The sequence below is a fragment of the Moschus berezovskii genome, chromosome 18, assembly GCF_049115385.1.
Source record: "Moschus berezovskii isolate FMDL1 chromosome 18, NW_MosBer_1.0, whole genome shotgun sequence".
Lineage (NCBI taxonomy): Eukaryota > Metazoa > Chordata > Mammalia > Artiodactyla > Moschidae > Moschus > Moschus berezovskii.
The window spans coordinates 10,646,806-10,898,466 of NC_142477.1; the positions used below are offsets into that span (position 1 = coordinate 10,646,806).

Consider the following 251,661-nt stretch of genomic DNA (forward strand, 5'->3'; position numbering starts at 1 on the left):
CTACTGCTGTTTAGGAAGTTCCTTGGCTTCTCTGGGGTCTCAGATGGTAAAGAATCTGCCTGCCATGCAGGAGACCCAAATTCAATTCCCAGGTCGGGAAGAACCCCCTGAAGAAGGGAATGGCCACTCCAGTATTCCCACCTTGAGAATCCCATAGACAGAGGAGCCTGCTGGGTTACAGTCCCTGGGGTCACAAAGAGTCAGACGTGACTGACTCACACTTCAGTAAATTCTGTGATCAGGAAGGTTCCACACATACACACAGAGTCTCTGGAAGACTAATAATTTCTAAAATTCATCATTCAGAAAAAATCAGGGCTTAGACCTCAATTTTCAGCCCCCAACTTCATTCCATTTATCACAATTCAACCTTATTTCATGAGAGGAAACTTGGGCCTCATGAAAAAGACCTGGTGTAGAAAAACAAACAGTGTCTGTGTGACTGGCGTGTCACGTCCTTTGTTTGAGCCTCAGTTCCCTGGGCTGTAGCTTCCCTCATAGCTCCGTCATAAGGTTGGGAAGATCTGCTGGAGAAGGGGTAGGCTACCCACTCCAGTATTCTCGGGCTTCCCTTGTGGCTCAGATGGTAAAGAATCCGCCCGCAATGCAGGATACCTGGGTTTAATCCTGGGTTGAGAAGATCCCCTGGAGATGGAAAAGGCTACCCATTCCAGTATTCTGGCCTGGAGAATTCCACGGACAGAGGAGCCTGGTGGGCTACAGTCCATGGGGTCACAAAGAGGCGGAAATGACTGAGTGACTTAACACAACCTTATTCCATGAGAGGGAACTTTGGCCTCATGAAAAAGACCTGATATACAAAGACAAACACCCTCAGTGTCGGTGTGACTTTCGAGTCACACCACCTGTTTGAGCCAAGGTTTTCTGGGCTGTAACCTCCTGCCAGGTTGGCATGAGACTGGACTTCAACAATGAGGGAAAATGCTTGGGAAGCAAAAACCTGTCATGTGAACTGGAAGTGTCATTTTTAGAGTACGAGGAAATGTATATTACAACGCACTTGGACGAAGGCTCAGGTTGAGCAGTTACAATGGCTCGAATGCAGTCAGCTTGAAATCCTACACTGGCTTTCTGTCCTCGGCCCCTTCCTTTAAGTCAGTCAAGCACACTCAGTGAGCATCTCTCCACCCACTCAGATACAGGGAATGTAGAAGGTAAAGACGCAGCTCCTTCCTGGAGGACTTCAGCAGACAGGAATAGCACACAGACAGCTAAACACTAAATTGCATCACAGTCGTTGTGGCTCAGAGGGTTCCTGGCCGAGCACCAGGGAAGATTTTGGAGTGAGTCAGCTTTGAGCTCTGGCTGGGCAAGAGGGAAGGCTGGGGTGGGGCAGGGTCTCCATCCACACTGGCCGAGGAGGAGGCACTGGGCAGCCACTTGCCCCTTCTCCCTGCAGGGACCCTGTCTGCGGATCTGATTTCTGGAGGCAGGACAGCCTACTGACCTCTGGGGCTGCTCCCTTCCCTAACAACTGGATTCCCATGTTTCATCTGAACCCTCCCAAACGCATGCAGAATGTTCACAGAATTTGCTTGCTAGAGAAGCAGAGCTGATCCCAACGGTAGTGAGGGCAGATCCACTGAATCCAGGAGGAACTGAAGTCTAACTTGATATACCCTACGTGGAGGCAACAAGGCCAGCATGACTTTTCCAAAGTAAACTGCAGAGGTGACACCAAGGCCACCTGGTGGTGCTTTCTGATCCTTCTCGGTGCTTCCCACAGACCATCCGGCAATTCACACGACCCACATCCCAGTGCATGCCTTTTTAGTTCACTGTTGGGTCCAAAGAGCCACAGACCTTCCAAAGTTGGGTGGGAATCACCCAAAGTCATCCACTCTGCATTGAAAGCAAGTTGCTGAGAAAGAGTTTGTACTCCCTCCTGTTTGAGGAAGCCATGGTGAGGGGCTTGGAGCTCAGTCCATGCGGTCACAGTACTTTTCTTCCCCTCCCAAGACATTAAAATAATAGACAGCTTCACTCCTTAACTTTCAGCTGTGATGCTATGGTCTGACTCATGTGTTTGATTTTTGCCACCTCCAGTTTACATAGTATTGAGTATCCCTGGATCCCAGGGCCCATCTGACCCATAAGATATGACCAACCAATGAACTGGGACAGCCAAGCACACATTGTTGTCATCAGGGCCGGCAGTAAGCACTGTCAGCTCAGTTCCAAAAGCAACATAGGCGCCCGGTGTGCTGGCCAAAGACACATGATCAAGGCAGAATGTGTAAAGAGAATGCAGATCCGAAAGTACCAGTGTTTATCACCAGGTCGTGATAGGGCTAAGTAAATAGACTGGAACGGGGGTGGGGGAGGCAGCTCCAAGGTCCTCCTCTTGGGCCAGGAGGAGATAAACACTGTACCCCTTCTCACTGCAGACTCACCACTATTTCCTGCTGAGTTCCAACAAGGAGGCGCTTTCCCGTTTCTTCTGCCGGAGGTAAATTAAGACACACAATCACTTCATATGTCTAGGTCTTGGGAATTTCTGGTGATGATACTCCTTGAGCTAAACTAGAACTGCTGTGGCCTGAAGTGCTGGGTTTCGTGTCCACTCGTCCCTTTTACTGACGACAGTTTATCTCATGAACACTGTCACCATGGTGACCACAGTAGGATCCCATCTACAGCTGTGGGCTATCGGACGCTTTCAGACTAATACCATGATGCATGCTGAGGCTTCGCTGCAGACTCCTTCCAAAGTTGTCCTAGTCCGTGATCCAAAAATGAGAGAGGGGAAGTAGCGTGTGCCATAAAATAAATAGGAAACAAGTGTTGACTGTTAGAAGAGGTTGAATGCCTGAGTCACATAATCTAGAAAATCATGATTCTGAAAAGAAAGACTTTAAAGTCTGTCAATGTCTCTCCGTGGAATGCTTGCTGCATCCTTGCACGCTGGTGTGTCTGTGTTTGTGGCAACTGCCCTGGATTTCCATACACGTTATCCCCTGTGGTCCGCTGTGGGCAGCTTTCTGTCACGTGGTGCCCTCTGGTTCTTTTGTGCTTTAATTTATTTGTGGTTTGCCAAATGAAAATTCCGGAGCATGTCACAGGTATTCTCTATAAAATCAATGAAATGTGAACCAAATCTAAGCATTTGTGTGATTTAGATTTCTCCTTCAGTTGTCCATGATAAACAGGTTTGCCAAAGATCCCTAGTAAAGTGTCTCAGCATACTTGACATTGTGTGCTTAGCACAATAGCATCGCCTAAACTAACACTGAAGCACAGAGATACTTCTCTAGAGAACTCTTATGGAGTGGTAATTCTGGAAAGTGACAGTTTTCTTTTAACACAAGCTCACTTTGGGGGCTTCCCTGGTGGCTCAGTTTTGTGAAGAATCTGCCTGCCACTGCAGGAGACACAGGAGACGATCCATGGATCGGGAAGATCCCCTGGAGGAGGAGATGGCAACCCACGCCAGTATTCTTGCCTGGGAAATCCCATGGACAGAAGAGTCTGGTGGGCTACAGGCTGTGGGGTCGCAAAGAGTCGAACGACTGAACCACTGAGCCCTCGAGCTCACTTTACTGAAAAGATACTTCAGCCAACTTTTCACACCAGTATGTAAGTTGGCTTTTAGTTTTAAATTTTTTATCAGAGAAGTTTCTCAGCCCTGGTGTCAGTATTTGAGACTGTTTTCCAACCAAGAGCACATTTTTCTTCTAAAAAATCTCTAAATGTGATTTGGTATTAACAGGCGAAGGCTTTGGAATCCAACAGCCTTGAATCCCCTCTGCCTCTCAATCACATGTGAATAAGGAATTTAGCCTCCCAGACGCGGTTTCCACTTTCTGAACGAAAATCAGCAAGTGACCATTTACAGTGGAGGTTGCTGTGACAAGACCAGCACTCAACAGGAAACAGGGCGCCCCCTCCCTGGCAAGTAACTGGTCCTCAGAGCATGTGGGGGAAATGACAGTGAGACTGACCTGGAATGGTCAAGCTGGCAGCTTGAGTTGGCTGTTAGAATCTACTTTAAGCTGTTCATTTCCTCCCAGGTGAACTCACACCCTTTCCTGTGAGCAAAGGCAGGGAAGGTCCTCCGTCAGCTGGGCTTTGGCTCTGCCTTTCTCTCGGGCGATGGAGAGGGACGAGTATCCAGTCCTACACTCCTCCCTGAAGTACATCCAAGTCCAGCTGGTGGGGGAGTTGATGCAGTGGCCTGGGAAGCCTGTGTCCAGGGACATTTCTTCCTTAAGGCAAAAGTTAAAGGCCCAGCAGGACTGCAGCTGACCCCTGACCTAAGGCGTGTGGTCTACGTCTGTACCTGGACGGATCAAGACTACGTAAGATTCGTGCCCTTGGCCTCTGCTGTGTTTGTCACTTAGGTGTTTATCTTGAGTTCTATTTCCATGCTAGAATAACTGTTTCCTGTTAATCAAAACAAGTTACTTTTACTTAAACACAAGGATAAGGTAGAGATATGGGGGTAGATGTGTACACCATCTGTTTGCCAAAATGAAAGTTTAAATAAACTGTGTTTAGTCTTCTCAGCCTCCAAGTGTAGGGACTGTGTATAATCCAGCAGGGATTGGTGCTTGTAGAAGCAACAGGGTCAGAACATGGTGAATTTTGAAAGCAAAGCATTTTTTGTTGTTTAAATTTATCCCAAAGAAGTTTGGTAAAGATTTTTGTTTCGAGTCATGAAAGGTTTTTTAATAAGTATTTTGAAGATTGTTGTTGTTCGGTCGCTGAGTCGTGTCGGGCTCTTTGCGACCCTGTGGACTGCAGCACACCAGGCTCCTCTGTCCTCTGCTATCTCCCAGAGTTTGCTCAGATTCCTGCCCATTAAGTTGGTGATGCTGTCCAACCATCTCATCCTCTGTCAAATCCAATCACGTTACTGTAAGCAACATGAATGAACCCTCCCATAGGGAACTATTCCTTTATTTTTTCTCTTCCTGTTTGTCCACATTGCCAATGTTTTTAATTTCTTGAAGACCTTTTAGAACTACCTTCTCATGTCATCTCCATGAGCAGCGTTTTGAGGTGGACTCATGGGCAGTACCATGCTGAGGTTGAAGATAGAAAGCAGGAGTTAAAAGCTTCACTGATTTTTCTAATCTGATTTTACTTAAACGTGGTCAGTTACTGCCCAGTGTCACTTAAGCTTTACATTATGTTGATCCTAAATGTCTTTTAAATATCTGACTTCAAAGGATACTTCTAGCTACAACTGTCCAAAGTTTACCGATTTTAAATATACAGATAATTTTGCAGATAATCTCTTACAGATAATCTCTTCTAGGAACTGGAGGCTCCCAGGGTCCCCCTTCTTACTTGCTGGGGGGCTTGTGTCCTCTGTCCATCATCCTCAGAGCCCTGGACTTCAACAGCATCCAGGGTCCACCTTTCCCACATTCAAATGGCAGGAAACGAAACAATTCTTAGTAAGTGATCGCGTGGAACTTGCTCAAATTTACTCCAGAAAGTTAATGTTGGAAATAAAAGCGAAGGCTCTGACTTCAAATCTTCATGTCAAGTGTTTATTTAATAAACGAACTGGAAAGGGCCTCAACGGTCACTGGAAATGAATGACCCGGTCATTTAATTTGGTTCAGTCTGCCCCAGGAGGAGTCCTCCACCTAGAGCCTGTTCCCATCACATGGGGGTTTTGAAACTAGTCTGTCCTGGTGACTTCTCATAATGAAAGGACTCTGCAACATAAGAAGTGTGACCTAAAGACCTCACTGTTCAGAAGGGTGTTTTTCAGTCATAGAAAAAAAGTGAAGTCTCCCAGTCATGTCCAACTCTTTGTGACCCCATGGACTGTAACCTACCGGGCTCCTCCGTCCATGGGATTCTCTAGGCAAGAATACTGGAGTGGGTTGCCATTTCCTTCTCCAGGGGACCTTCCCAATCCAGGGATCAAACCTGGGTCTCTGGGTTCAATCTCCCGCATTGCAGGCAGACACTTTACCTGAGCCACCAGGGAAGCTCATTTTAAATTAAATTCAGAGTCCAGGGTTCTCATCCAATATATTAAGAAGCTGGGACCAGAGGTGGGAGCCTGGTTATTCTGGTCATGTTTTCCTAGATGTAAAGATATATCTGGAGCTTCCCTGGTGTCTCAGACAGTAAAAAGCATGCCTGCAATGTGGGAGACCCAGGTTCAATCCCAGGGTGGGGAAGATCCCCTGGAGAAGGAAATGGCAACCCACTCCAGTATTCTTGCCTGGAGAATCCCATGGACAGAGGAGCCTGGCTGGCTGCAGCCCATGGGGTTGCAAAGAGTTGGACACAACTGAGCGACTAACACTTCCATCTACACGAGCACTTGTGTTTGATGCATCCATTGTATTGGAACATAAAGAATATGTATATATATATATATATGCCAATAGGCACATAAGATATAAATAATAGTTTCCCGGGGCTGCCATAACAGGACATCACAAGCTGGGTGGATCAAAACAGCAGCAAAATTTATGCTCTAACAGCTCTAGAAGCCAGAAGCCCACGATCACAGAGCTGGCAGGACCACGCTTCCCGTCATGGGTCTGGGAAGGTTCCCCTTGCCTCTTCCAGCCTCTGGCGGCTCCTGGGGTCCCCTGGCCGTGTCTACATCTTGCCAATCTCTGCCTCGATCTGTGCCAAAAAGCCTGCTCTGCCTCTTCTTATCAGGGCACACGTCATTTTGGGGGGCACACCTAGATAATCCAGGATGACCTCATCTCAAGATCTTTAATCACACCTACGAAGACTTTTTCCAGTAAGGTTGGGACATGGACGTAGCTTGCGGTGAGTGGCAGGTGTCAACTCGCCCCAGGTGTCACTGCCAGCGATGCTGAAATGGGCATGTTTCTTTGAAACCCAGGGATTGAGCCCGGAGACCCAGGAGACCCAGGTTCAATCCCTGGATTGGGAATATCCCCTGGAGAAGGAAATGGCAACCCACTCCAGTATTCTTGCCTGGAGAATCCCATGGACGGAGGAGCCTGAGGGTCTACAGTCCATGGGGTCATAAAGAGTTGGACAGGACTGAGCGACTATCTTTCTCCTGCATTGCAGGTGGACTCTTTACCCTCTGAGACACCAGGGAAGCCCTGCACAGAATTGCCCTGTGTTAGCTATCCGCCCCCCACCCACTGCCACAGCACAGCCCCCGCTCGGCTCCTTCTGCCAGGCGCAAAGCAGATGCTCTAACGTCTGCTGATGGGTTAATAGAAAAAGAGAGCCTTTTAACTGGAGGGAGACGGGGGCAGGGGCCAGACACACAGAGGCTCTGCAGCACCCCCTTTCTCGGCTACTGGCCTCGGAACGCCGTGTTCAAACGTGCTGGTGGTTCCGGGACATGCTCATCACTTTTTTCTTTCCAAAGCTCATCCATGCTGGGACTCAATGAGACAGCAAATGGTACACATAGTAATCAATCTGCCCTCAGATCAGATTCTCCGCAGGGGTAAGTTGGACCTGGTTCTGACCGTTTCCACCAGACCCGATGACCCTGGAGACCAGGCCTGCTCAGAGCCCTGGGGAGGCTGTGTTGCTACAAAGCATTCGGCAGGTCGGCCAGTGAGATGAGACTGCAGGAGAAATTGGCCCCTCCGATTCCAAACCGAAAATAGAAGACTGCATTTCTCAACCACAAATGGCACATCAACCAGCCAAAGAGGCAGGACCTGTACAGAAATATCCGTCTACAGGTCACCCTGTAATTGACCTTCTTTGTCGTAGGAAGAGCTATATATTTTTTTTTCGAAGCTTCCTTCCCCTCCCCATATTTCTGAATGTTGAATGGAACCAGGAGACGTACCAACAAAAGATTCCTGTCCTGCCCAGAGGCCTGCTCAGGGTCCCCGTTTCAGCAGGCCCAGCGGGACCATCAGAACAAAAAGGCCTCGGCAGGGGGGCTTCGTGGGCCCAGAAGGCATAGAGTTCTCGTAGATGGGCCCAAACTGCCCACTTTAGCTTCCTAACATGCTGTTGGTGTGGGTTCTTTTTCTTATTATTTTTTTTCCATTTTTGTAGAGAGCAAAAACCATATATTCCCTATAGTTTTTTACTTTAAAATATATATCTATGAGAAGGCAAGAATGAAAAGGGAAATTCGTGGTCAGAGAGAGTCCCTGTGAGCAAGAAGCGTGGGACAGAAATGAAAATATTTAAAGTGTGACAGCTAAGGCATAGCATTGGCCTTCCTTGGTGGCTCAGTGGTAAAGAATCCACCTGCAGTGCAGGAGATGCGAGTCTGATCCCAGGGTTGGGAAGATCCCCTGGAGAAGGAAATGGCAACCCACTCCAGTGTTCCTGCCTAGGGAATCCCGTGGACAGAGCAACCTGGCAGGCTACAGTCCATGGGGTCACAAAAGAGCCGGACGTGACTGAGCGACTAAAGGATAACAGAGCAGCAGTGAAGCTGGGATTCTTCCTGCTCAGAGACGACTTGATTTCCCCACAGCCCCAGGGCCTGGTCACCCACCCACCCTGGCCTGCAGACCCCCGGGCCTCCCAGCAGGACCCTCACACCACCCGACCACCCTGGGAGTGAGGGTCTCCAAAGAGCTTCCCTGCCTGCTCAGGTACACCCCAGAATCAGGAGCAGGCCGTCCCGGGAAGGGAGCAGTGAGTGCACCCAGCCGCCAGGCTCCCCCGGAACGTTCCAGAAACAGCAGGCAGCAATTGCAGAGCACAGGGCTGAAGCCAGGCCGGCCACCACCTCTCCTGATCACCACGGTCTCCTCTCCCCGGTGGACAAGTGTCCAGGGGCACAGCAGAGGCCAGCGCAGGGCCTCTGGTTCTGGGGTAACTTTCCCAAGTGCTACCCGAGACTCTCACCCCAGGTCACTTTCCTTCTCACAGTGTCCGTGGGCAGGATTACAGAACCTGGAGTGGGCAGCTGCCTTCCCCAGTGGATTTAAACAGTTACCAAAAGCGGTGTCCGGCTGCTCGCGGCTCAAAAGCCGATAAACAGGCCAGGCTGATGGAAAGGAAAACTTGCTTTATTTCAGATGCCGGCAACTGGCAGGTGGGGGCGGCAGTAGGGAGGGCAAACTTCTGTCCAAAGGCTGAGCTCCCACCCCAAACAATCAGAGACGACAGACAGAAACAGCACATGCATGCAGAAACAGCAGAGTCGGCTCTGACGGTCACCTTAAAATTGGCCATCAGTGTTCTGATCAGCGTCATCTTGATGGTTTTATGTACAGTTAATCTTCAGTTCCAGGGTCAGTTTGTTTCCGTTTCTTCGAGGCCAGTTCTCGGAATTATGGCAGCTTACGTCGTGGCTAAGTCTGGTCCTGTGTAGTTAACTCCTTCCACCTGGTGGAGTTTTTGGCATAAGGCAGCTCACAGGATATGGCTCAGAATATTATCTACAGCCCTGGAGAAAGAGCTAAGGGTCCTTGACTGTGCTTAACGACTGCATTTTTATCATTAGGTCTCCTTTGACTGTTTTATTTTGTTTCTGCATGTTCTCAAGTCTCTGATTAAACTTAGTCTTTGGCTGAAGTTTTTTCACAGATAAAAGTCAGGCTGAGGGCCTGGAGGGCGGGGGAAAGGATTTGCTCTGTTTCAAAACACCCTGTCCCCCAAGAGTGTTTCTCACTGGTGAGCTGTCCACCTGATGGGAGATGCCCATCAGTGGCATGTCCACGTTACTGAGTCTTTCTCCATCCCAATGCCAGGACACAACCAGGACGCCTTGAAGCTTGGCAGAACCACAGCCTTAGAATCACCTCCGCAAATGTCTCCCCCAGTTGACATCTTGGCTGGTGGCTGGGTGAACTATGGCTGGAATGCTTATGAGGTTTGCAGATGGCCGGAGCCTGGGAGGAGCACTAATTCCACATATAATGGGAGGAAGGCCCACAGGCAAAGCCAGGAAGATGGAGTGCTGGCCCAAGCAAGCGAGGTGAAATTAAACCCACAGCTGTGTAAAAGCCTGGATCTGGGTTCCACGGATGGAGGCTGAGAGGCCATCCTGGTAATCCACGGACAAAGAGGACCGGGGTGGACCAGGGTGACATGCTTGCTCCACCAGCGCTGACGCAGGCAGCCTCACTTAGATCTGGTCCACGGCCATCTGGAGACAGCTGTGTGGGCGATGCTGGGACCACAAGAAGCAAAATGATTCTGATTCCAGACTTGGCATTTCTCTGCTTGACGAAGACTGGGAGAAGTGAAAACTGGGAAAATCCTCCCATTCCAATGGACCTTTGAAGCCTGGGTTTCATAAACAGTGCTTAAATTGTGTTAATGTCTAAATGCATAATGTGGGACTTCCTTGGTGGCACAGTGGTTAAGAATTTGCCTTGCAATGCAAGGGACACGGGTTCCATCCCTGGTCTAGAAAGATCCCACATGCCTCGTAGCAGGTAAGCCCACGTGCCACAACTGCTGAACCTAAGCTCTGGAGCCCTTGTTCTGCAACAAGAGAAGCTGCTGCAATGAGAAGCCTATGCAGAGCTGCTAAAGGGTAGCCTCTGCTGATGGCACCTAGAGAGAGTCCCCACGCACCAGTCAAGAGCCAGCATCGCCACAAGTAAATAGATAAATGCATCAGTTCAGTTCAGTTCATTTCAGTCGCTCAGTCGTGTCCGACTCTTTGCGACCCCATGAATCACAGCATGCCAGGCCTCCCTGTCCATCACCAACTCCTGGAGTTCACTCAAACTCATGTCCATTGAATCGGTGATGCCATCCAGCCATCTATTTCTCTGTCGTCCCCGTCTCCTCCTGCCCCCAATCCTTCCTAGCATCAGACTCTTTTCCAGTGAGTCAACTCAACGCATGAGGTGGCCAAAGTATTGGAGTTTCAATTTAGCATCAGTCCTTCCAATGAATACCCTGGATTGATCTCCTTTAGAATGGACTGGTTGGATCTCCTTGCAGTCCAAGGGACTCTCAAGAGTCTTCTCCAGCACCACAGTTCAAAAGCATCAATTCTTCGGCGATCAGCTTTCTTCACAGTCCAACTCTCACATCCATACATGACCACGGGAAAAACCATAGCCTTGACTAGACGGACCTTGGTTGGCAAAGTAATGTCTCTGCTTTTTAATATGCTATCTAGGTTGGTCATAACTTTCCTTCAAAGGAGTAAGCATCTTTTATTTCCTGGCTGCAATCAGCATCTGCAGTGATTTTGGAGTCCCCAAAAATAAAGTCTGACAATGTTTCCACTGTTTCCCCATATATTTCCCATGAAGTGATGGGACCAGATGCCATGATCTTCGTTTTCTGATGTTGAGCTTCAAGCCAAACTTTTCACTCTCCTCTTTCACTTTCATCAAGAGGCTTTTGAGTTCCTCTTCACTTTCTGCCATAAGGGTGGTGTCATCTGCATATCTGAGGTTATTGATATTTCTCCCAGCAATCTTGATTCCAGCTTGTGCTTCTTCCAGCCCAGCGTTCCTCATAATGTACTCTGCATATAAGTTAAATAAGCAAGGTGACAATATACAACCTTGACGTATTCTTTTGCCTATTTGGAACCAGTCTGTTGTTCCATGCCCAGTTCTAACTGTTGTTTCCTGACCTGCATACAGGTTTCTCAACAGGCAGGTCAGGTGGTCTGGGATTCCCATCTCTTTCAGAATGTTCCACAGTTTATTGTGATCCACACAGTCAAAGGCTTTGGCATAGTCAATGAAGCAGAAATAGATGTTTTTCTGGAACTCTCTTGCTTTCTCCATGATCCAGCGGATGTTGGCAATTTGATCTCTGGTCCTCTGCCTTTTCTAAATCCTGCTTGAACATCTGGAAGTTCACGGTTCACATACTGCTGAAGCCTGGCTTGGAGAATTTGGAGCATGACTTTACTAGTGTGTGAGATGAGTGAAATTGTGCGGTAGTTTGAGCATTCTTTGGCATTGCCTTTCTTTGGGATTGGAATGAAGACTGACCTTTTCCAGTCCTGTGGCCACTGCTGAGTTTTTCAAATTTGCTGGCATATTGAGGGCAGCACTTTCACAGAATCATTTTTCAGGATTTGAAATAGCTCAACTGGAATTCCATCACCTCCACTAGCTTTGTTCGTATTGATGCTTTCTAAGGCCCACTTGACTTCACTTTCCAAGATGTCTGGCTCCAGGTGAGTGATCATGCCATCGTGATTATCTCGGTCATGAAGATCTTTTTTGTACAGTTCTTCTGTGTATTCTTGCCACCTCTTCTTAATATCTTCTGCTTCTGTTAGGTCCATACCATTTCTGTCCTTTATCGAGCCCATCTTTGCATGAAATGTTCCCTTGATATCTCTAATTTTCTTGAAAAGATCTCTTGTTTTTCCTATTCTGTTGTTTTCCTCTATTTTTTGCATTGATCGCTGAGGAAGGCTTTCTTATCTCTCCTTGCTATTCTTTGGAACTCTGCATTCAGATGCTTATATCTTTCCTTTTCTCCTTTGCTTTTCACCTCTCTTCTTTTCACAGCTATTTGTAAGGCCTCCTCAGACAGCCATTTCACTCTTTTGCATTTCTTTTCCATGGGGATGGTCTTGGTCCCTGTCTCCTGTACAATGTCACGAACCTCCGTCCAGAGTTCATCAGGCACTCTATCAGATCTAGACCCTTTAATCTATTTCTTACTTCCACTGTATAATCATAAGGGATTTGATTTAGGTCATATCTGAATGGTCTAGTGGTTTTCCCTACTTTCTTCAATTGAAGTCTGAATTTGGCAATAAGGAGTTCATGATCTGAGCCACAGTCAGCTCCTGATCTTGTTTTTGCTAACTGTATAGAGCTTCTCCATCTTTGGCTGCAAAAAATATAATCAATCTGATTTTGGTGTTGACCATTTGGTGATGTCCATGTATAGAGTCTTCTCTTGTGTTGTTGGAAGAGGGTGTTTGCTATGACCAGTGCATTCTCTTGACAAAACTCTATTAGCCTTTGCCCTGCTTCATTCCGTGCTCCAAGGCCAAATTTGCCAGTTACTCCAGGTGTTTCTTGACTTCCTACTTTTGCATTCCAGTCCCCTATAATGAAAAGGACATCTTGTTTGGGTGTTAGTTCTAAAAGGTCTTGTAGGTCTTCATAGAACTGTTCAACTTCGGCTTCTTCAGCGTTACTGGTTGGGGCATAGGCTTGGATTACTGTAATATTGAATGGTTTGCCTTGGAAACGAACAGAAATCATTCTGTCATTTTTAAGATTGCATCCAAGTACTGCATTTCGGACTCTTTTGTTGACCATGATGGCTACTCCATTTCTTCTAAAGGATTCCTGCCCACAGTAGTAGATATAATGGTCATCTGAGTTAAATTCACCCATTCCAGTCCATTTTAGTTCACTGATTCCTAGAATGTCTACGTTCACCCTTTCCATCTCCTGTTTGACCACTTCCAATTTGCCTTGATTCATGAGAGACGCCATCTCCGGTGGCACAGACATAAGAGACGCCGGCTCCGGCGCAACTGACCACGCGTTGAAGCATGGCCGAGAGGAGCTACCCCATGTCCAAGGTAAGGTACAGCGTCTGCGCTTTGCTGGAACAGCTGTGAAGAGATATTCCATGACCAAGGTAAGAAAAGCCCAAATAAGACGGTAGGTATTGCGAGGGGGCATTTGAGGGCAGACACACTGAAATCATAATCCCATAAAACTAGTTGATCTGATCATATGGACCACAGCCCTGTCTAACTCAATGAAACTAAGCCATGCCGTTTGGGGCCACCCAAGACGGACGGGTCATGGTGGAGAGGTCTGACAGAATGTGGTCCACTGGAGAAGGGAATGGCAAACCACTTCAGTATGCTTGCCTTGAGAACCCCATGAACAGTAACAAAGGGCAAAATGATAAGATACTGAATGAGGAACTCCCCAGGTCGGTAGGTGCCCAGTATGCTACTGGAGATCAGTGGAGAAATAACTCCAGAAAGAATGATGGGATGGAGCCAAAGAGAAACAAATACATGACTGGTGATAGAAGCAAGGTCTGATGCTGTAAAGAGCAAGATTGCATAGATAAACGTGTAGTGAACATATAAGAAAGGAAGGACAGTTCTCAGAAGAAACAAATAAGGCAGAACCCCAAGTCCAGCCAGAGACGTGAACAGAGTGAGCCTTGAGGCCAGAGGCAGAGCCTAGACCCTCAGTGGTTCCTGTTCCCAGGTGTGTCCATTTGTCGGGATACGTGAGGACAAGACTGGAGCTCTTAGTGAGATGCCCCCATACTTCCAAGACACTCCAGGACTCAGCTCCAGTTACGGGTGAAGGAGGAAAGCTTGTTTAATTTTGTAAACATTATTATTGCTCGGTATGGATGTGAGAGTTGGACTATAAAGAAACCTGAGCGCCAAGGAATTGATGCTTTTGAACTGTGATGTTGGAGAAGACTCCTGAGAGTTCCTTGGACTGCAAGGAGATCCAACCAGTCCATCCTAAAGGAGATCAGTCCTGAATATTCATTGGAAGGACTGATGTTGAAGCTGAAACTCCAACACTTTGGCCACCTCATGAGAAGAGCTGACTTTTTTGAAAAGACCCTGATGCTGGGAAAGATTGAAGGCAGAAGGAGAAGGGGCTGACAGAGGGTGAGATGGTTGGATGGCATCACCGACTCAATGGACATGAGTTTGAGTGAACTCCGGGAGTTGGTGATGGACAGGGAGGCCTGGCGTGCTGCAGGCCATGGTGTCGCGAAAAGTCGTGCACGACTGAGCGACTGAACGGAAGTGAACTGAACTATTTCTGGTTTAGTGACATATAGTAACAGCCTACAACAGAAAGAGAATGAAAGATGATTTTATGGTACTAGAAACAAACAAAGAAACATATCTGGAGCCTTAGGGAGATTCCATTCCCCCGAGGCCCCTTCTGCAGCCGTCATCCATTCCTGGGGTTTTGAAAGGTCTCAAGTCCTGGCCATGTTAGGACCAGAAAGCGCAAAGATCAGGAAATGCCAGCTTTTGGACCCTCTGCTCCCAGGGCTTGCATTCTACACCCTTCTCTTAAATTTGGAGAGAAAGTCAGTATAGATAGGATGGGTGGCAAACAGGCCGGCGTGGGTCCTAGGCAACACCGTGGAGGGCAGGTTGTTTGTTACGGGACCTGTGGGATTCTCCAGTCAGGTGAGCGTTGAGGATCTCCCGGCGAGGCAGGCATTATGGAGTCAATACTGGGACAGCATTTGCCAAATTGCCAACAACCAGGAGCACCAGGCCAGGCGGCAGGGACTCGCCCTGGTCCCAAGACGCGAGCTTGGCTCCTGCAGTGGAGAGATGGAAGAGTCCATAGGTCCCGGACACGCAGCATCCTGGTACCTCCATCACAAACTCATCAGTGTTTTAAGAACCACACCTGCCCTCTTCTTGAAACATAAATTGGACCGGACCATCCAAGCAGTTTTGCAATTAGGTCAGCCCCTCTTCTGTGGGTCCCAAGGTCACTAGGACCTCCTTGGGCCTTAGGTGAGTCCAAGTTGGAAGGAAGGGACCCTCCACCAAGCAAAGAGCAGCAATTAGGCCAAAGGCACAAAGTCTGAAACAAAAAGAGACAGATGAGTGCCTGCCAGGTGAGCGCGTGATGGTGGGGCTGGAGTGGGCGCCAGGGGCAGAGGTCAAGAGGGAGCTCTCCCAGAGATGGTCTCCTCGGTGCTGAGGACCCAGGACCATCTCCTGGGTCCCTGGGTCCTGCCTTAGCCCACTGAGCGCCGAACACCTGGACGAAGCTTGGTATAGGTTGCACCATCCAACATGGCAGCCACTTTGGCCAATCCAAACTGAGACGCTGCAGATTTCAGAGCCTGAGTGTGCCAAGAGGAATGTGAGATATCCTAACGACAATCTTGATCCCGATTATGTGTTGAAATCGTATTTTAACATTGTTTACTCGTTTATTTACTGGCCTGCACCGGGGCTTGGTTGCAGCTCCCCAGATCTCTGCTGCATCAGGCAGGACCTTCTGTCTCAGTGCACAGGCTCTCTAGCTGTGGCTCAAGGGCTTAGATCCCCAAAGTATGTAGGATCTTAGTTCCCCAATGAGGGATCGAACCCGTGTTCCTTGCCTTGCAAGGCAGATTCTTTATCACTGGGCCACTGGGGAAGTCCCTGAAATCATATTTTTATATACATTTGATTAAATAGTTCAAATTAATTTTACCAGTTTACTCTTACTGTTTTAACTATTTCTGATGGACAGCACTGCTCTAAGGCTCATGGCCATAGCCTGGAGGATGGTCCGAGGATGCCCACCCCCTAGTACCCATGGTCTTGTGTAATCAACCCCCGCGCCCCACCCCACTCACATGACTGCTTCAAGCCTGAGAACACAGCAACATTGAGGGACAGTCTCTTCCAGGACTGGGTTACAAAAGCTGGTGATTCCATCTGGCTGGCCACCTCTCCCTCGGGTTCTTCAGGGGCCCACGTGGCAAGGACTTGAAGGCAGTCCTGTTGAGAAACTGACCCTGGCCACCACCAATGAGGTCCTTCTCCGTTGCAAGAGGTGGCTAAGGGCTCATGAACATCTTGATGGCATAAAAGGACCCAGCAAAGCCAGGCCCAATCCCCAGCCGAAAGAGACGGTCCTGAAATGCGTGCACGGCTCTTTAAGCCACTAAGTGTGATAGTCACTCGGTCACATCCGCTTACTGCAATTCTGAGGACAGCAGCCCTCTCCAGGCAAGAACACTGGAGTGCGTTACCATTTCCTTCTCCAGGGGTTCTTCTCGACCCAGAGATCAAACCCAGGCCTCCTGCATTGCAGGCAGACTCTTTACCGTCTGAGCCACCACAGAAGCCCTAAGCCACTAAATTCAAGGCTCACTTGTTACACAGTGACAGCTGACTAATAACAGTCCCCCACCAGACTTCACACGAGAACACAGGTTCCTCTTATCTCAGGCCTTTGGGCTTGCCTGTTCAGGGTTAAATCCTCCAGCAAACAGTGCAGACCAGCTTGAGCAGGAATAAGTTGGTTCTCAGAGTAGAAGGCAGGCCCAGATGGCACTTCCCTTAGGTGAAGTGTGACCCACAGCTGCAGGTTTGGGCCGCCCCTAGGCTTTAGGAAAGCTGCCTCGCTGCGAGCCACGGCCCCCAAGTGCCTCTGAGGCCTCAGGCATCATAGTTATAATAAGATGATTAAACTAAATGAGGTACTCCACCCTGTCTGTAGTTTTCAAGCTCTCAATTACGACTCCCACCCTGGATGGGCTTGTCTGGATTCCAAGGGACGTTGTCCCCACTCTGGTTTTCTCACAGTGATCGTGGTGTCCTGGGGCAGTGAGGTATTGGGCAGGGGGGAGATCCCACACAGTCCAGGGGCCTGCAGGCTGGCTCTGGTCCAGGGCCCCCAGGGAGCTCCACACAGGCCCAGTGAACTGCCCCAGCCAGCAGGCCCTCCAGATGTCTGCCTCAAGTCACTGGGCCACCACACTCGAGGACCTAATCCAGTACACCTGCAAGGTCCCCAGAAAGGACCATGTGCACACACACACACCCGACACACACACACACACACACACACACACTCCCAACATACACACACAGACACACAACCCCGATATACACACACACACTGCCAACATACACACACACATCCCCAACATATACACGCACCCCCGACACACACACACACACTCCCAACATACACACACACACAACCCCGACATACACACACACACACACACTGCCAAAATACACACACACATCCCCAACATATACACGCACCCCCGACATGAACACACACACACACTCCCAACATACACACACACACACCCCCGACATATACACACACACACCCCCAACATATACACACACCCCCAAAATATACACACACCCCCGACATGAACATACACACACACTCCCAACATACACACACACACTCCCAACATACACACACACACACACCCGACTTATACACACACCCCCGACATATACACACACGCCCCCCCAACATACACACATCCCCAACATATACACACACCCCCAAAATATACACACACCCCCGACATGAACATACACACACACTCCCAACATACACACACACACTCCCAACATACACACACACACACCCCCAAAATATACACACACCCCCGACATATACACACACACACCCCCAACATACACACACATCCCCAACATATACACACACCTCCAAAATATACACCCACCCCCGACATGAACACACACACACACTCCCAACATACACATACATCCCTGACACACACACATCCCCAACATACACACACACCCTGACATACACCCCCAACACACACACTCCCAGCATACACACACATATCCCTGAGATACACAGGCACGCACCCTCAACATCCATACCCAACAAGCACACACATACAGTTCAGGATCTTCCCCACCCCCAGGCCATCGTGGACATCTCAGGAGTCATTAATAACACTCAAACCCAAGGGCACCCCCAGGCCTCCCCTGGCATCAGGAATCTGGCCCACACACTGCTGGGGGAAGGTGAAATTGTGCAGCCTCCTGGGAAAACATTCTGGCAGATCCTCAGAAAGTGATACACGGAGTCACCACGAAACTCAGCCAGTCCACGCTTGGGTGTCCACACACAATGGCTATGAAACCATACGCTCACACAAGCAGTTTAGCACCACCCCATCAGCCAAAAGTGAGAACAGCCCCGATGTCCACCAAGCGATGAATGAATTTAACCCCGATGTCCACCAGGCGACGAATGAATTTAAAAGGCAGTGGGTCCATATGACGGAATATTACTCAGCAAAACGCTGCAGAGAAGTATTGACAATGCTGTAAAATGGGTGAACCATGAAGACATTACGGAAACAAACAGAGTCTCTGTTTCCTCCAGTCCCGTGGGGAAGTTCTGGGATCAAATCTCACTGCCCTTCAAGATCCGACTCCCTGGGGATTCCCAGTCCCTTTGTCTGACCCTCAGGCTGGGAAGCCTCTCGTGGGGCTCAGAACTTCCCCAGCAGTGTGAGAACTTCTTTGGTATCATTGTTCTCCAATATGTGGGTCGCCCACCTTGAGGGTACGGGATTTGATTTTAACTCGATTGCACCCCTCCAGCCATCTCGTTGTGGCTTCTCCTTTGTCTTTGGACGTGGGGTATCTTTTCTTTGCTGTGTTCCAGCATCCTCCTGTCGAAGGTATTGTACAAGTCTACTTGAGCTCCCCCTGTGCCTGAGGGTCAAGAAGACATTACACCAGCCACAAAAGACCATGTGTCGTATGACTGCATTTGCAGGAAATGTCCAGAATAAGCAGATCTGTAGGGACTGAAAATAGGATAAGTTGTCAAGGGCTGGGGGAGGATTAGGGAGCTTGAAGGGGTGATGTTTAAAGCTGAAAGATCTCTCTGGGGTGATGAAATTTCTAAATTCGATTGCAGTGGTGATGACCGCACAGATCTGTGAATGTGCCTAAAACCACTCACCTTAGTCAAGGTTCTCAGAGAACAGAGCCAATAGGGTGTGACTGCAGAGAGGATTATTTTAAGGAATCTGCTTCACTCCACTGATTTAAACATTAATCTCAGCCAAGCAGCAACCTCACAGACAAACCCACGATAATCTTTGACCACACACCTAGACACCGTGGTCCAGCTGAGTCAAAGAGAAAACTGTCCAACACACCATCAGATCGCTGTACACTTTAAATGACAGTCTTGTATGATAAGTGGGTTAGAACTCAGTGAAGATGCTTCTTAAAAAGGACTCTGGCCACATCTCCCACTGACGTCAGCCCCAGAGTGCTGAGCAAACACCAAGCCAGCCCTCTAAACAGCACCCCCACACCCCCAAAATCCTGCTGGCAGTCAGGGGGCCGGATGCCAGCCCTCCCACCCAGAGCTCACAGCATCAGTGGCTCTGGCGTGGCGCCTGCCGAGACCAGGGTCACAGATCCAGCTGTGAAAGCCCACTGGACAGCAGGACTGGCCTGGGGAGGGCCGCTCAGTGGCCAGAGGACAGGACTCGAGGCAGGAGGCCTGCGGAGGACATCAGGCAGCTGGGACGGTGCGCAAGTGAGGAGGACCCACGTCCTGGGGAAGAGGGGCCAAGGGGCAGCCCCGTGTGAGGCTCAGGAGGGAATAAGGACCCATGGCTTTATTGATCACCGTCTCCTCCGCAGCCTCTCGGGGTCAGTCCGCTCCCGCTTTGGTCACAGCCCGTGAAATCCGCATCTTGCAAGCTGCGACTCCCGAAGCTGGAGGACTTGGTGTGTGTGTGAGCCCCTCACATTGTTCAGGATGATGGTGGGACTCGATGGGGGTGAGAGAGGGGTAGGAAGGCTCTAAGCTCAACCACATTGTAACCAGAGCCGCACTTCTCCTCTCTTTTATGGTGTAAGGATGTTTCTGTAAAATCAGGTTGGAAAATGGTTTTTAGTTGAATAAAGCGCTTTGTAGGGCCGGTGGGCAGGAGACAAAGGACCCCGCGCTTCACCGCTGCAGCTGGGAGCTCCAAGGAGGAGCACGTTGTGGCTGTTGTTTAGTCACCAAGTCCTGGCTCTCATGACCTGCGGACTGCAGCCCGCCTGGCCTCTCTGTCCGCAGGACCCCCGGCAAGAATCCTGGTTGTTGTTGCTCAGTCACTCGGTCGTGTCCAACTCTTTGCGACGCCGTGGACTGCAGCCCGCCAGGCTTCCCTGCTCTTCACTGTCTCCTGGAGCTTGCTCAAACTTGTGTCCGTGGAGTCGGCGATGCCATCCAACCATCTCATCTTCTGTCGTCCCCTCATCAGGGTCTTTTCCAGTGAGTCGGCTCTTCCCATTTCCTTCTCCAGGGGATATGAACCCGAGTCTCCCGCATTGGCAGGCAGATTCTTTACCTCTGAGCCACCAAGGAAGTTCATTGATCGTGGTTCCACCTATTATTTTGGGGTAGTCTCTACCCCAGGCCTATCCCTTAATATCTAAGCCCCCATCTCCAATAGCCTGGGCATCCTTTGCCCAAAATCAAATCCACAGTCTTTCCTAATGTGCTCTTCCCACTGTCCACCCAGCTCTCAAGCATACAACCATGTCATCTAAGCCTCCATCTCTTTTCCTCACACCTCGAAAACCGGTTATTCATCCGGAACTGTGTCTTGTGTTACCAGATGCATCGTGTTAGTCTTACTCTTCCTTCTCCCAGTGTGTTTGGTTTTCGTTCAGCTTCATACAACAAACAACCTCCAAACAACAGAAATCAAACACTTTCATTCTCTTATACAAAATTAATTCAGAAGTATAGTCTCTGGCAGAAGTCCAGACTTAGTTTCTGGCATTAAACGTCTGGAGCCTTCACAGTTCAGTCACTCAGTCGTGTCTGACTCTTTGCAACCCTGTGGACCACAGCACTCCAGGCCTCCCGGCCCATCACTAACTCCCAGAACTTGCTCAAACTCATGTCCATTGAGTCGGTGATGCCATCCAACCATCTCATCCTCTGTCGTCCCCTTCTCCTCTTGCCTTCAATCTTTCCCAGCATCAGGGTCTTTTCCAATGAGTCAGTTTTTCACATGAGGTGGCCAAAGTATTGGAGTTTCAGCTTCAGCATCAGTCCTGCCAATGAATATTCAGGGCTGATCTCCTTTAGGATGGACTGGTTGGATCTCCTTGCAGTCCAAGGGACTCTCAAGAGTCTTCTCCAGCACCACAGTTTGAAAGCATCAGTTCATCTCTCCTCCCCACCTCCCCAAACTGCCTAAGCTCCCATTGGGTCCAGCCCACCTCTGCTTGTGGGACATGTGGTCCCTCTGGGGTGTTGTCCCTGGGTCTCTGCCCGGTGGAAGGGTCAAGCAGGAGGCCATGATGGACAAATGGGCTGAGACAGGGCAGGGCTGTCCCTGCTGACCTTCTTCTGGGGTCCCAAGCTGGAAGAGCTGATGGACTGGCTCCCTCCAGGACTGCTTTTGGCTCTGATGGTCAAGAGGAACCGGTTCCTTCCCGAGACTCCTGAGCAGATGGTCTGGCTCTGGGCAAGTGTGTGCATGTCCACCCACTGGCGGCTGGAAGCTGGAGCACGTGGTCTCACCCCCCACGGGTCTCCCAACCCGGGGCTGCGGCAGACATCACAGCCTCCACTTGGAGCTGCTGTCACTGCACCAAGTGGGCCTTTGGAGACTATTCAGAGCCAAACACCAGCCCAGGGGCTTCCTTGTCCTGGACATTTTCCCCCAGAATACTGTGTCACCTGGGTTGTCCAGCTCCACTCCTGCCAGAGGGTTCTCAAGTTTCCCAGGGCCTCTGAGCAAGCGCTGTCATTCAGTGTTTGGGGGCAGGAGACAGTGGGCCCCCCAAGCACAGCAGAGGCTCCGCGGGTGCCCCCAGGTGGCAATCCTACAGCCTGAGCTCTCTGTTTTCCTTCGCCGCCCTCCCTGAGAAATACGTGTGGGCCACAGGCAAGATCCAGGCCCCACTCTGACTTCCTTATCTAGGACTGGTTTAATGAAGATGGACAATCACTGGGGGGCACCAGAGGGCAATTTTGTCCCCATTATCTAATAGAAAAGAGAAAATGCCAACAGATCTGATTTCTGTGCAGAGCAGAGTCTCATCAGAAATTTGCAAATTTGATCTGTTCCCTTCCCCATGCGTGTGGTATCATTTATCTTCTGGAAGTGGTACATAGGTCTTTGCAGCAGTTTGCTTATGAACAATAGAGAATAACCCCAGACTCTCCCTCCATACAGAAAAAGAAAACTGGGCTTCTCCCCACCCCAGGCTCTCCCAGCATCACCCCCCAGGACGGAGGGGACGCTGCGTCCCACTTCTGGGATGTCTCTTAGTTTCTACCCTGCAGTTCAGCTCCTGAACTTCCCCCATCGTAAAGAGTGCCTCTCAAACCCCATGACACCTGAGGGACGGGTGTGTAGCTCTTTGGAATGTAAGGTGGTTAATCTTAAGTGTCAAGTTGCCTTGGCCACGGGGTGCTCAGATGTTTGATCAAAAGTTACTCTGTGCATGTCTGTGAGGGGGTCATGGATGAGACGTACGTTTAGACTGTTAGAATGCATTAAGTAGATTACCCTCCCTAGTGTAGGAGGGCCTCACCTTATCAGCCCTAATTTAAACAAAAGGGCTGACCATCCCTGGAGCGAAAGAGAATTCTTCCTGCTTGAGGACAACAGAACTGGGTCATCAATCTTTTCCTGTCTTCAGATTCAAGCCAGAACACTAGCTCTTCCCAATTCTCCAGCCTGTCGACTTACCCGGCAGATCTTGGGGAGTGTCTGCTTTTACAATCACGTGGCCAGTTTCCTACAATAAGTCTGTTTCTATCCACCCACATGCCACTGGTTCTGTTTCTCTGGGGAACTCTGACAAATAGAGAACACGAGCAAGTCCTTTGTGTCCTGGCTTCAGAAAAGAGCAGGCTCAGTTAGAACCTGCAGGGTGCTGGTGGGTCCACACTGGCCTCTGAGAGCCCCAGGCCCGGCCTGAGGACAGCTCCACCCTCCTGCTTCCTGATGGTCGCCTTTCTGGGCCTCAGTGCGTGCATGAGAGTAACAGTCCTGTACATCTCTTCATGGCTAATGCTTTCTCTAAGGGTCACAAAGGCTGGACTCTGATCTGTTGTGTCCACTGCTTATTGTCAAGCGTCTGGCAATATCTGGGGTATAGAGTTGGTGCCCAGTGAGTAGTTGTTGGATGTTGCGTGGGTGGGTGGGTGGGATGGATGAATGGGTGGGTGGGTGAACAAAGGGACAAACGAGTGGGTGGGTGGGTGAATAAAGGGATAGACAGACGCAGCATGCACAGATGGGAGGGTGGTTAGAGGGGTGAATGGGGGCCGAGCTGATGGATGAATGGATGAACAGTATGGTAGTCATGTCTGCGCCAACCTGACTGCATTACAGGATGAACAGGTATCTGGTCAACATTGTCTCTTGGTGTGTCTGAGAGACACTTTCCGGAAGACACTAACATTTGAATCTGTCCAGCTTGTGTCACTAATCTCTCCTCTGCCTCCCCATTCTGGGTGTTTCATGTAGAGGGACTTACTCCTTACATAACCCTGTGTGTCTGACTTCCTGCTCTGAGCACAGTGCTTTCAAGTATCATCCACGTTGTATCCATTCCCGTCCTTTCTGTAGCTGAACAATGCATCGCGTGAACCGGCCGTGTTTTATCTGTCCACGTGTCCACTGACGGTCGGTCGGTGGGCGTGCGGGCTGCTCCCACCTGTGGGTTGTTGTGAGCAGTCGTGCTGCGAACACTGTGCACTGCTACTCACTTTGCTGCTTTCTAGAGGAAAGTGAAATGTGAAACAGTCTTCCCCATCGCTTCACACCCACACTCCCAGGCGTGGGTGATTCAGGGCAGCCCAGTATCAGCGCGAACCCTCAGCCTCAGGAGGGCATTGGCGAGACAAGGGGCAGAGTTTAAGGACAGTGTCCTTGTAGTAGGGTCAGGGCAGCCCGTCTTCCCTGGAAGCCCCCTGGGCATTCCTAGGCTCCACCCCCAGCCTCCTGGATCAAAAGGTGGTCGAGGTCTCCCCAGGGGTCTCAGGGTTAGTCAGGTGTGGGGCCCTGGAAGAGAGGTTCAGGATTTGGGTGGAAAAGCATCCTGTGCCTCTCGGGCATTTATAGGTGAAACAGGACTTACGGACCCCTAAGTTCTGAGTCAAGAATCTGCCTGCAGAGCGAGAGACCCAGGTTTGATCCCTGGGTTGGGAAGATCCCCTGGAGAAGGGAATGGCGACCCACTTCAGTATTCTTGCCTGGGATATCCCATGGACAGAGGGGCTGGTGGGCTACAGTCCATGGGGTCACAAGGATTTGGACGTGGCTGAGCAACTAACGCTTTCTGAGTATTCAGTGCACACATCTCAAACCCCCTCGTTCCCCTCGCATTAGTCTGAGGTGTTTTCCAGATCCAGCAGGAGAGCACTTTGAAAGCAGCAGGGGATCAAAAGCCCGGGAGGGACAGAGCCGCAGAGCCACCGTCACCACTGGCTCTGAGACATGGACTGCGCCAGCCACGCCCTACCCTAGCCTCCTGCACAGACCCGGACCTTCAGAAATGTGTCCACACTAAGAGTGCAATACGCAAGGCATCAAAAAGCATACGTATCTGTTCAGACTTTGAGAAATGCTAATAAAGTGGCCACATCCAGGTTACGCCAGGCCAGCTCCAATTTCCAGAGCAGCAGCAGAGGAAAGGAGAGAAAACTTTTATTACAAACTGGAAATTGGAACAGGTAGGACATTATTCCTCAAAATCTTCCAAAATGCATATTTTTCCTTTTCTACTGGAGCTGTGAACACAGTTTAGTGAGCTAAGGGGGGAAATATTCTTCCTGGGAAAACAGCTTTCTTCCGATGCTGTCTAATCATTTCTGTTTCTGTTTAGTTGCTCAGTCGTGTCCAACCCTTTGCGACCCATGAACTGCAACAGGCCGGGTATCCCAGTCCTTCACTGTCTCCCAGAGTTTGCTCAAACTCAAGTCCATTGAGTCAGAGATGTCATCCAACCATCTCATCCTCTGTCGTCCCCTTCTCCTCCTGCCCTCAATCTTTCCCAGCATCAGGGTCTATTCCAATGAGTCGGCTCTTGGCATCAGGTGGCCAAAGTATTGGAGCTTCAGCTTCAACATCAGTCCTTCCAATGAATATTCAGGACCAATTTCCTTTAGGATGAACTGGTTTGATCTGCTTGCAGTCCAAGGGACTCTCAAGAGTCTTCTCCAACACCAGAGTTGAAAAGCATCAATTATTCGGCCCTCAGCCTTCTTTATGGTCCAACTCTCACATCCATACACGACTGTTAGAAAAACCATAGCTTTGTTGGCAAAGTGAAGTCTCTGTTTTTTAATATGCTATTGAGGTTTGTCAAAGGCTAAATGAGGTCATAAAGAAGTGAAGTGAAAGTCACTCAGTCATGTCCAACTCTTTGCGACCCGATGGACTATGCAGTCCATGGAATTCTCCAGGCCAGAATACTGGAGCGGGTAGCCTTTGCCTTCTGCAGGGGATCTTCCCAACCCAGGGATCAAAACCAGTTTATTGCAGGAGGCTTCTTTACCAGCTGAGCCCCAAGGGAAGCCCTGAGGTCATGAAGGCGGGGCCCTAACCTAGGACAGAACCACTGTAAGAAGAGATTTGATCTCAGACATGCACAGGAGGAAGGCCACGGGAGGACACAGCAGGCAGGTGACCGTCTACACACGAAGGAGACAGGCCTCAGGAGGAACCAGCCCTGCCCACACCTCTGTCTCAGACTTCCCACCTCCAGAGCTGTGAGAGATGAAGCTCTGATCTGTCAACTCCTGCACCTGCGGTTCTTGATTCCCACTGAGCCAAGATGCGAGGCCTGGAGCAGGGCTGGGAGGGTCCACTTGTGAGGCCCTGGCATTGGGAGCGCAGAGCTGGGGCCACAGGGTGAGGGGTCCAGGGAGGGGTGCTTTCCCATGGCAGGGTGGGAGGATGCCGCATGTTGGGGTGGCGGGGGGGAGCGGGCATCACCAACAGGGGAGCGGAAGCAGGAAGGTGGCGACTTCAGCCTCAGGGGGATTTCCATCCAGGGAGAGGTACAGGGAAGAGCCAGGCCCCTTGCTGGAGCAAGACCACCCCTGCCTCCCGGGCCCCCCAGGGTTGAGCCCCTCTGCCTGTTCTGAGAGAGCAGAACAAAGGGTAGGACACGACTGAGCAGCTTTCACTTTCTTTCATTGTCTGAACCACCGGGGAAGCCCCAGGACCGGGGGCTCCTAGAAATGCCAGTTCTGGCTGAACCCAAAACGAGTCTCAGCATCCAGGAGTTTCTGGTTAACTCCTGGAGCCTGACCTCTCTCCCGCCCAAGCCAGTGTCCAGCAGAGATGGATGGAGGGCACTGTCTCCCTGGAGAGGAGGCAGCCCTCCCAGAATGCCACTCCTGGCCGGGAGGGTTTGGAGTAAATCAACTCTGAGAGCAGCTTCATGATCCAGACCCGCCTGCCCTCTCTTTCCTCCTGTTTGAAGCAGGCCCTGGGTCTTGGCAAGCCAGGCTGTCCAGTCACTGGGGCTCTGGCCAAGATGAGCCGTTTTTCTAAAGGAGCTCGTGGCGGTCTTGGCAGAGATGAAAGAGAACGGCCTTCCTGCAGCCCGGCCCGGCCGGTAACGCTCTGAAGAGCCATTGACGCTGAAAACCGCTTGCAAGGTTTCCACCCGCTAAGCCTTCGGGTGCCCCAGTTTCCCCCGGAAATCCCATCCAGGCTCTTGGTCCATGATGCCAAGAATACAAGGAGGTGAAACCTGACCCAAACATGAAATCCGTCCCTACCAGACTCCCACGGGGACCCGTCCCCCACCCCCTCCGTCACTGGGGCACACGTGATGGACTCAGTCGTCTACAGAGGAGTTGCTGCATTGGCCCCTGGGCTGACGCCTCTGCACACCAAGCACTCAGGCCGGCAAGCAGGTGACACTTAGTGGAGGAACCCGGGGGGTCTTGCTGCTTCTCCCCGGGGCTGTGCAGGGGCTGGTCACCTGCTTCCCACCTTAGCTGAAAGGGGCCCTGGAAACACTGATTTTGTTCAGTGGCTTTCAGGTTTCCCTGAGTGGGGAAAGCAGAGGTGAACACTGGACAGGCAAACAATAGCTCTGCCCCAAGAGCAGAAGGCCCTTTAGCAGGAAACGGGTGCCCAGTGACTCTGCTGCAGGGTGGGGAGGGATGGGGGTGGGGGCAGGCTTCCCCATCCCAGGAAGGGCAGCAGCGGGTGCAGGTAACATCCTGGGGTGCAAACAGGGAACAGGAGAGAGAGTGCAGTTCCTGGAAGCCCAGGGCCGGCTGTGTGCCTTCCCGAGATGGTAATAAGGGTGAGGGTCACAGCGTGGTGACAGGGGGGCTGCGGAGCTCACTGGGGGGCAGGAGGCGGGGAGGTGGGGATTCGATGACTAATAGCCTAAGGATGGGCTTCCCAGGTGGCTCAGGGGTAAAGAATCCGCCTGCCAATTCAGGAGATGGGGGTTCGATCCCTGGGTTGGGAAGATCCCCTGGAGGAGGAAACGGCAACCCACTCCAGTGTTCTTGCCTGGGAAATTCTATGGACGAGGAGCCCGGTGGTAACAGTCCACGGAGTAGCAGAGAGTCAGGAGCACTAAGCACACAGGCTTGCAGCCTAAGGACGGGGCGGCTGTGGAACCCCCCCAGCTAGTGCAGGAGGCAGGCCGGGGGAGCTGAGCCTCTCTTTGCGGGGGGCGTCAGGGTCTTGCCAGCCAGCCCCAACCCAGGGCCCTCTCCTTCTACAACCTCACTTTGTAGGGCTTGCTCTGGTCTCCAAAGTGTCTATTTTCAGGCCAAAGTCTGCCAAGTAATCTGCCAGGCCCAGGGGCGGGGATAGGGTGAGAGCTGTACCCACGCTCTCCCCACCAAGTCTCGAGGTACACTGTGGCTTCCTGGAAGGAACTGCAGTCAAGGCCTAAAGCCCCCTGAGCCAGAGGCACTCTGGTCTCCGCTGTGACTCATCCCTGCTCCATCCCTGGCCCCTCCCCCTCCCTCGGGAACCCCCAAGCCTTCCAGCTGGGGGGCTCCTGGCAGAGAGACAGCGTTCCCAGGCAGTGCTGACCCCCAGAACCCAGCTGGCACTGTCCGTCTGAGGAACATGGGACCTGATGCCCTCCCTGCCTTCCACCCCTGTCTCCTGGGTCCATAAGGAGGCCTTGGTGTCACTTTCAGGTTGACTTGATGAATCTAACCAATCGCCTGGATCCCGGATTGCTCAACAAACTCTAGTTTCTAACATCGACCTGGGGCCTCCAGTCTCCCATACGGAGGTGGAGATTCCAGGAGACCAGCTGATGGGGAACCAACCTCAGGAGGGCGAGGGGGAAGCTTCCCGGGGTTGGGGGCGGGGGGCGGGGCTCAGTGGTTAACAGCCTTCTGCCAATGCAGGAGACATGGGGTCCATCCCTGATCCAGGAAGATCCCACGTGCCTCGGGCAGCTAAGCCCATGTACCACAACTGCTGAGTCTGTGCTCTAGAATCCAGGAGCCCTAAGTACACATCCCAGCACCAATCCACAGCAAGAGAACCCCGTGCACCATAACTCAAGCGTACTCCCCTGCTCGCCCCAACTGGAAAAAAGCTTGCCAGGCTACAAAGACCCAACACAGCCAAAACTAAAGAAAATTATTTTTTAAATATAGAAGGGGAGCACCGTGGTCCCAGCCGTCCTGCCTTGCAGCCTAAGGCCGGGTCACGATCCCCCTGGAAAGGTTGGGCTCGCCAGGTCCAGGGACGCCCCCTGGGGACTTCTCGCAGCAGGGGTGCGATGCAGTCCTTACTCACTGGCACCAAGGGCCATAGGCCCAGCTCCCTGCTCCGTCACCGCTGCCCTTAGCACCCCTTCAGCGCAGGGCCTGGTGAACATGTTCACCAAATGCCCCCGCGGTAGGGAGGGAGTGAGGGAAGGCGTGGATGAATAATAATGAACGAATCAAGCCAGAACCACTTCCCGCCTCGCTCCCATTCCCCTCCCTAAGCGCCAGGCCAGCGTGCAGAAGCAGGATCCGCTTGCCCTGCCCGTGGAGGCCTCAGGCACTTGGCCCCAGTGGAAGCACCTCCTTCAGGGACCATACCTGCTTCCTCCCCTCTGAGTTCACATCCTACCAGTGGGGCAGGTGTGACCTTAGTTTTCCAAGGCCAGACCTCCAGACAGAGGGAGCTTCTAGATCTGTAACGCGGGGCTTGGTGTCAACTGGCTGTCAAGCTAGAGGATTCCCAGGGCGCACGGCAAGGCCACAGGGACGCGTGTCCTGGCCGACAGCCCTGCTGAGGTCCGAGCTGACAACCGGTAACAACCACCAGACTTGAGTGAGGTCGCCTCTGAGATGACACCCCCTGATGCAATCTTGCAAGAGACCCCAGTCAGCTTCCCAAGGAAGGAGCAGAAGGGAGAAAATATGAACTTAAAAATAACAAAATTACTGTCTTCGCTTTAAGCCACTACGTTTAAGGCTGATTGAACGTTCAACAATAAAAGCTGGAGGAAATTGTCAACTAGTAAGTGTTGCTGAAACTTACATAAGAGCCCCTCCCCTGCCCACCCTAGAATCCACCCAGTGAACTGTTTTTGTTGGTGGTGTTTTTTTTAATCGCTAAACAAAGCTAAACACAGAAGAATTGATGCTTTTGAACTGTGGTGTTGGAGAAGACTCTTGAGAGTCCCTTGAACTGCAAGGAGATCCAACCAGTCCATCCTAAAGGAGATCAGTCCTGAATATTCATTGGAAGGACTGATGCTGAAGCTGAAGCTCCAATAATTTAGCTACCTGATACAAAGAGCTGACTCGTTGAAAAGGACCCTGATGCTGGGAAAGATTGAGGGTAGGAGAAGGGGGTGACAGAGAATGAGATGGTTGGATGACATCACTGACTCATTGAACATGAGTTTGAGCAAAGTCCGGAAACTGGTGATGGACAGGGGAGGGTCTGGTGTGCTACAATCCATGGGGTCGCAAAGAGAGGCGACTGAACTGAACTGAAGTCATATCCAACTCTTTGTGACTCCATGGACTGTAGCCCACCAAGCTCCTCTGTCCCTGGGATTTCCCAGACAAGAATACTGGAGTCAGTTGCCGTTCCCTTCCCCAAGGGATCTTCCAGACCCAGGGATGGAACCTGCGTCTCCTGCTCAGCAGTTTCTTTACCATTGAGCCACCAGGGAAGACCGCTGAGCTGTTTACTTCAATACAAATGAGTCGTAGCTCTTCTTAGCAAAACGGCAGGACGCTCCTTTCACCACTTTGAATCTCTTTTGAGAAATAGCACCTACACTGTGGGCCAGAGAAGCCAGATCATTTAAGGCATCTTTAAATTTTAAAGTGTCCGTTTGCAATGCTGGGCCTGCAGGCTCCTCATAACAAATGCCTCAGAGAGGTGACTCCCTTTGCTCATTAACACAGTATGCTCTGCCGGGCTCTCTCTTGGAGCAACATGAAACTATCTGCCCAAGGACCCAATATTTGAGCAGGAACAAGTCTCTTTAATAATTGATAATTAGATAACTTTTATACAGAATGGAAGTCAGTGAGACAGAAGGTAAACACATGAGTAGAAATGAACGGGGTTAACAGCATCGCTGCAGAACAGGCTTCTGACTGCCCCATTGGACAAGAAAAGGCAGTCACCGCAGACTCCTTCAAGAGGGTCAGAGCACAGTCAGTCAAGAGCAGGGAAGACAGGGGCAGTTCAACGCCCAGGAAGGAAGTTCACTGCATGTCAGCAGGGATTTCCTCTAATATATACAGAGCACAGACTGTGGTCTCATCTATAGGGAGCCTTAGGGCTTCCCCAGTGGCTTAGTGGTAAAGAATCCACCAGCTATGCAGGAGACACAAGTTTAATCCCTGGGATGGGAAGATCCCCTGGAGGAGGAAATGGCAACCCACTCCAGTGTTCTTGCCTGGGAAATCCCACGGACAGAGGAGCCTGGTGGGCTACAATCCGTGGGGTCGCGAGGAGCGGGACACGACTGAAGTGCCTGAGCATGCATGCGTAGGAAGCCTTGGGGACACAATGCTACTTCTAGTCCAGAAGGGCCAACGAAGATGTTTCCGGGAAATTCTGACAGCGGCGTGACAGCGCCGCCCAGAGCAGCACAGGATAAAAGGGGCGTTTGCTCGGGGTAGGGGTGGTCAGGACCTTCTGGAAGATGTTTCCAGCCTCACAACACCTTTCAGTCTTTCTTGATACACACCCTAGTCGAGAATGTCAATCTTGGAAGATGGATTTGGAAACTGAGGTGAAACCACAAGATTTATAAACCGTGTGTTTGTTCCTGGGCTTCTTGTCATTTGGTAGCACAGCTAAAGTAAGGTGTCTCTCATTTTCTCTCTTTTCTTGAAAGTTGGACCTCAGATGCACAGAACTGGAGTCCGTGCATAAGCCCAGATTCAGGTTATAATGTCATCACTGGTCCATGTATGGCTGTCTTTGTTAGGCCTGTTTGTCTGTCTGTCTGTATTACACATTGAACACCCTGAACTCACCAGCCACCTGCATGAGGCCATTGCAGATGACTAACACCTCCAGACTTGTTTTTTTCCACACGTGCTTATTGACACCTCGCCTCTTTCCTCAGAGGCGACCACTGTCTTGCATTTGGGTTCATCCTTGGTTGGGGTGGTGGCAGTGGTGGTGGTTGTCGATTCTTTTGACCCCATGGACGGTAGCCTGTATGGTTCCTCTGTCCATATCATTATTTTGCTTTAAAATAAAAACGACTTTGTGGAGTAGGAAATGGCAAGCCACCCCAATATTCTTGCCTGGAAAGTTCCATGGACAGAGGAGCCAGGCAAGCTATGGTCCATAGTGTTGAAAAGAGTGGACATGACTGAGCACACACATGCACGCAACCCACCCCCACCTTATTACTAAAAATTAAAAAGAAATCAAACGGGATAGGAGTAGCTTTCATCATTAAGTAAAATGCATTCTTGGTGCAGCCTCCTCGTTATGAAACTCAGCTAGAAAGCACCCCAAAGAGGTTAATATGTGACATTACAGCACTTTTATTTGACTTTACAGAAAGACCCCAAATCCAAAGGCCTTCAGAATCTCTGTTAATGAGCTCATTCGTTCGGCATAGTTATAGCTTCAATATTTGAAACTTTTCGTGGTAAGGAAGTTCCCTCTGTGTTACTTGGTATGAGGTAAGAGGCCAACATAAATATGGAATCATCAAGTTGAAAGTTGAATTTCCTCTAGTAGACCATGCTTTCTACTGTCTAGTACAGTTATAAGGGAGAACTGGCCATAGAAACTTCTGGGTTAGTGGGCTTCTGGCATTATTATGAGTAGAGATTTTTTAAAAACACTTTATTGCGATATAAATTCATTTATTGTACAGTTCACCCTTTAAAGTGTCCAGCTGAATGAGACTTATTGTACTCCCAGATAAGCACAACCATCATCATTGTCAACTTCAGAACTTTTTCATCGCCTGAAGAAGAAATCTGGGGGAATTCCCTGGGGGTCCAGTGATTAGGACTTGGTGCTCTCACTCCGGGGGTCCAGGTTCAGTGTTTTATCAGGATTTAAGATCCCGCAAGCCACTCAGCACTGCCAAAATTAAAAAAAAAAGGAAATCCTTTCAGCTGTTACCTTCCTATTCCCCTGCACCTGCCCCCTCCAGTCCTAAGTGAGTGAAGTGAAGTCGCTCAGTCGTGTCCGACTCTTTGCGACCCCGTGGACTGGAGCCCACCAGGCTCTTCCGTCCAAGGGATTCTCTAGGCAAGAATACTGGAGTGGGTTGCCATTTCCTTCTCCAGGGGATGTTCCCAACCCAGGGACCGAACCCAGCTCTCCTGCATCTCAGGCAGACGCTTTAACCTCTGAGCCACCAGGGAAGCCCAAGTGACCGCTAATTCCTCTTAGTGTATGGGTTTGCCTATTCTGAACCTTCATATGGAGGAAGCCATGGGGAAGGTAGTCTTCTCTGACTGCTCCGTTTCACTCAGCATGGCGCTCTCAGTATTCATGTATCACTACCTCACCCTTCTGTATGAGTGAGTCACATTCTATCGTGTGGGTGTCCTACCTTTTACCTGTTCATCTGTTGATGGACATTTGAATGTTTCCACCTTTTGACTATTAGAAATAATACTGCTATGAACATTCATGTGCAAAAAATAAAAAATTCTTTGACTTCCGCATGGAGTCCTAAATATTGTGTAGCTGTGCATTTTAAAAATCATATAAAAAGGCTCTCATACTATATGAAGTCTCTGGCTGTGGGGGGTTGGGGGGAGGGTTTTTCATTTGCTTGCTTGATAGCTGTTAATCTTTGGCTGCACCACATAGCATGAAGGGAATCTTAGCTCCCTGACCAGGAATTGAACCCATGTTCCCTGCAGTGGTCCATTTCACTGGACTACTGGTCATCAAGCTTTCACGGTGGCTGCTGTCCATCCCTTTGTGCCCCCATGCAGTGGTTTAGTGTGAGTGGACCCCAGTTTATATGGGCTGTTGGGATACTTCCAGTTTGTTGCTGCTGGGAACAGTATTGTGCGTTCTTGTTCATGACTTGTTAAACGTTTTTGGGCATCTCTCTCTCTTTTTATTTTTTTCTTTCTTATTATATTCTTTTTCTTTTCTTTCTTTCCTTTTCTTTTTGTTTTTGCTTGTTTTGTGCAAGTGAAACTCTTGATGCTTCCTAGGATTGGAATTGCCAGATTGTCGGGGAGACTAATGTCCAAATTTACACGATTGATTTCCCAAATGATGGCAACAATTTACACTCCCAACAACAACATGCATATTCTCAGTCTGCTTCCTCTCTAATACTCGGCACTATTAGACTTCATAATTTTGCCAAACATGGGTGTGCAATGGTGTCTCTCTACATGACAGCCAGTTCCCTGATTTCTTAAGAAGTCCGTCATCTCCTTACAGCTTTTATTGGCTCCCTATATTTCCTCTTCTCTGAAAGGCCTGTTCATATCTTTCACTCACTTTTTAAATCAGTCGTCTTTTTCTTATTCATTTCTTTAAAAAAAAAATTCTCCTTTTATTTTTTCTTTTGGCCAAGCCCCAAGGCATTTGAGACCTTAGTTCCCCAGCCAGGGATGGAAGCTGTGGCCCCTGCAGTGGAAGCGGGGAGTCTTAACCGCTGGACCATCAGGGAAGTTCCTCTTATTAACTTCTGGAAGTTTGTTTTATAGTCTTTGTCAGTTACATGTGCTACCAGCACCATCTTTAATCCAGCTTGCAAATTCACCAGTATTTCATATTGGTTGGCTGGCTTTTAGTACATTGTTAAAGAAAACTTTTTCTACCCCAGGTTAAGAAAAAATAATCACCTACACGTTCTCATCGAGAATTGTGAAGTGTTGTTGTTCCTGTGATGTGATGTGTGCATGCTCAATCGTGTCTGACTCTTTGTGACCCCAGGGACTGTGGCCCGACAGGCTCCTCTGTCCTTGGGGTTCTCCAGGCAAGAACACTGGAGTAGGTTGCCATGCCCTCCTCCAGGGGATCTTCAAGAGCCAGGGATCGAACCTACATCTCCTGTGTCTCCCGCATGACAGGAGGATTCTTTACCCCTGTGCCACCTGGGAAGCCCTTTGATGCTGCTACTTTTGATCATGGTAATGTTGACTTTTGTGTATGACGTGAGGCAGGGATCTTCCATGTGGACAAGGAGACCAGCTTTCCTGCTCCGTTCACTGAACAGCCTCCCGTCAACCGGCAGCGCCCCCTCGCGTCTCAGCCGCGTACCGCGCCGCCCTGGTCGCCGTGGTGCTCCGTTGGCTGCTTCCTTGTCCTCAGCTCAGACCTCCCTCTCTTTAATGCCGCCAGCCAGTCAGTCCAGTTCCGTCGCTCGGTCGTGTCCGACTCTTTGTGACCCCATGGACCGCAGCACGCCAGGCCTCCCTGTCCATCACCAACTCCCGGAGTTTACCCAAACTCACGTCCATTGGGTCGGTGATGCCATCCAGCCATCTCATCCTCTGTCATCCCCTTCTCCTCCTGCCTCCAATCTTTCCCAGCATCAGGCTCTTTTCCAAGAGTCAGCTTAATGTCGTAGTTTCATGATTACATATGCCTGCTAGGCAAACTCTCCCCCCTCCTTACTTCTATTTAGAGTATACATGGCTCTTTCTTAGTCCTTTGATCATCACTGCACATATTAAAAACCCGGTATTGAGTTCATGAAAACCCTGTTGTGATTCTGAATGTAGTTGCCTTAAATCTAGAGATCTATTTGGAGAGAATTCATTTTTTTGAGCTGTTATGTTTTCCTGTTCATGAACAGAAAGTATTCAGTCATGCCTTTGGTCCTTCTTTAAGGATCTTTTGTACAGATTTTCTGCAAATGGATTTTAAAAATGATTTTTCAGATTTGCTCTAAAGAAACATCAGATTTTTATTTTACTACAAATTTTTTGCTATTCATTTTTGAAAATCAATTTTATATCTAGCCACCTTGCTGAACACCTCATTTTTCTAGTAATTTATAGATTTTTGTTATTACTGTAGATAATCATATTTATAAGCAATGACAGAAATATAAATATTTGCATATTGGTAAATAATGACAAATTTCTCTCTTTTTCTATCCTATGCTATTGATTCCTTTTTATACGTAATGTCAAAAAGAAGCATAAAGATATGTGTCAACCTTGCCTTGCTGCTTTTAAAGTGGATGCTTCCATGTTTCATCATTAGAATGATTCATTATGTATATTTAGGTTCCCTTCAAGTGAAGAACACCACACTAACCCTGATTTCTACTTCAATGAGAAATCTTTATTTTTCATCATGAATAATTTTATAAGATTTTTTTAACTTCTAATGAGATGACTTTCTCTCTCAAAACAATGACATTTTCAGATTTTCTGAAATTAACTCTTCCTTATATTTGTAGGCAATTCCTAGGTACTGGTTATTATCCTTTCTATACATTTAGGGATTCAATTTGCTAATAATCTTTTAGGGATCCATCTTCGTAAGTACGATGGCCCAGCAATTTGGCTTTCGTGTACTATTCTAGGTTTCAAGGTCGCACCTGGCTTATAAAATGAACAATGGCCAGTTCTCTCAAATAAATAAATTTTCTGTCTCCCCTGGTTGACATTCTCAAGCTAACATGGCCAGCTCAACAAGCAAGATGGGAAGGAGTACAAAGAGAGGTGAGAGGAGCATTTTAACAAGTTATTAAGATATAAACAAGCACATGTTTTATAAAGACAGACTGTTTCAGAGTTTCTCAACCTTGGCTGCAAATTAGGATCACCTGGAGAGCTTTAAAACTATGTCTGTGACAGGCACATCCCCGCCAATTAGACTAGAATCTCTGGGGTTGAGCCCATTGTAGTCACTAAAAGCCCTTTCAAGTTAAGTCTAACCGTGGCCAGGATTGGAAATACTGACACTTCAAGAATCTGAATTCTCCTTTCCTTGAGGCAGCCTCACAGATCTTCATCTTATTAAGAGACGAGTGCATTAATTTATCAACCAGTGAGTGTTTGCTGGCATTGCCCGAGTGGTCACACTGGTGCTGATCACAGCATGAACAACACAGACACTCACCAACTCGTGATGAATAAACTATGGATCTTTTATTCAGCGCGGTGACCCAAAGAAAGTTCTACAGAGATGTTAGTGATCTAGAGTCCATGCTGATTATAAAACAGGAGGTACCAACCGTGACATTGCATAACATATTTAGAGATAAGAAAAAGTTTTGTGGATAAGCAACAGATAACCTCATTAATTGCTAATGCGTTGAGAGTAGGAATTGTTTCAGCTTGCTTTTATGCGTTTTTCTTTCACCCGAGCCAGTCTGAAACGCATCAGATGTTCTTAGGCAAAAGGAAAGAAAAAAACAATAAATGCAAAAATAAGATGAGACAGTTACATAGTTGCTTATTTTACTGAAGACACTTTCTTTGCAGGGACAAATCCACTCCTGTAATTACTAGCTCCAGCTTCTGTGCGCGGTGCACACACACTCAGGAAGTGAATGATGTCAAGCTGGGCTCCTGTCTCCCTCTCTGAGGACCTGCTCCTGCTTCAGAATCCCCGGATGTCCTGTTGGCCCAAGTCCTTGCCAAGTAGCCGTGGGGGGATTCAGACTTCATCATGGCCACACCATCTTTGAATCCAGGGCCAGTCCCTTGGGCAAATTGCTAAACCTTCTCAAGGCTTAGTTTGTCATTTGCACACAGACACACAATGGGACAAACTCAAATGTTTTTAGCAAAGTCCCTGTTGGATCCAAAACATTCAGCCAATTTGAAAAGACCCTGATGCTGGGAAAGATTGAAGGTGGGAGGAGAAGGGGACGACAGAGGATGAGATGGTTGGATGGCATCACCGACTCAATGGACATGAGTTTGAGTAAACTTCGGGAGTTGGAGATGGACAGGGAGGCCTGGCATGCTGCAGTCCATGGGGTCGCAAAGAGTCGGACATGACTGAGCAACTGAACTGAACTAAACGGAATGTTCTACAAAATGTCAAGTGTTATTACAATGGGGCTTCCCAGGTGGCGCTGCTGCTGCTGCTGCTAAGTCACTTCAGTCGTGTCCGACTCTGTGTGACCCCATAGATGGAAGCCCACCAGGCTCCCCCGTCCCTGGGATTCTCCAGGCAAGAACACTGGAGTGGGTTGCCATTTCCTTCTCCAATGTGTGAAAGTGAGAAGTGAAAGTGAAGTCACTCAGTCGTGTCCGACCCTTAGCGATCCCCACGGACTGCAGCCCACCAGGCTCCTCCATCCATGGGATTTTCTAGGCTAGAGTACTGGAGTGGCTTGCTGTTGCCTTCTCTGCAGGTGGCGCTAGGGGTAAAGAATCTGCCTGCCACTGCAGGAGACACAAGAGACACAAGAGGGGTTTAATCCCTGGGTTGGAAGATCCCCTGGAGTAGGAAATGGCACCCACTCCAGTATTCTTGCCTGGAGAATCCCAAGGACAGAGGAGCCTGGCGGGATACAGTCCGTGGGGTCACAATGAGTTGGACATGACTGAGTGACTAAGCACCTTACTACAATATTTGTTGATGATGCAAGATTAAACCTCAGCATTTCCCAGGAGGCAGAGAACAACAAGGACATTCTGGAGGACAATAGCATGGACCAGCCTCAGTATCCAGGAGGGCTGGGGAGGGAGACTGCTGTGCAGAGGGGAGGGGGTGGCTGGAAGGATGGGATCCCGGAAGGCAGATCAGTGGGCTGATGTGGAAGGACCAGGGCCACCTCTGCTCACACCATCAGGTCCTTGCCACGTGCCCCCTCCATTGGCCCATCAGACCTCCAACCTCTCACTCCAGGAAGGGCTCAGTCCCTTGGAGCACTCACCTGATTAGGCCAGGCCCACCGGGCTCCCCTGCCTTTTGATTAACTCAAAGTCAAGTGCTCAGTAACGTTTTCACAGGCACAATACTCCATCACAGTCACAGTTTTTGCCCGCAGTCCGGGGGTGGATTATAAATGGCAAGACCACCAGGGGATGGAGATTTTGGGTAATTTTAGAGTTCTGCTCTGGCACGTGCCCATGTGTATTAGAAGGCCCACTAAAATCAGATTTAGCCTATGATACCCAGGCGGTGCCCTTGAGGCTGTGGAGCCTCGTGGGGAATAAGGTTTTACTGTGAGATGTAGAAGGAATGAAGAAGTGGGTCCTTACCCTTCCGCAGGGCCCGGCCGGCTTTGAAGACCTCAAGGGCATCATCTGCAAGACACAGGCAGCTGGAACGTGGGGGCTGCCCCATCTCTCTGCAAAAGGGAGCCCCTTGTGGTTTTCAATTAGATGTGCTTGCTGGCTTCACAGTCTGCTGCCTAGACTTGAAGGCATAAAACTGGGTCACAGGAAATGATTTCGGGCCCGTGGAACAGTTATCTCTGCGGGCCAGTCTGTCTGTGCTCCGGATGCTGGCAGAACTAGGAGAGGGGTGGACAGTGGTCTTCACCCAGGCTGTCCGTGAGAGTCACGGCAAACGGCTAAGAAACTGGGGCCTGGGACCCCTCCACCCGGATGGACCACAGCACATTCTCCTGTGTGATCTCAGCGCTGCTCGGGGGTGCTAATGGGCGGCCTGCGGGGAGAACCACTAGACCGGGGAATCACGGGGAGCAAGTCCTAATAAGACAACAATTAGCATTCAAACTGCTTTCGTTGGAAGGGGATTTGGCCTGTTAGAGCGAGAGCAGGCACCACGCAGCGCGTAGGGAAGCAGCTTGGAGAGAACCTGGCTTTGTGCCGTGGGGGAGCGGTGGCTTGTTTCCGGACGTCCAGGGTCAGAGGAGGGTTCACGGGCCAGAGGCCAGCAGTAGAGCCGTCGAGAGCCGCGGGCTCCTGGGCACGTCCAGCAGCCACAGGACGGGTCCAGAAAGGGCTCGGATCCTGGCTGGGTTTCCCTTGTTTTTTAAAAAAAACTAGAACACAACAGGATTCAACACTGTGGTCTTGTGCTGTTCAGGTGAGAAAATTGTATCAAGTTGCGTTAGAGAAGACACATCTCTTTCTCCTGGAATTAATGAATAAAATCATAGTCTGTCTCGGGGTTGCTTTAAAATCATCTGGGGCAGCTGTAGGGGTGTTTCTGTGTGTGTGTGTGTGTGTGTATCCAGGGCAGGTGTAGAGGGGTGTGTGTGGGGGTGTGTGTCTGGGGTAGGTGCAGGGGTATATGTGTGTGTATGTGTATATCTGGGGCAGGTGTAGAGGGGTGTGTGTGTGTGTGTGTGTGTGTGTGTGTGTGTGTCTGGGGCAGGTGTAGAGGGGTATGTGTGTGTGTCTCTGGGGCAGGTGTAGGGGTTTGTGGGTGTGTGTGTGTCTAGGGTAGGTGTAGGGGTGTGTGTGTGTATCTGGGGCAGGTGTATGTGTGTGTGTGTATGTCTGGGGTAGGTGCAGGGGTGTGTGTGTGTGTCTGGTGCAGGTGTAGGGGTGTGTGGGTGTGTGTGTGTCTGGGGCAGGTGCAGGGGTGTGTGTGTGTGTGTGTGGCTGGGGTAGGTTCAGGAGTGTATGTGTGTGCGTGTCTGGGGCAGGTGCAGGGGTATGTGCGTATGTGTGTGTGTGTGTCTAGGGCAGGTGTAGAGGGGTGTGTGTGTGTATCTGGGGCAGGTGTAGGGGTGTGTGTGTGTATCTGGGGCAGGTGTATGTGTGTGTGTGTATGTCTGGGGTAGGTGCAGGGGTGTGTGTGTGTGTGTGTGTGGCTGGGGTAGGTTCAGGGGTGTATGTGTGTGTGTATCTGGGGCATGTGTAGGGGTGCGTGGGTGTGTGCGTGTCTGGGGCAGGTGCAGGGGTATGTGCGTATGTGTGTGTGATCCATAGACAAAACAAGATAAGGCCCAAAGTGACCTCAGAGTTGAGTGATGGTTGCATGCAGAAGGTTCATCGTACCATTTGCCCCACTTCTGTACATTTGAAATTTTCCAGAATAAAAAGTTAACAAAATTAAGCTTAACTGATGACCCAAAGGACAGAAGAACAACATACCAATTAAATCTTCTAAAGTATGTTAGGAAGAAGCAGCAGGGCACTGCGGCTGAGTAAGAAGGCCCCAGAGCCCTGACCTTGGAGACCCGTGCCTGGTGACCTGTCACCACGTAGGAGCCCGCGCAGGGCTGGGCACTGCCCCCTTGGCTCCCAACGGGAGACTGCGTCTGGGGAGGGCAGCCCACCCAGAGCTCCCACGGCAGGGCCAGGCCTGTGGCACTTCTGCCCCCACGGGGAGACTGTGCTCTGGCGAGGCCCCATCCGCCCAGAGCTCCAATGGCAGGGCTGGGCCTGAGGTGCGTCCACCCCGGCGCCTGAATGGTGAACAGCACAGAGACGTGCCTGGAGAAGCGCTGGGCCTTCACAGAACCGAAAACCAGCCAGCCAATTGCTTCTACTGCTTCCAGGCCTGGGCAGGCCCTCGCAGAAGACATGCCCCCCTAGGGATCCCCGCTTCTTGAGGATGGAAACGCTGAGCAGGGTGGAGACAGCAGGTCCTTGGCAGGGGAGCTGAGGCCACCAGCATACCTGCCCAGGTCTGCGAGGTCTGGGCCAGGGCGGCCTGCTATCTCTCCATGGTGGCGCCTCTGTGGACCAGGCGTAAGTCATGTTAGGGGCGCTGAAGGGGTCTCTGGGCGGTCATCCCCCGGGGTAGGGGTCACGGCTGTTCCCTCACCAGCCATTCTGAGCACACCGCATGGCGCCGGGCACGTAAGGGTACGTGGTGAAAGGAAAGAAGGAAGGGAAGAAGGATGGATGGAAGGAGGGGGAGAGAGAGAGGAGGGGGACGGGAAGGGAGGAGGGGGATGGGAAGGGAGGAAGGATGGATGGGAGGAGGGAGAGAGAGAGGAGGGGGACGGGAAGGGAGGAGGGGGACGGGAAGGGAGGAAGGATGGATGGGAGGAGGGAGAGAGAGAGGAGGGGGACGGGAAGGGAGGAGGGGGACGGGAAGGGAGGAGGGAAGGAAAGGGAGGAGGGGAGCAGGGCTCTTTAGAGCAAGGCACGGCATAGTCCACACTGCAGACCTTTCATAGTAGACAGACACCATTCAGGATTTGGACAGCTGAATTGCAGAATTGAAAATGCAGGACTCGAGCCCATCCAGGAGAAGTGAACCTTGAAGGGGATGGAAGAATCACTCAGAATTTACAATAAAAATAGAACTCTGGCCCACAGTCCGCAGCCACCAGCCCCGGAACCAAGCCCTCATCTGCAGTGAGCTGCTCCGAAGCCGCCTGCAGGACCCACACCGACCATCCGGGGAGCAAACGTAATCCCTGTGACCCTCAACCCCACGTGGACAGCAGCTGACGAGTGACTGGCAGCTGCCCTATTTTTTTTCGCCCTTTCCTACTTAAGCCCCCAGAGAAAGTCAGCCGAGCTCCCCTGGCCAGTCACACCGGGCCCCTGCCTCCGGCTCTGAGCAGCAGCCTGTGCTTCATTCACCTGCAGCCCGCACCCAGACCCCTCCTCCCGGCCCTGCCCCTGGCCCCATGCCCCCGCCCGCCCGCCCTCCTCTGCTGCTGCTCTGCAGGTCACACTGTCTGCCCCTCGCTCCAACCCCTGGGGCGTCCCCTCAAAGCCCCTCCATCTCCCAAGTCCAGTTCCTCCTCTTCCTGCCCTTGCTGGTCCCTGGACCGAAGGTACCGGATAAAATACAGATGGGAGTCGACTTGGATTTCAGAGAAACAACAAATCATTTTTTACTGTAAAGTGTATCCCAAATATTGCCTGGGCCAAACTTATGCTTAAGAATAGGCAGTCATGCCTCATTTTATTGCATTCCTCAGATGTAGCATTCTTAACAGATTGAAGGCCTGCAGCCCTGAATTGAGCGAGTCTGTTGGCACCGGTTTTCCCACTGCATTATTTTTAAATTAAGGGATGTGCATTTTTAGGCATAACTGCAACTCCACATTTAGACCACAGTATAAGGTAAATATAAGCGTGCACGCACTGGGAAACGAAAAACTGTGTATGACTCACGTTACTGCCACGCTTGCCTTATTGCGGTGGTCTGGAACTGAACCCCGCTGTCTCTGAGGTCTGCCTGTATGCGCGTGGTTTGTGTGACGGTCAGATTTGACCAGGTGTCTGTCCTGTATTCTTGTTTTCCGAGCCTGATGAGCGCACCTTGTGCTCCCCCGCTGGCCATTTACGCATCCCTCCCCCAACCCGGTGATGACTTGGGTCAAGAATGAAAAGGCCTCCAGCAGCAGGGCCTCTGCCCCCCCAGTGTTTCAAACAAGGAAGTAGAGACTTTGGGCTCTGACTACACAGAGGGAGGCGGGGCAGGTGAGCCCTGTGCCAGAAGCCTCAGGAATCGCACCATCTCTGCACCCACCCACCCAACCCTGCAAGCCGGGGAGAGGGCCCTGCCTGCTGCTGGAGCCACACACTCACACACGTGTCATGAATGAGCCTCCAGTCGACACCGTGTGGTCCTATTTCCACACGTTTCAGATGGGGACGCCGACCTCACAGCAGGGCTGGACCCTTGCTCTGGTGGCCTCCTCATGTGACCGGGTGCCCACCTCGTCCAGGTGATGACGGGCAGCACACACAGCTCCCTGCTGGCCCCTGACATCGTGGCTGTGAGCTGGGAAAAGGGAAGGAGGGAAGACCCCGACGAGAAGAGAGTCTCTGAGAAGAGATGCTCCGAAACGCAGGTGCATCCTTCAGCTCACCTGCCAACAGTTACCTCTGCGCCCGGAACGCGCATGCTTTGATTAGAACCACACTCGGAGATGCAGGCGAGTAACTCAGGACCCCCAAGTAACACCTGTCGGGTAGAAGGGATATCCCAGAGCTTATGCCAGGGCTGTTGCCCAGGGTTGCATCTCATTTCAGGCGTCCTCCGGCACCTGCTTCCCAGCTGACTGTCTGTCTCTGATCCTCAAATGCCCATTAAGCCAGCTTCACCTCCCATCGCTCTCCTCGCTGCCGAGGTCTAAGAATCATCAGTGAATGATGTGATCAGCAGTGGTTACCCATGGTCACTCCACGCTTGTCTCAGAATCACGCTTTGAAGTTTTTGAAATTACACTTGGATGGACCCCATGATGGCGTGCTTGTGCCTACCAGGTTTTTTGTATGCAGCAAATCAAGCCATGTTTAAAAAAAAAAAAAACACATACAGTAAAGGTCTGAAGCTAAATTAGTCTATCAGTTCAGTTCAGTCACTCAGTCATGTCCGACTCTTTGCGACCCCGTGGACTGCAGCACGCCAGGCCACCCCGTCCATCACCAACTCCAGAAGCTTTCTCAAACTCGTGTCCATCGAGTTGGTGACGCCATCCGACCATCTCATTCTCTGTCATCCCCTTAGCCAGGGCCCTAATCCCATGCTGGGAGCTCTACTCTCATGACCTAATCACCTCGCAAAGGCTCCACCTCCAAATACCATCATTTTAGGGATGAGGGTTTCAACACGTAAGTTCCGGGAGTACACAAACATTCAGCCCAAAGAAATTGTATTATTTTTGTGTTCTATCCATTTTTAGCAAGTAACACACACACACAGAACAAAGTTTCAAATAATTCAATGCATTCCCCTCTGCTTCCCACCCCCCCTAACTCGTCATCCTGGACACAGGCACAGTGGCGAGCTCCATGGTCATCCTCCAGAGACATCCACGCAAAATGGCCAAGAGCTGCAGGACCTGTGGGCCACTGTGTGCCTTCCCTTCTGCACTTCCTGAGGTGTGCTAGAGGTGCGTGTGTGTGTTCAGTTGCTCAGTCGTGTCCGACTCTTTGCGGCCCCAAGAGCTGCGGCCCACCAGGCTCCCCTGCCCATGGGATTCTCCAGGCAAGAAGACTGGAGTGGGTCGCCATGCCCTCCTCCAGGGGATCTCAACCCAGGGCTCGAACCCTCATCTCTTGTGTCTCCCACATTGGCAGGCGGGTTCTTTATTGCTAGTGCCACCTGGGAAGCCCGAGTCTCCCGCCTTGGAGGCAGATTCTTTACTGCCTGAGCCCTCAGGGGAGCTTCATGTTAGAGATACACAACAGTACATACAGAGCTGCCTTATTCCTTGAGCGAGTCTTATTCCAAGATGGACACACAACAATCTATTTAACTGATCCCCTATTTAGCAGCTGGTTTCCAATCCTTTGCTCTGACCATGGTAATGAATGGTATGGTAATTAATGGTAATTAATGCCATGGTAATTAATCTGAATACACACCTTTTTCCCCACTTATCAAAATATTTTATTGGATAAGTTCCTGGGATGATAATTCCCAAGTCAAAGGGTATAGGGATTTTTGACCTTCCCTGGTGGTCTAGCGGTTAAGAATCTGCCTGCTCGTACAGGGGACACAGGTTCGATCCCTGTCCGGGGAAGATCCCACATGCCACAGAGCAACTAAGCTCCTGCACCACAACCGCTGAACCAGGGCTCTAGAGTCCAGGCTTCACAGCAAGAGGAGAAGCCAGCACCATAAGAAGCCTCACGCTACAACCAAGAGTAGCCAGCCCCCTGCTCGCGGCAACTGGAGGAGGCCTGGGCAGCAGAGACCCAGCAGAGCCGAAAGTAAATAAGTCTTTTTAAAAGGGCACAGGAATTTTAAATTTGACAGGGGCGATCCAGCGGCCACCCAGAAGACTTAATGTGCACCCCTTCAACAGGATGTCAGGGCGCCTTGCCAATGGTGTTGGGGGAAAGACAAGCTACCCCGTTGCTTCAGTCTGCATTCCAAGACTGGGAGTATTCCACATGCTTGCTGGCTGTTAGGATCTATAGATTTCTGCTTATTTCTCTGCTTGGTCATCTTTTCCTTTTGATTTGGAGGCAATGTATTAACAAAACTAGCCCTTTGATTGGGTATGCCAATTTATCTTTTGTCTTGACTGTTCTGCAGGTTTTTTCTGTTTTTTTTTTTTTCCCATACAGGGGATCTTTATGTAGCTGGATTTCTGAATCATTGCTTTCATATTTCTGAATATGGGGTTGTATTCTTTAAAACCCCCAAGTCTGTAGAAATCAACTGAGCTTTAAATGCCCCCTGCACGCACACACACATACTCACACACTCACACACACACTCACACACACACACTCACACACACAAAGACACTCACACACAGACACTCACACACACACACTGACACACGCACATACACACTCACAGACACACACACTCACACAGACTCACACACACACACGACACACACACTCACACACACACAGAAGAACTCACACACATACACTCACACACACACACTCACACACACACACAGACACACACAAACAGACACCTACACACACACACACTCACACAGACTCACACACACACACACGACACACACACTCACACACACTCACACACACAGAACTCACACACATACACTCACACACACACACGACACTCTCACACACGACACTCACACACACACACACACACGACACACACACACAGACACACACACATGCACACACACGCACACACACATGCACACACACAATCACACACACACACAGACACACACATACAGACACACACACAGACACCTACATACACACACTCACACACACACAACACTCACACACTCACATACACACACTCACACTCACACACACACACACACGCACACACACACACTCACACTATATTAAATGTAAGTCCACTGCAGTCACGTTGCTTAACATTCACCAGAGGAATGACCGACTGTCAGACTGAAGGGAGGGCAAAGGTCAGCAGGCCCCGCCCCCTGTTTCCGTGGGGTGGGGACTAAGACCCGGGGGGACGGGCACCATCTGCAGTCCCATGGGCAGCTGGCCTCGGGGCTGTGTGAGCAGAGGCCACAGGGAGCCCACCCTCAGTCTCCTCAGGCTCCTGCCCAGACCGCCAGGACCGTCTCTCTGGGGAACCAGGATAAGACCTGGGGCGTGGCTTCCGTTGACACACTTCACATTCGGTTTCTGGGTGAAATTCAGTTGATACTTAAATCATGCAGTGCCTGGATTGGGGACTTTGGCAGGAGTTTCAAGATAAAGATAAAATCCCAGGAAACAAAAAGGAGAAATGCTTTTCCTGCCAACCCTTCTGGAGGATAGAAACACGTGTTCTTGAAACGCCCATCCTGCTGTGTTTTTCCCTGGAAGAAAGACACATAGGCCAGGACAGGATGAGGCGCTCAGAAGAGAACCAGGCTGCTCATCAGCAGGCAGAGCTAGGAAAGGGGCCAGTGGAAGCTGGGAGGGTGGCCCTGAAAGCTCTTCTGGACGCTGGGACCCAGCCCAGTTCAGTTCAGTCCCTCAGCCATGTCCGACTCTTTGTGACCCCATGGACTGCAGCACACCAGGTCTCCTTGTCCATCACCAACTCCTGGAATTTACCCAGACTCATGTCCATTGAGTCGGTGATGCCATCCAACCATCTCATCCTCTGTCATCCCCTTCTCCTCCTGCCTTCAATCTTTCCCAGCAACAGGGTCTTTTCAAATGAGTCAGCTATTCCCATCAGGTGGCCAAAGTATTGGAGTTTCAGCTTCAATATCAGTCCTTCCAATGAATATTCAGGACTGATTTTCTTTAGGATGGACTGGTTGGATCTCCTTGCTGTCCAAGGGACTCTCAAGAGTCTTCTCCAACACCACAATTCAAAAGCATCAATTCTTCTGTGCTCAGCTTTCTTCATAGTCCAACTCTCACATCCATACATGACTACTGGAAAAACCATAGTCTTGACTAGACAGACCTTCGTTGGCAAAGTAACCCAGTAACTCTTCTCACCTAAGCGAAGCCCCAGCCTTGTCGATAGAATAGAGCTATTCACTACCCATCCCCAGGGGCCGATCATGTCCTAATGCCTCTAAATCAAAGAGCGGCGCTCTCTAACCATCTCTAACACATTAGTGGGTGGGTTCAGTCATGTCTGACTCTCCGCAGCCCTATGGACTGTAGCTGCCACGCTCCTCTGTCCAGGGGGATTCTCCAGGCAAGAATACTGGAGTGGGGTGCCATTTCCTCCTCCAGGGGACCTTCCCCATGACTCAGGGATGGAACCCGTGTCTCTTGTGTCTTCTGCATTGGCAGGAGGATTCTTTACCACCTGGGAAACATGATCTCAAATAGAGCCCTGTGGCCTTCAGCTCCACTGAAACTCCTGGGGGCCCAGGACCCAGAGGGGGTCCCAGCACCCCAACTCCATGAAGGGAGGACAGAACCACCCCCACAGGGAGCTCAGGCCTCTAGTGACCCTCCCTGGCCCTGCTTCCACCAGGCAAAGAGGAAACTGGGATGGGAGACTGGAAGCGGGAGAGGGAAGGTTTGTTCAGAGGCCAGCATCAACCACCAGCCCAATCTTTACTAGTCACGGTATTGGGGTGCCCTGCAGCCTGTAGGCTGGCCCTGTTCTGCAGGAGTTTTAGCCCATACAAGAACTGGTGCCCTTCTAAACCAGAGCTAGGGCAGTCCCAGACAGCAGATGCTGGTCCATTACAGAAGGAGCCTCGGGATGCCCCCGCCCACCCCGCCCCAGGGCGAAGGTCATTAACCCACTCCTGGCATGCCCCAGGGGCCGCTGACAGCATCCAGACACAGGGGTTCCGCCTCCAATCCAGCCTCCGATTTGCGGTGACTCAGAGGTGTCCCCTGCTGTCCCCTGACTGAGAGCCTGGGAGCTGTGCCAGCCGGCAAGCCACCATGAGCCATAGGGCATGCTCACACATGCTAAGTGGGCATCAGGGCAGCCCGCAGGCTGCGTCGCTTGGTCCTGGAGACTCGGTGCATGGAAGAAGCAGCAGTTACATTACAGCTGCACCGACAGGCTGACAGGAGGGGGTTCTCAGCACGTCAGTCACGGGCAGGGACCCCCCGGCAGCACGTTTCAGAGAAGCCTTTGCCCTTCCTGTAGGCGCTTCCTGCTGCCCCCTCCAGATGGTGAGAGACTCAATCCTTAGGCAGGTTGATAAGAAGTCCAGGGTCCCCAAGGAGGAGAAAGGGGTCTGGGGCTCCCAAGGAGGAGATAGGGATCTGGAATTCTCAGGGAGGAGGAAAGGACAAATGCTTTTTTCCTACATTCCTTAGTAAGGATTATATAACAATCATATATCCTGCTTGAGGACATGTTTCTCCCTCCTGAAAACCTTCTGACTAATCCTGTTACCTTAAAATGTGTATTATGGGAGTGGGTCTGGTAGATCTTTACAACCTTGAGACATCCTTTTGACTTACTGTAATAACTAATTTAAAAAGTATGTAACTCCCTTGCTAACACTAGCGAGGGGGGCACTCTCCGCCCCACTTCTGATGTCCATGTCAGAAGCTTTCCCTGTCCCTTTTCATACTTTAATAAAACTCTGCTACATAAAAGCTCTTGAGTGATCAAGCCTGGTCCCTGGTCCTGAAGCTAAATCTTCGGAGATCACGAATCTGACACCGTTCACCGTAAGCTATCAACAGCAAAGGGGGAGGGGTGGTCAAGGGCTCAGGGAAGCCTGAGACCTACCCAGACTCAGGTCCTGCAACTCCAGGGAGAGTTTTAAAGCCCTCTGGCTGAAACTTGACAGCTCTCCCCTCACTCCCCCTCCTGGAGGTATTGATACTCTGCCTGCACAGGTGATGGGGGTGGGGGGACAGGGTGCAGGGGCCCAGGCTGGGAAGAAGGGTCTTCTGCATAGCTCCACCTGCCAAGATTCAGATGAGCTTCATTCTCTGCAATTAATGATTTTTTTCATGTTCTTTGTCATCGTGTTCCAAATGTAAGTGCATATTCATGATGCTGAATTTTTGTCATTGCTTTTCAGTCGCTCAGTCGCGTCCAACTCTCTGTGACCCCATGGACTGCAGCACGCACAGCTTCCCTGTCTTTCATTTCTCCTGGAGCTTGCTCAAACTTGTGTCCACTGAGTTAGTGATGCCATCCAACCATCTCATCCTCTGTCGTCCCCTTCTCCTCCCACCTTCAATCTTTCCCAGCATCAGGGTCTTTTCCAATGAGTCCGTTCTTTGCATCAGGTGGCCAAAGTGTTGGAGCTTCAGCTTCAGCATCAGTCCTTCCAATGAACACTCAGGACTGATCTCCTTTAGGATGGACTGGTTGGATCTTTAGGATGGACTGATTGGAGAGTCCAAAGGACTCTCAAAAATCTTCTCCTGCACCACAGTCCAAAAGCATCAATTCTTCAGTGCTCAGCCTTCTTTATGGTCCAACTCTCATAGGCTGAACAGCTAACTACATCCCCATATGAATCCACACGGAGGGAGGCGGAGAGGGAGCCAAGCAAGCCAGCTGCTAGAGGGCAGATGGCAGGACAGGTGTCAGAGTGCCTGGGAGGGGGGGATTACACACCAGGTGAGTGTGTGGACGGGACCTTGAGGCTTCAGCAGGTGGGAGGGCTCGGACGCTGGCAGATACCTGCTGGCATCGCTGTGGTTTTTCCTTTGAGTCCTTGTGCGTTTTCGTGCCTGGAGAATCCCATGGACAGAGGGGCCTGGCGGGCTACCGTCCACAGGTTGCAGAGGGTCGGACACGGCTGAAGCGATGGAGCACGCACGTGCACCCATGATGCTAGTGAAGACCTTACTGAGATGGTCACCGCTGGGTGGGGGGCGGTCACAGCCAGCCAAGGCAAGGCTGAACTCCTCCCCCGAAGCCCCACAAACACACTTGGCCACCATCCAGAGCTGTGAGAGGATGCAGAAGACCCTTGTCCATCTGACTCCTGGGCCCAAGTCCTGCAGCCGTCGAATCCCCTGAGATCCATGCCCCTGACTCAGGCCTTACTCAGCCCGAGTCACGATGTGATGCCCGCAACACGGCCTCCCCTGGAGTCCGAGGGGAGCCCGGGGGACGCCCGCCACCCTTGAGGATGGTGCCCACCTGCACGCACCCGTGTCCCACTGCTGTCACCCCCAGACGTAATTGCTCCTCCAGCGCCGGTCCCGTCAGTGAGTGAAAGACTGGAATTCCTGGACACTGCATACTTGAGTTTGGGCTCGGTTGCACAGCTGTATCTGACTCTTTGTGACGCCATGGACTCCCCGCCAGGCTCCTCTGTCCACAGGCTTCTCCAGGCAAGAATACTGGGGGGGGCTTGCTATTCCCTTCTCCAGGGGATCTTCCAGACCCAGGGATCAGGGTCTCCTGCATTTCAGGCAGATTTGTTACCATCTGAGCCACCTGGGAAGCCGCAAGGCTACTCTCACCGCTCATTTTTTAAGTCTGACTGGGCAGCAGATTTGGAAAACTCAGCAGTAGCCACAGGTCAGGAAAGGTCAGTCTTCATTCCAATCCCAAAGAAAGGCAATGCCAAAGAATGCTCAAACTACCGCACAATTGCACTCATCTCACACGCTAGTAAAGTCATGCTCAAGATTCTCCAAGCCAGGCTTCAGCAATACGTGAACTGTGAACTCCCAGATGTTCAAATTGGTTTTAGAAAAGGCAGAGGAACCAGATCAAATTGCCAACATCTGCTGGATCATGGAAAAAGCAAGAGAGTTCCAGAAAAACATCTATTTCTGCTTCATTGACTATGCCAAAGCCTTTGACTGTGTGGATCACAATAAACTGTGGAACATTCTGAAAGAGATGGGAATCCCAGACCACCTGACCTACCTCTTGAGAAACCTGTATGCAGGTCAGGAAGCAACAGTTAGAACTGGACATGGAACAACAGACTGGTTCCAAATAGGAAAAGGAGTACATCAAGGCTATATATTGTCATCTTGCTTATTTGATTTATTTGCAGAGTACATCATGAGGAACGCTGGGCTGGAAGAAGCACAAGCTGGAATCAAGATTGCTGGGAGAAATATCAATAACCTCAGATATGCAGATAACACCACCTTTATGGCAGAAAGTGAAGAGGAACTCAAAAGCCTCTTGATGAAAGTGAAAGAGGAGAGTGAAAAGGTTGGCTTGAAGCTCAACATTCAGAAAACTAAGATCATGGTATCTGGTCCCATCACTTCATGGAAATAGACGGGGAAACAGTAGAAACAGTGTCAGACTTTATTTTTTTGGACTCCAAAATCACTGTGGATGCTGATTGTATGTCTGACTCTTTGCAACCCCATGGACTCTAGTTCACCAGGCTACTCTGCCCATGGGATTCTCCAGGCAAGAATACTGGAGTGGGTAGCCATAACCTCCTGTACGGGATCTTCCCAACCTGGGAATCAAAGCCCCGCATCTCCTGCTTGGGAGGCAGATTCTCTACCATTGAGCCACCAAGAAAACCTTATTTGTAAGGAAGGAAAAAAATACTGGGTTGGCCAAAACATTCAGGTTTTTCCATAACATCATACAGAAAAACCCGAATGAACATTTTGCTCAACCCAATACCTGCCCGGAATCTCTCTGGAAGGATATACAGAAAATTAGCGATCTCGTGGCTGCTACAGAGGGGAACGGGGCCAGCTAAGGATGGGGGAAGGTATCTTGTGGATCTGAACCTCCCAAATATCAAATTCTGTGAGTGTTGGCTTCCTTCAAACAACACTAAAAACACCCACACCTCCATCTTTTATGAACGCTTGGCTGTGTCCATCTCATTTCAGTTTTTGGAGCTGTTTTATGTTTTCTGTTTCTTGTGTTTTCTTGTTATTACTATTCTTTTTTCCCTTTCCCCTCCTTCCTTAGACTGATAGAATTTTGTTGCCTTTTCCCTCTAGTGGATGGGAAGTCAGTTCCCATTTGTGCTTCTCTAGCAACCTGCTCTGCTCAGGCAGACAGTCCAGCCCTGCATCCTTCCCTGTGCCTTGGGTGCCGATCCAAATATCCCTGCACGAAAATCTCCCCCCGGGCGCTGTTTCCCAGGGGACTTTACTAAATCATGCATTTGCCGAATCAGCCTTAGAGTTGATGGAAACTGCCACCTCCCTCCCAAGCAGCACAGGTCCTCAGGACACCCCGACATGCCTCCCCCACAGGACTTGATTTGCTGAAATCATTCAGAAGAGTCCTGTGTGCTTCTGTATTTATATATACTTTATGGCTTTGCCTGTCCAGAGACTGGGTCATGCAAAAAGCTCAACACTAATAATGAAGGATGCTGCTGCTGCTGCTAAGTCACTTCACTCATGTCCAACTCTGTGTGACCCCATAGACGGAAGCCCACCAGGCTCCCCCTTCCCTGGGATTCTCCAGGCAAGAACACTGGAGTGGGTTGCCATTTCCTTCTCCAATGTGTGAAAGTGAAAAGTGAAAAGTGAAGTCACTCAGTCATGTCCGACCCTCAGCGACCCCACGGACTGCAGCCTACCAGGCTCCTCCATCCATGGGATTTTCTAGGCAAGAGTACTGGAGTGGATGACTGGACCTGAATATCTTTTGTTAAACTTATCCCCATTCATTTCCTTCTTTGGATGTTGTTGTAAATAAATACACACTTGCAAATTATACTATGGCTCAGAGGTTTCAGAAAACTGTTACTTGCTTACAGAAACACCCTAAAGTCTTCTACATTAGTCATAGCATCGTTACTTTATTGAATTAACTTGGCTCTGTAGTTGTTACTTTGGCTTTTTGAAGATTACTTAGCTTTCTATGTATATGATTAAGTATGCTTTTGCAAATTAAAAAATAACTTTTATTTCTTAAAAGAATACTGTCATCATAGTATCATGAAGTCAGTTCAAATTTTTTTAAAGGTGTATCTGAATGTTGGTGCTGACTGCCCCATCAGTGCAGGCTCTGAACACTTTATACTGTTTGCACTCCTCATGGTTTAAAACTGGCTGAAATATTTAGACACTTTGTTATTGGAAAATGCTATTTATTGCAACAAAAATCCACCTGCAGAAACAAACCACAGATATTTAATTTTATTTTAAAAAGTATAGTCGCTCTCCTGACACCAGCAACAATCTTAACGATAATCTAATCGGAACACAAATTTGCATAATTTCACAGGTGCTCAGATACTTTTAACGCGAGGCTGATATTTTCCAGGTTTTTCGAGTCTTTCATTCACGACCTTCAAACAGTCTTCAATGGTAAATGAAGTTTGACTTTGAGGGTGGAAGGAGCTGGTAGTGGAAACCAGTTTGAAACCAGAGTGGGGTCAGTGGGGCTTCCCTGGTGGTCCAGTGGCTGAGCCTCCACACCCCCAGTGTGGGGGACCCGGGTTTGACCCCTGGTCAGGGAACAGGATCCCACATGCTGCACCTAAGACCCTGCGTAGCCAAGTAAACAGAAAATTTTTTAAATGGGGTCAATTACACCATCCCTATTTCCTGCCAAAACCAGTTCCTGCGCTGCTCCCCTTGGCACGAAACACCCCCTCCCTGAGCCTGCAAAAAGAGGTGACAGCAGTATCCCTGGAGCCAGGTGATGGGTGCTGGCGGCCCCTCGCTCCGCCTCCACGGCTGACAGCGTTACCCACTCCTAAGGCTGAGGACGGAGCCTGTAAGAAAGGCCACAGTTCAAGCTGCCTGCATGTCTCCCAGGTGGTCTGTCTGCCCTGCACGTGTGCACTGAGTCACTCAGTCACGTCCGACTCTTCTGTGACCCCATGGACTGTAGCCCTCCAGGCTCCTCTGTCTGTGGGATTTTCCAGGCAAGAATATCGGAGTGGGTTGCCATTTCCTTCTCCAAGGGGATCTTCCTGACGCAGAGATCAAACCGTTTCCTGCATTGCAGGCAGATTTTGCACCACCGAGTCCCCTGGAAAGCCCCTGTCTGCTTTGATTGAAGGTTTTATCCAAGAGTGAAAAGAAACACTGACTTAGCAGTGAATGCCTAACAAGCTAAAAAAAAATCAGCCTCCACCTTGAAGCAGTTGCTGTACCACACTGCTTCAGCTTCAGTCTTGTCAGGCAGGTGGGTGCCGTCACTCCGTCCATTTCACAGACGAGGAAGCAGAGGCTGAGCGGTTAAGAAGCTGGCCCGAGGCCACACCGTCAGGTTTCCCTAAGTGACTGAATCCGTTATCTATCACTGTGGAACAAATCACCCCAGAATCTCTTTATAGTTACTGTCTCATGGCTTCCCAGGCTCAGGATGCCGGATCTGGGCTGGGTCTGCAGCTGCAAAGCATGCCAAGAGGCTCTAGTCATCTCAAGACTCGACTCTGGAAGGACCCGTATCCAGGCCCCCCCACCCCACCCTGCACAGCTGCTGGCAGCATTCAGTGCCAGGTGAGGGGCTGCCAGGGTGGAGGTATGACCTGACCCTGTGGGGAAGAGCTGACCTGGCGTGGCTGAGACTGCTCACCTCGGCAAGGCCTGCACTCTGGGCTGGCCTTCAGGAACTTGGATTTCAGGAGTGTCCCCTCCTGCCCTGCTCGAGCTGATGGGGAGGGTTTCTGCATCTCAATTGTGTATGCAGATGGTGTCTTGAACACCTGCTTTCCTTGTGGAAGGCTGTGATTTTGAACGAGTCAGGGGGGGTTCAGTTCAGTTCAATCACTCAGTCGGGTCCGACTCTTTGCGACCCCATGAACCGCAGCATGCCAGGCCTCCCTGTCCATCACCAATTCCCAGTCCACTCAAACTCTTGTCCATTGAGTCGGTGATGCCATCCAACCAACTCATCCTGTCGTCCCCTTCTCCTCCTGCATCAGGATCTTTTCAAATGAGTCAGCTCTTCACATCAGGTGGCCAAAGTATTGAAGTTTCAGCTTCAACATCAATCCTTCCAATGAACACCCAGGAGTGATCTCCTTTAGGATGGACTGGTTGGATCTCCTTGCTGTCCAAGGGACTCTCAAGAGTCTTCTCCAACACCACAATTCAAAAGCATCAATTCTTCGGTGCTCAGCTTTCTTTATGGTCCAACTCTCACATCCATACATGATTACTGGAAAAACCGGTGGGGGTGCCCTGGTACAATCCCTGGGCACAGGGTATCTGGTGAGCTTCCTGGTGACACATGTGTCACAGCTGGCTGGATGATCGGGGGCGCCCTGTGCTCCTCCACCAGGAGAGGACTCTTGATTTCCTCCCACACTTTCAACGGCATCAAGTGTTCCTCTCTTGTTGCTGTTCAGTGGCTCAGCCGTGTCCGACTCTTTGCGACTCCATGGACTGCAGCACGCCAGCCTTGCCCGTCCTTCACCATCTTCCAGAGTTTGCTCAGTGGTTAGGTACCATTCATTTCACTGGCGCCCTGGCCACGGATGTCGCGGTCTTTCTGGTTTTCTGTTATAAACAATGTGGCATCAAATGATGTAGACACATCGTTTTGCCCATTTGCAAGTGCAGGAAGTGGACTTGCTGGGTCGAAGTTATGTATATTGTCATTTTCTTTTTAGGAAATTTATTTTATCCGTCTTCTCAAAGACGGATTCCACAGTTCAAAGGAAACAGATGCTTTTAAGGTTTTAAACCTTGTTGTCTCAGTGGCAGCCAAGCAGCCACTATTTCTGGACGTGTGGGTCTCATTCAGCCAGGCCCGCTAGGCACTCATGGGCGGGGCTGTGGAAGAGAAACTTGTCTTAGGCCAGCTCTGTCTTTTCTCCTTCAACACTCTTCTTTGAGAGCAGAAACTCCTCACCAAAATGTTGATTAGAATCGGAAAGAAACCTTCAGCGGAGCGTTCATGTGAAAGCAGCCTTGTTAACTTCTGTTTTGGATTTAAGGGAGTCTCATCAGGCTGTCATACCCAGTCACCACGGAACCTTTTCTTTAAGGTCTTTATTAACTTTGTTGCAATACTGCTTCTGTTTTCTGTTTCTTGGCTGCCAGGCTTGTGGGATCTTCGCTCCCCGAGCAGGGATGGAATCCGCAGACCCTGAACTGATTGGAACGCGAAGTCTTAACCCACTGGACCACCGGCGGGGAGTCCCCAACTTTTTAATAAAAGGGATTCTTTTAAAGAAGCTTTGTCCTCCCTGGAAAATCTGTGCTTCTTCCTGTTCTTTTTTTTTTTCCTGCTTGCTTTGATCTCTGTGTTCGATGCCCGAGGTGGTTTCTGAGGCCTGGGACTCCCAGGCTGTCTCCTCTGGGCTACTCGAGGGCTCCAAGGCCTATCAGCTACACGGCTGGGGACATGCCAGTTCTGAGGGCAACTCCAAGGGGGCCCGCTCTGGGGAGCCCCGAGGCCAGGAACCCTAGATCTTTCCTCTGGAGCTGGACAGGTTCCAGAGACGAGTCTTCCACGGGGACACTGGCTGCCGAACATTCGGGAGCTGAGGGAAGGGCCGCGGGCGGATGGCTCCTCGGCTCTTCTCACCGCAGGCGTATGCTTCCCTCTCCGGGTTCTCTTCTTACTACCTGGCCGCCTGCTTCCCAGCTTCCGGAACCGTGTTGCTTCTGCACTGCCCTCTTTGCTTCTGTTTGTTAAAATACGGTTACTGTAGGTTCTACTAGCATTCGGTGGGGGGGCGGGCTGTGAAATTAGATGCCGGGATTCAACCCATGTCTCAAACTAGGCAAACTCTCCTAATTTCCTGAGCTTTGAGAAAAGTGCTCACGCTCACATCTGACAAAAGCAGCTCAGAGGTTTTAAACAGGCTTCATTTTAAAAGAAGCCAAAAAACACACACTCAGGCATCACATTTGTACCTCCGGAGGTCTACTCTTCTCTGGCAGTTTTGAAAAGCAGCTGAAATCATGAAACCGTGGTCATTGAAAAGCAGCCAGTGCAGCTATCCCTTGAAAGGGGAGGTGTCTTGCGATGCTGCTCCTGTGGGTCCCACACATTTTTAAACATTGGAATCCTGGGGACTGACACCCTGGTGGTCTGGGGGTTAAGGATCTGCCTTCCAACGCAGGGGACACGGGTTCAGTCCCTGGTCGGGGAAGTAAGACCCCACAGGCTGTGGGGCAACTGAGGCCGTGTGCTAGGCCTACTGAGTCCATGTGCTCTGGAGCCCGCAGGGCACACGAGACCCTCCTGCTGCGGCAAAGGCCTCGCAGGCCGCCACTATGATCGGATGCAGCCTACAAACACTTGAAACACTGGAATCCCGGCTGTGTCGCTCAGGCTGTGAGGCCTCTGGTGATCAGTTTTTTGCTGCAGTTCCCTCACCTGTAGGTGGGGCTAAGAACAAACGCCCTCCCTTCGGTTGCTGCGTTGAATGAGTCACGGATCAGTTACCCATTCCTCATCTCAGGGCTCCAAACTCACCCAACCATCGTCGTCACCTGGGCCCTCGAGACAGTTCTGCCAGTAGAGGGCACCCGAGAGGCACTGCAGGGAGGAGGAGTCTTACTTCCAAGATTCTGGAGCCGGGGAGACCCAGCGGCCCAGCGCCCAGCTCCTGCAGTGTGTGTAACAGCCAGTGGCCTCCCAAGGTCACTGGCCGTCCCCAGCACCCCAGGAGGCAGGCTTCCAGCAAGTTCCACGAGTGCAAAGACACAGCAACATTCCTGCCGCTCAGTGAGCTGTGGTCGCCCCCTCCCCAGCAAACCCCTGGGTGAGGAATGGCAAATTCTTCCTGAGGTGCTCTGGCTCCCAGCAGGCTGCTCCTTCTGTGGTTCCTGCAGCCTCTTCTCGTTTGACCAGCCAGCCCCTCATTACTCCAACCCCGCTACAGTCGGCAGTTCTTCCGTTTCCCAGCTCACATTACTATGTGGTTTCTCCTGGTCACATCTGACTGACACGGGTCAGTATGAGTGAGTCACTTAAATATCACTGGCAAAGGCTGGTCACTGCCCTGTTAAACAACTGCAATTACCTAGGCCTGGTGTGCTGATACTTTGGTCACCTGGTGTGAAGAACTGACTCACTGGAAAAGACCCTGATGCTAGGAAAGATTGAGGGCAGGAGGAGAAGGGGACAACAGAGGATGAGATGGTTGGATGGCATCACTGACTCAGTGGACATGAGTTTGAGTAAGCTCCGGGAGTTGGTGATGGACAGGGAGGCCTGGTGTACTGTGATTCACGGAGTCACAAAGAGTCGGACATGAATGAGTGACTGAACTGGTTTGCTTATGTGTCAAATTGGGAAGAGCTCTAAATACTCAAGGGTGCTTTGCTGACTGAATAAGCCCATGGTTAACTATGATGCGGTGTGGACACACCTGGGTTTCAACCTTGAACCCAGGCGTCTATAGCTCATAACTACACAAAATGTAAAGTACCTCAACTAACAAATGCTGGGATTCTTTATTGCAAAGAAAACAGTGAGAGCTCTGACTTGTCTTTACAGGATCAGCCCTGTACAAGCTAAGGTGATGTAAACCATTGGTCCTCGACCTGGCTACCTGTCAGACCATAGTGGGTGTAGATTCTGGCCCGGCCATGAGAAATAGCCTCTGGTAAGTAGGGCCAGAGTTTTGCATTTTAAATTTATTTTTACTTCGAGGATAATCGCTTTACAATGTTGTGATGGTCCCTGCCGTGTGAACCCCCGTCTTAAGCCTCTCTCCCACCCTCTACCCGTGTTTTAAAGAAGCTCTGGAGGAAAAACGTTCGAAACTAGGAGCTCCCCATTCCCTGTGGTTGGTGCTGACGTTCATGCTGGCACTGGCCGGCAGGGACCTCTGGGGAAGAGGGTCAGAGGACGGTGACAGTAGCCCTGGCACTGGCACAGTCAGTGGGACTGAAAGGGCCAGCGTGTGAGGCTTTCAGCCCCTAAGAGGGAATCAGTACCTTCAAATGTTGAACAAACACAAACAGTGAGGAAATTCAGGGCTCTGGGGCCGACATGGGAGAGGAGAGAGGATCAGCATGGAAGGGGGGCTACAGGAGAACCCAGGGTCGGGTTGAAATAGAGGTATTGGTGTGACAGGGTTTTAAACAACGTACAGGTAACACTAAGACAGTGTGTGCACATGCATTCACATTGATTTCCTAGTTCTCTCTGCTCAGAGGGTTTATAAGAAACAGCACCCCAGCAGCAGTGAGCACTCCTAATACCAGACCTTGGTTTCTAACGACCAGATTCCACTGCAAGGATCCAGGGACCCGGGGGAGACTTCACACGACAGAGATACATGAGGGACGTGAGAACCAACTAGAAGCAGGTTCCATCAGCCAATACTGGGACGAGGACAGTGACACACTGTCCTGAACAAAACAGGGATCCCTGAGTCCATGATACAAAACGAATGGAAGGAAGCAAACAGGGGACAAGAAAGAATGTGTGATAGCTCTAGTCAAGGCTATGGTTTTCCCAGTGGTCATGTATGGATGTGAGAGTTGGACCATAAAGAAAACTGAGCACCGAAGAATTGATGCTTTTGGACTGTGGTGCTGGAGAAGACTCTTGAGAGTCCCTTGGACTGCAAGGAGATCCAACCAGTCCATCCTAAAGGAGATCAGTCCTGGGTGTTCATTGGAAAGAATGACGCTGAAGCTGAAGCTTCAACACTTTGGTCACCTCATGCAAAGAAGTAACTCATTTGAAAAGACCCTGATGCTGGGAGGGATTGGGGGCGGGAGGAGAAGGTGACGGCAGATGATGAGATGGTTGGATGGTATCGCTGACTCAATGGACATGAGTTTGAGTGAACTCCGGGAGTTGGTGATAGATGGGGAGGCCTGATGTGCTGTAGTCCACGGGGTCGCAAAGAGTCAGACACGACTGAGCGACTGAACTGAACTGATGGTGAAAAACTGGTTCGGGAAAAACTACCAAGAGTAGTTAGTCTGATAACAAAGAGGGACATAGTCTTTAAGTGCTGCCCTGCAAAGCATCTATCAAATTAAGGGAAGACATGTGCAGGCAGCTTTAACCTCAGTAAAACTTAACTAGGAAAATCTGTAAGATCACTTCAGGCACTACAGACATTTTTAACATTAATTCTTCCAACCCCTGAGCATGGAGTATCTTTCCATTTATTTGCGTCTTCAATTTCTCTCATTCACGTCTTAACAGTTTTCAACGCACAGAATTTTCATGTAAGGTGTCTCACATTAAGGAACTGTTACTGTGTTTGGTGTCAAGTTACTGAGGTTATTTTTTAAAGAGAAAAACAGTCATTGTCTTTTGAATTGTTAGACACGATCTACTTAAAAACAACACAAAAAGGTGGGAAAGAGGTACTAAGATGACTATATTCACTGTGAAAGCCATCAGGGGACATGAGAGCTCACTGCACCATAATCTTCTTTTTAAAGCTGACTGCCTTGAAAAGCAGCACCCCCAGCACCCAGAGCCCCGCCTGGCACCTGGCAGGGACTCAGTTAACGGACTAACTGACACGGCCAGGCGGCACCTGCCGGGTGAGCGCAGTGCCCGAAGGAGCAGGCCGGCAGGGGGGTCAGTCCCCAGGTTGTTAAGGGGTCCTTCTCACTGTGGCTGCAGCCTCCACACCGCCCCCTAGAGGATAAAAGGTGAACCGTAAGCAAGGCCTCTCATACCCAACCTTGGACTTCATTGAAGAGCTGGACTTCCCTTGCAGCTCAGATGATAATGAATCTGCCTGCAACGCAAGAGACACAGGTTTGATCCCTGGGTCAGGAAGATCCCCTGCAGAACGGAACAGCCACCCACTCCAGTGTTCTTGCCTGGAGAATCCCATGGATAGGGGAGCCTGGCAGGCTGCAGTCACAACTGAGTGACTTTGACTTCACGTCTTCACATTAACATTCCCTCCGCCAGTTAAGAAGATTTTAATCCTAACACTTCCATTTGCCCCAAAATAAGTCTGTTCCTTCTACCTCACGAAGTGGAGTACAACTTGAGTCACAGACATACATTGTTTTCATTAATAATTCTTTATTTAAACTTTCCAAGGATCCCAAACCCCATTTAAAAATTATTTAATTGCAGAGCATTCCAATAAAAGCACATGAAACCCTCATGACTAGTATCACAACTCACAATAAGCTCTTACTGTGAGATAAAATTTGTTTCACCCTTTATTACAAAGGCACAGAAGTCATCTGACACCTCAGATGTTAACCCCACCACATACTAACGTCACACTCATGTGCAACTCAATACAATTATTAAAGCTGACAGTAGAGTCTTCCAATGATCTGGAAGTAGTGACAGATTCTCTCTATAAATAACACTTAAAAAGAGGTTCTGGGCCTTAAGACCAATACAAGCATAACAAAGGGGACCTGAAACTTCCTGCCAGGGCAGTTACATTTCATGGCAGAGTAAGACTTCTAATGATCCAAGTCTGTTTCCGCCAACAGGCACAGCGGATCAACTTTGCTGAAGAAACAAAGTGAGCAGTTACTAACAAGCTAAAAAGATACTTTCCGTCAGCTCCACGTGAAGGGAGTCCTGGGATCATTGGGTGACCAGGCCTCCTGTCAGCTCCGTCTTCACAGGTACGTCCCAGATCTCGTCTTTGGGGTGACCCCAGCGGGGCCCCCATGGCTTACCGGGGCGGGCCAGCCTCCGCCGGGTCCCCACCTGAGGAGTCGTCCCGGCCGGCCTCTTGCTCAGCACTGGCCCCGTCTTCCGGCTCCGCGGGGCTGGCTGCACCTGGCCCGTCTTCCGGCTCCGCGGGGCTGGCCGAACCGGCCCCGGGCGCCCCAGCGGCGCCCTCTCGCTTCTTTCCCATCGGCACCTCCAGCCCCATCATGCGCAAGTAGTGCAGCCGCTCATTCCTGGGCACGAAAGTCCGCACGGAGGCCTTGCCGCGCCAGCCGCACAGCACGATGGGGCACTGCAGCGCATCTGGCTTCCTGCACACAGAGCGGCTCCGGGTTAGCGGTCCTTGCCTGCTCACGGCAGCCTCAGACGCCAGCGCAGACGACCGCGCCCACGGCCACCCCAAACCCGGTCTGCCGTCCTACGGGCGTCCCTCCTCTCGACTTGAATACTGCCAAGTCCCTCAGGCTGGCCAGGGTCTCCCTATACAGACTCACACGGGGAGCTCCCAGGTCTGCAGATGTCCAGCACTCTCAGCGTGGGCATCTGCTGACGCCGGCGCCCTCTCAAGTCTGAAGGCCCATCCCTATGCCTCCCTGCCTACCGACCAACAGGCTCACGGTGCCCTCCTCACGGCAAATCCGGACACGCGAGCACACCGAGGCCCCCGGAGGCTGGGTGATGTGGCCTGGAGCCAGGACAGCAGGGGCACAGGGTTGGGGACCAGGGCACCCGCCCACCCCACACTTGAGGCTCCCGACAACCCGGTCTGGGACCCCACCCTGACAACACAGCCCCAACGTGCCAGCCCCGTCCTGAGGAGGAGGGTGCCGATGGTGGTGCCACTCGTGTGTGGGCCACACGCACTGCTGTTTAGCTCCTTTCGCAGGAGACTCTGGTCTAGTTTTTGAGCTCTTAAAGGCCTCATTAAGTAAGAATGTGTCCCAAGCCCACTGGCGACAGGCATCAGTGATGCAGGCTGAGCAAGGATCAAACAAGGGTTTAAGTAATAATTAAGAAAAAACAAACAGAAAAAGATGAGAAAGACCTGAACCAGTAAGAAAAACGACTGAGAGAAACAGAAATCTATCAGACCTTTCCATTTATCTAGAACAATTTTAGTTGATTAAAAAAACGAGAGAAAACCTAAGACAATTTCCACACTCCAATTTTCTTTCTTAAAAAAAGAAATCTAATTCCTGAAGCTCTTTTTGCCTGGGTACTTGAAACTGGTAGAAGCCAGTGTTCGTGGAGCACCGAACCCATCTCAAAACCTCCTATCTAATATTTCCTCTGTGAGCTGCCTAAGTACCAATATCTGAAAACTGACCTGCCCTCCCCCCGCGGCAGTGCAGAGCCCCCCCCAGGCCAGGCCACTGCCCCGCTGGCCCCTGCTTCCCTCCCACCACCCAGACTCAGGCCAAGCCCCGCCTCGGGAGGAGCTGCCCAAACTTCCCGCCAACCCAGGCCCTGTTCTCTCTCCTCGCGAGGCGGCATTTTGTTTGTCAGCAGCAGCTGTTGAGTGGGGCCCCTCTGGGGTGCGGATGCAGACTCCGGTCACCGCCCACCCGGCTGAGGGCCCCAGGCTGGCACTCAAGTGCCCTGTCCCATTTCCGGCAAGTGCAGACCACCCGGAACCAGGGCCTCCTGTGAGGGGCGTCACCAAGCGGGGGTCCCAGGGGCCACGGTGGCTGACAGAGCCACCCCCATGGGCAGGGCAACAGCGCCCACACGGCCGGCAGGCGTGGGAGAACGCAGCCTCTCTTAACGGCCGTCTTCACACTAACACTGCGCTTTATCCTCGGAATAAACATGCATACGTGTTTCATAAAGAGGATCGTCACGGTGACACCCGGGAACACTGCCATTCTGAGAGCTCTGCGGTGCTGAGGGGAGCATTCTGGAAGGCTTTAAGACCACCACCACCACCACCCCACCCTGAACGTGGAGGCTCCGAGGGCCGAGCATCTCACTTACGTGGGGTCCGGCTCGTACTTCAGGACGATGCTGCCTTTGGCTGGAAGAGAAACAGACACAGATGGCTGAGCCCTCCAGGCGGGACGCCTCTGCTGCCCTCCTTTGTAGGCCCGGAGGAGAGCCTAGACTCCAGGTCTCCGGGGTCTCGGAGGCCAGAGGCCTTTCTTTCGAAGCCCACCGGGCCGCCCCACGCCAGGCACCAAGTGGGGCCGTGGAGACAGTGGAGGCGGCGTGAGTCAGAGCGCTCCGGGATTCGGCTGCTCTGCAAGGCGCTCTTGGGTGCAGGGAGGAGGGGATTAACCACTGCTTTAATTCTCAAAACGCGAGATTAAAGAGATAATTGGTCCAACTCCCAGAAACAGCGGGAAACAACATAAAAATTGTCAAAACCATACTGCAATCATCTAAAGGCAGGATTAAAGGAAAAGAAAAACAAAACAAAACCAACTCCGAGCAGTTCCCTTATCCTTGACAACAACCCCCACTGTGAACGTGGTTCTGGCCGAGGAGACGAGCCTGAGCGGCAGGCGCCTGAGCCTCAGGCCACAGCTCCAAGCCTCAGCCTAGTGCTGGTGCGGCTTTAATACCCTATCTGTATCGTTTCCCTCAAACCGAGCCACAAACGCGGGTGCAGTGATAAAGAGGGAACCAAGAATGGAAAGCAAACACAGAATCCCCGGCGGCCCTATTTTCACTCTGAGGTGGAAACCTCACAAGAGGGATGTGGGAAGGAAGGTTAAAAGATGGGAAAGCCCAGCTGAGCCCATCCGTGGAGGGGACGCGCCATGCAGCGCGGGGGGCTGGCCAAGACGACAAACGAACCGCGTCCTGCGCTGGCCGCCCTCCTGGGCCTCCCCGCGGACAGACCCCGGCCCATCGGCGAGCCGGGACCACTGCCTCCGCCCCTTAGATACCTCCGCAGGTGGATGCAGGCCCTGAGAACAGAGCCTAAGCATGCAGAGCACGGAGGCAAGAAAGGCCAGGCAGGCGGGAGTGCCGAGCCTCCCCTGGGTAAGGATTGGCTGTGTCTCCGCGTCAGGCCGCTTACCCATGTCCTTGACCTGGCTGTAGGCCTCACTGCTGAGCTTCCTAAAGAACGGGTTTTCCTGGGTTAACAGAACTTGGACGTCTTCTATCGATACGGTGATAATTCTTGAGTTAATAAACGGATACAACGTATATATTCCCTGTGGGGATACAGAGAGAAGTCACCTTGACGGCCAGTGTGATGGGTGCCCGGGGTCCGCCCCCTCACCGCACCCCCTACCCGGGGGTGAGGGGACCCCGGTGACAGGGGCGTCATGTAAGCAGACATACCCCCCAGCCCAGGAGAGCTCAGAAACCACGAGAGCTCCCACTGGAGGCAGAGACCAGGCTGGCTCAGAAACACCCGTCGGCACCCTCACCTCCTGGGCCAACCGGAAAGCACAGTCAAACTCTTCACCGCTGTTATTTCGACACCAGACTTTAATCCCAGTGTTAATGACCTGTGATGGAAAATACCAGATGAAACAAACACACGACAGCGAAAGTTGGGAAAATCAATGAAATACCCGATTCCGCCAGCACCGCCAGGAGACAAAGCTGTCAGCAGCTGCTGAAAGAAAGAAAGAGAAGTGGCCGAGCTGGTCCTCGGACTGAAACAGACATTCTCTCAGCCTGACTGAGACCCTCAAGCGGTGTTGCTTTACGTGGCTTATAATGACACTTAGCACACACGTGTGTGTTCTCAGTTGCTAAGATGTGTCCGACTCTCTGTGACCCCACGGACTGTAGTCTGCCAGGCTCCTCTGACCATGGATTTCCAGCCAAGAATACTGGAGCGGGTTACCATTTCCCCCTCCAGAGGATCTTTCTGACCCTGGGATAGAACCTGTGTCTCCTGCATTGTCAGGTGGGTTCTTTACCACCGAGCCACCAGGGAAGTCCAATAATTAGCACCCTCCAGACCACACGGAGGTAGGCCATGTAAAACAAACGGGCGAGAGGGAAATGAGCTGGGAACACAGTAAAGCAAGTAAAATGCAGGCCCTAAAGGTTACCGTTAAGGACTAATGAAACCAAGAGACCACAGAGCAGCAGGCAGGCCTGTGCCCCACGACGCAGAGGGCGGGAAGGACACGCCCACTGGTGGCTGAGACCCCCGGCGGGGAGCGGGAGCGGCAGCAAGGGCAGCCCGGGGCCCACCTTCATCCGCTCGCTGTTGTTCAGCAGCACGCTCCTCAGCCCCGTGGACACCATGTAGAGCTGCCTCTTCTTCCCCTCCGTGCTGCGAGTTAACACATTTGTCTTTGGGAACGAGGGGTCCAAAGCATAGAACTTCCTGTGAAAGAGACACAGCTGGTTACAAGGGTTCAGCTCAAACACGAGGCCAGCCTTGGTGGTGTCCTGGCCCCTCCATGGTCTAACTTCTCACGCTTGCGTGGTTCAGGGCCGGGGGCTCTGCCGTGGACACCCACCGTCTAATCCTAACGTCCCCTGCTTGGCCTGCACTTCCTGGATCCAGGACCTGCATTCACAGGCACAGCATCTCCCCTGAATCCCAACAACGCACCTGAGAACACCCCCCTCTTCACGGACATTTTAGGAGGGATTTTCACAAACACAGGCAAAGGACCGGTCATCTACAGGACAGCATATGTGAGCACTTTGTTTCACAGACGCTAAATTTAACTGACAAGGAAGAGGTGAACCTGACAGGTAATCTGAGCACCTTTCCCCTGTGATTGACCTGCAAAGCCCACCAGACCAACCCTCCCTAACTGGCAGCAAGGTGGGGCTCCCCGGCCATGGACCCCCACCAAGGGCTTCCCACTCCATCTCCGTCATCTCTGCCTTTGGGGGTCCGGCATTCTCTGATTACTGCTCACTTTAAACTGCAGGGTTTGGTAAACACCCTCTAAAGCTTCACCCAGCTCTCACAGGCAGTTAAAGAGGAGCTAAATAAACAACTACGGTTACAGGTGACCACGTGTACATTTAACCCCACGGTAAACATAAATGAGGAATTTAACAAGCCGAATGAATCCTTACTGGATAGGTGGAAACAGCGGGTCGTCTTCGGGAATAAACACAAAGGGATCTTCCTTAAATCCAAACAGCTTCATTTTCTTGGATGGAGGAGGGCTGAGGAGGGGACGGGATGAGGGGCTCCATCAGTGAGGGGTCGCAGTAGTCCCACCAGCCCACTCCTCCCCCCTGCAGCCCCGCCCTGCCCAGGGCAGCCCGGCTCTGCAGGGACGCGGGTCTCTTCCTTGCGGAGGACGGTCCGAGGCGTCCATCCCGAGGGGTCATCAGCCCCGGGGCCCACACAGCCAGGACCTGCTGGCCCCTGTGAAGCCGCCACCCGGACCCTGCTGAACCCCGAGGGGGCAGACGCTGGAGTGTGCGGTCCTCACCCGCACACGCCATCCTTCTTACTCCCACTGTTCTCTGCCCTCTCCACTGCTTCCGTGTCACTCATTCCAGGTGCCAGCTTGCTCTCCAGCTCCAAGGGGTTGGAGGTGCAGCCCACCGTGGGCTCCACAGGGCTCGGGGGGACGGGGGCCCGTGGCTCCACTGGCTCACCCTGCAGCTGGACAGGGACACGCTCGTTAACACCTGGACAGCAACTGCCTCTGTCCTGACAGAGAGAGGGAAGATTCCAGGGCCACACAACCCGCCCGAACGAATATAGCAGTTCACATGCAAGAGACAGACAACAGGATTCTTTAAAAAATGTATTTTAAATCTATTATAAGCAGAACTCATGGGCACAGATTCTAGTTTTAACTTCCTATTTCTTAGCGGGGGCCAGCAGCACTGGCCTGTCTTCACCCAGAAATCCTGCCATGCATCTGCTCTGCGCGGTGAGTCACACACTTCCAGACACGCTACACGGGGCCGAGAATAAAGGCAAGGACTCGAAGACAGGAGAGCGGAAACGCTCCAGGGCCCGGGGATCAACTGCAGAAAGGGGACGTGCACCTAGCGGGACAGAGGGACCACTTGTGGGAAAACGAGCTGACTTCTCGTCTGGGCAACTGTGGACAGATTCAGCTTGAAGAATGAGCCAACTGTCTCACTGCCGTTAACTTTTTACGTATGCCTTATACAAGATCTTAGACAATAAACCATCGCGTGATGACAGCTGTTCTCCGCTCTCTCCACTGCTACCTTGTCACTCATTCCAGGTGCCAGCTTGCTCTCCAGCTCCAAGGGGTTGGAGGCGCAGCCCACCATGGGTTCTGCAGGGCTCGGGGGACGGGGGCTACAAGTAACAACACTGCTTGTGTATTTCAAACTTGCTATGAGAGACCTTAAAAGTTCTCACCTTGAGAAAAAGACACACCACAACCAGGTACATACACACAGAGCCACCATGTGCTCCCCTGAACCAACACAACGGTCTGTGTCCATTACACCTCAACTTAGCAAACTTCTTTAAAACCACGTGTCCTTTCTAACAAGTCACCAGACTGTAAAAGTGGTATTTCCCAGCCCTTTGAAGTGAGATTACAAACTAGGTTATGTACATAGGAAGGTCCAACACGTCTGTCGAGTTCACAAAGCTATGAAACGGACACGCTGGTAAGGTTCTATAACGCTGTGCAACACTGCCTCCCAGAAAACATGGTTCAATTGTAAAAGAAAAAGGCAAACAAAGAACCAACCCCCAAATCCTCTGCCAAGGTTAGCAGAACTGTGTGCCCTTTCTACCCCACCCCCGACGTCTGCGCTTCTGGAAACCGCCTGCTTTTCAGAGCCCCCTCCCACGCCCCTTGGCCCAGGAAGCTCCTTCTGTCGGGCGCAATGCTGACATCTGATCCAGCCCCCTCACAATGACACCAACAGCACTTTGTCCACACGCCTCTCCCGGGCCCCAGCTCCAGCAGCGTTCACACTCTGCATCGCTTCAATGGGACAACAGCATCCTGAAGACCAAGGCCCCTAGTCTTACCACATGGCCCCAGCAGTGCCATGCTAGGTGGGCTCACGTGTGCTCTGACCAGGTCAAACGTGCCCAGTGCAAAGTAAGATGGATCTCAGAATGCAAAATTTAGAGTTTTTAAATCTCAGAACCACAGCATATGAACTACTATTAATAACACTGTGACTGCATGAAAATCACATGTAATGTACAACAATGGCTGCCAGATGATTTCAGTTGCAGACGAGGTCGGCGTTCATGTGTTGAGCTCACGGCTCTGAGCTCCACATCTCCTCTCCTAATGGGGGCGAGGGGCTGTGAGAGGCAGGAGCCCCGCCTCCAGGGGACCCTCCCCAGCCTCACGAGCCCCAGGAAAACCGCTCGGAAGCACTGCGTCACCTCCCCATGAGACTGTGCCCGCTGGCATCTGCCTGGAAGAGCCATACCCTAGAGAGTTGTTGGCTTCTGCTTCTCCAAAGGCTTTAAGCACCACTGGTCCTCATTTTCCCGCACGGACCCAAAGGATTTAAGAGCCCCGCAGACAGTGACCCCAGGCCCCAGGCCCCAGGCCCCAGTCCACGGCAACGGGAGGCATGCTGATGGATGAACTATCAAGTCCCACTGCACAGTGGCAAAGGGGAGGACCACGCTTCACACCGCAAGCCCGAGTCAAGACTCAGAGGCTGCCCTCGGGGTTCCCTGGTGGCTAGGGGTAAAGAATCCACCCGCCAGTGCCAGGGATGCGGGCCTGGTCCCTGGTTCGGGGAGATCCCACAGGCCTCCGAGCAACTGAGCCCGCAGGCCACGATCACTGAGCCTGCGCTCCGGAGCCCAGGAGCCACAACTCACGAGCCCACGTGGACTCCCTGGAGCCTGTGCTCCTCGACAGGAGAACCCACCGCACAGAGACGCCCCCACACCGCAACTAGAGATGACCGAGCACAGCCAAAAATAAGTAATTAAAATTATTAAAAAATAACAAAAAGCAGCCGCTGCCCTCTCCCCACCTCTCTGCCTCACAGCCTCCCTCACACAAGCCCGGAGGCAGCTGAGGTTGTTATGACAGGTCAGCCTTGCCCACGTCCACCTGAGCCAGGCCTGCACAGCCTGGCATCGCGCTTCAGGGCCAAGGGGAAGGCTGCCGGCCTGTGGCTGGCAGAGCTGTCCCAGCTGAAAACCACCCACCGGAATGCAGAGCACAGACGCCAACAGCAGGGGTTCTGACTGACTCCCGAGTGGTGTTCATGCCTTTCCAAGTTTCATTAAAGAAGTGGGTTGAAGATGCAGAAGGAGGGTATGTGTGTGTGAAGTCGCTCAGTCGTGTCCGACTCTGCGGTCTGTGTCTCCTCCAAGGACGGCAGCCTGTGCAATTCCCAAACTCCGCCTTTTCCACTTCCCTTATAAGGTGGCTCAGCTGGTAAAGAATCTGCCTGTGATGCGGGAGAGACCTGGGTTCCATCCCTGGGTCAGGAAGATCCCCTGGAGAAGGGAAAGGCTACCATTCCAGCATTTTGGCCTGGAGAATTTCATGGATGGTACAGTCCATGGGGTCACAAGAGTCAGACACAACTGAGTGACTTTAATTAAAAGTTTTAAGCAATTGCTGCTTTTTGGAAAACTCAAAAACGTAAGGACACCATCGCCACCACACACACAAGAACACCCCACTGCCCTCCACCCTTCAAACATGCTCCGGTCAGCTTCCGCCTCAGCTGCACAGAAGACCACAGAGCACACTCCGCTGTTCTGGAAGACGTTTACCTTTGGGGGACGTTTATTCCACGGCATTGAAGACTTCTTCACCAGCACCGCCACAAAGAACCCTCCAGTGTTCTGATGATGTGGTAATATTCTAAGACTGAAAAAGCACACACACACACATACACAATTTACCTTTTAACTGATCCAAAACATAATCTCACAACATAATGTAATATATTACTCACACAACATAATATACAACCCTCACTTGAGAGAATGGTCAATGTGTAATCTGTAAAGAGTTAATAACGCAATGTCTAAAACATTACCATTTATGTTCAAACCAGTTTGCTTTTTTAAGTTTACAATACAACTGCTTGCTGCCAGCAGTTAAGAGGCACTGAGAACTTTACTTGCTGAAAAGTTCACGTCCAAGAGTTCAGCCAAGGGCGCAGCATGGCCCATGCAGGAAATGCCCGAGATGCATCTCCCTGGAAACTCACCACCGCTCCAGGTGCATGGCCTGCAGCTTCTCGGGGTCCTTTGGGGGGAACATGGTTGGCCGGATCTGGGTGTGTCTGTTGTGGGGGACATCGTCCCAGGATGCGAACCACTGCCCATCTTTCGTCATCACCTGCAGGGCCGGAGGGTTGGGACTCTGAATGACCAGCCCATCTGAGAACAGGGAATGCCAGAGGAGGGGGTGGGGACACTCTCAAGACATGGCACGTCTCATTTCTCCCCAAAGAGAGGAGGATGGTTTACAAGGAAAGAAACGAGACCATCTTTTATTCCATGAACCAGGACACTTGTTCTATGAAGTGGCATTTTCATTTTCCAAGCGGGTTGTTTTTTTTCTTTCTTTTATAAAACAAGCCTCAGACTGTTCCTGGGCTAAAACTGAGAAGTGAATTGCTTCATACTGGAAACAAAGCTTGGAATCCCAGCCAATTAAAAGGGAAAAAAGAAAAGCTATACTTGTATATAAACAAAGCTGACTTGTAATTGCAGAATGAAGGCAGGAAAATGTCCACTGCCAGAAATATTTGTATAAACGTACCATTTGTCATTAAACATAATTCTGAAACTGATTCTAAGTTGCATAATCAAATGAACCATTTATTCAAGTTACCCTAGCATGGATGCTTTAAAATTCTCAAGATTCTAAGAGGCCTAGTAAGTTGACCCGCCCTTTTGAGCCAGAGTCCTGGCAGGAGACTACCTTCCACTGCGAGAGCCCAGGCACCCACTTCAGTCCTGGCAACTCTGAGGACACATCGGCAAGCTCCAAAGCACCTGCGGGTCAACAGCAAAACAAGAACTCCTGTTATCCCAGCGAAAGGAAACAAAAGATTGCATACTGTAAGATCCTGTTTACAGAGGCTGTCCAGGGAGGGCAGACCCACCCAGACAGAGCAGATCAGAGACTTCTGGGGTAGGTCAGCGACTGACCGTATATGAGCTCTTCTCCACAGTGTAGTATCAAGAGTCACTCAAGACCATGGAACTGTACACTCAGAGCAAGTGCCGCCACGTGGGTAAAGGACAGCACAGGAGAGCTGCTGCAGGAAGAGCTGCAGAGTCCACGTTGTGCCCAAGACATGACCGCGGCAGGCGGCCTAGAACACATGCAAGGTTGGACCCTGCACTTGGCCGGCTCGTGGTCTCCAGTCAGACCAAGATGATTTGCATCTGCACGCCTTTATCGCGAACAAACATACCAGAACCAAAAAGCAACACAAAGAAACTGGACATTTTTAAACATTCAGCTTCAGGCCCAAGTTGGTTTTCTAAAACGGCCATCAGGACGACAGCCTCGTTTCTAAAGCAGTATTCATAGGAGCGCCATTACGAGCTGTACTCTGGGGCCGTTACAGGAAACCTCTCAGATGAACTACCCACCACAACCCACAGACAGATCCGACAGCCTCACGAAAAGGAAAATCCAACAGAGCTCCATGGAAGCTGTGAAAAATGCAGGACTCGTGAAAACAAAGCAGAGGTATCCCCGAGGTGGAGGTCCAACAGTGAGAAACCTTCGACAAAAGTGTCATGCGGGCCTCCATGGTACATCTGAATATTCTGGCTCCTAAAAGCGAACACTAGGTAACAGCACAAACACGGAAACTGGTTTTCTTGATCCAGCGCTGCCTGGGCTCAGCGGTGACTCGCTGTTGGCCATCTGGGTCAGAAGCGAGCACAGACCGAATGCTTACTGGCCACCTTTCCCCGCTGCTGGGTCTGAGGACTTTCAGGTGGGGGCCCCAGCCCTGCAGTTAAAATCCCCAGCAAACACAGAGGACAAGACCCGGCAAGAGTCACTGTCTGATGAAGCTGCGCCTACACACACACCTCTGATGGAGCGCGGAAATGAGACACCCACGCTGTGGTCTGGAGCGACCACACGCAGAGACAGCTGTGAGAGCAAAACGAGACAGAAAAGCCACCTGCCCGGGGAGAGAACACTCGAGAGCAGCACTCTCAGTCACGTCCGATTACATCACCTGTGACCCTTCTCTTCACAGGCCTTCTGAAATGGGGCACCGCCAAAAGTGTGGCGCTCTTCCACGCGGAAAACGTGATACAGAAATCAAGTCTTCAGATGAGTAGAGCAAAACAAAATAGGACATAGTAAATTCAGATTGAAGGGACTGCAAACGTGAGAACAGCAGGGCTGACCTCACAGCACAGGCCTTTCAGCCACTGAGAAGAACGTAACAGAAGCTGAGACAGGGACACCGTCGTAGGAAATGCACACCAGTTTCAGGATCTGTATCCACCTGCTTCATACGCAAGTAGCATTCTATTCAGGAGATATAGTTAGTGTTAAATTTCCCACTATTTGCTTTAAGGAGAATTTGATGGAAAAGGTTAACATTTCAGCAAAAACATAAAGGAGGAATATTTGACATGAAAACATGAAACGTTCTTACAGTCTGTCTGGCTCCTCAGTGTAAAACAGTATGGTAAGACCTCACTCCCATTAGGATGGTTAATACTCAAGAAAGCAGAAAACAGCAAGTGCTGGTGAGGATGCAGAGGAACTGGAAAACCTGAGCACCATTGGCAGAAACGTAAAATGCTGCGGCTGCTGTGGAAAAAAGCATTGTGGGCCCTCAAAAAATAAACCCAGAATGACCACAGGCTGCAGCAATTTCACTTGAGTATACAACCAAAAGAACTGAGAGCAGGGTCTTCCAAGAGTCGCTGGTATAGCCACATGCAAAGCAGCGTTATTCACAGCAACGAAAATGCGGAAGCAACCCAAGCGTCCACTGACAGATCAATGGATGAACAAAGTACGGTCTAAACATACAATGAATGTTTTCAGCCTTAAAAACGAGGGAAATTCTCACAGTATATGATCTAACATGAATACACCTTGGGGACATGATCCTAAATAAGCCGGTCAGTCACACAAAAAAATGCTGCATGGTTCCGCTCAGAGGATTCCTAGAGCGGTCACACACAGAGACAGAGAATACAGCAGGGAAGGCAGGGGCGGGGAAATATAGGGCAGCTGCTCAATGGGCCTAGAAGTTCATCTGCAGGATGAAGAGCTCAGGAGACTGGCTACACAACAGAGAATGCAGGTACACTAGTGAACTGCACATTTTAAATTAGCTGTATAATTTCAAATTATGTGTGTTTTACCACAACTAAAACTTTTAAAAAATGCAACGGTGTGGTAAAAGATCTGATATCACCTTTCAAACTTACAGAAAGAAAACAGGCAAAACTAATTTCTCATGAAAAATGGCAAATTCATTATAGAAGCATGTCTTTAATCAAGGCTACCTCATTTGGGGGATTCCCAAGTGGCGCCAATGGCAAAGAACCTGCCTGTCAATGCAGGAGACGTAAGAGAGGTGGGCTCGTTTGGGAAGATCCCTTGAAGGAGGGCACGGCAACCCACTCCAGTATTCGTGCCTGAAGGAGCCCATGGACAGAGGAGCCTAGCGGCTACAGTCCATGGGGTTGAAAAGAGTTGGACACGACTGAAACGACGTGACAAGCACACACACACCTCATTGTAGGATTTAGGGACTAATAATACAAGCTAATGTCCGTAAACAGAATTAGATAAAGTCTACAGGAGAACGCACTACAGCAATAGCGGTTCTGACATACATTCTCTTAAAGGGTCATCACGCACTAACCTTCACTCTTTTCCAGCAGAGACGCTATGACGGCTTCGTCCTCGATGGGGTTCAGGGAACACGTGGAGTACACCATCCTGCCCTCCTCCACTAGCTGCTCAGCACCCCGCGTCGCGATCCGCAGCTGTAAACTAGGGGCCGGACACGAGGTCACTTTCAGACCAAGCACAGCCATACGGCACACCCATCACAGGCACCTACTAGAGCAGGTGTTAGTTTACGACAGACGTACAGCAAAATACAAAACACCCTGTAACATGGACAACGCTCGTTACTATACCTTTCCAGGTTCTAAACGAAGTTATTGTAAACCTATTACTGTTCTCCATGCTAATTAAAAACAAGAATCCCCAGCCTACATTGTCCCCCTTCCTGAGCCACTGGCAACCACCAGTTTGCTCCTGTATCCATCAGCCTGCTTTCGCCTGTGTGTGACAGTCACTAGTTTGCTGTATTGTTTAGATTCCACATATAAGTGGCATCACGTGGCATTTTATCTGTCTGGCTTACGTCACCTAGTATGATCATCGCTAAGTCCATCCACGTTGCTGCAAATGACACTATTTCATTATTTTTAAGGCATCCCAATATAGTTCTGAGGTAAAATTATGGAGAGAATTTGGGAAACCAACTGAATTATTACAAACCTTGCCCTTTTCAAAATGACAATGAAATTAATAAAACCGGGAGGCTGAGAAAACAAAAGACACCAGGAACCCTATCTGTAGAAATCCTTCATCTCCCATGGGGGGAGTAACCAATACCCATAAACCCAGAATGTGCCATTCACAAAAATAGTGTCTCCAATGTTTTAAAAGACTTTCCTTTTTTTCATAAGGCTCTTCACAGAAGAAATACCTTTTCGAATATCAGGATTTTCAACATAACTTGGCTTCGCTGGGTCTCTGTTGCAGAGCACAGGCTCTACACTCGAGGCCTCCAGTAGCTGTGCCACACAGGCTCAGCTGCCTCAAGGCACGTGGGATCTTCCCCGAGCGGGATCAAACCCATGTCTCATGCATGGGCAGGCACGTTCTTAATCACTCCCACCAGGGAAGTCCAATGCGATGCAATTAATACACTTAACCTACATTCGGTGTGTATATGCAGATGATATCCTCTAGGTGTTGACTATGATTATTTTAGATGACCTCTGTAATCCTGATACTAATCTATATTATCCAAATCTATGACTTAACTGTTTTGATAACTGAAAAACAAAGTATTTGTAAACAGTGTTGACACTAATCTAGATTATCTAAATTTATTACTTAACTACATCAATTCAATGCAGCACATGAAACAGGAATTTAGGTTTAGAATATACCAACTGCTAATAGAAAAATCATGTATCTGTATGGTCTTTTTAACAGTGAAATTTTCCTAATATACTGAATTCAGTTTTTAGCTTTATGCTTTGCTTGTTCACATGTTGGGAAAGGTTGCCGGGGCAGTAACAACGCTGCTTGTGAAAGTGAAAGTGAAGTTTCTCAGTCTGTGTCCGGCTCTTTGCGAGCCCATGGACTGTATGCAGCCTACCAGGCTCCTCTGTCCATGGGATTCTCCAGGCAAGGGTTCTGGAATGGGTTGCCATTTCCTTCTCCAGGGGATCCTCCAAACCCAGGGACAGACTGGGGACAGCAGGCCAGTCATGAATGCCCACTAGAAAGAGTTGTCTCCAAGGTCCCTTAGGGCAACTTGTACAGGCAACAGGTTGCATACACTACCAAGGAGGCTGCTGTCTGCAGCCATTGCACACTGGGCCCCTACAGGGGAAAGAGCACAGTCGGCTTAATTGGCTGCAAAAACAATGTTGCTTACAGATACTTTTTTTAACTTTCATTATTACTTTCTGCACCAGTGGATTTTGGTTTTTTCTCAATTATCAGAATAGCTAAGTAATAAATTTGGATAATGTCCATTAGTATCAACATTGTTTACAGATTTTTTTTAACTTTCATTATTTTTTTTTTCTGTAACAGTGAATTCTGCTTTTTTCTCCCCAATTATTAGAATAGTTAAGCAATAAGTTTAGATAATACAGGTTAGTATCAAGATTACACAGATATTCATCAGCACACTCGCGCGCAGGGCTTCCCGGGTGGTGGTTCACTGGCACGGATCCGCCTGCCAATGAAGGAGACTTGGGGTTGATCCCTGGGTGCGGAAGATCTCCTATGGAAGGAAACGGCAACCCGCTCCAGTATTCTTGCCTGGAAAAACCCCATGGACAGAGGAGAGCCTGGTGGCCTATAGTCCCTGCGGTCACAAAGAGCTGGACACGCTGAGCAACGGAGCACACCCGCACGCACTCTAGATCAGCCACAATTCTCCATCTGTACTTCTGATGTTAAATGAAACAAAGAAGCCACAGCTCTGTAGACAGCACAATCTTAAAAAATCACTATGCACAGAAAAACACTACAATACACGAGGAATTACAAAAATATATCTGAGTTATAAGACTGCCTTCTTCCTTTCAGTTTTAAGAACTTTCCAAAACATTTTTTTTAAGATAGCCATAAATATTTGAGATCAGATGTTAAAAGGCAAAATAATGCAACAAGAACTGAAAACAGAAAGGAGAAATATTAGCAAGAAACCATCTTTTCACAGACAACATGTTCGAAATATCACAGGAAATTTTAATAGAAGGCATTTTCAATACGTGTGTACCTGAAACGGATACAGTTCCAGCGTCCTACTCCCGAGAGGTTTCACAAACAACTCCTGACAGACAGGCAGACTCAGGAAGGCAGCTGAGGCCTGCAGCCAGCCGGCTGAGGCTCCGCACGTTCAGGGTCCCACCATGAACCTCCACTCGCCTGCAGTTGCCCAGGGCCACCGGGCGGAGCTCACTTACCCGTGCAGTTGCAAGCTGTTTACCGTGCTCCACTTTTTCCAGACATCGATGTTTTTCCTCATTGTGCCATCTCCACTGCAGAGAAAGATATTTAAGAATGTAAAACTTTGTCCCAGAGGATGACTGGAGCTTAACAATCCAAGCTAAATTAAATTATAAGACAGGTATTATGAATACCACTTAGAAAACAATCTAAAATCTCACAAGCCCCAATAAGCTTCCAATTTCTGTTTGGAGGACACTCTAACACATTCAACTTTCTAATCATATTTCAATTTCAACTCAACAAGGAAATAAAAGATCTGAGTAGGAAACCTCACTCAACAAAGGAACAGTAATTTGCTTCCGTTTAAGAGAAATACCAGCAAAACACCATCTCCAGACCTAGGACACAACTCTGAACACAGATAACAATCTGATCCTGCTACTCAGAAACTTGCTGATCAACAGTAGCATTTTAATCAGAATTACATGAATAATGATAAACTTACAAGGGACTTCCTCAGCAAATTCAGTAAGCCAATTTAATTTCTTTACCACGAGTTTTCTCTGTATCATTTAAACATTTTTTTAATTTCTACTTTTATTTAACAATAATCAGTTCAGTTCAGTTCAGTCGCTCAGTCGTGTCCGACTCTATGCGACCCCATGAATCACAGCACGCCAGGCCTCCCTGTCCATCACCAACTCCCAGAGTTCACTCAAACTCATGTCCACAGAGTCGGTGATGCCATCCAGCCATCTCATTCTCTGTCGTCCCCGTCTCCTCCCACCCCCAACCTTTCCTAGCATCAGAGTCTTTTCCAGTGAGTCAACTCGTCGCATGAGGTGGCCAAAGTATTGGAGTTTCAGCTTTAGCATCAGTCCTTCCAATGAACACCCAGGATTGATCTCCTTTAGAATGGACTGGTTGGATCTCCTTGCGGTACAAGGGACTCTCAAGAGTCTTCTCCAACACCACAGTTCAAAAGCATCAATTCCTCAGTGCTCAGCTTTCTTCACAGTCCAACTCTCACATCCATACATGACCACAGGAAAAACCATAGCCTTGACTAGACAAACCTTTGTTGGCAAAGTAATGTCTCTGCTTTTTTATATACTATCAAGGTTGGTCATAACTTTCCTTCCAAGGAGTAAGCATCTTTTAATTTCATGGCTGCAATCAGCATCTGCAGGCACTGCCCTCATGGTCCAACAGCAAGTATGAATGACTTAATATCAGTGACATGATAGGAGGGCCCTTCCCTACAGCTGGGTAGGCAAGGGACTTCCTGGCTGAAGGGACCTCTAAGTGGAGGCCTCAGAGCTCCGAGGGGAAGTGTTTTCCCAAGATGAATTCAATGGCTGAGAAGCAAGGAAAAAAACCCAGTTGTCATCTAGGTAGGGCAAGCTGAAGTCTCTGGTTCCTCATCTCTAGAAATGAGTCCTGGCTCTGCCTCTCAAGATTCTGGAGAATATGGATACGGATGTACTTTATGAGATGGAAGATTCCATTCCACTGATTATCACTGAATTTCATAATACAGTTGATCAATTAGTCTTTCTGTCTGGGTCTAATTTTGAACCCCAGATTTTTTGGAGGAATTCCTGTGTCCGCTGGCTTTCCCTGTAAAATGTAATTTTCACTGTGGGTCTAGTCACATGTCCTTCAGCTGAAGGCTCCGCAGGGTGGAAGTGTCCTATAAGATATAATGGCTTTCAAATGACATCCCCAGCTTGTACTGTGGGGACTAAAGTTCCGAGTGCCTCAGTTTACAACGCAGAGCCCACGAGGTCACATCATGGTCACAGTGTGGTATCTGTGGTCACAAGAACACAGGGAGCTCAACCCAGCGCTCTGTGACCACCGAGAGGGGCGGGGTGGGGCGGGGTGGGGCGGGGTGGGAGACGGAGGGCGGGACGGACGTGCACCCACGGCTGAGTCACGGGAATGTATGGCAGAGGCCAGCACAACACGGTAACGCAAGTATCCTCCAATTAAAAAAAACCACAGGAGTGGGAAAGCATCTAATCCAAAAGAAAACTAAAAACCTGCCATCTGAGATGAAAAAAAGCAAATGCAGCTCATGACCTATTTCAACTTTTCTGAAGGAGAATTCTTCCAGGTGTTTGACTCACAGTCATATTGCCACTGAGCTCTGCCACCAGCAGTCAAACTACCATTTGTTTAAACAAGACAGGACTTGATAACAATGCATCCCGCTTAAACATCCCACTTAAACGCTGCGTTCAGAGCTAACACAGTGTGACGGAGGGTTTTGTGTAACAGCCTGGCAAAGTCATGTGCTCAGAGACACGTCTGACAGCCGCATCCACGGCACTGCCTCTGGGAACTTAGCCACTTTAGTTCTACCCTTTCCTTTTTGGAAAAACTCAGTAATTCAGCGATGCCTTGAAATGCTTTTCTTAATAAACCCTATAAAAATCTAACATAATAAATCTCGAAGATATGTGTACAAATGCATGAGTTCCCCAACCTTCATGGAAGCCCTGGATGTCCTACACAGGACTCACCCAGTGTTAGCCCCGATCATTACACTGGGACACAGGATCTCTCTACGCTGACCCCAAGCAAGCATTGGATGAACACACAGCTCACTCCCAGCACAGTGCCCGCAACAAGGCTCTATGCGATGCCACTTCTCTCTGCTATCATCTTCATGGTCCTTTTCAAGACCGTTAAAACCGCCCCTCTCTGATATCCCTGTTTATCACTGAGCTTCTCTTTTCTGATTTAGGCTGACACTGGCTCTCTCCTCAAACCAGCTGTGACCAGGTTCACTACACACGCGTCCATGTTCAGCCTCACTTTAGACTCTCTCTGACTTGATTTCTCGCGGGGACGCTGGGCTTCCCAGCCTCCTGACAGTACCTGCAAGGGACGTCACAGAGAATGCGGTCGTAGAAGAGGACCTCCTTCCTGCCGTTGACGTCCACCTGCAGGCGCGGGATGCAGGATGCGTCGTGGTTGACCACCATGATGCACGGGCTGCCCAGCCGCTTGGCCTGGTGCACCAGCAGGTAGCAGCGCTTATTGTCCACGTCATTGGCGATGACAAAGCCCTCTGCGAACACAAAGGCGCGGCATTGGGTCAAAGGAGCAGACACGGAGCAGTGCTCACCCCCAGGCTGGAAGGTGAGGCCAGCAACCCAGACTCAGACTTGCTGGAACTGGGGCCGCGGAAGTGGGCAGCTTGGCAGGGGTTTCAAGTCCCTTAAAATGTCAATCAAACCTTCAAAATTTATCTCTCCAACAGTTCTTCACTTTGGACAGCTTATTCTGCCCAAACTAGCTTTTCTACCATTGACTATTAACAAAAAACGGAGGGTGAGGGGAGAAAGACGTGGAAACTAAGAGAATCTCCCAACAAGTGTTTCAAATAGGGTAGATGTGCTGGGGCTCCACTCTAGACCCTGAGAGTCGGCTCCCGGAGTGGGTGGGGACTGAGGATCCTGAGGGTCCAACTGCCCCCAGGGAGGCTCTGACCTTTGCCATTGACCTAATGTCCTCCAAGTTCAAGACTGAAGCCTCATTTCCTATGTGGAGCATGGAAAGGTCACATAACTCACCTACCAGACGCTGGTGGGATTTGAACCTGGGGAGTCTGACAGCGGCTCTAAACAACATCCTCCTGCCTCTCACACAGGTACTAACCATCAGAAGAACCAAAACCCCAATGTGAGACGGGGACTCCTGAAAATTCAAACTGAAATCAACCTACTGGGCACCCCCCCGGGGTCTGGTGGTTAAGACTCTGCCTCGCAATGTAGGGAACGTGGGTCTGAACCCTGGTGGGAGACCTGAGATCCCACACGCTGGGGGTCAACTCCTGGGCCCGAGCGCCACGGCGAGGGCAGGCGCACTGCCATGAGAGATCCCGCGTGACGCAACCAGGATGTGAAGCAGCCAGAGATTTTCAGCAGGTAGATTAAAAAAAAAACCTACCTACTATGGCTTCAAAAAGAAATACCATGTGCTTTTACAGAAACCACACATGATGCTAAACTGAAGGACCCTCTCCACGGGGCACACGAGGGCACAAGTGACGGGGCCGTGCACAGCACCCAGCTCCACTTTCAGAGACAAGAAACCCAGATGCCTGACGCATCCTGTTGAGACAGTCAATTCCTAGGCAGGTTGATAAGAAGTCCCTGATACCCAAGCAGGAAAAAGGTATCTGGAATTCTCAAGGAGGAGAAAAGGACAAACATCTTTTTTTTCCTCTACATTCCTTAGTCTTAGTCACATAAAACTAAATTGTTTTTTTTTTTTCTTCTTTAAGCTGATGATTACACAAGAAACAACTCAGTTTAAACTCTGTACTAGGGATTATATAACAACAATCCAGCTTGAGGACAGTTTCTCCTCCCTGAAAACCTTCTGCCTAATCCTGATACCTTAGAATGTGCATCACGGAGTGGGTCTGGTAGGCCCTTTGTATTGTTAAGTTCTGTTATCCCAAAATGTAAACTGTGGGAGTGGGTCTGGTAGGCCCTTTGTATTGTTAAGTTCTGTTATCCCAAAATGTAAACTGTGAGAGTGGGTCTGGGAAAACTGTTACAACCTTGAGGCATTCTTTTGATTTACTGTAATAACTAATTAAAAACAGGTATAACTCGCTTGCTAACACTAGTGAGGGAAGCGCGCTCCCCTTCTGATGTCTGATGTCTGTGTCAGAAGCTTTCCCGGTCCCTCTCATACTTAAATAAAAGTCTGCTACACAGAAGCTCTTGAGCGATCAAGCCTGGTCCCTGGTCCCAAAGCAAAATCTTCTTCTTCAGAGATCACACCATTCACCAGAAGCTGTCACTGTGCTTGCTCTCTTCCTCGTTCACCACCCCAGAGCAGAACCCCCACCCCCAGACTCCAGCCCCACACACACCTGGGAAGGGGACGTTCATGTCCGCGTGCAGCATTTCAATCAACTGTGTGGTCTTTGACCCAGGAGCTGCACACATATCCAAGATCTAGTGAAAAGCAAGAAAACGTTTGATGTTTTTTTTTTTTACATAAATCAACCATCCTATATCTAACTTAGAACAATTTAAAATTATTTTTCATTTCCACTTCAGGACCTAAGCACATTTATTTTTAGGATAAATCTACGGCATATGTTCTGCTTAATTTACTGGGATGCCCTAATATATTTTGCCCCCAAACCACAGAAGGAGAAGGATACTCGCTCCACAGGAAAGAGGAACAAAAACGGCACTAGAAACCAGCAGAAAAATACATTCAGGGATGATGAGCAAAGATACTAACTGCAAAAAGCACTGTAACAGAACGCTATGGGCAGAGTTCGCTGGGTTCCAATCTTAGTTTGGCCCCTGACGACCAGCTTCGAACTTTAAGGCAGTTGCCTCCATTTTTCTTTGCTTTCTTTCTCTCAACTGGAAAAACAGGGACAGTGATAGCATCTACCCTCACAGGGATATGTGTACAATAAAAAATTAATTCACAAAAAGAACACAGAACCATGGTCAGCATTCAACAAGCCCTCGGTATGGCTTCACTGTAATTTCAACCTGATTGAGTCAATCAGAAACAATGAAGATAATCTCAACAGTAAGTAAAAAAACTGAGCTGTAAAAATTGCAAAAAGAACCAAACTAAAATACATATCATTTTCCACTTCACCCAAAGTGAAAAGGAAAAATAAATGAAGACCCATATAAGACAAAAGGTCTCAACAAAGCAGAGAGAGATGAACACCAGCGTTCTCCATGTAAGGCTCAGACTACCTTATGGTGGGGGCGGGCATTCAGCAGCAGCGGGGGGATCATGCTGACGGCTTCCTGACGGCTGAGGTTTCCCTTGGAGAATAAAATTGTTAAAAATCAGCAACGGCATTAAAAACAGCAGAAAAAATTAATATTGGGTATTATTTCCAATGCATTAAGAAAATACTATATAACCATACACAGAACACCAAAGTTAGTACTATCGCGTATACCGCAAATAAGACCGACTTTTCTACTAGTGGATAAATGGTCACTATCAAAAGACAGTAATCCCTGTCCATCAGAATGACATTCAGTTCAGTTCAATCGCTCAGTCATGTCCGAGTCTTTGCGACCCCATGGACTGCAGCACACCAGGCCTCCCTGTCCAGTATCAACTCCCAGAGTTTACCCAAACTCATGTCCATTGAGTTGGTGATGCCATCCAACCATCTCATCCTCTGTCATCCCCTTCTCTTCCCACCTTCAATCTTTCCCAGCATCAGGGTCTTTGCCAATGAGTCAGTTCTTTGCATCAGGTAGCCAAAGTATTGGAGTTTCGGCTTCAGCATCAGTCCTACCAATGAATATTCAACTGATTTCCTTTAGGATAGACTGGCTGGATCTCCTTGCTGTCCAAGGGACTCTCAAGAGTCTTCTCTAACACCACAGTTCAAAAGCATCAAATTTTTGGCATTCAGCTTTCTTTATAGTCCAACTCTCACATCCATACATGACTACTGGAAAAACCCACAGACTTGACTAGATGGACTTTTGTGGGCAAAGTAATATCTCTGCTTTTTAATATGCTAAGTTGGTCATAACTGTCCTTCCAAGGAGTAAGCGTCTTTTAATTTCCTGGCAGCAGTCACCATCTGCAGTGATTCTGGAGCCCCCAAAAATGAAGTCTGTCACTGTTTCCACTGTTTCCCCAACTATTTGCCATGAAGTGATGGGACCAGATGCCATGATCTTAGCTTTCTGAATGCTGACCTTTAAGCCAACTTTTTCACTCTCTTTCACTTTCATCAAGAGGCTCTTCAGTTCTTCACTTTCTGCCATAAGGTGGTGTCATCTGCATATCTGAGGTTATTGATATTTCTCCTGGCAATCTTGATTCCAGCCTGTGGTTCATCCAGCCGAGCGTTTCTCATGATGTACGCTGCTTACAAGTTAAATAAGCAGGGTGACAATATATAGCCTTGATGTACTCCTTTTCCTATTTGGAACCAGTCTGTTGTTCCATGTCCAGTTCTAACTGTCACTTCCTGACCTGCATACAGGTTTCTCAAGAGGCAGGTGAGGTGGTCTGGTATTCCCATCTCTTTCAGAATTGTCCAGTTTGCTGTGATCCACACAGTCAAAGGCTTTGATGTAGTCAATAAAGCAGAAATAGATGTTTTTCTGGAACTCTCTTGCTTTTTTGGTGATCCAACGGATGTTGGCAATCTGATCTCTGGTTCCTCTGCCTTTTCCAAAACCAGCTTGAACATCTGGAATTTCATGGTTCACATACTGTTGAAGCCTGACTTGGAGAACTTTGAGCATTCTTTGGCAAGTCTTTGACATTAATGTCAGAATGACACTAGCTCGTTAGAAACTCAAGTACAACACGCACACAGGACAGAAACCCCCCTAGAAGTGTCCCCTCATAGCTGAAACTGTAACTTCTGTTTCCTGGTTCTCCTGTTTCCAGGAGCAGCCCACACCTCGTCTGTATTCCTCGACACCTCCCCGTCAACCACTGCCTGCTTGCCTCAGCGGAAGGCAGACAACAAGTAAACCTCCACACTAACCAGCCGTCCTCCACACCTTCACCCATGGGTCAGGACACCTGTTCAAACGTTCGACTGTTCAGAGTCTTTGAAAATTCTAGCACTTGTGACACTCACAACTCTATTTTAACAGCTTAGGACTGAACGCCCAACAAAAAGCCAAAAACTGTCAGCTACCAGGAGGCTTCTGCTCCTTCACAACCTGGCTTCCTGTCTGAACAGCCACCCCATGCTCATCCCTCACCTTACACGGACGCAGGATGACGAACGCTATGCCAAAGTGCAAACCTGCACTTTCTCTGACAGTTCACACACCCCCTGGAGATTAAATGCCAAGCCAGAAAAGCCCCTTCTGCACAAGTCTGAGCAAAGAAGGGGGAACAGGCAGTGCCCAGCACCATGTACTCCTCAATATGGTGGGAGCGGGAAACCAGGCCAACAGGAGCCCTGCCGACCAGCTTACCCGAGTGGACAGGAAGCCTGGGAGCACACAGCTGTGGACTGAGGACATTAGAACCAAGTGAGGTGAAGGGTTTCTAAACTGGCCATGGCTTCAAGGCAAGAGTCATGGGAAGCCAATCATCCTGTCAGGCAGACAGAGTAGCTCAGAGCAACAAGGAAACGAAAACCATCTGGTGACACTCAGGTATCCTGAGTGAGGAAAAGGAGACTAGAAAACAGGAAGGGGAGCTTCCGAGTTTAAACGTGAGACTGAAAGGAAATTGCCAGGCTGACAATGCCCTTCGTCCACGGGCACTCAGCCACGCACTGCACACGGGGGCAGCTGTTTTGCTGGGGAAGATGTGGCGCTAAAGGTAACAACTTATGACTGAACGGCAATCAGGAGGCGGCTGAGGATCCAGGGGGCAAAAGACCACGTCGTTTTACAAGAACCAGACCCATCACGTTCCGATGCTGCTCTCCTGCCTGGCAAAGGCGGAGCACAGTAGTTTTAATAAAGACGGACATAAAAACCCATCACCTTCTCTGCAAGAAAGGCTCCTGGCATGTGCACCCCAAAAGGACACGAAAGCAGACGGAACATGCTCCAAAGTGGGGTCCGGGGAACGGAGTGCCGGGCCCAGCCATGGTTGCAGCCACCCCGACACCAGAAGCCATGCTGACACCCCTGCCGGCACCCCCGGGACTCCGCCTTATCAGAGGAGCGATCAGCTCCTACATCACCAGGCATCACAGGGGCGCTCACAGTGAGCTCAGGGTGCTTTTCTAAGTGCCTTGCTACCCAGTCACTGCCAGCGGCAAGCATGGCAGAGATCAAACTGCGACACTAAGGCTTCAAGGAGACCAGCAAGCCTGAGGACATCTACTCACAGATTCAGTTTCGCTGACCAGAAACTGGTGAAACTTTTCCAGCTGTGGAGACTTTCTCAAGATTTTTCGACTTAAATTTGTGTGCCAGGCAAGTTCTTCAGGATACCTGACCGAAAGGAAAGTACAACATGTAAGGGTTACACATATTAAAGTGGGCTCTTCACAGCGCCTTCATTATACAGCTCATGGGCCAACTGAGACGCCCAGCCGTGTTCTGGCTGCTCACACCCCTGCCCCGTCCTCCAAAGACGCGCGCAGGACACAGCAGCTCGCCAAGACTGTGCCCCGGCCCCAGGCGCTGAGGGACACAGTGCAGGACGTGACTGAGGAGCTGTGCCGACGAACGGCAGAGGGAGCGGGGAGACCCCGAGGCCCCCACTCTCCACCGTGTTAAGGGCACAGAGCCCAGGAGAAGGCAGAAGATGACAAACCACAGTGCGGATAACACAGAACGAAAACAATGCCGTATGGCAGCTATCAGAACGTCCGACATTTGATTACAGTATTTTTTTTTAACTGTATTTTTCACTATTTCTCAAACCAAGCAGTCCAATAATATTGTGAAATGTTCTATATACTGCCAACACCTTGGAAATCAAAAACGTATTAATCTGAGGTCCCAGGCTGATGTTTATACAGACCAAAGAACAGAGCCTCTCCTGCCATCTATGTAAACATACTTGAATGGTGTAGAAATGATGCCATCACAGGTGAGGAAGTGTCTGGTTTCATCATCCTGTGCACCTATCCACCCACTGAAGTCCAACAGCACGGGTCAGTACACGGACAGGACACGTGGGGCCGTGCTCAGCGTCATATGGCACTCGGTGACAAACCTTACTGCCCTTAGCATTAAGTCTGAGCTATAATGATGAGCTCAATTTAACAACGCAGGGTCACAATGTTACCATGGGTCAAACTGCAGCTACGGTGACAGCCGTGAAAATGGAACGGAATATTTGAAAAACACCACGTTAGTCATCTGAGTGACTATCTGACAGAGACAAACTGAGGCTTAAGATTTGAAGAACTGCTCAACTGTCACTTTATCATAAGCTATATCTGATAAATTATGAAGATTAAACTGGCTGAACCTGTTCATGGCCACCCTCAAAATGTCCTGGAACTTTTGTTTCTATTTCTTATGCTTGTGTCCCTCTTCAATATTTAACCTGCTTCAAAAATACAAAACCAAAATACAATCGTACTTATTGCTGGTGCTGCTGCTAAGTCGCTTCAGTCGTGTCCAACTCTGTGCAATCCCATAGACGGCAGCAGACCAGGCTCCCCCATCCCTGGGATTCTCCAGGCAAGAACACTGGAGTGGGTTGCCATTTCCTTCTCCATTGTAGTTATTAGGTATTTATTAGGCAATTTTAAAAAGCATTCAGCTTTAAATATTCCCTGTGGCCTCACTAGAGGTGAATGGCAGGGATTCACGTGGGTTGGCTCCAGCTGTGTGACTGAATGGAAGCTGCCACCCCTCTGCAACCTCTGTGTGTATTTATGTGCTAGCAATCAATCGTGTCCAGCTCTCTGCGGCCTCATGGACTGCAGCCCACCAGGCTCCTCTGTCCACGGGATTTCCCAGCCAAGGATACGGGCCTTTGGTGATAGTCAAACATCTGCTTTCCTAAGATTCCTGGCAAACGGAACTGTCTGAGATCAATGAGAGCACACATGCCAGTGACTACCTTACCAAACGACCTAACATCACTAATGTGAACGCTGCCTACCGTTACTCACTGTACAAGGCTGAATCTTCATTTTCCAACAGAGAGCAGACTCTAGGTATAACTTGAGGGAATATATCTTTATGTGCTTTATTGGTTGAGTTTCTAGTAGTTAAAAATGTAAATTATTACAAGAATCAAATCTAACTGTAAGTTACAATTACAAAAGCTTTTCATCTTATGAGAAAATTACTTAGCTCTCAAACAGTTAACTACAAAGACAGAGTTAAAAAGAAAAGTCTCTCTATATATATAACATCTAAGATAACTCATCATCAACTCAATTAAAAAGAACATAAACAGAATGACAATATGGTGCGTTTGCAACAACTCATTGTGAAAACAAGGCCTTTGAAAAAATGCTTTAATCCCTCACAGTTCCTAGTCTATGAAAGGTAAGAAAAAAAATGAAATCTGCCCAAGCTGTTAAGTCCAATACATAACATTCCTTCTAGAAAACCTGGTTCCCCAAAATATTTCTTCTATATTACATCCCGCTATGTCTCAAAAGGTTAAAAGACTATTAAGATCTATTTCTGCAATTTCCACAATATAAAAAACCACCAGAAAGTATTTTACTTTTCATTTACTTTTACTTATCAGTCCTTTACTTACTGATTTATGGGTATCCCACACCTGACCAGTGAATCTGATTTAACGTTTATAGAATAAAACTGTCTCACAGTTGTCACTGAAATGAAAAAAGGGTGAGTATTAGGAACTCGTATCTTACAACATGTTGCTCAGACCCTTCAGCTGTGCTCAGAAAACTGGATCAAACAGTATCGTAAAGAGAAGGCCCGGCTGTTAGCGGGGTGACTCCTTGCATTCTTCACCTACAGATTACCTGCAGGGCCTTTCCAAGAGATCTGGAATTGACTGGTCCTTCCCTGAGATCCGAAGTTCAACAATCAAGAGTGAAAAACAGCCATTAAACATTCAATGGGCCAATTAAACCAAAGTCCAACTGTAGTTTTCAGAGAACAATAAAAATAGCAAGACTAATTCTGTCTGGGTTGGGCCTGTGGAAGAAAACTCCACCAGGACAGCCCTGAGAGACACCCTTTCCCCAGGGGGCAGGCTCTCCAGCTCCTCTTTCTGCCCAGAGGCAGAGAACAGGCAGAGGCGGCCCCATCTGAAAAGCCGCACTCCTGGACACAGGGTGGAAGGAATAAATGCTTCCAGGTGCCAGTGTGAGGCAGCAAAAGCACAGAAATGTGCAAAGACAATCCTAAGCCTGCTCTGAAAACATCAGACACCCCAACTGCAAGCACCAGGGCCATCCATCAAATCTCCAAACCATGGCGCAGACCAAGGGCTCAGCGCACACCCCAGACTGAGAGGGGGCCTGCCCGTCACGTGATGGCCGCCGCGCTCGCAGATGGTACAGACCCAGCAGGGGGAGACCTTCCTCATCCACGGGCTCAGCACCTGGAGTCAGAGTCCTTTTCCTGTTCTCTAACAGTCAAGCTTCTAAGCTCTGATTAAAACTGTTTAACAAAAAAGCCATCATGGACTTCTTTGGTGTAACACTGCAGGCTCATTCCTGTATCCCAGAAATGTGCTCGGTAATGGTGGCGTTTGGTTCTGATCTGCTTGAAGCATCTGGCCACTCAGTACTCCTTCCACCGTGGACGCCGTGCACATCTGTGATACGGACACTGAACATCCAAACGGCCAACAAAAGAATGACAAGCAAGCAAACGCACAGGCCAGGAACAATGAGAACCTTATTTTTGTTCTCTTGTGATGAACAAAGGTTAGCCAAAAAGAAAAGATACATCAAACACTTGAACAGTCAAAACATCCAAAGCTGTGGGAAACGCTGGTTAAATTCATCTTCTCAAGCAGAAAGTGAAGAGGAACTAGAGTGCCTTGATGAGGGTGAAAGGAGAGTGAAAAAGCGGGCTTAAAACTCAACATTCAAAAAACAAAGATCATGACATTCAGTCCCATCACTCCACAGCAAACAGAAGGAGAAAATGTGAAAACAGTGACAGATTTTTTACTGCACCATGAAATTCAACGACGCTTGCTCCTTGGAAGAAAAGCTATGACAAACCTAGACCGTGTATTAAAAAGCAGAGACATCACTTTGCCAACAAAGGTCCATCTAGTCAAAGCTATGGTTTTTCCAGTAGTCAGTATGGATCTGAGAGATAGACCATAAAGAAGGCTGGGGTCCAAAGAACCAATGCTTTCAAATAGCGTCACTAACTCAATGGACAAGAATCTGAGCACGTTCCCGGAGATCACGAAGAACAGGGGAGCCTGGTGTGACGTAGTTCACGGGGTCACAAAGAGTCCGAGGCGACTGAATGACAAACTGCCAGGCAGTGACGGTTAAATTCACCTTTTATAGTATCACTTGAACGTGGTGCTGTCCTTTTGTGAGAATTCTCAGTTCCTTAAAGTTGATAATCTGCAATGTGTAACTATTAACATCTTCATGACTTCCACAGTCCAGGCTGTGAGACTCTCGAGAGTCCCTTGGACTGCAAGCAGATCCAACCAGTCCATCCTAAAAGAAATCAGTCCTGAGTGTTCATTGGAAGGACTGATGTTGAAGTTGAAACTCCAATCCTTTGGCCACCTGATGCAAAGAATGCACTCATTGGAAAAGACCTTGATGCTGGGAAAGATTGAAGGCAGGAGACAGGGACGACAGAGGATGACATGGTTGGATGGCATCACTGACTCGATGGACATGAGTTTGAGTAAACTCCAGGAGTTGGTGATGGATGGGGAAGCCTGGCGTGCTGCAGCCCATGGGGTCGCAAAGAGTCAGACATGACTGAGCGACTGAGCTGAGCTGAACTGAACTGATGGCCCTGGCCTTGGCACCACCATGGTTTGTGCAACTCTCTGGGCCATTCACGAGACAGACGGGACCGCTTTCACACACCTGAATTGGATCAAGACACACAAATGAGCCACGAGACACTGAAAGGACAGCGAGGATAAAAGGAGGGTGAGCGTGGGCCCTGGAGACAGAGACACACAGGCTGACGCAGCCCCTGCTGAGACTCTGCCGGGCGAGGAGCTATGACGTGATTTACAGTCATGGGAATCCCACTCATCTTGTGTGACTCTGGGTGAGGTCGAGGAGTTTACAATGGAGGCACAGCGGCCAATGGGAACCTCCATGAGGACTGTTCAGAAACATCCGCTGTTTGGTAACATCTCAGAAAGACCCCATGGAAACAGAAGGGGCGACTGATACAGAGGGGGTCTCAGATCATCACTGTTAGGACACCCACTGACAGACGCTTTAGAACACTGAGATGGGGTCTTCAAGGTTCACTGTGGAAGGACCTGATGCTGCAAGATGAAGGAATTGTTTCAGACAGACACCACTGGAGGTGCTGTCAGAGCAGACAGGGACTTCCAACTCACGCTTGTCCCAACCCAGCTGCAGGCAGGGGACCGACACTCATGCCGAGACACCTCCTCCATCACCCCCGTTCCTTTCCTTCTCTGTGTGACTAATTTCTGTTGTGTCATGTGTTCGTATGCAATAAACCAAGCAATCAGCAAAATGAAATGCTGGCTACACTCCATATGTCTCCCAGCTTGACTCTTACCTGGTCTTATGCTGGGCCCTGCAACAAAACATTAAGTTTGCAACAGTGCTAACGTGAAGACAAGGGGTTTAAGTAGAAACGGTGAAAATGGTAACATCAAGGAAGAAAAGAAGCTAGACTGACTTGGAAAAATTGACGGAAATGAAGACTTCAATACACAGCACTGCAAGTCACAAATGAAAACTTGCACACGGGTGTGAAGTAACAGCGAATAAAAGCACTGGGAATAAGAATAGGAAAATGTCTCAAAAGTATATTTAGGTTCTTTCGTGCCAAAGTCAAACAGGTTACCAAGAAATAAACTCAAGTGACAAAGATTAAAATCCCAGAGAAACATCCCACAGGATGAAGCGTGATACCTACCAACTCAGGGGCTGTGGAACTTCAACTTTCTGCCCATCCACCTCCAAGTCCTCCAGTTCCTTGAAATACTTGTTCTTTAAGCAATGAAGAATCTCTTTTGCATGGCTATCAAAAAAAAATTTTAAGTTTCAAATCAATCTGGAAAACTAAAACATTTTATCTCTTTATGAACCTAAGATTGTGTTTTGTAACAAAAGCCATCCTTGTGTGCAGTGAAGACATTCTTTAATTACTCCCATTTTACTGTATTCTTTCAAAGCTTAAACAATCCTTGTCCTTTAATCGCTAAAAGGTGAAAAACTAAATACAACACTATTCTAACTCCTCTCAACATTCCTCGAGTTCCATTTTCGTTTGCAGGTCATCTTCAAAAGGTACAACTGCAACCATATCCTTAAACTTACACACTAAAGGTTCATAAGGAAGAAACAACTTCATTAAATGACATCTCTAAGCTTCTTTCGAAGAAGACCATGGAAACAGGATATGGACACAACAGTCCTAAAGGCCGTTTTGCCCAGCAGAGGCACATTAAAGGACTAACACAACCCACAGTAGGGACGTTCCCTGGCGGTCCAGTGGTTAAGAGTCTATTTTTTCCAATGCAGGGAGTGCAGGTTTGATCCCTGGTCTGGGAACTGAAATCCCACATGCCATGGGCCGAGGCCAAAATATACGTAATAAACATTTTTAATAAGTTAATAACCCACAGTAAACTTTAGACGTCACAAAGTGAAAATCCACCACATGTAACAGACTCCCCACATGGAAACTGCACATAAAAAGCTATGAAGCACAGTTGCACCTGCAGGGGACGCTTGAAACTTACTTTAATTTTCACCCATCATTCCAGTGCCCCCTCCTCCAGTTACTCCCTACTTCCAAGGATAAATATCCTGCTCAACAGCTGACGGGGACGAGCTGATCACTGCCTCCTGTCTCCTTGCTTGACTACCCTGCGGTAAAGCTTTTTCGCTTTCTGCAAGACTGTTGCCTCGGTATTTGGTCTTTCCATTGTACAGCTAGCAGCAATAAGCCACGTGCTCAGTTACACGACTCAAAAAAAAAAAAAAAAACAACTAAGAGACAGAACACCATAAGCTTCACGTAAAACTCACTAATGTCACAAGTTCTCATGTGTTCCAAAGGGTGGGGCCCCGTCAATGGGCCCCCAAGAGTCAACTGCTTCTCGGCCTGCACATTCGTTTCTGATTCTAACCTCCCAAGTTGCCAGGCCCTCCTCCCCGTACTCCGTTGGGACACCCGTGCTCCCTCCCCTCAAGGCCTCCAGGCTCCAGCATCCATACCGCTGACGTGTGCTTCTTGGGAGACATACATTTGCGTTTTAAACCCGGGACATTCTAAACCCCAACTTTCCGAGAAACGTGAAAGGCACGACCCCCTTACCTCTTGTAACCGGTAATTCTTAACGTGGCTGGGAGAGGCTCCCTGAGCGCTCCCATGAACTGGTCCCACTCGCCCTCGGGCACGATCTTGAGCTCCTGGTAGTAATGCTCGAACAGCTTGTTCTCCTTGACGATCTCGGGGTATCCGCCTTCCCAGCCCTGAGGAGTGAGGGAAACTTGGCACCCGGGGCCGCGAAGCCGCCCCTCGCCGCCGCGCAGGCCTCGGGGCCCCGGCCCGCCCTCCCCCGGGTCCTACCGCCCCATTGCGCTTTCCGCCGTCCTCCGCGCTCCCGGGCCGCTGCTGCTGCTGCTGCTGGAGCCGCCGGGCCCGCGACCGCCGCCCCATGGCCCACGCGGCCGCGCACGCCGCCCGCACAGCGCGACCCGCCACCGTCGGCCGCTAGCACTTCCGGCCTGCGGCTCGAGGACCCTGCGGGTCCGCGCATGCGCCTCCCCGGGACCTGCAGGGAGGGAGACACCTGCAGGAGCGCAAGGATTTCCGCGCCGGCTCAGGCAGCGATGCGGACAGCCCGAGGTCGCGCGTGCGCACCGCGGCGACGACGCTCGGTCTGGGAGGGCCCGGAGTGGGCGGGGCCGAAGGGCGGGGCCTGGTGGGCGGGGCTCTAGGCGCGTGGGCGGGGCGGGCGGGCGTCCCGCCCTGTCCCCGGCGCGCACCCAGGGCTAGGTAGACGGTCCGGGAGTGCCCGGAGTGGGCGGGGCTGAGAGGGCGGGGCCTGGCGGGCGGGGCTCTAGGCGCATGGGCGGGGTGGGTCCCCGGCGCGCACCCAGGGTTGGTGAGATGGTCGGGGAGGGCCTGAGTGGGCGGGGTTCTGGCCGTGTGGGCGTGGCGAGCGGGCGCCCCACCCCGTCCCCGGCGCGCACCGAGGACTAGGGAGACGGGTGGCGCGTGGCTCCGGGGCCGCCCGCACTGGGCGGATCCGCGCCCAGGGCTTTGACAGCGGGCGCGGGCCTCAGGTAGCCGCGCCTCCCGTCCCCCACCCCACCCCGCCCGCAACCGCCCCCGCCCTATATGTGGCCCGACGCAGCCGCCGGGCCATGGAGCACGCCTGCCGTCCCCCACCATGGAGCTGGCCGAGCGGTTCCTGCTGGACGCGCTCGCCTACCTGGAATGCGCCCTGGGCGTCGTATGCTACGTGCTGCTGAAGCTGGCGGGCTCGCCCTACGGGCGCTACGCGTCGCCCGGCTCTGCCTTCAGGCTGCCGGCGCGGGCCGCCTGGGCCGTGCAGGAGCTGCCCTCGCTGGCCCTGCCGCTCCTCGCGTGCGCGGGCGCGGGCGCGCCGGCCGAGCGCCTCAACCGCTGGCCCAACTGCATCCTCTTGGCCATGTTCCTCGTCCACTATGCGCAACGGTAAGAGCGGACGGCCCCGCGCTTCCCCTGGTGCGCACCCTTCTCCCCGCCGCCCCTGCTGCACCGGCCTTGTGCCACCCCGGGCCGGCTCCCTGCACCTGTGCCCCAAGGCCTGGCGCCCTCTCCTTGCGCCCCTGCCCTCTCTCCCCCAACGCCCTCTTCCTACTTTTCTAGTTCCATCGTGGACTTTGTTGAGAGTGGATTGTTTCCTCCAATCAGATGATCACTTGCACCTCGGGGGGTTTGGTTTCCAATTACTGAATGGGTCACATTCAGGGACTTTCTCCTCTACAATATAGGCAGGTGCCCCCAGAACTGTGGAAGTAGCCTTCCAAGAAATAACCGGTAAACACACCTAAGGTCTTTAATCTAACTTACAGATATTTGGTTTTTGTGAAAAAGGCTCAATGGCTGTGTCTGTACTCTTGAGGTCTGTAACAAGTTGGGACTCTCTCCAGGTCTTAGGCTTTGGCTTTTGCACAACTTAAGGACTTCCCTCGGAGAAGGCAATGGCAACCCACTCCAGTACTCTTACCTGGAAGATCCCATGGGCGGAGGAGCCTGGTAGGCTGCAATCCATGGGGTCGCTAAGAGTCAGACATGACTGAAGCGACTTAGCAGCAGCAGCAGCAGCAAGGGCTTCCCTGGTGGCTCATCTGGTAAAGAATCTGCCTGCATTGCAGGAGACCTGGGTTCGATTCTTGGATGGGGAAGACCCCCTGGAGAAGGGAATGGCAACCCACTCCAGTATTCTTCCCTGGAGAGGCCATGTGGACAGAGGAGCCTGGTGGGCTACAGTCTATAGGGTCACAAAGGGTCGGACAAACTGAGGGACTAACATTTTCACACTTTTGCATAGTTAAACCAAATGGCTGCTCGAAAGCTTAAAATCAAAATTTGAAAATTTGTATTCACACTTCGAAAGGCTACCCAGTTAAAAGGGGTGTTCCCTGCACGTCAGGGACCTGAGCTCAACTGCTTTGGGAACGTGGGCAGGTTACTTGACCTCTCTGGTTGTGGGTTCCACCTTAGGACACCCACTTCACAGAGCAGTAGAAGAAGTCAGTGTGGGTGTCTCTGAGCCTCTCTTGAACCACTGGGCAGCTGCATCCCAGTCTGCTTTTAAGTTTTAAGCAGACACTGGAAATGGGCAGTCAGTGTCCCATGAAGTCTTTCTGAGTGCTCTGTACCTGACAGTCCTAGAGAATTCCAGTAACCTAACTTATTAACAGACTTATCAGTGCGTTTCCCAGTCACATCCGACTCTTTGTGACCCCATGGACTGTAGCCGCCAGGCTCCTCTGTCCATAAAATTCTCCAGGCAAGATTACTGAAGTGGGTAGCCATTCACATCTCCAGGGGATCTTCCCGACCCAGGGGCTGAACCCAGGTCTCCTGCATTGCAGGCAGATTCTTTACCGTCTGAGCCACCAGGGAAGCCCAAGTTTGCCATAAGTCCATACCAAAACAGGGAGCTGATCGATGACTTGCAGCACCTAAACCTGGCCAGTAATTTCATTCATGAAGAGAGGAAGCCTCTACAGCACGGCTGCCGCCCACAGTTGTCCATGTTACTGGACACATAGCCCATGTGATCTGGGGACATTTAAGTTTTCCAAACCTTCCAACTTGAGCAAACTCCAGGAGATGGTGAATGACAGGGATGCCTGGTGTTCGGCAGCCCATGGGTTGCAAAGACTCAGACTTGACTGAGCAACTGAACAACAAGTTTTCCAAATAGAAGAGATAAACATCTTCCATTCTACCCAAGCAGCTAATTTATTCAACGGTCATTTGACCTAAGTCGACTAAAAACAGATGCACAACTTGAGAGCTGCGAGTTAAGTTTTCTTTGGGTCTAAGTGAAGACTGTAGCCTGGGAGGCAGCATCTCAGAGAGCTCTGAGAGCCTGCTCCAAAACGGCAGTGGGGGAAAGAAAGTCAATATGTAAGGTTTTGGCGAAGGGGGAGTTCAATGCCATGAAGCACTCATTTTACAAAAGGTTTTTTGTTAGTCATGGGGATTTGATGTCACCATGAAGGGATTTAGTGCTTTCTCTAGATATGAGGATATACAAAGATTGAGATCATAAAATCTGTTCCTAAAGGAGATCAATCCTGGGTGTTCATTGGAAGGACTGATGCTAAAGCTGAAACTCCAATACTTTGGCCACCTCATGCGAAGAGCTGACTCACTGGAAAAGACTCAGATGCTGGGGGAATTGGGGGCAGGAGGAGAAGAGGATGAGATGGCTGGATGGCATCACCGACTCGATGGACATGAGTTTGAGTGAACTCCGGGAGTTGGTGATGGACAGGGAGGCCTGGTGTGCTGTGATTCATGGGGTCGCAAAGAGTCGGACACGACTGAGTGACTGAACTGAACTGAACTGAAAAACATCCAACTATCTTAAAGACCTGTCCCTCCAGATTCTCTGGAGCACAGAGTGCCTTACTCCACCCTGAACTCCCTCAGGGGTTGTTGAAGGTCAATAGCTACAGCAGCCTGGGGTTCAATTTCCCTGCAGGCAGATGGCAGTGATCTTGGTAAGTGCCAATTTGTAGTTGACACGCCCCCTTCTGGTCATAAAGCCAGCAGGGGTTGGGAGGGTTGGGAGGGAGGGGGTGTGGGCCCGCCTTGCTGGGAAGGCTCCTTCCCAGTTCTGAAGAAGGTTTTTGCTGATAAGCCACTCAGTGTGCTATCACTGGACTAGGTCTTAATAGTCAAAGATGTCGGGACACCTGTCTTCTAGTTATGGTCCAGGAAAGTATTCCCTCTTGTTTCATGAAAATACCTAGAGTTACACTATTACAATCATTGATCGTATATCGAGCTATACATTTGATCAGCTGCTTCAAGTCTAGTCATCATTTTCATTGGGGGCTCAGTCCTACACCTGGTAATACAAGAAATAATAATCTTGTGAAACAAGAAAAACACAAATGGTATAGTTAATAACATTAGTGGAATTAAAAGTAAATAGTTTAGCCATGAGCCTCCCACAGCAAACCAGTTTGTTTTTTTTTTTTAAAGATCTTCAAGACTAGGGAATGGGTCACTTAAAGCAGAAATCTGACTTTTCGTATGGTTCACCAAATGTGTTATATTAGAGAATTCATCAGGTATAAAAACGTAGCATTCAGTTTGAATTATGGTGCAGGTGCCTCCCTGGAATGCTGTAAGGATGTCAAGGGTCATGCAGTTGTGTAGCACTGCCTTTTTCATCACAGAGATCTCAGAATTCAGTAGGCTAATAGCCTGATTACTATCATTTAAAGCTTATGAAAGTTGTTAAGGCTTGCTGCTGCTGCTGCTAAGTCGCTTCAGTCGTGCCCGACTCTGTGCAACCCCATAGATGGCAGCCCACCAGGCTCCCCCATCCCTGGGATTCTCCAGGCAAGAACACTAGAGTGGGTTGCCATTTCCTTCTCCAATGCGTGAAAGTGAAAAGTGAAAGTGTGTTAAGGCTTCAGTTCAGTTCAGTTCAGTTCACTCAGTCGTGTCCAACTCTCTGCGACCCCATGAATCACAGCACGCCAGGCTTCCCTGTCCATCACCAACTCCCGGAGTTCACTCAAACTCATGTCCACAGAGTCGGTGATGCCATCCAACCATCTCATTCTCCGTCGTCCCCTTCTCCTCCCGCCCCCAACCTTTCCCAGCATCAGACCCCATTGAAGGCGCAGGTGCATGCATGCACACACACACACACACAAGCTGCTAAATGGTCATACCAGTAGAATACAGATCCTTGACCCACTGGGATCCTACCAGTGGTAATTTTTGGTTGGGGTTACCTCTAATTTGTTAACATGTATGACCTTAAATTCATGGGAATCCCAAGCTACACCTTCATATCGATCCCTGTAGATGTGACGGCCATAAATTAGTGCCACAAACCCACTGAGTACCATACCAATCCCTCTCTCTAAGGGTAATAATAGACATAGTTAATAAAGCACCCAGTCTTATGTCGTAATTACCAGCTTGATCATTTTTAGTATGATTTAACCCTTCCAGTCCTGGATGTTCACTGGAAGGATGATGGTAAAGCTGAAACTCCAATACTTTGGCCACCTCATGCGAAGAGTTGACTCACTGGAAAAGACTCTGATGCTGGGAGGGATTGGGGGTGGGAGGAAAAGGGGACAATAGAGAATGAGATGGCTGGATGGTATCACCAACTGGATGAACATGAGTTTGAGTGAAGTCCGGGAGTTGGTGTTAGACAGGGAGGGCTGGCATGCTGTGATTTATGGGGTCGCAAAGAGTCGGACACGACTAAGCGACTGAACTGAACTGAACCCTTCCCAACATAGAGGAGCTTTTAAACTAAAATGACCATAGCCTGGTATTAACCATGTAGATCCACTCCACCCCATAACTGTGAGAGTTTTCCTTTTAATAGATGAGAGGTTAATTTTTTACAGAGACTTAGCTCATCACTCCAACTGAGTTTGAATGACCCTAAGAGAAAACGTAAGTGTATGGCCAGCATCAGAGCAGATATTATTAGTTGACCCGGTAAGAGTATCCCATCTAGTAATATCACAAATAGATAAAACAGGACTGAACATTCATCTAAAATAAATTTCCTAGCAGGTATCCAATCAGAGCCCTAGAGAGCAGAAATCCACCAAGGTAACCCACAAGTACTGGACACAGGTAATTGGCCACCACCCAACAATTGGATTGAGTTTTAAACTAGCATAGACTCATGTCCGTGATAGAAAGCATTTGATTGACATGCATAGGTCCAAGGAATCAAGAAAACATTATAAACGATCATACAAGTCAGATGAGCATCTTGGGCAAGCTGTCTACTTCTGATGTCCTCTTCTCCTCCTCAGTTCAGTTCAGTTCAGTCGCTCAGTTGTGTCCGACTCTTTGAGACCCCATGAATCACAGCATGCCAGGCCTCCCTGTCCATCACCAGCTCCCGGAGTTCACTCAGACCCACCTCCATCGAGTTGGTGATGCCATCCAGCCATCTCATTCTCTGTCGTCCCCTTCTCCTCCCGCCCCCAATCCCTCCCACAATCAGAGTCTTTTCCAGTGAGTCAACTCTTCGCATGAGGTGGCCAAAGTATTGGAGTTTCAGCTTCAGCATCAGTCCTTCCAATGAACACCCAGGACTGATCTCCTTTAGAATGGACTGGTTGGATCTCCTTGCAGTCCAAGGGACTCTCAAGAGTCTTCTCCAACACCGCAGTTCAAAAGCATCAATTCTTCGGCGATCAGCTTTCTTTACAGTCCAACTCTCACATCCATACATGACCACTGGAAAAACCATAGCCTTGACTAGACGGACCTTGGTTGGCAAAGTAATGTCTCTACTTTTTAATATGCTATCTAGGTTGGTCATAACCTTCCTTCCAAGGAGTAAGCATCTTTTAATTTCATGGCTGCAGTCAGCATCCACAGTGATTTTGGAGCCCAAGAAAATAAAGTCTGACACTGTTTCCCCATATATTTCCCAAGAAGTGATGGGACCAGATGCCATGATCTTTGTTTTCTGAATGTTGAGCTTCAGGCCAACTTTTTCACTCTCCTCTTTCACTTTCATCAAGAGGCTTTTTAGTTCCTAGTGGAGTGTAATTTCCTCTGAGCATCGTTTTAAGGTGAGTTTGAGGTCAGCAGGCGTCTCTATAGACCAGTCCAGCTTAGGGGCCTTTGGAAGTGGCAGTTAACCCAAGAGTCAGTTTCCCTTCGGTTTCTCTGGGCATGAGCTGGTTTAGAAAGATCCTTCCATCCAGGCTGGAGAGAGTTCCTTAAACTATGTCTTCTTCAAGTCTTGGTTGCAGGTCATGCATGAGGCATCTGATCTTCATCCAAAGACAGATTACTGAGATAAGCTTCAGAAACAACCCTAGAGTGTCCTTTAATAATTCAATTAAATTTCACATTAATATACCCTAACAGCAAAGAACTATCCAAGAAGTGAGTCTTAGTAGATACAGACCTCCATTAACAAGCTGGGATTTAACATTCATTGGAACATCTCTTTCTCCTTAAAATCACCGTCATTTTTACCAAATATAACCAAATTAACACCTGTTTGTAATATAGATCTGGTCTCAGTAAACTTGACCTGATGACTTATATAACCATAATTGATCATAGACTTTTTTGCTTTGCTGAGACTTTTATGTAAGAGTCTCAGATTGAACTTTTAAAATAAAACCTTTCAGGGCAAGGAAGAAGAAAAAAGAAGTTGCTTAGTCGTGTCCGACTCTCTGCGACCCCATGGACTATAGCCTACTAGGTTCCTCCATCCATGGGATTTTCCAGGCAAGAATACTGGAGTGGGTTGCCATTTTCTTCTCCAGGAGATCTTCTCAACACAGGAATTGAACCCAGGTCTCCCGCATTGTAGGCAGACGCTTTGCCAAAGGCTTATCACAGATTTTGCCTAACAGATCTAAGTAAATTCCTCCCTTCTCAAGGTCTCCAGAATGCCTTTGAGATTTCCATACCTGTTATTGAGATAACCTTCCTAACTTATCTGATAAAGTTACCGGAAACTAAGATCTTCCAGTATCTGGAGGGTTCAGATAGAAAAGATAAACGTTTCAATTTGTTTATAAAATATAATTTTACCACATTACTGTCATCATTACTTTGAGAAGAAGGTTTTTCTTTTTTTCTCCTTACACCTCGAAAACAGATTCAAACCAGTAACGTTTCAGATGGAAACCGTAAGCATATTCACCATTTTTGAACCTTTTGTGAACCTTTGTGAAGTCATCAGGTTTTCCACTAGAATCCTTACCCAGTTCAGAAACTGGTATTTATCCAAAAGTCCTTTCTATAAATCTTCTTGAAGAGGAAGCATTTTTGTGAAACTTGGTTAGTGCTATGACAATATTTTGAGATAATAACTAGAATTATGCCTGATAACGTTACACCCAAGGTCCGTCTAGTCAAGGCAATGGTTTTTCCCTTGGTCATGTATGGATGTGAGAGTTGGACTGTGAAGAAAGCTGATCACCGAAGAATCGATGCTTTTGAACTGTGGTGTTGGAGAAGACTCTTGAGAGTCCCTTATACTGCAAGGAGATCCAACCAGTCCATTCTAAAGGAGATCAATCCTGGATGTTCATTGGAGGGACTGATGCTAAAGCTGAAACTGCAATACTTTGGCCACCTCATGAGACGAGTTGACTCACTGGAAAAGACTCTGATGCTGGGAAAGGTTGGGGGCGGGAGGAGAAGGGGACGACGGAGAATGAGATGGCTGGATGGCATCACCGACTCTGTGGACATGAGTTTGAGTGTACTCCGGGAGTTGGTGATGGACAGGGAGGCCTGGCGTGCTGTGATTCATGGGGTCGCGGAGAGTCGGACACGACTGAGCGACTGAACTGAACTGAACTGACTGAACGTTACACCCAAACATATCAGAATTTAGGAACGCCACACAGTTTCTAGGACATCTGTATTAGTAACATTTATTGTACAATGTAACCCGAGACTTACTTGACAGTGCTTCCCCATGTACTTCTGTATACAAAATGAACCTGGCTAGTGTAATATCTCTCTTTGGGATGTTTCAGGGGCCCTCTGAAGCATCCCAAGGTTAACTCGAAATCTTCATTAGAATGATTTAGGAACTTTTGTCAACAAATATCAAAAAGGTTTAGAGCACTCAGTCAAATGGAATTATAGTTCATTGTGAAACAATACTACTCACTTAGCCAAAGTAACAGTAAGGGACTTCAGAATCATTTAAGAGATAAAGAAACTAAAATTTAAATCTATTAACATAGGCAGTTCAACATCTGAAAAAAAGGTGTCCCCTATACAGAGAGAAAAGCTAAATTCAAGTTTTTGCACCAGCTTACTTTATTTAAAAGGTAAACTTAAAATTAACTTTATTCTAAATTTAGTCCTAACCATGTACAAGACTCTTCACTCAGGGTTCACTTGTCACACACCTTATCACTTTCTGTACCCATCACTGGGTTCTTCCACCCTGAGAAGCCACCTGTGAGCCAGGCTTACTTCCTTTTCCCGTCACAAAATGCCATTCCATTCCTCATACCTTCTTTACCGAAAACACACTACTTACTTCCCTTAAGCAACCAAGAACTGACTTTTATATTAGCATTTTATAGATCAGTGAGCATAGATACCGCTAATAATTTCTAAAACCTTTGCTTTCTTAGAACATTTTAGTGTGGCTCCAAACATCATTATTTTTAATCCCAAACACTTTAGTTTCTCTGTAAGAGGAGATTAGTGTTCAGTAATAAATGTTTGAAAATCTTATTTTATTTGGAAAATGACTTAACTATACAGTAGACTTCCAACACTTAGTTAAGTGCAACCCTTAGAAGTTCAAGTTACCCCAGTCTGCAGAGACTATTTTAGACCGAGACTATTTTAATTATTCCTAAAGCATAATTATTCTTAAAAGAGTCTATTTAAAGGCTCATATCTCATTTGCATTTTTAAGAAGTTTTTTCACTTGAGGGAATTTCCTTGCTGACAAACTTGTAATACATATAATAATATTTAACTTATGTTAAACCTAGGTACAATGAAAATATTCTGCTTAATGTTAATTACTCTTAGACATGTCTACATTATTTAGATCAACAAACATTAATATCAGGTATTTAATACAGAATATTTCCCAGTTTCACATGAACCTGAAATTCATTTAGGTTAATTTCTCTTGTATTTAGAATTATTTGAATTGTATGCGCCCACTTTTTTTTTAAAGCCAATAAGATTAAACCTCATTTACACACTGATCTCGGCAATCAGCAATATTATCCAAAAAACAAAGACGCACATTGAGACATACATTTACCCAAATAAATGGATAGCAAAGTTATGTTTTCCAAACTTAATTATGAATCAGATATCACAACACAAAACACACTAATTGTAAAAATGGTTGGAGTAAGATTTGAAAAGGCTTTGTTCCCCTTTTTTTCCTTTTGGTTTCAGGAATTAGAGATGGTCTAGATAAGTGATCCAGAGAGCTCTGGTCTAAAGGTATGGGAGGAATTATTTCCTCAGGACAAGAATTCTTAGAGATAACTTTTTTCATCAAGCTTTCTCTGGAGTCTAAAGAATATTGTGACCACATTGTCAAAAATTATATTTTTCTGTGATCATAGTTTTATAGCCAAATTTTAGACCAGTTATGCTCAACTTGGCCCTGATAACAACTTGGCCCTGCCGATTGGTCCCAGCAGGGATTGTGCCTCTGGGGAAGTAGGGGCCTCCGTTTGATCAGCCCCAGGCTGTTGATTACAGGAGGAAGTGGACACGAGCTCATCCCAAAGCATCCAGTCAGTCGGGAGACGTCCGTCACCCCTCCTTTGTCGGGGCTCTGCCGGCCAGCCCAGACTGAGTAAGCAGGGGGGCTGTGTGAATCCCAACCTGAGTCAGACCGGTAGCGGGAGAAACACAAACCACGGGACTTGGGACGCGTGCTTGGGAGATGCAAGCCTGAATGGGCAGTGACTTCCAGAACTTGGTGGCCATCTGCCAAGGCCCTGGGCTGCTTTGTGGCCTGACCCTAGCCGGGGACAGGGCCTTGCCCTAGGGGAGCATTAGCATCTTGAAGAAGCAGAGCCAGGTGGAGGAGCTTCCCGTGGTCTGTGGGAAGGGGTGTCTGCCTGCATGTTTTTATAATCTTCCTTTCGCACACCTTGTCTGAGGATCCACTGACTCCCTGCTCATTGGTGGGCTTGTAGATAGAGGCAAGACGTTCTCGTAATACATCGGTGAGGATGAGAGAAACTCTTGTACTTTTGCTCAGTACAAGGGTAGAATCAACAGGACCTTTGTGGAGGAGAACCGGCGACGGCGGGGCAGGCCTGCCTAGGAGTGGGGCGGGGGACAGCTGTCAGACAGAACACACCAAGACCCTGACCCCGGGGATGGACAAGGACGTTTGTGGGCATTTTTTTTTATCCATGGCAAACCCCGTTGTTGTGCCAGTGGCCCTTGCATGGGGTCAGTGTGGAGGTCCGCTGTTGATCTCAGGCCTCTGAGTCCAGGGGGCACTGTCCACACCTTGTTACACCACCCTGGGTTTTGTTTGTGTGCAGAGTGCGACCTTTCACCTGCTCACCCCAGGCTCGTGCGTGCTGGAACTGAGCAACTTTGTGTTATCGGGTCTGCTCAGAGCCTCTCCACGCTGGGGTCCTGGGGTGACCCCCTCAACCCCGTCTTAGCTCGTGGTCTGCTTTCTGTCGAGCCAAGCAGGGCCTCAGTGTGACCCGAACCCAGGGCTCCTGTGTCACCGATCCCACTGGGCAGTCAGTGAGCGACTCACTGCATCATTTCTTCATCAGCCCCTCCGTGTAACGGTAGCCACAAACCCAAGTCCCACTGGAGTGAAAAGCTGTTTATTTGCCACTGGGGCCCCCAGTTACCACCTTTAGGTCACCTGCTTGAGGTTCAGCTTCCCTCCTGCTGGAATCCATTAATGACCTGGGGAGAGCCTCAGTCAGCCCCTCTTTTAAATGTGTCGTAAGGGACTTCCCCACTCCAGTACTCTTGCCTAGAAAATCCCATGGATGGAGGAGCCTGGTGGGCTGCAGTCCGTGGGGTCGCTAAGGGTCGGACACGACTGGGCGACTTCACTTTCACTTTTCACTGTCACACATTGGAGAAGGAAATGGCAACCCACTCCAGTGTTCTTGCCTGGAGAAGCCCAGGGACGGGGGAGCCTGGTGGGCTTCTGTCTGTGGGGTCACATAGAGTCAGACATGACTGGAGTGAGTTAGCAGCAGCAAGGGACTTCCAGGGATTCCCTGGTGGCTCAGACGGTTAAGAATCCCCTTGCAATGCAGGAGACCTGGGTTCAATCCCCAGGTCAGGAAGATCCGCTGGAGAAGGGCATGGCAACCCACTCCAGTATTCTGGCCTTGGAAATCCCATGGACAGAGGAGCCTGGTGAGCTACAGTCCACAGGGTCGCAAAGAGTCAGACACTGAGCAACTAACACTCAACACACAAGGGGCTTCCCAGATGGCACTAGTGATAAAGAACTCGCCTGCCAGCGTAGGAGACAAGGGTTTGATCCCTGGGTCCAGAAGATCCCTTGGAGAAGCAAATGACAACCAGTTCTAGGATTCTTACCTGGATAATCCCATGAACCTCTCTGATAGCTCAGTTGGTAAAGAATCTGCCTGCAACGTGGGAGACCTGGGTTTGACTCCTGGATTGGGAAGAACTGCCGGAGAAGGGATAGGCTACCCACTCCAGTGTTCTTAGGCTTCCCTTGTGGCTCAGCTTCCACTGTATAATCATAAGGGATTTGATTTAGGTCATATCTGAATGGTCTAGTGGTTTTCCCTACTTTCTTCAATTTAAGTCTGAATTTGGCAATAAGGAGTTCATGATCTGAGCCACAGCTCCCCGTCTTGTTTTTGCTGACTGGATAGAGCTTTTCCATCTTTGGCTGCAAAGAATATAGTCAGTCCGATTTCAGTATTGGCCATCTGGTGATGTCCGTGTGTAGAATTTTCTCTTGTGTTGCTGGAAGAGGGTGTTTGCTATGACCAGTGTTTTCTCTTGGGAAAACTGTCAGCCTTTGCCCTGCTTCCTTCCGTACTCCAAGGCCAAATTTGCCTGTTATTCCAGGTATTTCTTGACTTCCTACTTTTGCTTTCCAGTCCCCTATAATGAAAAGGACATCTTTTTTGGGTGTTAGTTCTAGAAGGTCTTGTAGGTCTTCAGAACCATTCAGCTTGAATTTCTTCAGCATTACTTGTCAGGGCATAGACTTGGATTACTGTGATATTGAATGGTTTGCTTTGGAAATATCATTCTATCATTTTTGAGATTGCATCCAAGTACTGCATTTCCGAATCTTTTGTTGACCATGATGGCTACTCCATTTCTTCTAAGGGATTCCTGCCCCCAGTAGTAGATATAATGGTCATCTGAGTTAAATTCACCCATTCCAGCCCATTTTAATTTGCTGATTCCCAAAATGTTGACATTCACTCTTGCCATCTCCTGTTTGACCACTTCCAATTTGCCTTGATTCGTGGCCCTAACGTTTCAGGTTCCTATGCAATATTGCTCTTTACAGCATCGGATCTTGCTTCTACCACCAGTCACATCCACAACTGGGCGTTATTTTTCACTTTGGCTGCATCCCTTCATTCTTTCTGGAGTTATTTCTCCACTGACCTCCAGTAGCATATTGGGCACCTACCGACCTGGGGAGTTCCTCTTTCAGTGTCATACCTTTTTGGCTTTTCATACTGTTCATGGTTTGCCATTCCCTTCTCCAGTGGACCACATTTTGTCAGAACTCTCCACCATGACCTGTCCGTCCTGGGCGGCCCCACACAGCATAGCTTAGCTTCATTGAGTTAGACAGGGCTGTGGTCCATGTGATCAGATTGGTTTTCTGTGATTGTGGTTTTCAGTCTGTCTGTCATCTGATGGATAGGGATAAGAGGCATATGGAAGCTTCCTGATGGGAGAGACTGACTGAGGGGGAAACGGATCTTGTTCTGATGGGCGGGCCGTGCTCAGTAAATCTTTCATCCAATTACCTGTTGATGAGAGGGGCTGTGTTCCCTCCCTGTTCTTTGATCTGAAGCCAAACTCTGGTGGAGGTGATGAAGATAACCCTGACCCCCTTCAAAAGGTCCCATGCCCACACTACTACACTCAGTGCCCCCAACCCCACAGCAGGCCACCACCGACCCACGCCTCCGCCGGAGATTCCTGAAAAGTCCGGGACAGTCTCTTGTGGGGTCACCGTTGCTTTCTCTTGGGTCCTGGTGTGCACAAACTTTTCCCTTATGATTATGCAGTGGAAGTGACAAATAGGTTCGAAGGATTCGATCTGATAGACAGAGTGCCCGAGAAACTATGGACAGAGGTTCTTGACATTGTACAGGAAGAAGTGATCAAGACCACTCCCAAGAAAAAGAAATGCAGAAAGGCAAAATGGTTGTCTGAGGAGGCCTTACAAATAGCTGTGAAAGAAGAGAAGCAAAAGGCAAAGGAGAAAAGGAAAGATATACCCATTTGAATGCAGAGTTCCAAAGAATAGCAAGGAGAGATAAGAAAGCCTTCCTCACTGATCAGTGCAAAGAAATAGAGAAAAGCAATAGAATGGGAAAGACTAGAGATCTCTTCAAGAAAGTTAGAGATACCAAGGGAACATTTCATGCAAAAATGGGCTCGATAAAGGACCGAAATGGTATAGACCTAACAGAAGCAGAAGATACTAAGAAGAGGTGGCAAGAATACACAGAACTGTACAAAAAACATCTTCATGACCCAGATAACCATGATGGTGTGATCACTCAGCTAGAGCCAGACATCCTGGAATGTGAAGTCAAGTGGGCCTTAGGAAGCATCACAACAAGCAGAGCTAGTGGGGGTGATGAAATTCCAGTTGAGCTATTTCAAATCCTGAAAGATGACGCTGTGAAAGTGCTGCACTCAATATGCCAGCAAATTTGGGAAATTCAGCAGTGGCCATTGGACTGGAAAAGGTCAGTTTTCATTCCAGTCCCAAAGAAAGGCAATGCCAAAGAATGCTCAAACTACTGCACAATTGCACTCATCTCACACACTAGCAAAGTAATGCTCAAACTTGTCCAAGCAAGGCTTCAATAGTACGTGAACCGTGAACTTCCAGATGTTCAAGCTGGATTTAGAAAAGTCAGAGGAAGCAGAGATCAAGTTGCCAACATCTGCTGGATCATCAAAAAAGCAAGAGAGTACCAGAAGAATATCTACTGCCCTACTGACTGCGCCAAAGCCTTTGACTATGTGGATCACAACAAACTATGGAAAATTTTTAAAGTGATGGGAATACCAGATACCTGACCTACCTCCTAAGAAATCTGTACGCAGGTCAGGAAGCAACAGTTAGAACTGGACATAGAACAACAAACTGGTTCCAAATAGGGAAAGGAGTACGTCAAGGCTGTATATTGTCACCCTGCTTATTTAACTTACATGGAGAGTACATCATGAGAAACGCTGGGCTGGATGAAGCACAAGCTGGAATTAAGATTGCCAGGAGAAATATCAATAACCTCAGATATGTAGATGACACCATCCTTATGGCAGAAAGTGAAGAAGAACTAAAGAGCCTCTTGATGAAAGTGAAAGAGGAGAGTGAAAAAATTGGCATAAAACTCAACATTCGGAAACTTAAGATTATGGCATCTGATCCCATTACTTCATGGCAAATAGATGGGGAAACAGTGAGAGACATTATTTTTCTGGGCTCCAAAATCACTGCAGATGGTGACTGCAGACATGAAATTAAAAGATGCTTGCTCCTTGAAAGAAAAGTTATGACCAACCTAGACAGCATATTAAAAAGCAGGGACTTTACTTTGCCAGCCAAGGTCCGTCTAGTCAAGGCTATGGTTTTTCCAGTAGTCGTGTTTTTTTCCAGTAGTCGTGTATGGATGTGAGAGTTGGACTATAAAGGAAGCTGAGCGCCAAAGAATTGATGCTTTTGAACTGTGGTGTTGGAGAAGACTCTTGTTCCGTTTTCTTGCTATAAGAAATAACACAATCATTCAGCAAATGATTTGACCCTCGAAATAGAAGCAATTGGACATCATCTCCCAGGACAACCTATAAGGTCACCAACCCAAGTTTGGGAACACTTAAGTAGCGTAGCTAACTTGGGTGATCTGGCAGTAACTTAGGTAGTGGTGGGCTTCCTCGGTGGCTCAGTGGCCAGAAATCCACCTGCAATACTGGAGATGCAGGTTCGATCCCTGGGTCGGGAAGATCCCCTGGAGCAGTAGATGGCAACCCACTCCAGTATTCTTGCCTGGAGGATCCCATGAACAGAGGAGCCTGCTGGGCTATGGTCCATAGTGCCATAAAGTCAGACATGACTGAGCATGCATCTACTTATCTACTTACTAGGAAATGGTAGATTTAACCATTTTCAAATGTTTAAATGAGAATTGTTGTTAATTTTAATAATTAATTGTTTCACTTCTTTCTCAACAATTTGACATCACTGTAATCTACAGCACTTCTAGATTTGGATCAGTTCCTTTTGCTTATCCTTCCTTCTGTAAAAAGAAAGGAATTTATTGATTATAGTGATTAAACTGCCATAAAGCTATGTACTTAAACAAGGATTTTGCCCTTTCAAGGTGAGGCTGCAAACACAAAGAATACTTTACTGTCTGTCACTTTACACTTTGGCATAAAAGTTTTCCACAAGGCAGAGGCTGAGGATTTGGTGTGCCCGTACCTTTCTCCAGTTTTCTGCTGTGTCTTCATGCTATACATGCCTTGTGCTTGCATGCGTGCTTAGTCACTCGTCATGTCTGAGTCTTTGTGACCCTATGGACTGTAGCCCACAAGCTCCTCTGTCCATGGGATCTTTTTTAATTTAAGTCACTCAGTCCTATTCAACTCTTTGCAACCCCATGGACTCTCCAGGCCAGAATACTGGAGCCTTTCCCTTCTCCAGGGGATCTTCCCAACCCAGGAATCAAACCCAGGTCTCCTGCATTGCAGGCAGATTCTTTACCAGCTGAACCACAGTTCAGTTTAGTTGCTCAGTCGTGTCCCACTCTTTGTGACCCCATGGACTGCAGCACACCACGCTTCCCTGTCCATCACCAGCTCCCGGAGTTTACCCAAACTCATGTCCATTGAGTCAGTGATGCCATCCAACCATCTCATCCTCTGTCGTCCCCTTCTCCTCCCACCTTCAATCTTTCCCAGCATCAGGGTCTTTGCAGTTTCAGCTTCAGCATCAGTCCTTCCAATGAACACCCACGACTGATCTCCCTTAGGATGGACTGGTTGGATCTCCTTGCAGTCCAAGGGACTGTCCAGAGTCTTCTCCAGCACCACAGTTCAAAAGCACTCAGCCTTCTTTATGGTGAGCTGTTGGTTTCAACAATATGGTGTTGGTTCCTACCAGACGTCAACATGAATCAGCCATAGGTAACGTGTCCCGTCCTCGCTGATCCTCCCTCCCGCCTCTCTCCCCATCCCACCCCTCTTGGTTGTCACATAGCCCAGTTTGAGTTCCTGAATCACACAGCAAGTCCCCATGGGCTGTGTGTGTTACTCGTGGTACTGCCCCGCCCTGCCCCGCCCCTGCCCCTGCACCCGCCCTGTCGCTAAGTCTTTTCTCTCTGTGTCTCGACTGCTGCCTTTGATTTTGCCTGAGTCTTTCAGGTTCCAAGAAAGCAGAGTTCTCCCCGTCACTCATCAGGTCTCTTCTGAATGTATTAGGGATCAGGGCTTAAAATACACGTCAACGTATTGTGTGCAAAAGAACCTTCAATTGAGGCACATGCTCCTTGTAGAAAACTTATATAAAGTGCTGAAAAATTCAAGGAAACAAAAATAAACCCACCTCGAGTTCCACCCCTCAGATAAACACTGATGGCATTTTGAAATATCTCTTTCCCTCTCACTGTTGTGTTGTTTTTTTTTTTAAAGATTTGTTTTTTTTAATATGGACCATTTTATTCTAAGTCTTTATTGAGTTTGCTACAATATCACTTCTGTTTTATGTTTTCGTTTTTCTGGCCCCAAGGCATGTGGGATCTTAGTTCCCCAACCAGGGATCTCACCTGCACCCTTTGCATTAGCAAGTGAAGTCTTAATCCCTGGGTTAGCAGGGAAGCCCTTTTTTTTTATAAGTTTTGGATCATTTTTTTCTTAAGTAGTCAAGATAACAAGACGGATATATAAGCACACAAAATTTTACATCCCACTTCTGTCACTTAACATAAGTACTGTACTAGCTTAGTAGAAATACAAAATAAAGAAATAAAGATGACTTCTAAAGACTAATGTGCTGCAGCGTGAGTAGACACAGCCCTGCCTGGTCCTGCTTCTGGCTGGCCTCTCAGGATGCGGTGGATGACACACTTGGGATGTTGCCATGGAGGCGGCCACCTCCTGGAGTCTCTCTCCATCATCACCCAGGAGAGAGTTCCGCCATGTTCCCCTGAGCCTCTGGGTCCTGATCTTTTCATTAGGTTAATAGTAATGGCTCTGACATGTTAAAAAAAAAAAAAAAGGCATGTGTAGGCTTAGGGATTATTGAGAACATTCTGTCAGAAACTATGCGAAGTCCTCTTCTGCTGTCTAAGCGTGTAAACTCACCCCCAGAAGGAGGTGGACAGCAAACTGTCCCGAGCCATCAAAGCACTGCAGAGATTCCAGCATCTCAGAGATTTAGATTTACTAGGTCATCAAGCACGCCCGTGTTCCTGATTGCCTTACAAACACAAACTTTATGGAAAGGCCATATTCTTTCTTGACAAGGAACAGAAAGAAAATGAGCACTGTAGCGCAATGAGGAGCGAAGTGTCGGGTTTAATCCCACACCCCTCCTGATGATGCAGGAAACAGGGTTTCTTCCCAGTTCCTCGGGACCTGGCGATTGTGTATGCAGAAGAGGAAATGGCTTTATAACCTGGTTTCTCCAAAGATGCACTTCACAGTTTCTCAAGAGATGATGTCTGTGCTAAGTAGTTTTCAGCCTCTGACTTACTGCATGTTTTCCAGGAGGCTTACTGTTGGTGTCTCAAAGGCAACGGTAAGGGCGAGGCAGTGTGTGAGATCGTTTGAACACAAACACGCTCCATAATGAGGTGACCTGGGTCCCGGCAGGTGCTGTGTCCACCCAGCAGAGGCGCCCGCCTCCCTCCTGTCTGAGCCTGGACTTCCCCCCCGGATAAACAGCCAGGGTCACCGCCAACTGTGAGCTGCTCTTGTCCCGCCAAAGTCTGGAGGAAGGTTCGGGAAGAGCCGCATCCAGAGGCTGCCCCTCCCCACCCTTTCTGGTTCCTCATTGGTCCAAGTCAGAGGAGAACGCTGCTGACAGCAGCTGCATGGGCTTCCCAGGAAAAGGAAATAACCCAGAACGAGAAAGACCACCCAGAAGATGCCAGGAGGAGGCACGGCACTCCCCTCTGGAAGGTGTGTCGCATCTGAGTGTCTGCCCGCTGAAGACCCTGCCCCAGGACCTGTGAGCCAGGGCGGCTGGTCCCTGGGAACGTGCTCGGCCTCTGGGGAAGGAGAGGGTGGGGAGGACGATCTCAGCTCCCTGCTGGAGGTCTGTGGGCCTGGGTGGCATTGCTCGGGACAGTTTGTTCCAACCTCCTAGTTTTGTGGACATCAGGGTCCCTGCTGAGCCCTCCAAGGACAGAGAGCAACAGAAGAGACCTCTGTCAGCCTAAGGCCCTGTCTCCAGTCCTAGCCCCTTTCCTGACATCTCACGTGAGACCAAAGAGAGAGAAATCCTCTCCCCAGGTCGTTTGTGACCGGCTCCCATAGGAGCAGAAGTCAGGGCACCCTTCCTGGCCATCCAGGGAACAGGACAGGTGGGTGCGGTCCCCACCGGCCACCGGCCAGGCCCAGACCACAGCGGCTGTCCAAAACCCAAGTGCTGGGGCCACAGGCAAGAGTGCTTTCTAAGAAAACCCAGGTGATGTGTCCAGATTATATCTGCTGTTGTGATCTAGACTAAGGGCTGTGAACTTCCCTGGAAAGGGCCAGGGGTGTCTGCCCAGCTTTTTGGCCCAAAGGACAAAAGAAGATCCTTGGTATAGGAATTTATAACTGAAGAGGAAGCAAATGTTCACAGAAACTGTGTCGAGAGAATTCAAAATATAATAACACCTCAATGCAGTTTTGGTAATAGAGGTGTAATGAGAAGAATGGGGTTCTTTTTTGTTGTGGCTGAGGAATAAAATTTAACTTGAGGCTTCCCTGGAGGCTCAGTGGTAAAGAATCTACCTGCAATGCAGGTAAGGGATTGACCCCTGGGTGGGGAAGACCCCTTGGAGAAGGAAATGGCCACCCACTCCAGTATTCTTGCCTGGAGAATCCCACAGACAGAGGAGCCTGACAGGCTGCAGTCCATGGGGCCACGAAGAGTCAGACACAACTTAGTGACTAAACAACAATAACAACAACAAATTGCTGGTACAGGAAAGTGAAAGTGTTAGTTGCCCAACTGTGTCCGAATCTTTGCGACCCCATGGACTGTAGCCCACCAGGCTCCTCTGTGCATGGAATTCTCCAGGCAGGAATACTGGAGTGGGCTGTCATTCCCTTCTTCAGGGGATCTTCCCAAGCCAGGGATCAAATCCGGTCTCCCACATTACAGGCAGATTCTTTACTGTCTGAGCCACCAGGGAAGCTGGTATAAGAGATGGGTTTAAAGGCCTTTAAATTTTCACAAGCTTTGTGAATTTGTATTTTGTCTATTGCACGCATTTTTACCACCATGAGTTACAGCATCTCAGCAGATTCCACTGTGGATTCCACTGTGCTGAGCTAGTCGGTTGTTCAACTACTTTGGAAGTAGCCTCGCCTTTCGCTGTTCCTCACAGACTGCATACTGCAGCCCACCCCAGCCTTTTCAGCATCACGGACCAGTTTCATGAAGGACGGTTTCTTGGCAGACCAGGATGATAGTGTGGGAATGGTTTTGGGATGATTCAAGCACAGTAGGGGTCAAGCTATTATGAGAATCTAAAGGCACCGCTGCGGAGAAGGCGATGGCAACCCACTCCAGTACTTTTGCCTGGGAAATCCCGTGGACGGAGGAGCCTGGTAGGCTGCAGTCCATGGGGTCACGAAGAGTTGGACACGACTGAGTGACTTCACTTTCACTTTTCACTTTCATGCATTGGAGAAGGAAATGGCAACTCACTCCAGTGTTCTTGCCTGAAGAATCCCAGGGACGGCGGAGCCTGGTGGGCTGCCATCTATGGGGTCTCACAGAGTCGGACACGACTGAAGTGACTTAGCAGCAACAGCAGCAGTAAAGGCACCACCGATCTAACAGGAGGTAGAGCTCAGACTGTAAAGTGAGTTAACAGGGGAGCAGCTATAAATACAGATGAAGCGTCACTCGCTCACCTGCTCTGCAGCCCGGTTCCTAACAGGCTGTGGACCAGCACTGGTCCATTCCCTGGGGGTTGAGGGCCCCAGGCTCGGCCACTCGAGCCTCAGCACTGACCCCTGGAATAAATAGCTGAGCCATCACAGTGACGTCCATGGACTTACAGGCACCAAGGATGCCCGCCCGCGCTGTCTTCTGCCATCATCGTTAACTGTCAAGTGTCACTCCTGGTGTCCTCACTCCCCAAGCCACTCTTCTTCCCAAAGGGCCAATAATTACGTTCAGTTCAGTTCAGTCGCTCAGTCGTGTCTGACTCTTTGCAACCCCATGAATCACAGCACGCCAGGCCTCCCTGTCCATCACCAACTCCCGGAGTTCACTCAGACTCATGTCCATCGAGTCGGTGATGCCATCCAGCCATCTCATTCTCTGTCGTCCCCTTCTCCTCCTGCCCCCAATCCCTCCCAGCATCAGGGTCTTTTCCAATGAATTAACTTCAGCTCATCACATGAGGTGGCCAAAGTGTTGGAGTTTCAGCTTCAGCATCAGTCCTTCCAATGAACACCCAAGACTGATCTCCTTTAGAATGGACTGGTTGGATCTCCTTGCAGTCCAAGGGACTCTCAAGAGTCTTCTCCAGCACCACAGTTCAAAAGCATCAATTCTTCAGCGATCAGCTTTCTTCACAGTCCAACTCTCACATCCATACATGACCACGGGAAAAACCATAGCCTTGACTAGACGGACCTTTGTTGGCAAAATAATGTCTCTGCTTTTTAATATGCTATCTAGGTTGGTCATAAGTTTCCTTCCAAGTTACACAAGATTATGTTCCCTGCATGTGTCTCTTTGGCCCCTACAATTAATTGACTCACCATCGGTCTACATGGTTTTCTGTGCTGGGCTAACAAAATGAACTGCTCGATAGCTTCCTGAGGCTGTAGCCTCATTTTGATCCATTTTTTAAAAGAAGTTCTGTCTTGGGGTGCTGATTTAAACTCTGATTTTTCTGACCACCGCTTTCCCATGAGTTGGGGACATTGTGATAACCATTGAGCCTGGCAGTGGGGGCCTCTGTTAGCGTCTGCCACAGCTCTGCTAGCAGTGAGCCCCAGGGATGCTTTGCCAGCTGGTGGAGTTCTCAAAGGGGCTCCCCAGGTGGCTCAGTGGTAAAGAATCCACCTTGCAACGCAGAAGATGCAGGAGTCGAGGCTCAGTCCCCGGGATCAGGAAGGTCCCCTGGAAGAGGTAATGGCAACCCACTCCAGTATTCTCGCCTGGAGAATCCCACGGCCAGAGGAGCCTGGCAGGGCCGCATAGTCCATGGGGTCGCACAGAGTCGGACACAGCTGAGCACGCACATGCACACAGTAACAAAACAGCCCACGCTTCCACTTACCTTCAAAGCACAAAGAGTCCAACAGCTTTCCTCGTTCTGACGCGGTGGGTGGGCACATGACAGAACACCAAGCCCAGCGAGCCCTGTTCAAAGAGATGAGATCGCCACACGCAGGTTCTGTCACGCCCACTGAACTCCCTCCAGACAAGGTGTAAACAGAGGCCCGTGGCCATGTCCCAGTACAGCTTTATTTACGGACACTGAAATCTGAATTTTGTACAATTTTCGTGTGTCGTGGAATAGTCTTTTGATTCTTCCCCCGCCCTCCCACCACCCGCCCAACACACACGCTATTTAAAAATGTGAAAAGCATTCTTAGCTCCTGGGCTGTAGAAAGCAGGTGGTGGTCTGGACTTGGCTCGGCGGCGGTGTTTGCCGACACCTGATCCACTCTCACGTCGATGTCACAGAAAGTTCACGACCCAGGAAGAACAGTCAGGGAGGCAGAACAAAAGGCAGCTTTGGGTTCCACCTTTATGGGGTGCCAGCCAGTAGCTCAGATGGTAAAGCATCTGCCTGCAATGCCGGAGACCAGGGTTTGATCCCTGGGTTGGGGAGATCCCCTGGAGAAGGAAATAGCCACCTACTCTAGTATTCTTGCCTGGAGCATCCCATGGACAGAGGAGTCTGGCATGCTATAGTCCGTGGGGTCGGAAAGAGACAGACACAACTGAGCAACTAACACACACACAGCCAGTGTTTGCCAGTGCAGAATTGGAAACCAGAGTGGGAGAAATCTGTCAGAAGTTAACAGAAAGTTACAGAAGTCTTCCACCTCTGCAGCGTTTCCTCAGACTTGCCCCTTCAGCACTTCATATATCTATAATCTAGAGATTTGTGACAACTGGCCTAGAAGTTTGCCTTCAACTGTTTTTTCTTTTTTTTTGGCCTGACCACACTGCATGCGAGATTTTAGTCCCCCACCCAGGGATCAAACCCGTGCCCCCTGAAGTTGAGGGTGAAGTCTTAACCATTGGACCGCCAGGGAAGGCCCCTTCAACCACTTCTTAGGACCTGTTTCTGCTGTTCTGCGCTCCCTGGTTTTTTTTCCTCCGCTTTCGGATCGTGCGACCCTGTTAGCCCGTGTTGAACTCAGCACGGATTCTGCTCGGGTCAGCCGTCGCAGACTCCCAGGGCCTGAGCACTCTGCACTTGCGCAGGCGCGTCGCTAAGCCCAGCCCCTGCCCGCTGCGCCCCGCCGGCCGTGTTTCCTGCTCACTTTTCTTCCCTCCGAGTTTCTCCAAACTTGGAAGCTGACACTTTCTCAGTCGCGTCCTGCAGTTTCGCTCCTGGAAAATTCCTTGAGACCATAGCTTCCCGAGAAGCTGTTCTTTTTTTCCCAATTCTCTCACTGTACTGTCCCCTTTCTTCTTTCCCAAGGCTCGGGAATCCCCTGAGCTGACCTGGGAAATGAGATCGCTTATTCCCGGTGCTTCTCAAGTCTGGGCACTCGGGGACAGGCTGAGAACTGGTCTGTCTTCTGTCATCAGCCGCTTCCTCTGGCTGTCACACGGGGCCCTCCGCCCTGGCTGAGAATCCGGGAGGAGCAGAAAGGCACCATGGCAGCAGTGCCCGATCGCCACACCTCAGAACCGCAGCCTGCTTTTAAGGGCGCCTGTGCCGGTGCCCCAGTCAAGCCCAAGCCCTGGCCTTGCAGTGTCAGTGTTTGCACTTAGCCTGCGTCCCAGTGCCAATCAACTTGTACCAGCTGTCTGCCAAGGCAGGAGCTGTGTGTACCACACAGCACATGGGCCTCCCCGGTGGCTCAGCGGTAAAGAATCTGCCTGCAAATGCGCAGAAAATGTGGGTCTGAGCCCTGGAATGGGAAGATTCCCTGAGAAGGGACTGGCAGCCCACTCCAGTGTTCTTGCCTGGAGAATTCCATGGACGGAGGAGCCTGCAGAGAGTGCCAAAAAGAGTTTGACACAGTTGAGCACACATGGACCCTGGGACACAGCATGTGGATTCTTAATTCCCCACCTAGGGATCGAACCTGCCCCCACCCCACATTGGAAGCATGGAGTCGTTACCACGGGGCCACCAGGAAAGTCCCTCCCTGTTCTTTTTGCGGGGCTCGTGAAGGGGGCGACAGACGATGAGATGGTTGGATGGCATCACCGACTCAGTGGACATGAGTTTGAGTAAACTCCGGGAGTTGGTGATGGACAGGGAAGCCTGGCATGCTGCAGTCCGTGGGGTCGCAAAGGGTGGGACATGCCTCAGCTGCTGAACTGAACTGACCTGTCGGCACTGTAGTTTCCAGGCACGTCGCTACCCCACCAATGGTGTCATCGCCCAGTGGATGCTTACTGTCCAGCTCGTGCCTTGCCCTAGACTCACACAAGGTCTGTGGGGGAAGTGGCTGAACAAGATGAGAAGCTGCTTGTGATTCATGGGGAAGTTCTCCCGAGCTGCTGAGTGAAGGCGTTGGGGAGAGAACGTGGCATCGCAGTACTGTTGCTGTGCTGTTCCTGTTGACAGCCGTTTGTTTTTCCCCTGGAGCAGATGGCCAAAATGGAAACTATAAGTGTGTACATTTTCCCGTTTTAAGCTATCATTTACATAGATAAATTTTCATTTGGTCAGTTTTGGTGATTGGATCTGGTTGTGTGGTCATCACCACAATCCAGAGATATAGGACGTTGTGTCCCCATATCCATCCTTTGTGTTTCTTTGCAGCTGATCCCTTCCCCTGACTCTGGTTTTGGCTTTTCTAGAATCCCTTGCGTCTGAATTCTTTTTCCTTGATAGAGTGATTAAAGTTGTCACCTTCTTCTTTGGTCAGTTTTGATCACCTTTGTCTTTTAAGAATCTTGTCTGCTTCATCCGTGTTGTCGAATCTGTTGGCATAAAGTTGTTGAAATCGTTTCTTATTATCCTCTTAAGGGGTATAGGGTATGTAGTGATGACCCCATTTTAAATATATGAAGTATTGATTTTTAAAGAGAAAATGCAAACACAACATAAAAAGCAGCCTGTTTTTTTCCTACATTTCTAACTTCTTGTCCTTTTATTTTCCGTCTTTAAACTTCAGTTGGCGCGCACTAAGGGCTTCCCAGGTGGCGCAGTGGTAAAGAATCCACCTGCCAATGCAGGCGGCACAGGAGACAAGGGTTCAATCCCTGGCAAGGGAACATCCCCTGGAGAAGGAAATGGCAACCCACTCCAGTATTCTTATCTGGGAAATGATATGGACAGAAGAGCCTGGTGGGCTGCAGTCCATGGGGTTGCAAAGACTCGGACACAACTGAGCAACTCAACAACAATGAGCAGCTTAACCAGTGCGGTGCAACCAAAGAACACTGAATCCACCTGCAGTGCAGGAGACCCAGGTTCCATCCCTGGGTGGGAAGATCCTCAGAAGACGGAAATGGCAACCCACTCCGGTATTCTTGCCTGGAGAATCTCATGGACAGAGGAGCCTGGCGGGCTGCAGCCCATGGGGTCACAAAGAGTCGGACAGGACTGAGTGACTAACACTAACGTTGTTGTTCAGTCCTGAAGTCGTGTCCGACTCTTTGTGACCCCATGGACTGCAGCCCGCCAGGCTTCCCTGTCCTTCACTGTCTCCCTGAGCTGGCTCAGACTCATGTCCACTGAGTCGGTGATGCCATCCAGAAATCTCATCCTCTGTCGTCCCCTTCTCCCACCCTCAATCTTTCCCAGCATCGGGGTCTTTTCCAGTGAGTCAGCTCTTCACATCAGGTGGCCAAAGTATACTTGAACTCAGCCACTCACTAGCCCGTGACCTTAAGCAGGTTACTGGAGCACTCCGAGTCTTAGCCTTGTCCTCTGTCAGGTGTGGTGACAGCGTCTCTGTGCAGGTAGCTGGGAGGCCTTGCCCATGGTGGGCACTGGGGAGATGACAGCCATCGCCATGGTGACAGGCAGTGTAACGGTGGTCCCCAGATTCAAACCCTTGGACCAGACTGAGCCACTGGTGGTAGGAGGATGGAACCTTCAGTTTTCTCTCATTCCGTGTGTCTGTTTCTTTTTTTTGTTTGTTTTGTTTTGTTTTAATTTTATTTATTTATTTATTTTTTTGCATTATAATAGTTTAATATGAACAATCAGAACTAATTAACAGTATAACAATATTTTACAACTGAAATAATTAAAATAAACTATAAAATTACTACATAAAACAGGTCTGATCTAGCTTATTTACTTTCTATAATCTCTTCAGTGCTGCAAAACCATTTATTTCTTTTTTTTTTCATGTTTTAATAAACACTTCGTCTTTTTGTATTGCTTTTTTTTTTTTTATCACAATAATAGAAATATAACATCATATATCACTGTAAAACACATTTCCACATAAATGCTGATAAGCACAAAATACTTTTCATCATTTACATTTTAACTGTAATAATATATGGCAGAATTAAAGCTGCATCCATCATGTGTCTAACTCACCTTGCTGTAATGAATTTTTAAATGTAATGGTTTCTGTCGCAAAGTAAAATCGTACATAATGTCTAGTGACACAGTACGCTGGTGGATGGGTGGATTTGGAAAATGGAAATGCAACTTCATTTTTAATTAGATTTATAAACTTCACCACCTCCAGCCAGCTTCCCAACCCTCCCTCCCACCACCATTATTTATTTATTTTTTTAAAATGAGGCTTTTAATTAATGTTTGACAGAGCTGATTCAGGTTGAATAGACTAAATTTCTTTAAACAAACTTACTTATACTCCAGAGTCCTTTAAAAACTTAATAGCATTTATACATTGAAGGTATTTGATTTTCTTGTAACTAGCACTTCAAATGCAACAAGCACTTGAAGCAACAAGCATTTGACCCAACAAGTAAAACTTTCTACAGTTCATAACTTTTATAAATAAAATAAATTAAATGTACAGTGAATAAGTTCTCTGAAATATTTCAATATTTCTGCAGGTTTAGTAAATCGTAAAATACATTTCAACTAAAATTCACAAATCTAAAAATCTGTTAGGCATTTTTAGGCGTTTTAAGTTGGAAATGAAGACCAATGTTACATTGTAATATGCCAATTACAAATAGTACTTCAAATAGCAAATACTACAGTTTGTCCCAAACTTTAAAAACTATTCATGAACTCAACACTGAACTATTGATGGCTATAAGAATTGTTTCCTAGCCTTTTTGAAAATTTCAACCCATTTACGTTTAAGGTAATTATTGATAAGTACGATCCCGTAGCCATTTTCTTTATTACTTTGGGTTCAAGTTTATACACTCTTTCTGTGTATCCTGTCTAGAGAAGATCCTTTAGCATTTGTTGGAGAGCTGGTTTGGTGATGCTGAATTCCCTCAGCTTTTGCTTGTCTGTAAAGCTTTTGATTTCTCCTTCATATTTGAATGAGATCCTTGCTGGGTATAGTAATCTGGGCTGTAGGGTATTTTCTTTCATCACTTTAAGTATGTCTTGCCACTCCCTTCTGGCCTGAAGAGTTTCTGTTGAAAGATCAGCTGTTATCCTTATGGGAATCCCCTTATGTGTTATTTGCTGCTTTTCCCTTGCTGCTTTTAATATTTGTTCTTTGTGTTTGATCTTTGTTAATTTGATTAATATGTGTCTTGGAGTATTTCGCCTTGGGTTTATCCTGTTGGGGACTCTCTGGGTTTCTTGGACTTGGGTGATTATTTCTTTCCCTATTTTAGGGAAGTTTTCAACTATTATCTCCTCAAGTATTCTCTCATGGTCTTTCTTTTTGTCTTCTTCTTCTGGGACTCCTATGATTCGAATGTTGGAGCGTTTAACATTGTCCCAGAGGTCTCTAATATTGTCCTCATTTCTTTTAATTCGTTTTTCTTTTTTCCTCTCTGTTTCATTTATTTCTACAATTTTATCTTCTAGTTCGCTAATCCTGTCTTCTGCCTCTGTTATTCTATTGTTTGTTCCCTGCAGAGTGTTTCTGATCTCATCTATTGCATTATTCATTGTATATTGACTCTTTTTTATTTCTTCTAAGTCCTTATTAAATCTTTCTTCCATCTTCTCAATCCTTTTCTCCAGGTTATTTATCTGTAACTCCATTTTGCTTTCAAGATTTTGAATCATTTTCACCATCAAAATTTGAAATTCTTTATCAGGTAGATTCCCTATATCTTCTTCTTTTGTTTGTGTTGGTGGGCAATTATCTTGTTCCTTTACTTGCTGGGTATTTCTCTGCCTCTTCATCTTGCTTATATTGCTTTGCTTGGGGTGGCCTTTCCCTCTTCTTGCAGTTTGTGGAGTTCTCTTTATTATGTAGTTTCTTCGCTGTGTGTGGGGTTGGACGGGTGACTTGTCCGGGTTCCCTGGTTAGGGAGGCATGTGTCAGTGTTCTGGTGGGTGGAGCTTGATTTCTTCTCTTTCCTTTAGAAGACAATGGCTGCTTTTCTGGGAGCCTGATGTCCTCTGCCAGTATTCAGAAGTTGTTTTGTGGACTTTACTCCGCATTCAAATGTTCTTTTGATGAATTTGTGGGGAAGAAAGTGGTCTCGCCGTCTTATCCCTCCGCCATCTTGTTCCTTCCTCCCCAGAACACTGGATTCTTATATTCCACTTGATCGTGGAGTACCTCTTCCCAGCTGCTCCAGCAAGGCGCAGCCGCTGTACCTTACCTCGGACGAGGGGTATCTCCTCAAGGCTGCCCCTCCTGCTTTGAATGTGGATCAGCTCCTCTCGGCCCTCCGGTGCCCAAGCAGCCACCGCCTCCTGGATGTGGTACAGCTCCTCTCGGCCACCGCCCTAACCCTGGGTGCGGGGCAGCTCCTCTCAGCCACGATTCTGCACGTGGTCGGTTGCGCCGGGAGCCGGGCGTCTCTCGCGTCTGCGCCGCCGGGAGCCGGGCGTCTCTCGCGTCTGCGCCGCCGGGAGCCGGGCGTCTCTCCCGTGTGTCTGTTTCATACTCTGCATAACTGGAACCCTGAATGTTTGCACAGTGCTGTACATTATTGAAACACAGTTAATTCTTTAACTAGAAATTCTGCTTTCAATGGGTACATCTGTGCAAGCGTTCCTAACAATGACTTTTATATAAAAATCAAGATTAAAAATCCAAGACACTTAGAGCAGAGCTTCTCAATCTGTTTCTCATTAGAGTACACAAGGTACATGACACGTCTTTAGCATGTAGTGCGATAATCTGACAAGAAGACTCACTGGGAAGACATGGCCATTCCGGAGCTCTGGCCCCGCCCAGATCCTGCGCCAATCAGCTGGGGGGCTAAGGCAGCACCGCTCCGGCACACCTGTAATTCAGTGCTGAGATCCTCTAGTTGGAAAGCTCTGTGAGACGTCTGGGACAATTAGAGATAATAGTAATAGAAGAGCCAGTGGTGAAGTGAAAGGTGCTCAGTCATGTCCCACTGTTTGCGACTCCATGGACTGTAGTCTGCCAGGCTCCCCCATCCCTGGGATTCTCCAGGCAAGAACACTGGAGTGGGTTGCCATTTCCTTCTTCAATGCACAAAAGTGAAAAGTGAAAGTGAAGTCTCTCAGTCGTGTCCGACTCTTAGCGACCCCATGGACTGTAGCCTACCATGGGATTTTCCAGGCAAGAGTACTGGGGTGGGGTGCCATTGCCTTCTCCGAATCATTGCTACAAGAAGAAAATAAAGAAAATGTTCATGCTTAAAAAGAAAAAAAATCTAAGACACTTAAAGTAGAATTGCAGACATTAGATTCTTTATCATTGTTGCTTTCTTGTCTCTGAAGGACCTTGGTTTTCCCGTTTCTGATCCGAGGAGGAAAGCCCACGCCGTTGTACGCCTTCCTGTTGGCGTTCATCTTCTGTACCTATAACGGCTACCTGCAGAGCAGGTATCTGAGTCAGTACGCAGTGTACGCAGACGACTGGCTCAGCGACCCCCGGTTTCTAACAGGTGAGTGTCCTTAGCGACGCATCCCGTCCCTGTAACCTTCAGCTCGGTGTTCACCTTCCGGTAGAGGCCAGTTAGAAAGCACACGCGTCTTGAGAGAACAGAGAGTCCGTGAAGGCCCCTTGACCTAGGCCGGGGGGCTGTGCGCTGGCGGGATGGAGGGTCAGACCGTCCCCGTGACACAGGCGCCCGGCTCCCTTGCCCACTCAAGCAACGAAAGCGCAGATACGTGTTCTTAAGGTGACCTAAAAATAGCAACGAGCTGCAGCAGACTGAGCAGGGGGCCAAGACTGAGCACGCTTGGGCAGTAATTGGCCGTGTAATCTAAGACCGTCATCGAGCCTCCTACAGTTTCTTCTGGAAAGCGAGAGAAACTCAGTCATCTTCAGCGAAGCAGTTAGACTTTAAACTCTGAGGTTTATGAGGTTTTTGAAAATTTTTTTTATTTTTATCAATTAATATAAAGTAGTACATTTTTCAGGCTTCCCTGGAGGTGGCTCAGACGGTAAAGAATCTGCCCACAATGCAGGAGACCTGGGTTCCATCCCAGGGTCAGGAAGATTCCCTGGAGTGGGGAATGGCAATCTGTTCCAGTATTCTTGTCTGGAGAATCCCATGGACAGAGGAGCCTGGTGGACCACAGTCCTGGGGATTGCAGAGTCAGACACGACTGAGTGACCCACACTTTCACTTTCCTAGTACATTTTCCAGTTCTAATTATAACTTTACAATTTCTAAACAAAAATGGTAAAAAAAAAAAAAATCAAAAATATTTGCAAGGATGTTAAAAATATATAATTTGGGGGCTCTTGTTTATAAGGAAATTTCTATATGTTTACCCTCCTAATGTTTAGAAATTCTAACACATTCAGTTATAGCTTACTCCCGTGGTAGCTAGTGGGCTTCCCAGGTGGTCCAGTGGTAAAGAATCTGCCTACCAATGCAAGAAACGTGGGTTCGATCCCTGGGTCGGGAAGATCCCCTGGAGAGGGAAATGGCAACCTGCTCCAGTATTCTTGCCTGGGAAATTCCATGGAGAGAGGAGCCTGGGGCAGGGGAGTGAGGAGGGGGGAGAGTCCCATTCAGGGAGTTGCAATGAGGTGAACACAACTAAGCCACTGAGCACACACACATGCACACAGGTAGCTACTAAGAGTCCATCAACTTTTCAAATTGCCCAAAAGCCCTTTAAACTATATATAAAGTGACCTTAGGACTTCCCTGGTGGTCCAGTGGTTAAGAATCCACCTGACAATGCAGGGGACATAAGTTTGATCCCTAATCTGGGAAGATTTCACTTGCCTGAGACCAACTAAGCCAGTGTGTCCTAGAGCCCATGGTCTGCACCAGGAGAAGCCTGAGCACCGCACCTGGAGAGTGCCCCCACTCCTCGCGACTTGGGAAAGCCACGTGCAGGAGTGAAGGCCTAGCACAGCCAGAAACAAATTAAAAAATATAGTGACCCTCCATTTCATTTGTTGGTTTGTTTTTTTCCCCACGTCTGTGAATTGGTCATAATAGAGAAAACTTAACATTTAAACTCCCAGATGGCACTAGTGGTAAAGAACCCTGTCTGCCAATGCAAGAGATGTAAGAGATGCTGGCTCAATCCCAGAGAAGGGAAGATCCCCCTGGAGGAGGGCCTGGCAACCCACTCCAGTGTTCTTGCCTGGGAAACTCCATGGACAGGGGAGCCTGGTGGACTACAGTCCATGGGGTCACAGAGAGTTGGACACGACTGAGCGACGTAGCACGCACCCACGCTAGCTTCACAATCTGTGCCTCCATCAAATACCAGACTAAGCTGTTGTGTTTGCACCCTGCCTCCAAACATGATCTTGATTTACCTGCTCTCTATCTGATTTTCTTCTGCCCCAGTTATCAGAAGGAGGAAGGAAACAGAACAGGCTTGGCCCATTGCCAGGAACTGCACCCATGTCTCTGCCTTCTGAGGTTCAGAGAAGGGCCAAAGTTAGGTCCTCATCACCTGAGGAAGGAAAGGTCAGAGGGTGAATCACCCGGCCCCAGACCTAGCCCGAGTCATAGCAGAGTAGTGGTTTCACCAGCCCTACAAGTAGGCAACCAAGAACAGAGAAATGGAATTTGTTTTTTAAACCAAAAGATAACAGTTTTAAATGTTTATTTGGGTGGCTTGGATGGTAAAGACGCTGCCTGCAGTGCAAGAGACCTGGGCTCGATCCCTGGAGCCAAGAAGATCCCCTGGAGGAGGGCATGGCTACCCACTCCCGTATTTGTGCCTGGGGAGTCCCATGGACAGAGGAGCCCGGTGGGCTGCAGTCCACGGGTCAGCAAAGAGTCAGAGACAATTGAGCAACTAGCACTACTACTACTTGAGGTTCTCTTGGGAATTGCTTCTGGGGTGGACTGTTTGAAAATTGTTGATGAGCAGCAGTAAAACAAAAGAATTATTTGGTCTGTGCATTTAAAAGTCACTTGAAGGAGTTCTGCAGGTAGGCCTTGTCCCCTGCAAACCCTTTGAAGCTAGTCTGAAGTTTAAGACATTCAGTAAATTGTGTGTAGACTTCTTAACTTCTCCACGATTGAACAGGAAGAATTGAAAATGAGAGCATATGTCGTTGAGAAACAAGCTGGGTTACTTTTTTGGCATCCTGTTCATTTCATAAAGTACACGTACACATAGCTTTTGTAATTATTTGAAGTTTCGAAATAGCATAAATGATTAATTATATTTACAATAGTTACCATGAAAAGGTAAGTGGATAATAAAATCCCAACAAAAAGTTTTCCAGAGGAGTAAAAGTAGTTCATCTAAAAGAGTTTGTACAAAGATTTTAAGATCTCTAGCCATGAAATTAAATGTTTAGTTCAGATGAACACAAATATTAGTTTTATTACTGACCTAGGTGATAAAGGAAACTTGTCTCATGGAATTTTGAGAACGTGACGCTTTCTGGAGCTTCAAAAGTGATACAGTGAAATACAAAAAGAGTAGCAAGTCAACTATAAATCGATGGCTCTAGTAAGTGCTTTGGCTTCCCAGGTGGCTCAGTGGTAAAGAACCTGCCTGCCAGTGCAGGAGACGCGGGTTTGATCCCTGAGTTGGAAAGATCCCCTGGAGGAAGAAATAGCAACCCAGTCTAGTATTCTTGCCTGGGAAATCCCATGGACAGAGGAGCCTGGCAGGCCGCAGCCCATGGGGTCGCGAAGAGTTGAACACGACTGAATGTCTATACAGCAAGCAAAATAAGTGATTTACAAAAGCTACTAACAAAATTTGGTACAAACTGTTTAGAAAGAAAGCTGCCTAGGAAAGAAATCCTGAAAGCCTTACTGTAGACCTGAGCATGATTTACACCCCTGTTCCCAGCCGGGAAAACTGTTTAATGCCCCTGGGCTAACTGATGAGTCGTTAATAATGTTCCTCCAGGTGCTCGTCTCTGACTTTGAGTCGAATGCTGCAGTTGAGCACCATGTGCCTTTCACGTTTCCTCTCACATCTCAGAACAATCAAGTGAACGTCTTACGAAGTCAAGTCATTCCTTTTATCAAACACTATTTTGACATTTTGCCTTTTCTTGTTGACATTCAGCGGTGTGATACTAAGTCTCCCTTAACTGATGAAAAACCTCTGAAGTCGTTTAAGAATGGGAGAGAAAGCATTCAGATGCTGTGCAATGTCTTGCCAGAGCCGGGCAGCTGGCAGTTGACAGTTTTGTTGAGAGTTAAGGACACGAACAGACCCACAATTGCCAAATGATGAGCGAACAGGAATTGGGTAGGGGAGGGGTGTGGATCTACATTAAATCGTTACATAAAATTATAGAGAAACAAGGACCAGGGATCAGCCCCTGGGAACCACCCCCTCAAGGGGCCTGAGTGCAGCCCACCCTGGTAAAGCACACGCTGGGGACTCCCTGCTCCATGTCTGCCCATGGGAGGCGGTGGGGGGGACACTGTGCTTCCGACAGTATCTGTGAGGTCACATAAACTTTGTGGGCTCACCCACGGGCGATGACAGTACCTTTTCCTAGGAAAGAGCCTTGTGCCTTAGTCAGATTTCTAGTCATCCCAGTCGTCCTAAAAACCTAGATTTTGACCATCAGATCAAGCTATTTTAAATAAATTGGGTAATTCAGCAGTGTTTTTAGAAACACAAACCCTATCTTGCAACACCTGTAAGTCATCTTTCTAAGTAAAGCACAGTGTTTATCCCCATGATTTTTACCATCAGTCATGGCTCCTGTTATGCCTCTGATGCTCTTGTGAAGGATTACAGTAATACTGTTCATTCACATTTGACCTTGTGATTTCTCTGGCTTATTGACTGTAATACCCTTGGATGTTTTATTTTGTTTAGGTTCTGCCTTATGGTTGATAGGCATGCTGATTAACATCCACTCAGATCATGTCCTGAGGAACCTCAGGAAACCAGGGGAGACTGGCTATAAAATACCCAGAGGTATGTACTGAAAATGGGGAATTTATTCTAAAATTGACTGCCTGGAGAATTCATGGGCAGAGAAGCCTGGCGGGCTACGGTCCACTGGGCTGCAAAGAGTCGGGCACGACTGAAGCAGCCTAGCATGCATTCTGAGACTGTATGGCGTGATGCCTCGCTGTTTGGGCTTTGCCAGAGCTCATAACTGGAGTGTAGTGTTCGTCAGCTGCAGGCTTTCAGTGTGTTACTACTACTAGTAGGAGCAGCGACCAATCATTGCTTTATTGAAATGACAGAAGAACCAGTTCTGACTGATGGAAGCAAAAAGGAAATTCTCGCTATATCTGTTTGGGAAGAACGTATGAGTAGGAATTTATGGTCTACAAGGGGTGTCCAGCACTTCCTTTCTTGCCATAGAATAGAATTGATACCTTGACTGACCCTCTCTCCAAACACTTTAAAATGTTGAGTAAAATTTTTAAATGCATAGGTATGGTATCAAGAGCAGACGTGATCATCAGAGGGCAAAATCTAAGTGAGGGCTAAAGTCCCAAGTGCATCTTGGTTGAATCAGTGACTACCAGCTGACCCTCAGGCTGGCTTGCAGCCCAAATTCATGCCGCTTGCCTGATCTGAGAAACCATCCAGCCATGAATTAGGATCCTTGTGGTCCTGGGGGTGGTGGGCTCACACCCATAGTCGAGGCAAACCCAGATTCCCAGAGAACCTGCCTTCAACTCAGGCCTCGAGAGCCCAGCAGACCCTACACTGCGGGAGAAGGGCCACAGTCAAAAGTTGCAGAGCCCATGAGGAATAGCCCCGTGAGCAAGGGCCTCATTGATGCAAGCGATCTCAGAGCTTACAATTCAGATACAGTTTATAAACTTTCACATTTAAAACTTAAATATTTAAACCATAAAGGGATTGAAAGTCTGAGTAAAGGAGTTGCTGCTGCTGCTGCGTCGCTTCAGTTGTGTCCAACTCTGTACGACCCCGTAGACGGCAGCCCACCAGGCTCCGCCATTCCTGGGATTCTCCAGGCAAGAACACAGGAGTGAGTTGCCATTTCCTTCTCCAGTGGATGAAAGTGAAAGTGAAGTCGCTCAGTCACATCCGACTCTTCGCAACCCCATGGTCTGCAGCCTACCAGGCTCCTCCATCCATGGGATTTTCCAGGCAAGAGCACTGGAGTGGGGTGCCATTGCTTTCTCCGGAGTAAAGGAGTTCAGTCGCTCAGTCGTGTCCGACTCTGTAAAGGAGTTGCTGCTGCTGCTGCTAAGTCACTTCAGTCGTGTCCGACTCTGTGTGACCCCATAGACGGAAGCCCACCAGGCTCCTCCGTCCCTGGGATTCTCCAGGCAAGAACACTGGAGTGGGTGGCCATTTCCTTCTCCAATGTGAAAGTGAAAAGTGAAAGTGAAGTCGCTCAGTCGTGTCCGACCCTTAGCGACCCCACGGACTGCAGCCTACCAGGCTCCTCCATCCATGGGATTTTCTAGGCAAGAGTACTGGAGTGGCTTGCCATTGCCTTCTCCGCTGTAAAGGAGTAGAGTGCTATAAAAAGAACTAAATAGACATATCAGTTAAAAAGCAATAGAGCTTATGAAAAAGAAATTTTTTTAATCAGTTGGTAAAACTAAAAAAGAGCGACGGTGAACAGCACAAACAGCAGCACTCAGTTTGGAATCCTTGTGTTTATCTTCCTGTAACCCGTACAGAAATAACAGCGGAACAAATGACCGAAAAACCCCATGAACCTCAAATTATTTAAGCTGTGGCCCTGGGGTTATCCTTGGAGTGTGCTGCTGTGGTCTCTGGCCCGAGCTCCTTCCACCCCAGCCCCACTCCCAGCCCCCTCATCCTGCTCTGCCCGAGTCCCCCTCACCCTCCCTGAGGCGTAACAGCCCAAGGGTGGAGAAAGCAGTCTCATCCATGGGGCACCCCACATCCTTAGAAGAAGGTCTGGCCTGTCGTGTAGATTTGATGAATCTGGGAAGACTTGATGAGTAAACGCACAAGTGAATCTGTCCTTGAAAAGGGGTTCCTAGAAGTCCATCTTATCCATACTAACACTGTCAGTCTGTGCTCCCCAGCCTTGTTTAAGTTTTGCCAACTTGACTCGTTAGCTAGTAAAGCAACATATTGCAGTATGTTAAAGCCGTAGCACTTTTACAGTCAGATAAACAGGTGAATATTGATATAGGCACACAGGTAAAACCAGAAGTTGTAATATGAAGTAGTAAAGCTGGTCTCATTGGAGGTATCTCATCGATGCAAGTTCTGTGAAGGTCGTGTTTTTCCAGAGCTGGTTTTTATGTTCTCCCCATAGGTACCCATAGGTCTCTCTCAAGTCAAGGTTTCATTAGGCATTGGTTTTTAGTAAATGTGCTGCTGGGTCTGTTTTCTCCTAGGGGGCTTGTTTGAATACATATCTGCGGCCAACTACTTCGGAGAAGTCGTGGAGTGGTGCGGCTACGCCCTCGCCAGCTGGTCCATCCAGGGCTGGGCTTTCGCTGTGTTCACCTTCTGTGTCCTGTTCACCAGGGCTCAACAACATCACAAGTACGTTCGAAAACACGTTCGGCATTTTTAATTTGTTCTCTGATCTCCGTAGAGCAATCCTCAGGTTAGATTTTAGAAGTATTCATGCTAATTTGTCAAATCCCAGTTTATACCAGGCGTTAGCTAGACAAAAGGGCTTTCCTGGTGGCTCACACGTTAAAGACTCAGCCTCTAAGTCGAGAGAGCCGGCTTTGATCCCTGGGTCAGGAAGATCCCTGGGAGGAGGAAATGGCAACCCACTCCAGTACTCTCGCCTGGAGAATTCCATGGACAGAGAAGTGTGGCAGGCTATACAGTCCATGGGGTCACAAAGAGTCGGACACGACTACATGAAAACGGAAAAGCACAAATGTCTACATGAAAACGGAAAAGCACAGAAGTCCAAAGAAATGCCTACTGTAATCGTCAGACATGTGTCAGCATCTTTGTTTGCTTCGCCCTGATCTGAGCATCCTGGATATTCCATGCCTGGCTCCATGGTCAAGCACATGTCTGGCAGGGGATTCAGGGTGTGCTGTGGACTCGCTCGTGACAAAGGGGGATGCTGACCAGGCAGCAGTCGTTGGAAGAGTCGGCATTGTGCCCTGGCAGAGTCCCATCCCATAGGTGTGCCCCACCGCACCGGCCTAGGGTCCCCAATGGGCTCCATACCCCTGAGTCACATCATTTTCCAGAGTGTGGGGCCTCGACCTCTGTCAGATCCCCTGTGATACATTGGACCATCAGCATAAAAAACACGGGGTGTTAAAGGTGAAATGATCTTGAAGGGCATCCGCCCAGTCTAACAGGTAGGAAACCGACGCTTGGGGAACAAAGCCTCAGGCAGGTTCGAAGTCACATGTCCTGCGACAGAAGGGCTCCCAGACTGGCTCAGCATGGGGAAAGTCCCCCTGTTGCCACAGCGATGCTAGGAGTTTGGCATGTGTCAGATTGTGTCCTGACCCTGGGAGTGGAGTCTGTGCTGATGGGGCTGGTTCAGGTGAGGTGGCGCTGGAGTCAGGCCTGAGGACTGGTGTCTTTATGAAGAAGGGAAACCTGGACACAGATGGGCACGCAGAGAAGAGACGGCCACCAGCAGGCAGACACAGAGGGAAGCTGGAGGCCGAGAACGCAGCGATGCTGACATGGCCCGTGGCACCCAGAGGCAGCCAGAAGCTGGGAGAGACAGGCCGGACTGTCCCCTGGGCCTGGGAGGGAGCATGTTCCTGCCCACACCTGGAGGGTGGGCTTCTGGCTGCCAGGCGGTGAGAGCAGACCTGCTGTCATTTCAAGCCCCAGGTTTGTGGCTCTGTGTTGCAGCAGCCCCAGAAAACTGACATGCCAGCCCTTCTGGGATGCAGCATCCACGGGGCCGTGAGCACGGGCCGGGAGTCTGAGACTCTGGGTTTTCTCCTCTGCTGGTTGATCCCTGCCATCTCAGGCCTACAAAACATTTTGTCCAGAACCAGAAAGATCCATGCTCTCCACAGGCCTGGCTGAAACCATATATTATCATCTCCTTAGACTAAAAATATCTAACGTCTTAGAAAATAAATTTTTAAAAAATTAGATTCGTGGAACAACAGTGTATTTCGTAAGACTTTCATAAAGATCTGTGATTTGTTTACACTTGAAAAGTGTTTAGTCACCCATCAGTGACCTGTCCCTGGCAGACAAAGGCTTCTGGAAGAGAGATTGGGAACATGAAGCTTTTCATGAGCTAGAAACACACAGACACACAAACGGTTACAGGGTTATTCCGCATTCAACAGAAAGGCAATGAGACATCAGTTCAGCCTTGACAGTAATAAATTCAAGACAAAGAACTGGTATCCAGCCCTGGTCAGTGTCACATAAGCTTTGATTCTAGGGGTAGAAAAATGAACGAGAGAAGTAATAGAAATACGCTGCTTGTCCTTTTAAAAGTGTCTGTGGCTGGATCGACCGAGAATGAGATGGCTGGATGGCATCGCCAACTCTGTGGACATGAGTTTGAGTGAGCTCCGGGAGTTGGTGATGGACAGGGAGGCCTGGCGTGCTATGATTCATGGGGTCGCGGAGAGTCAGACACGACTGAGAGACTGAACCGAACTGAACTGAACTGAATGGCTGGATGAATCACAAGCTGGAATCAAAATTGCTGAGGAAGTATCAACAGCCTCAGATAGGCAGATGTTACCACTCTAATGGAAGGAAGTGAAGAGGAACTAAAGAGCCCCTTGATGAGGGTGAAAAAGGAGCGTTAAAAAGCTGGCTTACAACTCAACATTCAGAAAACTAAGATTGTGGCAGCCTGTCCCATCAGTTCATGGAAAGTAGAAGGGGGAAAGTGGAAACAGTGACAGACTTTATTTTCTTGAGCTCCAAAATCACTGTGGACAGTGACTGCAGCCATAAAATTCAAAGACGTTTGCTCCTTGGAAAGAAAGCTGTGACAAACCTGGACAGTGTATTAAAAGCAGAAATATCACTTTGCTGACAGAGGTCTGTATAGTCAAAGCTGTGATTTTTCCAGTAGTCTTGAACGGATGTGAGAGTTAGACCATAAAGAAGGCTGAGCACGGAAGAACTGATGCTTTTGAACTGTGGTGTTGGAGAAGACTCTTGAGAGTCCCTTGGACTGCAAGGCGATCCAACCAGTCAATACTAAAGGAAATCAGTCCTGAATATTCATTGGAAAGAGTGATGCTGAAGCTGCAGCTCCAATACTTTAGCTTCCTAATGCAAAGAGTCAACTCTTTGGAAAAGACCCTGATGCTGGGAAAGATTAAGGGCAAGAGGTAAAGGGGGTGATTGAGAATGAGATGGTTGGATAGCATCACCGACTCAATGGATATGAGTTGAGCAAACTCCAGGAGATAGTGAAGGCCAGGGAAGCCTGGTGTGCTGCCATGCATGGGGTCACGAAGAGTCAGACACAACTAAGCGACTGAACAACAGGAAAACACATACATAAAGTGTGTGTGTGTGTGTGTGTGTGCGCGCTGTACAGCATGAGCAACATACATAAAGTGTGTGTGTGTGTGTGTGTGCTGTACAGCATGAGCGATCTCATGTGATCTCAGTTCTCTGACCAGGGGTCAAACCCATGCCCCAGGAAAACACATACATAAAGTGTGTGTGTGTGTGTGTGTGTGCTGTACAGCATGAGCGATCTCATGTGATCTCAGTTCTCTGACCAGGGGTCAAACCCATGCCCCAGGAAAACACATACATAAAGTGTGTGTGTGTGTGTGTGTGTGTGCACGCGCGCGCTGTACAGCATGAGCGATCTTATGTGATCTCAGTTCTGTGTGTGTGTGTGTGCTGTACAGTATGAGCGACATACATAAAGTGTGTGTGTGTATGTGTGTGCGCGCACACTGTACAGCATGAGTGATCTTAGTGTGTGTGTGTGTGTGTGTGTACTGTACAGCATGAGTGATCTTATGCGATCTCAGTTCTCTAACCAGGGGTCAAACCCATGCCCCCAGCAGCAGAAGCACAGAGCGTTAAGCATCGGACCGCTGGAAGACTCCTTCTAAGCAGGGCCCCAACCTCTGGGATCTGATGCCTGATGATCTGAGGTGGCGCTGATGTAATAATAAAAGGATAATAAAAGAAAGTACACAATGCACATAATGTGCTTGAAGCATCCTGAAACCATTCCCCGGAACTGGTCTGTGGACAAACCATCTTCCGAGAAACCAGTCCCTAGTGCCAAGAAGGTTGGCGATCTCTGCTTTGAAGTCTTTTCTTCAGGTGGATTTGAGGTCTCAGTGGTTAAACAAAGTAGAACAGCTTCCTGGGCTGCACAGTGCTCAGAGATGTCCCGAGGGCTGTGTGGGTGAGGCTGTCCTTGTTGACTTCGGACTGCTGCTGGCCTTCACTCTTGCCCTTACGAGGCCGCTGCCCCCAGTCCCCAGGCAGGGTCAGGAGAGGGACTCACTTCCTGCCCTCCTGGCCTGGTGTCAGCCCTGCTGAGCCATGGGAGGCTCTTAGGAACCAGCTGGTTTGTGTCCTGGATCCCGAGCAGGCTGTCTTAGTACACAGGCTGCTGTAACAAACATTCCATAAATCAGGGCCTTATAAACAAGGGATATCTGTTTCTCCCAGTTCTGGAGGCAGCAAATCTGAGACCCGGATGCCACCAGCAGGGCCAGTTTGGGGGACGCCCTCGGCTGGGTCGCGGATGGTGCCTGCTCGCTGTAAACTCACAAGGCGGGGAGACGGAGGGGCTCTGGGGCCCCTTTAATCAGGGCACTGACTCCATGCTTGGGGCTCCACCCTCATCACCTCCAGAAGGCCTCACCTCCTAATGCTATCATCCCCTTGGGCTTTAGGTTTTTAACACAACTTTGCAGGGTTCACATTCAAACCGTAGCACAGGCCAGCGTGAGTCAACATATGGATTGTACACGTACTCGGCTCCGCTGCTGTGTGTGGCCCCTCTTGACTCCAGGCACATCACTGATCTGGAAAAGTCCATGGTTACCATGGCCTCTGACCCTTCTTATCTCCAGGCACATCACTGATCTGGAAAAGTCCGTGGTTACCATGGCCTCTGACCCTTCTTATCTCCAGGCACATCACTGATCTGGAAAAGTCCGTGGTTACCATGGCCTCTGACCCCTCTTGTCTCCAGGCACGTCACTGATCTGGAAAAGACCATGGTTGTTGTGGTCTCCCAGGGGGCTCAAGTGGTAAAGAATCCACCTGCCAATGCAGGAGATGCAAGAGATGTGGATTTGATCCCTGGGTTGGGAAGATCCCTTGGAGAAGGAAGTGGCAACCCACTCCAGTACTCCTGCCTGGGAAAACCCATGGACAGAGGAGCCTGGTGGACTACAGTCCACAGAGGCACAAAGAATTGGACACGACTGAGCATGCATGCACACACACACACACGTCAGGGGAGGTGATGCTTCATCCAAGGTCCACTGACCACCTTCTCGGGGTGCTTCTCTTGATGTGTCTTTTGGGGATACAGAAGAGCGCGTGAAAGTACCCTGGCAGTCTTCCATGTCGCGACTCCACGCAGATGACAGTGTTGAATTTAATCTAAAACCAGCAGGATTTTACTGACTCACTTCCAGATTGTTGTCTTCATCTATTTCTGCCATCTTTGTAACAAGTACATTTTGTATATTTCTGCCATCTTTGAAAATAATAGCTAATCGTTTTCCATCGTTGTTTTCAGTTTGTTTAACCTTCATTGTGCTTAGGGAAGCTCCCTTTTTCCGTCTGTTTCTCCATTTTGTCCGATTGTTTTTTCATTTTTACTCCGTCCACCTAGCTGCAGCCCTTTTCCACAATGAATGAGTGTGACTTGGTTGACTTCATTTATAGTCAAAACTGAAAATGTCTGTCTAAGTGGAGGGCCAGATTATGAACGACCCTGTTGCATGTTCCTAGATTTGTCTGGAGAGCTGCCTGGCCCGTAGCTGCGTGCTCTTGCCACAGACCCTGGGCCCCAGTTCTCCTCCGAGGACTGAAGAAAACTCTCAGAGTCGCCAAACCGGTCAGGACACACCTACTCGGTCCCCCTCCCTTCCCCTAGTCTGTTTGCTTCTGGGGTCTGCTGAGGGAGCCACCCAGTCTCCTGATCACTTGCTTATCACATGCCTGTAACTCTCCTTGCCAATGTAAAGGTGAATTATAGGTGTCATGTCCTCTCGAATCGTGCTGTGCAATCAGATGTGTTTAGGTATTCATAATACTGACAAAGTCAAGCTCCGTACCTGAGGTGCCAGAATTTTTATTACCCTTTTTTGATTAGAGTATGTTTCCTTATCAATGCTGTGTTCATTTCTACTGTTTTATTACTACTTTTGAAAAGGTCAGGACCCCTTTATGAGGAGAATATTGTCCATTTTGTTAGCATCTGGTTAAACGTTTCTGTGAGAAAAGTAACTTTTTTAATGTTTTTTTTTGTCTTGTTTCAGGTGGTACCATGAGAAATTTGAAGATTATCCAAAATTCAGAAAAATCATGATTCCGTTTTTGATTTAAGTTTGTCGTCAGTGGAATTATCTTTGACTTGAAGCTTTTCGATGATGTTTCTCTCCGGACCGTATAAATGAACTGATGTCTGTAATTTTTCTGGTACTTCATCTTTTTTAAGATTTGCTCTAGGACTTTTTTTCCCTAACAAATGTGGCAGCTGCCTAATAACAGTCTAATCAAACTGAAATCACCAACCAGGTCAGGAATCTGAACTCCTCTGATTTGGGGTCTGCCTCCGTGGAGTGGGGCTTGGTGGCTCAAATGGGAAAGAATCTGCCTGCAGTGCAGGAGACCTGGGTTCAGTCCCTGGGTTGGGAAAATCCCCTGGCCAAGGACATGGCAACCCACTCCAGTATTCTTGCCTGGAGAATCCCATGGACAGAGGAGCCTGGCGGGCTGCAGTCCGTGGGGTTGCAAAGTTGGACACGACTGAACGACTGACATTTTCACTTTCCATGAACTGAAACATTTCTGTACCCCTTACACAACCTCTGCAGCATGAGTCTAAGGTCAAAAGGGACATCCCCCTACCCCCACCGGAGGCATGTTCTGTCTTCATGTCCCTCGTCTCACCAGGTCAGACACTTCTGGGTACCCATGGTGTGCCCACAGCCTCTCACGACTGGGTGCTGGGCAGGCAGAGAAGTTGGGCCCGGGGAGGCCCAATGGAGGCTGATACCAAAGGCCTCTGGCACCTGCTCCGGCCCGGTCCACCAAGTGACCTCACTGGGAGGCAGGGGGCCAGGGGCATTCTTCAGGAGCAGGCTGCTGTATCCCCCCAGGAGGACTTCCTGGTGGCCCTCAACTGGGGGCATGAAGGTGCCCAGGGCAGCCCTCCCCAGGTGCTACTGGCCTGGGATAGCTTTCCTTCCTCCTTTGAGGGAGAATTAGAGTTTTTCCAGGCACTTTTGTGTTTTTTTTAATTACTTCTCAAGATTGCACACCTGCAACTTGAAGCAGAATTTCTTGTTCTCGACACTTCTAACTCTACGGAGATCATGGCAGTAATAACATTTACTGGGTATTGCCGGATGTGTCAAAGCAGCCTCCCCTTTGGCAGGCTGTTGAGTCTCTGCTGTGAAAAGGTAATGAACACAGGCCGAGGACCCCTCTCTTCTCTTGCTTCCGCGTCTGCAGAGCTGGGGACTGGAACAGGGGTGAGTGGAGAGAGTTCCTGTTCGCTTACGATCGCTGACCATGCTGAGTGACGGGGGACTCCAGGACGCATGACGCTGTGTCTTAGGTATTCTTCAGCTGCCGCCTCCTGGCAGCGAGCACGCCCTCTGGCCCTTGCCCCCCGGGCCCCTGGGCACCCCATCGGATCAGCCTTCCCCTCCCCTTCCAGTTCACCTTCCCAACCAGGGGCTCCCTCCTCCCCTGAGTTTTCACGTAGAAACTGTCTTCTCGGTGTTAGCCGTTTGTTACAGTCTCTTAGGGTTTTCGAAAAGCTTTTCCCGATGTGGTTGTCCTTCATTTTAACTAAAACTGGAATGCTTTTGCAGGGAACTTTTATGATCAGATAAATTCTGTGCTTCATTTTAGCTAAAACTGGAATGCTCTTGCAGGGAAACTTTATGATCAAATAAACTTTGGACTTTTTTCCAACTGAATAACTACTTGAAACCACGAAACAGTAGAATGTCGTCTGGAAAACTCAGAAATCTGAGCAAGGCTTAACTGATTTGGGCCTGGGTTCTGGAAGGCGTACCTGGCCAGAAAGAGGCTTGTCAGAGAGGCTCGCTGAGGATTCTGCATCTGTTGGTGCTCCTTTTTTGAGTGACCAGAATTTGGGGTTCAGTGGGGATTGGACGCGGTCCCTGCTTCACTGGCACACACTGGCTCTGTGGTTGACGCAGGAGGAGATCTCGGTCTGCCTCGTCTGCCTGTCTTCCGTTTACTGGATGCTGTAACGTAGCAAGTTATGACAGTTTGTTATTATGTTCATTACAAAAATAAAGGAGATTAATAAAATTACCATTAAAGGCGCAGTCATTTTGTTACTCTTCTGTGTGGACAGTTCTTCGCACTAGAAGTTCAGACAGTAACATGAGTTTCAGCCCTGCAGTCTTCTCCTTCCCACTCATATCACCATTTCATGTGTGTGTGTTAGTCGCTCAGTCGTGTCCGACTCTTTGCAACGCAATGAACTGTAGCCCACCAGGCTCCTCTGTCCGTGGGGTTCTCCAGGCAAGAATACTGGAGTGGGTTACCATTTCCTTCTCCAGGGGATCTTCCCAACCCAGGAATCGAACTCCAGTCTCCTGCATTGCAGGCAGGTTCTTTACAGTCTGAGCCACCAGTTAAGCCCTTACATTTCATAGTGCCCAATATTTTTTGTCTCGCGGTAGAGCTGTGTAACATTATTTATATAAATTGTATGCATTTCTGCTAGGGTTATTTTTAGATATTTTATTCTTTCCTGTGAATGAGACTGTGTCCCCAAAAACATTTTATAACTAGGATGAATGAAAGCTATCCACAGTGATAAAGAATTCACCTGCTAATGCAGGAGACACCGGAGACTCAGGTTCAGTCCCTGGGTAGGCAAGATCCCCTGGAGAAAGGAATGGCTACCCACTCCAGTATTCATGTCTAGAGAATCTCATGGACTGAGGAGCCTGGCGAGCTAAAGTCTATGGGGTCACAGAGTTGAGCATGACAGCACACCCCCCACACACACTGTGCTTCTGTATTTGTCACATCCAGCCTTGCTTCTTGTTCAGTTGCTGAGTCATGTTGGACTCTTGGTGACCCCATAAGACTGCAGCACTGCAGACTTCCCTGTCCTTCACTGTCTCCTGGAGTTTGCTCAGTCTCATCCAGCCATGCTGCTAGGATTATTTTATGAATTCCAGCTTTTTGTTGTCGTTACCCTCAGGTCCTCCAGCTTCGCAACATACCATCCTCAGATACCGTAACTCGTTCTTGTTTTGCAGTATTTGAAGCGGTTGGTATTGTTGTTGTCTGCTTCTTATATTAGCAAGAAATTTAAGAGCAGGATTAAATAATAGAGGTGATTGCTATGATTTTTGCATAATCTTACGGGAATGCCTAGCTCAGAATTATTATTTTGATCACTTTTGTTTTCCGGTGTGGTTATTGTTCTGTTTTCTGCTTTAGCCATTGGGATCACGTCTTTGCTGTTTTTGTTCATTTTCTGTTTACCCAGATTTTCAAATTCACTTCATGCAGATCAAAAAGGAAGTCAAGGATTTTCCAGCAGGTGTAGAGGAGATGACAGACTAAAACTCGGTTCACTTGGACATTCTGATCTTGTCGTTATTCACTGGCTACTCTCCATGCTTATCTTTTTTGTCTGTTTGTTTTACTTTGAGTTTAAACTTTTATGTATTTGTTTATTCCTGGTTGTGCTGGCCTCTGGTTGCAGCGTGCGGTCTTTCCCTGACTGCGGTGCTAAGGCTTCCCATCACGGTGGCCTCTCTTGTTCGGGAGCACAGGCTCTAGGCCCTCCGGCTTCAGCAGCTGTGACGCACGCATGTGGAATCTTCCTGGGCCAGGATCGAACCAGTGTCCCCCGCATCACAAGGCAGATTCTTAACCACTGGACTATCACGGCGGCCCTGATCTAAATGTTTTCGGAAAACGAGTCTTTTGTTCTCTGTGGTGCTTTTTACGTTTTGACCGTTTGGGGGGATTTTATTTAAACATGTTTTTGTTCTTTTCTCATGTGTGGGTGTACTGGAGATTACCATCCGTGTGATTTCTCCTTTGAGAAATTTGGGTTTTCCTCTGTAGCCTCAAACCTTTTTGTATAAAATACAAGAGCATTTTAAAAGTTGGTGCTGTTTCTTCTGTACTTAACTCAGATACAGTATTTATACTGTTAACGTTCTCTGCAACCTTGTCTTCCAGATCACATTTTCATTTTACACCAGTTTTTGCTCTGTGTTTCGATGCTGTCGTTTTTCACAGTTTTCCACTCTCTGATCTGTACTTGTTATCAATATGAGAAAATCTCCCTGCTGAATGCTTTCTGCCTTAACTCTACTTTGATAAAAAGATGGCCACAAAACTCTTTGTTGATAAGTTCATCTGGCATGTCTTTGGCTGTCTCCTCATTCCAGGTTTTTTAAATCTTTTGTTTTAATTATCTTTACCAACCTAACAAATGGTCTTTGCCACTGAAAGCTCAAATTCTTTTACTAAGTGAAATGTTCTTTTACACTGAAATGTTCTGTCTTTTATCATACTTTATGCTTTTATTGTTTGCAGCTTCTTTTGTTTACTTTCTATAGTGATCTGGAAAGAAGAGTTCCTTTTTTTTTAAGCATCCTTAGGAGTGGTTTGGGGCTTCCCTGGTGGCTCAGCAGGTAGAGAATCCACCTGCATTGCAGGAGACACAGGAGATTCAGGTTTGATCCCTGGGTGGGGAAGATCCCCTGGAGGAGGAAATGGCAACCCACTCTGGTATTATTGCCTAGAAAGTTCCATGAACAGAGGAGCCTGGCGGGGTACAGTCCACAGAGAACTGGACACGACTGAGCACTGAGCATCCAAGGAATGGTTTTATGTTTTTAGGAGTACACTTAGAAGTTCCCAGTTAAATATGATAAGCTGAACATATGCTTTTACTTCCCTCTGCCTCATTTTGACCATTACAGTCCCTGTGAAGGAGTTTAAGGGCTGGGGTTGGCCCCGTCAGGAGAATGAGATCGAGTCACCGCAGTGTATCCACAGCACATGTCGGCATGGAGACAGGTGGAATCGAGCAAAGGTGCTGTGATGTGCGTGCGTGCTCAGTCACTTCAGTTGTGTCCAACTCCTTGTGACCCTGTGGACTGTAGCCCGCCAGGCTCCTCTGTCCATGGGGATTCTCCAGGCAAGAATACTGGAGTGGGTTGCCATGCCCACCTCCAAGGGATCTTCCCGACCTAGGGCTTAAACCCACGTCTCTCATATCTCCTGCATGGGCAGGCAGATTCTTTACCACTCACGCCACCTGGGGCTGTGACGGTTGCTGCTACTGCTGCTAAGTCGCTTCAGTCGTGTCTGACTCTGTGCGACCCCATAGATGGCAGCCCACCAGGCTCCGCCGTCCCTGGGATTCTCTAGGCAAGAACACTGGAGTGGGTGGGGCTGTGACGGTGGACGTCCCTAAATGCCAGAGCTGATGGGAGGGTGGAGAGCTAACTGCACAGAACTGCTCTCACCACTCTCCATAAAGTGGACGCAAAGCCCAGAAATCAGCTCTGTGCCCATCCCCAGGGGAGAATCATGATGGGGGCAGGGCTGCAGGCGTCTCCAGGGAGAACCAGAGCAAATAGTTGCTGGCATCCTAGGAAAAAAGGCCTCCACGTTTCGGTCTTCAGGAACCATCCCGTGTAGCGTGGTGGTTGTCACCTTCTGCCGTGGGCTGCATGGGAACCTGCTTGGGGTGGTATTGCCCCTTGGTGACAGCTCCTGCTCTGCTTTTCTGGTGCTTTTTTAAAGGTGTGAACTGATGACCAAGAATCACCAGATACTTAGAAGAGTCCCTGTCATGGAAAGCAAACAGCTCTGGAGAAAACCTCATTGCGGGAACAAAAGGGAAATGTTTTTTTTTTTTTTTCAATTGTGACATCTGGGCAACTCAGCACGCACAGAGGAGTGCATGTGTGTGGGACGGTTACCGTGCAAGTGTGACGCAGCGGCGTGAGGGCTGGGTGGCTGATGGAGGCTTACAAACCACATCCGACGGACGCTTTACATCCAGATGCGTCAAGACCTCTCAAGTCTCAATAATAAATATTTTAAATAGTTTTTAATGGGTGGAAGATTTGAATGGCCACTTCACCAAAGAATATGTACAAATGGCAAAACGCACATGCAAAGATGCTTGCCATCTTTCGCCACTAGGGAAACACCAGTCAAGCCGCAATGAGATACCACTACCCACCTCTTGGAATAGCTGAAATTAAAGAGGATGACCAACCAAGGCTTGGCAATGATGTGGAGGCCCTGGAACCCTCACACACTGCTAGTGGGAATCGGGGACGATCTAACCACCTTGGGAGGCACAGCGACAGTTTGTTAAAAGTTAAACATAGGCTTCCTGTGTGACTTGAACAGTTCTCTCCTAGGCATTTACTCAAGAAATAAAAGCATGTCTCTCTACAAACACTTTTACATGAATGTTCCCAGCAGTTTTATTTATAATACCCCAAAACGAGAAACAATCCAGTTGTCCACCAACAGATGAATGGTTTAGACATATTATTGTGTGTCCGTACAATGGAATACTACCCTGTACTAAAAAGGAATAAAGTAGGAATCTCCACAACAACATGAATATATCTCAGAAGGATTTTGCTGGCTGAAAGAAACCAGTTAATGAGTACCAAGTTCATTGTGTGCAGATAAACATTTGCCTGGGAATGCAGGCAGCGGGGTGGGGTCTTACAAAAGGGCATAAGGAAATCTTTGGGGTTGATGGTTATTATCTTGGTTGTGTGAAGAGTCCACAGCTGGATGCATCAAATTATATACTCTAAGCATAAGCAGTTCATTGTATGTCCCTTACATCTCAAGCTTAAAAAAATATTGCACTCACGGACAATAAGATGTGAAAATGAAATTATCTGAGAACAATGAATCTAGTAACTCAGAAAATGAGAATTTGATAGAAGAGGTAGAAGGTTAAATCAAGGTTGTCCTGGGAAATGTAACTGAAGACCAAGAACAGGGCAGCACAGCACCATGTAGGAGGCCCCACGTTTGACTGTACATTTGAAAGTAGGGGAACTCAGACTAGACAGGAAGTGGGGGTTAGCTTTCTGGTGAAGGGAGGAAGCAAGAGGAAAAGTCACGGGAGAGTGATACAGAGTTTCGAGTTCAGAGGGAAACAAAACAATGTATCTGTAGAGAACAGTGGTCAGTGGAAATATAAAAATGATTGGATACCCAGAAGTCCTTAACTGTGTGAAGGCAAGATCTCTGATCTTCGAAGACAAGAGGAGACTGGAACTCAGCAGGGAATTGAGATGACTTCAGTGTTCCGGAAGGGTACTTTCTCTTGTTTGTGTTAAACATCTAAAGCAAATACATCACATCTATTTTTCAATTAGTACTCATGCTGGATGGCTATATTTTACTTTGTGGTTTTGTGTGTTCTGTTATATTTTCATTAAACAAGAAAAGAATACAGAAATGGACGGTGGAGTCTGGATGGTGCGGAAAGTGAAGTCAAGATGCTGTGAGGAGGAAAGGAGAAGGCAGGCAGTAATCGCAGCGTGTCTTGAGTCGGAGCCCCCATGCACAAGGAGACTCCCAGGACCATGGAGAGCTCCCCGCAGGCAGCCATTCTGTTCTTAGGACAGAGGGTCTCCCACTTTCTTTTGTTGTCATCCTTGTTGGGGGATTAGAGGCAGCACAGGTTGCTGAGAGTGCTTTAGAGATTTGATAAGTTCCTGCACACTGAATGAAGGCGTTTAATGGATGGCAGGCACTGTATCGCTGTACCCCAAGGGAGAAAAGCCAGGATGAGGTGACTCAGTACCTCTCTGGAGTAACCTGTGGTCCACCATGGCCAAGCACTGAATTAGACAAGGGGGTTAAAAGGCACAGGCTTCCCAGGTGGCTCAGTGGCAAAGAATCCACCAGCCAATGCTGAAAACGGAAGACAGGCAATTCGATCCTGTAAGGTCGGACCTCAGTGGCCATTTTGGCCTCTTCCCTTCCCCCCTTCTCTTCTTCCCACTGGCAGAAAAAGGCTGACTATTGTGCTCTGTTCCCTCATTCCCTCCCCCATTGCTAGAGTGTCCTTGAGGTGTCAGCTCCTGGTAGAGATCAACCCTCTCCTAACCTCCCCCTCCTAACCTCCTGTCCAGAAATGGCGTTCTGCCGATGAACAGCAAGAACTATTCCGCTGCGTCAGCACAACCTTGAACAGACCGGACAACCAACCCAGTCTCACCCCCCAGCTAACTGACCTGTGAGGGACCACCACTCCCAATCTTGCCTAAAGTTATATAAGTTGCCTCTTGCTTTTGTTCGGCGCAGACCTCCTGACCTCGCTCTGTTCGGTCTTGGGGTTCCACCCAGGGGCGCGCAGCCAGTAAAGCCTGTTACATTATCTATTTGGTGTCTGGGTTCTTTTATTCAACATCATTGGGCCGTTTTGACCTTACAGATCCCAGGGTGGGGAAGATGCCCTAGAGTAGGAAATGGCAACCCACCCCACTGTTCTTGCTTGGGAAACCCCATGGACAGAGGCACCTGGCAGGCTAAAGTCCATGGGGCTGTAAAGAGTCAGGCATGACTGAGCAACTGAACACACACAAAAAAGGCACAGTACAGTCTTTAAAATTATTTACTATTTTGGGGTGCACTGGGTCTTTGATGCTTTGCATGGGCTTTCTCTAGTTGCAGCGAGTGGGGGCTACTCTTCATTGTGGGGCTCAGGCTTCTCATTGTGGAGGCTTCTCTTGCTTCAGAGCATGGGCTCTAGACACTAGGGCTTCAGGAGTTGCAGCACTTGGGCTCAGGAGTTGTGGCTCTCAGGCTCTAGAGCAGGGGTTCCACTGATAGTTGGGGCACGTGGGCTTAGTTGTTGTGCGGCATGTGGAATCTTCCCGGGCAGGGGTCGAACCCTGGTCTCCTGCACTGGCAGGTGGATTGCTCTCTGCTGTGCCTCCAGTGAAGCCCACAATGCAGTTTTGTCCCCAGCAGACCTGGGGTCTCGTGTGAACCCCATACCGCAGAAGGAAAATACAAGGCGATGTTTGCATTATGAGAAATGGGGAACAGAGGGCCCTCAATCTGCTCAGAGAATATAATACTGTTGTTTTTTTACAATTCAGAGAGAAATAGTCTGGGCCGAGCCCATACCCATAGAGACTAGAGGAGTGCAGGGCAAGGAAGCTTCTGGGACCAAATTTAGTCCAATGTTGATGGAAATAAAGTGAGAAAGGGGCAGTGGGAGGGGCTTGGATAAAACAGGAGAGGAGCATGTGAAGAGGACTCCATGCACCCGCCAAAGGATGGGAAGTCCCATCGTTCAGGGCCCACCAGAGGTGTCTGAGTGGGAGAGGGACCTCGTCGGACCTGGGGGTTGCCATGGTTTCTCCATCACGGTGAGCCAGATACAGAGGAGATGGCAGGAGCCAGAGATGGGTAGGGGGTCAGGAGGAGAGGAGAGGAGGATCCGCCCCAGACAAATGTGGGCGTGGGGATGAGTGTGATGAACATCAAGCAGTGGAAGATGAAAGGCTGGTGGTTTTGATTTTTTTTTTCTTTAATTTTTTTCTTTGGCCATGGCTCACAGCTTGAGGAATCTTAGTGCCCTGACCTGGGATGGAACCCAGGTCCCTGCACACTGAGTCCTAATCGCTGGATGGCGAGGGAATTCCCATGAAAGGCTGCATTTTTAAAGGAAACCACAAACATACCCCCACACGTGTGATAGAAAGGCTCAGATTGAAACTGACCATGCTAAGTGTCGGGGAGGACTTGAAGCAACCCAAGAGTCACACGTGCATGGCCGGCGGGAATGGAAGCTGTCAAGACCACTTCGGAGGAGAAGCAGTTTTCTTCCTTTCTTTTTTCTCTTCCTCTCTCTTTTCCTCGCCCCGCCCCTTTTCTCATTTCTTCCTTTCGTTCTTATGTTCTTTTTCTATTTCCCTTCCATTTTTTTTCCTCTTCTTTTTGGACTGTCAAGTAGTTAACGTTAACTACAGACCAAACATCTTATTTTTGTAAAGTTTTTCAGTTTTGGCCGTGCTGAGTCTTTGCTCCTGTGTGCAGGCTTTCTCTAGTTAAGTGTGCAGGCTTCCCACTGCGGTCGCTTCTCTCGTTGCGATGCACCAGCTCTGGAGTTCAGGCTTGGTGGTTGTGGTGCATGGGCTTACTTGCTCCTTGGCGTGTGGGATCTTCCCAGACCAGGAATCAAACCCATGTCCCCTGCACTTCAGGGTGAATTCTTAACCACTGGACCACCAGAGAAGCCCAGTCTTAACATTTTCATCACTCTTTGGTCACGAACAGCAAGCACTGTTGGCCCACCACATACCATTTATCTAACTACAAAAAAAACCTTGTAACACATCCTTAGTCTCAATTCTGAGTTTGAAAGTTAAGCTGAATTTCTACTGAATTTTAGGAAATGTTGACTATAAACAGTAACTGAATTTCTTAAATTTTTTCCTTGTTCTTTGTGAAGACCATTCACAGTGCGAATTTAATAAACACACACCTGCACATTTTAGGAGTTACGTTCCTAGTACTTACCTTACCTAAAAGACTTAAAATTAGTGAAAGCTTTCCTTCATTGTCAAAGCTCAGAAGACGTTATCCCATAGCATGCTCAATTAAAAAACACAATACTAAAGGACTTGGAAATCGTTCGTCACACACTACGGCCATAATGCCATAAGAGACTCCGGTCCAAGTTGGCAGTTCAGTTCAGTCGTGTCCGACTCTCCGCGACCCCATGAATCACAGCACGCCAGGCCTCCCTGTCCATCACCAACTCCCGCAGGCAAAACATAATTTAGATTTAAGGTCCTGTATTTAAAAAGAAAATAAAATTTCAACTTGGATAAGTCACAATAATCCCATTTTCAAAAGCTTGCCACCACCACGGGGGATGGAATGCACGTGCAAGCACCCCTGTTCACAGCGCCCTTCTGTGCTTCCTAGAGGTGTGAAACGAGTCAAGTAGTAAGTAAGAGTGAACGTTTTTCTCCGTGAGATTCAGAAGTCGTGACCTATTTATCTCCCTCCATTAAATACTGTTCCATTTTCTTCTAATCATTTAAAACCGGGATTGCTCAATATGGAGCTTTTCCAAGTACAATGCAAACTGGTTTGACCAGAGAGAAGCAAACATTCACTAAGAATATAATCTTTATTAACAGCATTTAAGATCCTGAATTTAAAAAGAAAACAGCGTTTAACCCTCTTTTTTTTTCTTTATTAAAAAAGCTATTCCAAAAATGATCTTATCCTGTAAAGACACATCTCTTCCAAACCACAGGGAAATAGGACTAATTTTCCATTTTATTTTTTACCATGTGCCTTAGAATTCCTCAGAAAATCACTCTCAGATGCACCAGAAAAGCATTTGCAGATTGTATTATGGGGATGATGGTGTATGAGGCTGTCAGACACATATTCAACAACACCAGGAGGCTGATTGCTAACACGCTGAAATTATTCAGATATCAAATGGGTAATTGTCTGCTCATTATTTACACAGAAGGCTGTTTCACCAACCACCTCATTCAAGGTCCAGAGGGTTAACTCTTCTTCCCTACTTTCTGCAGGCCAATCTTCCTCTGATAAAATGTTATGCTTTCCTAGGATAGAAATCGCTGGCATTTTCTGAAGCGTTTTCTGGAAGCACGCTAACAGCCCTCATAAACAGAGACGTCAACCTCAAGTGTTCCATCCATCCCAGGCTGATCAATGGCCTGGGAGATGGGTGCCAAGGATTAGATGTGTGCACAGCATGGTCTTCACGGCTTACATTATATCCACTCCACCTCCCAACAGCGCTGCCCCAGGGGCTCGTCCATCGGGATCTACCTGAAGACCTGGTAGGGAACCTGTGACGGAATCAGGGCTCAAAACACACTTGTTAGATGAACAAAAACTGAGAGCGCTTCTCACTCAACAAGAAAGCCAAGGCAGAAGAGCTCCACGCTTCAGAGAAAGCCTGGATGGGATGACAAGGACCAAAGGACCTGAAACTCGTGTCCCGTAGGAGGCATGTGGCTTTCACATGCGCAACCTGGACACTTCGCCTGTCGCTGCCTCTGGCTGGAGGCCATTCAACTTTATTGCCAAACATAGCTGGCCTGAGTATTTCTGGACCCATAACAGTGTTGGAACCCTGCACCCTTGGAAGCAAGTGAGGGTGTGCACATGGTGACCTGTGGGGGTGTCCCCTGGGGTCCCTCTTTGACAGAAGCAACTTTCAGAAGCTGCAACGCCTCCCTGGGCCAGCTCGGGGCTCACACGTCTGCCTCTTTGATCTGTTGCTTGACCTTATTCTCAAAGCACTGGCTCAGCCCCGACGAGAGTCACTAACAATGAGATCAGGGGTGTCCATGGGCCCCCGTGCCAAAACTGCCAAAGAAGTCTAGCGCTCCAGTGTGATTCAGCAGTCCCTGGTTCCTTGAGCCTTCTGCGACGCCCCTGGGGAGACTCCACTGTCTTGGTTTTTCCCAGCTGAACGTGAGTTTCCCACTCCCACTGGGACCAGCTCTCAGCTGAGGTTCAGTGTAGGACCCCGGTTCCGTCCACCCAGCCCTGGCAGGAGGTTGGCCCTGGGACTGCAGTCTCCCCTCTGGCAGCCTCTCTCTGTGAAGAGGGCAGCCCTCCCACCTGGCTTGGGACCCTGGGGGGCCCAGGTGCCCATCCCTCGGGCTCCCGTGAGCTGCCTGCTCGCCCACACCTGGGTGCCCACTGCCAAAATCACTCTGCCACAGCCGCCGCAGGGCAGGGACAGGGCCCAGGCCTGTTCCCACCACACTCTCCTGCTCATCCACCCCTGCCCCCAGGGGCAGGTCTGCAGGTCTCTTCTTTCCTCCCCTCCCCATGCCCAGGGCTGGAAGGGACCAGTCTGCCCACGCTGCTGTTGCTTGCTTTCATTCTGCCCTCCAGCCTTGTGATCAAGTCCTGCTGTTGCACAAGGCACAGCGCACAACTCAGGACTGGTTTCTCTGGAAGGGGCTGAAGTCAGGTGGTATTCCAGAAACTGTCATCTCTCGCAATTGCCAGCTGCCTTCTTTGTTTTAACCCTAAGCAACTGTCCCTTAGCCCCAACAGAGGGTCCCGTTGCTTTACTGACTCGGAGTCCTTCCAGCACCCCCCTGCCTCCAGGGTGCAATGCCAGGCTTCTCCTGGCTTGACCTGGCAGCAGTTGGCACTTTCCCTGGCAGGGACCTCTCTCTACCTTTCACCTGCTTGGCATCCAAACCGCCTGCCTTCCAGTTTCCTTTCTCCTGTGGCTGCACAGCCTCAGTCATCAGCTATCTGCTCAGTTCTTTTTGAGGAAAAGCCATCCAGTGGCCATCTTGGCTAAATCTGAAATCCAGCAAGACTGAGAGCTTACTATACTGTGCCCACCTCAAAGGATGCTTCTCCAGGGCCAGAATTCCTCTCTTCTCAGAATCCTCCTGTGACTTTCGTCTCTGCTAGATTCAGGGGAGAATGCCTTCCCCAGGGTCCAAGGCATAGCAGTTTGAATCACTCTGCCTGCTAATTCCATCCTAGAAACGTGTCTTACGGGTGGGACCCTCTTGGCATTATGCCTCTGAGAGAAGAGAAATGCCAAAGGCGGTGGATACCCAATGGGTCAACCCGGTAGGGAAGCCCTCTCCAGTCAGCCTCCACACCTTCCCCAGTAAGCCTGAGGTCAGGGACAGTGCCTGCTGATCAAGCCCACTTCCCATATGTACTTACAACTCATACTCTGTGATTTGCAGTTACTGTGGGGAGTCAGAGAAAAGACTTTCAGCTCAAAAAAAAAAAAAAAAAAACTCCTTTGAGTCAAGCTTCCACAAAATCTAGAGTCGAATCCATAGTTTCTGTGTCAATACCATAATTACCGTAACTTTGTAATATAGTTGAAACTCAAGAAGTGTGGTGCCTCTAACCTTGTTCTTTCTCAAGATTTCTTTGGCTCTTTGGGGTGCCATGCAAATTTTACGATCGTTTGCCCACTTTCTGTGAAAATGCCATTGGAGTTTTTACAGGGATTTCATTTATTTGTAGATTGCTTTTGGTAGTATGGACATTTTAATACTGATTTTTCCAATCTATGAGCATAAAATATCTTTCCATTGTGTCTTCCTCAATTTCACTAATGTCGTATAGTTTTCAATATACAAGTCTTTCATTTCTTTGGTTAAGCTTATTTCTAAGTTTTTTATTCTTTTTGATACAATTGTTAAATGGGATTAATTTCTCTTTCTGATAGCATGTTATTAGTGTACAGAAACACAACAGATTTTCGTGTGTTGATTTTATATCCTGCAGTGTTACTGAATTTGTTTATTAATTCTAATAGTTTTTTGATGGAGTCTTAGGGTTGTCCTATATTTAATGTTATGTCTTCTGCAAATAATGACAGTTTTACTTCTTCCTTTCCAAACTTGATTCCTCTTATTTCTTTTCCTTGCGTAATTGGTCTGTCTAGGACTTCCAATCGGAGAAGGCAATGGCACCCCACTCCAGTACTCTTGCCTGAAAAATCCCATGGACAGAGGAGCCTGGTAGGCTGCAGTCCATGGGGTCGCGAAGAGTCGGACACGACTGAGCGCCTTCACTATCACTTTCATGCATTGGCGAAGGAAACGGCAACCCACTCCAGTGTTCTTGCCTGGAGAATCCCAGGAACAGGGGATCCTGGAGGGCTTCCGGCTATGGAGTCGCACAGAGTCGGACACGACTGAAGCGACTTAGCAGCAGCAGCAACAGCAGGACTTCCAATAACAGGCTGAATAAAAGTGCTGAGACAGCATTCTTACCTTGTACCTGGTCTTAGAGAAGGTTTTCACCACTGAGTGTGACGGTAGCTGGAGGCTTGTCATCTATGGCTTTTTTATGTTGAGGTATATTCCCTCTATACTTGCTTTGTTGAGAGTCTTTATCACAAATGGATGTTTAATTTCATCAAATGCTTTCTCTGCATCTATTGAGCTGATTTTTTATCCTTCATTTTGTTTAATGTGGTATATCACATTGACAGACTTGAGGATATTGAATCATCTTTCTCCCCTGGAATAAACCTCACTCGTTCATGGTGTATGATCCATTTAATGCATTGGTGAATTTGGTTTGCTAATATTTTTTTAGAATTTTTTCTGTCTATATTCATCAGCGATATTGGCCTGTAATTTTCTTTTTTTATGGCACCCTTGCCTGGTTTTGGTATCAAAGTAATGTTGGCTGCATAAATCAGTTTGAAAGAGTACCTCCCTCTTCTATTTTTTGAAAGAGTTTAAGAAGGATTGGTATTAATTCTTCCTTGAATGTTTGGTAGAATTCATCAGTGAATCTGTCTGGTCCTAGATTTTGTTTCTTGGGAAGTTTTTGGCTACTGATTCAATTTCTTTACTAGTAATTATGGCACATAAGACTATAACACTCACCTTGTGAGATGCTCCCCTGATGGCTTTGAAAAAGCCAGTTGAAAAAGCATGGTGGAATCTGCCCTTTGGAAAGGCCCACATGACGGGAGCTAAAAATGGCCTCTAGCTGACTCTCAGCAGGAACCGGAAGCCCATAGTTCTACAGCCACAGGAAATGAAAACTGCCAGCTGGCACACCAGTTTGGAAGAAGCACCTTGAAAGTAGAGCCTCTGATGGGACTCCAACCCGGTGGACACCTTGACTGCAGCTGATGAGACCTTGCACACAGGACCCTGCTAAGTTGTGCCCAGAGTCCCAACCCTCAGAAACTCTGAGGTCATAACTGGGTGTTGTTTTGTATCTTGAAGTTTATGGTATCAGTGTTATGCAGCAATAGATAACTGATAACAATTATACAGAGTAAGATGGTTTGCTTTTTTTTGTTTGTTTTTTTGAAAACTGCAGTTGACTAGAGACAAAGAACTTGTCAAAACAGCTAAGACAAATATATATGTGTCAGGACATCTTCTTAACCTCAGAAAGAACCAGCACAGTTTATAAGACTACCTTTTGTCTGTTCTAACTCCAGGGCTAACACCAATTGGCCACAATGTCCTTGCTGCTTTGTCATTTCAAAACATAACATGTCAGAAGAAAGTACATGGAACTGTCAAGTCAGTAAAATAGTTTTCTTTTCTGAACTTCTAGGACCTTGCCAACAGAATGATGCAATGTAATTATTAATAATACTATCAATCAACTAAGAGCCAGTTTTAAAACTGTTGAAAGCAGGCCATTTTCCCAGGTTTTTAAAGATGAGATTCTCTACTCTTCCCTGAAGAAAATGGGACTGGGGAGTCATATTTATATTGCCACTGACTAATGGAATTCAAAGGAAATATTTCAGAATGTTCACCCTCATTTATAAAAGCTTCATCTCGTGGTTCGATGGTAGAGGATCCACCTGCAACGCAGGAGACCCAGGTTTGATCCCTGGATCGGGAAGATACCCTAGAGAAGGGAATGGCAATCCACTCCAGTATTCTCACCTGGAGAATTCCTTGGACAGAGGAGCCTGGTGGGCTACAGTCCATGGAGTCTCAAAGAGTCAGACATGACTGTGTGACTGACATCCTATGCTCATCTTTGTCAAATACAACACAAATGAAATATTAGGCAGCTACTTCTTCAATTCCTAGATCTCCTAAGGCCGTCAGTTTTTACCTAAAATTCAGTTCAGTTCAGTTCAGTCGCTCAGTCGTGTCCGAATCACAGCACGCCAGGCCTCCCTGTCCATCACCAACTCCCGGAGTTCACTCAAACTCATGTCCACATAAAATTAAGATATGACTATGATGCTTTTGAACTGTGGTGTTGGAGAAGACTCTTGAGAGTCCCTTATACTGCAAGGAGATCCAACCAGTCCATTCTAAAGGAGATCAATCCTGGATGTTCATTGGAGGGACTGATGCTAAAGCTGAAACTCCAATACTTTGGCCACCTCATGAGACGAGTTGACTCACTGGAAAAGACTCTGATGCTGGGAAAGGTTGGGGGCAGGAGGAGAAGGGGACGACGGAGAATGAGATGGCTGGATGGCATCACCGACTCTGTGGACATGAGTTTGAGTGTACTCCGGGAGTTGGTGATGGACAGGGAGGCCTGGCGTGCTGTGATTCATGGGGTCGCGGAGAGTCGGACACGACTGAGCGACTGAACTGAACTGAACTGAATGAAACAGTGAAAAAGTCTCTCAGCATTTAGTGGCATGTCTAGACATCTGTTGGCAAGTGGACAGGTGTCTGTCTATAGGGAAAAGCATGAAAGGTTGAACACTTCACCTGCATTCAGGAAGGATGGTGGAGCTCTGTATCCCACCAGAAATGAAACAGGATGAATTCAATAAGCCTGGAGCATGGAGAGCTGACGGGGTGTGGAGTTGGAGGGGGTCTTAGCAATAGGCTGAGGATTAGGGGTTTGCATCACCCATGCAGTAAGTCCCGTGGTGACCACTGCTTCTGCTCCAGATGGGAAAGGGGAAGTGGGAACTCCTGAAGATTGTCTATATGCAGTCCTCCTGGTCAAAGAGACCCTGCCTTTGCAAGAATACCTCCCTCACTTTGCATTTCCTCTGGGAAGATGCTGGAAACCCAGCTGCTTTATAGATCACATTGGAAGAATAGATTTTTTAAAAATATCTATGAATTAGCTGGTTGAGGAAGAATGAATGAGATGGTCAAAACTCTGTCTTTTGGAGGGAATATTTGCAAAAGTTCTATGAAAGTGAAAGTGTTCGTTAGTTGCTCAATCGTGTCCGACGCCGACCCCATGGACTGGAGCCCCATGGAGCCCGTCAGGTTCCTCTGTCCATGGGATTCTCCAGACAAGAATACTGGAGTAGGTAGCCACTCCCTTCTCCAGGGGATCTTCCTGACCCAGGGATCGAACCTGAAGTGTCCTTGGGCTAAAGACAAAGTCCAGGGATGTTAAGGACATCTCACTTGCCATCTTGTTTCACAGAGTAACGCTCATCAGAGCTCAGCGGGGTGAGGCTGAGGAGGAAGGAAGCTCGCAGACAAGCTCCCCAAACTTGTGTGCATTTGGGAAGAGTCTCATCTGGATTCCTAGAAATACTGACTTAGACACTGCAGAGAACTGATGGGTCATTATTCGCCAAAACTTCAGGAGGGAAAAAGCAAGCTGTGAAGAGAGAGGGTCATCTAGGAACCACGGTGCCCACACACTGACCATTGCTAGGACCTGTCGAGGATCTTGGAGAGCCAGCCGCTGGGCGCGGTCCCACGGTCCCACTGAGAGAGTTCCTTCTTCAGGGTGACGTGCCTCAGAGCAGACAGCTCGAATCGTCAGTGTCAAACTAGAGACAGAAGGAACTCAAGAGTCGTGGTCGAGCTGGAGGCCGAAACTCCTGGCGGCTGCATCCCTGTTTCAGCTGTTTGCAGTCCCTACTGTAGCCTGTGTGTTAATCCCATCGTCCCATCAGGGTGAGGAGTGAGCCACTGCCCTTCGCTCTTTGCATCTCTCCCTGTGGCTGACAGGTTGTCCTTAGGAGATAATGTCAACGACTCAATAAATATTGGATTATAGAGAACCTGCTGGAGCAAGCACAGAAACTAAATTAAATTCTTAAGTTTGGCAGAGTTAAAAACAAGCCAGAGATTTCCCTGGTGGTCCAGTGGCTAAGACTGTGCACTCCCAGTGCAGGCGGCCTGGGTTCGATCCCTGGTCAAGGAACTAGATTCCACATGCCACAGCTAAGACCCAGCACAGCAAGATAAATAAATATATATATATTTTAAAAGTCAATTCTCTCAATGAGATAATGAGTGCTTTTCTCTAAAAAAAAAAAAAAAAATCTGGCTTGCCTGACCTAAAAATATACATGTGAGAAGCAGTATTGTAGAAAGATCTCAGATTAATTAGTGTCTAGCTCTTTGGAGAGTTTTCAACAGTCTGGATTGGTTGCTGCTGCTGCTACTGCTAAGTCACTTCAGTCGTGTCCGACTCTGTGTGACCCCATAGACAGAAGCCCACCAGGCTCCCCCTTCCCTGGGATTCTCCAGGCAAGAACACTGGAGTGGGTTGCCATTTCCTTCTCCCATGTGTGAAAGTGAAAAGTGAAAGTGAAGTCGCTCAGTCGTGTCAAACCCTTAGCAACCCCACGGACTGCAGCCCACCAGGCTCCTCCATACATGGGGTTTTCTAGGCAAGAGTACTGGAGTGGCTTGCCATTGCCTTCTCCGCTGGATTGGTTGCTTCCCACAATTGCAAAGCAGCAAGATTTGGTCTCAAAGGCTCCACGTGGCCGAGAAAACTCCATTCCCAACTGGGATCCTCCGGAGGCCCTCGATTATTCCCTATTGATCTAACACTGATAGTGCTGTCTATCTTGAAAGCACCTAAAACAGAAAATGTTACTTGGCATGAGTATCATTCCCCATCACTTTTGAAAGATGTGTTAAGGGAATATTTGGCCCAATCAGTCTTGGAAAAACTATTTCTCCCATAATGGCAAGCTAAATATTTTGGCTTTGAATAAGAAATGTCTCCCTTAGGCCCATAGGGAAAAAGTGAGGGACAAGCATATGAAAAAGTGCTTGATAACATATGTCATTAGGGAATTGCAAATTAAAACAACAATGACATACCACTGCACATCTATTCAAATGCCCAGAATCCAAAACACTAGCAATACTAAACGCTGGAGAGGATGTAGCACAAAAAAGCTCCCATTTATTATCTGTGGGAATGCAAAATGACACAGATGCTTTGGAGGACAGCTTGGTGGTTGCTTACAAAACTGAATGTACTCTTACCAAACCAGCCAACATTTTTACTCCTAGATGTTTGCTAACCTACATACCAGCCAGCAATTACACTCCTAGATGTTTGCCAACCTAGCTGAAATGAACTTAAAATTTTTGTCCAGTTCTTCTGCCTTGTTTATTCTGCTGTTGATTCCCTATACTTTTTCAGTTTACACAGCAAAGGAAATCATAAACACTGAAAAGACAACCCTCAGGGTGGGAAGAAATATTTGCAAACAAAACAACTGAAAAGGGATTAATAGCCAAAATAAAGAAACAGCTTGTGCAGTTCAAAATTAAAAAACAAACAACCCCCCCCAAAAAGGGGCAGAAGACCTAAATAAACATTTCTCCAGAGAAGACATATAGATGGCCAACAAACACATGAAAAACTGCTCAGTATCACTAATTATTAGAGAAATGCAAATCAAAAGTATGATGAGGTATCATCTAACACCAGTCACAATGGCCGTCATCAAAAAACCTACAAACAATAAATGTTGAAAAGGATGTGAAGAAAAGAGAATCTTACTGCACTATTGGTAGGAATGTAAATTGATTTCACCACTATTGAGAACAGTATGAAGGTTCCTTTAAAAACTGAAAATAGAACTACCATAGACCCAGGAATCTCGTTCCTGGGTATAAACTCAGGGAAACCCATAATTCCAAAAGATGCATGCACTCCGATGTTCATTGCAGCACTATTTATAATAGCCAGGACATAGAAGCAACCTAAAAGTCTATCAACAGAGGAATGGATAAAGAAAATGCAGTATGTCTATACAACAGAATACTCAGACAAAAAGAAGCGTGATATTTTGCCATTTGCACAGACATGAATGGACCTAGTGACTATCATAAGACTGAAGTAAGTCAGAAAGAGAAAAACAAACATTGTATAATATCACATATATATGGGATCTAGAAGAATGATTTAGATGAACTTATTTGCAAAGCAGAAATAGAGACACAGATGTAGAAAACAAATGTATGGTTACCAAGGTCGGGGGGGGGATGAATTAAGAGATTGGGATTGACATATATATGCTGCTGCTGCTGCTAAATTGTGTCAGTCATGTCTGACTCTGTGCGACCCCATAGACGGCAGCCCACCAGGCTCCGCCGTCCCTGGGATTCTCCAGGCAAGAACACTGGAGTGGGTTGCCATTTCCTTCTCCAATGCATGAAAGTGAAAAGTGAAAGTGAAGTCGCTCAGTCACAACCCCATAGACTGCAGCCCACCAGGCTCCTCCATCCATGGGATTTTCTAGGCAAGAGCATTGGAGTGGGGTCCATTGCCTTCTCCGGATATGCTTTTGAACTGTGGTGCTGGAGAAGACTCTTGAGAGTCCCTTGGACTGCAAGGAGATCCAACCAGTCCATTCTAAAGGAGATCAATCCTGGTGTTCATTGGAAGGACTGATGCTAAAGCTGAAACTCCAATCCTTTGGCCACCTGATGTGAAGAGTTTTTCATTAGAAAAGACCCTGATGCTGGGAAAGATTGAAGGCAGGAGGAGAAGGGGACAACAGAAGATGAGATGGTTGGATGGCATCACCGACTCGATGGACATGAGTTTGAGTGAACTCCGGGAGTTGGTGATGGACAGGGAGGCCTGGTGTGCTGTGGTTCATGGGGTCGCAAAGAGTCGGACACGACTGAGCGACTGAACTGAACTGAACTGAACTGTGTATAAAATAGATAGCTAATGAGAACTTACTGTATAGTGTTGGGGTCTTTTAATGGACCGGAACCTGGTGGTCCGGAGTCAACGATAAGAAAGTGAAAGAAAGAAAGAGGCTCATAGTCCCTGGGTTACGCAGAAAACCAATAAAGCCCTTGGACAGAGCTTGTACCACTCACGTAGGCACAGGGCGCCCTCTCAAGAAGTCTTGAGAAGTCTTGGAAGCCCGGGCAGGAAAATGAGCTCGGCAGGCCTCGGCGCTCCATGGAATCAGTCAGAAAGAGAGAGAGAGAAAAAGTAGAACACGGGGACCCAAGTCTCTGGTGGAACAAGGGTGCTTTATTGAATTCTGTGTGAGTAATATATACCGTATTACAAGGTAGCCTCTTCAGATAAAGATCAAAAGACCAGACTACATGTTACCAAGGAAACAAGGAGCTATAGTGGCCATAAGGCCAAAAGGCAATCCATTTCAAAAGAGGGTCGTAAATAATCCCTTTCACCATATGGAAAAGCTAATGAAGGAAATACTATGCAAGAAACCCATCTCTTTGATCTCAGTCCTGGGAGTGGCTTACCACTCTGCTCGCTCCTATCAGGAACTGATAAGGAACAAAGGGCTCAAGAGAGATAGGACACAGAACACAGGAATTCTACTGTTAAACATTCCCTGACAGTATAGCACAGGGAACTCTGCTCAATGCTCTGTGGTGACCTACATGGTTACATGCGTGCTTAGTTGCTTCACTCGTGTCTGATTCTTTGTAACCCTATGGACTGTAGCCGGCCAGGCTCTTCTGTCCATGGGATTCTTCAGGCTAGAATACTGGAGTGGGTTACCGTTCCCTTCTCCAGGGGATCTTCTCAACCCAAGGATGGAACCTGCATCTCTTATGTCTCCTGCAATGGCAGGGGAGTTTTTATCCCTCGTGTCACCTGGGACATGCAACCTAAATGGGAAGGAAATCCAAAAGTGAGGGTATACATGTATACATATTGTTGATTCACTACTGTATGGTGGAAACTAACAATATTGTAGAGCAGTTGTACTCCAATAACAGAAATTTTTAAAAAGAATATTTATGTCCATACAAAACTCTGAACATGAATGATTATAACAGCTTTACTTATGATTAATTAAACCTGGAAGCAGCCAAGAAGTTTTTCAAAAGGGGAATGAATAAAGAAATTGTGGTACATCCATGCAATGGAATATTATTCAGAGATTAAAAGCTATCAAACCATAAAAAGACATGGAGGAAACTCAAATGCATATTGCTAAGTGAAGCCAACCTGAAAAGTCTACATACTGTATGATTCCAAGTATATGATATTTTGAAGAAGGCAAACAGTGGAGACAGTAAAAAGACCAGTGGTTGCCAGGGTTTGGGATTCAGGGGAGTCTTGAGTAGGCAGAGCACAGAACACAGAATCGGGTCTGTTCTGAATCACACTATAAAAATGAATACTTGTCATTATACATGTTCAAACCCGTGGACTGTATAACATCAAGTGAACCCTAACGTAAACTATAGACTTCAGTTAATAATAAAGTATTATTATTTTATTATTTGAATAATAATTTAAATGTTAAGTGTAAATGCTATCAAGGGTTTCCCTGATGGCGCAGATGGTAAAGAATCTGCCTGTAATGCAGGAGATCTGGGTTTGATCCCTGGGTCAGGATGATCCCCTGGAGAAGGGAATGGCAACCCACCCCAGTATTCCTGCCTGTAGAATCCCAAGGACAGGAGTGGGGTCGCAAAGTCAGATACGACTGAGTGACTTTAACTTTAAAATGCTATCTAGTTTTTATTTTATGTAAGTTTAGTTCAGTTCAGTTCAGTTCAGTCGCTCAGTCGTGTCCGACTCTCTGTGACCCCATGAATCACAGCACGCCAGGCCTCCCTGTCCATCACCAACTCCCGGAGTTCACTCAAACTCATGTCCACAGAGTCAGTGATGCCATCTAGCCATCTCATTCTTGGTCGTCCCCTTCTCCTCCCGCCCCCAACCTTTCCCAGCATCAGAGTCTTTTCCAGTGAGTCAACTCGTCGCATGAGGTGGCCAAAGTATTGCAGTTTCAGCTTTAGCATCAGTCCTTCCAATGAGCACCCAGGATTGATCTCCTTTAGAATGGACTGGTTGGATCTCCTTGCAGTCCAAGGGACTCTCAAGAGTCTTCTCCAACACCACAGTTCAAAAGCATCAATTCTTCGGCGATCAGCTTTCTTCACAGTCCAACTCTCACATCCATACATGACCATGGGAAAAACCATAGCCTTGACTAGACGGACCTTGGTTGGCAAAGTAATGTCTCTGCTTTTTAATATACTATCAAGGTTGGTCATAACTTTCCTTCCAAGGAGTAAGCGTCTTTTAATTTCATGGCTGCAATCAGCATCTGCAGTGATTTTGGAGCCCCAAAAAATAAAGTCTGACACTGTTTCCACTGTTTCCCCATCTATTTCCCATGAAGTGATGGGACCAGATGCCATGATCTTTGTTTTCTGAATGTCGAGCTTCAAGCCAACCTTTTCACTCTCCTCTTTCACTTTCATCAAGAGGCTTCTGAGTTCCTCTTCACTTTCTGCCATAAGGGTAGTGTCATCTGCATATCTGAGGTTATTGATATTTCTCCCGGCAATCTTGATTCCAGCTTGTGCTTCTTCCAGCCTAGCGTTCCTCATGATATACTCTGAATATAAGTTAAATAAGCAAGGTGACAATATACAGCCTTGACCTACTCCTTTTCCTATTTGGAACCAGTCTGTTGTAAGTTATTAGTATATTATTAACATCATTAACTGTAACAACCGCACCTCACTAATGCAAGATGTTAATAACATGGGAGACTATGCAGAGAGGGAAAGGGACACTGGAACTCAATTTTCTGCTCCATTTCTCAATAAGCGTAAAACTAAGAAGTCAAGTCAGTTACTTAAAGAAACAATAGCTATGTGGAAAGAGGGCTATAAACTCTTTCAACAGACTGTTCATCTGGTACAATGGGAGTCTGCCGGGCAGAGCCTGTGGAAACTAAGAGAGGTGCTGGCACCTGAACGTCCAATGCTCTGATTTTCCCAGGGCTGGGCTCCTCGGCCCTCCTGTGGAAGGTGCCAGGGGAAACAGACAGGTGACTCGGGCACTGCTTCACGGAGCCATCCTGCTGGAGGGATTTCTCAAAGGCAGCTGCTTACCTCCAGCCAGGGGCCACCTTCCCCAGAGCTGGACACATATGCCCACCCCCTGCCCCTCAGTTCACACAACCTCTCCATGCCAGGCCCTGAGGAGGCAGGGGTAAGGGCTGGCGGGGTGGATCTTGCCCCACATGGCCAGGGCTGGGCAAGTTATAAATAGGTGCCCTTCCTCAAGATGCTTCAGGCCTACCTGTCTGAAAACTGTCACAAGGCTCTGACTGCTCAGACGATAGAATGCATCTGCTATGTGGGAGATCCGGTTCAACCCCTGGGTCAGGAAGATTCCCCGGAGGAGGAAATGGGCACCCACTCCAGTATCCTTGCCTGGAGAACTCCATGGACAGAGGAGCCTGGCAGGCTACAGTCCATGGGGTTACAAAGAGTCAGACACAAGTGGACAGCTAACACACACACACAGACATAGACACCTATCTTTTAAAGTGTAGTCTACCTACTAATACATTTATTATTATTTATTTATGTATTGACCACACCTTGCAGCATGCAGAATCTTAGTTCCCTGATCAGGGATGGAACTCACACCCTCTGCATGGAGTATAAACCACTGAACTACTAGGGAAGTCCTTGATTATTTTAGAAGACAATTCCATCTGCTGGAAAGCTGTCAATATAAATGCAAACCTGCACTGTCCATACCTCTGACGATGCCCCCTAGACGTGGTGCCCCACTAACTACCTAACAGCTCCTGGTGGCTGACCCCCTCTGACCCAGGGACGCGTCCTCCTGCACACTCGGTCGCCCCTGCTTGGGGGACAGGAGACAGCACAGATGATACCCAGAATCCCTGTTTGCAGCTTCAGCAGCAGCCCTTTGTCTCCTGGGTTAATAGCACACAAATGGACTACTGTTCCACATTTCTCTGTATTTCTGCCAGTCAACTGGACTTGGTTCTGCCTGAATAGGAGGCTTGTCTGTCTGTCTTTCTTGGGCTCCTGGAGAAGAGAAGCCTTGGGGCACAGTCCTAAACTTCAGGAACAGACTCCCCTTCCATCACCCTCAAAGTACTGAGTGCAATGGGGGTCCTGAGAAGTCCAATGCCCATAATTTTTAGGCTTTTTTCCCATTATAAATAACAATTTAATTCAGGGTAAGAGACATATAAATAATAGTCTCTACTAGGAATTTTCATTGAGTTGAAAATAATGCACTGGGAGATGCAAGATTTGCTAAGTGAATGCCAAGGATGGTGACGGTGGGGGACAATTTTTGCTCTTGAATCAGTGAAAATGAATGTTCTATTACTTTCATTTCATTTTTCTTAGAAAATATGCCTTAACAGTACAGTTCAGTCACTCAGTGGTGTCTGACTGTTTGTGATCCCATGGACTGCAGCATGCCAGGCCTCCCTGCCCATCACCAACTCCCAAAATTTACCCAAACTTATGTCGGTGATGCCATCCAACCATCTCATCCTCTGTCGTCCCCGTCTCCTCCCGCCCCCAATTCCTCCCAGCATCAGGGTCTTTGCAAAAAGTCATATCTTCGCATCAGGTGGCCAAAGTATTGGAGTTTCAGCTTCAACATCAGTCCTTCCAATTAACACTGAGACTGATCTCCCTTGGGATGGACTGGTTAGGTCTCCTTGCAGTCCAAGGGACTCTCAAGAGTCTTCTCCAACACCACAGCTCAAAAGCATCAATTCTTCAGTGCTCAGCTTTCTTTATAGTCCAATTCTCACATCCATATGACCACTGGAGAAACCATAGCCTTGAGTAGTTGGATCTTTGTTGGTAAAGTAGTGTCTCTGCTTTTTAATATTTTGTCTAGGTTGGTCATAACTTTCCTTTCAAGGAGTAAGCGTCTTTTAATTTCATGGCTGCAATCACCATCTGCAGTCATTTTGGAGCCCAAAAAAATAAAGTCTGACACTGTTTCCTCATCTATTTCCCATGAAATGATGGGACCAGATGCCATGATCTTAGTTTTCTGAATGTTGAGCTTTAAGCCAACATTTTCACTCTCCTCTTTTACTTTCATCAAGAGGCTCTTTACTTCTTCTTCACTTTCTGCCATAAGGGTGGTGTTATCTGCATATCTGAGGTTATTGATATTTCTCCCGGCAATCTTGATTCCAGCTTGTGCTCCTTCCAGCCCAGCGTTCCTCATGATGTACTCTGCATACAAGTTAAATAAGCAAGGTGACAATATACAGCCTTGACGTACTCCTTTTCCTATCTGGAACCAGTCTGTTGTTCCATGTCCAGTTCTGACTGTTGCTTCCTGACCTGCATACAGGTTTCTCAAGAGGCAGGTCAGGTGGTCTGGTATTCCCATCTCTTTCAGGATTTTCCACAGTTTATTGTGACCCTCACAGTCAAAGGCTTTGGCATAGTCAATGAAGCAGAAATAGATGTTTTTCTGGAACTCTCTTGCTTTCTCCATGATCCAGCGGATGTTGGAAGTTTGATCTCTGGTTCTTCTGCCTTTTCTAAAACCAACTTGAACATCTGTAAGTTCACAGTTCATGTATTGCTGAAGCCTGGCTTGGAGAATTTTAAGTATTGCTTTACTAGTGTGTGAGATGAGTGCGATTGTTCGGTAGTTTGAGCATTCTTTGGCATTGCCTTTCTTTGGGATTGGAATGAAAACGGATCTTTTCCAGTCCTGTGGCCACTGCTGAGTTTTCCAAATTTGCTGGCATATCGAGTGCAGCACTTTCACAGCGTCATCTTTCAGGATTTAAAATAGCTCAAGTGGAATTCCATCACCTCCACTAGCTTTGTTCATAGTGGTGTTCTCTAAGGCCCACTTGACTTCACATTGCAGGATGCATGGCTCTAGGTGAGTGATCACGCCATCGAGATTATTTGGGTCATGAAGATCTTTTTTGTACAGTTTTTCTCTGTATTCTTGCCATGTGTTCTTAATATCTTCTGCTCCATCCCATTTCTGTCCTTTATTGTGCCCATCTTTGCATGAAATGTTCCCTTGGTATCTCTGATTTTCTTGAGGGGATCTCTAGTCTTTCCCATTCAATTGTTTTCTTATATTTCTTTGCACTGATCACTGAGGAAGGCTTTCTTATCTCTCCTTGCTATTATTTGGAACTCTGCGTTCAAATGGGTATATCTTTCCTTTTCTCCTTTGCTTTTTACTTCTCTTTTCACAGCTGTTTGTAAGGCCTCCTCAGACAGCCATTTTGCTTTTTTGCATTTCTTTTTCTTAGGGATGGTCTTGATCCCTGTCTCCTTTACAACATCATGAACCTCCATCCATAGTTCATCAGGCACTGTGTCTATCAGATCTAGTCCCTTAAATCTATTTCTCACTTCCACTGTATAATCATAATGGATTTGAGTTAGGTCATACCTGAATGGTCCAGTGGTTTTCCCTACTTTCTTCACTTAAAGTCTGAATTTGGCAATAAGAGTTGATCTGAGCCACAGTCAGCTCCCAGTCTTGTTTTTGCTGACTGTATAGAACTTCTCCATCTCTGACTGCGAAGAATATAATCAATCTGACTTTGGTATTGACCATCAGGTGGATATCTCCCAATGTTTTTCTTTCACACTGTTGACTGAAAAAAATGTACAGCCTGAGAGTTATGCTTTATTCAGTGGACAAAACTGAGGACTTAAGCCCGGGACACAGCATCTCAGATCACAGTGAAAGACTGTCCTGAAAAGGCAAGGTGGGGAGCCAGGATATATAGGAACTTTTGCAGCAAAGACAAAGGAGTGGGGACATCAAATGATTCCTGTTAATTAAAGAAAACCAGATGTCTCAAGGAATTTAGTGTTTCTCTGTGCATGGGAAGATGTGGGAGTCTGGGCTCGCTGGAATCATTCCATTAGTGAGCGCCTCAGCTGCCTGAGGCGAGTGCCCTGTTTCCTCATCCTGAGTCTCCTCAGGTGTGCTGGCAGGGTGGCTGCGGTGACTGATGCCCACAACACCCTTTGTTTACTGATATGTTAGTGAAAGTGTTAGGCACTCAGTCATGACCAGCTCTTTCTGACCCCGTGGACTGTAGCCCGCCAGGCTCATCTGTCCATGGGATTCTCCAGGCAAGAACATTGGAGTGGGTTGCCATGCCCTCCTCCAAGGGATCTTCCTGACCCAGGGATCAAACCCAGGTCTCCTGCATTGCAGGCAGATTGTTTACCATCTGAGCCACCAGGAACCGCATATTTCATTCACATAGTAGAGAAATCCCATCTTCCCCGGCCGCAAGGATGACTAAACATCCCCTCTTAGCTTAGCCTCCTTCCCATCTCAACATCTTCTTGACAAATATTCATTCAGCCCTTCTGAGTGCCAGGCAGGTGCTGCAGGGATGAACACAGGACAGTTCCCAATCCTGAGACACTCAGTACCTGATGAGTCAATAAAACAATGTCTAACACAAGGTGGTACAAATTGTGTTCAAGACACGTGTAAGTGGAGGGGGATGTGCTTGATTCTGCAAAAGATATCAGGTGACTTTTCAGATTGGTCTTCAACAGAAATAGTTCTCATTCTTATCATTCAATTACTTCTCTTCTTGTGCACCCAGGAGGACAACATTTACCAGCACCATCTATGCGAAGGGGGGCCCTGAAACTCGTTCCAGCTGGCAGAAGGTAGGCAGTTCTGATGGATGACATTTCCAGGCTTGTCTGTAAGATATTTTGTACACCGGATTCATTCTCCTCTCCTCCTGTGCCAAATCTGGAGCCACATGTTGGAACTGGTAGCACCTCGTGATGCAAGGAGCCGGAATGCTGAGTCGCTGCCTGAGAGAGGAGCCCTGATGGGAACACCCGCATCAGATATCAAGCGCATGAGGAATTTTAACTTGTTGAGCAGTTGGGCAACAGAGGGTGAGGAAACAGCGTGCTGGGTGGCTGGCCATCTACATGGCAAAACATTTGACAAATGGGTCACCCCCAGAAACTTGGGGGACAGACTCCATCATGATCGGCTCTCTGGGGCATCACTGGAAAATGAGAAGTTAGAAATGTGCTTTCACTGGAATTGGCTCTGTTTGTGAAGGTGATCCAAGAAAGAGATGAGCTCAGAAAGTAATTGGCTGTTTGGTAAGCAGAAAATTAAAGGTAATAGAGAGCTTCTCTGGTGGCTCACAAGTAAAGAATCCACCTGCCAATGTGGGAGACACGAGTTCGATCCCCAAGTCAGGAAGATCCGCTGGAGGAGGAAATGGCAACCTGCCCTAGTATTCTTGCCTGGAGAATCCCTTGGACAGAGGAGCCTGGTGAGCTAAAGTCCATGGGGTTGCAAAGAGTCAAACACAACTTAGCGACTAAGCAACCACACTAGCGAGTCTAGAAATTCAAGAACTGAAAAGGTAACTATTTCTAGTCCCCAAAAAAGTAAAATATGGGAGGAACGTATAATTTGAGCTGACCAAGTTCTGGTAAACTTTCTGAGTGAAATATCATGACCCAAGGCCAGGGTGTGAATAAGTGTGTAGACTGCCCCTCAAACCCAATGTCCTCTAAGAGGCTGTTGCATGAGAGAAAGCCACGACCGGGAGGAGGCCAGGAAACAGAGGAGATTCAAGAACAGTGTTTAGGAAAGAGCTCCTGGTGCAGTTACAGGCACGTGGAATTGACTGACACAGGTACAGCAGCGTCACAGAGTTTCTGAGATGATTGGTCTGCCAGGAACACCGTGTGTGTATGCATGCTAAGTCACTTCAGTCGTGTCCCTGTGGACCCTGTGGACCACAGCCTGCCAGGTTCCTCTGTCCATGGGGTTCTCCATGCAAGAATACTGGAGCAGGTTGCCATATACTCCTCCAGGGAATCTTTCTGACCCGGGGGTTGAATCTGTGGCTCTTAAGCCTCCTATATTGGCAGGTGTGTTTCTAACCTCGCCCAGCACCACCTGGGAAGCCCAGGCATACCATGAGTCTGGAATAACGAATCTTTTGATTATTGGGGGACTTAGAAAATTTTGAGCCCCCAATCTTTCCTAAACAGGAAGTCAGTTCCTGAAGATGTACTGCCCCAAGGAGAACACACCTGAAATCCACTCATATGGCCAAAAAAGTAGGAGGAAAGGGGAAACCCCAGAGAGTGGGTGATGTCTGGAGCTATAACCAGGGAGTCCTGGAGAGCAAAAGCCGGTTCTGGCCAGAGCTTCCCAGAGTCCAGAGTGCAGGGAGGCATCACCACCATGCCTGTCCTGCAGGGCTGAAGCAACAGCTTCGAATCAGCCATGGCTATGACACTTCCTTTCTTCTTTTCACAACTGGGAGGGTTTCACGCAATTCTGTTCTGATTCAGCACTGTAGATTCAAATCAGGGAAGCGGGTGCTAAATAATCCTCAGATCACAGGGGCCACACCTGAAGGAGCTTCCCCTGCTCTTCAGGGAGTGACTAGAACCATTCCGAGATGCTGGGCTCTGAGTTGGATGCTGAAACTGGGTGGGTGTCTGAGTTCTTGGGAAGGAGAGCAAGTTGTATTACCTGGAATTTAAAATAAAGCAATTCAGTGACCAGAAGGGTGGCCAGCAGCAGAAATAATGCTAAAACTGTATTACACTGCTTTATTTTCTTCCTGGAATCCAGGAGACATTTCCTTATTCTTTTTGCAAATAGGTGTGATCATACAATTAGTTTCAACCGATATAATATGAGTCAGAATGTTGCAAGCATGAAGCAACTTGTGCTGTTAAATGAATCAAAACCAAAACCTTCCGCCACTTGTACTTTTTCTTCCTTATCATGGTGCTCTTAGAGGCTATTTTTTGAGGATGGCAGTTCCCCACCAATGGGAGGAGAACTTCCCAGAAGAGCCATTTAACCAGGGACAGCTACATGAGAACTTGAAAGAGTGAGAAATGACTGGTTATTGTGTTAAGTCACTAAGACTTGGGGGTTGTTGCAGCTTCTAGAATTACTTGCCTGACTAATATTGTCTTGAATAATGATTTAAGAGGAAGGAAAAAAATATTTCCAGTGCAGTGAGGACACAGGTGCTGGAGCATGTTCATCAGAGGAGGTGCAGATGGATGCAGAACTCAGTCATATAGGAAAGACAATGGAATGACAGCAAAATCAAAAGATAGAGTCTATATGGGCAAAAGGGAAGTTTAAGGCATTATTCTGCAGGTGATGTGGAAACAGGAATTTTAAGTCAGAAATAATGTGATGTAATATCACCTTTTAAAATACACCACAGGACACAAACTGAGAGCCTCTCTGAAATGCCTAACATAGTCTTCAAATATATCAAGGTTATGAAGGACAAGAAAGACTGAGAAGCTGTTTTAGAGAGGAGGGGACCAAGGAGACAACACAATTAAACAAGATGTGGGACCTTGACTTCCATCCTGGAACAGTTTTTAAAAATCCACAGGCAAACGGATGACAATCTAACAAGATCTATATATGGTTTAGTTAGGAGTACTCAACCAGTGTTTATCTCCTGGTTTGATAATTGCACAAAGGATATACAGGAATGCTCTGCTATTTTGCAACTATCTTATAATCATTTAAATTTATTGCAAAATAGAGGAATTAGGAAATCCATCTCAGGACATGATATCAGGTTGAACATCTAAATGGGTATTAGCGAGTTCTGTCACAAAAGTCCCTGGCAAGGGTAAGAGGTAAATAGAATCCTAGCCATAAAACTGTCACCAGGTTATTAAGTCAAGACCTCAGATCCTAGATGAGATAGCCATGAACATGCGTGGCGCATGAGGCCAGATTCAAGTGGAATCTCAGAGATTGGGCTAGTGTTTTTTTAACCCTTATTGTGTCCAGCCAAGATTTACCCTTGAAGCTGAGACATGGGCAAACAGGGAGAGGCTAGGTAAATAGCCATGAAAGCGATTGAGAAGTGGACAAGATTCAGTATTCTGAACACTTAGGATCTGATCTTTTTAAGCTGGATGACAGATGCACAAGCTTGGCTACATCGATTTGATACATCTAGTACCTTCAGTAAAATCTTCAATCTTTATGAAAAGTACCAGACTATGGGTCACTATAAACTCCAATAGCAGCTGTTCTTTCAGACATGGTACCTTTACTAGAAAATATCAACACAGCTCCTGGCATCTGGTATGTAGCTATGATCCTACAGATGCTTTCATTTATTTTTTTCCAACTTGCAAGAACCAGGAGAAGTTTGCTTTTAATTGGCAGGGCCCAACAATATACCTTCACAATCTTGCCTCAGAGTTGTATTCACTTGTCTTCTCTGCCATAATCTAGTCTGTGGAATGGTTATGTGGATATCTTGCAGGATGTCACCTTGACCCTGTACATGTCTGGAATTACACCGATTGCATCTGATCAAGAAGTAACAAGTTCCTTCAATGATATCTTAGTCTGCCCTAACAAAACACCACACCTGGGCAGTTTAAACAACAGAAATTTATTGTCTCACTTCTGCAAGACTCAAGTCCAAGATCAAGGGGCCTGCAGGGTTAGTCTTTGGTGAGACCTCCTTTTCTGGTTTGCAGATAGCTGCCTGTGCCCTGCAACCTCACCCAGCCTTTCCTCCGTGCACGCGGAGAGTGTGAGCACTAATCTCCCTTCCTTTCATGAGGACACTGGTTATACATATAATTAGAACCCCATCTATATGACCTCACTGAACCTCAGTAACCGCTTTAAAGATCCCATATCCAAATACAGTAATATTGGGGGTTAGGGCCTCAGTATGTGAATATGGGTGACATGGTTCAGTGTATCGGAAAACGTGATGGCACCCACTCCAGTGCTCTTGCCTGGACAATCCCATGGACGGAGGGGCCTGGTGGGCTGCGGTCCATGGGGTCGCTAGGAGTTGGACACGACTGAGCGACTTTACTTTCACTTTTCACTTTCATGCATTGAGGAAGGAATGGCAGCCCACTCCAGTGTTCTTGCCTGGAGAATCCCAGGGATGGGGGAGCCTGGTGGACTGCCGTCTGTGGGGTCGCACAGAGTCGGACACGACTGAAGTGACTCAGCAGCAGCAGCAGTTCAATGTATAACAGATGTCTTACTAAGATCAATAGCAGAGCATGAGAGATAAAAACGAGGAAAATTCATGGGCTCATTATCTTGATAAGGCTCCTAGGCATCTAGCTTCTATGTGTGTGCATGCATGCATGCTGAGTTGCTTCAATTGTGTCTGACTCTGTGTGACCCCATGGACTGTAGCCCACCAGGCTCCTCTGTCCATGGGATTCTCCAGGCAAGAATCCTAGAGTGGGGTGACATTCCCTTCTCCAGGGGGTCTTCCTGGCCCAGGGATGGAACCCAGGTCTTCTGTGTTGCAGGCAGATTCTTTACCATCTGAGCCACCAGGGAAGCCCAGATAGACAAATAGATAAAGAGATTCATTTTAATGAATGAGTGAGCTTATGAAGTTGAAGGGCTGACAAGCCTGAAATCCATCAGATAGGCCAACAGGAAGGGCAGGCTAGAAACACAGACAGGAGTGGTTGCTATCTTGAGGCAAAATTTCCTTAATCTCTGGAGAACTAGGTTTTGCTCTTAAGATCTTCAACTGATTGGATGGGGCCCACCCACAGTATCAAGGGGAATGTTTATTTCAAGTTAACTGACTGTAAATGTTAACGATATCTACAGAATACCTACCAGGAGCACTGAACAACTGGGCACCATGGCCTAGCCAAGTTGACACATAAAATTAACCATCCCAGCAACCTTCACAAGCAGGGGTCCTTCTATTCTGAAACAATTCAGATGTTGAAACGATTGCATACATGCCAAAGAAAATTATGAAATTTTAATCCAAAGTAATTCAATAGAAGAGTTGATAACATTCCTGGGCAGATTTGAGGCTTTGGGAATTGTGCAAAGGCTGAGGTAAGGGCAGTGAGGCAGCCCAGGGAGGCAGGGGTGCTTCAGGGGTCTGCTTCCTTCACCGCACATCCCTCCTCAGAGGTCTGCCATCAGTCACACAGGCTTACTGGGTTCCTGCCTGCTGGCCTGTACCTGGGGTCAGACCAGAGGGGCTCCAAGTTAGGATGCCGGATGCCTGCTCTGCAAACCCCTATCTGTGTTACTCTTCCTTTCACAGTGGATTAGTCTATCCTTCATATTCACTGAGTACCTGCTGGGGCAGGCCCTGCAGTGGGTCCCAGGGACCAGGAAGCCAGAACCCACAGTCAGAATGGAGAGGCTGCCAGGCAAGCCACAACCACTACCCAGGGGCTGATGGCAGGGACAGGTGAGCCTCGGGGTGCTGTGGGAGCTCCAGAGTTGGGGGGACAGGGATGTTCCTACACCCAGGAGGTGAACTCTGGACAGACTTGTGAACCCTCTTGCAATTTCATAAAGATCACACCACAATTAACCTAAGTCTGTTGGCTGAGGTTCAAAATGATTACAGGAAAGACCTAAGAGTTTTTCTGTAACGTGGACCACATAAAGAGCTCCAGCTGAGGGGCAAAACTTCCAACCGCAGTTGCTTACCCTTTTCCCATTCCTATTCTTCTTTTTGGCCACTTGACTTGTGTGATCTTAGTTCCCCAGCCAGGAATCGAACCCAGGCCCACAGCAGTGAAACCGTCAAGTCCTAACCGCTGAACAGCCAGGGGATTCCCCCATTTCTCTGCTTTTGACTTGGGGTTAGCAGACATTATCTTTAGGAAGGTCATAGAAATCTCTTCAGAACAATGGAAACTCATTTCATGGTGGTATTGCAAGGCCACTTAAAACTGAGCAAGTTTGGGGAAGTGATTAAAAATCAAGCAACATGCATTTAACATTTCCAAAAAGGATGAAAATCACCATTACAGACGTCCAGCGGTCCAACACCACATGAATTAGTTGAGGGTCCTTAAGAAGTCAATCAAGACGTGTTTAGAAATCAGAGAACCAGAGAACTCACAGGGATGTCTTTGCACGTTTTAGGTCTAAGCCTTTTTATTCCAGGGAGAGTTAATGACTCAACACTCTGGAAACTGTCATCTGTTGAGAGCCATCTTTGCTGAGTCAGTAGTGGAGGCTTCTACATGTGGAGCTCTTAAATGAGTCAGTACACACGCAAACAGACGTGTGGTTTGCACCCATGTCTAATTCAGGCGGGACTGAAGTGCCCGGGGCCCAGCGGTGGAGGTAACAGCGACGACTCACTGTCTTAGCTCTGGCTGCCCTCACAAAATGCCACAAATGGGGTGGCTTCAACAGAAATTCATGTTCTCACACTTCTGGAGGCTGGAAGCCTGAGATCAGAGCGTCTGAGGTTTCAGAACCCTCTGCCTCAGGGCCAGGTTGGTAACGTTTCTTCCCCTGGAAAAGGTCCATATATGTTTTCCTCGGGCTTTTGAAATACCGCCTCTTTTCATCTTCTAGATTTCGGATTTACGTGGGTCTGTTTTTGACCATCTCGACTTGGCTTATCAATGTCCTATTCACAAGATTTTTGGAACACTGCACTCTTATAATGCTGTTTGCTGTCTTGAAGGACAAAATGTTCTAAGTTTCACAACAGTAAACCTGTTGGAGTTTTACTTTGGATTGGGTTCAGCCTGCAGATTGATTGGATAGGACTGGCATCCTTACTGTATAGGTTTTTCTCATCGATGGAAAAGATGCACCCTTTCACTCACATAGTTCTGCTCTAATTTCTTTCAGAAATGTTTCATCATTTTCAACCCAATCAAAAAGCGGGCAAAAGACCCAAACAGATATTTCTCCAAAGAAGACATAGAGATGGCCAATAAACACACGAAAAGATGCTTCACATAGTTTATTATTAGAGAAGTACACATCAAAACTACAAGGAGGTATCCTCTCTCACGGGTCAGAATGGCCATCAAAACACCTACAAACGATAAATGCTGCAGAGGGTGAGGAGAAAAGGGAAACCTCTTGCACTACTGGTGAGAATGTATGTTGAGACAGCCACTATGGAAAACGGTGTGGAGATTCCTTAAAAAAAAACACCACACAAACAGGGGTAATACTAACGTATACCCCAACAATCCCACTCCTGGGCACATACCCTGAGGAAACCAAAACTGTAAAAGACACATGTACCCCATGTATAGTTCATCACAGCACTATTTACAATAGCTAGGACATGGAAGCAGCCTAGCTGTCCATTGACAGATGAATTGATGAAGAAGCTGTGGTACATATACAAAATGGAATACTACTCAGCCATAAAAAGGAACACACATGAGTCCGTTCTCATGAGGTGGATGAACCTAGAGTCTGCTCTACAGAGAGAAGTAAGTCAGAAAGAGAAACACAAATATTGTGTATGAGGCACATACATGGAATCTAGGAAGACTGTCCTGATGAAACGATTTGCAGGGCAGCAGTGCAGACGCAGACAGAGAGCACAGGGACGTGGGGGTCGACACGGGGGCTGTGGGAGGAAGGAGAGTGTCGGACTAGCAGCAAGGGTAACGTGGACATATACACCACCATACGTAAAACAGTCAGCCAGAGGTGATTTGCTGTGTGACTCAGGAAGCTCAAACCAGCGCTCTGTAACAAAAGAGAGGGGTGGGAAGGGGTGGGAGGTGGAAGGGAGGTTTGAGAGGGAGGCGACCCATGGGTCCCTATCATCGATTCATTGTGATGGATGGCAGACACCAACACAATACTGTAAAGTAATTAACCTTCCATTAAAAGTAAGCAACTGAAAAGATGTTTCATTGTTTTCAATGTGAAAGTCTTGCACATATTTTGATATGTCTGCTTTTGGGTATTTTGCTGTTTTTCAGTCGCTCAGTCATGTCCGACTCTATGCCCATGGACTGCAGCACACCAGGCTTCCCTGAAATTCACTATCTCCCGGAGTTTGCTCAAACTCATGTCCGTTGAGTCAATGATGCCATCCAATCCTCTCATTGTCTGTCTACCCCTTTTCCTCCTGCCCTCAATCTTTCCCAGCATCACGGCTGGTCAAAGTATGGAAGCTTCAGCTTCAGAATCAGTCCTTCCAATGAATATTCAAGACTGATTTCCTTAAGAATTGACTGGTTTGATCTCCTTGCAGTCCAAGGGACACTCAAGAGTCTTCTCCAGCACCACAGTTTGAAAGCACCAATTCTTCAGGCTCAGCCTTCTTTATGGTCCAACTCTCATATCCATACATGATGACTGGAAAAACCATAGCTTTGACTATATGGACCTTTGTCGGCAAAGTAATGTCTCTGTTTTTTAACATGCTGTCTAGGTTTGTTATAGCTTTCCTTACAAGGAGAAAGTGTCTTTTTATTTCATGGCTGCAGTCACCACCTGCAGTGATTTTGGAGCCTAAGAAAATAAAGTCTGTCACTGTTTCCATTGTTTCCCCATCTATTTGCCATGAAGTGATGGGACCAGATGCCATGATCTTAGATTTCTGAATGTTGAGTTTTAAGTCAGCTTGTTCACTCTCCTCTTTCACTTTCATCAAGAGGCTCTTTAGTTCCTCTCTGTTTTCCTCCATTAGGGTGGTGTCATCTGCATATTTGATATAATTGATATTTCTCCCAGAAATCTTGATTCCAGCTTGTGCTTCATCCAGCCTGACATTTAGCAAGATGTATTCTGCATAGAGGTTAAATAAGCAAGGTGACAGTATACAGTTTTGATGTACTCCTTTCCCCATTTGGAACCAGCCCACTGTTCCATGTCCGGAACAGTTGTTGCTTCTTGACCTGCATACAGGTTACTCAGGAGGCAGGTATGGTGGTCTGGTATTCCCATCTCTTGAAGAATTTTCCACAGTTTGTTGTGATCCACACAGTCAAAGCCAGGCTTCAACAGTATGTGAACCATGAACTTCCAGATGTTCAAGCTGGTTTTAGGAAAGGCAGAGGAACCAGAGATCAAATTGCCAACATTCATTGGAGCGTTGAAAAAGCAAGAGAGTTCCAGAAAAACATCTACTTCTGCTTTATTGACTATGCCAAAGCCTTTGACTGTGTGGATCACAACAAACTGTGGAAAATTCTTCAAGAAATGGGAACTGACCTGCCTCTTGAGAAATCTGTATGCGGGTCAGGAAGCGACAGTTAGAACTGGATATGGAACAACAGACTGGTTCCAAATAGGAAAAGGAAGCACAAGCTGGAATCAGGATTGTTGGGAGAAATATCAATAACCTCAGACATGCAGATGACACCACCGTTATGGAGGAAAGCCTCTTGATGAAAGTGAAAGAGGACAGTGAAAAAGTTGGCTTAAAACTCAGCATTCAGAAAACTAAGATCATGGCATCTGACCCCATCACTTCATGATCAATAGATAAGGGAAACAGTGGAAACAGTGGCTGATTTTATTTTTCTGGGCTCCAAAATCACTGCAGATGGTGAGTGCAGCCTTGAAATTAAAGGATGCTTGCTCCTTGGAAGAAAAGTTATGACCAACCTGGACGGCATATTAAAAAGCAGAGACATTACTTTGCCAACAAAGATCCATCTGGTCAAAGCTATGGTTTTTCCAGTAGTCATGTATGGATGTGAGAGTTGGACTATAAAGAAAGCTGAGTGCCAAGAATGGATGCTTTTGAACTTTGGTGTTAGAGAAGACTCTTGAGAGTCCCTTGGACTACAAGGAGATCCAACCAGTCCATTCTAAAGGAAATCAGTCCTGAATATTCATTGGAAGGACTGATGTGGAAGCTGAAACTCCAATACTTTGGCCACCTGATGCAAAGAACTGACTTATTGGAAAAGATCCTGATGCTGGGAAAGATTGAAGATGGGAGAAGGAGACAACAGAGGATGAGATGGTTGGATGGCATCACCAACTCAATGGACATGAGTTTAAGTGAACTCTGGGAGTTGGTGATGGACAGGGAGGCCTGTCGCTGCAATCCATAGGGTCGCAAAGAGTTGGACACGACTGAGCGACTGAACTGAATAGAACTTAACATAGTCGAAGGCTTTAGCATAGTCACTAAAGCAGAGGTAGATTTTTTTCCGGAATTCTCTTGTTTTTTGTATGATCCAACTAATGTTGACAATTTGATCTCTGGTTTCTCTGCCTTTTCTAAATCCAGCTTGAGTATCTGAAGTTCTAGGTTCAAATACTATTGAGGTTTAGCTTGGAGAATTTTGAGCATTACCTTGCCAGCATGTCAAATGAGTGCAAATGTGTGGTAGTTTGAACATTCTTTGGCATTGCCTTTCTTTGGGACTGGAATGTAAACTGACATTTTCCAATCCTGTGGCCACTGCTGAGTTTTCCAAATTTGCTGGCATATTGAGTGTGGCACTTTAACAGCATCATCTTTTAGGATTTGAAAGAGCTCAGCTGGAATTCCATCACCTCCTCTAGCTTTGTGAGTAGAGATGCTTCCTAAGGCCCACCTGACTTCACATTCCAGGGTGTCTGGCTCTAGGTGAGTGATCACACCATTACGGTTATCTAGGTCATGAAGATCTTTTTTGTACAGTTCTTCTGTGTATTCTTGCCATTTCTTCTTAATATCTTCTGCTTCTGTTAGGTCCATACCATTTCTGTCCTTTATGGTCCCCATCTTTGCATGAAATATTCCGTTGGTATCTCTAATTTTCCTGGAGAGGTTTCTAGTCTTTCCCATTCTGTTGTCTTCCTTTATTTCTTTGCACTGTTCACTTAGGAAAGCTTTCTAAAAAAAAAAAAAAAGGAAGCTTTCTTTTCTCTCCTTGCTATTCGTTGGAACTCTGCATTCAGATGAGTGTATCTTTCCTTTTCTCCTTTGCCTTTAGCTTCTCTTCTTTTCTCAGCTATTTGTAAAGCTAGGTGTTGTATTTTTATGCTCTCGTCAATGACACATTTTTTAAATGTCACAGTCTAGTTCCTTATTGCTGGTGTGTAGAAACACAATTGATTTTTGTTTCTATGTAAGTTTTGTGTTCGGTCACTGTGCAACATCTGATTTTTAATTTGAATACTTTGTAGGTTTCTTTGGCTTATCTAGGTACACAATGATGTCATCAGCAAATGAGGAGTTTTATTTATTTATTTATAATTCTTCTGCCCTTTTTTTTTTCATGGTTTTTTACAAACAGATGACCTTCCATATGATGGTGAATTGTGTAACAATGGATATCCTCGTCTTACTCCTGATCTCACGGGAAGTTTCAATATTTTACCATCAAGAGGTTTTCTTCACTTTGTTTATGCTTTTTATTGGAATAAGGATGGCCCATTCTCTCCCTGGTTTTCGAGCGTTTGGATTTCTAAATCACAAGTGAAGTGAAATTTGCTCAGTTGTGTCCAACTCTTTGCAACCCCATGGACTATACAGTCCATGGAATTCTCCAGGCCAGAAAACTGGAGCGGGTAGTCTCCTGCATTGCAGGTGGATTCTTTGCCAGCTGAGCCACCATCATGAATGGGTGTTAAATCTCACATGTCTTTTTTTCCTGAATCTGTCTCGAGAATGATATGCCTTTTCTGCTTCTCATGTTCATGTGGCAAAAGAGGTTGATTGATTTCAGATGTTAAAGCTTCTGTTATAATTAACCCAAATTAGACTTCATGTGTCACTGTACTTAGAGAGCATTACTGACTCAATGGCCATGAAGTTGAGCACACTCCGGGAGACAGTGGAGGACAGGGAAGCCTGGCGTGCTGCTGTCCACAGGGTCGTAGTGATCGGACAGGACTTAGCAACTGAACCACAGCAATAGCAGCACTATTTTTCTGTGTTGCTGAAGTTTGACTCTGGGTCCAGCTCATCCTCTGGGCTGCTGGTGCTGCTGACCGGCTGTGTGCCCAGGCCACCACCAAGTCCCCGGCTGTGGGCCTGCACGGTGACTGTGCCCAGAGGCAGAGTGTCTCTTGAGGCAGAAGTTTCCCTGACCCTCGCCCAGGGTGCCCTTTGTGGTCTCACCTTGAAGGTGGCACCTGCGTAGTTCGTATGTCCACAGCTTCCGATGAGCTGGCGAGTGACCGCCTCTCACATCCGCTGTCCCCCGAGCCTCTCCCACACCCATCAGCCCTGACTCCTAAAATTAGACGTCCATTCGCACAATGGTTCCAGTGACTCTGTTTTTCTGACAGAATGCTGACTCACCAGCGAGAAGAAGAGGGTTGAAAGAGCCTGGGAAGTTATTTGCATTGTGAGATTATACACTTCAGAATGAATTTGTAACTGTAATGACTTTTCATTAACAACAGAGCTTTAAAAAAAAGGCACCAACTATTTAGAAATACAAAAATAGGCTGATTAAAAACACAACTTTAAGCAATATAAATATGAAAGCAGTGATGTTTTGCTAGAAAGATGCAAATAACTCAAATGGATTTGATGAGAATTAGAAAACCAGGAAAGAACTCTTGAAATATTAAAAGTTATCAAAAATCTGTCAATAACATTGCATGATAATTTTACAAATCATTATCCTGAAATCTTTAAGGAGCCAGTGTCACCGTATTTAAATCACATGAGTCTCACAGATGTCGAAAATTTAATAAAATATTAACATCTTTTGTTTAGTGGTCTATTCTAATAATAATCCACTAGGTCTATGTATATTTTATTGCTGAAATGTAAGCATGATTTAACATAAATGAAGCTGTTCTATAATTCTTGAATGAATAAATAGGTCAAAGTAGAAAGGCTTTGTGATCTTTTGATAAACATCAAAAAGGTGTTTGATAACATTCATTTCTAAATTTTTTAAAAAAGCTTCTAGAACTAGAAATAGAATACCATTTTCTTAAAAATCTAACAACTTATTGGAAATAAGCAGGTAAAGTATATTTAGCAATGAAAAATATGGCACTCCCATTAAAATAAAAAATAAGAAAAGTGCCTACAATCCCTGGCATGGTTAATCACTGATTTGAAAATTTTAGACAATGAAGAAAGGTGAAAAAACCATGACGCTGCATAATGCAAAGTAGGAGACAATACTTTCTGTTTTAACAGGTAATTTGATTGTCTGCCTGAAAAGCCCAAGGAAATCGACTTATAAAAATATTTTAATTAACAACAAACTCAAATTGAGTGGTTGATTAGCAATACAAAGATCAATAACTTTGTGACATAGCAGCAATAGCAGTAAACTTAAAAAACCATCACATAATTTCAATTGAAAAATAAAGATACTAGCAAGAAACATAAAAGTGCAAGGACTTCCCTAGTGGTCCAGTGGCTAAGACTCTATGCTCCCAATGCAAGAGGCCTGGGTTCAATCCCTGGTCAGGGAACTAGATCTCACATCACAACTTAGACTTCAAATGCTGCAACTAAGAGCCGGTGCAGTCAAATAAACAAATATTTAAAAAATAAATAAACAAATGTTCAGGAAGTTTCCTGTTGGTCCAGTGGTTAGCACTTTCACTGCCATGGCCTGGGTTCAGTCCCTGACCAGAGAACTAAGATTTTGCAAGCCACATAGCTGGAAAAAAAAAAAGTGCAGAGTCACTGTGAAGTCACTATTAGCACTTTACTTGAAGACATGAAGTTCTTGAATAAGTGAATAGACATAACATTCTTCTGGGTAGAAAGATTTAGATTAATTCTTGTATATAATACAATTTAGTCCAATTAGTTTATAAGATCTAAAAATGTAATATAATTTAATATATTTAAATTTATGGAATCCTATTGGGTCTTTCTTGACCTAGACAAAATTATTCTAAGATTTACCTGGAACAATAAATACCTTTATTGAAATATACAAGATAATTTGTTTCTTGTAAAGTAACTTAACATTTAGGAGAGGAATCCCCCCACACACCTTATAGGACATTAAACATGCCAATTTACAATCTAATAATTAAAATGGTATTTTTCTGGTTGAAGAATGGACAGAGTAATGAACAGAACAGAAAGAAACGAAACATACATCACAATAGTCAGAGAAATATTGGACTGGATGGCTAATTATTTGGAAAAAGTAAATCAGATTTCCTATCTCACAGTTTACGCACAGTCTAGTCAAATGCATTAAGCTTTTTGTTTTTTAATTTGACTGCATCAGGTCTTAGCTTCTGCACGGGGGCTCAGCAGTTGTGGAGCAGGGGCTCTGTTGCCCCTCAGCACGTGAGATCTTAGTTTTCAGATCAGGGAGGGAACTTGCATCGCCAGCAATGGAAGGCAGAGTCTCAACCACTGGACCACCAGGGAAGTCCCAAAATGCATTGTTTTAAATTTGAGATATAAACGCATATATTTATTTCCACCATAGATGCATACTATAAAGCAGACATATATGGAGGAAATAAACACATGTATTCAACTGGTTGAGGGACGTCTAAGTGTGACTCACAGTCAGAAAAAAGTATTCTATGAATAGTTCATGCCTTCACTGTGGTTGATTATTACTCTCAAAATATTATACTAACCCATTGAAATGTTGTTTCATGTTTCATGGTCCACCAGTTGAAAACAGTATACACGTTCTTCTCTGGAATTATTTTCTCAGACAACACAAAAATCACAAATGTAGAGGATATTTTCCAGTATTTGGGCCTAAGTTTACCATGAGTATTTTTTCTGCCATGAAAATACACATCACCTTTTAGACATTAGGAAACTGGGTCCTGAGTGGTCTCGACCTAAATTTAAACACATCTAGCTTTCAGAAATTTTAACTAGCAACCATAAGTGATGTGCCAGTGTGGGCAGTAATTGTTCACAGCTATTTTAAATGCTTGCATTCTGGAAATGCCTTTGCCTCCGAAGCATGTTTGTTTTGTTTTAGGTATTTTGCAAACAAGATGCTTTTGAAACAAAACTTTGTAACTCCCCTGGGGGGAGGGGAGTGTTTTGTCATTTTATTGTTTAGAAATGAAATGAATTCATCTGCCTGCTACTAGACAAGCCTTTGTTAAGTACTGATCTAACTGCAGGATTTCTGCATATATTTCCTATGACACTTCAAATTTCACAAACTCATTCTTAGAGGTTAGTGGTTAAGAAGCAAGGTGAGCTTCTCTCACCTCCCTCCAACAGCTGTGTGTCTGGTGGAAAACACATGCTGGGATTTGCGCCTCTAAAACAAGCCGGGTCCATTGTCCTGAGAGTCAGTTCTTTGGGAAACAAGTTAGCCAAGATCCCATTCGAACTGCATGATACAATGTTGGGTTTCATTATAAAGCACATTCAACCCATTCCAGTATTCTTGCCTGGAAAATCCCATGGACAGAGAAGTTCCCATGGTGAGTACAGTCCATGGGGTCGCAAGAGTTGGACACGACTTAGTGACTAAACCACCATTTCAAAAGGAAGGGAAGTAATTTTCAAAGTTTTTATTGAAGTTGATTTACAATGTGGTGTTAGTTTCCATACACAGCAAAGTGATTCAATTATATATACATATTCTTCAGATTCTTTCCCCTTATTGATGATTACAATATGTTGAGCAGAGTCCCCTCTGCTATACAGAAGGTCCTTGTTGGTTACCGGTTTTATATATAACAGCGTGTGTCTGTTAATCCCTATCTCCTAATTTACCCTCCCCCGTCTCCCCTTTGGTGACCATAAATCTGTCTGTGTGCCATGAGCCTCTCTCTGTTAGTTCCTTTTGATCTCTGCTGCTGTTGCTGTTCAGTCACTCAGTCGTGTCCCACTCTTTGTGACTCCGTGGACTGCAGCACGCCAGGGTTCCCCATACTACACTCTCTCCCGGAGCTCACTCAAACTCATGTCCATCGAGTCGGTGACGCCATCCAACCATCTCGTCCCCTTCTCCTCCCGCCTTCAATCTTTCCCAGCATCGGGGTCTTTTCCAATGTGTCGACTCTTTGCATCAGGTGGCCAAAGGATTGGAGCTTCAGCTTCAGCATCAGTCCTTCCAATGAATATTCAGGGTTGATTTTTTAAATCATTTTTCCTTGGGATTCCACATGTAGGCGATATCATTCCCTTCTGGAAGTGAATTTTAGGAATATTATTTGATTGAACCAAATATAAAGACAAAATAGATTGAACATCTCCTTTTGGGCTTCCCTGATAGCTCATTTGGTAAAGAATCCACCTGCAACGTAGGCGACCCTGGTTCTATCTCTGAGTCAGGAAGATCCCCTGGAGAAGGGATAGGCTACCCAGTCCAGTATTCTTGGGCTTCCCTTGTGGCTCAGCTGGTAAAGAATCTGCTGCAATGCAGGAGACCTGGGTTGGATCCATGGGTTGGGAAGATTCCCTGGAGAAGAGAAAGGCTACCCACTCCAGTATTCTGGCCTGGAGAATGCCATGGACTAGTCCATGGGGTCGCAAAGAGTCAGACATGACTAAGTGAATTTTATTTCACTTTTTCCTCTAAGTGACATTTTGCAGAACTTTTAGCACCAGATAATTCATGTTAGCAATTGTGTTAAATTCACTGAACACCACTTGACTGATCGGGTGACCTATTTCAATCTTATGGTTTTCACATTTTTGGTTCTGTTGCTCAGTCGTGTCTCTCTGTGACCGCATGGACTGTAGCCCACCAGGCTCCTCTTTCCACGGGATTCTCCAGGCAAGAATACTGCAGTGGGTTTCCATTTCCTTCTCCAGGGCATCTTCCCCAACCAGGGATCAAACCCACGTCTCCTATCAGTTTCTTGCATTGAGCGCAGATTCTTTACTGCGGAGCCAATGGGGAAGCCCTTTTACTTGTAAGGACTTCTGTTTTCAAACCAGCGTGGAAAAGTTTCTCTCTTGTCCCCTAAGTTGACAAGGGGATATTCTTCTGGATAGCGGCCAGCTCAGAGCCTGGCACCCTGGCGTGGGGTGGTTGCTTCTTTAATATTTACATATTCAAATGTGTTTCTTGTCTTCAGATTCCTTTTTCTGCTGCCTGCGGCAGGAGATGAACCATGTCTTGTCTGCTGCTTGTTTGAATCTTCTGTAATTCTTGTAAAAGATCTGGACCCAGTTGCCTTTAGGGACATTTCCTCCCCTGAGATGCTGCGTTATCTCTGGCCCCTGCGAGAAGGCCCTGTGCCCTTCCTGTCAATCAGGAAAAAGGGGAGGAGCCGCTGGAAACACGCCACACCCGCGTGCATTGAGCTCCTCCTGCCGGCCAGCCGCGGAGCTGGGGCCGGTGCAGGGCTCAGTGTCCCAGGAGTTAGTAAGACTCCTGCTGTGATGAATCCCGTGGTCCACCTGGATCACTGAGTAAAAGGGTCATAATCAAGTGATACCAGAGTTACCTCATTCCAGGCAACGGGAGAAGCCCACCGCTCCTTTTCAAAATCACTTGGGTGATGTTCAGAATGACTGTCAGTCTCCACCTCCCAGTTCCATCACGTTGTGGCCAGGAAAAAAGTCCTGCAAAGATTTTGGCTGCACCCGGGTCTGGGAGGTTCGGGTTACACTGGGAGAGGCAAAGACGAGGTTGAGAGAAACTTTCAGAGAATCGACAAACCCTGAACGCAGGTCAGAGACAAGAAAGCTGGCAGCTGGCTTGGCTCAGAGGCTGTAAGCAATGAACTCTGAGACCCTGGGCTCCAGCAAGTGGGGGAGTGGTTTGGGGGAAGGCTGGTCTGGAGATTGAGGTCCAGTAGGGAGGATCCTGAATGTCGGTTCTTTTATTCAGTGAACAACTGTGTACAGGACACCCTGTTGAGCTCTGCTGAAGGGTGGGAAGGTTGGCAGTCTCCCTGTCCCAGCCTGGAGCAAGAGACGGGGCTGTCACCAAGGTCACCTCACTCTGAGCTGACTCATTGTTCATGGCCCATTGTTGGTCCCATGGAGACTTTCTGCCCAGAACTTTTAGCACCTACGTTCAAGCCTTGACCGTTTGCTTATGTGGGCAGGACCTTTCCTGGGACCAAGGTAGGTGTTTGAACCCGAGCACCTCATTCTGACTTTCTGATGGGAGGAGTCACAAAGACGGTCCCTAAAGTGTTCCCTGCTGTCCATCCTGCACCCGTCACGTGGGAGGGACTTCACACAGGTTTGTGCAGTAATTGCATCATGAACGTGCAAGTGGATGGATTTATCTACAGAAGAATTGAGAAAGACGCAGCCATGAAGACAAAGCAAAACCTTCACTCTTTGAAGTGGTTTCTTATCTCCAGACATCCTGAGGTCAGAACATCCACCGGTCTCAAATATTTTTAAGATAAAAAGAAATGGACTTGTTAATGGCTGGTTTTAAACTTAGCCAGACTGAGGCGATACACAGCCCCTTTACTAGCCCAGAGCCTGCAAACCCCAGAAGCAGCCTGGACCACAGCGGCCTCGTCTGTGAGCGGGTGGACCACCGGTGAGACTCGGGACCTGCAAGGTAGCATCCTTCATCCAGAGGTGCTGCGGGTGCTGATTATTGGAGCATCGTTCCTCCTGGTTGTTCCCCGTCTTCTGTCAGAGGACCACCCATCACATCATTTCCCTCGGCCGTGGCTTCAGCCAGCAGAATGCGACTGTATGTAGCATAGCCACATCCCAGCAAACCCTGAGGGCCACCTGTGGCGTGGCTAGGCCTCCCTTCTCCCTTGCCGTGGGGCTGAGAGGTGCTGCTCCTCCCACGAGGGCCCCTGAATGGAGAAAGCATGATGTAGATAGTGCGGGGGCAGTGTTGCCTGTGTTATTCCTAGAAACCACTGAGATGGGGCATGGGTTGTTACTGCAGCATACATGAGCAAAGCTGACTACTGAAGCAATTTTAAAATTTAATTTAATTCAGTTTTTGGCTGTGCAGCTCGACTTGTGGGATCTTAGTACCCTGACCAGGGATTGAACCCTGGGCCCAGGCAGTGAGAGCTCAGGGTCCTAACCACTGGCCTGCTGGGGAGTTCTCTCGATTGGTATTTTAAACTGTTAAGCCACAGAGTAACCAAAGGAAGCGTGTGTTCGGCCAGTGTGCTCTTGGAAACCCAGTGCCCATGCCTTCCCCTGCAGGGGATGTGATCTCAGTGCTTCTGGCCTGCCTCTACTTCTGCCTCCTGCAAGGTGCCTGGGCCAGGATGGGCAAATGCAGCATGCAGAGCCCCCCAGGAGCACCCTGCTTCCAGCCCCTTCCTGTAGGGGGATTTGCTGACCCCACCCACTCAGAAGACTCTTGAGAGTCCCTTGGACTGCAAGGAGATCCAACCAGTCCATCCTAAAGGAGACCAGTCCTGAATATTCATTGGAAGGACTGATGATGAAGCTGAAACTCCAATACTTTGGCCACCTGATGCAAACAGCTGACTCACTGGAAAAGACCTTGATGCTGGGAAAGACTGAAGGCAGGAGGAGAAGGGGACAACAGAGGATGAGATGGCTGGATGGCATCACCGACTCGATGGACATGAGTTTGGGTAAACTCTGGGAGTTGGTGATGGACAGGGAGGCCTGGTGTGCTGTGATTCATGGGGTCGCAAAGAGTCAGACACGACTGAGCGACTGAACTGAACCCACTCCCTTAAAATGCCAAGTGAAAGTGAAAGCTTTCATCTTTTCTTTGCTGGTAGTAATACCCACACATTAATCTCAACCAGTGGTCTGTTAAGGAAGCACTGTAGCATCAGGTACTGGTTTGAAGCTTCAGAACCAGGTTCCCTCTCGATCACTCAGTCACTTCCAGGGGGCTGCCCTGTGCTTTGGAGAACATGACATCCTTGTGTTTCTCCCAACTACTGTTTTGTTTCTCCTCTGGCTGCTATTCATGCTGGGGGTCTCTAACCATTGCTGTGTGTGTGTCTGTGTGTGTGTGTGTGCATGCACACGTACTCCATCATGTCTGACTCTTTGCAACCCCATGGACAGGAGATAACAAGAGTGAACATAGACATTCTAGGAATCAGCGAACTAAAATGGACTGGAATGGGTGAATTTAACTCAGATGACCATTATATCTACTACTGTGGGCAGGAATCCTTTAGAAGAAATGGAGTAGTCATCATGGTCAACAAAAGAGTCCGAAGTGCAGTACTTGGATGCAATCTTAAAAATGACAGAATGATTTCTGTTCGTTTCCAAGGCAAACCATCCAATATTACAGTAATGCAGGCCTATGCCCCAACCAGTAATGCTGAAGAAGCCAAAGTTGAACGGTTCTATGAAGACCTACAAGACCTTTTAGAACTAACACCCAAAAAAGATGTCCTTTTCGTTATAGGGGACTGGAATGCAAAAGTAGGAAGTCAAGAAACACCTGGAGTAACTGGCAAATTTGGCCTTGGAGCATGAAATGAAGCAGGGCAAAGGCTAATAGAGTTTTGCCAAGAGAACGCACTGGCCATAGCAAACACCCTCTTCCAACAACACAAGAGAAGACTCTACACATGGACATCACCAGATGGTCAACACCAAAATCAGATTGATTATATTCTTTGCAGCCAAAGATGGAGAAGCTCTATATAGATAGCAAAAACAAGACCAGGAGCTGACTGTGGCTCAGATCATGAACTCCTTATTGCCAAATTCAGACTTCAATTGAAGAAAGTAGGGAAAACCACTAGACCATTCAGATATGACCTCAATCAAACCCCTTATGATTATACAGTGGAAGTAAGAAATAGATTTAAGGGTCTAGATCTGATAGAGTGCCTGATGAACTCTGGACGGAGGTTCGTGACATTGTACAGGAGACAGGGACCAAGACCATCCCCATGGAAAAGAAATGCAAAAGAGTGAAATGGCTGTCTGAGGAGGCCTTACAAATAGCTGTGAAAAGAAGAGAGGCGAAAAGCAAAGGAGAAAAGGAAAGATATAAGCATCTGAATGCAGAGTTCCAAAGAATAGCAAGGAGAGAAAAGAAAGCCTTCCTCAGCGATAAATGCAAAGAAATAGAGGAAAACAACAGAATAGGAAAAACAAGAGATCTTTTCAAGAAAATTAGAGATATCACGGGAAAATTTCATGCAAAGATGGGTTCGATAAAGGACAGAAATGGTATGGACCTAACAGAAGCAGAAGATATTAAGAAGAGGTGGCAAGAATACACAGAAGAACTGTACAAAAAAGATCACGATGGCATGATCACTCACCTGGAGCCAGACATCTTGGAATGTGAAGTCAAGTGGGCCTTAGAGAGCATCACTACGAACAAAGCTAGTGGAGGTGATGGAATTCCAATTGAGCTATTTCAAATCCTGAAAGATGATGCTGTGAAAGTGCTGCACTCAATATGCCAGCAAATTTGGGAAACTCAGCAGTGGCCACAGGACTGGAAAAGGTCAGTCTTCATTCCAATCCCAAAGAAAGGCAATGCCAAAGAATGCTCAAACTACCGCACAATTGCACTCATCTCACACGCTAGTGAAGTCATGCTCAAAATTCTCCGAGCCAGGCTTCAGCAATAGGTGAACTGTGAACTCCCAGATATAAAAGCAGGTTTTAGAAAAGGCAGAGGAACCAGAGATCAAATTGCCAACATCCGCTGGATCATGGAGAAAGCAAGAGAGTTCCAGAAAAACATCTATTTCTGCTTCATTGACTATGCCAAAGCTTTTGACTGTGTGGATCACAATAAACTGTTCTGAAAGAGATGGGAATACCAGACCACCTGACCTGCCTTTTGAGAAACCTGTATGCAGGTCAGGAAGCAACAGTTAGAACTGGACATGGAACAACAGACTGGTTCCAAATAGGAAAAGGAGTACATCAAGGTTGCATATTGTCACCCTGCTTATTTAACTTATATGCAGAGTACATCATGAGGAACGCTGGGCTGGAAGAAGCACAAGCTGGAATCAAGATTGCTGGGAGAAATATCAATAACCTCAGATATGCAGATGACACCACCCTTATGGCAGAAAGTGAAGAGGAACTAAAAAGCCTCTTGAGGAAAGTGAAAGAGGAGAGTGAAAAGGTTGGCTTGAAGCTCAACATTCAGAAAATGAAGATCATGGCATCTGGTCCCATCACTTCATGGGAAATAGTTGGGGAAACAGTGGAAGCAGTGTCAGACTTTATTTTTTGGGGCTCCAAAATCACTGCAGATGCTGATTGCAGCCAGGAAATTAAAAGATGCTTACTCCTTGGAAGGAAAGTTATGACCAACCTAGATAGCATATTAAAAGCAGAGACATTACTTTGCCAACAAAGGTCCATCTAGTCAAGGCTATGGTTTTTCCCGTGGTCATGTATGGATGTGCGAGTTGGACTGTGAAGAAAGCTGATCACTGAAGAATTGATGCTTTTGAACTGTGGTGTTGGAGAAGACTCTTGAGAGTCCCTTGGACTGCAAGGAGATCCAAACAGTTCATTCTAAAGGAGATCAATCCTGGGTGTTCATTGGAAGGACTGATGCTAAAACTGAAACTCCAATACTTTGGCCACCTCATGCATTGAGTTGACTCACTGGAAAAGACTCTGATGCTGGGAGGGATTGGGGGCGGGAGGAGACGGGGACAACAGAGAATGACATGGATGGATGGCGTCACCAACTCGATGGACATGAGTTTGAGTGAACTCCAGGAGCTGGTGATGGACAGGGAGGCCTGGCGTGCTGTGATTCATGGGGTCGCAAATAGTCGGTCACGACTGAGCGACTGAACTGAACTGGACTGGAGCCCACCAGGCTCCTCTGTCCATGAAATTTTCCAGGCAAGAATACTGGAGTGGGTGGCCATTTCCTTCCTCCAGGGGATCTTCCCAATCTAGGGATCGAACTCATGCCTCTTGCATCTCCCTGCATTAGCAGGTTATTTCTTTACCACTAGCGATACTTGGGACACCTGGCCTGGCTCAAATTCAGAAGGAAGGCAACGTGAGGATGAGGTCTTTTCTCCGCAAGCAGCCGATTTGGTGGACAAGGCCACCCTGGCCCATCTCCATCTGCCCTGTGGCTGCGCCGAATCCACTAGCAGTGTCTCCCCAGCAGGCCTCTGCGTCCAGCCTTGCCTCCAACTCCAGGGCTGCTTGGCTGGGCCTGCGAGGTCTCACTGTTGTGAGAAAAGAACCCACAGCTCTGTCAACTCGCTATTTTTAGGCCTGAGTGGACTTCAGCCAGTTCCCCAAGTGTAGTAATTACTCAGCTATTTTATTGAACAGAGCCTTGAAAAATGACAGCATACATCCTAACTCCACTCAGAAATTCAAACGGGTTGAAAAATGCCACGCAGTGGATTCATGCAGACAGTGACGAGTCTGCTTGTCCCGCGCTGTCAGGCTGGTCCCGTCCCCGTTTGTCTGTGCTGCTCACCGACTCCCACCCGGCTAAGCTCACCGCCAGCGCTCCATGCCAGCAGGGAAGGCTTCCCTCCCAGACGTGCCTCTCCAGACCAGTTCCTCGTCCAAATGCATCACTTCTGGGGCCAGCTGCCTCCTGGGTATCTCCCGGGATGTCAGGCCGGGACATTGCAAACCTAATGTTTCCAAAGGAGCTGCTTCCCGCTGCCCTATGTCTCCATCTGGGAGAGGAAGGCTCTCAGTTGCTCAGGGCACCACCCGGGGGTCCCTTTATTCTCCCCTCTGCCTCACTGCTCGGTCAATCCGAATGATTCTGCCTCCAGACTGCATCCGGGTCCCCCTCACCACCCACTGCCATGTTACCAGCACCCACATCTCTTTGGCGGGACAGCCATGGCCCCAGACTGGTCCCCTGTCTGGATCCCTCCCTCCTCCCAGTTCCCTTCCACTCAGGGCGATTCGTTGGGAATGTAGACTCTGCCTCCATCCCTGGGCTCAGAATCCTCTTGCCGTGGCCCATGAAGGGGTCACGTGTCTGTGGGTCTCGATGCCCCTCGTCTCTGGTCGTTTCATGTCACACACAGACGTTCTTCACCCAAGTGACGGTTCAGCAGCAACTGGAAATAGACGTGTTCCAGCCTACGCACCCATGGGCTCAGTTTGCACAACAGAACAAAACAGACTCCTAGAGGGTTTGTCTGGGGATGCAGATCTATTAGAGAAATACAAAAATAAATGAGTTCGTCAGACCTGCGGAGCAGTGAGCCATTCTCTTTCATCACCAGGGAAGCTGGAGCCTGACCAAGAGCGAAGAAACAGGAAGCGGGGCTGTTGACTGAGTCTTTCCACTGAGAGCATGAGAAAACTGGGAAACTGAGGGTGTGAACAAAATTCCAGCTTCTTTAAGAACCTCTGAGGGGCTTCCCTCGTGATCCAGGGGTTAAGAATCCGCCTTGCAATGCAGGGGAAGTGGGTTCACTCCCTGGTTGGGGAACAAGATCCCACATAGGGCAGAGCAGCTAAGGCTGGGTATCACGACTAGAGTCTGCGCGTTGCAGCAAAAAATCCTGCAGCAAGTAAGACCCAACACAGCCAAACAAATGCAATATTTTAAGAAGAACCTCTGAGAAATAACATCATGAATATACGTGTAGGACAGGTGCTCTGTGCCCGTCACTCTGGTAAGCACTCCACAGGTAGCGATTCATTTAATCTTCACACAGTCTTATGCATGTGTGTGCGTGCCAAGTCCCTTCAATCGTGTCCGACCGTAGGCCCCACAGTCAGGAAACAAACAGGAAAGTGATTGCAGAGTGAACTGGCTCCCGTAGGCCCTGTCCTTAACCAAAGAACTGATCTTGGTTTGAGAAATGTCTGTCCCAGTCAAGTGCTAAGGCCGAGGGAAGTTTCAGCAAACTCCTGAGACGAGAGCCTGGGGCCGTATACGTGGCACGGCTTCCTGTGCAGGGCAGTAGCTTACAGATGCCTCGGGCTGTGGAAGTAAGGTTTGGACCTGGCTGCAGGTGACCTCCGTCAGAGGGGGACCGAGCCTGGGGCTACAGGAATCGTCTGAGACTCTGGGGTGCAACGTGTAAACACTCGGGAAGAGCTTCTGGTTGTGGAGGCTTCTCCAGGGAGCGGGAGAAACGCCGAAGCCAAGGAGCCTCTGCAAGGCGAGAATGAGAGCAGCACTCGAGACTTCTCCTGTCCCACCGTCAGGCTGCTGGTTTACACTGGAGATTGACAGCGCTTGCCTCTGTGGCTCTCCTCTGAAGGGATGCAGAATCCGGCAGGTGGGGGCGACCGCTCAATGTTCTGCCGGGCTTTAACAGGAGTCCCTGGTCAGCGTGCCAGGTGGGGGCTCGCCCCGGGCTCCTCGCTGGAAGCTCCCGGCTCCTCCCTCTTCCCTTCCTACACATGGAATCAATTACAGGGCCGATGACCTTACCTCCAAAACATCCCATGGCAGCGTCAGCACTGTGTGTCTGCCAGACGCGTTTCCTTTCTGCTGGGCTCGTGGTTCGCCTACACTTTACAGACTCCCCGCATTAGGTGGGGCTGAAAGCCTGAATTCTGACCAGCGGGCTGCCCGCTGAAGGTGTGGGTCATGCCAGGCCCGACCCCAAACCTCCCGCAGGACCCATCATCCTGCTCCTTCCCTCCGCTGTGTGTCTTCGGCAGGGTAGCCTGCTGAGCCCAGGGAAGCCAGGACCCCTGGACGGGGTAGCCTGCACCCCTGAAGGACCTTCACCTGCCCTCCCTGCCCACACCCAGGCCCCATCAGGCCCAGCTGGACTCAAGTATGAATGGGAGACAAACTCACCAAAGGCCTGCCGCTGAGATCCGAGGGTGTTTCTTCCAGGAGTCAGAGCCCCTGACCTGACAAAGTTTCTCTTCAACTAAATTTTCCTTTGCAGACCTGACACCCTGCTCCTTACTGACTTCCCAGTGCTCTCCTCGGGCCATGGGTCCTCAGCCACTGTCACCAGCCTCATCCAGCCTTGTGCATAACAATTCCATCTCCTGAGGCACAGTGAAAGTGAAAGTCGCTCAGTCATGTCTGCCTCTTTGAGACCCCATGGACTATACAGTCCATCGAATTCTCCAGTGCAGAATACTGGAGTGGGTGGCCTTTCCCTTCTCCAGGGGATCTTCCCAACCCAGGGATCGATCCCAGGTCTCCCACATTGCAGGCAGATTCTTTACCAGCTGAGCCACAAGGGAAGCCCAAGAATACTGGAGTGGGTAGCCTATCCCTTCTCCAGTGGATCTTCCCAATCCAGGAATTGAACCAGGGTCTCCTGCATTGCAGGCAGATTCTTTACCAACTGATCTATCAGGGAAGACCCCTGAGGCAGAATGAGTCTCCTTAAACAACTCAGATCCTGTCACTACTCAGTGCGAATCTCTTCATGGGCGTCCGACTGTGTGTCAAGCGCCGCCGGGTGGAATACAGCCTTTCCAGGCTGGGCGTCGGTCTACGGTGCCAGGCTCGGGCGAGATTTCTGTGGCCACTCCTGGACCTGGAAGCGGGCAGTGTGGTGCTCGTGTCCTCAGGGATGTTTCTCTCCCCAGGCCTAGAACATCGTTCCTCTGCATGCATTTCCTGCGTCTCAGGTTAGAGGGGAAGGGACGTCTGGGGATGGCTGTGCTGCTGAAACATGGTGACCCCCCCCCCCCCGGAGGAGCCATGGATGGAGGGTCTTTGGTGACACTCACAGCAAAGGCGCTTGAGGACACAGATCCATCTCCACAGTTGTCACACTTCCCAGAAAAAGCCAGCCCTGAATTCAGCTGAGAGTTGACACCCGACAGACCGATTTACAGAAAACAGAGGAGACTTCCTTGGAGATCCAAGGGTTAAGACTACACGCTTCCACTGCAGGGAGCACGGTTTGATCCCTGTTTGGGGGACTAAGATCCTACATGCCACAGCCAAAAAGCAAAAATAAATCAATAAGTGGGGTCAAGATCCTAAAAAAGGGGAAAAAAAGAAAATAGAGCTGACAGCGAACATGTCAAGTGATACCACAGGGAGACGTGCCTGCAAAACAGACTGTGGGGCAAAGGAGCCACATTCTTCAACAAAAGATTGCCCCCCCCCGCCGCGACCCCTAAAAGAGAAAAAGATGAGAGAGAAATCACAGATTAAAAACCTGGGAATATTCAAACCAACCACTGCAATTATAGAGCTTATGGGGAAAAAACAACCAATTACAATTTTATAAGATAATCAGGTATCGATGATCCAGTAGTCATGTACAGATGTGAGAGTTGGTCCTTAAAGAAGGCTGAGGGCTGAAGCAATGATGCTTTTGAATTGCGGTGCTGGAGAAGACTCTTGAGAGGGCCCTGGACAGCAAAGAGATCAAACAAGTTAATCCTAGAGGAAATCAACCCTGAATATTCATTGGAAGGACTGATGCTGAAGCTTCAATATTTTGGCCACTTGATGGGAAGAGCCAACTCATTGGAAAATACCCTGATGCTGGGAAAGATTGAAGGCACAAGGAGAAGAGGGCGACAGAAGATGAGATGGTTAGAGAGCATCACTGACTCAATGGACATCAATTTGAGCAAACTCCGAGAGACAGCGGGACAGGGAAGCATGGCGTGCTGCAGTCCATGGGAGTCACAAAGAGTCGAACACAACTTAACAACAACAGATACTGGTTATGGATCAGATGTTTGACGATATTCAGTTCAGTTCAGCCGCTCAGTCGTGTCCGACTTTGAGACCCCATGAATCGCAGCACACCAGGCCTCCCTGTCCATCACCAACTCCCGGAGTTCACCCAAGCTCATATGCATTGAGTCAGTGATGACATCCAGTCATCTCATCCTCTGTCGTCCCCTTCTCCTCCCGCCCCCAATCCTTCCCAGCATCAGGGTCTTTTCCAATGAGTCAACTCGTCGCATGAGGTGGCCAAAGTATTGGAGTTTCAGCTTTAGCATCAGTCCTTCCAATGAACACCCAGGACTGATCTCCTTTAGGATGGACTGGTTGGATCTCCTTGCAGTCCAAGGGACTCTCAAGAGTCTTCTCCAACACCGCAGTTCAAAAGCATCAATTCTTCGGCGATCAGCTTTCTTCACAGTCCAACTCTCACATCCATACATGACCACGGGAAAAACCATAGCCTTGACTAGATGGACCTTGGTTGGCAAAGTAATGTCTCTGCTTTTTAATATGCTGTCTAGGTTGGTCATAACTTTCCTTCCAAGGAGTAAGCATCTTTTAATTTCATGGCTGCAATCAGCATCCTCAGTGATTTTGGAGCCCAAAAAAATAAAGTCTGACACTGTTTCCACTGTTTCCCCATCTACTTCCCATGAAGTGATGGGACCAGATTAAGCAAACTTTTTCACTCTCCTCTTTCACTTTCATCAAGAGGATTTTGAGTTCCTCTTCACTTTCTGCCATAAGGGTGGTGTCATCTGCATATCTGAGGTTATTGATATTTCTCCCGGCAATCTTGATACCAGCTTGTGCTTCTTCCAGCCCAGCGTTTCTCATGATGTACTCTGCATATAAGTTAAATAAGCTGATGATATTAAGTAGGACATTATCATTAATACATTGATGTGATTAATACTATAGTTATGTTTTAAAACAAGAGTGCTTATAACTCAGAAATACATACTGAGATATTTACGGGTGAAATGATATCTTATCTGGGATTTGCTTCAACATATTTGGAAGGAGAGAAAGTGGGTAAGGATGTTAGTGGACACATGTGACCATGAGCTGATAATTACTGAATCTGGGTAATGAGTGTATAGGGTTTCATTATATACTTTCTTGCTACTGTTGTATAAATTTGAAAATGTCCATGATCACTTATTTTACAGAAATGCTCACCCCCCAAGGTTTACTCTTTTTTAAAAAATTTATTAAATTATAGTTGATTTACAATGATATGTTAATTTCTGCTATACAGCAAAGTGATTCAATTATACATATATATTCTGGATTTCCTTTAAATGGTGGCCCCAGTGCTTGAGACTTCCAAAAAGCTCAGCCGTCACCTTGGCAGGAACAGAGCTCTTTGAAGGCGACCTGTCTGCACGGACAAGAATGCCTGCGGCACAGCTCAGGTAGGTGGCTCTCGCCTTCTCTTTTGTCTCATCACGTTATTTGCTTCCCAGTGACCAGCGATTACCCACAAGCCACCAGTAGCCCACTGACTTTCCCTGTCTGGCTCTCTCCGTGTGGCAGCATTTTCTGAGTCACTTGCTGCTGTTGTTGCTCAGTTGCGTCTGACTCTTTGCGACCCCATGGACTGCAGCAACCGGGCTTCCCTGTCCTTTAGTATCTTCAGGAGTTTGCTCAAACTCACGTCCGTTGATTTGGTGATACTATCTAATCAGTTCATCCTCTTCACCCTCTTCTATTGCCTTCATTATTTCCCAGCATCAGGGTCCTCTTCCAATGAGTTGGGTCTTCATATCAGGTGGCCAAAGTATTGGAGCTTCAGCTTCAGAATCAGTCCTTCCAATGAATATTCAGGGTTGATTTCCTTGAGGATTGACTGGTTTGATCTCCTTTCTGTCCAAGGGACTCTCAAGAGTCTGCTCCAGCAACACAATTCAAAAAGATGCTTGCTCGTTGGAGGGAAGGCTATGACAAACTAGACATTATATTAAAATACAGAGACATCATTTTGCTGACAAAGGTCCATATAGTCAAAGACACGGTTTTTCCAGTAGTCATGTAGGGATGTGAGAACTGGATCATAAAGAATGGTGAGCATTGAAGAATTGTGAGCAATACTGAACACTTATTTTAAGCCACTGAGTTTGGGGGTGGTTTGTTACTCAGCAGTAGCTGACTAATACAAACACATGCACAGTCTGATTTTTGTCAGTTATTTATATCACCTATTCAGTTTCTTTGAGCAACTGAGTTAGGAACCTTGAATTAGATGGAGGTTTTCAAACTTTACTGTGCTTAAGAATTGTCCAGGGAGTTTACTTAAGATACTGATTCCTGGGCCTCACTTCTAGAAAGATTCAGTAGATTAAATGAGCCCCTGATATCTGCATTTTGACCAGGATGTCTGATTTTGGTACAGATCATTCACGAAACACACAATGGAAACCATTTGCTCACGAGAACACTAAAACTGTGATGTAATCACAAATATTACCTCTCCGTAATATCAGGAAAGAGAGAGAGTGGGTTTTGGCCAAAGAAGGGTAAATGCTTTGTCTGATAAGCGAAGAGACAGATGTCCCCCTTCCCGGAGTCTGAGACTGCATTTTGCTGTCAGTACTAGTTCTTTTTTTTAAAAAAAATTTATTTTTATTCAGCTGCATTGGGTCTCAGCTGCGTCACTCGGGACCTTTTGTTGCCACACATGGAGTCTCTCCATGGTCGTGTTGCATGGGCCTAGTTGCTCCAGGGCATATGGGATGTTAGTTCCCCAACCAAGGATGGAACCCAGGTCCCTTGCATTGCCAAGTGAATTCTTAACCACTGGACCACCAGGGAAGCCCCAGTATTGTTTCTTCATTTACATAAGGAAATGTTTCTTCTAAATCACATAAAAGGTTTATGATCAAATGCATAAATAACAAAATCTGGATATAATTATAAGAAGTTGACTGGTGGCTGAGGAATCAGGCTAAGAGGGATTAGCTAGAGGTAAACAGCAAAGAGGGAGTGGGAGGTCAAGGGTGCGTGGGTGGGAAGTTTAAAATGGGGAAAACAAGTAAACAATGACAAGTTGTTGGAAGCTCAGCAATGCGACTGCCTGCTTTCATTCCCATTGGGTCAGTGAGGTGACTACTGGTCATCCCACCAGTTCATTAAGGGCCCATCGTGTGCCAGACACAGTCCTGGAGCTGGCCCCCACCAGGAGAAAAGACAGATAAAAATTCTCCTTGTGAGGCTCACATTCCTATGGGGTGAGCGGACACAGATGATGAACGACGCAAAGAAAATTTATATCAGGTGACATAGTGGGTCGATTTGTGTTCCCTGCCCCCTCCCCCTCAAAAAAAGATTTGGTCAAGCTCTGCCCCTGGGTACCAGTAGCACGTGACCTTATTTGGAAATAGGGTCACCACAGAGGTAGTCAAGTTAAGATGAGGTCAAGTGTGAGTCCTAATCCAAGGTAAGTGGTGTCTTTATAAGATGGGAAAAGACACACAGAAAAAACTTCATGCAGTGCTGGAAGTGGACACTGGAGTGATGTACCCACAAGCCTGAGAACACCTAGAATTGCCGGCAACACCTAGGTGGCACAATGGTAAAGAATTCGTCTGCCAATGCAGGAGATGCAAGGGACAAGGCTTTGATTCCTGGGTTGGGAAGATCTCCTGGAGTAGGAAATGGCAACCTGTCTAGCATTCTTGTCTGGAAAATTCCATGGACAGATGAGCCTGGGGGGCTGCAGTCCTTGGGGATCGCAAAGAGTCAGATGCGACTGAGCACAGGCAGGCACACTTCAGAAGAGTAAGTTTCTCCCCCAGAGCCCCCCCCGAGAACGGCATGGCCCTGGCGACACCTTGATTTCTGACTTTTAGCCTCCAGGATTGTGAGAGAATGAATTTCCGTTGTTTCAAGCCATCTGGTTTGTGGTCTTTCGTTATGTGGTCAAGGAAACGAGTGGAGATAAATGCTAAGAAAAACAGAGCAAGGAAGGGAAAGAGAGGATGCTGAGGGTTAGGTCTGCAGTTTAAACAGAGCCACTTGGAAGTGCTCCCTAAGACCTGAGAGCGGGGAGGGACGTCTGCGGTAGAAGCATCCCAGGCAGATGGAACAGTAAGTGCAAAGGCCCTGGGGTTGGCAGTGTGTCCACTGCCTTGTGATTGAGTAGGCAAGGTGATCAGACAAGGCAGGGACTTGCAGGTCATAGTATGGCTAAGTGAGAAATAGAGCCCCCAGAGGGTCTGGAGCAGAAAAATGGCATGATTCTTATTTTTATTTAAAATCAACACTTTTCTCTTTTTTAAGGCTCACTCAGGTGGCTGTGGGGAGACAATGCTAAAGGCAAGAATGGGTTGGGGAAGGCCAGCTAGAAGGGACTGTTTAGGTTAAACCTATGGAAGCTTGGGGCTTCGCAGGTGGTACTAGCAGTAAAGACCTGCCCTGCCAACGCAGGCAGCACAGGAGATGCCCCTTTCATCCCTGGGTTGGGAAGATCCCTTGGAGGAGGAGGGCAGGGCAACCCACTCCAGTATTCTTGCCTGGAAAATCCCATGGACAGGGGGACAGAGGAAACTGGGGGGCTGTGGTCTATGGGGTCACACAGTCGGACACAAGTGAAGCGACTTAGCACGGCACATGGAAGTTTGAAGGGGCTGTGGGCGGAGGGTGGGGTGGATGGAGGCTTTTGGCTGTTTGGCAGGTGAAGCCTAGAGGGTGTATTGGCTCTGGAAAGAGGAGGCTGGGATGACTCCGAGGGCTTTGGCCTGAGTCACTGGAAGCAACGAGTTCCAGAGTAACAACTGACTTGTTTTGTGTGTTTTCTGTGGTTTAATTGGACATGTTCTAATCCTTGATCATAATTTCCACATGTACCATATACAGGTACTGAGCAATGTCTGAACAGAAATAGCCACTTTTATCAAGTAACATCACTTGAGGGAAGAAAAAACAAAACAAAGAAAACCTAACCAAAAGCCACGGACTTTTGGACTTTTTCATGTTGGTAGGAGGTTTCCAGTGTCAAGCGCTTAGCGCAGTCTACTCGTCTTAGATACCAACAAGGACGAGCCCATTTAAAATCCGCTTTGTTCCGAGAGGTTTGACGGGGAAGGCGTCCAGGCTGCGGCCTGGGAAGAAGGCGAACAGCCTGGCCCTGGCTCGGGCGGGGGGAAGTCGCCTGGCCCAGGAACGCCCTCCCCGGGTCGGGCCAGGCCCGGTGGGGCCGCCGGGGCCGGCAGGCAGTCTTAGCTCCCCGGGCACAAGCAGGCTCTGGACCTCACCGAACGTGTGCTGTCAGCGGTGTGTGCCAAGCACCTCCAGCGTCAGAGCCGGGCTCCGAGCACCCTCTGGACACGGGAAGGCACAGGCTGGGCAGAGTCGCTGATGAAGCCTGCGGAGCCCGGGCCAGCTTGAAAAACCCAGGCCCCCGCGGCCTGCTTCCCTGATGGGCAGCGCCGCCCGGCCGGCCTCGGGAAATCGCAGCACTGAGCTAAGCTGCCAGCTGGAGCTTCCTCTTTCGCGTAGAAAATCATTCTTAAAAGCGTAACAACAGCACACCGACGAACAAAATAAGCCCGTGAGGCGGGATGTGTATTTTCCTTTGGAAACGGAGTGGAGAGAGAAGCTGTGAATATTCAAAACTATTCCTGGTTAGTAAGATGGGGTATGAAAAATGTAGAACTCGCGTGAGTTTTTGAGTTCAGAGGCGAAGGCAGAGCACAACGCGAATGCGCTCTCGGCGTTGCAGTCACAACAGAAATTCAGAGTTACCACCTACTGCTTGCGTGAGGCTGAGAAAGGAATGAAAAAATCTCTTCGAGCCCGGATTTTTCTTCAACTCGGAAGTGAGGATAACAACGCCTACCTCGCAGGCGCGCTGACCTTAGCCCACCCGGGCAGCCCGTAGCGCTGTCTGCGTTGCTATACGATCCGTGCTTTATTACTACCTAGCTCTTTTTATGTCTCCTGAAATTTGGGCGGGGGGAATTAAAAGTATTTAATTATAATATTAAAAATTAAACAAAGCCCGTGAGGACACCAGCAGATGCGGGTGCCCCCCGCGCAGGGCGTGGGGCGGCTCCTTGGGAAGACGCCGGCGGGCACGCGGGCGGCGCTGACACCGGTGACCGCGGCGTGCCCGGCCGCCCGCGGGGCCCTGGTGGACGCGAGCGGGGCTTTGGGGCCTGTCCGTTCTGCCAGGGGCCGGGCAGCTCCCGACGTCCTGCCTGCGGGCCGGCCGGCGGAGGCCGAGGACGCGGACACGGCCCCCACAGGCGGCGCCGCGCGCGGGCTCCTGCGCATGCGCGGCCGCCGGGCGCCCAGCGCGCATGTCCACACGCCTCGGCCGGCGCGTGGTGGAGGGAGGTGCGGCCGGCGGATGCAGACGGGGCGAGGGCGGCGCATCGGCCCGCGGCTTCCCCCTCCGCCCCCGCCCCCGCCGCAGCCCCAGTCTGGCCGAGCAGGGCCCACGCGGCCGGCGCCCGCTCTTCCCAGCCCCGCCCCCGTCGCGTATCCTTCCGCCGCGCTGCCCCGCCCCCCACGCCCTCCCCTCAGCGCGCCTCAGATGGAAGGCAGCGCCAGCGCGCAGGCGCGGTAGCCCAGGCGGCGCTGTCTAGTGAGGATTTGAAATCGGCCGCGCGTGCGCCCTGGCGTCCCGGCCCGGGCACGGAAGGCCGCGCTTCCTGCCCGCCCCCCGCCCGGCTCCCTCCCCGCCCCTCATTGGAGCGGAGGCGGCGGCGGCGCCCCCTCCTTCCCCCGCGCCCCGTCACCGCCGAGCGTGTCTTTTCGCCGCCGCCGCCGCCGGCAGGAACGCGGAGCCAGCGGCGCGAGCTCGCCCGAGGTCCCGGCTCGCGGCGGGTCCCGGGCCGCGCGGCGCCTGGGCCCGCCCCCCTCCGATGGCCGCCGCCGCCGGCGCGCGTGGAACGCCGCCGCGGCCCCCGCGCCGCCTGAAGGGCGCCTGACAGCCCCCAGCAGCGCCGCCGCCGCCCGCCCGGGGCGCCCCCCGGCCCCGCAGAGGCCGCCGCCGCGAGCCGGGCCCCGACGGGAGCCGCCGCCGCCGCGAGCCGGCCCGAGGCGCGGCGCAGGCCCGCCCGCGCGTGCGTCCGTCCGCCCGTCCGTCCGTCCGTCCGTCCGTCCGTGCGCGGCCCGGGGGCGGGGCGGGCGGGCGCGCGGGCCCGCGGGGCGGGCGCGTGGATGGATCCGCGCGTGGCCTGGATCCAGCCCGAGCAGAAGGGGCCGGCCAATGCCCTGTGGATGCAGATCTGGGAGACCTCGCAGGGCGTGGGCCGCGGCGGCGGCTCGGGCTTCGCGCCCTACTTCTGCCTCAACTCGCCGGCGCTGGACACGGCGGCCGCGGCCGCGGCGGGCACGGGGGCGGCCGGGCCGGGCGGCGGCCTCGGGGGGCCCGCGCTGCCCGCCGCGTCGCCCCCGCCGCCCCCGCCGCCGCCCGCGCCCGGCGCGGCCGCGCTGCCCCCCGCGCTGCTGACGGCGCTCGGGCCCGCGGCCGAGGGCGCCCGGCGCCTGCACAAGTCGCCGTCGCTGTCGTCCTCGTCCTCGTCGTCCTCGTCGTCCTCGTCCAACGCCGAGTCGGGCACCGAGAGCCCCGGCTGCTCCTCGTCGTCCTCCAGCAGCGCGTCGCTCGGCCGGGCGGGCGGCGGCCGCGGCGGCGCCTTCTTCCACTTCGCGGACGGCCCCCCGAGCGCCCCCAACGGGCACGCCGGGCCCGCGCCCGCCGGCTCCCCGCCGCCGCAGCACCAGTTCCACCCGGGCCGCCGGAAACGCGAGAACAAGGCCAGCACGTACGGCCTCAACTACCTGCTGTCCGGCAGCCGCGCGGCCGCGCTCAGCGGAGGGGGCGGCCCCGGGCCCCAGGCGCCGCGGCCCGGCACGCCGTGGAAGAGCCGCGCGTACAGCCCGGGCATCCAGGGGTGAGTGCGCGCGGCGGGCGCCGGGGCGGGGGGCGGCCTCGGCCGCGAGGGGCCTCCCGGGGCTGCGCCGCGGGCGATCGAGCGTCCCCACACGGGGCTCCCACCTCGTTTGGAGGGTGGGTGTCGGAGGCCGAGGTCCGACTCTGCGAGGAGCTTTTGTAGTTTCCTATTTTCCTATTCAAAGTATAAACGGGCGGTGTGTCGAGATTCTAGAACTAACGGTGCAGGAAAGGGCCCGCTGCGTTCTGCGCGTGCAGGTGTTTTCCTTTTCTTGCTGGCTGGAAAGGTGGAGAAGGAAACAGCAACCGAATCTAGTGTTCTTGCTGGAAAATCCCCATGGACAGAGGAGCCTGGCAGGCTACAAGTCCATGGGGTCGCAGAGTCGGACACGACTGAAACCACTTAGCAAACAAACTGGAAAGGAGGGCGCATACTTTCCAGTACTAGCCCCCCGCCAGGTTAGGGATCTTCTGTTATGTGGGACGCAGAGGGGTGTTTTATGTTAACTTGCAGAGGCTTTTTACTGTTGTCGGGAACTTGAATCAAGTTGAAGGCAAATGTTGGTTAAATGTTAACTTTTTTACCCCCTGCGAAAATCCATTTAGAACAGGACTAGATTTTTCGGTAGCGATACAGTTTAACCAACAGCGAATTTAGAAACGACTTTCTCGTGAAGGGGCTTGCATATTGTGGTTTAATTTTGTGCCGAAATTGCCAAATAGCGTCATCTGCAGTTTTTTTTTCTTTTAAATAAGTTAGTAGTGTTCAGAAACAGTACAAAACGTTTCTAGAAATAGGTTATTCTCTGGGAAGTGTCATCTCTATTTTAAGTATTTCCACATCAGCCTAATGGGGATTAGAAGTTCCTTTTATGTTAGAGCAGTTACAGAGGCCAGGACCTGTGAGGAAGATGGGTGTGTGTGTGGGAGCTGTCCCAGGTGAGGCTGCTCAGGTGTGAGTGCTACTTAACCTAGCCCTTCCTGCACTTTTCTGAGCACCTGGAAACAAGGTATCCGTAGGTAGGTTTTTTTTTAATCAGCATTTTAGGATTTAAGTTATAAACTTTCTTGTACAGTTGGGAGCTGATTTAAAGGTCAACTAAGATGGGGAAACAGTGTCAGACTTTATTTTTTTGGGCTCCAAAATCACTGCAGATGCTGATTGCAGCCACGAAATTAAAAGACGCTTACTCCTTGGAAGGAAAGTTGTGACCAATCTAGATAGCATATTAAAAAGCAGAGACATTACTTTGCCAACCAAGGTCTGTCTAGTGAAGGCTGTGGTTTTTCCCGTGGTCATGTATGGATGTGAGAGTTGGACTGTGAAGAAAGCTGATCGCCGAAGAATTGATGCTTTTGAACTGTGGTGTTGGAGAAGACTCTTGAGAGTCCCTTGGACTGCAAGGAGATCCAACCAGTCCATTCTAGAGGAGATCAGTCCTGGGTGTTCATTGGAAGGACTGATGCTAAAGCTGAAACTGCAATACTTTGGCCACCTCATGCGACGAGTTGACTCACTGGAAAAGAGTCTGATGCTAGGAGGGATTGGGGGTAGGAGGAGACGGGGACGACAGAGAATGAGATGGCTGGATGGCATCACCAACTCGATGGACATGAGTTTGAGTGAACTCCGGGAGCTGGTGATGGACAGGGAGGCCTGGCGTGCTGTGATTCATGGGGTCGTAAAGGGTCGGACACGACTGAGCGACTGAACTGAAGGATCTTTCAGGGTGTTAAGGTTGTAAAACATTAGTTTTATAAATCCCACAGTTGCTTGGTATTTGGATTATTTGTAAAAGTAATTGTCTAACTGTTTATCTCTTAGGTCTGTTTATTTTCTTCTGAAGTGTGTTGTGAAACCTAAGTTGATACTACTTTAAAGCATGTGTGATACACAGTAATAGCTGCTCTTTCTACAACTTGGTTCACCTGGTGTGGGTTGGAAGCAAGTTACTTTCAGGAATTCCTGAAGCCTTTGAGTTAGGGCTTCCCTGGTATTTCAGCTGGTAAAGAATCTGCCTGCAATGCTGGAGACCCTGGTTCGATTCCCAAGTTGGGAAGATCCGCTGGAGAAGGGATCGGCTGCCCATTCCAGTATTCTTGAGTTTCCCTGGTGGCTCAGCTGGTAAAGAATCTGCCTGCAATGCAGGAGACTTGGGTTCGATCCCTGGGTTGGGAAGATCCCCTGAAGAAGGGAAAGGCTACCCATTCCAGTATTCTGTGCTGGGTAATTCCATGGACTATATAGTCCACGGGGTGGCAAGGAGTCGGACACGACTGAGTGACTCTCAGTTTGAGCTCGTCCTTCAGCCCCAAGTAGGAGTCCCACCTCCTTTTCCTGTCCCCTTCCAGTTGTTACCTGTGGAATTTTCTGAGCAGAGGTGGTGGGGGATGGCTGTAGGTTTACAGCCTTTCTCCTCCCTGGAATTGACTGTGTCTGAGCCCCAGGAAAACAGGAGGATGTGTGGTCTTCACCTGTAGAGCTCCGGGTGTGATGCTCTTGTGGGACCTGCTCAGGCTCTGCAAGCGGTGTCCTCCCCTGTAGTTTCTAGTAAGCCTGGGCACACGGGTTGCTGTCACTTTTCTTAAGGAGCCCACAACCTGCCAGGTGCTGTGCTGGCGTCTGGGGGAGGGGTTGGCGTGGGACCCAGCCTTGGAACACTGACTTGGGGGCACCCTCTCATGGGCTTTCGTCCTCTCTAGTGAGGTTCAGTCAGGGCCCAGCCCGTGCACCTCCCTCACCCTCCTTAGGTTAGAGGCAGAGCTGACACCCTGCTTGCCACTTCGGCTTCTTCCTGGGGTCTCCACTCCCAGGGGCTTGCCTCCTCCACCCCCACCAGCCCATTAGAACTCAGCTCCATATGGTGCAGGGCTGAAGAGTGGGCTCCCAAGCCGCCAGGAGTTCTGCCTTTCAGCTCCTTAAATAGATGGGTTTTTTCCTCTTTGTTGGGCCCCCTTCCTTGCTGGACTCTGTGGGTGGCCCTGGGTCTGTCCACTCTCTTCCATCCCTGCCTAGAGGAGGAGACTGTTCGGATTGCCCACCCTGTGCCTGGAAGGGTGAGTGTCCAGCGCCTGGTTCCTTGCTCTGAATCCTAGTGGCCTGCCGCCTTAGAAGGGCAGAGAGGAGGCGGAGTGCACCCCAGCAGCGGTCTAGCTGGTGGGTTTGCCTGTAGCGGGAGGAGGGAGGCCTCCCCAATGGTCAGTCATGTCCGCTGGCCCGCTGGACTTTGGGAACTCACCTTTTGGTATGGAGAAAGAACTGTGCCTGGAGCTTGCTCCTGGCCACCAGCTTCTCTGGAGTGATGAGGAAGGCCACCAGAGAGTCTCTCTCTCTTGTGGCTTAGAAAGGGAAGGAACTGAGATCAGAGAGTCACTAGTCCACCCAGCAGACAAGACTCTTGTTGATGAGAAGTTGCTCAGACTGTGTAATCTCCGGACAGCGTTTCTGGAAGGCTGGTGTCTGTAGCCCTCCAGAAAGGGTTCGTGCTTGTTGGTGTGGCGGGAGTTTGAGTGGCATCCACTGAACCCCATTGGGCCTCTGCCTGGCAGCCCCTGTAGCAGCCGGCACCATCCCTTCTTCTTGGGGAGCTTTCTGCCCTTGGGAACTCAGCCTGATGGCTGCCTTGAGAGATGGCCAGCCTGTCTTCATCCTCTAGGAAGATGAAGAAAAAGCATGTGAAAGCCGATGGCGTGAATGAGGGTGAGAACTTGAGCGTGGAGAAGGTCAAATGCTTCTTTTGCAGCTGCCGTTGTCTCTAGTTTTTAGTCTCTTTCTTTGGTTGAATCTCAGTTTTGGGGGAACTGTGTGGGCAGTGGGAGGGGTGCTCTCTGCCTGGGCTGCTGACCTGGGGATGCAGGCAGGCGGCGGACGGGCTCAGGGCCCCTGTGACCTGGCCTCTGCCTGCTCCGCTTCACTGGCTCTCGCCTCCTGACCCCGCTGAGCTTTGTTACTTTGCCCAGGTCAGCCTCAGCAGCTTCAGAAACCTTCTCAGTTGCAAGGTAAAGAAAAGTTCTGCATAGCAAGTAGGGGTATGGGCCCTAGTTACGCTCTCACATCCTTCCTGTGGGCCCCCGGGAAGGAGGTCCTGGGATGAGAGAGAGGAGGCCTGGTGAGGCCTGCCGTCAGGTCCTGCCCAGGCTCGGGCTCTGAGTTTGACCTCTCAGGCCTGCCCACGTGTGCAGGGTCATCCACCAGCCTCCCCGCAGGGCCCTGGACGTTTCATTTTTAAAGATCTTCTGTTCCCACAAAGAGAAGTCACTCAGCCTGAGCTTCCGAGACACCGACAGGTGTCATTCATAGGCGTGTCCAGCCGCTCCCCGCAGGGCCCGGCCCGGATTCCTTCTGCCCCAGGCCTGTTCCCTTCTCCCTGCTCTCCTGAATCAGTGCCTGGAGGAGGTCACGACCTCGCCTCTCCCTCAAGCCCAGCCTGCGGTCCAGCAAGTGGCCTCCCCTGGTGCGTGCTCAGGAGGCCGGTGGGAGAGCACAGGGGAAGATCCAGCATGACAGACCCTGGGCTGTCTCCGCTCTCCCGCCTCTGTCTCATCCTGATGTCGTCCTCTGAACGCGCTGGGATTCGCAGGAATGGTATTTGGAGATCTGCCTCGAAAGGGGGCACACCTGGGCCTTGTTTTTTCCAGTATTCATCCCCAGAGGCCCTTGGTTGTGGAGGGCAGCAAGGGTGATGCGCTGGGCATGCGTTTGCTGCTGCCCGGACCATTCATGAAATCCGCTGCCACGCAGACACTCACCTGCGTACCAGTCACGTAGCTATTCCTGCCCCTTGCACCACAGCTGGTTTTTCTGCAGAGTGAAATTGGGAATCTCACTCAGGGTGCTGGCTGTGATGCTCAGGGAGAGTGGTGACTGGTCACTGCTGAACAAGGACGGGCTGACCCTCGGGGAAGGGGCTGCCTGGGAGGAGGGGGAAGGGGCGAGACAGAGCCCTGGACATGGAGGGGCTGCTGGTAACACCGGCTGGCGAGGCGGCCTTTGAAGCGGGGGCCCGCAGGTGGTTTGTAAAAGGGCTTCCTGACTGCGCCTGTGTGGAGGGCAGGGTGGGATGGAAAAGCCTCCCCAAGGCCGGGCCACTGAGACACGGCACGTGGTGGGGACGTGCGCTCCTAAAAGGAAGTCCTCAGTGTTACGAAGTTAAAAAAATTTCATAATTGAAGATTTGTTTGTCAAAGTAAAGTGTCAGATTTTCCTTTTGTTTGCCATTTAATTTGCAGTTTTGGTCCCCGTCCTAAGTGGGTTCCTGTGAATGGAAGGAGAGGTAGCAGTCACCCTTGAAAAGTGCCGTTGTTTAGGTCACTCTGGTTTAAGCTTTGGCGTCTTTGGTTGTGGAGTAGAAGAGGGTTGTCGTAGACAGGCAGGCACAAACCTGTGATGTTCGAGTTCAGAAACCTGGTTTTGATGATGCAGCCAGAATGTGGGCTTCCCGGGTGTGAGGAGGGCTGACTGAACCACCCCGGGAGCCCCCGGGTTGTTGGGAGCCACAGTGCCTGCTGGGAACAGCCACCGGCCTGTCTCAAAGGCTCCAGCTGGCCCGTCAGGGTTCCTCCGTTCCGAAGGCTGCTGAGGGGGTTTGGCAGCGGAGGAAGGGGAGCGGGGCGGGCCCCATAATCGGGACAGGTGCCCGAGGCACCTGCCCACAGTGCGCTGCAAATGAGACGCCTTGCGCTGAGGTCTCAGCGCCACACCTAGTATACTGCTGCTGTGTAACAGACGTCCACGGGCTCCAGGCACCACCAGCTCCCGCCGACTGTCTCAGAGGCTCTGTGGGTTGGACGTTGGGCTGGGGGCTGGCTTCTCCACTTGGGTGCTCGCTGGGCTGAAGTCCCGGGTTGCCCACTGCATCCTCCGCTGGGGCTCAGGAGCCCTCTGCAAGCTCACTCCTGTTACGGCGTGATTCTCCCTCGTGGTTGTAGGACTGAGGTCCCTGATTTCTTGCTGGCCGCCAGCTGGGGCCTCTCTCAGCTTCTTTAAACCACCAGCGTCTTTTGTTCCTGGTCCTTCTGTCTTCAGACCTGCCAGGCTTTGAGTCTTTGGCAGTCTCTGCCAGCTGCAAGAAGCCTTCTGCTTTAAGGACTTGTGGAGTTGGGTCAGGCCCACCAGGGGACTGTGTTAAGTTCAGTAATACAGCATGGTCCAAGGAGCCACGAGCATTTCCTCATGGCCGCAGGTTCTGGATCTTCTGGGGTGGGGGTGGGGAGGGGTCCTCTTGTAGGTAGACCTGTCTGCCTGGAGACACGGCCTACGCTTTTCTTTTCCAACACTGCTCTCCTTTGACTGGACACTAGCCCGTCACTGTGACTGGCAGATTGTCTGTCTTCCGGTCTGGTTGTCACTGCTGATCTCGGGCAGCCAGAGCAATCGTAGCTCCGAGTGCCTGTTTGTGCCTCTCTCACGTGGACTGCTCTTAAAGCATGTTGTCTGAGCAGAGTCTGTGTGAATGCTATGGACACACAACAGTCTCAGTGATTGAGAAGTCCCGTGTGCGAGGTGTCCTGCCTTGGCTCGCTTAGCGAAGGTGCCCTTCCTGTGCAGGGGGAGGGTGGCCGGTGACTCGCCCGGTCACCGCTGGATACCCCGTGGTCCCTCCGTGCTTTCAGAAGACCTGGCCCAGGTCCGGGGACTGGTGCCTTGCTCAGAAGCCCCGCCTCAGAGCTCTCCCCCTTCCTGTGGAGTTCCTGCTGCTCTTGAGGTCTGGCGCCAGCTCCTCTGTGTCCTTTTGGGGGAAGGTGGGCTGTGTCCGAGTCCTCGCCCGCGTTCCCAGCGCCAGGCACACTCTAGCCACTGCTGTGTAAGTGTCTGGTGGGCGAGCGGGCGAGTGAGAGAGAGGAAGAGGGTCTGGCAGGTGCGGCAAGTCTGCAGAGTTGACCTAAACCAAATGCTACAAGTGACTTTCACTGTTTGTCTTAGGATTTCTGAAGACTTGATTGCTAACTGAGGTTATTTAAGTGCAGAATGAAGTAAAGTCTGTCACAGTATATCTGCCTCCCTTCCTGAAGAGTGGTGAAGTCAGGTTTACACTTTGCAACCCAGAATGTGAAAAACAGAATGTTCAACAAAAACTCTGTTAGGTGTTAGAAAGGCATCTCCATTTAGTTTTTATTTTTTTAATGGAGGCTAATTACTGTACAATACTATATTGGTTGGTTTTGCCATACATTGACATGAATCTGCCCTGGGTGTCCATGTGTTCCCCTTCTTGAACCCCCCTCTCTGTTCCCCTTATCCTCCCTCTCTCTCTTTCTTATTATGAGATTAATACTAACATGAGCTGGAAAGCTTGGTGCTCAGTGGGTGTCCTGTGCCCTGGGCTTCCGGGACCTGGGTTCCCTTTGCTGTGGGGAGGAGCAGTGGAGGCTGGACCCACGCCGGCCCGAGGCGGCTCTGCGCGGAGGTTTGTCCTTCTCCATGCTCACAGGTGGACGGCGCTGCAGTTCCCTTTGGCGGGGAGTGGCTTCGGTTATCAGCACCTCACCTTTTTCTGGCGGGTTTGTGCTCCATTTGCCTCCCAGTGGGCTGCTGTGCGGGCACAGGGACTGTCCTCAGCGGCAGCAGGTGGGTTGTAGGTAGTTTCTGTTGACTCACGTTTGGAAGGGATTTTCCTAGAAATACCATCGCACTGACGTTGCTTGCTTGCTTGCTTGGACGCTATCAGTCATGTCTGACTCTTTATAACCCCATGGACTCTAGCCCGCCAGGCTCCTCTGTCCGTGGGGACTCTCCAGGCAAGAGTACTGGAGTGGGTTGCTATGCCCTCCTCCAGGGGGTCTTCCCAACCTTGTGTCCCTTATGTCTCTTACGTTGGCAGGCGGGTTCTTTTCCACTGGAACCATCTGGGAAGCCCTTGAAAGGCATTTCAGATGATCTTAACATTTCTGGAATCAGAAGGAATGACTAGGGTGGAGGAGTTAAAGGGAAATGGAAAATCAAGCTATTTGGGTGGTGGTGGTGGCTGCGTGGGGAAGTATGGGCGAGGCCTTGAGCTCACTGGGTTAGCCCCATCTCGGGTAGCCTGGTTTTCCTGTCTGGACTTGACTGGCTTCTTCGAGGATCCTGATTTCCGAGCCTCAGTTTCCCGCTGTGGAGGGGGGCCTGCCTCCTCGCCGAGCCTGTCACATAAAAGCCAAGCGGGTGAGTTGTCACATGGAGGAGTTAGGAAGGCCACTGGTTTCGTTCCTCCCTCTTCTCTAGAGAAATCGAAACCAAAAGTTAGGTGGTTCTTGTTGCCAACCGGGTAGTGGCAGCGTTCCCTCTCAGGCCAGAGCCTTTGTGTTGGAGAGACGGCTGCAGGGCACTGGGAGGGCCGTGGGCACAGCTGGGGCAGCCCCACCGAGGCTGGGAAACGCTTTCTCCCTTTGACCCCAAACAAACTTTTCTGCTTTCAAAAATTTAAACAATGGCTGAGTCTTGTGTCCTCTAGGTTGAAGCGGCCTGTTTTCCCAGAGCTTCCAGGGTCCTCTGTATTTACCAGGTGTGTGGGGGCTGCCCTGTGTAACTTGCTTAGAAGACTTTGGGAGTTTGGTCTTGTCTTGAGTAGGAGGGGCGGGTGTTACGCTGTTTCTTTGAGCTTGTTGCAGTCTTCAGCACATGCTCTGGGTCGTGTCACAATTCGCGACTGAACAGCAGCTGTGTGTCGTGCAGGAACGTGGGGTGAGGGTCTGGGCAGGTCAGAACTAGGGCCGTGCCATCTGCAGGATGTTCGTGAGGACCGGGCCTGGTTCTGTGCTGCCCGGTGTGGAGACCGCTGACCTGACACTCCTAGGACTGAGGAGCTTGGTTTTCATCGTACTTAAATTTAGTTAAAATTTAAACAGTCTTACATTGGACAGCACTGAACTGCAGTGACTTCAGATTCTTTATTCAAAACACAGTGCTTGATTCAGTAACTGCTGCCTAAATAAATCCAAACCCTCACAGCAGCAGAGACTGTGCTGCTCACCAAGTTACCACCGGAAAGCCCCGGAAACGGTGTTTGAGTTTCTAGTGGAATTCCTTTCCAAGGGCTGCTGTCTGCAGAGCACATGAAGCATAAACCGGGCTCCTAGCGGAGAACCCCAAGGGCTGGGGGGGTCTGCTCCAGCAGGTGGGCGGCGGTCTGCCTCATCCCAGCCTCTTCTGCCGGGTGATCTCCCCCTGCCCGCCCCACACGAAGTTTCTCCCTGTAAGCCTTCTCCTGTTGTGTAGACAGAAAAGCATAGCCTGCCCAGGCTGATGTCATCTGGCCAGAGGTGCTGCCCATGGGAATGTCAGTCTGGCGCTGACCCTGGGGAGACGGCCGGAGACTGGTCTGGAGCTCGCAGCTCTGCAGACCTGGCTGTGGGCTGTCTGTTGAGGGTGTCTGTTTTGCTTTCCTGGAGAGAGCAGACCTCCCCCGCCTCAGGACTTTGAAGGTCTGATGACCAGTGACAGAGCTCAGGGGGGCACTCCTGGCCACTGAGGTCCGAGGAGTTCCCCTTCCCCCAGGCATTCTGGAACTGCCTGGGGAAGCCGTGGTGAAGGCCGCAGGACTCCTGCCATCAGGATTGGTCTTAGAAGTCGGGGTTTATGAAAAGTGAAGGGTTTGAGGAGCTGTTAACTTGGGTACTTCTGGAAGACAACCGAGAGACGGAAAAGCAGGGCTGGCGAACCTGTACCTCCGGCCGCCTCGGTGTTGGGGCTGCTTTCACTCTATCCTCCTAGGTCCTTGGGCAGGAGCTCACTGTGAAGAGCAGATTAAGTCTTGGTAGATGATGTGTCTTGCCCAGGGTGCAGCTAGAAAGCCAAAGAACAGGCGCCTCAGCCCAGGCCTGCTGGACAATAAACCCTGCTTTCCCACTGTCTGCTGGGGAGGGGTTGGTGCCCTCGGGAAGGACCAGAAGAAGGAACGTGGTAAACGGTCGGGGGAGCCTTGGTGCAGTGCAAAGAGAGTGTTATTGGCATCTCCTCTGAATTTAAGCAGACAGGTTAAAAACTTGAAGTATAACTCTGGAAATTACTGAAATATAGGAAAGAGGATACTTTGCATGGCTTGTGAAATGCAAAGGGATTCCAAAGTATTGTTACAGGTTACCTCCTGGAAAAAAGTAGATGATGAATCTGTTTGAAGAGTTGGCGTCTCTGTCAAAGACTGACTCACGTGGGACCAACCTGCAAACCTCAGTGCAAGAGGATGGTTAGAGATAAGAATACAGAGCTGAGTCCAAATTCCAGACAACGGGGACCTGTGAGAATTGTCACAGGTTAAGGCCTGGAGTGAAGGAGAGCTTGCAGAATTGGCCTCTCAGGATGGGTTTTAGAGTAAGCCCATGGGAAGTAAGTAGAGGGCGGGGCTGGGGAAGACGGCTCTGTCCTGGGGCAGCTGGGCCTTTGCTGCTGGCATGGCAGTGGTCCTCAGCGCGTGTCGTGGCCTCCCGAGCCCCCACCTCTCCAGGAGGAGGAGAGGGCGTGGGGCACAAGCTGCTGAATCTGAGCGTGCTGTAGGTTGACTTAAATAACGGTATTGTTTTTATAAAACAGATTTGTGTGTTTTTTTGGTAAAAAGTAGAAAGCTTAAAATCACTCAAGCCTACCCCCCGGCAAGTATGCACAGGCCCAGGTGACTGCCATTGTGGACGTCTCTCAAGCCCCGTTTGGATGGACACATGGCGTTGTCAGCAGGCGCACTTCAGTGCTCCTTAAATACAATTTACTGAATTATTAATTTTGCTCGAAAGTGGAAGTCGGATTCACTATCAAGTAGAAAAATAGTTTCTAAGAGCTCTTGTGGAGACTAAGAATATAAAAAAGATGATGAAAACCTTATGTGGCTAAGAGTAAAGAAAAGTTGGAGTAAAAGTTTTGTTTTCTTTTTTTAATTGTTGAGTTTTGTGTGGGGTCTTCGTTGCTATGTGAGCTTTTTCTCTAGTTGTGGCTTGCTGTCTCCTCGTTGCGATGCTTCTCGTCGCGGCTTTTCTTGTTCTGGAGCACGGGCTCTAGAGCGCTGGCTTCGTGGTTGTGCTGCATGGGACCCGTTGGTCCGAGGCATGGGCATGGGGGATCTTCACTGGTCAGGGATTGAACACGTGTCCCCTGTGTTGGCAGGTGGATTCTTTACCACTGAGCCACCAGGAAAGCCCCAGAGTAAAAAGTTTAATAAACTCACTTCCGTTTGCTTGTTGCCACATAGACAGTGAGCCCTTGCTAGGGAGTTGCCTCCCGCCAGAGTCACGTGTTGAAGCCCTAGTGCGTGGTGTGGTGGTGGTGAGACGTGGGGCCTTTGAGGGTGGTGGGGCCCCCTCGTGGGACGGATGCCCTCAAAGGAAGAGGACCGCATTCCCGCATTTTGTCTCCACCGTGCGACGCGGAGAGTCGGGAGTCCGCACGCCCGGAGGAGGCCCTCACCGTCTCCCGGACGTGCGGGAAGCAGGTGCTGGGCTTGCCGTGCCTGGAGCCGTGTAAGGCACCCATCTGAGGAGCCCACGGCACGGCCCTCTGTCCGTCCCCAGCTCCTGACGTGGGCGCCGTCGTCTGTCACCGCGCGTTAGGAGCTCCCGTCTTGTTCTGTCACTGTGGTCGCTGCCTTTGTGTATTGAGCTCCTCCTGAGTGCCAGGCCCCGTTCTGAACACTGTCACTCGTTGAATCCTCACGATGATGCCGTGTGGGGTTGCCGTCAGCACCCCCTGTTTCCCAGAGTAAACCGGTCCAGAGCGGCGGGGGTCCTGCTCCGACCCTGCAGTCTGCAGTCGCTCAGCCTTGATTCTGTACTTGTGCAGACGTGCTGGGTGCCAGGCTGTCCCCGCATGCCACCAGCTTTTCACGTTCTGGCGGGCGTCTTTGTGGGGCTGCCCTGCGCGTGAGCACTGGTGCTGGTTGGGCTCAGAGCCCTCATTCCCCCTGGCCTGCAGCCCGTGGCCACTCCATGGGCTGGGGCCCACCCGTCTGGTGTATAGGAGAGCTCGTGGTTGCATGCTCTCCGAAGCCTGCCGGGGACCATCGTTGTGACCTGGGTGTGCTGCCCACCGTCTCTCGGTGTTGTCAGAGATCTGAGGCAGGGCAGAGCTCTGCTCAGGGACGCTGGTAGCTTCTGGATGCCCGCCTGTTCAAGCCTGCCTCCTGTCCTTAGCTGGTCCTTTCTGCAGCATGGGCCCTGCCTCAGGCCTTCTTGCAGCCACCCTGCCATCCGCAGACCAGGCTGTGCCTTGACTTTCGGAACTGGGTGCTTGTTGGTTTCATCTTCCTGTTGGCGGGAGTCTTCCACCTTCTCCACCTGGACAGCCTGCCTTCTGTCTTTCCCCTCTCTGTTTGCCCTCCTTAAACTGGCCCTTCCCAGGCTGTTGGTGCAGTGGCTTGCCTGTGCTCCCCGTGGCTCCTCTTCCTCCTTTCACCCCATGTTTCTGGCCACATTCTTAGCTGGGTTTTCCATAGCATGAGGCACGGGGGTGGGTTTCCCTGGCCGTAGCCGGCGGCTGCTCCTGACCGGGTTGTTGTCCTTCTGACCTTCAGCGCCCTGGTCTCTGCCTCTCGGTTTGCTCTGCCGTGGTCCTGGGCTGCGGGCCCTAGAGGATGTGGCATGAGGGTGTCCGGGCCCTCCCACTCCCCTGGAATGTTCCCTTTCCAGCTGGCTGCAGGCTGGAGGGGCTGCTGTGTGTTCGGTGGGCCCTCTGGGACCCGTGGCCCCTGGGTGGAGAGAGGAGAGTCTTGGGGTGAGTCTGTGTGCCACCTTTTGGGGCTTGAAGCCTGTCTCCTGAAGAGCTTGGCTTCTTGGGGCCCAGCTCCCGTCCTTCCATGGGCTCAGGGTCTCCGGGCCTGGCGGCCGGCCCTCACTGCCGGTGTGTCGGCCCCAGGCTCTCTGTGCTCCAGGCAGTACTGGGTTCTTCCGGCCTCCAGGGCTGCCCTGATCTTTGAATGGCTGGCTGCGTCTTGCCCTCTGTCATGGCTCTTGCACCAGCTCATTGGAAGTAGCCGTGACGTTGGCCGTGGCCACCATCTGGAATCTCTGCAGGGTGTGCCGTGGTTTGGGTTGGTTTGGCTTCCTCCTCCACGGTCCTGACCCAGCACCACGAGATGAGGCCTGCTTTTCTCTGTCTGGCGCTCTCCGTAGCTGGGGTCAGAGCCTGCTCCGCCGGGGTTGGCAAAAGGAACCAGACGATGACTCGCGTCTGCTTTGTGGTCTTCAGTGTGGACTTTGAACCTTTGGGTCCCCTGAGTTCTGTGCTTTGTACTCCCTGCCTGCCTGTTTTTACTAGTTCTCAGCACTGTTGTATTGTCCCCCTTTTCCTTAAAATGTTTTCCTGGTCGTCTTGGGGGGGGGCCTTGGGAGGTTGGCATGTGCTTTTGCTGGAGTCTTGTGCCAAAACCCCGGGCCCAACCCTGAGACTTGAGAGGTGGACATGTCTCGGTCATGCAGGGCAGAACTGGAACAAATGATTTACTGCCTGCTCTACACACGTGGAGGCCTTTTGCCGATTGAATGAAAAGTAAACATTTGATAGTTAAGTTATGTTTTTATTTTTCTGGTATCATAGGTCACACTTGACTTTGATGTATACACAAATATCGGATACCGGAGGTTAAGTAGCTTAATTACAGTGAACTTTCAGAAATGCTGATACACGGGCGTGTGGGGAGACTTGGCTCTCGTGTGGCCAGCGGCACATGGGCGCCTGGCGGTGACGGGTGGTCACGTCCGCAGTCGCCGGGAGCGGGCTCAGACTCACCGAGTGCCCCCCTGGGTCCTGGGGGTGCGGATGGTGGTTGGCAATGCCCTCCATCAGGTGCGGCACACAGCGTTCTCTGGGGAGAGACACACATGATGTCCGGTGTCGCTGCCCAGCGGCTTGGGCCAGGGATGGAGCAGCTGGCTAGGTGGAGGTCTGCAGAAGGCGGAGGGTGCGCTGGGCAGTGCGGAGGCTCCAGGGGGCTCTCGCAGCAGTATGAGCAGAGACAAGTGAACCTTGAGTTCCTGCTAGCAGGTTCCATGTGGGCCGCAAGGCTCGGGCTGGATGCCAGCCTCTGTGCATCTGTAATGCGGGAGGGGTTCTGAGGGTTGTGCTCGTAACGTGTGTCACAGGTGATTGGACCCAGCAGGCAGGTGTGCGTGTCAGTTACTTTGTCTGCATAGTAAGAATACTGATGATAACACTGCTAGTGAATTTTAGCAGTTTCTAACTTGGGAAGATCCCTGGAGGAGGAAATGGCAACCTGCTCCAGTATTCTTGCCTGGGAAATCCCATGGAGAGGAGCCTGGTGGGCTGCAGTCCAACGGGGTCCCATAGACCCAGACACGACGGAGCACACATGCGACGTCTGCATGTAGCCTCAGAGCCCCACCAGGCACAGCCCTCTGACAGCAGCGCTGTTGACAGGAGCCGGCCAGCGGGGAGCCAGCCGGCAGTCTCTGGTACAGAGAGGCCAGAAAGACCAGCAGGGGTGGTGGACATTCCCTTCCTCACTGGTCCCCTCCGGTCAGTCATCCACGTCTGCAGAGGTGGTTCTGGGCTTGTAGGGTGACTTTCTTAGAAGCCCTGTATCTCTGCTAATAAGCCAGTGACCTGGGCATGCTTTAACCAGAGCTCTAGGGCTGCATGGTGTTGGAGATGAGCATAGGAGGAGGCCCCTGGGCCCTCAGGATGCAGGGCAGGGGCCCAACCAGAGGGAGTGCGTGCGTGGGTTTCGCCTTAATGTGAAGGCTGAAGGCCACCCACCTGAAGAGGAGGAAGCTCATCAGTGTCTGACTTTGGCCTTTGGAGTTAAGTCAGTCAGTAACCTTCGTGAGGACGCTTTCTCTTGGCTTCGATTTTAAAAGCAGTACAGTACTTGCTGAAGAAATTTGGAAAAGAAGGAAAAGAAACGACCCATGCTGCTTTTCTGTTCTTAACAATTTCTTTCTTATTTTTTAATGCTGCTTTAAATGTGTCACAAGTGGGTCATTTTGTATGTTTGTTTAAATCTAACTCTAGATAAATGGCTCCTCCTGTCTCGAAAAGCTCTTTTAAACAATTTTTAAGGATGGAATTGATGTACATTGTTTCTCAAATAACTAGGAATAGATACATACAACTTTTCACTTTTTATAAAGCCCTGTTGGGCATATTTCTGCCCGTGTCTGTGTGTTGGGCGACTTGCTGAGCGTGACTACCCAGCCTGTGGCTGAAGGTCAGGATCATGAGCTGCACGGCTGTGGGTTTGAGTCCTGATCAAGTAGTAGTTGCCTGAAAGACTATCATGGCACCCCGTCCAATCACTTTATAGCAGATACATGGAGAAAAAGTGGAAGCAGTGGTGGATCTCATTTTCTTGGTCTCCACAATCACCGAGGACAGTGAGTGCAGGTATGAAATTAAAAGACGCTTGCTCCTTGGAGGAAGAGCTATGACAAACCTAGACAGTGTATTGGAAAGCAGAGACATCACTTTGCTGACAAAGATTCATATAATCAAAGCTTTGGTTTTTCCAGTTGTCATGTTACGGATGTGAGGGTTCGACGATAGAGAAGGCTGAGTGCCAAAGAATTGATGCTTTCGAATTGTGGTGCTGGAAAAGACTCTTGAGAGTCCCTAGGACTGCACGGAGATCAAACCAGTCAATCCTAAAGGAAATCCGTCCTGAATATTCATTGGAAGGACTGATGCTGAAGCTCCAATACTTTGGCCCCCTGATGGAAAGGGTGGACTCATTGGAAAAGACCCTGATGCTGGGAAAGACTGAGGGCAGGAGGAGAAGGGGGCGACAGAGTATGAGATGGTTGGCTGGCGTCACTGACTTGATGGACATGAGTTTGAGCGAGCTCCGGGAGACGGTGAGGGCCAGGGAGGCCTGGCTGCTGCCGTCCACGGGGTCACAGAGAGTTGAACACGGATTGGCAGCTGAACAACAAAGACCATTTGGGAGCCGCTCGTGAAAATGCTGGCAGTGTGGACAGTGTTGTGTGGTCTCCCAGAATAGTCCTCTTTTCAGACTCTTAACCATACTGCTGCCTAGAAGACTACCCAGCTTACCTTCGTGAGTGTAAGCACGTCTGGAGATAGGACAGAAGACGTAGTTGTCTCCGTCTGAGAAATGATCCAGCTCCTGGAGCCAGGAGCACGGCTGGGCGGTTCCCTCTGAGCCCTGCAGCCCGAAGGGCCTGTGCTGTGGCTGCTGTGCAGGGCTGGGTGGTGGGGTCCTGAGCTGTTGTATGTGGCTCAGCCAGGGGCCTTCTTGGTACCCTTTGTCCTGGCAGCCCCTTGGCTTGAGCTCCTCCAGGCTGTGGGTCCTGGAGCGCATGCAGGCTCCTCAGGACCCCAGTGTCAGGAGGTTGAGCCCCAGTGGCTGGCTGTGCCCCGTGGCAGGCTGAGGACTTGCTTAGTGAGTGGGAGTTCCTTGCTGGCTTGCTCCAGCTGATGGCTGTGGCGGTTCATGGTGCACCCCGGCAGAGCAATCGTTCTAAGCAGTTCTAACCACCGGAATCTCTGCTCACATGTCTGTGAAATGCTGAGGTTGGCTTCATCCTGGTCTGTGGGAAGCTCTCAGGTGTCTTACCAGTGTTTTCTGTGTAGAAAATCATGTTAGCATGTCTTGTCTGTTCTCGCAGTGGGTTTAGAAGACATGCTTTAAATTAACTGCCTCTGCTGTGGTTAATTCGGAGAAGGCAATGGCAAGCCACTCCAGTACTCTTGCCTAGAAAAATCCCATGGATGGAGGAGCCTGGTGGGCTGCAGTCCGTGGGGTCGCTAAGAGTCGGACACGACTGAGTGACTTCACTTTCACTTTTCACTTTCACACATTGGAGAAGGAAATGGCAACCCACTCCAGTGTTCTTGCCTGGAGAATCCCAGGGATGGGGGAGCCTGGTGGGCTTCCGTCTTTGGGGTCGCACAGAGTCGGACACGACTGAAGTGACTTAGCAGCAGCAGCAGCAGCAGCTGTGGTTAATTAAGAGCTTCTGATCTCTGATCTCTTGCTTTCTTCTCTGAGGAAGAGGAGATGGTTGTGGTTCTTGGGCTACTCGGAGGCCCCAGGGCCTTTGCCTGGCATGTGCAGTATGGTTGGGTTTGGTCTTTCAGGGTGAAGAGGCACTTCCTCTGATCCGCACAGAGGTGCCTCTGCTTTCCTTCAGTTCAGGCGCTTAGACATCGCCTGCACATAGTTCTGTGTGAGTCATCCCAGGGCAGATCTCTGGAGGGAGCAGGAGAGAAAGCTTGCTTTTTAAAAATATATATGTATATAGTTGTGGCCGTGCTGGGCCTCTGTTACTGAGAGTGCGGTTTCTCTCGCTGTGGCCAGCAAGGGGCTACTCCCTCGTGGAGCACTGGCTCTCAGGTGCCTGGGCTTCAGTCACTGCGACTTGTAGGCTTAGTTGCCCCACAGCCTGTGGGATCTTGCTGGACCAGGGGTCAAACCTGTGGCCCCTGCATCAGCGGGCAGATTCTTAACCACTGGACCACCAGGGAAGTCCAAAAGCTTGCTTCTGCCAAGAGCTGGATTTGCACGGACCAGGGTGACCAAGTTGACGATTCCTGAGCTCCACAGCCCTCTGGCCTGGCCCTCTTGTTGTACTGGGTTGGCCTTGGCCTGGCACCCCAGGGCCCACCGTCCGTCACCGTGTCCTCCTCCTCCTCCAATCACTCAGCTCTCAGGACCCTCCTCTGGCAGCAGCTTCTCCAGCAGGCCTCCCTCTGCACTCTGGAGGCCCCACAGCTTCCTGCAGGGCTGTGCTCTCAGGAATCCCTGGGCACAAGTGAGTGCTGGTGGATGCAGCAAGGCCGAGGTGCAGCCCCGCAGGCAGGCGGTGGGAGCCTTGATTCAGGGGTGACACACAGTGCTCTGGAGGCGCACGGACTTTTGACCTTGTGGTTTCAGTCTCCTTGTACTTTTGAGCTTAGGTTAAAAAGTGAACCTTTGACAGTCTCACTCGCGGTGTTCTAAATAGTTGGTAGAGATAGTAATTGGTCTGTAACATTATTTAAAAGTAAATGCAAATGATTTGTAATTAGCTCACTAACCGTGTTTTAGAAAGGATTGTCCACCCCGAAAATAGAAGTCATTTGGTCATCCCCTGCAGGTCTGCCTGTCCAGGAGCCTGTGGTTTGCAGCCGCAGGGGGTGCAGGCCTGTCTGTGCCGTGGGTGGTTGGGCGCTGGGCTCTCGCTGTAAGAGCATTCAGGTGGCTTGAAAATCTCCTCTTAAGACTCCAGTGGTTCACTCCAGATCCTTTCACCAAGGTACTGTTGGTGGCAGAAATGCAGAGCATGAACGTTGTGGAGCTGAGGGAGGGTGCTCCAGTGTCTTGAGAAACCACTGGCTTATCAAGGCTTGTAAAGAGAGCTGGAAGGAGTGGGAGAGGGAGAGAATTAGAATACATGAACAGTGGAAGACGGCTTCTAGTAAGTTCTTTTGCCTTTTTCACGGTAATCAAAAAGCCTGGCTTTCCACAGGCATTTGGAATTGACCAGGTTCATGGAGGGTGTGTGAGGGAGGGTGACTCATGGTCAGCAGAAGTGGGGCTGGGGGCGGGGGCCGGGGCGTGGGGGCTGCGGGGTGGGGAAGTCGGACGGCTGAGCGCCCTGGAGCTCGGCGCTCGTGGGCTTGGGCGCTGAGACGCCCTGTAACTGAGCCGGAGGAGGTGATATTCACTCGTCTCGGTTTTCTTCTCCCGCTGAGCGATGAATGAAGTCTGACCTCTGACCATGGCTTTCCTTAGAAAGAGCCACGGGAATCTCAAATCTAGGGGAACAGGCAGCCCTCTGTGCTTCCCCCTTGCAACCTGCATCAGCAACCGCTTGGCCTTCCCGTTTGCCCCGCTTCTGCCCACACTCTTTTAAGTACATTTCATTGTCCTCGCTTCTGGTCCCTTGTGTAATCGTGTCTCCTGCCTGCTGTAGTACCTCTGCCTGTCTTCCTGTTTGAGTGCAGAGATGTCTCCATGGAACACCTCGCAGACTGTGCTGCGCTGGCAGCGGGAGAAGGAGCCTCTCTGCCTGGGGCTGGGTGCCAGGGCCCCGGGCTGGGGAGGTGCTGCTGCCAGGCACCCCCTTCGGAATCAGCCAGCCCTCGCTGGCTTTGGGTTCAGATTTAGACATTGTCAGAAACCATGTAACCCTGCCAGCTCAGCTTCTGCAGATGAAAATCCTCCTCTGGAAGGGGTCATCTGTTCTCGTGAATAGCTGTATTAGCTGTGAAATGACATAGTTTGGTACCCAACTTAATAATCTGTCTTCTGCTCTTTAAAAGACTCATTGACATGGATTTCATAAACATGTACAGCAGCCATATACCAGCTATTTACTAAAACAGATACTGAAACAAATGCAAAAATTAATTTGGCTAATTAATGTACTAAAGGTACTAAAAATTGAGAAGTCATTACCTTTTGAGTGGGTTTGAACTCTTACAAGAGAGTGATTGTAAGAAATGTCTTTTTTCATTTTTCAGTGAGCCTTATTTTCTAATGCTTAGATTAAAAGTACATTTTAAAATAATGTTTCAGAGGTTTGTTTTCCAGTAGTTCCTTAATTAAAATTCACCGAAAACTCTGGTCTCACCATTTTCATCTTTCCTAAAATAACTGGGAAGGGCATCAGTTCAGGACTTCCTCCATTGTGTCATGTCAGTGTGAGATTCTCCCGCCCTGACTGTTGAAGCCGCATGTGGTCGGCGTGGCCCGTTGGCAGGACTGGAGTGTGTCAGAGCCCGCCTCTCAGGCTCGGCGTGAGGCTGCCCTCTGGTTCCTCCTGTGCTCATGCCAGCGAGACTTCCCCACCTCGCCCCAGCTGACGGCCCCTCTCCAGAGGCTAGAGCCGCCCCCACACACAGCCGTCCTGGGCGCCGCTCCGCGTGGGCGACCCTGTAGGCCCTGCGGCGGGCAGCAAGGATCTCCTCAGCTGAGGGTGCGGTCTCTGCTGTGCAGGGGTTTCTGGAGATGGTTCTCCACCTCGTGTCTGCAGAGTCACAGTCAGGCCTCACGCCCTCTGACCCTCTGTGGCTCTTGCTGCCTCCCCACGGTGCCTTGTGGCCGGCTTCTAATTCACGTGTTCCTTTGGATCTGAGGTGCTGTTACTTGCAGGAACTCGACCCATTTGAAATTGAAATATAAGCTTCATATAGACAACTTTCTGTTCATCAGTCAGCTTAGAGGTGTACTGTTACGAAACGTGCCATGAAGAAAGAAAAATACTTAATTCTGAATTGGTTTGATGCTCAGCCATTGATTGAAAGATGCATCCCAATTTTAGACACATTGAAATGTTAAGGGAAAAAAGAGTACATTTTCGTGATAATGGAAGAATAGTAGTCTTTGCCCAATTACAAGTTACATCAGTTACTTGGAAAATGCTCTCATCAGGCACCATTGTTTACCAGGGTCTTGTTGAGCTATTAAGTCACAGTTTTGTGAATGTAGCAGTATGTGTGTATGTAAATCATGTCAAGAACCATAACGCTTACTTTGAACAGTAAGTAAGTTGTTGAAAACAACACAGTTCAGTTGTGTCTGACTCTTGGCCACCCCACGGGCTGCAGCCCGCCAGGCTCCTCTGTCCATGGGATTTCCCAGGCAAGAGTACCGAAGCGGGTTGCCATTTCCTGTTGCACTTTTTGTGTTGAGTGTCGTGTCATCTCCGCACGTTAGATCAGTCAGTGAGGTCACGAGCACACGCACGGTGAACTTGTGTGTGCTTCCTCAGTGTGTTTCCTCTAAAATGCATCTTTTCTCCTTGTCACTTTTTAAACGTCATTTTAAAAAATATATATACACAATTGAAATTATTTTTTGGCTACACCATGTGGCATGCGGGATCTTTGTTCCCCAGTCAGGGACCCAAACCCATGCCCCCTGCAGTGGAAACTTAAGTCTTAATCACTGGACACCAAGGAAGTCTGCTTCACTTTTCAATTTATACGTAGATGAGTACATTCTAATAAAACCCCCCAAATTCCAGCAGTACCCAGGTGTCTATAGGGTAGGAGGTGGTCACTCCTGCCAGCTTGTCGATCACCTGGAGGAGGAAGCCCGGTGGCCTTGGCTGGTGGCCTCATGGACCTTTCCCTGAGTTACGTGCACACGGAGTGTGCGTGTGTGTGTGTATGTGTGTGTGTGTGTGTGTGTGCGCGCACCAGAGCCCAGGTGTGAGGGCTCAGTGAGGGAGCCTTCGTTCAGTCAGACCTGTGGTCAGCTGACCCCAGAGTGTGAGGTTCAGCCCACGACTGCCCTGATCTTTGTGAACAAATCCTTCCTGTTTCTGCCACGTGCAGCTGACAGTCTGCACGCCTCGTGTTTTTGGATAGAATTTCTTTGTGGTGACTCGGCTGTCTCGGGCTTCGTGATTGTCGTGTTTGTGGTGGAGTCTGGAAGTCTGAGATAGCTCCCTTTGATTTTTCTTCTGTTTGATATTTTCATTTAAAACTTTAGCTCTGCCTCTGTATTACGTTTTCAGATGTAGAATGAGGCGGGGATCTACCTTCCTTGTTTTTTTAGCTTCTGTGTCAGGATTCGGTTTGCAGAGAGGGAAAGTCACAGAGTGATGGTTCCCTGACCCCAGAGTGCCAGGGCCGGGGAAGGGGCAGGCGAAAGGGCTGGGGGTGCGCCGCCCTTAAACTCTCTGTGAAGGCCCCCGGGGCTTCTGTCGGGGCTTGCTGGTACCTGTAGGAGCGGGAGGTCCATGATCTTTTAAGCGCCTGGGTCCTCCAGGTTACTGTCGCTCCGGCCGGTTTTGTGATCCCACTTCTCCGATTCATGATAGAGGAGATCATCTCACGATGGTCACAGCATAGAAATTTCCTGGAGAGATGTGGGAATGGGTGACGTGGGCCCTGGGAGATACAGAGATACATGCTGATGCAAGACTCGAGTATGGTTTTTACGCAGAGGTCTTGTCAGCTGTGAGACTCCTTAGAGGTTTTGCTGCGTGAGAAGAGAATAGCAACCATGCTCATTTTCATTCTTGAGTAGAAAAGATTAAACCTCTTCCTGAACATAGTTCTGTAAACCCCTTTGGAGAACTGAAGGTGCGTGTGTGTTCACTCTCAGAATTGGTGATCGACAGAAAGCCCTGCTATGTGTCCGATGCTGGTGTGAAAGTGTGCTGTCCCGACCTTCATAGGTCGTTTCATAGACTGATGGATGCTTCTTGTGGTGTCAGTCCAGTTGCTCAGTCGTGTCTGCCTCTTTGCGACCCCGTGGACTGCAACACACCAGGTTTCCCTGTCCATCACCATTCCCGGAGCTTACTTAAACTCATGTCCGTATTGAGTAACAGCATCCCAACTGTTTTATTTAGGACTGTGTGCCTTTTCCTAGGATACTTGGCCGTTTAAGTGACTTGTGCTCACACATTGAGTTACCCAGTGCAGCGGTCACACACCTTCTGGATGCTCGTTTTTGATGATGTTGTATGGGGAAGGCCAGGTCTTCAGTGACGAGGTCATCAGCAAACTATGTATCTGACCAAAACTTGATTGATCGCACACGTATCGATGGAGCGCCTGCCACAAGCTGGCACTGAGACAGGCCATGAGCAGGCGCCCTGTCCTCCTGGAGGTCACGTTCCCCTGGCTGAGCCGGACTCCAGCCACTCTCTTGCCTAGTGGGGGGCGGGGGCGCTGCTCCTCCCCCCGCAGGCCCTGTCGGGTGGCTCTGCCTGGCCCCCAGCTCTTTCCTGCCCTCGGAGCTTCCTTTCTCTCAGGGTTCCTCCAAGAGCCCGAGCCGGAGGAGGCAGCTGCAGGGCTTTCTGAATCTCCCCAGACCGTTGTCAGACCTTGCCGTGTCTTTCTGCACTGACGGGGCCTCCCATTCCAGCGCCACAGTGGTATCTCGAGGGGCCCTGCCTGCCTGGAGGAAGAGCCCCAGGGTGGACCTGAGCCTTCTTGTCCAGCCAGGCCTCCAGCAGGAGCGCCTCTGTTCCCAGAGGCACAGCAGGCATCCTCTCCCTGACGTGTGCTGCAGCAGCTGTGAATTAACAGGTTCAGTTTATTCCGTGTCTCCGACACGCACGTCCGTGCTGCACTGGTGAAGCAGGACAAGGCCAGTCAGCAGCCGCCGCCTGCCGGCCACTTGCGGCCCTGAGGGCAGGCCCCGGGAAGCTGAGGGGCGGCGCCGTGTGGCTGAGTCTCTCGCGACTGTCCTTGCCACTCTGCAGTGGCGTCTGGGGGGCTGGAGTGGCCTGTCTCCTGATGCTTTCGCGTGTTGGCTGTGTGGAACGTGAGCTCGGGTGTGACCACCTCGGCTCTGCTGTTCTTCCACATCTTCCGGCCAGTGGCCTGGCTGTTTCAGGCCGTCTGTGCACGCAGCGCCTCTGTGCTCCGTTGTTACCCATAGTGCTGAGCTGCAGGGGAGCGTGTGCTCCTGGTGGAGGAGCGGGCTGACCGCTCACCGACAGACAACTGACCCAGGGGTGCGTGCGGCCTCCCGGCAGGTGCTGTGGGCGGGGGCTGATGTCCTCGCTAGCAGGAGGGTCCCTGGCGTGGTCACTCACCTGGCCCATCTGGTGCTGCTGACGACCATGCTGAGCTTGGGGAATTGGGGCTCACAGCTCTCACGACATGCCATCTGAGCTGCTGGAAGGGTTGCGGGAAAGGCTCAGGATGTCGTTGGTGCTCAGTCATTGTTGAGATGATAGAAGCTTTACCCCATAAGTCTTGGAAATTTGATAGCTATTTTGGTAAAATTACTGCGTTTCAGTGTGATATGACTTACTACCTTTTCTGATTGACTAAAAACTGGAATCATGGCTTAAGCAGTAGCAGGCTTGGGGTGACGTTTTGTTTGAAAAATTAGACATGGTGGGCTCCAAGTTAGGTCCCCGATCAGTGGTGGCCTCGCTGACACTGCCAGTGTGCTGTGACAAGGGTGTTGAGGGTTTGTCTCCTGCTCCGTCCCGTCTGGGCTTTCAGTGGCTTCACGTTGCTTGTGAACCGAGGGCTGGGACTGTGAGTGCAGGTGAGCTGTGGGGGGGGCGACCCTGCGGGTGGGAGCGTCACAGCTGCCTGCGAGCTGGAGCCGGTGGAGGACGGGATGTCAGCTGTCCGGCCTCACCTGCGTGGCTCGGCACCAGGTGGTCCCGTCAAGTCGTGCCTGCTCTTGGGTGGACTGTCTTACTCAGTATTGAGCTAATGTTGATATTATTACTGAACAGATTTCACTTTATCTTTTTTTCCTTACTAGTAATCAAACTTGGAATGGAACCAGGTAGATTTGACTTGATACATAATTTCTGGGAGTAGGTTATTTGCTTCTTATCTTTAATCCCGCAAAGTAACTGAGGGTGATGTCTCCTTCCTTCCATCAGAATGATGACCGTACGTTGCCACCCCCAGGGGACTGGCGGAGATGTGACTCTGGGGGCTGGGCTGTGAGGTGGCTTTCGGAGCCCACCAGTCTCTCCTGAAACCACTGCTTTTTATTTTATATTTTCGTTAGAAACGATGGAGCGGGGGAAGGCTGAACTGACTGGTATTCCTCACACCTTGGTTGCTGGCTCCCGAGTCGTGGCCTGGGCCCTTTGCTGATTCGGGGCGTTGTCTCAGTGGGTTGGGCAGACCTGGCCGCTGAGACTTGGGTCTGCCAGGCTCCTGAGGTCGGGTGTCTTCTCCTGGCCTGGCCTGTCTCAGGCCCCGCCGTGAGGGCGCCCTTGGGCCTGGAGCACAGCCGGCTGCAGTGAGACCCCTAGGTAACCGGGGCCCCTGCCCTGCCTCCGTTGGGGGCACCCTTCATCGTTGATGGGTGGAGTTCAGTTTCTCAACGTCAGGTCACTAAGACTTGAAATACCAGCCGGAAGTTTTGGTGAAATGCGCCCGTGTTACTCTGGGGTGCTCACCCATCCTGTACTCTCAGAGGAAGCAAGAAACTGGATTTTAAGTGGCCAGAGATACGCTTTAGTGTCATGCTGATCTGATAACAGAAGGAGACGTGTGGTTACATCTAATGGTAACTCTAGTGTGTTTCTCTTTTGTTCGCTAGACTTCACGAGGAAATAATTGACTTTTATAACTTCATGTCCCCTTGTCCTGAAGAAGCCGCCATGAGAAGAGAGGTGGTGAGGAGGATCGAGACCGTGGTTAAGGACCTCTGGCCGACGGCCGATGTGGGTATACACGCCGCGCGCCGCGTCACTGCAGGTCCTGGCGGCAGGCACCCTGTGTCTGCGGGCCTGTGCAGACCCGGCCAGCCTGGGCCGGGCCCCCGACTGTGGTGCTGGGAGGGCTGCGGCCTCACCTGGAGCTTGTTAGAGACGCCCGTGCCCCTGCCAAGGGGGACCCCGGGAACCCGGGCTGGGTGTCTGGCTCTGCTCAGCTGGCCCCCTCCTTCCCCACCGGTGGGTCTTCAATTCTGAGGACTGTCTGCCTTGGGGAATTCTTTTTTGGAATCTTGTGATCATTTTCCTTGTTTGTAATTTACCCTAAGATAAGTTTACCCCTTCCCGCATCAGACTGCATAGCAGGGCTCCGTTGTGTGAACCCTGGAAGTGTTTGCTCGCAAACTGCTTCCCCAGTGAGTGAGCCACGTGTGCTCATGGAGGTGCTCTCCGTGGGCCCTGGGCACGCGGGGGGCAGTGGGAGACGCCCTTCTGGTGCCCTGGCGTCCCCGCCCCCACCGCGGCAGCTTCGTCCCTACCCTTGGTCGCCCTGGGACAGAGCCCTGTGCTGTCCATGGCCTGGGCACTGGAGCTGTATAGCTGTGGGCGCCGCCAGGGCCTGTTTTCGTCCTTTGATTCTGAGCTTTGGAGAATTCCTTTTGGGGCAGGCTTTTAACTTAAGGCTTGAGAGGATGCTGTCCAGTCAGTGGGGCCCCGGGCAGGAGCCGAGTGAGCGGTGGCGGCGGGCGCTGCCTGCGCGTCCCGGGTCTGAGCCGCATGCCTTCTGTTGCAGGTGCAGATATTCGGCAGCTTCAGCACCGGCCTCTACCTTCCCACCAGGTGAGCGCCCACTCCGCATGGATGAGGGCGTGGTGGATGGAGCTGGGGGTGGAGGGCGGCATCTGTGTGCGTGCTGAAGGCTGAAAGCAGTTTTCTTGTGTGCAAATCTGAGGCTGGAAATGTAAGCTAAAGGAAAAGGCCGCAGAGCACAGGGGGCAAATTGCAGGAAGCAAACATTTAATTTACTGTTATGATCATTGATTGCTTTGCCTTTTTCCTCTTGCACTTACTGGGGTGGGCTGCAGTGGAGATGAGAGAGGAGGGGATGTGAGGTAGATGGGAGCCGTGGAGCAAGTGCAGCAGAAACAGTTTGAGCTCTTTGGATGTTTTTGAAAAATTGCTTTTCCATTTTAATGGAACTTCAAGCAAAATTGCATTTTGAATAGTATTTTGTGAGGATTTTTAATTGATAGAAAAACATCTAACAGGTGTTTGCATTTTAAAGCCATTCTCCAGCATTTCCTCATAAAGGGTTTTTTAATGTCTAGTTTTATGTGCATCATTTTATTAAAAACTTGCATTCTGCTAAGCCAGTTTAATCCTCGGAGACTAAAGAGACTGCAGCCTCAGGCGTTTAGGGGTGGCATTGGCGAGGCTGGTGGGGAGCTGGATCCACCGCAAGTGTCCGGATCCACTCAGAAGGGAGGGCCAGGCCTCCGTGGTCCCCTTGTGGTGCGGCGACTCGGTCAGCTTCTGCTCTCCACCGGTGTTACAAGTAGTTCACAAACTTCGGTTCCTCTCCGTAAGAGGGAGAGGCTGGTAGCATGATGTCAGCCCTGGGAGCACTGCGGGCCTGCAGCCGGTGTGTTGCCGTGAGACAGGGCAGTAGGGTTCATGCTCGCTTCTCTCCCGTCCAGTGACATCGACCTAGTGGTCTTTGGGAAGTGGGAGCGCCCCCCGCTGCAGCTGCTGGAGCAGGCCCTGCGGAAGCACAATGTGGCCGAGCCGGGCTCCATCAAGGTCCTGGACAAGGCGACGGTGAGTGCCGCTGCTGGGCCAGCCGCCGGCAGCCTGTGTGGTCAGCGGACGGGTTTCTGGCGGCACTGGTCCTCTTTGGAGGCTGCTCCACTGCCTGTGTGAATGTGCTCGTGCTGCTTTGCTTTAGGGTTTCTAGCTGATGGTATGTCTAGAGACTGTCTGAAGTACACGCTGTACTGCGAACGCCGAACTCTTCCTGCTCTGAAATACATGACTGGGTTGTCCTTTTTGAAGCCGTGCAAGGAGGGGATGATCATACCCGAAGCAGGGCACACTCAGAGGCTGCCCTCTGTGGAGAGTGGGGCCCAGTGATCAAACCGTGGCGCTTATTACATAGAAAAAGGTTACCATTTGCCAAGTTGCACTTCAGAAAGAAAAACTTGCCTGGTCCTTTCCTGTTCCTAAAATGTCCACATATGAAAAAACATACTTCCCTCAGGCAGAAGGTGGATAATCAGGCCTCTCTGGTGTGTGTGTCAGGGTCTGTCCAAGCCCAGAGCTGCACACAGCCCAGGAGCCCTGTCAGCGGCCTGCTCCGTGATGCTCCTCAGTCTTGGCCCCGCCCCTCTGTGGCTCTGTCCCTTGTGCAGGGTGGCTGCTGGCCTCTGAGCAGGCATTGGTGTTTACATACAGAGCAGCCAAGGGGGCTCAGCGTGACTGTCCTGAGCAGCCCCCAGAATGTGAGTTTGGCAGTGTTACTACTAGTTCCCAGGATTGGGGGTTCAGCCTATGAGTATGGGGTGTGTGTGTAAACTCCTTTTGTGTTTAAGGCGAAAACCCTCTGTATAACTTGGGAAACATTTTGATACCTGCATAAACAATGTTGCCTATTAAAGCGTTTCCTAAATTAAATCTCTGCAGGTACCAATTATAAAACTCACAGACCAGGAGACGGAAGTTAAAGTCGACATCAGCTTTAACATGGAGACCGGGGTGCGGGCAGCGGAGTTCATCAAGAATTACATGAAGGTGCTGTCACCGCAACTTAGCACGATGCAGATAAGGGGCTTGTTAAGTTGGCTGACGTTTCCCTTATAAATGTTGAAACCTTTAAACTGATGATAATCTTTGACGAGAAACACAGTTACAGATGGATTTACCTTAGAATGTTATTTCTTTGAAATTACATAGCTGTTTCGCAGCTTTGCCTTCCTTTCCTGATAATTTTAGACACTTGCGCATCATTATAGAGGTCCTTCTAGTGATTACACAGTGACCATCCCTGCAGCACGTTGTGCCTGATTTGCAAGTGGAGCTCGTCAGCGTGGACCGTAGATTTGCTTTCTCTGGGGGGCGGCAGGGGGGGCTCAGTGCCTCAGGATGGGAGGCGTTCCTTTAGCTGAGGGACTCTGGACTCTGACCAGGCGTGTGGCGCGTCCTTCCCCGTTCAGAGAGCTGTGTTGTCTGGACCCTGCCTCTGGCCCCTGTTTGAGGCCGTGCTCCTCGGGAGCCGCTCGCTCTGCAGTCAGGCTTGTCCGCAGAGGCACCCTGCCGCAGCAGAGCTGGAAGCGCAGCGGAGGCGCCGGGCCGCTGCACCCTTCGCAGAGCAGGTGGCCCCGCGGCTCCTTGTTCCCGTGCCCTGCTCGCCACCCTTGTCCTGCGTTTGGCAGAGTTGAGTCCTGCTGGCCTCCTGCCTCATGAGCTGCCCACCCCCATGCTTGTCTCATGGGTGCCTCTGAGTGTGGGCGTTTTGCCCGCTGGTTCTGGGACCTTGCCTCGCCCACGGCTGCACCCACAGAGCCCCGTGCTCAGCGCCTGAGAGGGGCAGACACTTGGAGGAAGCATCCGTTCACTCCCTGGGCCTGGGGTCTCCATGCAGGCCCCCCGCCTCAGCCGTGCTAAACCATAATCTGGGGAGGGGCCCCCAGCAGGGCCCTAGTGAGTCCCTCATGGATCTCTTCTCAGGCCCCCATGGGGTGAGGAGGCCTGGCCTCGAGCCTTCCGAGGAGCAGGACAAGGAAGTGAGCTTCCTGTCCACGTGTGGAGCCTGCCCAGTACGGACTCTTCAAAGCCACAGTAACTAACCAGATGCTGTCTTTCTTTTGGAATTTGCAGAAATATTCATTGCTGCCTTACTTGATTTTAGTACTGAAACAGTTCCTCCTGCAGAGGGACCTGAATGAAGTTTTTACAGGCGGGATTAGCTCGTATAGCCTCATTTTAATGGCCATTAGTTTTCTGCAGGTGAGTACGCTTTATCTCAAGAACCCTTGACTTTGAGGCTGACGTGGGGGGTCATTGTTCCCTGGTGTTCTGACCAGTTGCTTCTCGGCTTCCAGCTCTTTGCTGTGTCTGCACAGCTCTGTTTTGATGTAGTAGAAATTGACTTCTAATCTTGATGATGAAACTGTTCTGATCAATACTTTTTTCCTTTGCACCTGTTTTTTGTGTCTACTGTTAGAGGGCTTATCTCATTTTATCAGTCAAGTATGTATTGACCTAACCCTGAAGAAATAATATGTTTAGAAAAATTTCATGCCTTGAAAGACAGTGAAAACCTTTTATTGGTTCTTGACTGTCATTTACACTGAAAAATTTGTCTCAGAAGAAAAGTCGAGTCCTACATATGGTAAAAAAATAGAGCTTTTTCGTGAGTGATGAGAAGTCGGTATTTCGTCTTTATCTGTTGCCTGTATTTTGCTGAGCAGCGTGGAAAGCCCTGTCAGGAAACCTGCCTGAGCATAAATGCTGCGCGGCGCCGAGACCTGTCCTTCCGCCGCTCTTGTAACATGCGGGCTCTGCGTGAACGAGGCGCGGCCGTGCCGTTTGCCTCCGTCAGCCCCTCTGCTGTGTCGTGGCTGCACAGCGCTGCTCCTCTGTTCTGGGCCTGTGGACGCGCTGAGGGTTTTGTGTCGAGACTCGGGTCATTTGTTTCAGCACCGTCGGAGTACTGCTGACGGTGGAGCGGCTGGGCCCAGCGCCCTGCACCACCGCGTCTCCTTGGTGCGCCTGGGGGAGGCCCCGTAAGGGCCCGTGGGCAGGTGGGGCCCTCCCTGCTGTGACCTCGCATCTCCCTCGCGCTGCCCTTAGGGCCCTTCTGCCCGAGGTGTCGGACCTTTTTTTTTTTTTTAAGAACTAAGCATGAGCTGTGTCCTAAATTTATTTCCTCCCACTTTTCTGAACGGTCCTGGCAGCCTTCTGGTGTGACTACTGTCCACTCTCCTGATGCCTGACGCCTGGCTCAGTGATCCTGCGGAGGCCACCCAGGCCTGGGTGGGGCGGCCACTGTCAGCTCCACCCCCTTGGTGCCTGGCCCTTCCCGCCTCCGCACTGTGCCCGCTGCATCGTCTGATCCATGCCGAGGCTCACGGAGGTCGTGGCTCACTTGCTTGCCCTGGGTAGCGCTCGGGTGGGAAGACAGAGGAGGGAGAAGGTCAGACAGCAGCAGGATCACAGCGCTGAGCCTGCGTGAGGGCTCCTGAGCCTGGACATGCCTGCATCCTGAGGAGCTGCGCTTCCTCCACGGCCGCTGAGCTGTGAGCGCTTTCAGCCGCTGTGCTTCTGCCGGGACTTGGACTCGATGGTCCTCTTCCTGACCGTCACTTGTCCAGCAGCGCGGCAGTGCTATTTGCTTGGTCCAGTGGGATGGCCACATGTGCCTGCGGCGCGCTGGTGGGACCGGCAAGCTGAATGTTTGGTTTGTTTTAACTTGTTTAAATTCACGCTCGAGGCTGTCACAGTGGGCAGTGCACTCAGATTCCTGAGCCTTTTAGTGACACTTGGGAGGGTCAGTAGACAGGGGCTCAGCTTCAGAATAAATCCATTAGCTGCTGCAGGAACAGGTGGCGTGTTTGCTGTAAATACTGGTGCAGAGCTGGTGACCGTTCACAGAATTAGTCCTTTCAGCCTTAGCAGTGATACTCTTCAGTCTCACACTGCCCCCTGCTGGTTGCATTTCAGAATAGCGGAATTAATACTAGAATCTATAAAATTGCCTCCACCATATAGGTAACTCTGAAGTGTACAGAATATGGCCCACTCACCTACCAGTATTTGGGAATTTGGGGTTAATCAGATGTCTGTGTAGAAATGTGTGGCTTCTGAATTTCAGAGGATTGGAGTATAATTTAAAAATTCAGATGAGAAAATTTTCTTTCTCTTGAACACCCTTGGTTGACGAGCAATCCAGGCTCCGGTGATGCCTCCTGGTTGCCGGTGGTGGGTGGTGGACGAGGGCCCCTGACTGTGTCCTGGGCCGGCCGTCGGAACCCCTCTCGTGCGCAGTGTCTGCAGTGCCCAGAATCCACACAAACCGGAGTGCCTTGCTTTCACAGCTGCATCCGAGAATTGATGCCCGGAGAGCGGATGAGAACCTCGGGATGCTGCTCGTGGAATTTTTTGAACTCTATGGAAGAAATTTTAATTACTTGAAAACTGGTATTAGAATAAAAGAAGGAGGTGCCTATATCGCCAAAGAGGAGATCATGAAAGCCATGACCAGCGGGTACAGACCATCGATGCTGTGCATTGAGGACCCCCTGCTGCCTGGTAAGGACCCTTGCTCTGCGCGGGCCCCATCTGCAGGCACTGTGCTCTGGCCGCCGCTGCCAGCGGGGAGCAGCCACAGGTGCCCAGCCACGGGCAGTCACTGGATCTCATGCAGAGTCCTGCTGCACCACCGGGGTCAGGGCTGGCGTGTCAGGATTCCTTGTTAATGCTTCTCAATAACTTACTGTAAAGTTACAACTTTGTTTACTTCTGTAATCAGAGAAATGTAGAAAGTGTGAGTTAATGAAAAAAATTCTATTTTTTCTGAATAGAACGTATTACCTGTCCGTCATAAACCATCTGTTTCTCAGAAGCTTGTCACATAGAAAAGTGAAGTATGCCATAATCCCCTCCCCTTTGCATGCTCTTCTCCAGTTTTCCACATGTGGACGTTAACATCGACTATCGCCTCTTTATTAACTGGATGTGTGTGCTCAGTCCTGTTCCATTCTTTGCGACCCCATGGACTGTAGCCCACCAAGCTCCTCTGTTCATGGGATTCTCCAGGCAAGCATACTGGAGCAGTTGCCATTTCCTGCTCCAGTTAATTGGATGGCATCACATAATACAGACAACTTTGCCACTTGTGGTTTTACATAACAGTAAACCTGAGAGTCGTCTCCTGTACGCGGAGGGAGGTTCTGCTGTAAGGCTGGCTGCCTTGCAGACTGGCAGGTTAAGGTCTGTTTCCCACACCTTTGCTGACCGTCTTTGAAATCCTTGCCCACCCGATAAGACCAGGCATGTCCATTTTCACTTACTGTACTTTAATGATGGCTGAGGTTAAACACATGGTTCCTTGTCAGTCCCACAGGTGTTTATGGAGGGTTTATTGCTGTGGGTGATAAACTCAGAGGCAGACAGGCTTCAGACCGGGTGGTGCAGTGGTCAGCTCCGGGCACAGTGCCCCTTCCTGGTTTTCTGTGTGAGCTCACACGCTTTGTCCATCCGTCCACTGCACCGTCCTCCCTGGGTTTGTAAGGTCCTCTGCAGTCAGGGAAGCCTTTCTCTGTTGACATGTTGTACTTCTGTCTCTTGCATCTGTATTTGGTATTTTTTATTATTTCTGTGTGTGCTAAGTCACTTCAGTCGTGTCTGACTCCTTCTGACTCTATGGGCTGTAACCTTCCAGGCCCCTCTGTCCACGGGGTTCTCCAGACAAAAATACTGGAGTGGGTTGCCATCCCCTCCTCCAGGGGATCTTCCTGACCCAGGGATCAAACCTGAATCTCTTTTATCTTCTTTATTGGCTGACAGGCTCTTTAGCACTGGCGCCTCCTGGGAAGCCTTTTGTCTCTTGCATTATCTTTGGTATTTTTTTAGTGTTTAGCTCCTGTACATGTTTGTCAACATCCTCAGTTTATGGATTTCGTCTTGTGGCTCCTGGGGTATGAAATCTGTTTCTTAGAAGTCTTCTGAAAGACTCTCCTCTGTGGTCTGCGTGGTGCTTCCTCAGCGGTGCGTCGCCTTCCCCCAGGACAGGCCTCCAGCCCTGGAGTGTCTGTGTTGGGCCAGCTAAGTGGCCAGCAGTTCCTTTGTCTTCAGTGTTTACTGAAATGTAATTGAGAAAGGAAAACCCACACAGTTACTGAGTGGCTACATGATTAAACCTGGAAAAGAGAAAATGTTGGTGCTTAAGGATATGTTTCTTAATAAAAACATCCCCACCTGAACTTGAGGAATGAGTCGATGTAAATTGAACGGAACGTCTGCGGTTCCAAAACAGTCCGCTCCTTACCTGGCCTCCCTTACTGACTTCAGTGGCGCTTCACTGTGTTTGCTGTCTGCACACGTGAGAGGCCGTGCCTCTGACGGTGGCTCTCGTCTCAGGGAACGACGTGGGCCGGAGCTCCTACGGGGCCATGCAGGTGAAGCAGGTGTTCGACTACGCCTACATCGTCCTCAGCCATGCCGTGTCGCCGCTCGCCCGGTCCTACCCCAACAGAGACTCCGAGAGGTACCCCGTCCGGGGCCGCGGCCCCTCGTTTGCCTCCACGCAGTTTGCCGCCCGTTTCAGGAGAGTCTGAGGATGCTGGGAGAGAAGGCCTTTCGGGGGTTCACAGTGGCCATGGCGGGCGCGAGGCGAGAAAGAGCGAGGGCTTTCCCAGGGTGTTGGTTTTGGGGAGGTTATTTCTGGCTTTTAAAGCTGTAGACTGTGCTGCTTTTTCCCGGCTGCCCTCAGGAGGTGGGTGCCCAGCCCTGAGGGTCGCGTCCTGCCCCCAGCCCTTCACGCCCTGTTCTGAGCGCTCGCTTTTCCAGTGTGCGCTTTTACTGGTGAGAAGTGTTTCTTCCTGACCGCAGATTATGCGCCTGTGGAGGTGGGGCTGGGATGGAGGGAGGAGCTGAGGGGAAGTGAGAGGCAGTGACTGTCACAGGAGGTTGCTGAAGCTGGGCCGGTAAGCCGTCCTCAGAGGTTATGGAGGACGCGGACTCTGAGGCCAGCACGGTGGTGGGGGCACAGGGCTCCGTGGCCTCCGTCCCCTGGGTGTCTGCCGGCAAAGCTTTGGACTTGTTCTGGGTACTCTGTCTCCCCCGTGTGGTGGGAAACTGGTCACTGGGGCTGGGGGGCAGGCTTCCCTCCCTGCTGGGGACTTCAGTGGTCCTTTGTTGACAGGTGGAGGGTCCACGACTTCTGCGTCCGTGCCCCAACTCTTTCTGTACCGTGTAGGTTTGGGTTCAAACAGCAGAAGTCAGTCATAAGATCGCCTTCGCTTTCCCCAGCTTTCCCTTAGCAGAGTTCTGTGCTAGGCTGTAAAGTGGCTTTTGGGTAGGATGGTCGGCTCCACGCATGCTCTGTGCTGCACTCATGCCTGTGTGCCCTTGCCCTTCCACAGCACCTTAGGGAGGATCATCAAGGTGACTCAGGAGGTGATTGACTACCGGACGTGGATCAAAGAGAAGTGGGGCGGCAGGGTCCACGCGGCACCAGACCCCGGTGAGAGGCCCCCGTCCCGCAGCTCTGCATGTCCTGGCGCACTCGCGCAGCAGTGCTGTCTGTCAGTAACAGACCGTTCGCACTAGGAAAGCAGCTTGTTTCCTGTAAGAGTCTAAAGCTGTAAGGTTTAGGCCAGTGCTGTCCACACGTGGCAGTTCTGAAGTTCCCAGGAACTGTATTGTTAAGTGGAAAGAAGCAGGTGAAGTTAATTTAAGTAGTCTGCTTTATTCAACTGAGTGCTCAAAATATTGTCGTCTGAATGGGAAGTAAACATCCAAAGTTGCTGAGTGTCTTGTGCCGTGTCCTCCAAGTGCGGTGTGTGTTTACACCTAAAGCGCATCAGGGTCAGGTTCTGTGTAATTCACAGATGGAACTACACACCCCTGTTGTTTCGAGCACAGTTAAGTGTGTCCCAGTGGCTGAAGTGTAACTTAAACAGTTAATTGAAATGCAGTGGGATTAGGAATTGGCTTTGTCAGCCTCATGTGTGGCGTCAGAGGTGCAGTGGGACCTTGGGCTGAGGAGTGAGACGGCTCCGCCTTCCTCCCACAGACAACAGGGTCAAGATCGCAGAGCGGATCGCCTGCGAGGGGGACCAGCCTCCTCGACGAGACCCCGAGTCTCCCTTCGGCCCACGCCTGACCCTGCCCCTGCCCGGCCCGCAGCTCCGGTCGTCCGGCTCGTCTGCCTCCTCCGTGTCCTCGCTCTCCGGCAGCGACATCGTGCGTGGCCCCACTGAGCGGGGGGGGGGGCTGCCAGGGGCCGTGGTCTACAAACTTAGGTGGAGATGAGGCCAGCAGTCTGGGCATCTCAGCTGCGATTCCGTGGTCCTCTTCAGTTTTGACCTGACCGGGAGGAGCTTTGGGCAGAGGGGGGCGGTTGCATCCTGGGACCCCCTGGGGCTCGCCCGTGGCCGCTCCTGTCACTCTGAGGGGCATGAGCCTCGAGTGCAGCCCTCCTCTTGTCCCCCCACCAGGATTCGGACACGCCGCCCTGCACAACGCCCAGCGTGTACCAGTTCAGCCTCCAGGCACCCACCCCTCTGCTGGCCAGCCTGCCTGCCGCCCTGCCCATGCCGAGTGGCAAACCTCAGTCCGCCACGTCCAGGACGTTGGTCATGACAACGAACACCCAGGTATGCGGCAGTCGGGCCCTTCCCAGTGACGGCCTGGGACCAGGTCTGAGGTGCTGTGCGTGGTAGGAGTGACCGACACATCCGATTAGAGGAGAACCTTAGACGTTCTCGGAACAGATAGGTCTGTCCTGTAGGGTGTTCTCCTCCTCCGCGGGTTGACAGGGTGTGAGTCCTGTCATTCTATAGAAGTCCGTGTTCTTGACCTTCCCCACGTGCTGTGTTTGCACCGGGGGACTCTGGGTGTCTGGACCCAGACCTGGTTCTTGACAACGTCCACGTGGCCTTTCTGCAAGTGACGCTCACGCTCAGCATGAGGCCACCGTCCTGGGGTCGTGCTCAGAGGGCCCCTGGTGCTGTCCCTATGCCGAGAAAGACATGGTCCTTGATTTCCTCAAAGAATCTCATTGTTTGCACTGTTACTCAGATTGGATACCAACTTTGATTTCTCCGCGTCGTTCACTACATACTATTTATAGAGTTTTTTCTATTATAGTATGTCCTTTTTAAAAAAATTTAGACAAAACTAATCTAAAAGATAGTTTTTTAGAGGTAATTTTTGATGTTTGGGATTTGTAGCTGCTTCCCAAATATACATCAACTCCATGTGTGTGAAACTCATCACATTAATGCACTTGTGAAGTAGGGTCATCTTTCACAAGCGGTTGTGATCTGAGCAGAAGGTGATGGGGCTGCCCGCGTGTCCCCACGTCTCTGCGTTGCTGGACTCCCCTTGTAGGGAGGGCGTTCTCAGGACACATCCCAGGCTAAGGGGGTGTGGAGGCAGCAGGCGTGGACGCACAGTGGTGGCCGTCAGCACAGCCCCCGGAAATTGTTCACTGGCAGCTGAGTCGGCGAGGACCACGGAGGCGGTGCCTGCGCGTGGACGGGCCGCCGCACACAGCCTTGGCCTTGACCCTCCCCGGGCCCGGCTCCCTCGAGAGCCGCGTGCGGGTGCTGCCCGTGCCCGCCAGGGTGGCGCCAAGAGCCTGTGCTGCCTCTGGGCCCTTCGGCCACCCGCACAGATAGTGAGGCAAAAGCTAAGGCCACGCAAGGGGCTGTGTCTAAAGCGCGTCTGTTTGTTTTACTTGGCTGCCTTGGGGCTTAGTTGTGGCATGTGGGATCTAGCTCCCTGACCGGGGGTTGAACCTGGGCCCCCTACATTGGGAGTGTGGAGTCTGAGCCCCTGGGCAACCTGGGAAGCCGTCATTCAAGGTTTAAGACAAAAAGCTCAGAGCCCACTTTCTCATTTTATCACCAAACTGCAAATGTCACTTCCAGTGGGGGAAGTGACTGAGGGAAATCCTGCTCTCAAACCCTCACAGGCACAGTCTCGGGTGCCTCACTCGTGGTGAAGTCTCCCGCATCAGGATGCCGTGGAGACTTAACAGCCAGAGTACAGAGACCCCAGGAATGGGCTCTTCTCTGCGCCCCTGGGGGCACAGAGCCCCCACTGAAGAGAGGCCCTGGGTGGGAGGAAGCGTGAGGAAGGGGTGCCATCCCTGAGGCCCGCTCCTACCACTGCTGTTGCCCAGGAGGCCACAGCCACCGTCCCGAGGTCTTGGGGGGGCGAATGCAGACAGTTCTAAGATGAGAGCAGTGAGGGTCTGGAAAAGCAGGGGAGGGGCCCTGGTGGGAATGCGGTGCAGAAATGGGAGGGGAGCGGAGGTGGGGGGTCGTCCCCTCTGCAGGCCTTCACTCCAGCTGGCCTGGGGCCTCTCACCCTGCTTGACCCAGGGCGCTACCCGGAGGCTCAAGGGACAGTTTCTCTGATATTGTCGTTCTCTTGAATGTTTTGGTCACCAAAATTTTATGGCTTGGGTGACTGGACATCCTTCGTGTTGTCATGTGCTTCAGAGCAGACTGTTGTGAGGTTGTAGTCAGACAGGCTGAGGGGCCTGTTGTGAGGTTGTAGTCAGAGACAGGCTGAGGGGCCTGTTGTGAGGTTGTAGTCAGAGACAGGCTGAGGGGCCTGTTGTGAGGTTGTAGTCAGACAGGCTGAGGGGCCTGTTGTGAGGTTGTAGTCAGACAGGCTGAGGGGCCTGTTGTGAGGTTGTAGTCAGAGACAGGCTCAGGGGCCTGTTGTGAGGTTGTAGTCAGACAGGCTGAGGGGCCTGTTGTGAGGTTGTAGTCAGACTGAAGAGCCTATTGAGGCTGCAGTCAGACCTGCTGAGGGGCCGGCTGTGAAGCTGCAGTCAGAACCGCTGAGGGGCTGGCTGTGAGTGGGGCCCTTCTTGGGACTCCTGGTAAGAGCGTGTCGCGAGGGCGCTCACGCATCGCTGGTCCTCTCCCCCAGACCAGGTTTACTATCCCGCCCCCGACGCTGGGCGTGGCCCCCGTGCCCTGTAGACAGGCGGGCATCGAAGCCGCTCCGGCGCTGAAGGCCGTCCCCCACGTGTCCTCCCCGGCCATCCCTTCTGCGCCCCCCAACCCGCTCTCTAGCCCGCACCTGTATCACAAGGTAAGGCCCTGGGGCCCAGGCGCTGGTCCCCCGCAGGCTGGCGGCCGGCCTGCCCTGAGCGCCGCCTCCACCACAGCGGGGTCCACGCACAGTCTTTGTTCGTAGTGGGCGATTTGATCATTCAGCTTCATGTTTGCTTTCCCTGTAACAAGCAAAGCTTTACAAGTGTTAAATTATTTTAAAATTTAGTATAGTTTAATTCATCTGAAAACATCTTTTTTTTTAATTGTATTTGTTATCATAAAAGTTTGAAGTAAAGAATATTTCCCATTTTTCTGTTAAGTTAACTTGCACGGTAAGAACTTTGGTTTCCAGGAAGCAAACGATGAAGCAGGCACACGGTGTCACCCCTCCCACCGCCGCACTGCCCTCGGTCTTGCCGCGGGTGTCCTGGGCAGGGGGGCCGGCTGGGCTGGGCTTTCTGGTGCCCGGGGCCCTGGGGGGGCGTGGGTCCACTGCCCTGGGGCCCCTCTAAGTCTTCCCTACACGTTAGAAACGCGGTCCAGGAAAAAGGCCGGAAGGTTGGGAAGAGCCATGGCCAGGGTCCAGGCTCTCGGCCTGCGGGACTCGGGGCTGCGGGTGGGCGTCTGTCCAGGCTGGCCTCAAGCCGCGTCCCTCTGGGTCTCCTCAGCAGCACAGTGGCATGAAGCTGTCCATGAAGGGCTCCCACAGCCACGGCCAAGGCGGCAGCTACAGCTCGGTGGGCACTGGCGGGGTTCGGCCTCCCGTGGGCAACCGGGGCCACCACCAGTACAACCGCACAGGCTGGAGGAGGAAAAAGCACGCACACACGAGGGACAGTCTGCCCGTCAGTCTCAGCAGGTAATGTTCCCGGCGGTGCCTCCCGGCCCGCCTCGCGGACTGCAGCCGGGCGGCCGCGGGGCCCCGGGACCAGAGACCAGCCCCGGCCGGCCACGCTGCATGTCCCCGTGTGGTGGTCACGTCCTCAAGAACAGCTGCCTGTGTCGTCTGTGAAGCCTTACTGGACGTGGACGCTGTCTGCTGCCTCCCAGGCGCCTCCTTCAGGGCCGGAGCGGGTCTGCATGGGAGCCGGGGCCGAGCGAGGTCAGGGCGCCTCTCGGCACCGTGCCTGCCCTGCGGGTTGGGTACTTTCATTTCACGTCGTTGGAGCAGCGGAGAGCGAACCCCGTTATTTGTTGGGAGGTCATCGTTGTTTTACTGCCCTCACGTTTTGTTTCAAATTTCAGAACTGTTTTTCTATGTAAATATTGAAAACTTATGATTTGTGCAATAACTCAGATATTTTTTATTTAATTTCATATTTTCACATAAGTTATATTGAAGGGAGGAGGGAATTTTTTTAAACAAGCTTAGATCCTTTCCCGAGTTGCATTTTCTAAGTTGGGTTCGTCGTGTTGGCTGGTTGTCTGATGAGCGTTGTTGTGAACAACACGAATGAGGGCTTGGGTAATTTTTATGTTCCTTCTTCAGGTCAGACGTGAGGCCTCTCAGCCTGTGGTGAGGGAGCCGCGTCCCCACTCCCCCGGGGTTCGGCTCCTAAACGTTCTGACCAGCTGCCTGCCGGCTCTGCCGCCCGGCCTGTCTGTGGTCCTGCCCTGACCTGGGGGTTTTAATGTTTCGGGTTTGGTTCTTTTAAACTGTAGACGACAGACCCAGCATTTAAAGTGCCAGAGTGTAACTTTCTACGGGGGGAGAAGGCTGTCACATGGTAAGATCTTAACCAAGTGTGAACCGTGAAGCGCTTCAGTTTTAGTCATGCAGCCTGTCGTGACGGGTCTGGCGAGCGTCCTCACAGACAATGGTACCCAGTTTTAGGAATGTGGAGAAAGGAGTTATGTTGATTCCGTTGTGGAATCTGTAGCGGTGTGCACTCGTTCTTTTAAGAGCAACTGTAGGAGAAGTACTTGAGCTGCTTGGTGCGCCGTGGGGGGTTTTTAACACATTGCAGGAGAGCACAGCCCAGTGTCGGGCCGGAGCAGCCGGCACCCGACCCGAGAAGCATCCTCTGCTGCTGTGTTCTGCCACAACAACCGCTGTCTCTGTTACCCGTCCCGAAGACCGACGCAGCCACCCTGCCTCACCCTGAGTTTCCCGAGCGCTGCGGGTGTCCTGGGAGATGGGCGCCTCTCCTGGGTCGTCCGGTTCCCGTTTTTAAGACGGGGTTCTGACCCTGCTACACTACAGGCGGGATGGTCTTTGAAGTCCACTAGCAAGAAACGGGATGAGAAGCTCACGGCCGTGACCCCGGTGGCGTGCAGAAGCGGGGCGTTCTCGAGGGCTCCGAGCGCTACACGCCCCGCCGTGTCCACGGCCCCTGGAAGGCAGGCCGGGCCCGCTGGTGTGGAGGCGGGCCAACGTGCCTGCGGGCTCCCTGGGGGGCTCCCGAGCTGAGTAGCACAGTTTGTCTGCGGTTCGTGATGATCCAAGGTTATCAAAAATATTTAAAGATATTTAAATTGTGAACCTATTGATAAAGAAATATTTATAAAAACTGATACGTAGGCCTGTACTAATCTCTGCGCATTAGCAATATTGCCTGTAACCCTCCACTGAAGGAGCACGGCGGGGACGCGGGAGCGCCGCGGGTGGGCCCCGGGATGAGTCCCAGACCTGGGCGCCAGGCCCCAGCCCGTCACGGTGAATGAATGAATTGGCCTGGCTCCCTGTGGCCACACGCCGCAGGCTGACAACGAGATATATCATGTTTTGATTTTTTTTGTGCGTGGACAATAATGTGGAAGCTAAAATTGACATATTTTTATGTAAAGTTTTTCTATTCTTTGATTTTTAATAAACTTTGGAAACCAGGCGGTGGCTGTGTGTGCGCCTTTTCCTCTCCAGGCAGCGGCGGGCTGCCTGCTGCAGGTTTCCTTCTTGCCTTGTCCAGGGCCGGGCAGCCAGCGGTCATGTGGTCATTGGTTCATGAACCCGGAATCCAGTGAGGTTGCAGGCTGGGCGCGGGAGAGGGAGCCCTGTCCCAGGCTAGGCGACAGGGTGACGCTCTTCCTGTGTCGTTTCTGACAAGCCCACGTCACACGGCGCTTAACTTCCCATCAGAACTCTCTCGAGTCAACATTATATGACTTTAAAACAGCTCATTTGGCGGGCGCCGGCCTGCTGCGCATCTCCGTGAAGGAAGTGGTGCGGCGGCAAGAGGCGGTGGCCGTGATGGTATTTGGGGCCGTCACTGCCGCCTTGGTCCTGTCCGCAGTGTTGCTAACGCTGAGGGCCTGGTGCCGGGGTTTCTGCCCCACTGGACCCTGCTGCTACCCTGCCCCACACTATGCCCCAGCGTGCCAGGACCAGGAGTGTCAGGTTAGCATGCTGCCGGCAGGGTTCCCTCTGCCGCCTGACCTGCCCCCCGAGCCTGGGAAGACCACCACTCTGTGATGGAGGTGGGGGCTTTCTGGGCCCCTCCTTCACCTCCCAGGGCGCTTGGACTGGAGTGGCCCTTTCTCGCCACCCCTCAGCTGGGGTACACACACTGAGGGACCTCAGCCTCATGCCACAAATATTATTTTTTTAATACACAGAATGTAAAAATGGGAATTTTATCAAATAAAACTATGGACGTGCAAAAAAAAAAATAGCTCATTTGATCCACTGAAAATCATAGCGTGGCTTCAAATGTAGCTTACGATTAAAACGTATAAGGAAGTTTGAAAATTCCCACTCCCTTGAGTCACTGAGCCACTGGCCTCAGTCCGAGGCCTCTAGCCCAATGCCCCAGAGCTGTCGTGCGTGGAGCCCGGCACTGTCGGGCTGGTGTCGTGGGCCCGGCGTGCCTTCATGTCCTTGCACAGGAGGCTTCTTCTGAAGACGCTCTGAGCGGGAGTCTGGAGACACCAGGCCTGGCTCCTCAGGCACTCCCCTTGCCATGAGGTCGCAGAAAGCCTCTGAGGGCATCTGATGACCCACGACCTCAATGGAGAAGGGAGCTGGGGCTGGGGGTGCAGAGTATGTGCTGGAGTCGTGTCTCGCTCTGTGTGACCCCGCCAGGCTCCTCTGCCCATGGGATTCTCCGGGTGAGAACACTGGAGGTGAAGAGTGATGGGTGCATGTTTCTGAGCAGGGTGCCTCGGGTGGCCTTGGGCCAGGACTCGGGTGGCCTGGGGGAGCTGGGTGCGTTGGGGGCACAGGAGGTAGCCCGGGTGGGGTGCAGGAGTTGGCTGGAGGGGCAGAAGGAGGGTCCTTCTGCCCTTGTGGCCACCTCTGGAGGGCAGGCTGGAGGAGGGCGTTGGGTGCTCCAGCTGAGAGGACAAGCTCCTGGGTTTAGGAGGTAGGGATGGCCCGCAGGTGGAGCTGTAGGGCCGCCTGGAAGACTCGGGGGCAGAAGGGGGTCTCTGCCCACAGCACTCTTTGCACCAGCTTGGACAGTGTGATTCTAGATGCCCGAGGCCTCCTGGAGGGGCAAAGACACAACAGGTGAGCCATGCTGGGAGCCTGGAGTGTGGGCTGTAGAAACTGCGGTCTCCTCAAATGTAAGCTGGGCCTCGGGAGGGCTCAGGGATGGCGAGGGGGTGCCGGTGCTGTCTGACGGGGCCCTGCGTCCTACTGGGACACCGCATGCCAGTGTCAGCCATCTGGAGGGGTCCCCTCAGCTCGCTGCCCCTGCAGCCCGGCTCCGCGGCCTCAGTGTGACCCTCTGTTGGTTCACCACATTGTCCCGGGCCCGTCAGCACGGACTCCCAGGCTTCCAGATGCCCCCATGCCCTCGTCCTGCTCCCCGCCACAACCCACAGCTGGGTCTCCAGGATTTCCTGAGTTGCTTTGGGATCTCAAGGGCCCTGTCTTACCCACTTCGAGGGACCTGGTACCTGGGCCCCAAGCTGCCTGTGTGCGTGGGGTCAGTGACATTGGTAATCCAGAAGTGAGTGTATGTGTTCTTGTTTGTCACACTGTGATGGGTTTTTTAAAAGTTTATTCTTTATAGTTGACACATTAATTGCAGGTATACAGGGGTTCACCTGGGTTTCCCTGGTGGCTCAGATGGTTAAGTGTCTGCCTGCAATGCAGGAGACCTGGGTTCCATCCCTGGGTCGGAAAGATTCCCCTGGAGGAGGGCATGGCCACCCACTCCAGTATTCTTGCCCAGAGAATCCCAAGGAGCCTGGCGGGCTGCAGTCCGTGGGGTCGAAAAAGAGTCAGGCACAACCGAGTGACTGCCACACACATACAGCGTTGTGTTTCAGTATTTGTAGAGCATCCATGGACTGGGTTGCTCTGCCCTCCTCCCGACCCAGGAATCTTCCCGACCCAGGGGCTGAACCCAGGTCTCCCAAATTGCGGGCAGATTCTTCACCGTCTGAGCCACCAGGGAAGTCCACTCCACCGAACGTCATTATGAAATACTCTCTATATTCACCGTGTAATGATCTGATGAAGCTTTGAGGAGGGTGTGATGCTTATATCCTTACACTTTAGAATTTGCAAAGCTCCTGCCAAGCCTCAGGTGGTTTAGATGACCAAAGGAAGCTGATTTAAAAAGGATAGTGGCTACCATGAAATGCACACACACAGTCCCAAAGACCCAACACCCGGGGCTAACTCCCACTGTCTACGAGCTGCTCAAGAGATTTCTTTCCTGTGTTTCCATGGCTCCATGGGGTCAGGGCAGTCCCCCAGTAGTGGGTGAGGAAGCCCTAGGCCACCCTTGCTGGTGTCATTCACTGTCCATCTCCCAGAGTTGCTGGGTCCTGAAGAAGGACTAATTTGTGATTCAAAGTCCCCAGGGTGAATTCTGGGGCTTCCCTGGTGGCTCAGATGGTGAAGACTCCACCAGCAATGCAGGAGACCTGGGTTCCATTCCTCCCTGGGTCGGGAGGAGGGCATGGCAACCCACTCCAGTATTTTTGCCTGGAGAATCCCCATGGACAGAGGAGCCCGGCCGGCTACAGTCCAGGGGGTCGCAAAGAGCCAGACATGACCGAGCGGCTAAGCAGCAGTGGCAGCATGAATTCTGGAGCAAGGCGGATGAACCAGGTGAACCTGGTGTTAATGGGCTCTCAGGAGGAGAGGTGAGTTCCGCCTTTAGGGAAGCTGCTCGGCGGGCATCCCAGCTGCTGTGGGCCAGCCCGGAGCTCCTTGAGGCTTCCTGTGATCCCCGGAGAAACTGCTGAACTCAGCCTGAACCCCTTTGCCGAACGCCTTCGCCTTACCCGTGGTGTCGGGGGCCAGCTGGGAGCCACCTGGGTGGATGGCGTTCACACGGTTATGAGCAGACCACCTGGACTTGGCTTTCTCTGCCACTGTTTGTACTGGAAGATGCTGAGCCTCATAAAGACGATGCTAGAAAAGCGTGCTCCTCCCAACCTCCGGTCCTTCCGGCTCCTCCCTGACTCACCGCTCTTCCCCTGCACTTTTTCATGTGCAGAGCCCTCCTGATAAGGTGGGCGGTCCCTCACTCTGCTCCGAGGGTGAGGAACACGGGAGTGGGGTTGGGGGCGCGGCTGAGGCTGGGCAGGGACCCACCGAGATGAGGCTAAGGCTCCAGGCACTTAGTGGGCCCGCGCGATACCCATGACACTGCCAGCACTGTGGCTCAGCCCGCGTCCACACCGGGCACAGGTGTCTTGCATCCGCCCGATGAGTCAGGCAGGCACAGAGGTCAAGGAGCTCGGCTGAAGTTTTAACAGCAGTGGGCTCAGGGCTCCTTGCCCCTCCCCCGAGGTGAGGGGCTCAACCCCCCAATGCAGCTCACATTCTTACCCACCTCCCACAGCCTGGCCTCCTGGCCCCGGGCCTGCTCCTTCCCCAGGCGGTAAACACACACGGGAGATGAGGCCCGGCCTTCGCTGGGTTCCGCGTGTCCTCTGTCTCAGACCCCCGCCCTGGATATGATAAACACAAAAGCTCATGTGGTTGGTTACTAGACCTGACAGACGTGAGCCAAGTGTTCCCATCCGTGGTCTCAGCTCCCACGTGGCCCTGGCAGGGACCCCATCTGGCCCCTCTGAGCGGCAGCTCCCACCCGTTCTCCGAACCTCTCCATGGCCTTCCCGGGGAGCATTTATCCTTCGGGAAGGCCTGTGACACACAACGCATGTTTTATGTCGATTCCATTTTGTGCGTGGCCAAGGATGCCCACCTTAGCATCATTGCTCTGGACAAAGCCAGGCATCTCGAAGGAGGCTCGATGCCGGGGCCCCACCTGCAGAGATTGGCATTAACCATGTAGACAGGGGATTCTCCCCTGAGGCCAGGGGTGACAACCATGACTCAAAGCATCACATGTCCCGTTACTGCGACTGCCTCTCCCAAAGGAAAGGTTCCTTTGCTGCCATGTCCGTATGACTGTACATGCCAGGTGAACCACTGCCCGCTCCTACATGTGGGATCTGTTCTGTTCTACTCGCTCCTGCTCTGTTTAAAAAGCAGAATGCTGGTGGTTCACAACCTGCATCACTCTCACACCCATGATGGTCTGGACCGTCATCTGAAGCCCGGCTCTGGAGCCGGGAGAGGAGGAGCATTGCCTTGGACAAGGAGGCTGGGACGTGGGCCTGAGTGCAGGCCTTCCTGGGGTCCCCGGGGCCAGACCAGCGTCCTCTGAAGCTTTCATAGCAAGCCGGCAGGGTGGGGTCCAAGGGCCTTGGCCTTTCAGCATCATCTCAGTGGCTGGAGCTGACAAGTGTGTGGTCACAGGCTAAGTGCTGCTCAATGCTATTTTGGGTGCAAACGAGTGGTGGGGAGGTTTTCTTGGCTTCCCTGCTTCCTCACGTCCAGAATTTCCACCTGGCGGTGAAGGTGTAGAAGACCTGGGTAGGTCTGGTGCCGGGCAGGGGTCCTTCCCCACGGAGGGGCCCTGACACCCCTGGCCTTCCCCCGGGTGTCCTGGGCCCCTCTCGGGCACAGGGGCAGGACAGTGTCGGCCATGGTTGGGAGCTGCGCCTTCATCCATGTCCAGAGGGCCCCCCCACCGTCAGAACTTCCCAGAGGGTCAAGGGCTGCCTGTCCCCTCCATGCTGCTCCCAAATCGTCACTGCTCAGTCTGTCACCTTTCTTTCTGATATGTACTATCCCGTGATGCGAAGGTGAGGGGCTTCCCTGGTGGCTCGGAGAGGAAAGAATCCATCTGCAATGCAGGAGACCTGGGTTCAACCCGTGGGTCGGGAAGATCCCCTGGAGAAGGGAATGGCTACCCACTCCAGTGTTCTTGCCTGGAGAATCCCATGGACAGAGGAGCCTGGCAGGCCACAGTCCATGGGGCTGCAAGAGTCAGAGACGACAGCGACCAACACACACACACACACACACAAGAAGGTAGTGTTTCTTCTGTGTTGTTTGACTTCAAATTTATCTTCTTTACTCAGGAGGTTGCGAGCTTTCTGAGGCATGTGTGTGTGAGAGAGTTAAAGGGCTTGTGTGTGTCCTTCACAGGCTCAGTGCCACTCCGGACACCCTGAATCCCTTGCTGAGATCTCACTGGCGTATGGGTGGGTGCACATTCTTCTCTGGATTATCCAGGCAAGAATACTGGAGTGGGTTGCTATTCCCTTCTCCAGGGGATCTTCCTGACCCAGGGATCAAACCCTGTTCTCCTGCATGGCAGGCAGATTCTTTACCATCTGAGCTACAGGGGAAGCCTAGGGGCAAAGAAATCAGGAGCAAAGAGCAAAGCTTAGGTGAATTTTAAAAACATGTTTTATGTGAAAGAATGCAGCAGGAAATAATAAGATTCCAGGTACATTTTGTAGGAAAACTGCAATCTAGATACACATTTGGATTCAAAAGAATGTCAGGTCCTCCTTGGAGCTGCAACATCTCACTGCAGTGCTACCTGACCTGAGGGCTTCGCTTGCTTCTTTGAAGCCAGCCTGCAGTCAGCCTGGAAGAGGGGCGGACCACAAGTGGAGCTGTGTAACTGGGACCGGCTGGAATCCCCACTCCACAGCACGGCACCCATGCCTGCCGCCTTCGCACACACCACACAGCAGCCCATCCACACCCCACACTGCATCCACTCCCCATTCCCACCCCATCCACTCCCCATCCACACCCCATCCATACGCCACACCCCATCCATAGCCCATCCACTCCTCATCCTTCCCCATCCACACCTCACACCCCATTCACTCCCCATCCGCACCCCACACCCCATCCACTCCCCATCCACACTCCATTCACAATCCACACCCCATTCCCACCCCATCCACTCCCCATCCACACCTCATCCACTCACCCATACACAACCCATCCACTCCCCATCCAATCTCCATCCACACCCCACACCCCATCCACTCCCTAATCCCACCCATCCACTCTCCATCCACACCCCATCCACTCCCCATCCACTCCCCATCCACTCCCCATCCACACCCCATCCAATCTCCATCCACACCCCACACCCCATCCACTCCCTAATCCCACCCCATCCACTCTCCATCCACACCCCATCCACTCCCCATCCACACCCCATCCAGTCCCCATCCACTCCCCATCCACTCCCCATCCACTCCCCATCCACACCCCATCCAATCTCCATCCGCACCCCACACCCCATCCACTCCCCATCCACTCTCCATCCACTCTCCATCCACACCCCATCCACTCCCCATCCACACCCCATCCAGTCCCCATCCACTCCCCATCCACTCCCCATCCACACCCCATCCAATCTCCATCCGCACCCCACACCCCATCCACTCCCATCCACTCCCCATCCACTCTCCATCCACACCCCATCCACTCCCCATCCAATCTCCATCCACACCCCATCCAATCTCCATCCACTCTCCATCCACACCCCATCCACTCCCATCCACACCCTATCCAATCTCCATCCACACCCCATCCAATCTCCATCCACTCTCCATCCACACCCCATCCACTCCCCATCCACTCTCCATCCACACCCCATCCACTCCCCATCCACACCCCATCCAATCTCCATCCACACCCCACACCCCATCCACTCCCCACACCCCATCCACTCCCTAATCCCACCCCATCCACTCCCCATCCACTCTCCATCCACTCCCCATCCACTCCCAACCACACCCCATCCACACCCCACACCCCATCCACTCCCCATCCACTCCCCATCCACTCTCCATCCACTCTCCATCCACTCCCCATCCACTCCCCATCCACACCCATCCACACCCCACACCCCATCCACTCCCCATCCACTCCCCATCCACTCCCCATCCACACCCCACACCCCATCCACTCCCCATCCACTCCCCATCCACTCCCCATCCACTCCCCATCCACTCCCCATCCACACCCCATCCACTCTCCATCCACACCCCATCCACTCCCCATCCACTCCCCATCCACTCCCCATCCACATCCCACACCCCATCCACTCCCCATCCACTCCCCATCCACATCCCACACCCCATCCACTCCCCATCCACTCCCCATCCACTCTCCATCCACACCCCACACCCCATCCACTCCCATCCACTCCCCATCCACTCCCCATCCACACCCCATCCACTCCCCATCCACACCCCACACCCCATCCACTCCCCATCCACTCCCCATCCACACCCCATCCACTCCCATCCACACCCCACACCCCATCCACTCCCCATCCACTCCCCATCCACTCCCCATCCACTCCCCATCCACACCCCATCCACACCCCATCCACTCCCCATCCACACCCCACACCCCATCCACTCCCCATCCACTCCCCATCCACTCCCCATCCACTCCCCATCCACTCTCCATCCACACCCCATCCACTCTCATCCACTCCCCATCCACTCTCCATCCACTCCCCATCCACTCCCCATCCACTCCCCATCCACTCCCCATCCACTCCCCATCCACACCCCATCCACTCCCCATCCACACCCCATCCACTCCCCATCCACTCCCCATCCACTCTCCATCCACACCCCATCCACTCCCCATCCACTCCCCATCCACTCCCCATCCACTCCCCACTCCCCATCCACTCCCCATCCACTCCCCATCCACTCCCCATCCACTCCCCATCCACTCTCCATCCACACCCCATCCACTCTCCATCCACTCCCCATCCACTCCCATCCACTCCCCATCCACTCCCCATCCACTCCCCATCCACACCCATCCACTCCCATCCACTCTCCATCCACACCCCACTACCCCATCCACTCCCCATCCACTCCCCATCCACTCCCCATCCACTCCCCATCCACACCCCATCCACTCCCCATCCACACCCCACACCCCATCCACTCCCCATCCACTCCCCATCCACTCTCCATCCACACCCCACACCCCATCCACTCCCCATCCACTCCCCATCCACTCCCCATCCACTCCCCATCCACACCCATCCACTCCCCCATCCACACCCCACACCCCATCCACTCCCCATCCACTCCCCATCCACACCCCATCCACTCCCCATCCACACCCCACACCCCATCCACTCCCCATCCACTCCCCATCCACTCCCCATCCACACCCCATCCACACCCCATCCACTCCCCATCCACACCCCACCCCCATCCACTCCCCATCCACTCCCCATCCACTCCCATCCACTCCCCATCCACTCTCCATCCACACCCCATCCACTCTCCATCCACTCCCCATCCACTCCCCATCCACTCCCCATCCACTCTCCATCCACACCCCATCCACTCTCCATCCACTCCCCATCCACTCCCATCCACACCCCATCCACTCCCCATCCACACCCCACACCCCATCCACTCCCCATCCACTCCCCATCCACTCCCATCCACTCTCCATCCACACCCCATCCACTCTCCATCCACTCCCCATCCACTCCCCATCCACTCTCCATCCACACCCCATCCACTCCCCATCCACTCCCCATCCACACCCCACACCCCATCCACTCCCCATCCACTCCCCATCCACTCTCCATCCACTCCCCATCCATTCCCCATCCACTCCCCATCCACTCTCCATCCACTCCCCATCCACTCCCCATCCACTCCCCATCCACTCTCCATCCACTCCCCATCCACTCCCCATCCACTCTCCATCCACACCCCATCCACTCCCCATCCACTCCCCATCCACACCCCACACCCCATCCACTCCCCATCCACTCCCCATCCACACCCCATCCACTCCCCATCCACACCCCACACCCCATCCACTCCCCATCCACTCCCCATCCACTCCCCATCCACTCCCCATCCACTCCCCATCCACACCCCACACCCCATCCACTCCCCATCCACTCCCCATCCACTCCCCATCCACACCCCACACCCCATCCACTCCCCATCCACTCCCCATCCACTCCCCATCCACTCCCCATCCACTCCCCATCCACACCCCACACCCCATCCACTCCCCATCCACTCCCCATCCACTCCCCATCCACTCCCCATCCACTCCCCATCCACTCCCCATCCACACCCCACACCCCATCCACTCCCCATCCACTCCCCATCCACACCCCACACCCCATCCACTCCCCATCCACTCCCCATCCACTCCCCATCCACACCCCACACCCCATCCACTCCCCATCCACTCCCCATCCACACCCCATCCACTCCCCATCCACTCCCCATCCACTCTCCATCCACACCCCATCCACTCCCCATCCACACCCCACACCCCATCCACTCCCCATCCACTCCCCATCCACTCCCCATCCAC

General features: G+C 49.9%; 4 protein-coding genes and 1 non-coding gene across 6 annotated transcripts; 3 read left to right on the plus strand and 2 right to left on the minus strand.

Annotated features, from left to right (window-relative positions):
• Positions 1-61,362: 61,362 nt before the first annotated feature.
• On the minus strand, positions 61,363-93,948 carry NSUN2 (NOP2/Sun RNA methyltransferase 2). The gene is made up of 19 exons (XM_055422284.2): positions 93,779-93,948; positions 93,524-93,681; positions 92,117-92,221; positions 86,437-86,542; positions 83,351-83,422; positions 82,492-82,576; positions 80,481-80,673; positions 77,609-77,683; positions 74,746-74,876; positions 71,808-71,881; positions 71,089-71,219; positions 70,646-70,742; positions 67,374-67,549; positions 67,009-67,101; positions 66,163-66,298; positions 65,382-65,462; positions 65,024-65,162; positions 63,976-64,015; positions 61,363-62,312 (listed from the first exon to the last, which is right to left on the minus strand). The coding sequence occupies exons 1-19, from the start codon at positions 93,866-93,868 to the stop codon at positions 62,003-62,005; spliced, it is 2,292 nt and encodes a 763-aa protein (XP_055278259.2). The 5' UTR covers positions 93,869-93,948; the 3' UTR covers positions 61,363-62,002.
• LOC129553464 (small nucleolar RNA SNORA70) lies at positions 76,416-76,550 on the minus strand. Its single transcript, XR_008685483.1, has one exon. It is a non-coding gene; the product is annotated as a small nucleolar RNA SNORA70 (small nucleolar RNA).
• Positions 93,949-94,552: 604 nt separating the features above from the next.
• On the plus strand, positions 94,553-145,028 carry SRD5A1 (steroid 5 alpha-reductase 1). The gene is made up of 5 exons (XM_055422286.2): positions 94,553-94,891; positions 123,844-124,010; positions 128,347-128,448; positions 130,839-130,989; positions 136,893-145,028. The coding sequence occupies exons 1-5, from the start codon at positions 94,605-94,607 to the stop codon at positions 136,957-136,959; spliced, it is 774 nt and encodes a 257-aa protein (XP_055278261.1). The 5' UTR covers positions 94,553-94,604; the 3' UTR covers positions 136,960-145,028.
• A 2,799-nt stretch (positions 145,029-147,827) lies between these two features.
• Positions 147,828-200,267, plus strand: LOC148774950 (uncharacterized). Its single transcript, XM_088827581.1, has 4 exons — positions 147,828-149,127; positions 165,755-165,821; positions 194,661-199,821; positions 199,872-200,267. The coding sequence occupies exons 3-4, from the start codon at positions 199,363-199,365 to the stop codon at positions 200,265-200,267; spliced, it is 855 nt and encodes a 284-aa protein (XP_088683707.1). The 5' UTR covers positions 147,828-149,127; positions 165,755-165,821; positions 194,661-199,362.
• TENT4A (terminal nucleotidyltransferase 4A) lies at positions 199,988-241,884 on the plus strand. 2 transcript variants are annotated; one of them, XM_055422283.2, is made up of 13 exons: positions 199,988-201,244; positions 226,146-226,269; positions 227,054-227,100; positions 227,958-228,078; positions 228,940-229,047; positions 230,134-230,262; positions 232,353-232,566; positions 234,397-234,523; positions 235,401-235,501; positions 236,054-236,223; positions 236,478-236,636; positions 238,930-239,094; positions 239,729-241,884. In XM_055422283.2, the coding sequence occupies exons 1-13, from the start codon at positions 200,511-200,513 to the stop codon at positions 239,918-239,920; spliced, it is 2,391 nt and encodes a 796-aa protein (XP_055278258.1). In that variant the 5' UTR covers positions 199,988-200,510; the 3' UTR covers positions 239,921-241,884. The 2 variants fall into 2 exon arrangements, with proteins under 2 accessions (XP_055278258.1, XP_055278257.1); XM_055422282.2 differs by having other exon boundaries at positions 200,003-201,244; positions 239,726-241,884.
• Positions 241,885-251,661: the final 9,777 nt, after the last annotated feature.

What these genes read in the sequence shown, in the direction of transcription:
- NSUN2 (XM_055422284.2), bottom strand. Translation starts at nt 93,868, where the DNA reads ATGGGGCGGCGGTCGCGGGCCCGGCGGCTCCAGCAGCAGCAGCAGCAG. An exon ending in AAGAAGGATGGCGTGTGCGG is followed by an intron (nt 67,102 to 67,373) that starts GTGAGGACCGCA and finishes TCCCCTCCTCAG; the next exon opens with CCCTCCTCCATCCAAGAAAA. An exon ending in CCGCTGTTTCCACCTATCCA is followed by an intron (nt 66,299 to 67,008) that starts GTAAGGATTCAT and finishes TCTCTTTCACAG; the next exon opens with GAAGTTCTATGCTTTGGACC.
- SRD5A1 (XM_055422286.2), top strand. Translation starts at nt 94,605, where the DNA reads ATGGAGCTGGCCGAGCGGTTCCTGCTGGACGCGCTCGCCTACCTGGAA. An exon ending in CTCGTCCACTATGCGCAACG is followed by an intron (nt 94,892 to 123,843) that starts GTAAGAGCGGAC and finishes TTGTCTCTGAAG; the next exon opens with GACCTTGGTTTTCCCGTTTC. An exon ending in TGGCTATAAAATACCCAGAG is followed by an intron (nt 128,449 to 130,838) that starts GTATGTACTGAA and finishes GTTTTCTCCTAG; the next exon opens with GGGGCTTGTTTGAATACATA.
- LOC148774950 (XM_088827581.1), top strand. Translation starts at nt 199,363, where the DNA reads ATGCGGGTGCCCCCCGCGCAGGGCGTGGGGCGGCTCCTTGGGAAGACG. An exon ending in CTCTTCCCAGCCCCGCCCCC is followed by an intron (nt 199,822 to 199,871) that starts GTCGCGTATCCT and finishes CCCTCCCCTCAG; the next exon opens with CGCGCCTCAGATGGAAGGCA.
- TENT4A (XM_055422282.2), top strand. Translation starts at nt 200,511, where the DNA reads ATGGATCCGCGCGTGGCCTGGATCCAGCCCGAGCAGAAGGGGCCGGCC. An exon ending in TGAGGACCCCCTGCTGCCTG is followed by an intron (nt 232,567 to 234,396) that starts GTAAGGACCCTT and finishes CTCTCGTCTCAG; the next exon opens with GGAACGACGTGGGCCGGAGC. An exon ending in TCATGACAACGAACACCCAG is followed by an intron (nt 236,637 to 238,929) that starts GTATGCGGCAGT and finishes CCTCTCCCCCAG; the next exon opens with ACCAGGTTTACTATCCCGCC.